Here is a 288358-nt window from a genome sequence, read left to right as displayed (position 1 = left end):
ATCATCTGCTGAAGATAGACCATCTACCAGCAAAAGTAAGATGTCTACTACTTACCGTGGACAATCCGATGTGCTCCCTTTTTTACGGACACAAGCAACAGGAACAAAGGTAGATGATGGGCAAAAAAGGAAAATGCTTGAATGGATCTCAAGTGGTCCAACAAGTGCCCTCTCAGCCACCTCAAGTACCGCATCCAAAAAACACCAGTCCTCTGAGTTGTCATCCCAATCAAACTTGCTTTCTCCCAGCTCTGAAGTCTCCATCAGCCCTGCACAGTATGGTGGAACTGAGATGGCTGAGTCTGCAGAGCTGTTCAGTCACACTATAGCCTGGGAATCAGAGGTCTGCTCTCAAGCTACAGTGAGTACAGACCAGGAAATGGTCTGCAGTGATTCCCAGAACCTTTGTGACTCTGATTCAGGCCGTGAGGACCAAGTTTCTGAGCATAATGTTGACCCTTTGTCACAAACTGTAACAACTGTGGTTATAGACAATGACGAACATACTGATGACGATCAGACGCAGATACCAGATTGGGATGACAACTTAAATATTCAGTCAGGGCAAGAAGAGGCTCGGTCTGAGGGGGAGGGGAGTGCAAACACAACAATTGATGATGAAGTTCTAGATCCCACCTACTGTAAACCCCCAGTCAGGCACTCGAGGAGGTCAACAGAGGCGGTGGAGGAGGATGCAACCGACGACGAAGTTACCTTGCGCCTTCCTGGACAGAGTCGGAGCACTAGTAGCACGTCTACAACTGCATCATCAGCCACCACTCTGCCTCTGAGCACTAGTCGGGGGGGCTCAGCAGGTCGCATGCCCTCTAAGCCTTGCCTAGCCTGGTCCTTTTTTGACATAGAAAAAGATCGCCCAAATTATGTGATGTGTAAAATTTGTCGTGATTCTGTTAGTAGAGGTCAAAACCTCAGCAGTTTGACAACTTCTTCCATGAATCGTCACATGAATAAATATCATAGGTCCCAGTGGGAAGTTCACTGTGCTGCAATGCGGCCTAGCGGAGCGAACCATCCACGGCCTGCCCGTTCCAGTGCATCTGCGCGCTCTTCATCTTCTAGGACTGTGGGGACAGCTGTCACACCTGGTTTTCCACGCGCAACTTCCACCACTGTAACCGCAACAGTCAGTTTGCTTGGTAGGTCGTCAGTTGGTTTGGAAGGGGAAACAAGTGAGTGTGTACAGCTCTCTCAGACATCGATAGCACCAACGTTGGATGAAGGCAACATCATGTCTCCGCCTGCACTTTCCTCACAAACCTGCATTTTTCCAGGGACACCCTACTCAACACTGTCTACACACAGCAGCCAGATCTCTGTCCCTCAGATGTGGTCGAATAAAAGGCCATTTCCTGCGACCCATGACAAAGTTAAGAGGTTGACTCTATCCCTCTGTAAGTTCTTGGCTACCGAAATGCTGCCTTTCCGCCTAGTGGACACACAGGATTTTAGAGACCTTATGTCTGTCGCTGTGCCCCAGTACCAGATGCCTAGTCGCCACTACTTCTCTAAGAAAGGTGTGCCCGCGCTACACCAGCATGTCGCACACAACATCACCGCTTCCTTGAGAAACTCTGTGTGTGAACGGGTGCATTTCACCACCGATACTTGGACCAGTAAGCATGGACAGGGATGTTACATGTCGCTGACTGGGCACTGGGTAACTATGGTGATAGATGGTGAAGGGTCTGCTGCACAAGTCTTGCCGTCCCCACGACTTGTGTGTCAATCCTCTGTCTGTCCAAGTTCCGCCACTGCTTCTGCCTCCTCCACCTCATCTGTGTCCTCCACCTCCGCCCCAAGCCTGCCTGGTCAGGCCACCAGCGTTCTCACTGCGCAGAAGGAATCACGCACCCCTCATTACTATGCTGACAGCAGAGCGCAACGGCATCAGGCGGTCTTTAGCTTGACATGTCTTGGTAATAGGAGTCACACAGCTGAGGAGTTGTGGTCAGCTCTGCGGTCCGAGTTTAATAAATGGTTGTCTCCACTCAACCTGCAGCCTGGTAAGACCGTGTGCGACAATGCTGCAAACCTGGGTGCGGCCCTTCGCCTGGGCAAGGTGACACACGTGCCTTGTATGGCTCACGTGTTGAACCTTGTTGTCCAGCAATTTTTAACACACTATCCCGGCCTAGATGGCCTTCTGACCAGGGCACGAAAACTGTCTGCTCACTTCCGCCGTTCAACCGCCGCAGCTGAGTGACTTGCATCGCTCCAGAAGTCTTTCGGCCTGCCGGTTCATCGCCTGAAATGCGATGTGGCGACACGCTGGAATTCGACTCTCCACATGTTACAGCGACTGTGGCAGCACCGCCGAGCCCTGGTGCAATATGTCATGACGTATAGCCTGGGCCAACGAGATGCAGAGGTGGGGCAGATCACCCTGATGGAGTGGTCTCAGATCAAGGACCTATGCACCCTTCTGCACAGTTTCGACATGGCGACGAATATGTTTAGCGCTGACAATGCCATTATCAGCATGACAATTCCAGTCATTTACATGCTGGAGCACACGCTAAACACTATTCGGAGTCAGGGGGTGGGACAACAGGAAGGGGAGGAACTACAGGAGGATTCATATGCGCAAGACACAACAACATCACCAAGGTCCAGACGTTCATCATCACCAACGCGGCAGGCATGGGACCATGGGTGACAGGGATCAACAAGGGCGCATGGTAGCAGGCGAAATGTTGAGGAAGGTGCAGGAGAACATGAAGAAATGGAGGACGAACTGTCAATGGGCATGGAAGACTCAGCGGATGAGGGAGACGTTGGTCAAATTTCAGTTGAATGAGGTTGGGGGGAGATGTCAGAGGAAGAAAGAACGAGTAGCACCTCTATGCCACAAACACAGCGTGGACTTGGTCCGCATGGCTGCGCAAGACACATGAGTGCCTTCTTGTTGCACTTCCTCCAACATGACCCTCGTATTGTCAAAATTAGAAGTGATGATGACTACTGGCTTGCCACACTATTAGATCCCTGGTACAAGTCCAAATTTTGTGACATAATTCCAGCCATAGAAAGGGACGCACGTATGCAGGAGTATCAGCAGAAGCTGTTACTCGATCTTAGCTCGGCTTTTCCACCAAACAACCGTGCAGGTGCAGGGAGTGAATCTCCCAGTTGTAACTTGACAAACATGGGACGGTCTCGTCATCTTCAACAGTCTACCCGTACCAGTAGCACTGTATCTGGTGCTGGTAACAGCAATTTTATGGAATCTTTTCATAATTTTTTTAGACCCTCCTTTGCAAGGCCATCAGAGACAACAAGTCTGACACATAGTCAACGGCTGGAGAGGATGATACAGGAGTATCTCCAAATGAACATCAATGCCATGACTTTGCAAATGGAGCCTTGCTCATTTTGGGCTTCAAATCTAGAAAAATGGCCAGAGCTCTCCAGTTACGCCTTGGAGATTTTGTCGTGTCCAGCTGCCAGCGTTGTCTCTGAACGTGTCTTCAGTGCTGCTGGGTGTGTGCTGACAGATAAGCGCACGCGTCTGTCCAGTGACAATGTGGACAGACTAACGTTCATCAAAATGAACAAGTCATGGATCCACCAGGAATTTACTACCCCTGTGTCATCCTGGGGAGAGTAAATGCTTGTGGATTTGGAATGTGCTTGATGCAAATCTAGCTGTGAAGTGTACAACTAGGGCACAAGTGCTGCCACTGAATGGGTGGGTGTGTGTGGGGCACAATTTTTGGAAAAAAAGGGAGACTCCGCTTGGAGTAACCTTTGCTTGCTGTGTTTTTTAAAAATGATCCAAGATGAACAGAGCTGGGATCAGGAAAGAGTTTGCTACCTACCCCGGTGTCATCCTGGGGACGGTTAAGTATGGCGTATTTTTGAATGTGCTTGATGTAAATCTAGCTGTGAAGTGTACAACTAGGGCACAAGTGCTGCCACTGAATGGGTGGGTGTGTGGGGCACAATTTTTGGAAAAAAAGGGAGACTCCGCTTGGAGTAACCCTTGCTTGCTGTGTTTTTTAAAAATGATCCAAGATGAACAGAGCTGGGATCAGGAAAGACTTTGCTACCTACCCCGGAGTCATCCTGGGGACGGTTAAGTATGGTGTATTTTTGAATGTGCTTGATGCAAATCTAGCTGTGAAGTGTACAACTAGGGCTCAAGTGCTGCCACTGAATGGGTGGTGGTGTTTGGGGCACAATTTTTGGAAAAAAAGGGAGACTCCGCTTGGAGTAACCCTTGCTTGCTGTGTTTTTTAAAAATGATCCAAGATGAACAGAGCTGGGATCAGGAAAAATTTTGCTACCTACCCCGGAGTCATCCTGGGGACGGTTAAGTATGGCGTATTTTTGAATGTGCTTGATGCAAATCAAAACATCCTGTTTGCAACTAGGGCACAAGTGCTGCCACTGATGGGGTGTCTGTGTGGCCCAATTTTTTGAAAAAAGGGAGACTCCGCTTGGAGTAACCCTTGCTTACATTGTTTTTAAAAGAAGCCAAGATGAACAAGTCATGGTTCAGCAAGGACTTTGTTACCTACCCCGGTGTCATCCTGGGGACGGTTAAGTATGGCGTATTTTTGAATGTGCTTGATGCAAATCTAGCTGTGACGTGTACAACTAGGGCACAAGTGCTGCCACTGAATGGGTGGGTGTGTGTGGGGCACAATTTTTGGAAAAAAAGGGAGACTCCGCTTGGAGTAACCCTTGCTTGCTGTGTTTTTTAAAAATGATCCAAGATGAACAGAGCTGGAATCAGGAAAGAGTTTGCTACCTACCCCGGTGTCATCCTGGGGACGGTTAAGAATGGCGTATTTTTGAATGTGCTTGATGCAAATCTAGCTGTGAAGTGTACAACTGGGGCACAAGTGCTGCCACTGAAGGGGTGTCTGTGTGGCCCAATTTTTGGAAAAAAGGGAGACTCCGCTTGGAGTCACCTTGCGGTGTTTTACATGATTTTAGAAGGGCATGCCATGCCTATATCTGTGTCTCGTCCTCTTTTTCCTCGTAACGCTGTTTTGTTTTCGCATGAGAATTTGTCCTTTTCACTTTCCCATGTGTTTGTGTTGTGTTGTGAGTTGTTTGTCACCTTTTGGACACCTTTGAGGGTGTTTTCTAGGTGTTTTTATGTGTTTGTGATTGCCTGCCATTGTTTCCTATGCAGTTTGAGTTCGGTTCGTCAAACGTTTGACGAACCGAACTCGAACGGGAGCTCCGTTCGGCGAACCGACCTCGAGCCGAACCGCGACCGGTTAGCTCATCTCTAGTCACTACATCTCTGTTTCTCTGTCTCTTTCTCCGTCCATCTCTCTCTATCTCTCTGTTTATGTCTGTGTCTCTGTCTGTCTCTCTCTGTCTGTCTGTCTCTCTCCCTGTCTGCCTCTCTCTGCCTGTCTCTATATCTCTTTTTCTCTTTCTCTATCCGTCTCTCTCTGACTCTCTCTCTGTTTCTGTCTCTGTGTGTTTCGCTCTCTGTCTCTCTTTGTCTCTCTCTGTCTCTCTCCCTGTCTGCCTCTCTCTCTAGCTCTTTGTATCTCTTTGTGTCTCTATTTCTCTGTGTCCCTCTCTCTGTCTCTCTAGCCATCTCTCTCTGTCTCTCTAGCCATCGCTCTCTGTCTCTCGCTCTCTGTTTCTGTCTGTGTTTGTCTCGCTCTCTCGTCTGTCTCTCTCCCTGTCTGCCTCTCTCTCTCCCTCTCTCTTTCTCTCTGTTTCTATCTGTCTCTCTATTTCTCTCTGTGTCCCTGTCTTTCTGTTTCTCTATCCGTCTCCCTCTGTCTCTCTCTGTCTCCCTGTCTCCCTCTCTGTCTAATTCTATCTCTCTCTCTCTGATTGTCTTTCTATCTCTCTATCTGTTTCTCTCTATCTCTGTCTGTCTCTACGTTTCTCTCTCTGGCTCTGTGGGTCTGTCTCTCTGTGTGTCTGTCTCTCTTAGCCATCTCTCCACCGAAATCATATTAACTGACGCATAACCTGTCTTACACTAAGAATGTCTTTCATTGCCTATAGCAACCATTTAGAGCTCCTATTAATGACCTGTAGCTCCCAGATCAATTGACTTTCCTGTAAGCAAGTTTTTTGGCGAATAACTGTAAAGCGCAGGGTAACATTTTCCCCTCAAAACATAGTCTATGACATTCACTGAGTCAAATGAGGTATCTGTGCAAAATTTTGTGATTGTAAATGTGACGGTGTGGATTCCTGTAGCGGATATACACACATACATATACTGTATATACATACATACACTCAGCTTTATATATTAAACTAGCTGTAGTACCTGGCGTTGCCCGGGATAGTAACTAACTGTCTTTCTGTCTTTCTCCCACTCTCCTTCTATCCTAGTCACTCCTACTCACCCTCTCTCTCTGTGTCCCTCTCTTTCTGTGTCTCTGTGTATGTCTTTCTCTGTCTATCTGTTTGTCTATCTTTTTCCTGTCTATCTATGTCTCTCTATCTATGTCTCTCTATCTATGTCTCTCTATCTGTGTCTCTCTGTCTGTGTCTCTCTGTCTCTCTTTCTGTCTTTCTCCATCTGTCTCTCCCTGTGTCTATCTCTGTCTGTCTCTCTCTGTCTGTCTCATCCAGGCTAACGGTCACAACAGTCAATATATTGCCTCATAAAAACCAATACAATTAGTATGCAGGTAAGGTAACCTGACTTCATCAACCTCCTCAAAGTGTTGGCCAGCATCACCACCAAAATCATATTAACTCACACATAAACTGTCTTATACAAAAGGCCACTTTACACACAGAGATAAATCTGTGGCAGATCTGTGGTTGCAGTGAAATTGTGGACAATCAGTGCCAGGTTTGTGGCTGTGTACAAATGGAACAATATGTCCATGATTTCACTGCAACCACAGATCTGCCAAAGATTTATCTCTGCGTGTAAAGTGGCCTTTAGAATGTCCTTCATTACCTATAGCAACCAATCAAAGCTCCTTGACCTGTAACTAAATAGAAGTGGGACGCCCCTGGACTATTCAGGTCGTCACAGGGTACTGCACAAACTGCCCTCCCCGTGCAGTATTCAACCCCCCATGGTTCTGGGTCTCTATCCTGCAGTACTGCCTCCACCAGCATTCACAAATCCTAGATACACCTTGCACCACACCTGTCAGGCACACCAGTGGGCTGCTTAAGCAGGAATAGGGCCGCCCACCTAGGGGTCAGACGGGGAGGTCGGAGATGACAAGTTAGCTCTGTGGTAGCCCTCGAGCTGAGAGGAGCTCTGAGGAAGCTGGGAGTTGGAGCTCCCAGGGGAGAAGTAAACTAGGTCGCAGACGGTGGTCTGGACCTAGAGGAGTCAGACTCCCAGTCGCAGGGGATTGAGGCTAGGTGCCAGTGTGACGCCCTGGACCCCAGGGGTCACAGAACACCATCACACTCATACACACCCCCTCCCCTGGTAGGAAACATCCGTCAAACAAAAACCCTTGCCTCCTCCAGGGTCTGATGTCCACACCAGGTGGGGCGGAGCCAGGCGGTTGGCCCCACCCACCGAGGAGTTCACAGGCCTGGAGGCGGGAAAAATAGTTAGAGTTGGGAGTTCAAGGGGAGTGGAGTTTTGGAGGTTGAAGTGAGAGGAGGAAAGTTTGTGAGTGTCTGGGTCGGAGCCCAGGCACCGTCAGCAAGGTCGGCAGACGGTGGTGGCCGTCTGCAGGAGTTAGTGGACGTCTGCGGAACCGTAGGACCGGGGTCGGGCGGTGGTCCGCCGGTACCGAAGCGGTGAGTGGAGTGAAGCTAAGCACCAAGGCAGGGTACTCAGACCCCGACTAGGCTCGGAATCCGCCGTAACAGTCAAATTCTCTGATTGCGGTCTGGACCTCAGGGGTTCATTCCCACCCAAGTCCCGTCAGAAGGCAACAGCCCAACCCGTCCGGATAAGAGCCACCGCCAACGGCCAGAGATCCAAGGGCCAGCGCCTGCGGGCAATACGGGCTCTCCCGACACATACAAGCCGGGGAGCGGACCATGGGAATCCATAGGGGTCAAACACTTTCACACAGGTGCAGGGAAAGACAGCCGCAACCAACCCGTCCGGGGAGAGTGAAGAAGCCACAGCCGACTGCGGGTCCCAGCCCCAGTGCACGGGTGAGAGACAGAGGGGGGCAGAGAAGAGAGTGCAGGCGGAGAGAAGACAGTGCATGGGTGAGAGAAAGAGCGGGGGGAGGGGGGGCGGCAGAGAACAGAGTGCAGGGGGAGAGAACAGAGTGCACGGGTGAGAGACAGGGGGGCAAAGAAGAGAGTGCAGGGGGAGAGAAGACAGTGCACAGGTGAGAGATAGAGCGGGGGGAGGGGGGGCGGCAGAGAACAGAGTGCAGGGGGAGAGGAGACAGTGCATGGGTGAGAGACACAGCAGGGGGAGGGGGGAGGCAGAGAACAGAGTGCAGGGAGAAAGAACAGAGTGCACGGTTGGGAGACAGAATGGGGGGAAGGGAGGGCGCCAGAGAAGAGAGTGCAGGGGAGAGAACAGAGTTCACGGGTGAGAGACAGAGGGGGCAGAGAATAGAGTGCAGGGGGAGAGAAGACAGTGCACGGGTGAGAGATAGAGCGGGGAAGGGGGGGAGGCAGAGAACAGAGTGCAGGGGGGGAGGAGACTGCACGGGTGAGAGACAGAGCGGGGGAAAGGGGTACTGGGGGCAGAGGAGACAGAGTCCATGAGGGGGGATTATATATATTATATAACTCTAGGTGTGTGTGGGTGTATGTGTGTGAGTATATGTGTATATATCTCCTATAGACTCACATTAGGGACTATATATAGTCTTCATTACATAGTATTCATTTATCTATCAGGTGCTTGGGCAAATACTGACAGGGAATGTGTGTGCAGAGGGCGGGGCTGGACACTGAGGCCGGGCGGTGCCAGCGCAGACTGTGAGATTTGGCACAGGAAGATGTGATGTTTGGTTGAGCTGAATGTAAACAAAGAGCTGCAGAGAATAAAGTGATAATTCAAGAAGAACAAAGGTTAGAAAACAAAAAAAAAATAATGTAGGGGTGTTTTATATGACAATACAGCACAGATTAACTTAAACATTTTTTGGAGTTTATGTCGGACACTCCTTTAAGTAAAAATATTTAACTTCATAAAGTCACTTTTAAGCTATTCGACATGTCCATGTCAACTTTATAATAGTCAAAGGCATGCCAATCGTCAAACACTCCAGATTCATGAAGTGGCTTAAACCTCTTCAATGCTTCAGGAGCATCTGACTCCACCATAACTCCACATCGAGAACGGCGAGAAAATCACTAGACTTGATAAATCAGGGCCCAAGTATTTAGCCACTTTAATAAGACTCTGTTGCAAGTTTTGCAATCACTAGAGATAACATTTTCTGGATTATTAAACGCACTCCCCCCCCCCCCCAAACTGGGGGTAAAATGGAAATGCGTCTTATAATCCAGATATGGTTAACGGATGCGAAGGTGGTGGAGCAGGGTCACATGAGGCAGGGTCACCGAAACTAAGTGCTCGTAGGAGGGGGTGTCACTGTAGTGGAGCAGCTCATGAGGGTCACAGGATGGAGGGTCGGCGATGCGGCGGGTACCATTGATATGACAGCGGGCTGCGGGCTCTATTAAATTGATGATAATGGACTTCAAGAAAATGGTCGCAAAGGTGATGTGTGCGCAGAATGAAACTATAGACTTTAAAAAAATAGCAATGGAGTCCTGTCTGCGCACGCGCCGTCTCCGCTGCCATTTTCTTTATGTCAATCTCGTCATCCGCGGGCCATTCAATGGAGCTCGCAGTCCTCCAATAGATCAATAGTGCCTGCCGCCGTAACACCCCCGAGCCCGCAGTATCGCCGATCCTCCATCCACTGACTCTCCTGCGACACCCCCTCCTCCAAGCCTGCAGCATCGCCGACCCTGCCTCTTGTGATCTTCCTGAGCCACTCCACCACAGCCGCTCCACCACCGCCCACTGGTGAGAAATTATAAGACGCACTAGGATTATAACGCAGACCCTCATTTTAACATTAAAAATTAATTTTTTCCTTTTTTCCTCCTCTAAGTTTGGGGTGCGTCTTATAATCCGGTGTGTCTTATAAACCGTTAAAAAAATGGTATGTAAGAAGAACTCACATGCGAATATTTGCGTTACTTTTTTTGCAATATAAAATAGCAAAATAAAGATCCGTTTTTATTTATTTTAATATAAATGTAACAATACAGAAAAAGGTGAATCATAGATAGGTTGTTCATATCAAAAGTGCATTTGTCATTTTAACAGTATGTTAATGGGATCCCAACCTTCTCAAGAAAGTATAGATCAATGGTATAAATATACCTCCCGAAAGCAGGTAGGCCACCCTCCATTGTAGCATGTCAAAGTAATCCAATGGGCATGAATTTTCGCAACAATACAATGTTATATTAAATGTATATGTTGAATTTCATTATAGTTACATAGTTACAGTTACTTAGGTTGAAAAAAGACCTAGGTCCATCTAGTTCAACCTTCCTCCACCAATTCTATATTTTGTCCCTAAGTCACTTATAACCAACAATGTTATGTGTACTGAGGAAATCATCCAGCCCTTTTTTAAAAGCTGTTATAGTATCTGCCATTACTACCTCTTGTGGTAGTGTATTCCACAGTCTGACCGCTCTAACTGTAAAGAACCCTTTCCTATTTAGCTGCCGGAATCGCTTTTCTTCCACTCGCAGTGAGTGCCCCCTGGTCCTTAGTATTGTCTTTGGAAGGAATAAGTCATGTGCCAGTCCTTTATATTGACCACACATGTATTTATACATATAAATGAGATCTCCTCTGAGACGTCTTTTTTCTAAGCTAAACATATCTAACTTTTCCAACCTGTCATCATATGGGAGTCCTTCCATTCCTTGTAATAGTCTAGTTAGCCGCCTTTGAACTGAGTCTAACTTCTGAATAGCCTTTTTAAAATGTGGAGCCCAAAACTGGATCCCATATTCCAGATGTGGCCTTACAAGTGATTTATAGAGGGGTAAAGCCCGCTTTACATGCTACAATGTATCTTACGATGTCTCGGCGGGGTCACGTCGTAAGTGACGCACATCCGGCATCGTAAGGTACATTGCAGTGTGTAACAGCTACGTGCGATTGTGATTGAACGGTAAAACGTTCATCGCATGCACGTCATTCATTCCTCATGAATTGAACGTCAGATTGTTCATCGTACCCGGGGTAGCACACATCGCAGTGTGTGACACCCCGGGAACGATGAACAGATCTTACCTACGTCCGGCGGCTCCCGACCGGTAATGTGGAAGGAAGGAGGTGGGCGGGATGTTTACGTCCCGCTCAGCTCCGCCCCTCCGCTTCTATTGGCCGGCTGCCGCGTGACGTCGCTGTGACGCCGAACGTCCCTCCCACTCCAGGAAGTGGACGTTCGCCGCCCACATCGAGGTCGTATGGACGGGTAAGTACGTGTGACGGAGGGGTTACTCGTATGTGCAGCTAACTGAATAGGATAACTGAAGTGAGCACTAATATATATATATATTATGAGTGCAAGCCAAAAAATACATACTATATATAAGGATAAGGCTGCACATCAAACTTAGATAATGGTATAATGCCTCAAGCATATGGAAAAATATTGGAATATACAATGAAAAATGCTACTTGCTAATTTGAACATGTGAATAATGAAATGCATACCTGCCATGAATATAAGGAAAAAGGAGATATTTAGCAATCGCATTGATCAATGTAACTGACCCCCAAGACCTCGTCAAGGTATATCTCTATATTGGGGTCCCTAGCTCTGTGACCCTAACTGTGTGTCATCTCATTGCAATTAAAAACTGCTGTGGGTGGAGAGGGGTAACTAAGGACTTTCTTATATAGGAGATGGAAAAAACATGGCCGAAAGAGGCGGAGCTGTGTTCACATGCAGAAAAAAACTACATATAACTGAATAGGATAACTGAAGTGAGCACTAATATATATATATATTATGAGTGCAAGCCAAAAAATACATACTATATATAAGGATAAGGCTGCACATCAAACTTAGATAATGGTATAATGCTTCAAGCATATGGAAAAATATTGGAATATACAATGAAAAATGCTACTTGCTAATTTGAACATGTGAATAATGAATTGCATACCTGCCATGAATATAAGGAAAAAGGAGATATTTAGCAATCGCATTGATCAATGTAACTGACCCCCAAGACCTCGTCAAGGTATATCTCTATATTGGGGTCCCTAGCTCTGTGACCCTAACTGTGTGTCATCTCATTGCAATTAAAAACTGCTGTGGGTGGAGAGGGGTAACTAAGGACTTTCTTATATAGGAGATGGAAAAAACATGGCCGAAAGGGGCGGAGCTGTGTTCACATTCAGAAAAAAACTACATATAACTGAATAGGATAACTGAAGTGAGCACTAATATATATATATATATATTATGAGTGCAAGCCAAAAAATACATACTATATATAAGGATAAGGCTGCACATCAAACTTAGATAATGGTATAATGCCTCAAGCATATGGAAAAATATTGGAATATACAATGAAAAATGATACTTGCTAATTTGAACATGTGAATAATGAATTGCATACCTGCCATGAATATAAGGAAAAAGGAGATATTTAGCAATCGCATTGATCAATGTAACTGAGCCCCAAGGCCTCGTCAAGGTATATCTCTATATTGGGGTCCCTAGCTCTGTGACCCTAACTGTGTGTCATCTCATTGCGATTAAAAACTTAAGTACGGGTAAGTACGTGTGACGGGGGGGTTACTCGTATGTGCAGCACATTCAACAAATTGAACGTGCCGCACATACGATGGGGGCGGTTACGATCGCATACGATATCGTATGCAGAATCGTAACATATAAAGCAGGCTTAACAATACGTTGGGATCACGGAATCTAATATCTCTTTTATACACCCTAATATCTTGTTTGATTTAAAGCAAGCGCTTTGTACTTAACGGTTTCCGTGCAACTGAACACTTTTTTCAGGCTCTCACTCTGCTTCCAGGGCCACTCATTATCCTTCATGCATATGCACTGTTTCCTCTACCCACTAGCAGTCCCAGCACCCCCAGCCTGTGTGACAGCGTGTCTGACTGCAACCAATCAGAAGTGCTGTGTGTGTTTCTAGATTAATGTAAAAATAAAGGAGAAAACTAGCGTAGGGTCCCCCCGTATTATGATAACGAGCACAGATAAAGCATATGACTACAGGCGGTAACATCACTCAGGTTATTTGTGTTTATAGCTGGAGGTTCCTACGGTCCTCCACCTGTGACTGCAAATAACCTGAGTGACATCACCTCTCAATGCTGCGGCTCATTCTCTGCCTGAAGCTCACAGTGTCATGTTCTGTGCCCATGCGCTGTCACTGCAAATGTAGCAGAGATGGAATAGTCGTGGAATCTTGTGTCGATTACGCTGGACCTGGGTGTTTAGGGGTTAATAAAGGGGTGAACAGGATCACCAAAACGAAACAGCTAAGAACTATTGTAAAGGTATAAGCTCAGAAATCTCAGTATCTTGTTGTGCCTGTCAGTAATTAGTGTGTAAGATGGATCCAATATACTGTTGTGGGTATTAAATGGTCTGAAAATATTATTGTATGCAGTACATGTGAGGTACATCTTCTATTCACCAGTCTGTGCTTTCACATATGAGCTCATTGGTCCACAGCAGCGCATGTTGGCGGCTGACACGTATGCCACGAATTCACTTCCACACGGCAGGTTATAGAAAGTGCAGTGGGCCTGTTCAGAAGTACAAGTCATGTTCCCACTCAGTGTTGTTAAAAAGGAGGTAAAGATGTCCAAACGGTTATTGTGCTTCCAGGTAATGGCTATAGCATTTGTGGCACAGTCCGTCTCTGCATGGACACGCTCCAGATCACAGGGGGCTGCAGAAAGAAATAGTAAAGATGAAATAAGATGGCACCTGCCCCTTAGAAATGTTCCAGGAGAAAATAAAACGGTGAAGGAAACTTAACATAGATATTGCAAATATGTAGCTTCACAACATAATGTGAACACAAGAGAAGAAAGAAAAATTAGGCAAAGACCTCAAGATAAAAGATGTATAGTAAATCAGCTGAGAGTATAATGCATATATCAGGTCCTCCTACCATACAGTGGCTGTGCACTTCCAGACGGTACCTGTGATCAGGTCCACTCCCGGGCTGCTTTCTCCCTGACACCGATCATTGTATGCTGTTACTCTGACAGTATATGTGACACCACAGCTCAGGTTGGTGACATTACAGTCAGTAGATATGGTATCACAGGTGTGCACCTCGCCATTGGATGTTGTCACCGGGGCAGTATAATTAATAGATCCAGTAGCGCTGCCCCATGATACAGAGGCGACGTTTTTTGGCAGTCAGTAATGGCAAAGACATTCTGAGGCAGACAGGGTCCTGGAGGCAAAAAGAAGAATATTTACTGGTGAATAAACTTTATAACATATCACCAATATGTAGGCATTATCCACAGAGCAATTCATCACATATACATGGGCTTCTCAATAAATTAGAATATCATCAAAACGTTAACTTATTCCAGTAATTCAAAAGGGAAACGCATATATTATACTGAGTCATTACACACAGAGTGATCTATATCAAGTGTTTATTTCTGTTAATGTTGATGATTATGGCTAAGGGGTACTTTGCACGCTGCGACATCGCTAGCCGATGGTAGCGATGCCGAGCGCGATAGTACCCGCCCCCGTCGCACATGCGATATCTTGTGATAGCTGCCGTAGCGAACATTATCGCTATGGCAGCTTCACACACACTTACCTGCCCTGCGACGTCGCTCTTTGCAGCGACCCGTCTCCTTCCTAAGGAGGCGGGTTGTGCGGCGTCACAGCGACGTCACACGGCAGGCGGCCAATAGAAGCAGGGGGGTGGAGATGAGCGGGACGTAAACATCCTGCCCACCTCCTTCCTTCCACATAGCCGGTGGAGGCAGGTAAGGAGAAGTTCCTCGCTCCTGCGGCTTCATACACAGCGATGTGTGCTGCAGGAAAGAGGAACAACATCGTACCTGTCGCTGCACCGGCATTATGGAAATGACCGACACTACATAGATCACCGATTTACGACGCTTTTACGATCGTTTATTGGTGCATCTAGGCTTTACACGTTGCGACGTCGTTACTGGCGCCGGATGTGCGTCACTTTCGATTTGACCCCGACGGCAGTAGCGATGTCGCAACGTGCAAAGTACCCCTTACAGCCAATGAAAATCCAAAAGTCATTATCTCAGAAAATTACAATATTATATAAGACCAACTGAAAAAATGATGTTAAACGCAGAAATGTTGGCCTACTGAAAAGTATGTACAGTAGGTGCCCTCAATACGAGAGAGAGAGAGAGAGAGAGAGAGAGAGATAACTCAACAGATAATACAGTGATACTTTTGTGAGTATAGATAGCAGTGATTGCTCCTCTGGATAACATTGCTGCTGGTTCTGAATGTGCTGCTGTTTTGGGCTGGTGGGAGGAATCAGGCAGAATCAGTGAGATTAGAGCAGACTGTATCTATCTATTGCTGATTTGATCATCTATTATGTGAACATCCTCACAATGTACCTCAAATATAGATCTGAAACTTTGTGATGCTGCAATTGGCAATTTTCCGTGTGGGAAATTTTTCGTGTGTTCATTCCCATGTAATCTACATATATTTCATGTTCATTTCCCACCTAAGAAGGAAGCTCAGGGAATAAAATATACAGCTGTTTATATGGGATATGTGTACATTTCGTTATTATTTACATATATTCCATGTTCATTCCCCACCTATCAAACACAGGGTACAGAATACACACCTGTTTATATGGGATACATGTTCATTTCCCTCTTATCTACATGTATTCCTTTTCAATCCCCACCTAAGAAGCACACAGAATTTAATATTCACTTATTTATATGGGATATGTGTTCATTTCCATGTAATCTACATACATTTCATGTTCATTGCCTACCTAAAAAGCTCAGGAAATATAATATACAACTGTTTATATGGAATATGTGCTCATTCTCCTGTAATCTATATTTATTCCATGTTCATTCCCCACCAATGTAACATAGGGAATAATATATTCACATGCTTCTATGGAATATATGTTTATTTCCCTGTAATCTAGATGTATTCCATGTTCATTCCCCACCTAACACATGAAATAATATATACATTTGTTTATATGGGATATGTGTATATTTCTTCATTAACTACATATATTCCATGTTCATTCTCCACCTAAGAAGCTCTGGCACTAAAATATACACCTGTTTACATGGTATATGTGTTCATTCCCATGTTATCTGCATATGTTCCATATTCCTTCCCCACCCAAGAAACTCAAGGAATAAAATATACATCTGTGTATATGGAATTTGTGCACATTTCCCTATTATCTACATATATTTCATGTTCATTCTCCACCTAAGAAGCTCAGGGAATAACATATACAGCTTTTTTTATGGGATGTGTAAATTTCCCTATTATCTACATATATTCCATGTTCATTCCCCACCTAACACAGGGAATAAAATACACACCTGTTTATATGGGATATGTATGCATTTCCTATTATCTACTTATAGTCCATGTTTATTCCATATCTATGATGTCTAAGCAACCTATTATTCATCTCTATAATTTTGAACCAAGAAGTTATGTTCATTTTTGATATTTATTCCTTTTCTTCATTCTTTTTAGTATGTCCCGAAAAACCAGGGACTATAGCTAGGGATGAAGAACCAGAAATAACTGTAATAATAAATAAACAAACAGAAGCTTACCAGAAACCACTCACCACATGCGCAAGGGAACTGAATAAACAACATTAATCTTGGGTAATGAGTTTGGTTTAAATAGCTAGCTCAATACTAAAGATTAATCTCAGGTAATGCATCCCTCCCAGTCATTTCCAGGTAATACAGCAAAGTCCAAGCATTGGCTTACACTAGGAAAGGCAGCATCCTGCGTTGCCTGGCAACCGGAAGAGAGCATCCCATGACTCCATTCTTCAAAAGCCCACTTCATAGCCAATAATTCCCGATTATCAACATCATAGTTTCGTTCAGATGGAGAACATTTCCGAGAGAAGAAGCCACAAGGCTTCAGTTTGGAAGTAATAGGATCTCTTTGAGACAAAACTGCACCTGCTCCAATCTCTGAGGCATCTATCGCCACCTAAAACAGAAGAGAAACATCAGGTTGCTGTTGGACTGGGGCAGAAGTGAACCTCTTTTTAAGCTCTTGGAAGGCCATAATGGCCCCTGGGGTCCAATTCTCAACATCAGCTCCCTTTTCAGTCAAATCCATCAAAGGCTTAACAATAAAACAGAAATTGCCTATAAATTTGCAGTAGAAATTTGCAAAACCCGAACATTTCTGAAGGGATTTCAAAGAAGTAGGCTGAACCCAGTCATAAATGGCCTGGACCTTGATCGGATACATTTCAATAGAAGACGGGGACAAAATAAACCCCAAAAAGGAAATTTTTTTGTACGCCAAAGAGACATTTTGACCCCTTAACGTACAATGCATTGTTCTTAAAAACTGGAAAAACAGTCCGAACTTGCTCAACATAAGAGCCCCAATCATCAGTGGTCTAAGGCTTTGGTGTGGTCCTCGGGTTCCTCCTCATGTGTCAACCATTTAGAGATTAGTAAGAAAATACAATTAAGATGGTTTCTTTCCCCCAACAGGCTATCACATGTTTATCCTTCGTACTCTCCCCTCTGCTGGAAAAAATGTGGGAATATGGGCACGCTCCTCCACGTTTGGTGGACTTGCCCAAAAATCACCTCTTTCTGGAACCAAGTTTTCTCCCTTATAACTAAATGAACAATGGTTCAGCTTCCTCCAGACCTGGCCATGGTGTTACTTAATATTGGAATCTCAGACCTCCCAAAAGAGATTAGAAGGATCTGCTCATTTATTTTTATTGCAGCTAGGCAAAGCATTACTGCCTCATGGAATCAACCCAAGGTCCCATCACTTTGGGAAGTCATAGATAGAGTTAACACTTCAAAGTTATATGAATTCACAATCTCTTATAACCCTAAGAGACGTACCACTCTGGAGGAGCGCTGGGTTCTCTGCTTGTCTTCACCCTATGTTTCCCTTCCTCCCTGACCCTGAGAGTAAGGGTACCGTCACACTTTAGCGACGCTCCAGCAATCCCACCAGCGATCTGCCCTGGTCAGGATTGCTGGTGCGTCGCAACATGGTCGCTGGTGAGCTGTCAATCAGGCAGATCTCACCAGCGACTAGTGACCAGTCCCCAGCCCCCAGCGACGCGTGGAAGCGATGCTGCGCTTGGTAATTAAGGTAAATATCGGGTAACCAAGCTCTTGGTTACCCGATATTTACCTTGGTTACCAGCGCACACCGCTTAGCGCTGACTCCCTGCACTCGTAGCCAGAGTACACATCGGGTTTGCTTATTTACCCGATGTGTACTCCGGCTACGTGTGCGGGGAGCAGGGAGCCGGCACTGGCAGTCTGAGAGCGGCAGACGCTAGTAACCAAGGCAAATATCGGTTAACCAAGCAAAGCACTTCGCTTCGTTACCTGATTTTTACCTTGGTTACAGCTTACCGCAGGCTGCCAGACACCGGCTCACTGCTCCCTGCACATTCAGATCGTTGCTCTCTCGCTGTCAAACACAGCGATGTGTGCTTCACAGCAGGAGAGCAACGTCCAAAAAATGAACAAGAGCAGTGTGTAACGAGCAGCGATTTCACAGCAGGGGCCAGATCACTGCTCAGTGTCACACACAGCGAGATCACTAATGAGGTCACTGGTGCATCACAAAAACCGTGACTCAGCAGCGATCTCACTAGCGATCTCGCTATGTGAGAAGTACCCCTAACTTCCAACCTAAGGTTTAATCTGGCCCTCTCCTCTGATAATAACCCTTCTTAAGGCTTTATGTGAAAGGCTGTTTCCGAGTGGCATTACCCTTACGTCTTCCCTCCCAATCCCTCTCCTCCTCCTCCCCCTTTACCCCCGCCCCTTCTACCTGTTCCACCTTTTCCTCCCTATTTTGGTGTTATGACCTGATATCTTGGTTGTGTAAAATGTGTAACTACTGTGGCTATTACTTGATAGATTGTCATGTTTTAAATGTAAATGTTTACCTGTTTATTGAAAAATCTAATAAAAACTTTATTGTAGGAAAAAATAAATGGCCTGAAGCTTGACCGAATCAATTTCAATACAAGACTGGGACAAAATAAACCCCAAAAAGGAATTTTTTTGTACGCCAAAGAGACATTTTGACCCCTTAACGTACAATGCATTGTTCGTAACAACCTGAAAAACAGTCCGAACTTGCTGCACATGAGAGTCCTAATCATCAGAAAAACATCAAAATATCATCTAAATAGACGATCATAAATTTACCAATTAACTGACGGAAAATATCATTCATGAATGACTGGAAGATGGAGGGGGCATTAGTGAGCCCAAAAGGCATCACTAGGTACTCAAAATGCCCCTTAAGGGTATTAAAAGCCGTCTTCCATTCATCCCCCTCCTGAATTCGAATGAGATTGTACGCCCCCTTAAGATCAAGTTTAGTAAACCATTTAGCCCCCTTAACTCTGGAAAACAGATCTGACATCAGGGGCAAAGGATACTGATATTTAATAGAGATTTTATTAAGGAGGTGATAGTCAATACAAGGTCTCAATGACCCATCCTTCTTGGACACAAAGAAAAAAAACGGCACCAGGGGTGAAGATGACGGTCTAATATGACCTTTTTCCAATGACTCCTTAATATAAGTTTGCATAGCATCATGTTCAGGCACAGACAAATTAAAAATCCGTCCCTTAGGAAATTTGCAACCTGGCACTAAGTCAATGGCACAATCACACTCCCTATGGGAAGGCAAGGTATCAGATCCAGTCTCATTAAACACATCAAGGAAGTCCTACAAATGTTCAGGTACATCATGTGTCTGAGCAGAAATAGACAACTCGGAAAGGTCATTATACACACATTGACAACCCCAACTAACCACAGACAGGGGTCTCCAATTTAGAACTGGATTATGGGTCTGCAGCCAAGGGAATCCCAGTACCAAAATATCATGTAAGTTGTGTAGTAGCAAAAATTTACAATTCGCCTGATGAGCTGGTGCAACCCTCATAGTCACCTGGGTCCAAAATTTGGGTTTATTCTCAGCTAAGCGAATAGCATCAATGCTCCTTAAAGGAATAGGAGTTTGTAAAGGTACCATGGGAAAGCCACAACTTTTAGCAAACACAAAATCCATTAAGTTCAGGGCGGCCCCTGAATCAAGAAAAGCATAGCAGAAAACGAGGATAACGAGCAAATTAAAGAGACTGACAAAAGAAATTTAGATTACACATTACCCACAGTAAATGAACGAGCAAATCTTTTCTCGTTTAGGACTGACAGAGACAGAGACGCTTCAGTGTGAGAAGCGTCTCCACAATAGAAACACAACTTGTTTCTCCGTCTAAAACCCTGACGCTCAGTATTAGAGAGAACCCTATCACACTCCATAGGCATTGAAGACTGTTCCGCAAGCAATACATCAGCACGTAACGTTTTGCGCTCGCGTAAACGTCTATCAATCTGAATGGCTAAGGTCATAGAGGCATCAAGACCAGAAGGGATAGGAAATCCCACCATAACATCTTTCACAGTATCTGCAAGACCCTTATGAAAAAGTGCCACAATAGCATCATCATTCCATTTGGTAAGGACTGGCCACTTATGGAATCTCTGGCAAAAAATTTCAACAGAATCCTGGATCAATGCCATCAAGGCCTTCTCAGCTTGATCCACAACATTAGGTTCGTCATACAACAATCCCAGGGCCTGAAAATAGGAATCCCCATCAGCAAGAATCAGATCATCAGGTGCCAAGGAAAAAGTCCAGTCCTGAGGGTCACCACGCAACATGGAGATGACAATCCTAACCTGCTGCACGGGACTCCCTGACTCCCTGAGGACTTAGGTCTTAAGGCAAAAAATAATTTACAATTACTTTTAAAGTTCAGGAATTTAGACCTATCCCCAGAGAACAATTCAGGAACGGGAATTTTAGGATCTACAACAGGAGTCTGTCTAAGATAAGCCGATATACCCTGAACCTCCAAAGCAAGATGCTCAGCACGATTAGACAACTGGTTAATATCCATGCCAGCAAAAGATCTTCCATGGAACCCATAGAATAAGAGGAAAAAAATATACAGAATACAAAAAAAAATTTCCTTCTTTTGAGTACCTTTTTTTTGTGTGGTCGGTGATACTGTTAGGATCTGGTAACCGTGGACAATCACAAAAAATCCCATTAATCAGGAAAAAAACAAAACCACAAGAGTAGTTGGAAACTGAGCTGACCGCAACCCCCTATCTATCAGACAACACTAGAAGTAGCAGTGGGATGTTCCTAACACACCTAGACACCTCGTCACTGCCTGAGAAACTTGCTACACCTCAAAGATAGAAAAGAGCAATCCTAACTTGCCTTGGAGCAGTCCCCAAAGAAATAGCAAGCCCCCAACATGCAACAACGGTGATGTAAGAAATCACAATACACAGATAGAAAATATAGATTAGCAAAGGTGAGACCCGACTTACTAGGTACGACAGGACAGGACAGATAACTGATTGCGGCCAGCAAAAAACCCTGCAAAAAATACCAAACTCCTGATAGGAAAAAATACTAAGACCACACGGTCTCTCTCCCACTATATCAGGTACCCTTGTGCCAGACACTTTAAAGAGAGCTGCAGATATAATGGGAAGGAACAAAATCACAGAACAAATAATAATCAAGTGTGAATAATCCAAACATGAACAGGGAGCAAGCTCCCTTTCTTGCTGGAGGAACTGCCCTGCTTACAGAAGCAGAAGACAGATTCTCACATATAAGAAACCAAACAGATCCAAATGGAATAAGCAGAAACAACCTTAAGTGCAAAATCAGCAATTAGGCAAAGAAACTAGCAAACTTATCTAGAGTAGATTCAGGCACAGAAGAAATGGGAGAAACTGAAGGGAAAACTCCCAGACATCTTCAGAAGCAGGCAGGAAGCATTATCACTGGCGACCGTCAGGCAGAAAATGCTCTCCTAATTACACTAGGCTGATTTGGATTTCCTGGATTCCCAATTAACCCCAACACCTATCTGGGTATCAGATTCAGACTCTGCTTCATTACCATTCCTGGTCACCAGAGGGAGCTCCAGACCAGCACCCACTCGGATGACATTCACAACAGCAGCCCCCATACAGTTTTATGCACCCCCATCAGCCTCTGGCCACCGTGTACTTATTAAAAAAAAATAAACAAGTACTCACCTCTCCTCATTACCCCATTGTTCCGTTCTCACCTTTCCTCGTTCCCCCGCTGCTCCAGTCAGTGTCTCGGACTTTGCAGTCCCAGCATAGCAGTCACGCAGTAGTGACGTCACCATGCACTGCTGCACTGAGACATCGATAGCAGGCACAAGGGGAGAAAGAAGCAGGATAAAGCGGAGTGCTCTGCTCCGTTCTTCATCCTTGCTGTATGCGATGATATGCCCCTGCCCTTTGGCCTTTAGTATCACAGCTTATAAATGCTTATTGAAGCCAGCAAGAGTCTTTGAATTCTTGTTTGATTTCCCCAAGTAATGTGTATTCCCCTCAGTAATGTGAATTTGTATGCCCACAGTGATGTCTATGGCCCAGCCTCCCCTGTGATGTATTTGCCTTAAGCCCCCCTGTGATGTATATACTGTAGCCTCAGCCCCTCCTGTGATGTATATGTGGTGCCCTTGAGGCTCTGATCGCCACAGGGTACTGCACCTCAATTAAGGTGCAATAGCCATCTCAGGTAAAGGGGGGGGTTAATCACCGGTGTTCCACATTCACACTCTACATACAGTTTAGGAGCCTTCACACAGGGTGGGATGGCCCAGGGTAAGCAGGGGGGTGGCCAACATGATGCATGGGACTATCCTGGTCACTGAAGCCAGCCACCTGGGGGGCGCGTTCCACTTGTGGGAGGAAATAGGCGCAACACACTCACAACAGACAGACAAGTTGGGACCATCATTCTGACAAGACCTTTCTGGAACTTTTGAACTTTGCTAGGCCTGGGGCTTTGAGTGGGAGCTCAGCCAGGGTACCTAACTGTTGAGGGGGACATCCTAGGAAAAGGACATTCTCTCTCTTCTTCTCTTCAAACACCGCACGTGGCCCCCCTTACTTGCTTGGAATTGACCATGACGGCAGAGACCAGTACCTGGGTGCAGCTTTAAATCAGTGAGTAAAAGAACCTTGAACCGCAGTTGCCGACTCAGAATCTGATTAGCGACGCCGTCGCCCCGCACTCCAGCGCTCCCAGGGGACTGCTGCTATTTTTCCAGTCATCCACCCAGGGCCCACTCCGCCTGTGGGGAGCGACACCATCCTGGCTGCCATAACACCTGACCCCGCGAGGAATTCTGCAGTGGCGGCTACTCTTTGGCCGCATACCACAGGTGGCATCACAACAAACTTTCCCAAATACCCCACTTCCCCCACCATTTATTTTACGCCTCGGGGCAACAGAACCGGGCAAGGCCATCCGTCACATCGCCTGACCCGACCCAAAATGGCCCGGCAACGAGTAGGTTAACCACCTACCCCATGGGACGCTACATATATACCAGCCCTACCTATGATGTATATACCGTAGCCCACAGCCTCTCCTATGATGTATATAGTATAGCGCCCAGCCTCTTGCGATGTATATACTGTTCCCCAACCCCTCCTGTGATGCACACACTGTGGCCCCAGCCTCATGTGTGATGTATAAACTTTAGCCCAGCCCCTCCTGTGATGTATATACTGTAGCCCCCAGCCTCCCCTGTGATGTGTATACTGTAGCCCCCAGCCTCACCTGTGATGTACAGAATATACTGTAGCCCCCAGCCTCTACTGTAATGTGTATACTGTAGCCATAAGCCACCACTGTGAGGTATGCACTATAGCCCCAGCCTCCTCTGTCATGTATATACTGTAGCCTCCAGATTCCCCTGTGATGTTTATACTATAGCCCCCAGCCTTACCTGTGATGTATATACAGCAGTCTCACTGTGCACTGTGCTTGCCATGTCTGTTAAAGTATCGGCCATCACGTAGCATGTCCTGCACAGCTGTATGCCCGTGAGGAGCTAGATGGGAGACAAGCGGGGGAGGTGAGTGAAGCTGCTGCTGGCTTCCCCTCTTAAAAAAATTCTCTAATGTGTCTGTGTGCATGTATCATGTGTGTATCTATGTATGTCAGTGTATATGGATGTGTATATATTCATGTCTGTTTATATGTAGTTTTGTGAATCTGTCTGCAAATATGTATACGTACATGTGCCTGTATGTGTACGTATCTGTGTATGTGCGTACGTTGAGCCCACGAAAACACGTAGCCAGCCCTACATACAGGTAGGACTAATACAACATGTATGCCCATACTAATAACTCTAAAACCTCAAAAGGGTAGTAGATTCCCTTTAAAAAGGTATCAACCACTGAGGACTCTCATTTTTTTCAATTGCAATAGACATCCAAAGATCACAGCAGCAGGAAAGGAAAGTAATCAGATGGGCTGGATGCAGGTCACAGATGAAACCACTATATACAAACTATATTCCCATATAGGCACTACTTGCGCTCTGCATTTCCACTTATAATGGCTTTTTAAAATCCCAATGGAGATTATAATTACAATGAAACTAAGGGGTAACATTTCTCTGCAATTTGATAGGAAAGAAGCAATTTTTGCTAGAGCTGAAGGTAAGATTCCCACTAGAAAGAGGCAAATTTATAAATTGTAAAATAAAAACACTTTATCAGCTAACCCCAACTAAATTGGAGTGAAAGTGCAGCACAATTTCACAAAGTGGAAAACAGCAACCACTAGTGGCCAATTAGTGGAAAGACAACAGAATGCTAACAAAAGCTTTTGTTTTTTCTCTAAGCGTTCTAATCTACATTTTGTTTGGCAACTCTCAATATTTATTAGGTTACAAATTATCGCTTTGTAAAAATCCCCAAAAATTACATGAATTGTAGATAGGCATATCAATATAGCACTAAATATTAGATTGTGGTGTGCAAACATGAGAAATTAATATTAATGGGAAGCTGCCTTCAAAAATACTATTTACCTGCAGATATAGTGGTAACCTGCAGGCAAATAGTGTTTTAACCCCTTCACAACAGGCCGATTTTGCACTTTCCGTTTTTTTTTCGCCTTCCTTCTTTCGAGAGCTGTAACTTTTTTATTTTTCAGTCAATATGGTCATGTGAGGGCTCATTTTTTATGGAATGAACTTTACTTTAAAAAAAACCATGATTTTTACCATATAGTGTACTGGAAAATCACAAAAAAATTCCAAATGCGGAAAAATTGCAATAAAAAAGTGCAATTTTCACTATTGTTTTCAGATATTTTATTCACTGTGTTCACTAAATGGTAAAACCGATGTATCAGTGTGATGCCTGAGGTCGGTGCGAGTTCATAGACACCAAACATGTATAGGTTTACTTGTATCTAAGGGGTAAACAAAAATCAGAAGCTTGTCCGAAAAAAGTGGCGTACGTTTTACGCCATATTACGTGACCCATAGTGTTCTCATTTCAGTATCTATGGCTCAGTGCCGACTTATTTTTTGCGCATCGAGCTGACGTTATTAATGGTACCATTTATGCACAGATGCTACGTTTCGATCGCCTGTTATTGCATTTAGCGCAAAATTTGTGGTAACCAAAAAACGTAATTTTAGCATTTGGAATTTTTTTGCAGCTACGCCGTTTACTGATCAGATTAATTGATTTTATATTTTGATAGATCAGGCATTTCTGAACGCGATACCAAATATGTGTATATTTTTTATTTTTTTAACCCTTTAATTTTCAATGTTGCGAATGGGTCGTGATTTGAACTTTTAGGTTTATTTTTTTAAAATGTTTTTGAAACCTTTTTTTTTATTTTACTAGGCCCCCTAGCGGACTATATGGAGCAGCTGTCCGATCGCTCTGCCATATCTGCTGATCACAGCTGTGAACAGCAGATATGTTCATTCTCTGTCTCATCCAGCTCTGTGTCGGGTGAAACAGTGAGTCATCTGAGATACAGGAGTCACCACATGACCCTGTGCTACCATGACAACCACTGGAAGTCACGTGATCACGTCACATGACTTCCGGTATCAGTGGTATATAAACGTTCACCGCGCTCGCGATTATAATAGTGCTGTCACTTATTGACAGCCCCGTTTAAGGGGTTAAATGCACGGGTGGATAAAAATTCCACTCATGCCTAGCAGGCACACATCTCAGCTGTATAAATTAGCTGAGACGTGTGCTGAAATTAACCCTATGACCGCTAGGACATAATTTTACTGAACACGGTTGTTAAGGGGTTAAAATTATTTTGCATTTTATTACATGAAATAAGTATTTTATACAATAGAAAAACAGAACTTAATATTTGGTGCAGAAACCTTTGTTTGCAATTAAAGAGGTCAGCCTTTTCCTGTAGTTCTTGACCAAGTTTGCACACACTGCAGCAAGGATTTTGTCCCACTCCTACACTGTGTGCAGAATTATTAGGCAAATGAGTATTTTGATCACATGATACTTTTTATACATGTTGTCCTTCTCCAAGCTGTATAGGCTGAGAGCCAACTACCAATTAAGTAAATCAGGTGATGTGCATCTCTGTAATGAGGAGGGGTGTGGTGTAATGACATCAACACCCTATATAAGGTGTGCTTAATTATTAGGCAACTTCCTTTCCTTTGACAAAATGGGTCAGAAGAGAGATTTGACGGGCTCTGAAAAGTCTAAAACTGTGAGATGCCTTGCAGAGGGATGAAGCTGTCTTGAAATTGCCAAACTTTTGAACCGTGATCACTGAACAATCAAGCATTTCATGGCAAATAATCAACAGGGTCGCAAGAAGCGTGTTGGGCAAAAAAGGCGCAAAATAACTGCCCATGAATTGAGAAAAATGAAGCGTGAAGCTGCCAAGATGACATTTGCCACCAGTTTGGTCATATTTCAGAGCTGAAATGTTACTGGAATATCAAAAAGCCCAAAATGTGCCATACTCAGGGACATGGCCAAGGTAAGGAAGGCTGAAAAAGGACCACATTTGAACAAGAAACATAAGATAAAACGTCAAGACTGCGCCAAGAAATATCTTAAGACTGATTTTTCAAAGGTTTTATGGACTGATGAAATGAGAAAATATGGGTAGAGCTGGGCTCAACCTCCTAAGGAGGAAGGTGCTTAAGGGAAAGAAAGCGCTAAGTAATATATTGGATCCCAAGCACTCAAAATAGGACAAAGAGAATAAATGCAAAAAAGTGTTATTTTATTGGACTATTTGCAAAAAAGAAAACGCCACCACAATATAGCAAAAGCCGACGTTTCGGCCTATGTTAGGCCTTTTTCAAGGTTTTTGCGTATAATGGGAGGGTGGATGGGACGAATTAGACGTCAAGGGAGTGTACCATGTGGCGTTTGCTTTGCAGGGGTACGTCACGGAGGCCAGGGAGGCCCAGAAGGAGGCAGGAGGCCTCCTGCCTCCATCACAGACCTGTGGGACCCTGTCCCCACTCCTTGTGTTATCCAGGCATCCTCTCTCTTCCTCCACCTGTCTTCTGGGCCTCCCTGGCCTCCCTTTGCATTTATTCTCTTTGTCCTATTTTGAGTGCTTGATGAAATGAGAGTGACTCTTGATAGGCCAGATGGATGGGCCAGAGACTGGATTAGTAAAGGGCAGAGAGCTCCACTCCGACTCAGATGCCAGCAAGGTGGAGGTGGGGTACTGGTATGGGCTGGTATCATCAAAGATGAATTTGTGGGACCTTTTCGGGTTGAGGATGGAGTGAAGCTCAACTCCCAGACCTACTGCCAGTTTCTGGAAGACAACTTCTTCAAGCAGTGGTACAGCAAGAAGTCGGTATCATTTAACAAAAACATGATTTTCATGCAGGACAATGGTCCATCATATGCATCCAACTACTCCACAGCGTGGCTGGCCAGTAAAGGTCTAAAAGATGAAAAAATAATGACATGGCCCCCTTGTTCACCTGATCTGAACCCATAGAGAACCTGTGGTCCCTCATAAAATGTGAGATCTACAGGGAGGAATAACAGTACACCTCTCAGAACAGTGTCTGGGAGGCTGTGGTGGCTGCTGCATGCAATGTTGATCGTAAACAGATCAAGCAACTGACAGAATCTATGGATGGTAGGCTGTTGAGTGTCATCATAAAGAAAGGTGGCTATATTGGTCACTAATTTTTGGGGGTTTTGTTTTTGCATGTCAGAAATGTTTATTTCTAATTTTTTTGCAGTTATATTGGTTTACCTGGTGAAAATAAACAAGTGAGATGGGAATATATTTGGTTTTTATTAAGTTGCCTAATAATTCTACACAGTAATAGTTACCTGCACAAACAGATATCCTCCTAAGATAGCCAAATCTAAAAAAACCCACTCCAACTTCCAAAATTATTAAGCTTTGATATTTACGAGTCTTTTGGGTTGAGAACATAGTTGTTCATCAATAATAAAAAAAACTCCTCAAAAATATAACTTGAATAATAATTCTGCACACGGTGTATATACAGATCTTCTCCAGGTCTTTCTGGTTTTGGGGTTGTCACACGGCAACAAATTGAGTTGAAATTCCATCTAAAGATTTTCTATTGGGTTTAGGTCTGGAGACTGGCTAGGACACTCGAGGACCTTGAAATGCTTCTTATGGAGCCATTCCTTAGTTGTCTTGGCAGTGTGTTTTTGGTGATTGTCATGCTGAAAGACCCAGCCAGTTTTCTCTATTCCTCGGGTCAGACGATTTTTCTGGTCTTACAATCTGTAGCGCCAGCTTCCCTAGTGCGCTGGCGCTCTGCGGCATACTAGTGTTGCGGGCGGAGGAGGGGACGCTGCGCTCTCCCACTGCTCGGGTCCTGCTGCTGCTGCTGCGGCTGCTGCTGCTCGGTGGTGGCTCGAGCGGTGGGCCGGATCCCGGGGACTCGAGCGGCGCTCCTCGCCCGTGAGTGAAAAGGGGATTTTGATTGTGGGGGGTTTTGATTATTGTCCGTGACGCCACCCACGGTTGTGGTGATTTTGGTGACACCACCGCTGCTCTGGACGGAGATCCCGGGAGCGGTGACAGGAAGCACCTTGGTTGTTAGTTCTCCCCTCCGTGGGTAGGGGGTTGGTTGTCCCGGGGCCCGGTGATGGGGTAGGGATGAATGGCAGGCGGGTTGTGGGGCCTGGTGAGGTGCAGGGTCGCGGGGGCAGCGCTGTGCCGCACGGCACGGTGGTACTCACTCAGCCAACGATGAGGACACAGTTCTCGGTAAAACACACGGCTGGATGGACGGGTCCCACAGACGGCTGCGGTGTTGTTTCTCCCGTCAGGTTGGTGGTGACTGCCTTTCCCTGCACCTAAGTAGTTTGTACGGTTCCAATGGGTTCCCACCGGTAACCCGCTCCCCGGCTTGGATATGGGCCGGAGGAGCCCCTTTTCCCCGCAGGCGCTGGCCCTGAGAAACGGTTGCCTTGGCGGTGTCTCTCTCACTTGGTTGGACTGTCGCCTTCTGTCGGGACTTGGCTGTTGGGAAACCCAGGAGGTTCCCTTCACTAACGAATTTGGCAAATTCACGGCGACTCCTAGCCTTGACGGGGTCCGTAAGCCCCTGCCAGATGGTGCTGACTTCTCTTCGTGTACCGGTCCGGTACCGCCGGGCCACCGCCTGTCCACGGTCCTTACGGTAGACTCCAATCGGCCACTCCTGCAGACGGTCACCACCGTCTGCCAACCTTGCTGATCTGTCCGGGCCACACACCCGGACCAACTTTAGGCTGCTTAGCTGTCACTTTTCTCCTCTCTCACTACTTTCCCTCCTTCCACTTTCACTCTCCAAACTAATCTCTCCACTCCTCAAACTGATCTGCCTGGTTTTCCCGCCGCCAGGACTGTGAACTCCTTGGTGGGTGGGACCAACCGCCTGGCCCACCCCCTGGTGTGAACATTAGCCCCTGGAGGAAGGCAACAAGGGTTTTGTGTCTGACTTCGGTGTGCCTGCTGGGAGTGTGGGGTGTGTTGGTGTTGTTCTCTGTGGCCCCTGGCTTGTGCAGGGCGCCACACTAGCACCATCTCTCTGCTCCCTCCTCTTTCCCACCCAGGGAGCGGGCCAGAAACCCTGTAACCTACACCCCACAAATAGTCACAGTCAATGATAAACAAAAATTCGTGCACACTGCACTCAAACACAAAGGAGGGACAATATGTGAACTAGGGAATAATGCAAAAGGGGTAGGAAATTAATACACAATAGGAGGACTCACACCACACTGAACTGCAAACTGATGATCACCATGTAACTGGATAGCACCATAAATCAAAGAGCTCTATCTGGCAAATAGCCCCAGAATCCATAACCTTATAAAGGCTGGAGATGGTGATCAGTAGCCTGAGCTCCCAACAGCTGATCACAGGCCAGTAGAAATTAACACCTGCTGTACTGGAAAGCAGTGACGCCAGAACCAGACGACGCCCATGACAGGCTGGGCAACTAAAGAATCACAGGCAGTTTGTTGGACTCTACAGTGTGAACAGAGTCCGATACCGCCATGTCACCCAGTGAGTGTGTGACGCCCTGGATTAGCCAGATAGTCACAGGTAGGCCCTTGCACAAACACCTCCCCCTAAAAAGGTACCAGAAGCCAACCTTAAAATCCTGAGTCACCCCTCTCAGGAATTGACGTTCACACCCGGGGGGCGGGACCAGGTGGTTGGCCATGCCCACCGAGGAGTTCGGAGAGCCTGAGGCAGGAAAAACAGAGAGTTCGGTGACAGGAGTAGAGGAGAGTGATAGCAAAGTTTGGACGTCTGTCAGGGATCTGGGTTGGAGCCCGGATACCCTGTGGCCAGGAGGCAGATGGTGGTGGCCGCCTGCAGGAGCTGGGATTACAGCTGGTGGAACCGTAAGGGACCGGGACCGGGTAGTGGCCCGCCGGTACTGAACCGGGGAACCAATTGAAAACCGGAGCACCTGGAGGGGTACTCAGAGCCAGTACGAGGCCCATAAGCCACTGGACCAAGTCGAATTCACTGATTGGGGTCTGGACTTTAGGTCCTTTCCCACCCAAGACCCGACTAAAGACAACAGCCCAAACAGAGGGATAGAAAGCCACCGCCCAGGCATCGAGATCCCACGGGCCAGCGTCTGCGGGCAAACGGGCTCTACCGGCAAACACAAAGCTGGGGAGCGGACTACCGTTGCTCAGGCATAGGAGTCACCATTCTACTAAAAGTGAGGTGCAGGAGAAAGGCGGAAACCACCAACCTGAAAAAGGGGAAAAGCGCAGCTGGCTGCGGGCACCGTCCACCATCTTGCTTGGTTTACCAGAGACTCCAGTGTGTCTGTAATAGTGAGTACAACAGTGCGCTTCGGCCGCACGACACCGACACGCCAGCACGCATCCATTCCCCGCCTCAGCACCTCCCTCGGGCCCCCGGGACCATCATCCCCAACCCACAGAGGGCTCAACACCAAGCTGCGCAACACCGTCCCCGGGAGCCTAGTCAACTGCAGCGGTGGTGTCCATCCATTCACCACAACCCGTGGGTGGCGTCATGAACTTAACCCCCAAAACAACCGCGGCCTTGGCCGTGGACCTCCCCACCAAACACCACCCCTCACATAGTGCCAGCATCCCTTCAGAGCGACGTGACACCCGGGTCCGGGAGGAGCTCGAGCCACCCACCGACGAGCCCGGATCCGAGCGGCTCGACAGCCGGCTGAGCCCCGGGGCAGTACAAGTGCAACGCAGAACACCGCACGACACTAACATGATTTGCCTAGAAATTTTCTCTATATCTGCAGTTAAATACCATTTTTTGGATGTGATATGTTCCTTTTAAAACTGCATTACACTTGCTAGCAGCATTATACCTGACTTGCAGCTGATTGCATTTAATATAGAGCAGAACGTGGTGGCTGCTTTTCCTTTTAATATAAATTATACATGCAGAGCCTTACCTACAGGATAATCACATCACAAGCAAAGCCCCTCTCTTGCAGTATAATTACTCACATACAGATTCTCCTTACCAGCTCAGCATAACCACATCCAAAGCTCCTCCATGTACTTTTTCAACTATTTCAATATAGTTGTAGAGTTATCAACACTAACGTCAATGGCATGCTAAACCTTCTGCATTGCTGCTTCTGTTCCCTCTGCAGCATTGGAGGCACAGCGGCACTTTTTAACATCAATTCCAGAGTGTCCCTTAGGGCTCTTCTCCACTGGCGTTTTATTTCTCCAAAACCCATCGCCTGAAAAAACGGATTGCAATCTGTCAAAGGGTTTCATATGATGCAGTCTCCATTTCCCCGTTTTTTTCAGACTCTACACGGGCTCTCCTTGAAATCGCAGCATGCTGCGATTTGATGCGATTCTCAGCTCTTTCACCCCCATGCAATCCTATGGGGGTGAGAAAAAAGTCAGAATCCAGGTGTCATGCGCATGTCACTCGGATCCTGACACTTGCATACCGCGTCAGACTGGCTACCGGAGAAATCTCCTGTAAAACCAGTCCTGGCCGCGGTTACATGCACTGAACTCCGGAGCTGTCACCTGAGCTCCAGAGTGCAGCCTGAACAGCGAGCGCCGAGTGATTGATTCCCCAGCGATTGCTGTTCAGGTCAGCACAGCTGCAGATATGCCGGGCAGATCTCTGGAGCTCAGATGACCCCTCTGGAGTGCAGTGCAGGTAACCGCGGCCAGGACTGGTTTTACAGGAGTTTTCTCCCGTAGCCAGTCTGACGCTGCTTACCTAAAAACTCACATAGCACTCGCATGACGCTCACATGTCATACGGATGCTATGTGAGGAAAAAAAACACACACCGTGTGCTTTACATGCAGCGACGGGCGATGTCGCTGCAAGTAAAGCAGCCTTTACACAATCTTCTGTTCCTGTCTGTTACAGGTGGATCTTCTAGCATATTTGCTTAGCATGTTGTGTGGCGCCCTGGACAAGCCAGGACGTCACAGGTACTGCAACAACACACCCCACACCCCGGTTAGGCACATCAGCCGCACACACAAATCCTTGTTGCCTCCCTCCAGGGGCTGATGTCCACACCAGGTGGGGTGGAGCCAGGCGGTTGGCCTGAGGAGTTCACAGTCCTGGAGGCGGGAAAAGGGTTCAGTTCAGTTTGGACTGTAGAGTGTGAGAGCCAGGGAAGTGGTAGTGGAGGAACTGACTGGCCGTGTCCGGGTACGTGGCCCGGGCACAGAAACAGCAAGGTTGGCAGACGGTGGTGACCGTCTGCAGGAGAGGCCGATTGACGCACAACCGTAAGGACCGGGGACGAGCGGTGGCCCGCCGGTACCGGATCGGGGAGCGAAGAGAAGCCAGCACCATTCGGCAGGGCCTACGGACCCCGACCAGGTTAGGAGTCGCCGTTAAACCGGTCAAATCCGTCAGCGACGGGAACCTTCGGGGTTTCCCAGCAGTAAAGACCCTAAAGACCCGACTGAAGGCAACCGTCCAAACCGTGAGGGAGAGAAAGCTACCGCCAGAGCTAGAGCTCCCAGGGCCAGAGCCTGCGGGCAAACAGGGGCTCCCTTAGCCAACCAACTGCTGGGGAGCGGGTTACCGGTGGGAAGCCATCGGGGCCGAAAACACAACAAAGGTGCAGGGAGAGACAGTTACCGCCAACCTACCGGGAGTGACCATTGCAGACATCTGTGGGACTCGTCCATCCAGCCGTTTGTTTTACCAGAGACTCCGTGTGCGTTACTGGCTGAGTAAGTACCACCGTGCCGTCTGGCACTGCGCTGCCCCGCGACCCTGCACCTGGCCAAGCCCTGCAACCCACCTTACCGACAACAACTCCGTGCCCCGGGACTGCCAAAAGCCCCCTACCCACGGAGGGGAGAGAAACATCTCAGCTGCTCCCTGCCATTGCTCCCGGGATCCCCGTACAGAGCAGCGGTGGTGCCCCAACCTCACCACACACCGTGGGTGGTGTCACAAACTGACATCCCAAACACCAACCAACCACCCCTTTCACTCACGGGCGAAGAGCGCCGCTCGACTCCCCGGATCCGGCCCAATGCTCGAGCCACCGAGCAGCAGCAGCAGCGCCGGACCCAAGCGTGGTGAGTGCAGCGCCCCGCCGCCCGCGACAACTTGGCGTCACGAACAGGATCCTACCGTTCTACCGCCTGGTGGAAGTGCGCCTTGTGTCCCGCCGGAGGTGTCCGGACGAAAATTTTCGGAAGCCGCCATATTGGGCGCGAAAAGTCCCCGCTCGAGCGTCTTCCCAAGCAGTGGAGGCGCGAAAGCCGAAGCTCTGCCCCTGAAGAGGAGGTGCCAGAGAGACACCAAGATGGCACGGATGGCGTCTGGCTGCATGTAGCCCGCGGCTATAAAAGCGGGGACGCCAGGACCCTGCGGCCATCTTTTGGTTCCTGGAAGAGGCCGCCGCAGCGATGAACCAACCGTCCAGCAGCACCGTAGCCCCCGCGCCCGGGACCGCAGCGTGGGTGGAGGTCCGGACCGCTCAGCTACAACAACGGCTGCAGATCCGCGTGCAGCTCCTGTTGGAGGAGTGGGAGGCCGACATGGCGGATGTGGTGGTGGCCATATGGAGACGCGAGGTGGAGGGAGTTCTGGAAGTGCGGGTAAGTGACCCACGCCCCTGTACCCCTAGCGGGTTGGTCATTGCTGCTGAGGGGCCCGGTCTACACCCGCTCGCCCTGCTACTTCCCCCGCTACCCGTGTTGGCTGCTGCTGCACCGCCACTAGGCCCGCTACCACTGCAATCGGTAGCGGCACCCAGTCAATGCTCCCAAGTGGACCGACCTGCAGCCGAGGTCCGTGACCGTCAGAAACCGCTTCAGTGGAAGAAACCGAAAGCTGAACCCGTCAGCCGAGATGCACCGGAGGCACCTGTAGAGGCCATACCCGGGCCCGAACCAACTCCGGCAGCTTGTTCCATGCACGAGGAGACGGAGGTCGAGCGGGAGAAGATCCCTGTGCCCACCCCCCACGCCTCGGCTGAGGCTGCGCCGGGTCGCCGCTGCGAGGCAGCGCCCCAGGCCCGATCCGCGCGCAGGGGCCCACCGTAGCCCCCTATTGGGACAGGGAACAGACCCCGCTAGGCCAAGAGATCGCCGAGAGAGAGAAGAGGAAGGCAGAGCTGGTAGCCCGCACAATAAGGGAGAAAGAGAATCTCCGTAGGGCCACCTTCCAAGTGCGGGGCCCGAGGTACGAAGGACAAGTGAGGAGGTTCAATGTCCGTAGAGGATACGGCTTCATTTTCGAACCGGGCCTGGAGGACAAAATTTTCATAGCCCAAAGGGACACGAACGACCACCTGCCGGAGGATCACCCGAGCCGCAACCTGCTCCCCGGCGACCTTGTTAATTATACCCGGCACTGCGGGGAGAGGGGCTGGTTTGCCCTGGACTCCAGGCTGAAAGGAGGCCAGGAGCCTCAAGCACCAGCCCAGCCCCCTCCCCCGCCAGGTGGGGTGGATCTAAAGGGATGGCAGCGGTCCCCCCGCTGCAAGTTGTCCCCGTTGGGACCACCAGCACTGTGTGATGTTCTTGTATGTTGTTGAATGATAAAGAAAATGAAAGAAATCAACCGAACTATGATCAGATTAACACCGTGATTGAACCGGCCGTTGCCGGCAACTAGTCCCCGTTGGGACCTTCTGCAACCGTTGCGTAAGGAACTTCTTACGGACAAGCCCGAGAACTCGCAGGGCAACCACAAACTTGTGGAGTGTAAATAAAATGTTGGCTTGTTACCGTGACCTCCTCTGGAGAGGCTGATTTGGGAGGATGGGCCTGGAGGAAAGGGATGGCCCAGGCCCGCCACTACCGTAACCGGTGGCAATCCTCCGGGGGTCAGGGGTCCCCCATGGACGTGGGTCCCCTGAAAGAGACCGTACCCGCTCGGGCAACTTGGGTCTGGACTGGGGCAAGGGGTGCTGCCCACTTTCTTAGGGGCAGCATCAGGGTCAGGTTGTTTGGGCGGGGGGAAGAGCGGAAGCCGTACCGTTTAAAAAAAATGTTTAGTAATGTTAAAAGAAAGTGCCTCCTGTTAAGGGAAGTTTATACAGAAATGCTTGTGTTTTATATGTTTTACCGTTTTCTATTTTTCCTAGTTGTGAAAATAATACCGGTGATGGACGAGCAGCCCGCGGACGGTCTGCGCTTAACCAAGGGGGAATGTGGCGCCCTGGACAAGCCAGGACGTCACAGGTACTGCAACAACACACCCCACACTCTGGTTAGGCACATCAGCCGCACACACAAATCCTTGTTGCCTCCCTCCAGGGGCTGATGTCCACTCCAGGTGGGGTGGAGCCAGGCGGTTGGCCCCACCCACTGAGGAGTTCACAGTCCTGGAGGCAGGAAAAGGGTCCAGTTCAGTTTGGAGTGTAGAGTGTGAGAGTCAGGGAAGTGGTAGTGGACTGGCCGTGTCCGGGTACGTGGCCCGGGCACAGAAACAGCAAGGTTGGCAGACAGTGGTGACCGTCTGCAGGAGAGGCCGATTGACGCACAACCGTAAGAACCGGGGACGGGCGGTGGCCCGCCGGTACCGGATCAGGGAGCGAAGAGAAGACAGCACCATCCGGCAGGGCCTACGGACCCCGACCAGGCTAGGAGTCGCCGTTAAACAGGTCATATCCGTCAGCGACGGGAACCTCCGGGGTTTCCCAGCAGTAAAGACTCGACTGAAGGCAACCGTCCAAACCATGAGGGAGAGAAAGCTACCGCCAGAGCCAGAGCTCCCAGGGCCAGAGCCTGTGGGCAAACAGGGGCTCCCTTAGCCAACCAACTGCTGGGGAGCGGGTTACCGGTGGGAAGCCATCGGGGCCGAAAACACAACAAAGGTGCAGGGAGAGACAGTTACCGTCAACCTACCGGGAGTGACCGTCGCAGCCGTCTGTGGGACTCGTCCATCCATCCGTTTGTTTTACCAGAGACTCCGTGTGCGTTACTGGCTAAGTAAGTACCACTGTGCCGTCTGGCACTGCGCTGCCCCGCGACCCTGCACCTGGCCAAGCCCCGCAACCCACCTTACCGACAACAACTCCGGGCCCTGGGACTGCCAAAAACCTCCCTACCCACGGAGGGGAGAGAAACATCTCAGCTGCTCCCTGCCATCACTCCCGGGATCCCCGTACAGAGCAGCGGTGTTGCCCCAACCTCACCACACACCGTGGGTGGCGTCACAAACCGAGCGTGGTGAGCGCAGTGCCCCGCCGCCCACGACAGTTGCACTTCTAGATATAGGCGATAATTTTTTTCCTTCACGCAAAGCTGACAATCGTTTCAAGCTACCAAAATCGGAGCCAGGCAGCAAGGCTCCAGCTAAGTATGTTCTCTCTGAAGCACTCTGCCATGCCAGAGAAAACATAGTTTGAAGATCTGTCCAGGGACTAATCAGTCCAGTGTTCCCCACCAGTATAATCACATATAGTGTATATGTTCAAATCCTTTGCAATATAATCTCATGCAAAGCCGTTCTCTTGCAGCATGAAGTGGGTTGGTATGCTCATGGCTATACCAAATTTGTAAGTTATTTTTTTACACATGTATCATATTGGTTAAAGAAAAATCTGAACTTTGGGAAAAAAAAATTGTTTGTGTTGCCATTTTTTGAGGTCTGTTTTATTTTTCAATCAATGAATGTGCGAAGGCTTGTTTGGATAAGTCTCATTAGGGGATCACTCAATCACATATATTATGTACAGGAAAAATGCCACCACTCTCTTAGGGACACCAACATTTGTTTTCCGAAGTTAAGATTGTTCAAGGACTTTTGATTACTTGACAGTCATGTGACCATAGGTCTCTTTATCGCAGGAGTCTAAAATAACTGAACAGGAAACAGGCTGGTATGCAGGACTGTCATTAGGGAGAAGGGATAGCAAATTTCACAGGAACCCCCCCCCCCCCCACACACACACACACTCTCGTAGAGACCCCTGTGTTTATATCCGGAGGACAAGACTGCTTAAGGGCTTTTGTGACACAACATCATGGTATCAAAGGTCTCTTAATTGCAGGACTGTCTAAAGCTGAAAGGAGACTGGATGGTATGTATGTGCAGTGTGTGTGTGGATAGATAGATAGATAGATAGATAGATAGTAAAAGATATAGATAATAGATATTTATCCTCCATCTATCTATCTAGCTATTATCTCTCTTTCCATCTGTATATCCATCTATCTCTTATCTATCCTTCTATTTCTTATCTATCTATCCTCTATTAGATGGAAAGAGAGATAATAAATAGAAGCATCGATAGATAAGAGATCGATGGATATACAGATGGAAAGAGAGATTGATGGATAGATAGATAGATGATAGATATATGTAGATAGATAGATACTGTAGATAGATAAATACAGGCATGTGTTACACACAGGGATTAGAGAGTTATGTTGATGTTCCAGAATGAGATGTGACTACATAAATCTCCATGAAGAAGCAGCATATTTTAAATGCGAAACGTGCGTTGGAGTTTGTGAGCACAGTGTGCTATGGCTGATTGGGGACCCCTTTCCCTTATGGGTAAGCCTTTGGGCAAAAAATATTCTTTTCTTGGTACCCTTTATTATTATTATTATTATTATTATTATTATATACTGTATATACTTAAGTCAAGTTGATATGGCTGCATGTTATGGGAACTGTTAAGGGATTTCCCCCATGCACTTTTGCTGAGGATTATATCTATAGGGACATTCAGCTATGGGCACACTGTGGGTGTCTGTTTCTATCCCCCTCTTTTATAAACCATCTGCATACACATTCTGATATTGTAAATTGTATTGTTTCATTTTTGATATGTATGTTTTATTGAAACTTTTTTATATCAATAAAAATCTAACATTTTCTCAAGCCTTTAAAGCTCCATTTCTCTCCCTCTTTCAAATGTGATTATGTAGTGGCTTTTTTGTAAAATATGCAAGACATAAAAAATACTAATTCTGAGAGTATGTGCAAAAAGATTTTTGAAGTGTATTTTATATTTTAAACAAATGTTGATTTTTTTTGTTCAAGGATAAATGTGGATTGTTGTTCATGGGAACATAGAAGACATTCCCTAAAAACAAATGTGGCGCCTCTGAGGCTTCCGTCGCCACAGAGACATTGCACCTCAGCCAGAGGTGTGATGTCCCATTCTGGGTAAGGAAAGGAGTAAACGCCGGTTCACAGGCAAATTCACACTACACCTATTGTTAGGCATATTTTGGGACCAGGGGATAGTGGCAGCTACCCCCCATGCTGCATGCTGGGGGGGGCGTAAGACCCATCCCTTCTCCCATAGGGTGGGGCCTAGCAACTGGGTAGGTGGGAGGAGCCAACAGCAAGATAGAGCAGAGACAGGAAGGTCAAGTTAGTTAGTGAAGGGAGAGAGACAGAGATGTCTCATTCATAGGTATGAACACTGTTCATTTGAATTGACCCTCTGAATTTCCTGCACAGATCCTAATCTACTCTCCTGTTCTGTCTTCACACAGCTGTTTCTGATATTGGTATGTTAAACTGACCTATCTCTGCTGTGTAATTAGTTATGTGTTGTCTTCTCTCCTGTGAGTTGTTTCCATACATGGTGTAACTCTTTGATCTGCTTCCTTCTCTCTTGCTCACCTGCTGTTCATCTTGTGTAATGAGACTGGTATAAATTTAGGGCACTAGGTCTGTGTACCTTGGTCTGTGTACTTCTATTAAGTGCTTCATAAGTGCTCAGAAATATACCAGAAATGTCCCAGAAGTGACCAGAAGGTGAATTCTACTTCTTTAACTGTGTGTCTTTCACTTGCATTTTGTTCCTTCCCCCTTATTCCCACCTGAAAACCTAATTCGCACCATGTTCACTTATACCCTCACAGTCTTTGCTCCACTCCTCCTCACTCTCCTTCGCTATCCCCAAACCCCAGCACTCTCCAAACAAATATTCATCTCCCCTTCCCTCTTACCTCCCCACCTGTCCTCATCTGCTGACCTGCTCCTAAACCTCAGATCGCTTCTAGTATCGCGCAGACCAGGCCGTCCACTCTCCTTCTCCCACCTGCTCTCCCTTTCTCTACTTCTCCTCACTGCTGGCGACATATCTCCCAATCCTGGACCCCCACAGATGGGACACTCCTCTTTATCACCCCCCTATCGCTCCCCATCTAGTAGTAACTACCGCAACCTCTCCAACATAAAATCCATTCCCCTCTCTGCCACTCCACAGCCCCCTCTCTCTGGAATGCTCTGGAATGCCCGTTCCGTCTGTAATAAACTGCACTTCATTCACGACCTCTTTACCTCTAGCAATCTATCCTTTCTGGCCCTCACCGAAACATGGCTGACACCATCCAACACTGCCTCCCCTGCTGCGCTGTGCTACGGCGGCCTCCACTTCACCCACACTCCTCGCCCTGGCAATAGACAGGGTGGAGGAGTGGGCCTCCTCCTTTCTAACAACTGCAGCTTCACCCCAATGCCACCTCTACCCTCCCTTGTCCTGCCTTCCTTTGAAGTGCACTCTGTCCGCATCTATTCTCCCTCCAACCTCCAAGTGGCCGTCATATACAGACCCCCGGGCCCAACCACTGCCTTTATCGACCAGTTCTCTGCCTGGCTTCTACACTTTCTCTCTGCTGACATCCCCACTATCATCATGGGTGACTTCAACATCCCCACTGACACCCGTCTTTTGGTCTAACTCAGTTGTCCGCCTCTGCCACCCACAAAGATGGCCACACACTAGACCTTATCTTCACCCGTCTCTGCTCTCTATCTAACCTCACTACCTCCCCTCTCCCCTTATCTGACCCCAATCGGCTGACCTTTTCAGCCCTGTCCTCCTCACCTGCCCCCCCTGTCCAGCACGTATCACACCCCCGCAGAAACCTTGCACACATCAACATACACACCCTTTCTGACTCTACCCTACCGCTGTCCTCCATATCTTCACTCCACGACACAAACAGTGCCACCATTTTCTACAACGCCACTCTCACATCAGCTATTGATTCAGTCGCTCCTCTTGTGAACGGCAGAGCAAGACGAATCAATAGACAACCCTGGCACAACAGCCTCACTAAAAAACTACGGCAAGTGTCTAGAGCCGCAGAGCGGCGCTGGAAGAAAACGCACTCCCAGGAAGACTTCACCACATTCAAAAATACAATTCACACATTTCGCTTGGCCCTTACCTCTGCTAAACAGAATTACTTCAAAAACCTCATATCCTCTTTAACACACAACCCCAAACAGCTATTTAATACTTTTACCTCCCTCCTTCGCCCACCGCTGCCCCCTCCAACCTCCCTCATCTCCGCAGAAGAATTTGCCACATATTTCAAAGAAAAGATCGACCAAACCAGACAAGTCTTTTCTGCTGAACCACCACAACCCCTTCATATAACAGACCACTGCTCCTCCCCCATAAACTTCCTCCCCACCATCACCAAAAGAGAGCTTGCACATCTTCTCTCAAAAGCACACCTCACCACATGCGCACTTGACCCCATCCCATCCCACCTCCTCCCCAACCTCACCACTATCCTTATTCCAGCCTTATCCCATCTCTTCAACCTATCTTTAACAACTGGTACCTTCCCTTCTGCCTTTAAGCATGCAACAGTCACACCTATCCTAAAGAAACCTTCCCTCGACCCAACCTCTACTACCAGCTATCGACCCATATCGCTACTCCCACTTGCCTCAAAACTCCTGGAACAGCACGTCCATGCTGAACTTTCCTCCCACCTCTCCTCTAACTCTCTCTTTGACAACCTACAGTCCGGCTTCCGTCCACATCATTCCACTGAAACTGCCCTGACTAAAATCACAAATGACTTACTTACCGCCAAAGCTAACAACCACTTCTCTGTACTCCTACTTCTAGACCTATCCTCAGCCTTTGACACTGTTGACCACTCCCTGCTACTACAGATCCTCTCTTCCCTTGGTGTCAGAGACCTCGCCCTCTCTTGGATCTCTTCATACCTCTCCAACCGCACTTTTAGTGTCTCCCATTCCCACACAACCTCTTCATCCCGTTCTCTCTCTGTTGGTGTCCCTCAAGGCTCTGTCCTGGGACCCTTACTTTTTTCTATCTATACATTTGGCCTGGGACAACTCATAAAGTCCCATGGCTTTCAGTACCACCTATATGCCGATGACACTCAGATCTACCTCTCTGGTCCAGATGTCACATCTCTGCTGTCCAGAATCCCAGAGTGCCTATCGACTATATCTTCCTTCTTTTCCTCTCGCTTCCTAAAGCTCAATGTGGCCAAAACTGAACTGATCATCTTTCCTCCATCTCCCCTGCACTCTCCACCTGATCTATCCATTACAATTAATAACATCACGCTCTCCCCAGCACCCAAAGTTTGGTGCCTCGGAGTGACCTTTGACTCTGCCCTGTCCTTCATACCACACATCCAATCCCTCACCACCTCCTGCCGTTTTCAACTCAAAAATATCTCCAAAATCCGCCCTTTCCTCAATCCCCAATCTACAAAAATGCTAGTGCATGCCCTCATAATCTCCCGCATCGACTACTGCAACATCCTCCTCTGTGGTCTCCCTGCTAACACACTCGCCCCTCTCCAGTCCATCCTTAATTCTGCTGCCCGAATGATCCACCTCTCTCCTCAATACCACCCCGCTTCTCCTCTCTGCAAGTCCCTCCACTGGCTCCCAATCTTCTATCGTATCCAATTCAAACTACTAACCCTGACCTACAAAGCTATCCATAATCTGTCTCCTCCATATATCTCTGAACTAATCTCTCGCTACACTCCAAAACGTAACCTCCGGTCCTCCCAAGATCTCCTTCTCTCCTCCTCTCTCATTCGCTCCTCATGCAACCGACTCCAAGACTTCTCCCGAGCATCCCCAGTCTCCTGGGACTCACTGCCTCAACACGTCAGACTATCTACTACACTTGCAAACTTCAAACGGACCCTGAAAACTCATCTGTTCAGAAATGCCTATAATCTACAATGACCTCACTGCCCCACCACCGTGCGGAGCTGCCGCCCCACCACCGTGCGGAGCTGCCGCCCCACCACCGTGCGGAGCTGCCGCCCCACCACCGTGCGGAGCTGCCGCCCCACCACCGTGCGGAGCTGCCGCCCAACCTACACCCCACCTACTGTCTCCTCCCCAAAATCCTTTAGGATGTAAGCCCGCAAGGGCAGGGCCCTCTTCCCTCTGTGCTAGTCTGTCTATTGTAACTTGTATATGTATTCTGTATGTAACCCCCTCATGTACAGCACCATGGAATCAATGGTGCTCTATAAATAAACAATAATAATAATAATAATGGTCTGAAGTTGGAGCGGAAGAGAGGAGTTGGAAACAGACAGAGAGGTTGAAACCTCAGAACAGCAACAGAAAGTGAAGCTTCCTGGTGGAGACCCTGGGGCCCAGCTAGGCCCAGGTGACACCACAGCAGTGAACTACAGAAAGGATTCCAGGGCCACTGAAAGGCTTTCAAGCTCGTGGCCTGTTCCACTAAGTCATCGGGTGGAGGGATCAGGCTGCATACAGGGAACGGTCCCTAGAAACTGGAGGAAGAGAAGTCATTTTCCAAAAGTAAACACCGAGGCCCAGGGTGGTTGCAAGCGCCCAGGGCCACATCCCACTGTAGAACCCCTGGGAAGAGGGCAAAGTTCCATCCAGGCAAGCCTTCTTGTCCAGAACCTATAGTGGAGGCCAAGACAGGTTTATCCAGAAAAGTCAAGGCTTTGAAGACAGCTGAGGGAAGAGACACAACTAAAGGGTGCACCGGCATTTACTCCCAGAACTATCCGGGATCGGCGGAGGTCCCTGACAGGGAATTCCAGCACACCAGTGGGCGACCAGTTTGCGACAGCCATGAACCAGTGAGTAAAACCTTGAAACTGCACCCTCTGGTGTTGCCTCCATTATTCCGCCTGCACTGCACCATTCACAACACCACCATAGCCTTTAGTAAGCACCAACGGTTGCCCTGGGGTACCGCTCCACCTGTGGGGAGAGGAACCATCCCAGCTGCTAGTCCATCAGCCTCGGAGGTCCCATCCAGCAGCGGCGGCTCCATAGCCGCATTCCACAGGTGGCGTCACGAATAACCTACAAACTCTATCATTGATTACCATCCCCACCACTGCCATATTAGTTGACCCCGCCAGGGTCACGGAGTCGGGCCCCGCCACCACTGACTACCCCCGGACTAGTCTGGCCCGACACCGGGTGTCCCAAAGCCCTGGGGTGGGCGAGTCAAAAACCCATGCGCATCTTTTGGAGCAAAATATAATATAAGATATATTTTTTCGGAGAAACAGTAGTTAAATTTACTTCTTCCTATGAAGCTAAGATACAGGCTTGGATTTGTAGGAGAACAAGCATGGCAACAATGGGGGCCTTCAGCAGGCACCCAACTGCCATGGGGCATTTCGTAATCACAGTAATTGTACAGCAACATTTCATTGGTTAAACTGCAGCAATCAGAGCTAGCTCTGTTCACTCACTGTTGTTACACACATATGCCCGCTTCATACGGTGACATACATACACGTCAGGGTTCACAAAGGGTTTAAATATAAAACCATTTATACATACATACAGATTGCAAGCAAATTACACTGCAGAATGCACAGCATCCGGACATTAATTGCAGTGGCATCCAGTGCAGGAATAGGTGTAGGATGATACATTGAATGTCTGGTTTGAGGTATGTAAGCAATCATAATCATATTTCTTACATGCCATAAAGTGATAGGGTCCAAGGACCAGAGGCGGACATATCATTGGTCCATCGTGTGCAGCTGCATCGTAGCCAAGAGGTAAGGGGGCCCATTTCTACCTCCAAAACAGAAGAAATTGTGCATTATTACTGTATAAGCTATTGGATTGCAAAAGGTCTATACATTGTTCTTGCATAGGGGCCCTTTTCTGTCTGGGTCCACCAGTGAAAAGTACAGTACCTTACAGAATAACTAAACTTTTGAAATGTTTTTTTTTTTTTTCACATTTCATTACCCTGATAATTACAAGCAGATTAATGGGGGTAGAGGTCCTGAGACTCTCCATCGATGGTAAAATAATACCCCCAAGAGGTGTGTGTGAGCTCTGGAGACAGTATTGCACAGCCTGGAGTCTGGATTCAATATCTTTTCTATTGACTCTGTACCCTACGCTATATGCGCTCCTGTCTCCTGAGCCGCTCACCTCTTGTGGGGATGGGTTTGAGTGATCTGTAGGAGGTCTCAGGACCTGGATCCCAACCAATCTGCTTGTAATTATTACAATAAAATGTGGAAATCCATTTCCAAGATATAGTTACTCTTAAGTTTGGTCTATGAATCTATAGTGGTGCAAGAATGTGGGTTGTCTTGCAGCGATTTCAAAGATTTAAAATTGACCCCCATCATGACTTTTGGTTTCTTCCGTAAGAGCATAGATGCTAAATACAAGGGTGATCTGAGGTTTTTCTATTGGGGGAACCTCTCTTAGCTGTGTCTTAGGGAAGGCCTGGGGTCTATATCCTTGTTTCCATGTACACCACTGGAATAGTTACTTGGGACTTCCCTATCACTTGCAGCTTCTGCATGGCAGAAGTCACAGTCTAGCCCTTTAACCATGATACAGCTACTGCTCAGAAAGGTTGTGGTTTGGTTTTCAGACTCAGTACTTTCAGAATCAGAAGGGGGGCTATAAGAAAGAATCAGCTTAGAGGAAAGATTGACATTGACTAGAAATGCATCATGCCCTCCCTGTGGCGTATGCTGACAGGAAGACCCTTTCCATGTGATAAGACTTCTTAGTTCTTGCTGAGGCTTCATGACCAGAGCAGTTAATGAGGTCTCCCAGGGTCGTACTGACTGAGCAGGAAGGAAAGGCAATGACGTATTTGTTTCCACAGTAAGAAAAGAATTTGTCTTGTTCTAAATACCTTTTGCTTTCTCTTAATACTACTGCTGAGAAGGTAAGAGCTGTCCTAATCACTATTCTCCAATGGTTACATGGGATGGAATGTGAATACATGAGCATCGCTTTCATCGAAGACTTGAAGGGTAGGCGAGCTTATTTTACTGTATTCGGAGTTATATTTGTGTTTTATGGTTCAATAAAATTTGCAGCCATATAGATGGCGATGCTGGCAGAGCTGAAGGGAAGTGTGCGGTACTTTAGAGTCCTTCTCAATGATGGCATCACTTATAGAGTCTCCGTTGTAATTTGACTCTGATGACAAATCCTCGTAATGTTGGTAAAAATGAAATAAGGGTGCATAAAATAATTGGCATATAAGCCTGTGCAATGATATACTTTAGTGACCACATGCCTTTTCATATATTTGTAACGGGTTCTTTTCCCCAATATCAATACATCATTCCTGCGTTTTCTTCTCAAACAATGGAATTTGTGCCATTGAGCTTCTTTCAGACCATGAATGAAATATCAATCTTTCTTGTACATCTATAAGCGTTGATTTAAAACACCTTGAGGTATGCAAAGTTTGGTGCGCTTTAAATTAAACTAGCACTTTATTTATTGAGACCCTTACAAGTCATATTTGTCTTTTCAATTGCCGTACATATTTTATGTGGGATACTACTGTCTGCATTGATTCCCAGCCCTAAACTGCTCCATATACTTGCATCAGTTTTATATTTTCTGGGGATATTTTAGATCCTCCAGGGAAAGAGGAGAATAAATAAACTGATTATGGTTTCTTTCCTTTCTGATGTTTAATATACTGTATATACTGTAGTACCTTTGAGTGTCAATTTAAATGGTTTTCAGCTTTTGGCTTGTCAATGATAATAAAATCTTTATTGTACTTAAAGGGGCTGTCTACTACTGAACTACTGGGCAACCACTTATTGTCATGGAGTAGCATAACATAAAAACTCTATACTTACCTCCCAGTTTGTCATTATTCTATCTATTTGAGTGCTGTGATATCCTCAGGTCACCTGACAAACAGGTTACTGCTGCAGCTAATCACACCTCCATGTTGCCAGTATGTGTGGTGTCCGTTTTCACACGTACCAGAGACATGTTCACATACATACTAATTAAAATCAATACGGATCTTCAAACCTCTGTGTTGTCACACAGACCTTGTGTCCCCCGTATATTAATACCCAACGTAGATAAAGCTGACGGCTACATTCTACAGCCCCCAGCTGGCTGGGAGGCAAAACGCAAGGGAACCCCATGCGGCTTTTTTAAAAGTTATTTGAATACATAATTTTAAAAAACGTCGAGTGGTCCGCACCCAATTTTAATACTTAGCCAAGATAAGGAAGACAGCTGTGGGATAGTATTCTCAGGCCTGGGAGGCCCATTGTTTTTGGCCCCCAAGCCTAAAATTGCAGCCCACAGTTGCCTAGAATTATCGCATCCAGTAGATGCAACAGTTGCAGAACTTTACCTGGCTCATCCCCGTTGCCCTGGGGCGGTGGCAATCGGGGTCATATACGGGGTTAATGACAACTATGATTTATCAGCTGTCATCAAGCCCTGAAATAGTAATGTGGAGAGGTTTATGAGACACCCTCTTTTACTAATCCTGTAAATCAATAGAAATAAACATAAAACACAGAGAAAAATCCTTTATTTAAAAAAAAGCACAAAAAGAACACCCTCTTTCGCCATTTTATTAACCACCAAAACACCCCTGCAGGTCCAACATAATCCAAACGGGGTCCCATGATGATACCGACTCTGCTACATCTGAAGTTGCAGTGCACAGTCACATAAAGAAATGTGGCACACTGATTGAGCTGCAGATGTGAGCAGTGACATCACTGAGTTCACCTGAAGTCACAACCGGAGGTTCCCACAGTACTCCAGCTGTGACCTCAGGTGAACTGACCTATTTTTAACTCATTGAACTCAGTGACCTCACCTCAGGTGAAGTCATTGGGCTCAATGCATGAAATTTAAATACCAAATTCCTGCACCAAATCTGCATCTCCTGGCAAAAAAACACATTAAAACCGCATCACGTTTCGATGCGTTTATTGCCAGAAGATGCAGATTTGGTGCAGGAATTTGGTATCTAAATTTCACTACCAAATCTGCACCTCCTGGCAAAAAAGCAGTTTAGTTTTCATCTCCTGGCGTCAAAACCATGATTTTCTGCCACAGATGCAGAGATGCAGATTTGATATACACCAAATTTCTGTACCAAATCTGCATCTCTTAGCAAAAAAGCACATCAAAATTCATTGTGTATCTTTTGGCTAAGAAACCTCACAATAACAATTTTGACGCAGTCTCGGTGCAGTTTTCTGCCAGGAGATGCAAATTTGGTGCAGAAATCTAGTGGAGACATTTCAAAACCAAATTTGCATCTCCTGGCAGAAAATGTACCAAAATGGCGTCAAAACCATTTTTGTGTGTTTTTTGCCAAGAGATGTACATTTGGTGCGGAAATTTATACTCTCAATTCCTGAACCAAAATTAGGTGAGGTTACTGAGTTCAATAAATTCACCTGAGGTAAGTTTACCTGCGGTCACAGGTAGGAGACCGTGGGAAGCACCACCTGTGACTGCAAGTAAACTTAGCAATGTCACCGATCAGAGCTGCGGCTCAGTCAGTGTCTGCCTGAAGCCACAGCGGGCGGTCATGTTTTCTAATCTGCCCGTGCGCTGTGACTTCAGTATGTAGCAGAGTCAGGATTGTCGTGGGAAGTCATGTGGATTATGTCAGATCTGAAAGGGTGTTTTGGGGGTTAGAAAAATGTTAAAGAGGGTGTGTGTATTTTATTTCAAATAAAGGATATTTTCGGTGTTTGTGTGTTACTTCTTTTCACTTGATTAGTAATAAGGTAGTCTCATAGATCACTCCCCACTACTAATCTAGGGCTTTATGGCAGCTGACAATGACAGCTGTCATTAACCACTTATATTACCCCAATTGCCACCTTACTAGGGCAATCGGTATAAGCCTGGTAATGCCCGTATTTAGCACCATCTAATGAGTGTGATCATTCTGGGCAGCGGCGGGCTGCTATTTATAGGCTGGGGGTCCAAATAACCATGGGCCTCCCCAGCCTGAAAATACCAGCCCCTGGCTGTCAGCTTTATCTTGGCTGGGTATCAAAATTGGGAAGGGACTGCACTCACACTTTTTACATTATTTATCTAAATAACTTTTAAAAAAGCCACATGGGGTTCCTCGCATTTTAATACACATCCAAGATAAATACAAAGCTGGGGGCTGCAGCCTGTGGCCATCTGCTTTATCTGCTCTGAGTATCACAATATAGGGTAACCCTATGTCATTTTATTTATTTTTATACCACTGTAGGGACGCAGATTCCAACCATCACAAATACAGTCACACATGGTGGGGGCACGGTCAGACTGCAACAAATCAGAGTTGCTGGGACTGCCGGTGGGTGAAGGAATGAGTAAATATGTATGAGGATTAATGAGCGGACTGGGAAGTAGTGTGACAGCCTCGGGGAAGGTCAGTAAATATAACTGTCCTGATTTATTCCTTATTTTCTTTCTTTTGCAGACCCCCTATCCCTCACTAACACCAGCACCCCTAGCCCTTACTAACACATAAGTTTTACCTCTCATTAAATTTGGTGATGTTCAGCTATATAATCGTTGAACTGTTTGTATGGGAACTGGTAAAGTCGGCAAAACCCGAACCGAACCTTGAAAGGTTCACTCACCTCTACTCATGACATCACCACATGTCACAGCAAATAGGTCCCATACTAACGTGAGACGCAACGGCAGCTGTGACATGTTGTGATGTCATGAGTTCACTGCAGTTCAGTGCCTCCGCCTCTTGTGAACTGTGATAAACTCATGATGTCACCGCTCATGACAGCCGCCAGCAGTTTGCACGCTACTGTGTGATCCACTTGCTGTGACCTGTGTTGACCTCAAACAAAGCCACATGAGATCCAGCAGTGGCTGCTGTGCCAGCGTATACAATTTGTTCTCTGAACTTTCTTCATTGGCTGGAACAGTAAGTCTGGAAACGTCATTGAATGTTCTCACTGAGAGTTCCTCTCACTGAGAACATTCAATAATTTTTCAACTGGCTAACACGGTACCAAAACCTTTTCACTTGTAACTGGGATAGTCATGGAACCACCATATGGTTATGGCGGATCTGCTTGGGATTTTGATGGGGAATAAATTGGTGAATGGATGTGTCTTTGGTCTTTATTTCTTTAATAAATCTCTCTACTTATGTCTCTCATGTTTGCTTTTGTGGAACATCATAATACCTCTATGTGGATTACGGTGGAACTTCTAAACTTATTTTTTATAATAAATTGGTGAATGAGGGCTAGGGTTGGGGGGCTATTTTTTTTATAAATAAAGTATTTTTTATGTGTTTTTTTTACATCTAGTGGGTTAGAAATTGAGGTGTCTGCTACATGCCCACCCATTACTAATACCAGGGATTGATGCCAGCTGTCAATACACAGCTGGCATCAACCCCAAATATTACCACATTTTCCATTGCACCAGGGCAATGGGAAGAGCCAAGGTGAAGTGCCAGGATTGGTGTATCTAATGAACGCGCCACTTCTGGGGCGGCAGTGGCCCGCTATTTTTTGTCTGGGAAGGGCCAAATAATCATGGCCCTTCCAACTCTGAGAACACCAGATCTCAACTGTCAGCTTCACCTTGGCTGGTGATCCAATTTAAGGGGGACCCCAGGTTTTTTTTTTCATTTTTTAATTAATTTATTTAAAAATAAATAATAAAAAAACAGCATGGGGTGACCTCTGTTTTGGATTACCAGCCAAGGTAAAGCTGTCTGCTTTACCTTAGCTGGCTACTAAAAATAGGGGAGACCCCATGTCGTTTTTTTTTCATTTCATTATTTCTTTTGTGGCTAGATTCAAGGCTAAACACCTTTTAGTGCAACATGAAAGGCACTAAAGGATGCAAGCTTAGAATATGGAGGGTGGTGGCACACTACCAGTAATCTATAATTTTTCTAGCTTTGCACATCTTTTACACATAAAAACCCCCATTTTTTTCAGTATCATACGTTTTTTTCAAGTACCGGTCTCACGGATAACACACACGGATGGCCATAATGATGTCGCAAATGAACTATGCATCACTTGCATTTTTTTTTTTTTTTTACACGGACGTGTGAACTAGGCCATACTGTTAGACCTGAACAGTGTTTTTCCACGATGGCAGAATAATGAGAATCAGGAACTGCTGATTGGCTGTAGCGATCATGTGTTAATGATTATGTCATGTGACCAGTGGGAAACACCTGAGATTGCACTGAAATCAGAAGAACAGCATCAGTCTGGGAGGAAAGTATAGGCCTTTTAATTTCATGTTGCACCCTGTGGCTATTAATAAGGAATTATTTGGTAGTGGACAACCCCTTTAATGTGTGTCTAATATATTTGTTTATCTCATTATTGCTGATACATAGTTGTCTGGATATGAAGTATTCAATGCATATACTATCAAAGCAATGGTGCCTAGCTCAACTTATTGCTTCTTTTAAAAAAAATAAATCTTGTTTTCTGTGTTATTTTTACGAATGGTTTAACAAATAAGAAAATGACCATTGTGAAAGCTATTTGCTTATCAAAGATATGAGATAGCAGCATGATGGAATTTAGGATATTTTATGTTTTGTTTGTATAGATTTAATAGTTTAAAATATTCAATAAGAAAACTGGGGCAATTTCTATTGTGTACCATAGTGCATGGTGGTTCTAGTCTTGTGTGTGTAAACAGGAGGATCTAGTGGAATAAGAGTATTTTCAGCCAAACATGACATTGCTTGGGCAGGTTTTCTTCTGTCCTCTTAGTAACTGATGCGAGTAAAAACAAGCTAATGAATACATTAACCCTTTTACCACCCGGTGATTTTTCATTTTTCGTGTAGTAGTTTTTTTTCTTCCCTTACTTTCACGAGCCATAACTTTCTTGTTTATTTTTCAATCAATACAATGTAGCCTCATGAGGGCTTGTTATTTGCAGGACGAATTGTACTTTTGAATGACACCATTCATTCTGCCCCACATTGTATTGGAAAACAAGGAAAAAAATTCCAAGTGCAGTGAAATTGCAAAAAAAAAAAAAAACTATGAAATTCCATAATTGTTTTTTGGGTTTTTTATTTACCATGTTCACTATGTGGTAAATCTGACCTGGCATTATGATTTCCCAGGTCAGTATGAGTTCACAGATAACAAACATGTAAAGTTTTACTTTTATCCAAGTGGTGAAAAAAATATTCAGGAATTTTGTATTAAAAAAAGCTGACGTTTTTAATTATACCATTTTGGGATGATGCATTACTTTGATCAAATCTTATTGTATTTTGTATTGTATATTGGCGTTTTGAGTTTTTTTCTTCTTTACCAATCAGATTATTTTATTTAAGCTGGAGTCACACTAGCGTATGATGCGACAGCATCAGATGCGATATGCTAATGACCCCCGACTCAGGCTCTGTTACGAGCCGGAGCCGAGTGTCATGCGACTGTGACCCGATCTTGCGATTGGGTCACAGCTGTGAAGCTGAGGGCGGGTGCTGCGGAGGAGAGAGAGAGGTTAATCCTCCCCATCTCCTCCATTGTCAGCCTGTACATATATCGCACTACACTGGGATAACATCCGAGTGCAGTCCGATGTTTCACTTGAATGGGTGCGAGAGATACGGCTCTCGCAGAAAATCGCAGCATGTTGCGACTTTTTTCGCATCCAAAATCTCGGTACGAGAAAAGCTGCCCAACTGCTCTCCCTCATTGGCAAACATAGTCTGTTTTTCACGCTCGTGTGAGCATGCCCTTATTTTAATAGATCCGGCATTTCTGAATGCGGCAATACCAAATCTTTGTATCTTATTTTTCTTAAATTGGTTTATTTTCAATGGGGCAAAAGGGAGGAGTGATTTGAATTTTTTTTTCTACACTTTCATATATTTTATTTTTTTTTTTTACCTAGTTCCTCTTAGGCGATTCAAAGGTGATATAGTCCGATCTCTGCTACTGTACAGCAGAAATAGCGCTGGCATTCTCAGGAGATTACCGTGTAATGACAGTGACGGGTTATCAGCTGACCACCAGCTGTCATGACAAACCATACGGCATCCAGTGTTCATGGGGTGGGAAATGACACTGTTATTTAACTGGTTAGCAAGCGCACCATAGTATGTCTGACAGAGATCTAATGTGTTTGTAACACGTTTGCTGTATACTCTAAATCCATTTCTGTCAGTCTTTACTGAATCTTTCCAGTTTATATTAGCCTTTTCATCCATAATACAAGTTCAGTTTTGGACCTGGACTTGACCTGAACTTCATTTGAGTTAATGATTGACAGTTTGGGTCTCCACCCTCATGCAGCCAGCCATAAGCACATCACTACCAGAGAAGGTTGGACGGAGTTCTTTCTATATATATATTTTTTTTTTTTTTTGTGCACACTACATCCGATAATGCTGTTGTTACCCCCCCCCCCAGTGCGAACCGTTCAAACCCTGCAAGCGGCTCGCACTGAACCAAGCACCATACACACCCAAGAACAGTGATGCTTGCATGAGCATTTTGCATTCGTAAAGCTTCTGAACTCCAAATTTGTTTGCTTGGAAAAGTCTTGAGTTTGTACCGAACTTCAGGTTTGTTCATCTGTTTACAAATCTTAGATGGAAAATGGAAGCCTGTATTGTGCTGACAGATTTGCAAGGCAACCTCTAGGAACTATATTTTCCTGCCTCTACTCGTCTGCATTAGTGCATTATAGGAGAGTGATTGTGATAAATATAATATTTATTTTAATAATTTTCTGTTATTTATAGTTTACAAGTGCAAAATAAAGTTTGTGATGTACATAAACTAAACCACACTGTCTCCTGTATTTGTACGGAATCATCTGTAAAATGTCTGTGACGCCACCCACGGTGTGTGGTGAGGTTTAGCACCACCGCTGCTGTTGTGGGACACCCGGGGGAGATGTAAGGGCAGCTGGATGTTAACCCCTCCGTGGGTAGGGATGGATGCCCCGGGGCCCAATGTCTCTGTGTTGAGGATGATGGATGCAGGGGCCGGCACACCCAGCCAGGCCGGGGAAGTTACTCACGGTCGAATAAACAGACGAGTCCTGTGGTAAACCAAGGGGATGGTGGCCGGCTGCCGCAGACGGGTGTATCCTGATCCCACACCGGGGTTGATAATCAAAGCCTCTCTCCTCTGTACACTGGATTTTGTAGATGGGAGCTCCCGGTATAGAACACGGGAGTCCGCTCCCGGTCCTTAAACGTTGCACATATAAAAACGGGACGGACCGGGCCACCTACTTGTTGCTCCCACCTAAACAAACCTGACCCTGGTGCCACCTCTAAGAACTGGTTGGCACCCCTTGCCCCAAGTCCGGGAACGGGTCCGGGTGACGCCCTTATGGGCCGGGTAAAAAGTTCATTACCCGGCAGTCCTTGTCATGGGTTCCCAAGTCCGGGGACCCCTGGCCTAGAGGTTAGTCACCGTTTTTTGTAGTGACTGGGCCTCGGCCAACTCCACCACAGGCCCTTCCTCCAATCTACCTCTCTAGTGGCTGCCGTGAGCAACAAGTGTGGCCATGAACTATTTACAAAGCTCAATAGTTTTTGGGTTGGTTTTCCAGTCCACAGCCATGGTCCATGAGCTTTATAACTGAATGGAGTTAACTGTAACTGGGGTAGCCAAGAACCGCTACCTAATAACTTTCTTCACTTGCAGAGGGGGGTGAGGGTACACCTTTTCTTCCATCTTCCCTCACTTCTTCACATCGAGGGCAAACCACCCCCTCTCTCTGCAGTGCCAGGTATAGGAGACCAGCTCTCCTGGCTCCAGGTCACGATCCGGGTGACCCGTGGGCAAATGGGGGCCACATCCCGCCGGGATACGAAAATCTCGGTCTCCAGGCCCGGCTCATAGAAAAAGCCCCATCCCTTCTGGGGGTTAAAGTGCCGGACCTGTCCTTGGAACGTCGGGCCCCGCTCCCGGAAAGTTTCTTGCTGGAGGTGATCTTTCTCCCGGATGGTCCTGTTAAGGACTTCTGCTTTCCTCTTCTCCCTGGCCGCGATCTCCGTCTTCAGCTGCTGCTACCGTTCCCAATACGGAGTACGGGTTCCGAACTCTGCCTCCTCCTGCTCAAGGGTTTGGACCATCCGGACTCCCTCACTGCCAGTGTGGCGCCCCTGAGGCTTCCGTCGCCACAGGTCATTGCACCCCATCCAGCGGTGTGATGCCCCATTCTGGGTGAGGAAAGGAGTGAACACTGGTCCCCTGGTAAATCTACACTACACCCATTGCTAGGAACACACTGGGACCAGGGATTGTGGCAGTTCCCCTCCCATGCTGCATGCTGGGAGGGGCCGTAAGACCCATCCCTGCTCCTATAGGGTAGAACAGAGCAACTGGGGAGGTGGGAGGAGCCACAAGAGTGCAGACAAAGAAAGGAAGGTCTAGGTTAGTCAGTTGGAGAGAGAGAGAGGGGAAGGAGGTGGAGGCCTGCAGGAGGCAGGCAAGGAGGAGAAGAGAAAGGAAAAAGGGCTCCAAGTCAGTCAGGAGCTGAAGAGAAAGAAAGAGACGCTTCCTGGTGAAGATCCTGGGACTCAGAGGGTCCAGGTGACACCAAGCAGAGAACAGAAGGGGTCCCAGGGCCACGGGTAGCTGTAGAGCTGCGGTGGCCTGTTCCACAGGAACATCGGTGGAGGGATCAAGCTGCAACAGGGGACGGTCCCTAGAAACCGGAGGAGTGCAAAATCATCTCCAAACAGTAAAAACCGAGGCCCAGGGAAAGTTGTAAACTCCCCGGGCCATAGCCCACAGCAGAACCTCTAGAAAAGGGATAATCAGCCGACAGGTGACCCCCCCAGCCTGAAGGCTGTTGTGGAGGCCAAGCCAGGTTCATCCTACAAAGGCAAAACTTGGGAAGACAGCTGAAGACAGAGACACTTAAGAGAAGGGTACCGGCTTTTACTCCAAGAATCACCCAGAAACGGCGGAGGTCCCTGACAGTGGTCCCAGCAGTCCAAGGGTTCCTGCAGGACTGTGACAAGAATTGTGAGTAAAGAACTTGAAACTGCACCCTTGGAGTTGCCTCTGTTATTTCATCTGCATAGACACTCACAAGCACCAACTGTGCCCCGGGACACCGCTCCACCTGTGGGGAGCAGTACCATCATTGCTGCCATATCATCACCCCGGAGGCCACACACAGCAGCGGCGGCTTAATAGCCGCATACCACAGGTGGCGTCACGAACACAAACTTTATTCACCCCAAGTCACCTAGCCACATATTCTACTGACACCCACCAGGGCCACGGAGCCGGGCCCAGCCACCACTGACGTCCCCCGGACTAGTCCGGCCCGGCACCGGGTGTCCCATAGCCCTGGGGTGGGCGAGTCACCGGCTACGACCGGGCTCACATGAAGTGGAAGAGGGCTCCGTTGATCCACGGCCTGCTCTGCTGCCCTGCAAGAGCATCCTGGCTGCGCCTCAGTCAGGGCCGGGTACTGGGAAACGGCTGGCATCTTTGCTGACTTCTGGTCAGGCGTCGCCTCTGCTGTGGCCGGGCGGATTGCCGGGGCTGACGTCATCACATGCGCTGCCTTCTCAGGGATCGGGAATGGCGTCATCACTGATGTGGCTAGGCTTGGGGCCGGAGGGGATGTCTTCCGGGCTTTGGTCTTTTGGGGAACTGCGACTGCTGCCGGAGCGATGGCAGGCTCCTGGCCCGAGGACGCCGGTTGCCCATCACATGCCACTCTTCCTGCCTGCCCCCCTGATTTTTCGGGAGCAGCCCTCTCAAGCGGCTTGTCTGTTTCGCTTTCGGCCTCAGGGTTTTTCTTCTGGACGTGTTCCCAGGGGGCGGGGCTTCAGCTTCGCACCCTTTCTCGGGGAAGAAGACGCTGGGTAGTCATTTTTCGCGCCTAAAAATGGCGGCAAAAATGGCGATTTTCCAAAATTTGCAGGCAGCGGAGCACCGCTGACTGTCCAGAACAAGGCGCACTTCCACCAGGTAAGTGGATGGGTAAGTATCCTGTTCGTGATGCCAAGTTTCGGGGTGTGCCGCCCCCATGTCAGCAGCCTTCGCTGCTCGGATCTGGATCTACGGTACAGCTCGAGGGGTCCTGTGACGCCACCCATGGTATGTGGTGAGGTTTAGCACCACTGATGCTGCTGTGGGACACCCGGGGGAGATGTAATGGCAGCTGGATGTTAACTCCTGCGTGGGTAGGGATAGATGCCCCGGGGCCCAATGTCTCTGTGTTGAGGATGATGGATGCAGGGGCCGGCGCACCCAGCCAGGTCAGGGAAGTTAGTCACGGTCGAATAAACAATGAGTCCTGTGGTAAACCAAGGGGATGGTCGCCGGCTGCCGCAGACGGGTGTATCCTGATCCCACACTCGGGTTGATAATCAAAACCTCTCTCCTCTGCACACCGGATTTTGTAGATGGGACTTCCTGGTATGGAACACGGGAGTTCGCTCCCGGTCCTTTGGGTGGGAGCCGTGCCCATCTGACGCTAACCCTAGGAATCTACGGGCCCTGGCGGTTGCTCTATCTGCCCTCAATTGGTTAATTAGCTAGGTCGTCGATGCTGGTCCTGGCTTTAGGGTCCAAGTACCCCCTCTGTGCACACGGTTTTCGGAATGGTTCTCCGGTGTCTGTACCAGCGGGCTCCAACCCTGTCCCGGTCCACCTGGGTTACCCAGCTCTGTCTTCCCGTCTCCTGCGGGCTTTGACTACCGTCTGCCACCTAGCCAAGGTGTCAGGGCTCCGACCCCGGCACCTGTCAGCTCGAGCTACAGGCCTTGACTGCCTGAGCTCACTTAGACTTGAACTCCAGACTAATCTAATCTGACTGTTTTCCCTCCCCGGGCTCTCTAGACCCCTAGGTGGGCATTCCCTAACTGCCTGGTCCCGCCCACTGGTGTGTCTGTCCTTCTTTGAGGGGGGTGACTAGGGTTTCAGGTCGGCTGATTTAACCCTTCGTGGGATTGGTGTTAGGTGGGGGCCTACATGTTCATCTACCTGGTTTTCCAGGGCACTACATATACTGGGTCTGATTCTCAGTATCTGTATTACTCTGTATATATACACTGCACAATACCACTTCTGCCCTGTATACTGGGTGTAATTCTCAGTAACTGTATTGTTGTGTGTACACCGACAAGCAAAAGGGTAACAATGTTTGAACTTTTGACTTTTAAGTTTCATATCTCTTCACGCACTACAATTTTGAATGTGAGACTACCTTCACTTTAAACCACACTGTCAGTGGCGTACTGCCAATGACCGCAGATCACGCGACGGCTATGGAGCCCATGAGCTGGAGGGGACCACTGACCCCCAGTGCCTGCTTCAGCTGGGTGTGCCTCTGAGGGCATGCATCCAGCTCAAATGCATTGCAGCACAAAGATCAGTCAGGTCCCTGCACTGTATTGTGCTCGTCAATGAAGGATATCACTGCTCCCTATGTCCATGATGTCACCACTGAAGCCGCTGCTGAGAAGTGGGTGAGATTAAGAGAGGACGGAGCATTGCCCCCCCCTCCCCCCCCGGGGCATTTGCGGAGGCCTGCATGACCCTGATTGGTGGGGAGGTCAGGGTGTCATGGGTGGGGGAGGGGGAGCGAGCCCGTTTTGAAAGGATTGGAGGGGCAAAGGGGAGGAGCGGCACTTTCCCGCTCCTCTGGCTGAAGGACGAGTCGCAGCCACATTACCTGCGGCTATGGAGTCTGTGGAAAACATCCTGGAGCGGCTGCGAGCGGCGGCTGGCGACCATCCTCCAGGCTGGCTGCAGGCGTCTGTGCAGGGACTCATCGGAGGGAGTCGGGAGGCGGTGGGGGCTCCCCCCCCACGTGAGCGGCGCCTCCGGAGATCCAGACCGCCGGAGCGGTTATCACCTGAGGTGACTCCCCGGGCCCAGCGACGCATTAGAAGCCCCTCCGGGGACCCTCCAGGCCGGGTGCCATGTGCAAAAAAGTCCAGCAGGCCCCGGTCTGGGAGGAATTCAAGAGTGCGGCCGGGTCCAGCGGTGGAGAGCAGGCCTTCCCTGGAGTTGGGGGCGGGGCCTGCTCCCACTATGTCAACGGTGGCTGTCGGAGCTGCGGCGGGGCGCTCTGGTGATGTGCCGGCCGAGCGCCCTGAGCCCTGTCTGCGGTGGAGGTCGGATGAGGGGGCGGGCCCTAGCGGAGGGGGCGGATTGCGACGGCTGGAATCTGTAGTGCACCGGGCCTGGCGTGCAGGGCCCTCATCAGCAGAGGCCCCGAATGTCGGGGGGGCCCCGTGGAGTGGGATGTGGGAGCTGCGTCGGCAGGATCCAGAGGACCGCAGACAGCCCCCTCTGGCAGCCGGCTGGGGGGGCGGACAGCAGCCGCAGGATCAGCTCCTGGAGGGATCTTCCGGCCCTGCAGCAGCAGGGGCCAACGGCGGCGGAGCGGAGGCGCGGAGCCAGGAATCTACTGAGCAGCCGGAGGGACGACAGGAGTCTGGTAGTTCGGCTGACGGGGCCGCTACCCTCGTGCAGCCCGGTGAGTATGGTTCTATGTCTCGTTTGTCTGCCCAGTATTGTCAGGTACAGAACGCAAGGGGGGATGTAGGTCACCCAGGGTTTCGGCAGGGGTTACCCACGGGGGGTGGAGGAGATGTGTCAGGTGGGGGGGAGGTGGTAGAGCTTATAGGGTGTGTGCGTACGTTGCTGGAGCGGATTGGGGGGGCACGGGAACACGCCGGGCCAGTGGGGGCTTGGATTAATCCGCCTCCCTTGGGCATTAGTGGAACGCCAGTGGCGGGTATTGCTTCCCCGGTGTCGGTGTCGGTTCAGACGGAAAAGAATAAGGAGGACAGGCTTCATTTGGATGATCGGGCGCGGGGCGAGGTTTTCGTCTGTTTTGAGGGTCCCTTGGGTTCCCATCTTAAGACAGAGGTGAAGGAGAAGATATGGAAGGATGAATACGTAGAGATCTTCTCCCTGCTGCCGTTGGCAAAATTTAATTTAGACAAAGGTAAAAAGGACGAGAGCAAGAAAGAGGAGGAGAAGAAGCGGCGATGGCGCTTGATCCCTCAGACGTTCACTAATTGGTTACAGGCTTTTGCTATTTTGGCGAGTGTGATAGGCGAGAAGGCGCCGGAGAACTGTTCACATTTGTTTTGCTATATGGACTCTATTGGTGAGGCGTACAGGGTGTATGGGGGACAGACATGGCTTAGGTATGATGAACAGTTTCGTCAGCGGAAGGCCGTTCGACCTTCTATTAGATGGGACCAAAAGGACATCGGGTTGTGGTTACGGGTTATGGCGCCGTCGAGATATGGCCAGCCCTTTCAGGGCGGGGCCGGGTCTGCCGGCCAGTCCGGAACGCAGGGTGCTGGTAGTCAGCCAGGTCAGGGGGGCTCGCAAAAGCCCGGCGTGTGTTGGCAATTCAATGAGGGGCAATGCAAGTTCGGGGCCACCTGCCGTTTTAAGCACCTCTGTACCCATTGTAATGGGACTTCACATGGAGCAGCAAAGTGCTTTAAGAAAGGCAAATCCAAGCCCGGCACCACTCATACCCAAGGGTCTGACGCCGGTGAGGTTAGCCGCGATGCTTCCGTACCTAAATAGGTACCCAGATAGGGAGAAAGCTGAAGTTTTGCGGTTGGGATTTGGGGAGGGTTTCAGAATTCCGGCTCCCACTTTCACTGTGCCGGCGGCGACAAAGAACCTTTTGTCGGCTTATCAGCATTCGGGGGTTGTGGCCGAGAAATTAGGCAAGGAAGTGGCTTTGGGGAGGATGGCGGGGCCGTTCCAGGCCCCTCCTTTTCCTGATCTAGTGGTCTCGCCGTTGGGGGTGGTGCCAAAAAAGGAGCCGGGAAAATTCCGGCTGATTCACCATCTGTCTTACCCAAGAGGTAGGTCGGTAAATGACGGGATACCGGCTGAACTGTGTTCGGTGGTTTATACGTCATTTGATGAGGCCACAAGTTGGGTAAAAAAATGCGGAAGGGGAGCACTTATGGCTAAGACGGATATTGAGTCAGCTTTTCGGCTGTTGCCAGTGCATGCAGATTGTGTCCGGTTGTTGGGTTGCTTTTGGGAGGGAGCGTATTTTGTAGATCGCTGTTTGCCCATGGGGTGCTCAATCTCCTGCGCATTTTTCGAAACGTTTAGTTGCTTTTTGGAGTGGGTTGTTCGGGACGTTTCAGGCTTGTCAGCATTGGTGCATTACCTCGATGATTTTTTGTGTGTAGGTCCTGCCGAGTCGGCTCAGTGTGCCGGGATTTTGGCAACTATGGAGTGGGTTGCGGATCGATTTGGGGTCCCCCTGGCGCCTGAGAAAACGGTGGGACCAACTACTAGTTTAAGTTTTCTGGGCATTGTAATCGATTCGGTGGCCTGGGAAGTCCGGCTTCCTGAGGACAAGGTTGCGGCCATGAGGGACGAGGTGGCAAGGGCACGGCGGGTGAAGAAACTGCAATTAAGGGAAGTGCAGTCCCTACTGGGAAAGCTTAACTTTGCTTGTAGGGTGATGCCAATGGGCCGGATTTTTTCGCGACAACTGGCCAGGGCAACGGCGGGGGTGCTTGCTCCGCACCATTACGTTCGGTTATCAGCAGACCATAAAGCGGACTTAGCAGTGTGGGGGCAGTTTTTGGAACACTACAACGGTCGTTCCTTGATAATGGAGGATGCAGTGGACAATTTTGACTTGGAGTTGTTTACGGATGCGGCGGGCAGTTCAGGTTTCGGAGCTTTTTTCAAGGGTCAGTGGTGTGTGGGTCGGTGGCCGGACAACTGGACGGCTGAAGGCCTGACAAAGAATGTGGCGCTGTTGGAAATTTTTCCAATAATGGTGGCACTTCATCTTTGGAGAAGCCAGTTGGCAAACAAAAAGATTCGTTTTAACTGTGACAACATGGGGGTGGTGATGGCGATTAATCAGTTTTCGGCGTCCTCTCCTCCGGTCGTTCGGGTGTTACGAGAACTGGTGTTGGTTTGTTTGCAAATTAACGCATGTATTACGGCGACTCATGTGCCAGGTGTTCAGAATCTAATAGCTGATTCCCTCTCTCGTTTTCAGTGGGATCGGTTCCGGGTTTGCGCACCAGAGGCAGAGTCCAACGGGTTGGAGTGCCCAGCACACCTTTGGACCGTGGTCTTCGGGCAGCGGGACCACTAATTCGGGCGTCCTTGTCGGGTAACACGTGGACAGCATATCAGGCAGCATGGGGGCTGTGGGAGCAATGGTTGCAGGGTGGGGATTTTTCTGAAGAGGATCAGTTGGGTATATTGCTGGAAAAGTTGGGGGAAGTGGCAGTAGCGGGATGGTCGGTTGCGAAGGCAAATCGTTTTATGGCAGGGTTAGCATTTGGTTTTCGGTTACGGGGGTTACGAGATTTAACTAAGTGTTTTTTGGTTGTCCAGGCGTTGAAGGGTTTTCGAAGGGGACGAAAGATATTGGATGGTAGACGACCTGTGTCATTCGGATTATTGGAACGGCTGGGTGGGGTGTTGGGGGAGGTATGTACATCTCCGTTTGAGGAACATTTGTTTAGGTTGGCGTTTTCCTTGGCGTTTTTTGGAGCCCTGCGGGTTGGGGAATTGGTATCTCCCAGTAAGGTGTCCCCCGGGGGTTTGAGTCGTGGTGACATTATGGCGGTGGACAGGGGAATTGAATTTTGGATAAGGAAATCTAAGACTGACCAACGGGGGGTAGGGAAGCGGGTGTGTTTGGGAGCGGTTAGGGGATCGGATATGTGCCCGTTGAGGTGTTTCAAGCATTTTGAACAGATTCGTAAAAAGGTGGATGGCCCGCTGTTATGTCATGACGACGGGTCTTTCCTATCACGATATCAGTTTGTGAGCGTTTTCAGGGCATGTTTGAAGTCGTTGGGGTTAGATCCTAAGTCTTTCGGATCGCACTCTTTTCGCATAGGGGCGGCAACAGAAGCATCCGGGCGCGGTTTGTCTGAAGACGCGGTTAAACAGATTGGTAGGTGGAAGTCGGGGCGTTTTAAGTTATACGTCCGCCCCCAGGCGGTGGTCGGAAACTGAGTGGGGACTCTTAAGGTGAATGGGGGGGGGGGGGCGGCCGGGGTGTGGGTTTTTTCGTTTGAAGGTGTCAGGCACTAACATGTTTGTTTGTGCTTTTGTATTGCAGAAACACCCCTTCCCTCCCCCCCGCTGGTCTGGATCTTGGGCCATTCCTACGTATATTGGGGAGCCCGGCGAGCGGATGCGAGAAGGAACGGGAGACAGTTAGGGTTCGCCAGGGACGTGGCTCTTGTACGATGGCTCGGGGTTCGGGGGTTAGGGTGGAGCAGGGTGTTACAAGAGGTGCATAAATATGCCCGATTAGACAGGCCTCCTGACGTGTTGGTCTTACACGTTGGGGGGAACGATCTAGGGGAGAGGCCTTTCAGAATCCTAATAAAAGACATCAAGCACGACTTGTTGCGGCTCTGGGTGTCTTTTCCAGGGATTACGGTAGTTTGGTCAGAGATGGTGGCGAGAAGGAGTTGGCGGAAAGCGCGGTCTGTTGAGAGGCTGAACAAGGCGCGGGCGAAGGTTAATAGGGCGATTTCAAAGTTTGTTAGTCGGAATGGGGGTGTTTGTATCCGGCATGTGGAGTTGGAAAGGACGGAAGAGGAATTTTGGTTGGCGGACGGGGTACACTTAAATGCGGTAGGGATCGATTTGTGGACCCTCGGCTTACAGGGAGGTATTGAAAGGGCCCTGAGGTTGAGGGGGGTCTCAGGCACTTGAAGGTTATCAAGGTGCCTTCGTTGTGGCGTGTTATTGGTGGGTCCTTGAAGTTGGTTTAAAATTGTTCGGGGAATCCATACGGGTGTGGATCCCCTCATTGGCATAATTGCTGGTCACCTGGTGATTTGGAGGGGAATCCCGACGGGGATATCGGGGCCCCTGTGGGTGTGTTGGGGTTAATGAAGGATTAACCCTTACAGTTTGGTGCGCCTGAGCCAGTGTGGGTAACGGCTGGGAGCAAGTTGGTTTTATGGTTCGGTTTATGGGGATCACCAGGGTTGTAGCTTCAAGGACCTTACCATATTGCAATTTTATTGGTTATGTATTTATGTTAATAAAATGGCTGCTATGGCCAGAATTATCCAAAGATATTCGGTGTCTGCGTAGTCATTTTAGATAAGAATGGGAATGGTGGAAGGAGACGGGAGGAAGACCGGAGTCAGCAATTCCAGGGTCAAGAGAGGACGGAGCATTGCCCCCCCCTCCCCCCCCGGGGCATTTGCGGAGGCCTGCATGACCCTGATTGGTGGGGAGGTCAGGGTGTCATGGGTGGGGGAGGGGGAGCGAGCCCGTTTTGAAAGGATTGGAGGGGCAAAGGGGAGGAGCGGCACTTTCCCGCTCCTCTGGCTGAAGGACGAGTCCCGCCCGCCCTCCCTGATATTTATGGTATGTCTGGGTGTGCATCATACGTTAGACGGGGGGGGGGGTTTATCGGGTCGTAGTGGCTGATTGGCGTGTTATTGGTGGGTCCTTGAAGTTGGTTTAAAATTGTTCGGGGAATCCATACGGGTGTGGATCCCCTCATTGGCATAATTGCTGGTCACCTGGTGATTTGGAGGGGAATCCCGACGGGGATATCGGGGCCCCTGTGGGTGTGTTGGGGTTAATGAAGGATTAACCCTTACAGTTTGGTGCGCCTGAGCCAGTGTGGGTAACGGCTGGGAGCAAGTTGGTTTTATGGTTCGGTTTATGGGGATCACCAGGGTTGTAGCTTCAAGGACCTTACCATATTGCAATTTTATTGGTTATGTATTTATGTTAATAAAATGGCTGCTATGGCCAGAATTATCCAAAGATATTCGGTGTCTGCGTAGTCATTTTAGATAAGAATGGGAATGGTGGAAGGAGACGGGAGGAAGACCGGAGTCAGCAATTCCAGGGTCATGAGCCTGGGGAGCAGTGAATATTCATTCTCTTTTAGTTGTAGTAGACATGATCATCGAGCAGCTGACTTCCTGCAGCTGCTGGGTGGTTACGTTTGCTGTTATAAAAGAGAATGAATAGTCACTGATTCTCAGGCGTGGGGAGCAGCAAATATGCCGACAGCTGATGTTGCTATAACTGAGCGTGCATGGCAGTAATGTCACACGCTGTGCCGCTTACACACTGACATCTGCCGCCAGTGTCAGAAGAGGACACATCACACTGGGTTCTGAGGGACAGAATGGAGGTGAGTGTGTAGCGCCCCTGAATACATCAGGGTGCTACAGGGAACTGCATCCTTTTACCCAGGGTGCAGGACCTACCACCCCATGGTTCCAAGGTACCAGAAACCGGTGTCGCCTCCATCAGCAACACAAACCCCAATTAACATCTCACATCATGACCTGTCAGATACACCAGTGGGTTGGTCTAGCTGGAAAAGGGCCACCCACCTAGGGGTCAGGCAGACTGGTAGGAGGGACATAGAGGATTCTAGTGAGAGCCCTCAAAGTGAGAGGTGCTGGAGTGTTAGCTCCCGGGGAGCTAGAAGGACCGAGGTTGGGTCACAGACAGTGGTCCGGGACCAGAGGAGTCAGGGACCGGTAGCAGTGACATTGGACAGGGTGTGATGGACATAGTCTTGGAGGACTGTCAGCACCAGAAAGTCCAAAAGAACTGACCGGTACCAAGCACGATGGGGTACAGGACCCTAGATCAGGAGCCGATTCAACATCCTGACAATTGACCTGCAGTGGGGGACCTTCCCAGAGAGCTCAGAGACTGGGGGCATCAGCACACCACGGGGGACAGGGTTTTCCAGAGAAAGCAACCCACTAAAGTCCCAAGTGCCAGCCCTTGGGAGCAAGTCTTCACTTAAAAACTGAAGAATGGGACCCTACAGCTTCAAGCTATAGGGACCCACACGGACACGAAACTGTGCACGGAGGCAGGCTCCGGATTACTATGTGACACCGGTGGGAACGAGTACTTGGACGGGCTCCCCGCAGTCGCAGCGGCACACAGAGACTTTGGTTTACCTGCAGCGTGTGTGTCTCCTTTATAAACCTCATCCAGCACCACCACTACCAACAGTAAGTACCTTGGTCCCCTGCACCCTGCGCTCCCAAATAGCTACCAACACCCTGAGGCCGGGGCCTTCCCTACCTGTGGAGGGACTAACATCAGGCTGCTTAACTCTATCTGCCCCGGTACTCCTTACAGCAGCGGCGGTACTCCTATTACCGCAACCCATAGGTGGCGTCACAAACTTCTCCCCTGTAAATATCCCATTATATGCATCAAAGTGTCCACCAAGCCGGGTCCGGACCCCTCGAGCCACAACGATCCCGGATCTGAGAAGACCGACTAAAGCCCGCTTTACACGCTACAATATATCTTACGATGTGTCGGCGGGGTCAAGTCGTAAGTGACGCACATCCGGCATCGTAAGGTACATTGTAGTGTGTGACAGGTACGTGCAATTGCGATTGAACGAAAATTCGTTCATCACATGCACGTCGTTCATTCCTCATGAATTGAACGTGAGGTTGTTCAATGTTCCCGAGGCAGCACACATCGCAGTGTGTGACGCCCCGGGAACATTGAACAGATCTTACCTGCGTCCCGCGGCTCCCGCCGACAATGCGGAAGGAAGGAGGTGGGCGGGATGTTTACGTTCCGCTCATCTCCGCCCCTCCGCTTCTATCGGCTGGCTGCCGCATGACGTCGATGTGACGCCGAACTTCCCTCCCACTCCAGGAAGTGGACGTTCGCCTCCCACAGCGAGGTCGTATGTACGGGTAAGTATGTGTGACTGGGGTTAATCGTTTGTGCGGCACGTTCAACAAATTGAACGTGCCGCACATACGATGGGGGCGCTGCAAATCGCATACGATATCGTATGCGAAATTGCAACTTGTAAAGCAGGCTTTACACCGGGGCGGTACAAGTGTAATTGTTTATCTATTTTTTAATGGGCGCAGCTGATGGGGTCATGTACCAGGATGATGACATAGTGAGGGCCATGCACCAGGATGGGGCAATGATGAGAGCCATGTACCAGGTTGAGGACACATTTACCAGGATGGGGGACATATATATCAGGAAGTAACCCAATATGGTGGACATTAAACCTGGATGGAGGACATTTCTATAATATGAAGGGGGAGGAGGGGAGGGGTAACTCGTATGCCTTTATTGGATTTAAAATGCTACAATGGCCCAAACTTTGCACTATGGCCAATTGGACTCTAGTTATGCTACTGGTAACAGGTTTCATTTAGAAGTAAATCATGTAAATCATAGTAATAATAATGGACAACCAGCTGTCTACTTTGTTCGGGGGGCATGGCAAACTGCACCATGCATTATGGCACATGGCACTGTGTATTTTTGCAAGGGGCAAAATGTATTAAGGTTTAATGTATAATGCCATTGTGTATTATGGAACATGGCACTGTGTATTATGGCACAATGTTTTATAGTACAGTGTATTATGACTTCATGTCTAATGACACATGGCATGATCTGCTATGGTACAATGTATAATGGCACATAAAACGATCTATTATGGCACAATGTATTATAGTATGATACTGTATAGAGGCACATGGCACGGTGTATTACGACATATGGCAAAATGTAAAAAAATTCTCCTTCTTGGCCTCTAATATATACATGCCTGGATTTAAGAACACCTGTAGAATATTTACCTTTTTTTGGGCGGGGCATTCAAACCTTTGCTATAGGGCACCATGATTTCTATGTCCCCAAGTGATTAAAAGTATCTCAGCTGGCTGGAAATGTGCCAATGTGTAGTGCTAGCATAGCAACTGTAGGCCCAGGAACATAGAACCACACTGCCAGCTACACATAGTGTATATAAGGCAAAAAAACAACACGCGAGACACAAATACTTGCTGATGTGGAATAAATCAGTGCTATACAAGAAAGAAATGCATAAATAAAAAGTACATACAACCTGTGAGGTTTCCAAAATGCTTTGAATAAAGTGGCAATAGCTTAAAGGCCGGTTAAAAAACCCCCCAAAAAACGCAAAGGTAAATAAAAATCGCTATGCTGGAGACTAAGCCGCTATATTATAGCAAAGGGTACTGGGAATGCCAGTCAAAGTAAAAAATAAAGTAAACATCCTACACCCCACACGTATTGCTGTAATAATTCCCCTAATGAAGCAGTGTGACGCCCTGGCAAAACCAGGTAGTCACAAATACTTTATATCCTCCTTGTTACCACCAGAAACCCACACTTAGGCAACACACAGCAATTTAATCCTAGCCACCCCGTCATGATAATAGGGACACACCAGTGGGCGGGATCAGGTGGATGTGAATACTGAGGTGTCAGAGGCGTGAACACGTCAGTCTAGTTTGGAGAACAGTACGGTCTAGTCCAAGTTTCAGTTTGGGTCTAGTCTGAGAGAGTCAAGTGGAAGTCAAGTGCAGACTGTGCAGTGTAGTCAGGGGTAGGAGCCCTTGGACTCCCATGCTAGGTGGCAGACGGTGAACAGGGCAACAGGCGACGGAGATCCGGTCGCGGGAAACCTGAAGTGGACCGGGGCAGGGTTGTAGCCCGCCAATGCCGACAGCGGGAATCCGGTCCGGAGGCCGTGCACAGTCGGGGTGCCTGGACCCTAGGGCGAGGAAGGTTGCAAGCCCCCTTTCCAATTGACCAGCCGGGGACAAGGTTCAAGGCCTTGTTCCATTAACTGTCCAGATAGAGCGAAATGGAGCCCAATGTGGGAGATAGGGTGTCCGTCCAAAAAAACCCCTGAAATCCCAAGGGTCAGCTTTCACGGGCCACAGCTCCCAACATATACAGAACCGGGAGTGGACTTCTCCGTTCCACACAAAGTCGTCCAAAGAGAAAGACAAACACAAAGTGCAGGAGGAAGGAATTCTTGTTCATCGACCTGGGTGCGGGACCCGAATGTACCCTCCTAAGGCAGCCGGCCACTGGCAACTTGGTTTACTATAGGACTTGTGTGCATTTACTGAACTGGAGTACACCATTGTATCCCCAGTCCAACCCGGCACGCCACCTCCAGCAGCCATCACTCCCGTGTTCAGACCGCAGGCCCCGGGACTATACCTCCCCTACCCGTGGAGGGGATCCCATCTTGCTGCCCCGCTCCATCAACCCCGGGCGCCCCATCACCAGGCAGCGGCGGTGCCTCCATTCCTCACTGCAACCCACGGGTGGCGTCACAGACACAACACCTCCCCAACATCTCCCCTTTCCGACAGTTGTGAGGACGGGCGGCCGTGCGAGCCCAAGTTCGGTCACCACTCGAGCCGCAGCAGCGAACCCGGATCCGAGCAGTCCCCTCGAGAAGAAGCGGCAGCGCCCCCCCGCCCGCACCAGCAGTAGTTCATACAGTGATGTGCATTGGTGTATTTAGGTGTTGGTAGCATGCGTGCCATCCTGGGGTCCAATTCGGTTCCGAACTTCACAAAGTTCACCAGTGTACTGTCAGGGAAATGTAGCATCCTTGCCCACAACCACTTGTCTACGTGTCTGTGGTTCAGTGGACCTTCCCAGTAACTGCGTTGGTCAGGGCACAGGTGATGTTATGGGATACATGCTTATTAGTGGCGTAACTAGAGTTTGATGGGCCCTGGTGCAAAATTTCAACCTGGGCCCCCCTCCACGTTCAACGACACTTCGGGTACGGGATAATGACACTTACACTCGGGGTACAGGATCATGACGCTGACACTTGGCTTTTTTCCACAGCACCCAGGTTTCCCATGATCTGAAATCCCTCTATCAGCACCCTGCTTTCCCATGATCTGATATCCATCTTGTCCTCAGCACCCTGCTTTCTCATGATCTGATATCCATCTTGTCCTCAGCACCCTGCTTTCCAAAGATCTGATATCCATCTTGTCCTCAGCACCCTGCTTTCTCATGATCTGATATCCATGTTGCCCTCGGCACCCAGCTTTCCCATGCTCTGCCATACATCTTTCTCTCAGCACCCAGCTTTCCCATATCAGAGCATGGGAAAGCTGGGTGCTGAGAGAAGATGTACAGCAGAGCATGGGAAAGCTGGGTGCTGAGGGAAAGAGCCCTTTTCTTTCAGCACAAAACATTTCCATCCCATGCTTGTATCTTTGTCCCCCCCAGTATACAGTTCTCTAAATACTATAATGGCCACCACATAGCCTTCCATATAGTATAAAGGGTCCCACATAACCCTTCATATATTAGAATGCACACCCATAGTCCTCCATGTATTATAATGCATTTCCCATAGTCCTCCATATATTATAATTCACCCCATAGTTCTCCATATTTTATACTGCACCACATAGTCCTCCATGTTTTATAATGCACCCCATAGTCCATGTGTAAAGTAGCCTTCACAGTCCTCCATATATTATAATGTAGCCCCCATAGTCTTAGATGTATTATAATGCAGCCCCATAAATCATCATATTGTATTTCCCATGATCTGAAATCCCTCTATCAGCACCCTGCTTTCCCATGATCTGATATCCATCTTGTCCTCAGCACCCAGATTTCCCATATCAGAGCATGGGAAAGACATACAGTTACTCTAGATTGTGAGCCCCAATGGTGACAGTGTTGCCAATGTATGTAAAGTGCTGTGGAATTAGTAGTGCTATATAAATGAATAAATATTATTATATTATATATTATTATGCAGCCCCATACTCCTTCATGTATAATGCACCCCTATATTCTATGAATAAGGTGTCCTTTATTTTGTATTATGCAGCCCCATACTCCTCCATGTATAATGCACCCCTAGTTCATGTATAAGGTGTCCTTCATGTTTATTATGCAGTCCCATAGACCTCCATGTATCATGCAGCCAGTACCCCCAGGGCCTCCATATAGCATGCAGCCAGCCCCCCCAGGGTCTCCATGTAGCATGCAGCCAGCCCCCCTAGGGCCTCAATTTGTCAAGCAGCCAGCCCCCCAGGGCCTCCATGTGTCATGAAGCCAGCCCCCCCAGGCCTCCATGCAGCCAGCCCCCCAGGGCCTCCATTTGTCATGCAGCCTGCCCCACCAGAGCCTCTATGTGTCATGCAGCCAGCTTCCCCCGGGCCTCCATGTGTTATGCAGCCAGCCCCCCCCAGGGCCTCCGTGTGTCATGCAGCCAGCCCCCCCAGGGCCTCCATGCAGCCAGCCCCCCAGGGCCTCCATTTGTCATGCAGCCAGCCCCCCAAGGCCTCTATCTGTCATGCAGCCAGCCCCACCAGAGCCTCTGTGTCATGCAGCCAGCTTCCCCCAGGCCGCCATGTGTCATGCAGCCAGCCCCCCCAGGGCCTCCATGTGTCATGCAGCCAGCCCCCCCAGGGCCTCCATGTGTCATGCAGCCAGCCCCCCCAGGGCCTCCATGTGTCATGCAGCCAGCCCCCCCAGGGCCTCTGTGTCATACAGCAAGCCCCCCCAGGGCCTCCATGTGTCATGCAGCCAGCCCCCCCCCCCAGGGCCTCCATGTGTCATGCAGCCAGCCCCCCCCAGGGCCTCCATGTGTCATGCAGCCAGCCCCCCCAGGGCCTCTGTGTCATACAGCCAGCCCCCCCAGGGCCTCTGTGTCATACAGCCAGCCCCCCCAGGGCCTCCATGTGTCATGCAGCCAGCCCCCCCAGGGCCTCCATGTGTCATGCAGCCAGCCCCCCCCCAGGGCCTCCATGTGTCATGCAGCCAGCCCCCCCAGGGCCTCTGTGTCATACAGCCAGCCCCCCCAGGGCCTCTATGTGTCATGTAGCCAGCCCCCCCAGGGCCTCTATGTGTCATGCAGCCAGCCCCCCCAGGCCTCCATGTGTCATGCAGCCAGCCCCCCCTCCCATGGCCTCCATGTGTCATGCAGCACCAGCCCCCCCAGGGCCTCCATCTGTCATGCAGCCAGCCCCCCAGGGCCTCCATGTGTCATGCAGAAAGCCCCCCAGGACCTCCATGTGGCATGCAGCCAGCCCCCCCAGGGCCTCCTTGTGTCATGCAGCCAGCCCCACCAGGGCCTCCTTGTGTCATGCAGCCAGCCCCACCAGGGCCTCCATGTGTCATGCAGCCAGCCCCCCCATGTGTCATGCAGCCAGCTCCCCCAGGGCCTCCATGTGTCATGCAGCCAGCCCCCCCAGGGCCTCCATGTGTCATGCAGCCAGCCCCCCTGGTGTCATGCAGCCAGCCCCCCCAGGGCCTCCATGTGTCATGCAGCCAGCCCCCCCATGGCCTCCATGTGTCATGCAGCCAGCCCCCCCATGGCCTCCATGTGTCATGCAGCCAGCCCTCCCAGGGCCTCTATGTGTTATGCAGCCAGCCCACCCCGGTGTCATGCAGCCAGCCCCCCCAGGGCCTCTATGTGTTATGCAGCCAGCCCACCCAGGTGTCATGCAGCCAGCCCCCCCAGGGCCTCTGTGTCATGCAGCTAGCCCCCCCAGGGCCTCTATGTGTCATGCAGCCAGCTCCCCCAGGACCTCCATGTTTCATGCAGCCAGCCCCCCAGGGCCTCTATGTGTCATGCAGCCAGCCCCCCCAGGTATCATGCAGCCAGCCCCCCCAAGTGTCATGCAGCCAGCCCCCCCAGGGCCTCCATGAATCATGCAGCCAGCCCCCCCAGGTGTCATGCAGCCAGCCCCCCCAGGGCCTCTGTGTCATGCAGGCAGCCCCAGCAGGGCCTCCATGTGTTATGCAGCCAGCCCCCCAGGGCCTCCATTTGTCATGCAGCCAGCCCCCCAAGGCCTCTATCTGTCATGCAGCCAGCCCCACCAGAGCCTCTATGTGTCATGCAGCCAGCTTCCCCCGGGCCGCCATGTGTCATGCAGCCAGCCCCCCCAGGGCCTCCATATGTCATGCAGCCAGCCCCCCCAGGGCTTCTATGTGTCATGCAGCCAGCCCCCCCAGGGCCTCCATGTGTCATGCAGCCAGCCCCCCCAGGGCCTCCATGTGTCATGCAGCCACCCCCCCCCCAGGGCCTCCATGTGTCATGCAGCCGGCCCCCCCCAGGGCCTCCATGTGTCATGCAGCCAGCCCCCACCAGGGCCTCCATGTGTCATGCAGCCAGCCCCCACCAGGGCCTCCATGTGTCATGCAGCCAGCCCCACCAGGGCCTCCATTTGTCTTGCAGCTAGCCCCACCAGGCCTTCCATGTGTCATGCAGCACCAGCCCCCCCAAGGCCTCCATGTGTCATGCAACCAGCCCCCCAGGGCCTCCATGTGTCATGCAGCTAGTGTGGCACCCTGGACAAGCCAGGTCATCACAGAACTACACCAACACACCCCACACCCCGGTTAGGCACACCGAAGTCAAACACAAAATACTTGTCCACACTAGGGGGTGGGCCAGGTGGTTGGTCCCGCCTACCGAGGAGTTCACAGTCCTGGAGGCGGGAAAAGGAGTCAGTTTGAGGAGAGATGAGTTTTGCAGTTGAGTTTTGAAGTTTGAGGAGTGAAGAGTGAAGTGGTAGAGGAGGAGTCTGAAGGCGTCCGGGTGTGTGGCCCGGACGGTACAGCAAGGTTGGCAGACGGTGGTGACCGTATGCAGGAGAGGCTAATTGGAGCAAACCGTAAGGACCGTGGACGGGCGGTGGCCCGACGGTACCGGACCGGAGAGCAAAGAGAAGCCAGCACCATCCGGCAGGGCTTACGGACCCCGACCAGGCTAGGAGTCGCCGTAAAACTGGTCAAATCCGTTAGCGAAGGGAACCTTCGGGGTTTTCCAGCAGTCAAGACCTGATTGAAGGCAACAGCTCACACCGTAGAGGGAAACACAGTCACCGCCAAGGCTACAGTTCCCAGGGCCAGAGCCTGCGGGCAAAAGGGGCTCCTTCAGCATCTATCCAAGCTGGGGAGCGGGTTACCGGTGGGAACCCATTGGAACCATAAACACAACACATGTGCAGGGAAAGGCAGTCACCATCAACCTACCGGGAGAACTACCGCAGCCGCCTGTGGGACCCGTCCATCCAGCCGTTTGTTTGACCAGAGACTCCGTGTGAATTACTGGCTGAGTACCACCGTGCCGTGCGGCACAGCGCTGCCCCCGCGACCCTGCACAACACCAGGCCCCGTAACCCGCCTACCATCCATCCCTACCCCTCACCGGGCCCCGGGACAACCAACCCCCCTACCCACGGAGGGGAGAACCAACATCCAAGCTGCTCCCTGTCATCGCTCCCGGGATCCCTGTCCAGAGCAGCGGTGGTGTCACCAATCTCACCACAACCGTGGGTGGCGTCATGGACAATATCCCTAAACCCAAACCCCTTTTCACTCACGGGCGAGGAACGCCGCTCGAGTCCCCGGGATCCGGCCCACCGCTCAAGCCACCACCGAGCAGCAGCAGCCGGACCCGAGCAGTGGGTGAGCGCAGCGTCCCCTCCTCTGCCCGCGACACTAGCCCCCCAGGACCTCCATGTGTCATGCAGCCAGCCCTTCCAGGTGTCATGCAGCCAGCCCCCCCAGGGCCTCTACGTGTCATGCAGCCAGCCCCCCCAGGGCCTCCTTGTGTCATGCAGCCAGCCCCACCAGGGCCTCCATGTGTCATGCAGCCAGCCCCCCAATGTGTCATGCAGCCAGCCCACCCAGGTGTCATGCAGCCAGCTCCCCCAGGGCCTCTGTGTCATGCAGCCAGCCCACCCAGGTGTCATGCAGCCAGCTCCCCCAGGGCCTCTGTGTCATGCAGCCAGCTCCCCCAGGGCCTCTATGTGTCATGCAGCCAGCTCCTCCAGGGCCTCCATGTGTCATGCAGCCAGCCCCCCCATGGCCTCTATGTGTTATGCAGCCAGCCCACCCAGGTGTCATGCAGCCAGCCCCCCCAGTGCCTCTATGTGTCATGCAGCCAGCCCCCCAGGTGTCAAGCAGCCAACCCCCCCAAGTGTCATGCAGCCAGCCCCCCAGGGCCTCCATGTGTCATGCAGCCAGCCCCACCAGGGCCTCCATGTGTCATGCAGCCAGCCCCACCAGGGCCTCCATGTGTCATGCAGCCAGCCCCACCAGGGCCTCCATGTGTCATGCAGCCAGCCCCACCAGGGCCTCCATGTGTCATGCAGCCAGCCCCACCAGCGCCTCCATGTGTCATGCAGCCAGCAAAATAAAAAAACAAGTACCTCTCTTCTCCTTTGGACTCCTGCGACTGCGGTAGTTACGCCCCTGCTCCCATATGTCACATACCCTATTCCCCATACAGCCTGCACCCCCCATATCACACACACTACACCCCCATATGTCACACACCCTGACCTACATATCTCACCCTGCCTATACCCCAACTTTCCCCTTTCAAACACTCTGCATCCCTTCACATCCTTCTGTCACAGTCTGCAGTCCTCATATGCGACTCACCCTGCAGCCCCCATCCCCCTCATGTCCCCTCTTATTACCAGTCATGTGTCCAAATCTCCTTCAGGAATCAGTATCTTCTGATGCTTTTGTGCTGCCCCTGTGCCAGCAGCCGCCGCTGCTCGGATTCGGGCCTTCTGTGGGTGGCTTGAGGGTCTCCGGACATGCCGAATAAAAAGGGGGGGGAAGTAGATGTACGGGATAGGCCGTATTAAGTTCGTGACGCCACCCACGGTGTGTGGTGAAGTGGGACACCACCGCTGCTGTTGTGGGGCACCCGGGGGAGATATAGTGGCAGCTGGATGTTAACCCCTCCGTGGGTAGGGATGGTTGCCCCGGGACCCAGTGTCTTTGTGCAGGGTTTAGCGATGGCAAGGGCCGGCGCGCCTGAGCAAGCAGGGGGATGTTTGGTTACTCACAGCAAATGAATCACACGATTCTTTTGGTAAGCCAAGGTACTGGTGGCCACTGCGGCCGGTTGCATTCAGGTCCCACACCTAGGCTGGTGGTCACTGTCCTTTTCTTCTGCACTAGTTTTGTGAATGGTGAACTGCCTGGTCTGGAACTCAGGAGTCCGCTCCCGACTGGATGTGGCCTAAGGAGCCGTGCCCGCAGATGCTGACCCATGGGATCTATGGGCCCTGGCAGTGGCCTTCTATCCCTATCGGTGGGCTGTTGTCTTCTCTTAGGGACTTTGGGTGGGACAGGACTTATAATCCTGGCCTCAATCGGTTAATTAGCTAGGCCGCTGGTTTCGGTCCTGGCTTCAGGGTCTGAATACCCCCTCTGCTACGGTTTCCGGGTCAGTTCTCCGTGTCAGTACCGGCGGGCTACAACCCTGTCCCGGTCCACCTCGGATCTGCCGAGCCATCTTCCCGTCTCCTGCTGACGGAGACCACGTCTGCCTCCTAGCCAAGGCACCAGGTTGTTACGCCCCTGGTGCTTATGTAAAGTAGGGAAGGCACACCGAGAGAAATAGTTGCGACTGTAGACCGAGTACCAAGAGATAGCCGCCGCCATGAGGTTGCAGAAAGCCTCAGGGTCAACAGGCTTAAATAGCAACATTTCCAGGGTAGGTAGTTTGGAAATGTGCCCATTTAGTATTTGGGCCTGTGTGTAGTTGGCTGAGTATTTTTTCTTTTGTGTTCCAGGGCCTGGGGAAGGACAGCTGAATGCTGCACTGGGACAAGGAAGTGGACGTAGTTGCTGATGGTGGTTGAGAATGTGCAACGACAGGTGGCGAGAAGGAGGCATATGTGCCTATACCCTGGAGTGGGTATTGCCAAAGACAAACAAAGTTCAGATAGGGATCCAACACTATAACATTTTTTCACATATCATTCCTTAAAAAGCATTATAAAAATGGAAAGAAATAGATGGATAAAACTCCACAATGGTAGCTGTTAATTGCCAAGCACATGGCACAGGGGAAGAGTTAGTAGGGTCTGTTGTGAATACATTTGAATTAGATTCCAGTTTGGGGCGCCCTCTTGTGGTCAGTGCTAGTAATGCAGCTGACTTGCTGAGTGGGAACTGGACAAATGAGTAGGATTTGCAATCAGGCCATTTGGTTTGGGTCTATATAACTATGAAGCTTCCTTTTGTTCCTTGCCGGTGCTCAATTGTATTTCCTGTGTTCTAAGGACTTACTGAAACCAGCCCTGTTCTATGTGTCTACCAGAACTCCTCTGAGATAAGTTGGTCTTGTACCTTTTGCTTATGGTTTTTCCCTTTCTTGTGATTTTTGCCTGTGTGGAGTTCCTGGTGGAATTGGATTATTCCCTGCTGGGAGTATCTGTGTACCTTGCTCCATTTCTGTTATGTATTGTGTTTTGTCATGCTTGGTACAATATTCAGTCCCCTCTCTATATCAATGTTTTTCTTGGATCCCAGTAACACTAGAGTACTGATGTAGCGGGGGAGAGCCTGTTCAGGCTCAGTATTATTCCATGTCAGGTGTGCTGGTGTTTATTAGGGTTTTTACGATTTCAGTCAGTGCTCTTTCCTATTCTTTCCTATACATGGTAGTTTTCGGCCTCATCTTTGCTGACTCTGTTCTCTTGCTACGTATTGTGTTTTCCTATATCGCCGTAATCTTTACATGCGGGGGGATATTTATATCTATGGGGACTACTCCGAGGCAGATAGCTTTTCTACATTTCTTTCTGTTAGAGTATTTAGTTCTCCGGCTGTGTCAAGATGACTAGGTCATCGTAGGCTCGTCCCACGGCTACTTCTAGTTGTGTGTCAGTATTAGGTCTGCAGTTCGTTAAAGTTCCATCCACTCTGGTTATTTTCTGGGTTTCCGAGTTATTGCTCTTTTTCTGATCCTCCTTGGTCACTGGATCACAACAGGGGTCACACACAGTGATTGTGAACCCAAGTGTTTGGCCCACCTAGTTGAATTCTATAATGACATGTGCCTGAGCATGCTAATGGTGGTCAGGTTCCTGCTGGTGTTTGGTGTTGGTACAGCATAGCTTTCAAATGTCAATTTCTTTTATCATCTGCACTTTCATAAAAAAAGCTCCAACCTGGGGAACATCTAAACCTTGGCCTAAGAACTTTTGTGTGGGTACTCTGGGAAACATTTGCCTCTTCTTCTCCCTTTAGCCACCCCATTGCATTCTTCCTGCCTGTTTTTAGTGCTGCTGATCTCCTCCTTATGGCTTCAAGCTATAGGGACCCACACAGACCCAAAACAGTGCAAGGAGGCAGGTTCTGGACTACTAGTGACACCGGTGGTACCGGGGACATGGAGGTGCTCCAGGCAGCGGCAGCTGTACACAGAGACTTGTTTAAGAACAGTGTGTGCCTCTGTTTATCTCTGCCCATACAGTGCATCAACCACCGCAGTGAGTACGCCTGCCCCTGCACCCTGCATTTTACATCTCCTCATCACCGGAGCTCTGGGGCCTTCTCTACCTGCGAAGGGATTGTCAAATGTGCTGCTCCCCACCATCTGCCCCGATCCTCATTGCAGCAGCGGCGGTACTGCCATTACCGCACCGCGCAGGTGGCGTCACAAACACTTTCCCCTTCTCCAGTTTTGAGTATCTGCTGAGCCCAGGTCCAGACCCCTCAAGCCACGACCACCCCGGATCCGAGCACCCTGGTCATCACCGGGGCAGCACACCCATAGCTGAAAAGCTTGTTGATTGGCTGCAGCACAGCCATTCAACAAGCTTTATTCAGCATTGAACTACAAACTCAGAACCAGACTTCAAGGAGAAGTCCATGTCTGGATTTGAGCGCTGGACACTACATGTTTGGTATGAACCCCAAACTTTACAGTTTCGCTTCACTTCTTCCTGGCCATGACAAAAAACATGGAAAAGTCACCAAATTTTTACACAACGTGGAGTTGTTCTAAAATGTTGTGACTTTTGGTTTGTTCATTCCAGTTTGTGGCGCACCTCTACCAAAATGGTTCAGGATGTGAGAAGCTGGTGTTGGTTTGTGCATTACTCTTCCTGCCCCCAAAATCATAACTAGTACCAGTGTTTATGTACGAAACACTACTCTTAATGAATGGACCCTATTATAAATGTGGTGCCCCGCTCCCACTAGTCAAGAAATCTGCTCAATCACACGAAATTAAACTTTAGATGTGTCACCGCCATAATGAAATATTGAAAATAGTATGTCCACAAAGAAACATTTACCGAATTAGGATCACTTGTGTTGCTAAAAGGTCACCTTATTTGATCTTTCAGAGGGTTGAACGTCAACTCGTGTATTGTAGTTGGTAATCTGTGCAGATTACCATGTACACAACAAAGCTAGTATTACACTTCATAAAGATAAAAATCTGAAATGGCAAACAAAAAATATATAAAACAGCTCGATATTTCACCTTTCCCAGGCATGGACTGAACTTTTGTCCAGCGTCCCAACACTATAAAAGAAAGTATAGCCATATGAATTAAAAATGAATTATTTCTTACTGTTTATACATCCATTAAATATTAACAGAGAAAACATCATGGTATGCAGGTACACTACACCTACATGATACGGGAACTTGGAATGTTCTTAGTCCTGGTAAACAAATCCCAAATTTATATACACGTCATCCAATCCCCTAGGAGGTGCGTTACTACTAACTGGAGCCAAACGTCACTCTGTGCAATAATTTTAAACATCTGATACCAGGTTTTCAGGGAATCGAGAATTAACCTGTAATTGGGCGTCATAAAATTGATAGTTTCTAAAAGCAGAAATATTATATATTTTGGCTATATTATCTCTTTATGTAATCCCAGACAGACTGGATGATGTTGAGATCCATGATCTGTGGGAGCAATATCCTAATCTTCTCGACTTCTTGATCATCTTTAATGTGAATATAGTTCTTAAAGGGAACCTGTCAGGTCCAATATGCACCCATAACCACGAGCAGTTCTGGGTGTGTGTTGCCCACCTGCAGCGGTCGCCTCAGGGATATCACTCCACCTTCTGGGACGCTACAGGGGCTCCATTTGATTACAGCTGGCAACAGGTATGTCAGGTTATTCACTTCTGAGTCGTGACGCCACTCTCTGTTTGCGGTCAGGGTTATAGGTGACTGCCACTGTAGTTTAACGAGCGTCTGGGGCTGATGGAATCTGCAGTCGGGTGGTATGGCCTCCCGAGAGTGAGGCTGGCCCCAGGGGCTCGGGTGTATGTGTGTGGAACAACAGGTCTTTCAACTTCTTTACTCACGTTCAGCTGGTTTTGTGAGGTAACCCGGGCGATGCTGAGATACACCAGATGGAACCAGGTATCCTTCAGGCTGGTCTAAGGGTAACCGTTAGCTCGCTTTCCTAGCACTTCTTGTTTCGGACAACCCCTGACTTAAAGTACCGTGGGATTCATCCAGGGAAGTCACAACTGCCTTTTCTCCCCTTTCTGGCCCGTTTGCTGGCAGCGTGGACCAAGGAAGATAGCTCCAGGCCCGATCCTCCTTATGGGCCCCCTCGTTGCTGCTGATGCTCGGACTCTGTTTTGGTTGGTGTGGGACTTGTGGTCCACCCCACCGGCAGGTTTAGCAGACCACTAAATGGATGTCTGGCTTTAGGGACCTGTTCCCCATACGTGCCTAGCAGAAGTCTCCATACACGACCAGCTGACTTCCTCAGTGTCTTCCTGACCAACTGGCTTCCTCAGCGTCTTTTTGTCCAACCTCTGGTGACCGTTCTCCCCCACTAACGGCTACTACACGTGCAGGGTGTGACTAGTGTGGCGCCCTGGACTAGCCAGGTCGTCACAGGTACTACAACATACACCCCCACCCTGAGACAGGCACATCAGCCAGACACAAAAACCTTGTTGCCTCCCTCCAGGGGCTGATGTCCACACCAGGTGGGGTGGAGCCAGGTGGTTGGCCCCACCCACTGAGGAGTTCACAGTCCTGGAGGCGGGAAAGGAGTCAGATCAGGGAGTGAGAAGGAGAGATCAGTTAGGGAAGGAGAGGAGTGAAGTAGAAGTAGAGGAGCAAACTGACCATGTCCGGGTGTGTGGCCTGGGCACCAACAGCAAGGTTGGCAGACGGTGGTGGCCGTCTGCAGGAGAGGCAGATCAACGCGGAACCGTAGGACCGGGGACGGGCGGTGGCCTGCCGGTACCGAACCGGGGAGCGAAGTGAAGCCAGCACACTCAGGCAGGGCCTACGGACCCCGACCAGGCTTGGAGTCGCCATTAGAGGTCAAATCCGTCAGTGACCGGAACCGCAGGGGTTTCCTAACAGCCAAGACCCGACTGAAGGCAACCGTCCGACCAACAGAAGGAAATACAGCTACCGCCACAGCTAGAGTTCCAAGGGCCAGAGCCTGCGGCTCCTCCGGCACATATATACGCTGGGGAGCGGGTTACCGGTGGGAATCCATCGGGACCGAACATACACAAAGGTGCAGGGAAAGGCAGCCACCACTAACCGTCCAGGAGAAGCCACAGCAGCCGGCTGCGGGACCTGTCCATCCAGCCGTTTGGTTTACCAGAGACTTTGCGTTCATTTGTGGCTGAGTGAGTACTACCGTGCCGTCTGGCACCACGCTGCGCAGTCCAAGCGACCCTGCACCCATCCAACCCTGCCTCCCCGTCATCTCACCGGGCCCCGGGACTACCAACCCCTACCCACGGAGGGGGAAGACAACATCCCAGCTGCTCCCTGCCATCGCTCCCGGGATCCCCGTCACCAGCAGCGGTGGTGCCCAACCTCATCACAACCCGTGGGTGGCGTCACGGACCAAATCCCCAAACCAAACTACCCCTTTCACTCACGGGCGAGGAGCGCTGCTCGAGTCCCCGGATCCGGCCCACCGCTCGAGCCACCGAGCAGCCATCGCACCAGCGCCGGACCCGAGCATTAGCGAGCGCAGCGCAGCGGCGTCCTTCCCCGCCCGCGACACTAGCATGTCCACTTTCCTGCGTCTCCACTTCAGACTCGACTCAATTGCTCCTTCTTTCCTGACAGCCACTCCCACACTAGCTTCCATCCCTTCTCCTACACTCCTTGCTGAGATGTGGAGGCCACGCCCCCTCCTGGGTCTTCCCAGGGGTCCCCTCAAGTGTGTTTCAGACCTGGTCACTGTGTCTGTGCGTACACACCCTATTCCAGCCTTCGGGATTACCTGTTTGCACTCACCCAGCATGGGTGCAGTACTCAGTGGCACCTGACTAGGTCAGGGGCGCCACAGATGGATATTGCTAATCCCTACCTAACGGTCCCTGTATACACTAGCATAGATGAAGAGAGCTTTAGAAAAAGTATTGATCTCTTACCGTATGTTAGGCTGCTTTCACACTACGTTTTTTTAGCATGCGTCATGAACGTTTTTTTGCTGCAAAAGCGGATCCTGTTTTTGCAAAGAAAAACGCATGCAAACGCATGTGTTATTTTGCAACATGCTGTCACTTTAAGTTTATGGGCGGGCATTGGAGTCATGTGATCGGGAGTGTGGGGAACTGAACGTGAAAGACTGGGAGCCGACATCTGACAGCTGTGGAGGCTCGTAACCAAGGTAAACATCGGGTAACTTGCTTGGATACCCGATATTTATGTCGCGGGCGGGGAGGGCGCTGCGCTCACCCACTGCTCGGGTCCGGCCGCTGCTGCTGCTCGCTCGGTCGGTGGCTCGAGCGGTGGGTCGGATCCCGGGGACTCGAGCGGCGCTCCTGTTAAATAACCGGTTTAAGGCGACAAACTGCAAAGCCAGTATATAAATGATTGGAGCGAGAATTGGTGCAAAAACATATTATGGATTTATTCAGATTAAGAGTTTGAGGTTACAGTCATTAAAGAAAAATAACTGTCTTGGCTTGAGTTAATAGATGGATAGACAGATAAGCAGAGAGAAAAAATAACAGTTCATTTATCTTACATCGCTGTGGTGTGTGTAAGCCGTCTCTCTGTCTGTAGATGGTCTGGTCGGGGTTGGTGAGTCCGTCTTTCTCCACCCTCCTTCTGCCTCTCCCTCCTTTTTCTTCTTCTAACCCTTTGAAGTGTGGGCTGCTTTTATAATCCAAACCCCTCCTCCTGATTGTCCTTATCTCTTTACATGGTATTACAAGAAGTAACTATCCTTATTTTAGTTCAGCATTATGTCATGTCACGTGGTTCATTTTCCCCGCGAAATAAGTGTACTTGCGCAGTAGAGACTTGTAACTAGACCTACTTCAACTTATATTTAACTCCTTTGAGGCTCGCTGAACTTTGACCTTAGTGTAACAGAAAGAGGTTTCTCATAGCTATTTCAGTTCTTAGCCCAAAATTCCAAACAGAATATAGCTCCTCGTTGACAACTTTGATGAACAACTAGCAGATGACTTTGGTTCTACAATGTCAAAAACCTTGGTTAGCATTTTCCAACTCACAGGCATCCTTATAGGCATGGCAAAATATACATACATTATATGAATGCATGTAATCCAGTTTATGAATCAAATCTCCATAAACTCACTATTTTACAGTCCCCCCTTTTATGAAGATTTTGATGAATCCCCGGGAACCCTAACTCAATCGTGTCATCATTCGTATCACATACATTCTTGTTGAAAATTCTAGATCAATATTTGACTTGATAAACCAATCTGCAACTTCCTGTCAAAAAGTCATCTTGCGATTTAACATTCCTCTAAGAATGTTATCTTCCTTTTTCATTTCTATTTTTATATTCCTATATATCTTCTGAATTCTACACATCACAAAAACTTGATATATAATACACATCAAAACTAATAAAAATATGATTATGATGGGATTAAATAAAACATTACCAACCGCTGACTGAAAAGATGACTGAGACCAGGAATGTACAGATTTGCTAAAACTCTTCCACCAAGTTCTACCTGACATTCCATTCCATTCGTGTTCAATATCACTTAATTCACCTTGTTCATGCCTGAATATAATTTCTGCTTCCTTTAACTGTTTCGTTAATAAATCTAACAAACCCTTATCTTTCTTTATTTCACTTGTCCACATATCCCAAGGAAAATCATTTATCTGTGATAAATTGAATTGTATGGGAAATGCCGTTAGGTTTCTCTTTCCTATAGAAGTGATATTAAAACTTCCTTCCTTCTTTGAAAAAGACCTCACATTTCCTTCTATACAATACAAACCCATAGGTAAGTTTTCCTTATGTACACAAGTAGAATAGAAAACAGAAACCTTCTCTGTCTCAGACATGACCTGAAAACAAATCTTATTTGGACTTACTGGAGTCACCAGATCATGTAGTGTCTGTACAGTCTCTATTCTCGCATGACAAGAAGAATGATTATGAAAACATGAATGATAAATCACCTTATCCTGTCCAGGTAAACACATCACCTTAGAAACAAAATGCAAACATGAAGAAATGTCTACTTGTTCAGTGTTCACTCCATCAAATGCAAAATCTGTGTACTGCAGTTGATAGAACACTTGTTGTGTGTTACTCACAGGTATACCCAAAACTGTAACAGGAACAATAGTTCCTTGTCTTCCGATCACCGGGATTAGCGATGTGCCAACACAAATGTTTCGTTCACATCCTAACCACTTATTTACCCACAAATCCGTATGATTCAATGCAAAATCATACTCTACAGGTAAATTTCGCAGTATTCCCAGTGGAGTAATTCCACTCTGTAAAGCTTGTGCAATCAACTTCAGATTAGAAGAATACTCTACCTGTATCTCCAGGCACGCTTTAGCTACTTGTGTTTCGTGTGTGCTTTCCACAAGAGCTAATGTAGCATCCTGTAGATGTGACACGGAAGACCCTAGTACAGCAGCTGTATTCATTACCATCTTTTCAAGAAGTTGATTCAGACTCTTCTGAACCTTTACACCTTTTCCTCCAATAAAACCAATATTATCCAAATCTGACTTAAGTGTCTGTATATTCATGGCATTAGTCAGACTTCCCACTGTCCCAATTCCTCCCAGAATTCCTTCTAACACTCCTCTCTTACTCCTAGTCTGAGCTGTTCTTTTCCCAAACCATTGTTCTATCCCCATCTCCATGTTTATGAGATGTGATTGACACTGAGGAAACCTGGTAGAGATCTTCCAATGAGACATATTGAAAGTCCACACCATTGTCATAAATTCTCCATCCCTTAATAAGGACTTGGACTGAAATTGATTAATTTGGAAAGGAGTAGACGGCATGAACCTCGTGTCTGTGCATGCACTATCTGCTGCTGACCAAATATTCACACTAACGTCTTTACAATGTCTGTAATGTGTCTTTGTTTCAACGCAACACTGATAAATTCCAGAGTCCCTGGAAGATGGATTCTCTATGGAAAAAATGAAATTATCATCTATCCATCTGATATTACCAATCTGACCTCTGTGTATGACATTAGTTGGACTGTTTAAAAAACTTCCCAAAAATGATGAATTTTTGGTCCATGTCAACAAAGACTCAGAAGGCATTTTCAACCTTGTGTTACATTTTAACATTATGGGTAATGTATTTTCTTTGTTATGTACTGTCTGTGGTGAAACCCTTATTTCCGGAACTATAGTGTTAGTAACGGTAAACACTACAGATACCTGAACTTGCACAGGTTCCCGTGTTATCTGGAAATTCCATGTTTTGACCCAATCTTTATCTCCTTCTGTAATGGAGAGTAAAGAAGGATCCAGAATTTTCCCAAAAACCTGAGTTTTTAACAAAATTTCTGTTTTGGATCTTCCAAACTTTCCCCTTGCAATCATGTCATTTGTAATATCACCGGACCATACAGCAGGTTCATCACCTCTGATCTCTATGTTCCAGTATAGTACATCTGTAGGAGAACATTCCCATGTACCCGTTTTATTATTGTGTACATATTCTCCTTGTAATTGTGTGAATCTAGTTTTAGGTCCTGCAATCGCATGTAATATTATGTCTGTGTCGTGTATGAAATGTAATTCAATGCAACATTTTGTTCCATATCCCATGCAGATATTTCCTGTTATCTCCACAGAATCGTCCGTGATGTTCTCTGTCAGTAAGTTCCGTGTATCTGATCCTCTCGGTCTTCGAGAATGTTGAATCTCTCTGGTCCGCTCATTCACATCATTGGCGATTGTTCCTTGATGTAACATGTAAACAATGACGAAAATAAAGCAAAGCAGCAGGAACGTAGATCCCATCACGTAGAAGCTTGTCTTGAGCTTGGGAAGATGTTCTTTCTCCAGAAGGCTCGATGTCATCTTTCCTTCAAAGTCTTTAGGTTCCTTATTCCAGTTCTTATCGGAATCCATTTCTTCCTGAAAAGAAATGCAGTATCATTATTTTGTCACAAATATTTTGCACTGGTCAACGTGAACCCACACTTTTTGTGTTTTCCGGGTCTTTTTTACCACATTTGACACTCGGTGCACAAGAATCATGGCTTGTCCCATAGTCTCAAGGACTTCAAAAGGACCTTCCCAATTACACTCCCATGGACCACTCTTGCGAAAGGTTTTGATCATCACTAGAGCACCTTTCTTGAATTTGGACTCATAGGGTGGCTCCATTTTCTGCATTCTCGATGCCGCATATGGCAGAATCGCTTTCAGGTTCTCCTGTAGCGATCTCAACCATTGGGACCTTGAGATAGCATCTTTTTGTGGTGTGGATAAAAATGGCTCATGTGGGAACCATAATGGCATTTTTCTTCCCGTCATCAACTCAAACGGAGTGAATTGAGTTGTAGAAGAGATTGAACCTCTTATACTCATGAGTATGAAGGGTACCTTGTCAACCCAAGTGTTACCTTTGTCCAAAAGCATCTTTGCAATTCTGGACTTGATTGTTCTATTCATTCTTTCCACAATTCCCGCAGATTGTGGATGATAGGGGACATGAAATTGCTGTCGCGCCCCTAGAATAGCACAAGCAGTTTGCATGATTTTACCTGTGAAGTGGCTACCTCGATCGGAGGTAATCATCCTTGGGATCCCCCAAGTCCAAAAGACATGTTGTACCAATTCCCTTGCTGTGGACAAAGCATCATCTTTCCTAACAGGTAATATTTCTACCCATTTTGAGAACACATCTACCACAATCAATGCATACCTGAGACCATGTTTACCTGAGGGTAAAGGACAAATATAGTCTATCTGCAGTGTAGACCATGGACCATCTGCAGGTGCGATTCGTAGAAGTGGGGGCTTCTGTCCTTTAGGTCTTGGATTTATTTGGGCACAAATGAGACATGATAGTACAACACTTTGAACTGTTTCGTCCATTTTTTCCCAATAAAATTTCTCCTTGAGAATGACTAACAATTTCTGTTGTCCCAAGTGACCTAAACTCTCATGGTTGTATCGAGTGAATTCTACCTGTAGATGTTTTGGTACAACTGGACGCAATTCTCCATTTGAACTGTGACACAAAACCCCATTTTCACAGATAAAAGGAGGCTTTGGATCATCCAGAGAAGTAACAAGAGAAGGATCTTTTCTCTGTTCTTCTTCAAATGAAGGTATGTACGTGTCTGCTCTCTGAACCGCTGACATCTCAGAAGGTTCAGAGTCAAACACTTCCTCTCCTGTCAGGGCAGCTTCTTTGGCTAGAGCATCTGCGGTTGCATTTCCTACAGATAACTCATCATCAGATCTTTGATGTGCAGCGACTTTCACTATAGCAAATCTATTTGGGGCCCTAGATGCCATCTCAAAAATTGATTCTAGAGTTTCGCGGTGCAGCAAGGCTTTGTTGGACGAGTCCACGTAGCCTCTCCTTTCCCAAACAGGCAGGTAATCGGTTAGGGATCTGACAACATAGGAGCTATCACTGTAGATTACCATCGGAGTTTGATCATCAGCTTCATTCAGCTGTAGGACCATTCTTACCGCTTCTATCTCTGCCCTTTGAGCTGAGAAATGACTCGGTAACTTGTGTTTTACCACTTGTCCTCGCTTGGAATAGAAAATTCCATATCCTGTGTGATAGTGTCCTTCCAGAAAAAATCTAGAACCGTCTACAAACACAGGTTCATCTGCGTCTTCCGACTGTCGTCTGAAGAGAGATGGACTTGGTTCATGGAACGTTTCTATGCAATCATGGGTTTGTCCTTCATACTGCATCAATTGAGGAAGAACGTATTTGGCCTTATAATCTACCTCAATTTGATTTGGAGACAATGAGAGCAACCAATGGGCAAATCTCTGATTTGACACACCTGGGATGTTTTTCTCAAAGAGAAGTTTCAGTGTGGAATGTGGCGTTTGGAGAATAACCTTTTGGAACCCGATGATGTGTTGAGTGATTTTTATCGCAAAATACACTCCCACCAGGTGTCTTGCGCACACCTCAAACCCCCTCTCAACAGGTGAGAGAAGCTTAGAGAAGTACCCCAAGATTCTCCATTCCCCCCCCTTGCAGCTGCAGCAAAACCACAGAGATACTTGTCTCTGAAGTGTGTGCTTGAAGCGCAAAAGGTGCGTTCCTTTCCACCATACTTAACGCAGGTGCGTGTTGTAGATCATGTTTCAATTGTGTGAAGGCTTTTTCCTGTTCGACACACCAGGGACCAAAATAATCATCATTGTCACCTTTTAAAAGATCATACAAAGGTCTGGCTTTGTCAGCAAAATTTTCAATGAAATCCCTTGCGTAATTTACAAGTCCTAAAAAATGTCTTAGTGCCTTGTGTGATGTTGGAATTGGAAGAGATGCAATTGCCTCTATTCTGTCCTGTAGGGGTCGTCGTGTACCTGGACTTAGCAGAACTCCTAAAAACCTGACCTCAGTCTGCATCAGCTTGACCTTTTTGGTATTCAGTTTTAAACCTGCATCATGCAGCAGCTCAAACAATTCTGCCAGTAGAGAAATATGCAAATTCTCATCCTCCGTACTCAACAAGATATCGTCCACATATTGCAATAAACATTCCGGACGAGAAAATTTCGACAAAACGTTCGCTAGCGCCTGATGAAAAATGCTTGGCGACATACTTGTCCCCTGAGGAAGCCTACAGCATACATATTGTTGATCCAGGTGGTTGAATGCAAATCTATATTGGCAACTTTGCTCAATCGGTATACTGAAGAAACCATTACTGATATCCAATACTGAGAAATACCTTGCCTTAGCATCCAATCTCGACATCATGTCATGTGTATCAGCTACAATCGGTGCAACATTGGGAGTAAACTTATTGAACATCCTCAAGTCCAATAACATCCGATAGCTACCATCGCTTTTCAGAACACACCACAATGGATTGTTACAGACAGAATTTGCCTTACGTATCACACCTTGAGCCAACAATTCCTGTATAATCTTAGACATCGGAGCAACTGACTCCGGAGGCAACTTATACTGACGCTGTGGAGGTGGGTCTCGGCCTTCAATTTTGACAACAACATCCTTCATTGTTCCAACCTCATTCCTGTACTGAGCCCATAAAGAAGGAAACCGCTGTACTAACTCAGTCAATACTTCATCACCACCAGTTTCAGGCCACAAATGATCTGCTGACACTACATCGGTCAAACAAATAGTCCCGACATGACTATACTCATTTGGATCAATAACTACCGCCTTGCAACCGTTAGAGTATTTCCAAACTGTTTTGTTACCCAAATCAATAATCCAGCCATGCTTTTCCATAAAATCAGTGCCAATTATATTCTCAGTATCCTGACAACACCAAATATCCATTTTCGTTTTCAAAAAACCAGGTATTTCCAAAGAAACATCCTGCGCTAATGTCACCTTAGTTCCATTTTTACCACTGAAACCAACAATTGTACATACAGGGGAATCTGGCTTTAAATGTAAATCAACATTTGTGACACTCAATTGCGCACCTGTATCAAGGAGAAATGTTACTTCCTGACCTTCAAGATTTACCTTTAAAAATGGTCGACCACAGCTATCCATTGAAACTTGAGTAACAAATTCCAGTGGATGGAGCCTGGGGACCGGCTTTGCCAGTCAGGAGGATGGAGAAGGGAGAAGAGCAGCAGGTGTCTTGCCCCTTCCATCCAATCCCTGTATGGTCATTTCCCTTATCTGTCTGGTCAGCGGTGCATATGGTGATTGGTTATTTCTGTTGTCAGTATGAGTGGGCGTATATGGTGATTGGTTATTTCTGCTGTTGTCAGTATGAGTGGGTGCATATGAAGGTGGAGGTGCTGAAGATGGGGGAGGTGCACTGGATGTGTTTGGCATCAGTCCATTTTCCTTACCCAGCCTTTCCTCAACTCCCGCCCTCAGGAATTTCTTGCATTCCCACTTCAGGTGTCCGGGTTGGCCGCAGAAAAAGCAATAAATTGTGCTTTTTCTGTTACCCCCCCCCTGAATTCTTGTTTTTAGAATTCAACACCGGTTTTTTGTTTTTGATCTGTTTTTCCTGGGATACTAATGTGTCAGTGTTCCCTTCTATCATGGCTATTTTTGATTTTACCTGATTTTGCTTCATTCGTCTACGTATTCTATCAATAAATGACGTGGCCTCTTGTAGACTTTCCATTCTAGAAGCTATTTCGAATGAAGCAGGGTCCAAATATTTAAACTTTTTAACAAAGGCCTTGATCATGGAAGGCGGTTCTTGATCAGATCCGATTTCCAGTACCATTCTGTAGGCCTGTTCGAATTTGACTAAGAAGACAAATGGATCCTCCTGTATGTGTGTCTTAAGGTTTTCTAACAATTCGACTGTTGGGGTAGACTCTCCTGTGGTAAAGAGAATTAACTGTCTCAGCCTATCTTCCTTTGTGTCATGGATCAGGTCATTGTGTTCGTCTTGCCTAGGTGTTGCTTGTAACCTTTTTGCCATGTGGGAGGGAAGCCATACCCTGAAAATCTTGTTTCTCTGTTCATTTGTTAGATTATATTTATCGGAATGTGACTCAAAAATGTCCGCATTATGGAAGGCGTCCATTTTATCATCATATTTGGGTATGTCTTTAATGATTTTCATTAATTGGTCATGGATTTTAATGTTAAGACGGGCGGCCTTATCATGTAACTTCTTTTTCCTAAGTTCCTCCTCATTCAGAGTCCCGTCCTCGGCCGTATTCAGCCCGTCCGGTACGTCTGAACCTGAACCTGATGCAGGTGACTGGGAAGCATCTGTCTTGTTCTGTCTCGTATTAACAGATACATATTTAATATCTTTCCGTAGTTTTGATATTAAATCTGCTCTTGTTTCCAACTGATCCTCCAGATGTTCGATATGTTCTGCTAATATCGAACAATTTGGACAATCTGTTGTTTCTGCATCTGTGACGTGTGTGTCTGTTGTATTGGGCTTGTCTGTTGTTATGGGTGTGTCAGTCACCATGCAGATAGTGTGTGCATATGGCTGTGCCCCACCCACCATAGAGTTGTAAGTGTATACCATACCCAATACATTCTGTATCTTTTTCTGTAACCGATTCACAGTAAAAAACTTCTTATCTAACTTAGTATTCTCAAGTTCACATTGCCGGTACAGATTTGACCATAACTGTGCGTCACTATGTGTATGGTCAAAAGAATACTCTACATGACAGTTACTAGAATAATCATGAATAAAATCCATTTCTCACCAATATGTGATGCTTGTCCTCGAATGGCTCCAACCGTCTATGGATGGATGGTCCTCGAATGGCTCCAACCGTCTTATGGATGGATGGTCCTGGAATGGCTTTGACACATACGACCTCCGTGCAGCTTTGTCACGTTAAACCTCTCTTAGGTTCTGATGTGGACACAGTGTATCGTCTTTGCCTGCAGCACTTGGACAGAAATTACTCACAGACCCACAGACCCCCCTTCTCGGACAAAGGGCAGGGAATGACGTGAGAAAAAAAGAGTCCTAATAGCTGTGAATAGGCAGCGTGAAAAAAATCACCTCGCACAGAAAACAGCTGTGCCTCACAATCATTCAGGCTGATGCTCGCCAAATGTTAAATAACCGGTTTAAGGCGACAAACTGCAAAGCCAGTATATAAATGATTGGAGCGAGAATTGGTGCAAAAACATATTATGGATTTATTCAGATTAAGAGTTTGAGGTTACAGTCATTAAAGAAAAATAACTGTCTTGGCTTGAGTTAATAGATGGATAGACAGATAAGCAGAGAGAAAAAATAACAGTTCATTTATCTTACATCGCTGTGGTGTGTGTAAGCCGTCTCTCTGTCTGTAGATGGTCTGGTCGGGGTTGGTGAGTCCGTCTTTCTCCACCCTCCTTCTGCCTCTCCCTCCTTTTTCTTCTTCTAACCCTTTGAAGTGTGGGCTGCTTTTATAATCCAAACCCCTCCTCCTGATTGTCCTTATCTCTTTACATGGTATTACAAGAAGTAACTATCCTTATTTTAGTTCAGCATTATGTCATGTCACGTGGTTCGTTTTCCCCGCGAAATAAGTGTACTTGCGCAGTAGAGACTTGTAACTAGACCTACTTCAACTTATATTTAACTCCTTTGAGGCTCGCTGAACTTTGACCTTAGTGTAACAGAAAGAGGTTTCTCATAGCTATTTCAGTTCTTAGCCCAAAATTCCAAACAGAATATAGCTCCTCGTTGACAACTTTGATGAACAACTAGCAGATGACTTTGGTTCTACAATGTCAAAAACCTTGGTTAGCATTTTCCAACTCACAGGCATCCTTATAGGCATGGCAAAATATACATACATTATATGAATGCATGTAATCCAGTTTATGAATCAAATCTCCATAAACTCACTATTTTACAGCTCCTCGCCCGTGAGTGAAAGGGGTGGTTTGGTTTAGGGATATTGTCCGTGACGCCACCCACGGTTTGTGGTGAGGTTGGGACACCACCACTGCTCTGTACGGGGATCCCGGGAGCGTTGACATGGAGCAGCTGAGATATTTTCTCCCCTCCGTGGGTAGGGGGGGTTTGGTGGTCCCGGGGCCCGGTGGTGGAGGTCGGAAGGTGGGTTGCAGGGCCTGGCCGGGTGCAGGGTCGCAGGGCAGCGCAGTGCCAGACGGCACGGTGGTACTTACTCAGCCAGTAATGCACACGGAGTCTCTGGTAAAACAAACGGCTGGATGGACGAGTCCCACAGACGGCTGCGGCGGTCACTCCCCGGTAGGTTGGCGGTAACTGTCTCTCCCTGCACCGATGTTCTGTTCTCGACCCCAATTGCTTCCCACTGATGGCCCGCTCCCCAGCGGTATGTTGGCTAAGGGACCCCTTCCTTTGCCCGCAGGCTCTGGCCCTGGGAGCTTTAGCCCTGGCGGTAGCTTTATCTCCCTCACGGTTTGGACGGTTGCCTTCAGTCGGGTCTTTTACTGCTGGGAAACCCCGGAGGTTCCCGTCACTGACGGATTTGACCGGTTTTACGGCGACTCCTAGCCTGGTCGTGTTCCGTAGGCCCTGCCGGATGGTGCTGGCTTCTCTTTGCTCCCCGGTTCGGTACCGGCGGGCCACCGCCCGTCCCCGGTCCTAACGGTTGTGCGTCAATCGGCCTCTCCTGCAGACGGTCACCACCGTCTGCCAACCTTGCTGTCAGGTGCCCGGGCCATGTACCCGGACACGGCCAGTCAGTTCCTCCACTACTCCTTTCTCACTCTACAACTTCTCAACCGCTCTGTCTTCCTTTTCCCGCCTCCAGGACTGTGAACTCCTCGGTGGGTGGAGCCAACCGCCTGGCTCCGCCCCACCTGGTGTGGACATCAGCCCCTGGAGGGAGGCAACAAGGATTTGTGTCTGACCTTGATGTTCCTACCCGGGGTGTAGGGTGTGTTGTTGCAGTACCTGTGACGTCCTGGCTTGTCCAGGGCGCCAAAGTTACATTGGTTACGAGCGTCTGCAGCTGCTAGGACCTGGGCTGCCTGCTGACTGCACACGTAACCAAGATAAACATCGGGTAACTAAGACCGCGGTTATCCGATGTTTACCTTGGTTACGAGCGTCCTCCGCTCTCAGGTGGGGGAGAGTGGAGAGAGAGGGAGGTGAAGAGAGGGGGAGGGAGGGAGGAGGAAAGAGAGACTGATCACACGAGGCTGGTTTCTGTGCATGCTCAGTAGAGCAAGCAGGATCCTGTCTATCAGCATGCCAGCGTTCACATGCGTTTTGCGTGCTGTTTAGTCAGGATCCAGCAATTTGCAGTATTTGGACGCAGCTCAAAAACGTTACACGTAGCGTTTTTGAAAAATGTTAAAATACTGCAAGTCGCTGGATCCTTACTATAACGCACGCAAACGCAGGTGAACGCATGTTAACGCGAGTCCATTGCAAATGCATTGAAATGAAAACGCATTTGCACTGGATCCGTTTTTGCGTTAAAAAAATGTTCATGACGGATGTTAAAAAAAGTAGTGTGAAAGCAGCCTAAGGCTGCTTTCACACTACGTCTTTTTAACATGCGTCCTGAACGTTTTTTTTGCTGCAAAAGCGGATCCTGCTTTTACAGCAAAAAACGCATGCAAACGCATGTGTTACTTTGCAGGATCCTGTCACTGGATGTTTAGGGGCGGGCATTGGAGTCATGTGATCGGGAGTGAGGGGAACTGAACGTGCCAGACTGGGAGCCGGCATCTGATAGCTACGAGGCTCGTAACCAAGGTAAACATCGGGTATACTTGCTTGGATACCCGATATTTACTTTGGTTACGAGCGTCTGCAGCTGCTAGGAGCCGGGCTCCCTGCACACGTTACCAACGTAAACATCGGGTAACTAAGATAAGTGGTTACCCGATGTTTACCTTGGTTACGAGTGTCCGCAGCTCTCAGGTGGGGGAGAGGGAGGGGGAGAGACAGAGAGAGAGGGAGGAGAGAGACAGAGAGGGAGGGAGAGAGAGGGAGGAGAGAGACAGAGAGGTAGGAGAGAGAGACTGATCACACCAGGCTGGCTTCTGTGCATGCTCAGTAGAGCAAGCAGGATCCTGTCTATCAGCATGCCAGCGTTCACATGCGTTTGCGTGCTGTTTAGTCAGGATCCAGCAATTTGCAGTATTTGGACGCAGCTCAAAAACGCTACAAGTAGCGTTTTTGAAAAAAGTTAAAAAACTGCAAGTCGCTGGATCCTTACTATAACGCACGCAAACGCAGGTGAACGCATGTTAACGCGAGTCCATTGCAAATGCATTGAAATGAAAACGCATTTGCACTGGATGCGTTTTTGCGTTAAAAAAATGTTCATGACGATTAGTGAGGGGACTAGTCTCCTGGGCGTTGCTTCCTTTGCTAGTCGGCCCATTAGCATGTTAGCACATACCTGTAAAATACATTTCCATGTATTACCTTACTGTTACGAATCAGCCACTTACTGTGTCATAAGGAGCATGCTGCGTGTGACAGCTCAACTGCCCAATAGATGGCAGGGGCATGCTGGGCTGTCAAGATTCTGAGTGACAGCAACACTGCCCAATCTGGGACTAGGTCATTCCCATTCAAGTTGAGAAATGCCTTGCAGCCTTATCACAGGCTGGGGCTGCTGGGCTTCCTCTAGATATCCCCTTTAGGGTGCTTACCTGGCTATTTAGCTGGCTGGTACTGGACAGATTGTAGCTTTGAGCTTGTTGGTGTCTGTGTGCCTTGTTCCTGTGCTCAGTCTTTGATCTGTTGCTGCGCAACCGTTGACCTGTCTCTACTGACTACCTGTTTGCTTAGCCCAGGTACCTTGCTGTAATTCTGATCTCAGAGTGTGACCGGACTATGCATTTGTCTCACCCCTTTGGTTATCACTGCTGGTAGCTGACCCCAGACCTCTTTACTACACAACCTCACAGCTAGCCCTCACAGAGTAACATTACAACTTGCCCTAACTTTTTTCCCCTCATTTTCGCCACCATGGATCCAGTTTACCTGCTTTCTGATCAGGTGGCGAATCTGACACAAATGATTCAGGATCTGACTATGGAATATTGGAATCTTGAATTGTCACAATCACAGTTGCAGGGACAGGTTTCTATCCAGCAGTGACTGCGATATCTGCACCTCCCGACATGCAGTCAGACTTTGTTAATCCTATAGTGGCCCTCCCTGAAAAATCAGGAAAAGACAGTTTAGAACTGTTAGGAAAAGCTGTAAATTATTTTTTAAAGTACGATCATGGTGTCCAGGGGATGAATCCCAGTGGGTAGGATAAATATCTCTCTTGCAGTTGGGCCCTTAGATCTGGGCCTTTTCTTTGGTTCCCCAGACCCCTGAATGGATTTCTGTCAACAACTTTTTTGACTCATTAGGTGTAATTTATGATGAACTTGACAGAATGCAGGTGACTGAGTAAAAACTCATAAACCTGACATAGGGCGCCGCACCACTGACGATTATTGAACTATTGAACCAAATTTCGGCAATGGTCCACTGAGGTTCAGTGGAGTGATGGAGCTCTCAGGTGTCAATTTTAGAGGGGCCTTTCCGAAGCTCTTTAAGGAAATCTGTCACCGGTGTTTCGCTACCTCATCTGAGAGCAGCATAATGTAGAGACGGAGACCCTGATTCCAGTGATGTGTTACTTACTGAGCTGTTTGCTGTCGTTTTATTAAAATAAATGTTTTCTCTGCTGCAGATCTAGCAGTTATACAGAGCTCATGAATATGCTGGACTACCTGGCAGCATGCCAAGTAGTCCTCTAATGATAATCTACTGTCCAGTAAGTGACACACCGATGGAATCAGGATCTCTGTCTCTACATTATGCTGTTGTAACGGGGGCAGGGGGTGCCTTGGGGGGTGCTGTCATGGCCACTTTATGCATCAGGCTGACCCCCGGCCCGGCCGTCACTATTAAAGTATGGGTTCCGTTTGTGGGGCAGAGTGTGGATGGCAGGGGCTCTTCTTCAGGCTCAGTAAAACGTCGCAGACATTCAGCTGGTAAACCAAAAGACACTTTATTGAACATCTTGCTGTACAGTTTCGGCACACCAACCCTTCAGGTTCAAAGTACAATTCTTGCCGGGGGACTACTTTCCTTTTCTCTTCTGCGGGCGTTACCCGTCTACTTCTGTCTCTTCAGCTATACACGTACTCCACTACTATGGGCTTTACCCACACACTTCTGTTTCTCTCTGTATAGGCTCGTACGGGTCTTACCCGAGTATTTCTGTCTGCGTGTTCGAGGCACTTTCTCTTCCTTTGGCTATCTGCCACGTGTCGCTCCCACACTCTGCCCCGTTGCTTCTCTCTGTCTCTACACACACACACTCTACTGTCCTAACTAACTCTCACTCTGCTCCAGAGCCCTCTATCCCTCCCCCTAAGCTGTCCTGCCCCTCCTTCTCCTATCACTGTTCCCAACGGGACCACTGTTCAACCCTGACACCTAGTGGGGACACCAGTTACTACTACAAGCACATATCATCACATCAGCATCACTTGCTACCCCAGCGTGGGGCATCTTCAGGGGGGGGAAACTGCTTCTTCGTTACCAGGGGTCCGTCCACCCCTTACATTCCTCCCCTTTTTTACCTCAGCCTCCCGGCAAGGTTCGGACCTGCAAGACAAAACCTGACCAAAAAAACACATACACACGGGTGTAAAGCAATCTTCTCACTTTATCTCATAAAACTTTTAAAACCAAACTATAGAGCACAATCTTCACAACACATCAAAAGGCACCCAAGTTCAGTGCCCGGAGTCCCTCCAAGGGAGCTCCCGGTCTTAGTAGCATCTTTGCCCGGAGGCCCTCCGCAGGCGCTTCCGGTCTTAGCTGACCTTCTGCCCGGAGGCTATCCCAGCGCTCCCGGTCTTACGTGGGCAGGAAACAACAAGCAATAAGATTTTTTTAACAGTCACGGAGGGAGTCTCTGCACAGTCCAGCATCAGGCTCCTCCCGGGCTCAGTACCTTAAACATTGCTGCAACTGAAAACATTCACCGGCTTTCAACAGTACCGGTTCTCAAGAACATCCATGTCCGTCACCTCTGGTTACTGTTATCTCATGCGGGGTGGTAGGCGCGCAGCCATTCAGCCCGCTGGGCCCTCACATACTCGGAGAGGGATTGGCCTGGTAAGCGGCGCAGCCTTTGAAACGGTTCATAATTTGGCTGCAGCTCTGTTTCTCCGGCCTCCGGTTTTGGCCCCTCAGCCCCCGGCGGGGGTGATGGGGTAGCTGGACGGGACGGCTGTGGGCTGCCAACAACAACCACCGGATGCGGCACCATGCTCTGGCGAATCGCCAAGATCGCCGGTGCTTCCTTCACCTGATCCCCTTCTGCCGGCTCGGCTACCGGTCCAGCAACTGCTTCTGGCGATGCCGCCGGAGTGCTTCTTGGCCGACAAACCTCAGCAATCACCGGTCTCTGCTGCGTGCGCCTCCTGTACTGGCAATCCTCCCACTCTATCTCTTGCTGCCACTGCGCGGCCTCCTGGACAGTGGGCATACGGGTCACTCCCACTGCGAATAGGCCCCGGCAACCCACTTCTCTTCGGAACTTTACCTTCTCACCCGGATACAGGGTATGGAAACGTTGTGGTAACCCCTCAGTGTCCAAATTGATGCAATTATAAAAGAAGTGTTCTCCGGTCTCATCATCTTCTATAAACCCGTATCCCTCGGCCTGATTAAACTTGACCACTGTGCCAATACTACACTGCCGGTCAAATTCTTCACTGCGGGACCCGGCCATCATTTCCCTTGCCACGGTCTCGGCCAGGAGCCTTTCCTGCACCGGATCTATTTCGGGCGGTGGGGACTGTCGCCGGGTTAGGGGTGCCGGCTTCACTGGCTCCCAGATAAACCCCCACTCATCTTCCTCAAACTCTGGGATGTTTTGCCAGCCCGGGGCCTGGACTTCTGTGGGGGGCGGAGGCCCTACCTTGACCGACGCAGCCGCCTCCGGACTCTGGAGGGATGCTCCGAGTGTCCTGCTTCCCAGCGTCAGTTGGGTCGTGTAGGTGGCCCAGACTTCTGTGGTCGTCTCCCCGGTAACAGCATCCCACGAGGTGACCCACGTGACCTTTGCGGGCCTCTCCGGTCCCCGGTCACAGCCGGTAACTTTATGGTAGGTGCCTCCTCCACTAAGCTTCGCCTCGGGCGTCCTCTTCCTAGACCTGTTGTCACCAGCACGCCTGCTTCGGCTCGTTTGTCTGTCTGTGTCTCCATTTTGCTTAGCGCAGGCCGCTGAGTCGGCGTCTCCTGTTGCTCTAGCTGTAATGGCGCCGGGGAAAGTGGAGGCGGTCCTTCTTTTCCTGCCCTTGCATGCACTCCACTTCCGGCCTCACCCACCAAGTCGGCCCAGCGTAGGCGATGCCTCTTCTTCCCTGCAATGCCGCCCACGTCTCTAGTCCTCCGCAGCATCTTGGGGCAAGTACCTCCCCTCTTTGGGCGGCACACTCTGCACTTCTTCTTCTTCATCGGTCAGCTCAGTGTTTTGCGTTTGGCGCCAAGTTTCCGCGCCTCCACTGTGTCTATGAAGACGGCGGCCATCTTACCGCCATCTTGCGACCGGTCCAACGCCTTAGGCACCACTTGGTCTTCCTCACATTTTTGAGTCAGGATTCCTCGCAGACAGGCTTCACCCTGCTCGCAGCGCCACTTTGTAACGGGGGCAGGGGGTGCCTTGGGGGGTGCTGTCATGGCCACTTTATGCATCAGGCTGACCCCCGGCCCGGCCGTCACTATTAAAGTATGGATTCCGTTTGTGGGGCAGAGTTTGGATGGCAGGGGCTCTTCTTCAGGCTCAGTAAAACGTCGCAGACATTCAGCTGGTAAACCAAAAGACACTTTATTGAACATCTTGCTGTACAGTTTCGGCACACCAACCCTTCAGGTTCAAAGTACAATTCTTGCCTGGGGACTACTTTCCTTTTCTCTTCTGCAGGCGTTACCCGTCTACTTCTGTCTCTTCAGCTATACACGTACTCCACTACTATGGGCTTTACCCACACACTTCTGTTTTCTCTCTGTCTAGGCTCGTCTTACCCGAGTATTTCTGTCTGCGTGTTCGAGGCACTTTTTCTTCCTTTGGCTATCTGCTACGTATCGCTCCCACACTCTGCCCCGTTGCTTCTCTCTGTCTCTACACACACACACACACACTACTGTCCTAACTAAAGCTGGTGTCACACATAACGACGACGACAACGACGTCGCTGCTACGTCACCATTTTCTGTGACGTTGCAGCGACGTCCCGTCGCTGTCGCTGTGTGTGACATCCAGCAACGACCTGGCCCCTGCTGTGAGGTCGCCGGTCGTTGCTGAATGTCCAGCTTCATTTTTTGGTCGTCACTCTCCCGCTGTGACACACACATCGCTGTGTGTGACAGCGAGAGAGCGACGAAATGAAGCGATCAGGAGCCGGCACTGGCAGCTGCGGTAAGCTGTAACCAGCGTAAACATCGGGTAACCAAGGGAAGACCTTTCCCTGGTTACCCGATGTTTACGCTGGTTACCAGCCTCCGCTCTTGCTGCCAGTGCCGGCTCCTGCACTGTGACATGTGGCTGCAGTACGCATCGGGTAATTAACCCGATGTATACTGTAGCAAGGAGAGCAAGGAGCCAGCGCTAAGCAGTGCGCGCGGCTCCCTGCTCTCTGCACTGACATGTAGCTGCAGCACACATTGGGTTAATTAACCCGATGTGTGCTGCAGGAGAGCAAGGAGCCAGCGCTAAGCGCGGCTCCCTGCTCTCTGAACTGTGACATGTAGCTGCAGCACACATCGGGTTAATTAACCCGATGTGTGCTGCAGGAGAGCAAGGAGCCAGCGCTAAGCGCGGCTCCCTGCTCTCTGAACTGTGACATGTAGCTGCAGCACACATCGGGTTAATTAACCCGATGTGTGCTGCAGGAGAGCAAGGAGCCAGCGCTAAGCGCGGCTCCCTGCTCTCTGAACATGTAGCACAGCGACCTTATGATCGCTGCTTCTGCTGTGTTTGACAGCTAAGCAGCGATCATAACAGCGACTTACAAGGTCGCTGTTACGTCACCGAAAATGGTGACGTAACAGCGACGTCGTTGTCGCTGTCGTTTAGTGTGACACCAGCTTTACTCTCACTCTGCTCCAGAGCCCTCTATCCCTCCCCCTAAGCTGTCCTGCCCCTCCTTCTCCTATCACTGTTCCCAACGGGACCACTGTTCTACCCTGACACCTAGTGGGGACACCAGTTACTACTACAAGCACATATCATCACATCAGCATCACTTGCTACCCCAGCGTGGGGCATCTTCAGGGGGGGGGGAACTGCTTCTTTGTTACCAGGGGTTCGTCCACCCCTTACACTGTTCTCAGATTAGGTGGAAAAAACCTGGTGACAAATTCACTTTATGGATGATCTGGCTCTCTCCCTGGTTCCTTGGTGGAGGCTATGACCCAGGGCATATGGATGGATCACAGAGTGATGTAGTGAGCAACAGGGAGCTTCTGATATCTTCCTGTTAATGTCAGTCTGCCTGAGGTGGAACCAATGAAGGTTGGAGCCACCAGTTCTCATAATGTATAAAATTAGACATTGGTTACCATCTAGGTCTCTACTGTGTGCTCACTGGAAATTTTATGAAGCACTGCTGGGTGATTATTAAGGACTAGGGATGTCACCTGTACTTCCAGGTACCTTTTTTTTCTCCTCAGACAAAATTTTGCTTAATATGGTTTTGTCCTTAAAGAGCTATTTGTTGCCCACATTGGCTTTCCTTGATTGTGAGTCTGTCCCTAATCCTAATTTTTGAACAAGTCAGTCTGGAAAAACCCATTCAGATTTTTGTTATTGACAAAACACCGCTGCCTCATAGTCTTGTGAACAGGTAACAGTGGAGTTTATACTTAAAGTGGGAGCACTTTAAATCCATTTCTTGTTTAAGGCCACAATCACATGTTCAGCGTTTGGTCAGTGTTTTACATCCGTATATGTAAGCCAAAACCAGGAGTGGGTGAAAAACGTGGTGCCCATGTGTCTATTATACTTTTCCTCTGATTGTTCCACTCCTTATTTTGGCTTACAAATGTGCCGCCCCATGCCTGTAGCAGCCGGGCTGCTCGGATACGGACCCGCTGTGTGGCTCGAGGGATCCTCCGGACCCGCTGTGTGGCTCGAGGGATCCTCCGGACCCGCTGTGTGGCTCGAGGGATCCTCCAGACCAACTGTATGGCTCGAGGGATCCTTCGGACTTGCTTTGTGGCTCGAGGGATCCTCCAGACCCAGAGGTCACGCGGACACGCCAAATGAAAAGGGAGGGGGACATAATTGTACGGGCTTGGCCGTATTCAGTTCGTGATGCCACCCACGGTGTGTGGTGAAAGGTGGCACCACCGCAGCTGTTGTGGGACACCTGGGGGAGATGTAATGGCAGCTGGATGTTAACCCCTCCGTGGGTAGGGATGGTTGCCCCAGGGCCCAGTGGCTCTGTGCAGGGATGGCGATGGCAGGGGCCTGCGCGCCCGGACGTACCAGGGGATGTTTGGTTACTCACAGTTGAATAAATCACACAAGTCTTTTGGTAAACCAAGGTGCTGGTGGCCGGCCGCCCCTAATCCTAATTTTTGAACAAGTCAGTCTGGAAAAACCCATTCAGATTTTTGCTATTGACAAAACACCGCTGCCTCATAGTCTTGTGAACAGGTAACAGTGGAGTTTATACTTCAAGTGGGAGCACTTTAAATCCATTTCTTGTTTAAGGCCACATTCACATGTTCAGCGTTTGGTCAGTGTTTTACATCCGTATATGAAAGCCAAAACCAGGAGTGGGTGAAAAACGTGGTGCCCATGTGTCTATTATACTTTTCCTCTGATTGTGCCACTCCTTAGTTTGGCTTACAAATGTGCCGCCCCCATGCCTGTAGCAGCCGGGCTGCTCGGATACGGACCCGCTGTGTGGCTCGAGGGATCCTCCGGACCCGCTGTGTGGCTCGAGGGATCCTCCGGACCCGCCGTGTGGCTCGAGGGATCCTCCGGACCCGCCGTGTGGCTCGAGCGATCCTCCTGACCCGCTGTGTGGCTAGAGGGATCCTCCGGACCCGCTGTGTGGCTCGAGGGATCCTCCTGACCCGCTGTGTGGCTCGAGGAATCCTTCGGACCTGCTGTGTGGCTCAAGGGATCCTCCGGACCCAGGGGTCACGCGGACACGCCAAATGAAAAGGGAGGTGGACGTAGTTGTACGGGCTTGGCCGTATTCAGTTTGTGATGCCACCCACGGTGTGTGGTGAAAGGTGGCACCACCGCAGCTGTTGTGGGACACCCGGGGGAGATGTAATGGCAGCTGGATGTTAACCCCTCCGTGGGTAGGGATGGTTGCCCCAGGGCCAAGTGGCTCTGTGCAGGAATGGCGATGGCAGGGGCCTGCGCGCCCGGACGTACCAGGGGATGTTTGGTTACTCACAGTTGAATAAATCACACAAGTGTTTTGGTAAACCAAGGTGCTGGTGGCCGGCCGCCGCGGCCAGTTGTACTCTGATCCACCACCCGGACTGCTGGTCGCCGTTTTTTCCCTCTGCACTGTTTCTGCTTGTGTTAGACTTCCTGGTATAGAACACAGGAGTCTGCTCCCGGCTTGTTGTGTACCTGAGGAGCTGTGCCCGCTGACGCTGACCCGCGATCTACCGGGCCCTGGCGGTTGCCCTATCCCTCTGTAACGCCTGCCTGGATCCACAGACTCAGATGGGCTGTAAAGGGGAGGCTAGAGGGAAGCCACTCACCAAGTAGGACCCCCAGAACCCTGAAACCCTTTAACCCCTATACAGGGATTTGGAATTACACAAGGAACTGGAGATCACTACCTGTGGAAGGCTGCAGTCCGATGAGAGTAGTAGTAAGGCAGGGTCAAACTAGGAATTGCGGAACAGGGACAGAATCGTCAGCAAACGTAGCAGAGGTCAGATCCGGGTCGGGCAGCAAGGTACAAAAACAGTAGGCAGAAAGGTAGTCAAAACACGCAGAAGTCAACACAGGAATCACCAACAGAATAGGACGTAACAGGATCCAGGAAAATCAGAACTATATCTGGCAGTAATCATGTGACAGGAGGGGAAATAAGAAGGGTGTGGTGTCTTCCCATTGGCTGTAGCTGAACGCACTTCAGCTGGAAGACACATGCCACCCACAGTCAGCCAGCGGTACTGCAGATCCCAAGCTAACCCAGCCCAGTGGATGATCGGAGCCTGTGCCCACTGGTGCCGCTGGCATCGACTTCTCTCCCATCACCAGCACCATCCACGGCAGGAACACGGCGTTGCCTGGCGATCGGAGCAGAAGTCGCTGGAGCAGACTCCGGTGGTGATGTAACACCCTCCCTGTGGGTGGTTGTCTGCTTTTGGGACTTTGGTTGGGACAGGACCTAAAATCCTGCCGTCAATTGGTTAATTAGCTAGGCTGTTGGTTCCGGTCCTGGCTTCAGGGTCCAAGTACCCCCTCTGTGCACGGTTTCCAGGTCGGTTCTCCGGTATCGGTACCGGCGGGCTGCAACCCTGTCCCGGCCAACCTCGGATCTCCGGCTGCCATCTTCCCGTCGCCTGCTGATGGGGACCACCGTCTGCCACCTAGCCAAGGCGCCAGGACTCCAACCCTGGCGCCGGACAACTTGAGCTTCACCTACGCTGGAGCTACACCTAGCCCCAGCCTCCACTCCTCTCCACCTCAACTCTCGGCTTTCACTCCTCAACTCCTCAACTCAACTCCAACTACTGTCTTTCCCGCCCCAGGCTGTCTAGACCCCTAGGTGGGCGTTTCCTAACCGCCTGGTACCACCCACTGGTGTGCCTGTCTTGCCCTGAGGGGGGGTGGCTAGGGTTTCAGGTTGGCTGTGTGTAACCCTGTGAGGGATGGTGTTATACTGGGGGCCTTTTGTGTGATTACCTGGTTCTGCCAGGGCATCACACAAATACTGAGGTAAAATACTGATCAAATACTGAACGTGTCAATGTGGCCTTATATGGGATAATTTATCTGCTAGGGGGTACTGGGTCTTCCATGGCTGCTTAGTTATATTTCTGTTATTGATTGAGTTCTAAAGTAGATTAAGTGGAGTCCTAATTGTCATAAGAAATGTTTAAAGTACAAATATGCTCTGCTGGTCTGGAGGGTCTGCCGGGGTACATGAAAGGCTTCAGAGATGTGCTCTCGGAAAAAAACATGAAGATATTACCTACTCATTGTCTCTTTGAAGGTGATATTAATCTTATCCCAAGTGCCAAATTATATAACGCTCACCTTTATACTTTGTCTGAGACGGAACGCATCGCCATGAAAAATTATTTGAACGAAAGTCCTTCCTCCTCTCTTGTAGCTTTTGGATTTCTCATTGTAAAAAGAAAGATGGTGGCACTGTCCTTGCCTCGGTTGCCGCCAAATTAACAAAATCACGGCTAAGAATAAATACCTGCTTCCATTCATTTCCGACCTTTATAATCCAGTGGTTAAGTGGTTTTCTAAGCTAGATCTTAAAGGGACATACAATTTAATACTTATGAAGAAAGGTGATGAGTGGAGAGCAGCATTTTTTGCATCTGAGGGTTTATTTGAAAATCTGATCATGTCATCTGGGTTAACCAATGCGCCAGCAGTTTTCTAAAACTTTACAAATTATCTCTTTCTTGATTGCATTGGACAATTTGTTGGGGTTTACCTTGATGACAATTTATTTTTTTCTGCTGATTTGGGTTCTCACCAGGAACATGTCTGGGTAGTTTTACAAGGATTGAGGTTTCAGGAAATTGCATTCTAAGGGTTCATTTTATCAGCTGATAAGTTTAAGATGGATTCTGAGCAGGTACACGCCATAATAAATTGGGTTAAACAGGGTGATATGAAGGCATTGTAATGTTTTCTAGGAATTGCCAACTATTACAAGAAATTCATTAGAGGTTTATCCCAGATTGTTAAACCTCTTACTGACCTCACACTGAACAAAATCCCTTGGGAAAAGGAGAAAAAAACGTAGTGCATATTGAGTGAATATAATATAAACAGGTGAAAAACAAGATGCATGCTCACATAATGGGTTGTGTTGATTAGTGCACAATACTCAGAAACAATTGTCTCAAGGTGCAGCCAATCTGATGTGCTGCAAGCGGTTCCTCGAATGGCGTTTCCTCAATACATAATACCGGTGATTAATCAGCTCATTGAGTCCCACGGCTTTCAGTATCATCTCTACGCTGATGATACGCAGATCTACCTCTCTGGACCTGACATCACCTCCATACTAACCAGAATCCCACAATATCTGTCTGCTATTTCATCCTTTTTTTTTCTGCTCGATTCTTAAAACTGAACATGGACAAAACAGAATTCATTGTCTTTCCTCCACCTCACTCAACCCCCCCACTTGACATATCCATCAATGTCAATGGCTGCTCACTTTCCCCAGTGCCACGTGCTCGCTGCCTGGGAGTAATCCTAGACTCTAATCTCTCTTTCAAGCCACACATCCAAGCCCTCTTCACCTCCTGCCGCCTCCAACTCAAAAATATTTCCCGGATCCGTACATTCCTTTCCCAAGAAGCTGCAAAAACCCTAGTACATGCCCTTATTATTCTCCCGCCTGGATTATTGCAACTTCCTGCTCTCTGGCCTCTCTTCTACCAGTCTCTCACCCCTACAATCTATTCTAAACTAAGCTGCCCGGCTAATCCACCTGTCCCCCCGCTACTCCCCAACCTCTCCTCTCTGCCAATCCCTTCACTAGCTTCCCATTACCCAACAACTTCAGTTCAAAACCCTAACCATGACCTACAAAGCCATCCACAACCTGTCTCCTCCCTACATCTCTGACCTAGTCTGCCAGTACTTACCTGCACGTAACCTTTGATCCTCACAAGATCTCCTTCTCTACTCCCCTCCCATCTCCTCTGCCCACCATCGCATCCAAGATTTCTCCCGTGCCTCCCCCATACTCTGGAAAGCTCTGCCACAACACATCAGACTTTTGCCTACCTTGACAAGCTTCAAAAGGAACCTGAAGACCCACCTCTTCCGACAAGCCTACAACCTGCCGTAACCCTCAGTCTGATATAGCGCCGTACAACCAGCTCTACCCTCACCTACTGTATCCTCACCTATCCCTTGTAGACTGTGAGCCCTCGCCGGCAGGGACCTCTATCCTCCTATACCAGTCTGTGCCTTGTATTGTTTATGATTATTATACTTGTCCCTATTATGTATACCTCTTTCACATGTAAAGCACCATGGAATTGATGGCGCTATAATAATAAATAATAATAATCCAATTGTATGGCGCTCCTACAACCGCAAAATGTGAATATACTGGGGAAGATTTGTCCCTAGATAGATATTCATGAAAAAATGATAACAGCCGAAACGCTTTGCATTTTTAGAACAGCCTTCCTCAGATGTCAATGGGAAAATTAAGTGGAAAAACTAATCCTTTTTATACATTTCACCAATTAGGGAAGCTAGTATTTGAACCTGATACATAGTATTTGATAAAATTGTTCTCAGTACTGATACATTTACAATGCATAAAATATGTAAATTAAAATTGATATTAAAATAATATTTCAAATATAAATACATAAAAAAGCAACCAAATAACCCAAAAATTCCAAGAGATATATTCACATTTATACTGGAAAAATATAGTGGTTACCTATCAGCACAAAGTCACACTAATGAATTTGCCACGGAAGCTTGGAGAGTTCCAACTGCTATGGAAAGAATTTTCCTTTAAAATTCCACCTGGCAGGGGAAGCATAGAAGAAAGTGTATTTTAGTGATACAGTCATATGAAAAAGTTTGGGCACCCCAATTAATGTTAAACTTTTTTCTTTATAACAATTTGGGTTTTTGCAACAGCTATTTCAGTTTCATATATCTAATAACTGATGGATTCAGTAATATTTCTGGATTGAAATGAGGTTTATTGTACTAACAGAAAATGTGCAATCTGCATTTAAACTAAATTTGTCAGGTGCATAAGTATGGGCACCCTTATCAATTTCTTGTTTTGAACACTCCTAACTACTTTTTATTGACTTACTGAAGCACTATATTGGTTTTGTAACCTCATTCAGCTTTGAACTTCATAGGTAGGTGTATCCAATCATGAGAAAAGGTATTTAAGGTGGCCACTTGCAAGTTGTTCTCCTATTTGAATCTCCTATGAAGAGTGGCATCATGGGCTCCTCAAAACAACTCTCAAATGATCTGAAAACAAAGATTATTCAACATAGTTGTTCAGGGGAAGAATACAAAAAGTTGTCTCAGAGATTTAAACTGTCAGTTTCCACTGTGAAGAACATAGTAAGGAAATGGAAGAACACAGGTACAGTTCTTGTTAAGCCCAGAAGTGGCAGGCCAAGAAAAATATCAGAAAGGCACAGAAGAAGAATGGTGAGAACAGTCAAGGACAATCCACAGACCACCTCCAAAGACCTGCAGCATCATCTTGCTGCAGATGGTGTCAATGTGCATTGGTTAACAATACAGTGCACTTTGCACAAGGAGAAGCTGTATGGGAGAGTAATGCAAAAGAAGCCGTTTCTGCAAGCACGCCACAAACAGAGTCGCCTGAGGTATGCAAAAGCACATTTGAACAAGCCAGTTACATTTTGGACGAAGGTCCTGTGGACTGATGAAACAAAGATTGAGTTGTTTGGTCATACAAAAAGGCGTTATGCATGGAGGCAAAAAAACACGGCTTTCCAAGAAAAGCACTTGCTACCCACAGTAAAATTTGGTGGAGGTTCCATCATGCTTTGGGGCTGTGTGGCCAATGCCGGCACCGGGAATCTTGTTAAAGTTGAGAGTCGCATGGATTCAAATCAGTATCAGCAGATTCTTGACAATAATGTGCAAGAATCAGTGACGAAGTTGAAGTTACGCAGGGAATGGATATTTCAGCAAGACAATGATCCAAAACACCGCTCCGAATCTACTCAGGCATTCATGCAGAGGAACAATTACAATGTTCTGGAATGGCCATCCCAGTCACCAGACCTGAATATCATTGAAAATCTTGGGATGATTTGAAGCGTGCTGTCCATGCTCGGCGACCATCAAACTTAACTGAACTGGAATTGTTTTGTAAACAGGAATGGTCAAATATACCTTCATCCAGAATCCAGGAACTCATTAAAAGCTACAGGAAGTGACTAGAGGCTGTTACTTTTGCAAAAGGAGGATCTACAAAATATTAATGTCACTTTTATGTTGAGGTGCCCATACTTTTGCACCTGACAAATTTTGTTTAAATGCGGATTGCACATTTTCTGTTAGTACAATAAACCTCATTCCAATCCAGAAATATTACTCAGTCCATCAGTTATTAGATATATGAAACTGAAATAGCTGTTGCAAAAACCCAAATCGTTAGAAAGAAAAAAGGTTAACATTAATAACAAACTTTTTCATATGACTGTATGATAAGCAATTCTACTGTACATGCTAAACTTGTTCTATAGCATCATTTCAACCATCAGGGTACAAACTTTGCAGTTTGTATGTCCAATAAGATCTTTTGTTTTTAGTGTATACTTTCTATTCAATGTTTTAGTATTTATCTATTGAAGGGTATCCCTGATCATGTAAAAAAACATTTTCAAGTTTGACAGTAAGATGACGTAAAAGAGTTTGATTCAAAAAGTCAATTTTAGTATTGTCTGTGTCCATTCATATGAGACAGTAATGTTTGTGTTGTGCGGCCATCATATTGTAAATTACAAATTAAAATTATTCACATAAATAACCAGAATTACATGATGGATTCTGAGTAATATAAAATATTTCCCCAGTGCTATTAAATTTAATCTGTTTAGAACCATGATCAAAAATTCTGAAACAACACCAGCACTCTTTTATACCACATCTAGTAACTCCAATATTCTTACCAGATGATCTGTTGGTTTTTATTTGTTTTCGTGATTTGTTTTTTTAAGGAGTGCTTTTTAGTTTGCTTGGTGCAGTAATAGTTTTAACAGTAGTACCTCTATGAAAATGTAATACACGGATGAGCAAGAGTGTAACAATATTTTATATTCTAAATAGTTGCAAGTCAAGTTCATGTATGAGATAGCCAAGATAATTATAAATAAAATAAAGGTAGTCTCACAAATGAAGCTGTAGTGGATGATGAGATATGGAGCCTGAAAGTCAAAAGTTCAAAACATTTTTACCCTTTTGTTCGTCAGTATATTTTGTTTCTGCTGGAATAAGAACTTTTAAGAATAGGATCTTTTTTTCAATATTTCTTAAGGATTTTTCTAATACCTTGCTTGCCCTTACTATAATTAGAAATAGAACTATATTTTCAATGTTTCTTATACTTATGTTACTTTTTCGTTATTTTCTTTGCTGTGTAGACAACCATTCTGGGTCAATTCTACTTTTTTGTGGACGGCTGTCTCTATCATTCCTTTAGGGTACCTTTTTTCTAAAAACTTATCTTTAACAATTCAGATTGACACAAAGTCTTCTGTTGTACAATTCTTCCTGATACAGCAGAATTGACTCAAGGGAATGCTTTACTTCCACTTAGGGAAATGCGCAACGTGAAAATCCAGATACCGATTTCCATCAAGTGGTTTAAAATGTGTTTTTGTCATGATAGTTATTTAATGAAAATAAATGAAGGTCTAGGGGATTGTGATCTTGTCTCTAGCAATATGTGCAGTAAGCAACCATCCCCACCTATTTTTATTGAGTAATTCCACAAATTGGGAAGCTTATGATACAGCCCCACCAAGGAAAAAAAGAGATAATCAATATAACAATAATAATATTTGATGTGTTTACTATCAGATGTAATAGGAGATGAGGACTCAATTATCCCATAAAGAGTTTTGCAAAATTTGGAGTAACCTGTGTCCCCTTCACTGTGCCAAAATGCTGCAGATAATGTTTGCCCTGAAAAAAAACAGATTATGCTTCAATAGAAACTCTAGTCCATTTAGGAGAAGGCGTTTCTGTTCAGACCCAATGTCAGCATTAACAGATAAATAGTAGTGAATGGCTTGAAGACCCAATTCATGGTCTATATTAGAGTACAGAGAGGTTACATTCATTGTAATAAAATAAAATTTACCTTGTTTCCTCTATAAGTTTTAACCATGAAGTGGGGGGTAGTTTTAACTACCAAATCTTTTTATAATGCGACTATGAACTAGTAAGCAAACTAATCCCAATATGATGGGGTGTCCTGAAGGATTTTTCTGATCCTTGTGGATTTTGGGGAATGATAAAATATAGCCCTACTTAGAGAGGAATTGGTAAAATAACGGCTTCACTTTTTCATTTATAATTGACATTTACATATATCGTTGATAAGCTTCTGATATTCAAGCTCATATTGTATCGAAGGATCACAACTAATTTCTATGTAATATTTTTTATCTGACAAGATGTTAGGGTGGTGTCACACACAGCGACGACGACAACGAGGTCGCTGCTACGTCACCATTTTCTGTGACGTTACAGCGACGTCCCGTCGCTGTCTCTGTGTGTGACATCCAGCAACGACCTGTCCCCTGCTGTGAGGTCGCCGGTCGTTGCTGAATGTCCAGCTTTATTTTTTGGTCGTCGCTCTCTCGCTGTGACGCACACATCGCTGTGTGTGACAGCGAGAGAGCGACGAAATGAAGCAAGCAGGGAGCAGGAGCCGGCGTCTGGCAGCTGCGGTAAGCTGTAACCAGGATAAACATCGGGTAACCAAGGGAAGATCTTTCCCTGGTTACCTGATATTTACCTTCGTTACCAGCGTCCGCCGCTCTCGCTGCCAGTGCAGGCTCCCTGCTCTCTGCACATGTAGCTGCAGTACACATCGGGTAATTAACCCGATGTGTACTGTAGCTAGGAGAGCAGGGAGCCAGCGCTAAGCAGTATGCGCGGCTCCCTGCTCTTCACATGTAGCACAGCGATGCGTGTCGTTATGATTGTTGCTGCTTCTGCTGTGTTTGACAGCTAAGCAGCGATCATAACAGCGACTTACAAGGTTGCTGTTGCGTCACAGAAAATGGTGATGTAACAGCGACGTCGTTGCTATGTGTGAACCCAGCTTTATATTCTTCAAATATATGTTATATTCTTTAAATAATCTGTAGTATCACCACCCCTCTCCCTTTATCTGCCTATCTGATTACAATTCGATCACTCATTCTCAAAGATTCAAGAGCCTTCTCTCAGTGACAGATAAGTTATCTATACCAGACTGTGTTGATTTGATACTCCTAACTTCTTCTGCTACTACAAAATAAAAAAGGATCCAAATGATGACCCCTATGGTGTATTGGGTAGAATTTGGAGCTGGGTTTCACATCCTGATGTATAAAATTAACATCTACCAAGGTTACTTTTTATGATCAAGTGAATCTTCTCTGACAAAATGTCTACTTAATGTCAACAAAATAAATTAAACAAATAAGGACATAATATGGAACCATATCAAATATATACTGTATATTTGATTACACAGGGGAGCACATACTCCTGATCACAAAGTGGCCACAAGAATTAAGAAAAGTCAAAATACAAACTTCTTGCAAAAATTTGAAACATTTATTAAATTTGATTATAACAAGAAGTGAATTACACCATCAAATCTCAATCCTAATCATCAGGTTTTTACAGGAAGTCCCTGAAGGCAAATCACAAAAGGCCAATAAAATGCACATGGCAAGATAGAAAATTTATAATGATCAATAAGACCACATGCAATTGGTGGAGCATATTAGATACAAAATACAATAGATTATCATAGGTATAAATCAGAAATTCAGGGTCACATACATCCCATATACAAGACAGAATTCAATGTATACACTGATAAATCATGTTTGATACTGAAATGCAGCCCTTAATTGGAGCAGGGTTTCAAATAGGGGCACCCATCATAGTAAAAAATACTCCCAAATAAAAGAGAAACCTATGAAGAAGTATCTACCACAATAATCACTCACCCATGGTGGTTTTGAATGCCCAAGGAAAATGTGCCCCGATGCGCACGTTTCGGAATCTTCTTCGGGGGGCGTACTATGACCTACTGACTACTACGGCATACAACTGACTATGGCTCCCTGAAGAAGATTCCAAAACGTGCGCGTCGTGGCACGTTTTCCTTGGGCATTCAAAACCACCATGGGTGAGTGATTATTATGGTAGATACTTCATAGGTTTCTCTTTTATTTGGAGTGTTTTTACTATGATGGGTGCCACTATTTGGAAACCCTGCTCCAATTGAGGGCTGCATTTCCGTATCAAACATGATTAATCAGTGTATACACTGAATTCTATGACTTGTATATGGGATGTATGTGACCCTGAATTACTGATTTATACCTATGATCTATTGCATTTTATATCTAATATTGCACCAATTGCATGTGATCTTATTGATCATTATAAATTTTCTATCTTGCCATGTGTGTTTTATTGGCCTTTTGTGATTTGCCTTCAGGGACTTCCTGTAAAAACCTGATGATTAGGATTGAGATTTGATGGTGTAATTCACTTCTTGTTATCATATTTAATAAATGTTTCATATTTTTGCAAGAAGTTTGTATTTTGACTTTTCTTAATTTTTGTGGTCACTTTGTGACCAGGACTATGTACTCCCCTTTGTCCTCTTGTTATAAATAATGTCAACAAAAGCATTCAAATCAAGAAACAAATGAAAGTTATCTGTATTTTGAGAAGGACAAAAATGTAAACCCTTAATAAAGTAAGCTCACCTTGGTTCAATATATAATTAGAAATATGAAATACTTTTATTAATTGTGAACTTTCCTTATGGGACTTCTGTCGTTTTCTATTGTGTTCACATCCTTCTCATGTTCCTCTACTTTCCTTTCTTATTGTTTATGGTTTTAGCAGGGTGGTATGGGGTACATATGACTTCTTTTTTTTTTTTTTTTAATTGTGCTTTTATTCTGTTTTTTTTGTGAGGTAGTATATACAAAAAGAGGGCATTGTGCTAATATTTTCTATTCTTTGATTCTAATGCAGGCATCACACAAGACGATCTATCGTGCGATGCATCGTCGGGGTCACGGTTTTTGTGACACACATCTGGCATCGTTTGCGACGTCGTCCCGTGTGACACCTACGAGCGATGCAAAACATTTGCAAATCGTGTGCAAATCTGTCACGTCGCTCATTTTTAAAAAATCGTTTATTTTTCTTTCTGCTGGTTGTTCATCGTGCCCTGGGTAGCACACATCGCTCCGTGTGACACCCCGGGAACAATGAACGCAGCTTACCTGCGTCCCGCGGCACCCGCCGGCTATGCGGAAGGAAGGAGGTGGGCGGGATGTTTAAATCCCGCTCATCTCCACCCCTCCGCTTCTATTGGCCGACCGCTGTGTGACGTCGCTGTGACGCCGAATGTCCCTCCCCCTTCAGGAAGAGGATGTTCACTGCCCACAGCAAGGTCGCTCAGCAGGTAAGTGCGTGTGACGGCGGTTTAACGACTTTGTGCGACACGGGCAGCGATTTGCCCATGACGCACAAACGACAGGGGTGGGCATGATCGCTCGTGCGATCGCACGATAGATCGTACCATGTGACGCCCGCATTAGGGTTAGGGATTCACACAACCTTGTTTTTGGCCCGAGCGCTGTCTGAAAAAAAAACGAAAACCACACAGCCAAATGATTTTTTAGTGAGCCATCACAGATGTAAGGAGGTAAATCTACCATTGTGTTCCCCCCTAAAGGCAATTACTGCACTATTCTAGTGTTCTGTGAATTGTGTCATGCGTCTTTATAAGTGATGCCATATGTAATGTGTAGTAATGCATAGCAATGTTTTGTAGGATGTTTTGGTAAGAAAGTTTTGCTCAGCATTATACTGCAGGGACAGCAGTAGTTAATATTAGGACTAGCCCACAATGGGAGGGGTTAGATTCAGGAAAAGGAACAGTTTCCTGCAAGAAATAAAAGACAAGGCTGGGATGGCAAAGAGAGTACATAGTATTCTGGGTAGCAGTACGAGGTGATACTAGGATACCCTGTGTGAGATATTTTAACCCCTTAACGACTACGGGCAGTAAAATTACCTCCCTGCAGTTAGTGTTAATCCCCACCTGCTGCTGCGGGCTGCAGGCGAGGATCCGCACACATGTCAGCTGATTTGTACAGTTGACATGTGCCTCCCAGGTACGAGTGGAATCGCTATCCACCCATACCTGTTAACCCCTTAAATGCTGCTGTCAAGATGTGACAGCGCCATTTTAACAGCGATCGCGGTAGAAGTTTACTCACCGCCCGATACCGGATGATCACGTTGTCTTGGTAGCACAGGGTCATGTGATGACTGCTGTAGCTCACATGACTAAGGTCCTGTAAGAAGCAGCCGAGTACTGCAGCTTACAAGAGATCATTTCTCCCTGTCTGAGTGGTGCTGCTCTGATCGGGAGAAATGAATGGGCAATCAGACTGCTGATCCTTAGGCGGGCTTTGCACGTTGCGACATCGCAAGCCGATGCTGCGATGTCGCATGTGATAGTCCCCGCCCCCATCGCAGCAGCGATATCTTGTGTTAGCTGCCGTAGCGAACATTTATCGCTACGCCAGCTTCACATGCAGTCACCTGGCGTGCGACGTCGCTCTGGCCGGCGTCCCGCCTTCTTCCGAAGGGGGCGGGTCATACAACGTCAGAGCGACGTCACACGGCAGGCGGTCAATAGAAGCAGAGTGGCGGAGATGAGCAGGAAGTAAACATCCCGCCCTCCTCCATCCTTCCGCATAGCCGCCTGCGGCAGGTAAGGTGATGTTCCTCGCTTCATACACATCGATGTGTGCTGCCGCAGGAACTGCATCGTACCTGTTGCGGCACCGGCATTATGGAAATGTCGGAGAATACACCGATGATACGATAACGACGCTTTTGCGCTGGTTAATCCTATCATCTAGAATTTACACACTACAATGTCGAAAGTGACGCCGGATGTGCGTCACTTTCGATTTGACCCCACCGACATCGCACGTGCGATGTTGCAACATGCAAAGCCGCCCTTAGTCTCCTAGGGGTACTAGTAAAATAAAAAAAAATAAGTTTAAAAAAAAGGTTTGAAAAATTAAAAAAAAAAACAAAACCCTAAAACGTCAAATCACCCCCCATTCGCCCCATTGAAAATTAAAGGGTTAAAAAAATAAAAAATATACACACATTTTGAATCGCCGTGTTCAGAAGTAACTGATCTATCAAAATATAAAATCAATTAATCTGATCGGTAAATGGCATAGAGGTAAAAAATTCCAACGGACAAAATTACATTTTTTGTTCGCCACAGATTTTGCGCAAAATGCAATAGCAGGCGATCAAAGCGTAACATCAGCACAAAAATGATACCATTAAAAATATCTATCAGCCTGAGATGCAAAAAATAAGCAATCACTGAGCCAGAGATCCCAAAAAATGAGAACGCTACTGGTCTCGGAAAATGGCGCAAAACATACACCACTTTTTTTGAACAAACATCTGATTTTTATCCCCTTAGATAAAAGTAAACCTATTCATGTATGGCGTCTACGACGTGGCAACGACCTCAGGCATCACACGAACACATCAGTTTTACCATATAGTAAACACAGTGAATAAAAAAAAGTGCAAGTGCACTTTTTTTTACATTTTTCTGCATTTGGAAATTTTTTGCTGTTTTCCAGTACACTATATGGTAAAAGTCATAGTTTCATTTAAAAGTACAGCTCGTTACACAAAAAACAAGCCCTCACATGACCAAATGGACTGAAAAATAAAAAAGTTACGGCTCTCGGAAGAAGGAAGGTGAAAAAAAAGCAGAAAGCAAAAAATCAGCTGGTCGTGAAGGGGTTAAAAACGTCTGGAGCCTTAGGCTCATACTAGGTGCTATAGAGAGCACTTTAACCCATTCCTGTCAGAGGAATATAGACATGGATATATTCCTCGCAGGTGGGAGAAACTATGGACGTCGGAGGCACTGCGGGATTGGGCTGGGAATGCCTGGGACAGACAGAAGTAGTGAAAGCACAGAACAGAAGGGAAATCTGGAGGCATACTATAGTATAGAAAAAAGTAATGGAAAATGTTGTGCCCGCTATTATATGTAGTAGTATGATGAATACAGACTGTTAAGTAAAGTTTTCGACTGTGGAATGAACTGGGTGTCCCCGATTCATGAGCAGTGACTTCTGAAGTGGAAGAGTTGCACTTAACAAAGGCCTGTAGCCTGCAAGTGAGTACCGCACCACTCACACCATAATGCACATATGATCAGGGACCTGAATCTAATGAGGAGTTCCAGAGTATTATGGAGCAGCACCTTGCCCATGACTACCGCCTTCTGGCACCCTACGCAATCAAGTGACTTTTTTCCCATTGACAGAAAAAATAATTGTGTGAAAATAAATTGTGTGCTCATGTTTCTGCTATAATCAGATGAGACACGCTATGACATCACTAGCGATTGCTAGCGATGTCGCGTGCGATAGCACCCGCCCCCATCGTTCGTGCGATATGTGGTGATCGCTGCCATAGCAAATAATATCGCTACGACAATGTCACACGCACATACCTGTTCAGCGACGTCGCTGTTGCTGCTGAACAATCCCTCCTTCAAGGGGGAGGTGCGTTCGGCGTCACAGCAGCGTCACAAAATGGCTGCCCAATAGCAGAGAAGGGGCGGAGATGAGCGGCCGGAACATGCCGCCCACCTCCTTCCCCATTGCCGGTGGACGCAGGTAAGGAGATGTTCGTCGTTCCTGCAGTGTCACACATAGCGATGTGTGATGCCGCAGGAACGACGAACAACCAGCGGCATGAACCACCAACGATATTCTGAAAAGGAGTGACGTGTCAACGATCAACGATTTTTGACGTTTTTGCGATCGTTGATCATCGCTCCTAGCTGTCACAGGCTGCGATGTCGCTAACGACACCGGATGTGCGTCACAAACCGTGACTCCGACGATATATTGTTAGCGATGTCGCAGCGTGTAAAGCACCCTTAAGGGTAATTTTAAAGAAAAATCAGAAGCCTTATGAAGCAATATTCACCCAGACCCACGAGCAGTTCAGGATGCATATTACTAATCCCTGCCTAACCGTCCCTGTATACACTAGCATGGAAAAAGAAATCTTTAGAAAATGTATTTCTAAAAATCTTTTTATCATATGCTAATGAGCACAGCGGCTAGTTGCTAGGGCATTATTTCCCCGGACTAGTCCGTCCTCTTAGCATGGTAGCATGCCCACAGGGGCGTGCTAACATGTGGCTCAATGCAGCATCACCAGCAATGACGTGCGTACCTGTGTCTGCTGTTCAGATGTCCCCGGCACTTCCAGTCATGTGCAATAGACCTCGCTGAAGCCGAGATGCGTACACCCAGCTTCATACTGTGCATGACCGGAAGTGCTGAGGACTTCTGAACAGCGAAGACAGTGGACACAGGTATGCACGTCACTGCTGGTGATGCTTCATTGAGTAGCATGCTTGCTACAATGTTAAGTGGGCGGACTAGTCAGGGGAAGTAACGCCCTTGTGACTAGTCACTGGCCTCATTAGATATTATATAGAATCTTTAGAAATACTTTTTCTAAAGATCTCTTTATCTATGCTACAAGATACAGGGACAATTAGGCAGAGATTAGCAATATACACCTAGAACTGCTCGTGGTTCTGGGTGCATATTGCACCTGACAGGTTGACTTTAAGGGTTCGGTTTCACTTGCGTTTTGCATGGATTAGTGCAATCCGATAAAACATCAGATTGCTCTCATTTTAGTGCTGAACTATGGGGCTGTGTTCCTTTGCGAATGATTTCACATGCCATAGCGGCCTGCGGAATGAATCGCAGCATGGTGCATTTGGCAGCGAGTCTCGGCTCACACATCCCCATACAACTCTACGGGAGCATGTGAAACATCGCACTGCACTTGCATGTAATCCGAGTACAGTGCGATATACGCAGAGACAGGCAGCGTAGGAGTTGGGGAGAAAATGCTTTTCCCCCTTCTCCGCAGCTGTGACTCGATCGCATCACAGTCGCATAACCCTCGGCTGACATCCACAGTAGAGGGTCATTAGCATATTGGTTCCATTGCTCTCGAATTGGATGCTATGCGCAAATGGAACCATACCCTTAAGGCTGCTTTACATGGTACGACCGATTGTGCGATTTCACAATCGATCGTACCCGCCCCCGTCCTTTTTGCGTCACGGGCAAATCGCTGCCCGTGGCCCACAAAGTCGGTAACCCCTGTCACACATACTTACCTCTCGTGCGACCACGCTGTGGGCGGTGAACGTCCACTTCCTGGAGTGGGAGGGACGTTCGGCGTCACAGCAACGTCACACGGCCGCCGGCCAATAGAAGCGGAGGGGCGGAGATGAGCAGGATGTAAACATCCCGCCCACCTCCTTCCTTCCACATAGAGCCGGCGGCTGACGCGGGAGGCAGGTACGCGATGTTCATCACTCTCGTGGTGTCACACGGAGCGACGTGTGATGCCACGGGAACGATGAACAACCGATATCAGAACCGATATTATGGAACCTAGCAACCAGTACACGACTCACGATTTGTGAGCGATACTACGTCGCTAGGAGGTGTCACACAGGCCGGCATCGCCAGCGATGCCGGATGTGCGTCACCAAAACCGTGACCCCGACAATCTATCGCACGATAGATTGTCTGGTGTAAAGCAGCCTTTAGCCACAGTCTCTGCTGATATCATAAAGAGGATTTTCTATATTTGAAGCTTCATTGAAGCCACTAAATATACAGGCAAATTGCACTGGACATAGATATCCATTGTACAGAGCAGTACATCTCTATGTGCTGATTCAAGAGGGAGAATAAAAGATTTTTTTTTCTAATAATGTGATTAAAAATAATAAAACAATTAGAATGAATGTCATTCTTAATTTCCTTTTTTCTTAAAAAAATAATAAACTTCACAATCCTCTAACAGGGAAATATTTGGTGTCCCTGTATTGAAGAACTTCACAACACTGCAATCATATTATTTATGGAGATCGGTAACTGGCGTAAAAATTGTGTGATTGATTATTTTTCTTTATTAAACCCATTAAAAAAATGTAATAAAGTAACGCTGAGGCATTGTTCTCACATAATGTAAATGCTGTATTTTTTCTACAGGTGTCCACACCACACAACAAAATAACAATCTTCTCTGATTATTTGTGTGTTTCCTGAAATTTTTATGCGTTTTCCCTGATATTTAATACATTTGTTGCAGATATGAATTCTGGTTTTTACTGCATTTTAAAAGCTTTCAATTCATGTCTCATCCACTTTGCTTGGACATTTGGTCTGTGTTCACATGTAGCGTAAATGTTGTGCTTTTTCTGCTGCGTTTAACTGTCCAAGCAAAGTGTATGCGATTTCATGGAAAGATGCAGCTGAACTTTCTGGTTTTGGATAGGGGTATGATCACAATTTGCCTTGGCACGCTGCATGCGATGCATGATTTGTTCTTCTTTCTGTTCTTCAAAAGTTGGGAGGTTGCTAATGTAATGACTGAAATTAATGGCACTGTCAAAATGTGTATATTTGAAAAACCTTCCTCTTTTCAATCAAATTCCATCTTTTTAAAAACTATTATATAATATTGTCTTAAGGCCGCTTTACAGGCTGCAACATCGCTAGCGATCGCGCCCGCCCCCGTCGTTTGTGCGTCACGGGCAAATCGCTGCCCATGACGGACAATATCGGTACTGCGCGTCACACGCACATACCTTACTAACGACGTCACTGTGGCCAGCGAACAACCTCTTTTCTAAGGGGGAGGTTCGTGTGGCATCACAGCGACATCACACAGCGGCCCACCAATAGAAGCGGAGGGTCGGAGAGCAGCCGCATTATCGACACTCCCACCTCGTTGCCAGAGGATGCAGGATCACTGTTGTTCGTCGTTCCCGGGGTGTCACACGTAGCGATGTGTGCTGCCTCAGGAACGACAAACAACCTGTGTCCCAGAAGTTCAACGACATTTGGAAAATGAACGACGTGTCAACGATCAACGATATTTGAGGTAAGTGAGATCGTTAGCGGTCGCTCGTACGTGTCACACGCAACGGCGTCGCTAACAAGGCCGGATGTGCGTCACGAATTCCGTGACCCCAGCGATATCTCGTTAGCGATGTCGTTGCGTGTAAAGCCCCCTTTACTCTTGCAATCTGGTCGGAAAAAAATGAAAACGCAAGTGATCTGATATCTTGTGCAGATAGGAAGGCTTGACAGCTTTTTATAGAATATAGCATCCTGCCACATTCTAACTGATAAACTATTATTTATGTATGTGATCCCATCTCACAGGATATCCAACAGCAGAGCCATCATTTACAGCCTCTTATCTCTACAGCACAGAATGCAGATTGTTGTAGATTAACCATTAGAAGTCTGAATAATTAATGGAACTTTTTGCTTCTGTAATTTCATGCTAATACATACAGTATGTTCACAGATTTATCAATATGTTTAAAAAACATAGAAGATCTTTAAAATGTTGTCGTACACCATGTTTGTTATATAGATATCATCAACCAGTATAGGCATTATTCACTGAAACGTACTGTTCTGGCCACCACAAGCTGTATATGCCAAAGGAAATGTGCTGCACTTGCAAAACCTGTATTATCAGGTCATCAAGTTTCAGTGAAATAGGAAAAAGGCAGATTGTACTGAAATGGCTGTTCTGGTTGTCAAGATTTTCTATTAACTCCATAATAGCTATATTATGTTATCGGGTCACCCACATTTTCTCTTTTGTGTAGCAGGAAACACTACTGTCCTAGTTCTCCTATCATGTGTTAATACTTAAGTGACAGTCATAGCCGAAAATGTTGGCATCCTTAAAATTGTTCTAGAAAATGAAGTATTTCTCCCAGAAAATTCTTACACCTCTCAACTGGAATTTTGGACCACTCTTATTTTGCAAACTGCTCCCGATCTCTCATATTTGAAGGCGCCTTCTCCCAACAACAGCAATTTTTAGATGTCTCCACAAGTGTTCATGGGATTAAGATCCAGACTCATTGCTGGCCACTTCAGAACTCTCCAGCACTTTTTCCATCCATTTCTGGGTGCTTCTTGAAATATGTTTGTGGGTCATTGTCTTGCTAGAAGACCCAGGATCTAGGATGCAAAACAAGTGTCTGACACTAGGCCCTACATTGTGACCCAAAATATTTTAGTAGTTTTCAGATTTCATGATGCCTTATACCCAGTAAAGGCAATCAATCCCAGAGGCAGCAAAATCACCCCAAAACATTTTTCAATCTCCACCATATTTGACTGTAGGTACTGTGTTCTTTTCTTTGTAGGAATCATTCTGTTTTCGGTAAACCTTAGAATGATGTGCTTTACCAAAAAGCTCTATCTTGGTGTCATCTCTTCACAAGATACTTTCTCAGAAGGATTTTGGCTTCCTCATGTATGTGTTAGCAAACTGCAATCTAGCTTTTTATGGGTCTGTGTCAGCAGTGAGGTACTCCTGGGTCTTCTGCATAGCGTTTCATTTCAATCAAATATCAATGGATAGCTTGCTCTTACACTGAGGCACCCTGAGCCTGCAGGACAGCTTGAATTTATTTGGAACTTGATTGGGGCTGCTTATTCACCATCTGGACTATCCTGCGTTGCAACCTTTCATCAATTTTTCTCTGCCATCCATGTCCAAGGAAATGAACTAGAGTGCCAGGGGTTCTAAATGTCTTATGTTGTGCATCATGGACAAAGAAACATAAAGATCTCTGTATATGGGCTTGTAACCTTAAGATTGTTGATATTTTGCCACAATTTTGGTTCTCAAGTGCTTAGACAGCTCTCTTGCTGTTCTTTATGCTTAATATGGCACATACAGACACACAATGCAAAGAGGGAATCAACATCCCCTTTTTTTATCTGTTTTCAAGTGTGATTTTCATATTGCCCACACCTGTTACTTGTCATAGGTGAGTTTGTAGGCGCATCACATGGTTGAAACAAATTTGTTTACTTAAATTTTTGGAAAGGTGCCAACAATTTTGTTTGGTTCATTTACAGTATTTTGTGTGAAATTATGTCCAATTTGCTTTTTTTTCCATGTTTTTGTGTTCCAATAAACACAAAACAAATAAACATATATAACAAAACATATGTAATTGAAAGCATTTTCTTGTAGAAATACTTATTTTTTTGCAACACTTAAGGCCATGATTACATAATGTTCTAGTTATAAAGAACAGGCTATAAACTGGTTTAATTCTATCCATTCAGTTATAGCCAACCTTGGCTACTATAAAGAGCACTTCTTGTGCTTTACTGTTTTCCACCCCTTCTTTTAATTTCTTGATAATTATTACAGTGTTATTCTTGATGGTATTCAGCCAATGGGCCTTTGGTCTCCCATTTATTTTTTTTTACCACTGACTATTTGGAGTAGTATCTCCTTTTGTAAATGAATTTTCACCTATTACATGTCCAAAATAGTTAATTTTCCTTCTAGTGTGCTGGCCTTTCAGGGACAATTCTGGGTTTATATTATCAAAAACATCTTTGTTGGTAAACTTATTCCTTACTGATCCTGGGAATATGTAGAAGTCTTCTGCAGCACAACAGTTCAAAGGCATCAATCTTTCTTTTCTCTGCTTGAGTGTCCACATCACATCCCACAGCCGATAGATATCCTTGCACGTCCATAATTGGTCCATGCTCACCATGGCTGCCTGTCTCTCATTGCTAATCAAAGTTTGATTTCTTTTGTCAAACCGCAACTGTAATTAATTGGGAACCAAATAAAAACGAGGTTGTCCATCACTTCTATTTCTCTATTGTTGATCTTTTTTGGACTTTCTTAGTGGTAGTAGTCATAATTTTGATCATCCCAGTCTGGTGTTCAGGAAAATTCCTTTTTTTTTTCCTCTCAATTTTAGGTTCAGTTTCTTCACTACCTTATAACTTTCTGCAATCCAGGATTGTATCATCTGCATAGTTTAAGTTTCTAATGGTTTTTTTTTTTTTAAGTCGAGCCTTTTGATTACTTCTGCATAAAGATTGAAAAGAAAGGATGCATCCTTGTCCTGTGCCATTTTTGATCTTGAACCATTTTGTATTTCCATACTTGGATCGCACTGTATCCCACATTTCAAACCGCATCAGCGCTGCAGCACTTGCAAACCAAGTACCATTATCCTCAAGGCACTCTTGTATATACATCAATGCTATTGCACATTTAATTTCCATACTCCAGCCACTCAGCTTCATGCGACTCTTGACTAAAGGTACCGTCACACATAACGAGATCGCTAGCGAGAGCGCTGTTGAGTCACGGTTTCTGTGACGCAGTAGCGATCCCGTTAGCGATCTCGTTACGTGTGACATCTACCAGCGATCAGGCCCCTGCTGTGAGATCGCTAGTCGTTGCAGAATGGTCCAGGCCATTTTCTTCAAAGGCGATGTCCTGCTGGGCAGGACACATCGCTGTGTTTGACACTGTGTGACAGGGTCACAGTGACTGCTGAGATCGTTATACAGGTCGCTACTGCGACCTGTATCGTTCCTGCATCGTTGGTAAGGTCTGACTGTGTGACAACTCACCAGCGACCTCACAGCGACTTACCAGCGATCCCTATCAGATCGCATCGTTTTCGGGATCGCTGGTAAGTCGTTGTGTGTGACTGGGCCTTAAGACCCAGATGGGTCGAAATGTCGGGAATTATCTCACAGTCGCTTAAATAAACGTTTTCACTTTATTTACATCATAACCTATGAGTGCAGTGAATTTGTTTTATCTTTGGAAGTTGACATTTAGTCACCTTGCCTCATTCAACCAGTATTAAGCCTTGGCCTCTCTCGTCTTGCTATGAATTTCAAGGGTGGATGCAGTTAATCAATTCCCACCACATATTGGATTCTTGTATGCATGTATGCTCTTGAGCAGTTTCAGTGATGGTTCCTTTGATCTCTGCTCACAATTTGTCTGAGGCCTCTTCCTCCTGGCTGTCCAGGTTGAACCTCTTACTCACTTCGATCCTATCATTGATATACTGGGGTTTCTATGCACATCTTGTAATATCTTTTTTAGCCACTATAGCAACTTCCTTTCTCCTTTTTGTTTTCCTAGCCTGAGTTATAAATGGTGTAGTCATCTGAGATGAAGTCCCCAGAATTAATCCAATGCAGTTCACTAACTTCTACTTGGTCCACACTCGCTCTTTCCATTACCATAATATACAGCCATCCAATATTCATCCCTCTTACGTTCCACATTCTAGCAGTAGTATCAAATTCTTTGCATCTGAGGTAGCCCTTTTTTTTATTATGGACTACATGAGCATTTGGGCCCCCATGTGGTTTTCCCCTTCTTGCATTGTCCTAGTCCTTATTATTTAAAATCTGCCTTTGCTCTTCAATCACTTGTATGCTACCATCCAGCCCAAAGGGCTGACTGTTGAGCACCATATTTGAAGCAGATTGATTCTAATCCATAGAGTTTTGTGGTGACATTTTTTTGAGGGGTAGATCATCAGGTTTTTGTCCAACCCATAGCACTTAGCCACGTGACCGCTGCAGTTGGAATGTCCTGTATTGCCACCCTTTCTGCACTTTGAACCACCTGTAGGAAGGGAGGACTGTCCTGCTAGAACTTAAAATTTTCTGGTTATAATGAATAGAATGTAAACAACATAGACAATGAGTTTTGCCTTGGCTACAAGGCAGTATCAATGCCACTTTATAAAGAATTTAGTTAATGCTGTGGTCACATGGCTTTCCTTCAGTAAATATTCTCAAAGTACAACCAACTGCACATAAATCATTTTGTTTTACCATGATCAGAAGTCTAATGTTCTGTTTTAAATTGGTCTTTCCTGGTTACAGATATAAAACGGATTTTTCCAATGCTTTAAAATTATCCTTTTCTTAGTATACACTATCAATATTGGTTTAGTTTGGACTCCTGTCTTATGTTCTGTGCTGAGCACTTGTATTGGGATGTCCATGTAAATCATCCTAAAATGCGATTTAGACGATGCTCTGGATGGAACCATTAACTAATAAGGTAGATGGAGACACTTTAGTCTCCCTTTGGTGTCTGTTCTGGTGGTATGCAATATATAAGGCATGTACACTTTTGTGGTTGTCCACCTTGTGCTCTAAAACGACTTTTAAAATGATGGGACGCCACCAGAACAGAGGCCAGACAAAGTCCAAAGTAGCTCCATCTGCCTCATTATAGTGAGTGATTTTGTCAGGGGTTTCGTCTGAATTGTGGTTTTGGGGATTTACACGGAAACCGCAATTAAGTACTTAGCAGAGAGCACACGTTAAATGCGAACCCAGTCTTATACTGCTTTTTGGAAGGTAAAATAATCAAATGGACAGCAGTGCAAGAATAGTTCTTATTTTTGCACGGTTCACTGATATCAGATTTATATGATTTTTTATTTCGATGTTTTGCTACTTTCACACAGCAAAAATTCTTTATAGTAAATAGTTCTTTTGTCACAATATTGTGAGAACTGCAACTTTTTTATTTTTTGGCAAACCGCGCTGTACAAGATTTTAATTTTTGTGCAATGATTTGAAGATTTTTCTAAGTACCATTTTGGGATTTGCAATATTTTTTTGATTCTGAATTTTTAGATGCAAAATGAATAAAAAACAGGAATTCAGTTATTGTTTTTAATTTATTTTTTGTGCGGTTCACCATGCGGTCAAAGTGATAACACTACTTAATGTTGATAAGCCCTTCACACCAGCTTGGAGGAGTTTTAGGGTATTCCTCCCTATCTCCCTAAAACATAGCTTCAACTCTATTATGTTGATGAGTTCTATCTCATGTACTGCTCGCTCCAAGTCTTTTCACAACAATTTTTTAAGATAAGGTTAGGATTTAGACTTTGTCATTCAAAAACTTTTATTCTTCTTTAACCATTAGTTTGTAGAACAAATTTTGTGAATTTATGTCATTGTCTTGCTGCATGATTAATGTTCTTGTGACACTGGCTATAGTCACTACTCACGCACAAGGCGTGAGGCAGAGAAGTCAAGAAGTGTATGTCAAAAGCCGAGGAGCAAGACAAAAAAGAAATTGGGTCACAGTCCGAGGTCAGAAGTCTAAAATGGTAACGGATCGAGACAAGAGGGGCTAGGCAAACAAAAAGTCAAAGGCAAGGTCTGAAGTCAGGCAGCAAAAGATCAGAACAGCAGGACACAGAAGCACAAACCTGGCCTGATTGGGCTGCTGGGCAATCCTGAATAGCATGAAGATAGTCAGCATGTCCTAGTCCCCCTGGTTGGGCAACTGGATTGTCCCATTCACAATACTAACAACCCATGCCCCTGCCAACTATTGGGTGACTGAGGTGTCACTCATTGTGTCCTTAGGACATAGTGAACAGCGGATTTGTGACAGTTCTCTTGAAATTCAGCTCATGGACAGATGCCTTTAATATTTTCCTTTAGCTTAGCATTGTCTGATACAATTCAGAATTTATTGTTCCATTAATGATGGGCAAGACATCCTGGCCCAGATTAAGCAAAACAGACAGAAACCATGTCTATTTTGCCAATGTTTTTTAGCAAATGTTAAAATTATTCAAAAAAAGGAAATTAAATGGAAACCTGGGAGTGCCAAATATTTCTAGTTACTATCTTACATCTTTGATAAAACAAAACTTTCATTGGATTACTTCCAATGCCAATTCCAGTTGGTCACTCCTAGAAAAAAAATTTAACAAGAACATTCCTTTAAATCCCCTAATCTTAGCCCATTTATTGGATAAGAGTCTACCTTTACCAAAGTCACCAACTATGGTTGCTTCAATACACGCCTGTAAATCTCTGTTCAAGTCATTAAAATCTACCCCTATTGGCTTCAAAAAGGGTATTCTATTGAAGTCTTCAATATGTTCATATCTCATTTTAAATCTAAAAACTGGAAGAAAAATGGTATCAAACCTCAGACTATTATTGAAGATAAGAATATTTCTCCCTTTTAACTTCTTGAAAACAAAATTTATATTAGACAATATAGACTTTCGATCTATTCAGAACTATTAATTATAACAAGTAGGAAAAAGATTTCAAAAGACTTTTTTGGGAAGACTGGCAAGGGGCCCTAAAAATCTGTGCTACACTATACAAAACAATAATAAAATACAAATTATTTAATGCAAAAGGTTATTAAAAACAATTAAAACCAGTTTTTGGGACAAGAGCCCATAATAAATCCAAACACCACAACACCCAAATTATGTAATCAATAAGCATAGAGCAAAATGTGCATACAAATACATGTACAAAAGAAAAATCCCCTGAAACAAAAAGATCCAGCTGTACAAAAAAACCCAAACCCATATACAAATACTAGAAAAGCCAAAGCGTAAAGCTGTAAAGGAAATGATAACCCTGATCATCCCAAGGAATAGCAAGCTTGTGGAAAATATATAAAACAACAATAATCCCTAAGTAAACTAAGTATAGCGGCTCTCTAGAGAGAAGGCAGTAACAACCATGGCTGTAGCAAGGGTAACCAGCTACTTAGAGCTAAATATTATGTCAGTCTAACGGCGGGATCCTGGTAGATCAACAATAACTCCCAAGCAAGCAAAGTATAACATCCCAATGGAGAAAGGCAGTAACACCCAAGGCTTGTGTTGCGTTGCTGCACTTGAGAGATATATACATTTGTTGATTTTGGAGCACATTATGTGAAATCTCTGCTTTTAATCCAACTGAGCGTTTCTTCAGAATCTTCTCAGGGGGCGTACACTTTCAATCCATCTGTCAAGATACTGCCAATCACCGCTCGGTAGCATCTGATATGGCAGTAGAGCAGTCTTAGATGCTGCTGAGCTGTGAATGGCAGCATCTTGGAATGAGGGGTGAAAGGAGGCAGACCTAAAGAAGACTCTGATAAACACCCAGTTGAACTACAGGTGGAGATTTTACATAATGTGCTCCTAATGGAAATATGAATATATCTGCAATGGAATGATGCAAAACAAAATGAAAAAACGTGATTGCATCAGTGGAACCCAGAGATTTTTACAAGGTACTTAAAGGGAACCAATCACCAGGATTTTTGTATATAACCTAAAGTCAGTGCTATACTGGCACTATCAGGCTGATATCTACATACCATTAGTGGTCAGGTCAGATGTTTAGGTTTTCAAATCCAAAAAAGTAAAGTTTATAAAATTAGCTGCTTGTTGAGTGATAGCTGCAATGGAGCAGATAATATATTCATAGTTATCCCCTCCCTCTGTTAGAATTAGCATAAGTATTATACAAACGATTCACTTTGTCTGTTGCAGGACCTGTGTGAGGTCATACCCATCTGACCTGGTATCCAGCTTTGTTGTCTGAGGGCCACGCCCCTTCTGGTCACATGGGTGTGACCTCACACAGGTCCTGCAACAGACAAAGTGAATCGTTTGTATAATACTTATGCTAATTCTAACAGAGGGAGGGAATAACTATGAATATAATCTTCTCCATTGCAACTGCCACTCAACAAGCAGCTAATTTTATAAACTTTACTTTTTTGGATTTGAAAACCTAAACATTCAAGTTGCCCAGTACAGGTATGTATAGAAATAGCCTGATAGTGCTAGTATAGCACTGGCTTTAGGTTATATACGAAAATCCTGGTGATTGATTCCCTATAATTATTTTTGAAGCATGTGACAGGTCCTTTTTAACAATATACATCTAAAAGTTCATGATAGAGTTAAGGTTCAACATATGAGTCCATATCCAATAACCCAAATTTGGCCTTCTACTGTATAAAGTATTCCATAATTACAATGATGGGTATATTGTGCTACTCACTATTATTGAGAAATCTGTGGCATGTCACAGGTGCTCTTTAAGATCAAAAAAGTTCTATGTAAAAAGAATTCTGAAGCGATCTTGATTGGATGAGTTGATGAAAATCCTATAATTTTGCATACACACAATCATATTGAAGATTGTTATATCTACAATGCAGTTCTACACAACAATATATTTGCTTGTCTTGTATAGTATAATCAATAACACTAGCTGCTGAACAGCCTTGGATCTGCACAGTCAGTGCTGGAGGGGATTGACTTCTCACTTTTATGGCGCAGACTGTTGAAAGCAAATCCTTTTCAGTTGGTCTGCAAGCTGTGTCTAGTGAATGGCTCCACTTAGCTGCTAACACATTATATCATTATATTCTTGGCATATTATCAGGAATAAGTGGTTATGTTTCCCACAGCTGCATTATGTAGCTCAATTTAAGACCAGAAATACATTCAAGTTAACAACATGAAACTACTGTGCTTTCTTCTCCGCACTGAAAAGCTCATCATATTCTCTTTCTGAATTACAGAATATACTTGGCGTTTGGCTGAAAACACCTGCTTTAGTTCATATTATTTAAAGACCTAAATATAATGCTAGAAGGGACAGATAATTAGTGCTGTAGGCCACTCTGGTGTCATCCCATGTGACAGAGTTGTTAGATTAATTTATCTTGCCTTCATTGAAGTCATTTTGTATATTGGTCTACCCAGCAGATGTTCTACTGTCTCCAAAGTCAATGAAACATTAAGCGAGAAGATAATCCAAGAAAGAAGTCCTGGAGTTCTGGGAATAGAAGGCAGGAGAAGAAATCTTAGGGCTTCTGAGAAGATGGCTGTTGATTTCAATCTGAGCTTTCTCAAGGAGCTTGAGAGAGAAAGGATTCTGGAGGTCCTATATCGAGACCAGACTCTTCAGAAAGCAGAAGAAGAAAGAATCAGGTACAGTGAATACTTCTAATCTGATGTCTTATGTCCAAGTGGTGGAATGCTTTATAAACTGTAATAGAATATTAGTTAACTTCCTAAACTGTTACTTAATTTAATTACTTTTTAAAAAAAATTATAAAAAAAAAACAATAGCTATTGTCAAAAAATGTTAACAGGTGTTTGTGAGTCGTCTGAGGGAGCACGATCCAAAACAGTATAGATTTGTGCTGTAGATTATAATTTGGCGAGAACTCTAGCTACTGGATAAAGGTGAAGGGTCCTGGTGATCACTGTGTCAGCAAGGTACCCTTTAAACCCTGAACAGATATATTCTTTTTTAACCAGTATAACAGGAGCTCCTATATAACTTCGGAATAAAAATGTAGTGATGGCTCCAAGTTTCGAATGTTGCTAGCACAGATGGTCATCTGGAGAATGGCACAAACTGATTTTATATCTATGACGGTCATCTGGAGAACGACACAGTCAAGATTTTTATTTTAAATGAACAAAATTATATATTGAGGAAATAATTACTTTCCTTTTCCCAAAATTCCATAACTTCTATATATCAACAATGCTAAAAGTAAGAATTACATCCTTCGATTGAAAATTAGATCATACTTTTGTGTGTTGCTTCCATCACTACTTCATTGCTGAACATTATTTTAAGTATATGTAAATTTCAGAATTATTAAAGAGGCTTAAATGCAGCAATTTATTGTATGAGACAACTATTTTCATTCAGTGTGGTTTTTAACTTGTGATTGTAGCTATGATTTCATCTCTACCTAATTTACTTGTTAGATTGGACAGTTTTTACATATAAACTTTTTCTAAATAGTTGAGATGTTTTAGTTCAATGCAGCAATTATTTATTTAAAAATTGTTTGAAAACCCAAATATAATCTAATTTTCTATCTTTAGAAACTACATTAAACATGATTACAAAAGATATGGTTTTTTTTTACATTACCCTCTTTTATAGGTAGCATATGGAGAGTTAGCTGGGACCCCAGTAATCCCAAAAACTGGGTCCGGCAGAACCCCGTGTGACTAAAGCAGGATAGATGATTCATGTACACTTCTGCTCTTTTAGGGTACTTTCACACTTGCGTTGTTTTCCTTCCGTTACAATCCGCTCTTTTGGAAAACAGCGGAATCCGTTAACGGATTCCGCTGTTTCCCATAGACTTGTATGGTTGACGGATTGTACCAAAAGGACCTGCGTTGCTTCCGCTGGGCGACGCTCCGTTGCTTCCGCCCAGCGGGAGGAACGCAGCATGTAACGTTGTTTTGAGCAGCGGAATCCTCTGGATTTGACTGCGCATGCTCTTTTTTTTTTTTTTTTTTTTTTTTAAATCAAACTCTATTTTAGCTCGTGGTGGCCGAACGTTCAGCTGAGCGCCCGGCCGTCGGCAAGCGACAGCGCTCAGCTGAGCGCCCGCCCGCTCGCATGCCCGGGCACCGGCAAGTGACAGCGCTCAGCTGATCACCCAGCGGTCGGCTGCAGGGAGCGATCAGCTGATCACCCGGCGGCCGGGAGCGATCAGCTGATCACCTGGCGGCCGGCTACTGGGAGCGATCAGCTGATCACCGGCGGTCGGCTGCAGGGAGCGATCAGCTGATCACCCGGCGGCCGGGAGCGATCAGCTGATCACCCAGCGGCCGGCTACTGGGAGCGATCAGCTGATCACCCGGCGGCCGGCTGCAGGGAGCGATCAGCTGATCACCCGGCGGCCGGCTGCAGGGAGCGATCAGCTGATCACCCGGCAGCCGGCAAGTGACAGCGCTCAGCTGATCACCCGGCGGTCGGCTGCAGGGAGCGATCAGCTGATCACCCGGCGTCCGGGAGCAATCAGCTGATCACCCGGCGGCCGGCTGCAGGGAGCGATCAGCTGATCACCCGGCGGCCGGCTGCAGGGAGCGATCAGCTGATCACCCGGCGGCCGGCTGCAGGGAGCGATCAGCTGATCACCCGGTGGCCGGCTGCAGGGAGCGATCAGCTGATCACCCGGCGGCCGGCTGCAGGGAGCGATCAGCTGATCACCCGGCAGCCGGCAAGTGACAGCGCTCAGCTGATCACCCGGCGGTCGGCTGCAGGGAGCGATCAGCTGATTACCCGGCGGCCGGCTGCAGGGAGCGATCAGCTGATCACCCGGCGGCCGGCTGCAGGGAGCGATCAGCTGATCGTTCACAATAGTCTGCCGCTGGTAAAACTGTAAAAAAAAAACAAAACGAATTGCGTTGTTTTGGAGCATCCGTTAAATCCGTTGTACCACTATATGCAACACATCCGTTGCATCCGTTACACATCGCAATGCAACGGATACCGTTCAACGCAAGTGTGAAACTAGCCTTACCAAAAACTGGGTCCTGTAGAACAGAATGTGAATAGAGCAGGGGTCGCTCATGGACACGTCTGCTCTTCTACTGAAAACGGGGTCCTGCAGAACACCATGGGAATAGAGCAGGGGTCGATCATGCACGCTTCAGCTCGTCTACTCTCTATGGGACTGCCGGTTGGTAATAGCCAGGTGTTTTGTAGTGTCATGTATTGCAGTTTAGATCTGTTAAGAGATGCAGGTTTTACTTTCACATCTGAAGTAGACTAATCAAAAATATATTGATAGGGATCAAATAAAGCAAAAAAAAAAAAACATAACAAAAAAACACTAAAATATATATTTTATTAGGTATATTTAAAATAAAAGATACAGATATCAACTATTTGTGTTCTACTACAAATTTACAATAAATGCTGTTTTATTGCTCTGAGTGCTCTGCTTATTGCTTTAGTGCTCTGAGTTGCCAGCCGATTAAATGGTATATGCCACCAAAAATGTATCAGCCAGCAGGAGAAATGCAATCTCTCCATAAATCCCTGCCTGTCAGCAGAGGTTATACCCTATATCAGTTGATGCCCTTGTTCCATATCGGCTGACTGTAAATTCACCCTCACAAAGAAACCACCACCTTCACCCTAAATTTCCAGTGCATGTCAGTATTGTTTGATCGGATTCGGGAGTCTGGTATTATGATGCAGATTGATGAGTATTTTTAATACCAACATAATACCAGACTCCCGAATCCGATCAAACAATACTGATAGGCACATTAGGTACAATTAAGGGAGAAGAGATACCAAATAAGTCTCTTCTGGGGATATATAGATTGACAAGCAATAAGCATATTAGGCCATCCCTTAGGCCTAAGACACACGGCATGAAAATCAGAGTGAATGGAATGCGATAAAACATCGTATTCCACTCGGACCAATATTAGCCTATGTGCCAGCACCCACGAGCGATTATTTTCTCAGCCCTAATTGGACCGAGAAAATAGTCGCAGCATGCTGCTGGTGCAATGCGATCCTTGTTTCTCTCGCACCCATTCAAGTATATGGGGCGAGAGAAAAATCGCACTGCACTCACAGTACACCGGTGTAATGCGAGTGCACAGCGAGAATGGCAATAGCCGGCAACGGAGGGGAGAGGGAGATAAATCCCTCCCTCCCCTCCGCAGCACCGGCCCGCCTCTCCTCAGAGCCAACCCACCCCTCCTCAGTGCCGATGCGTCCTCCGCGGCTGTGGTCCGATTGCATGATACTCGCATGACACTCCGCTCCCACTGTGCTGCCAGCGTGAGCCGAGTGTCATGCGAGGATCGCAGTAGTCCCCCGTGTGGCCCCGGCCTTAGAGCAGTCCTAGTTTTCCAAAAATTCTGAAATGAGAGCAACCGTCATTTTAGTAAATATCAGTCACATAATCTTAATGGACCACTAGAACACAAAACAATTAAATAAAACCTAACCTGCCTAACCATCCCTTTATACACTAGCATAGAGAAAGAGATCTTTTAAAAAAGTGTTTCTAAAGATCTTTTATCTTCTGCTAATGACTAATCCGCCCTCTAATTGACCCACAGGGGCGTACTTGTGACGGGGTATGCGACAGAGCAGTAAGGGACACCAGGCCAATGAACAATCCAACAAGTTTTATTGAGGCAGGGAGCATAGAATATCCAATATCACAATGGTTCTTTAGAGTCCACAATGAGTCCATACAAAGGAATCAGATCCGGGGGCGCCAAGGAAAATGCAACAACAGTCCTTAGATGAGTTCCTTAAATCTAGCAGCGTGGCCGAGACCACACAATCCCATGTGCCAACCGATCTTCAATGTTCAATAGTCCATACATGGGCACCAGGACCTGGCCTCAGCAACAGATCCTAGCCCTTCACCAGACACAGCATCAACTAACTAACAAAACATGTGGCTGATTCTTCCACCTTTCCTTAGATCCACCCCCTGGATGGTAAAGGGTTCACACCCACTTTAGAGTATGTGGCTTTATATGGAGAAGTTTCCAGAAACTACAGGCTTGTGTTGTATGAGTCCCATGTGGAGAAGAACAAAGACACAGTCGCCCACTAGATGTTTACCTAGGCATGATTACATTAAAGTCCAGACACATAGGCCAGGGAGGGACACGCTGTTGCAGTACTAACATGCTATTCAATGCAGCGTCACTAGCGTCCGTAGTGACAAAGCTTTTAAATGCCAGGCACTTCCGGTCATGCGCAGTATGAAGCTGCATGTACGCATCCCGGCTTCATAGAAGTCTACTGCGCATGACCGGAAGTGCCCAGGATATTAAGAAGTGCGGTCACAGGGAACACAGGTCCATGTGGCACCGCTGGTGACGCTGCACTGAATAGCATGTTAGTACGCCCCTGTGGGCGTTCTAACATGCTAAGAGGACGAACTAGTCGGGGATATGACACCCTTGGGACTAGCCCCCGTGCTCATTAGCATAAGATAAAAGATCTTTAGAAATGCTTTTATCTAAAGATCTGTTTATCTATGTATACAGGGACAGTTAAGACCGCTTTACATGCAACGACATCGCTAACGAGATGCCGTTGGGGTCACGGAATTCGTGACGCACATCCGTTCTCGTTTGTGACGTCGTTGTGTGTGTGACACGTACGAGCGACCACTAACGATCAAAAATGCTCACCTTTATAGTTGACACGCTGTCCAGTTCCCAAATATCGTTGCTGTTGCAGGACGCAGGTTGTTCGTTGTTCCTGCGGCAGCACACATTGCTATGTGTGACACCGCAGGAATGAGGAACCTCATCTTACCTGCGGCCGCTTGCAATGAGGAAGGAAGGAGGTGGGCGGGATGTTCGTCCCGCTCATCTCCGCCCCTCCGCTTCTATTGGGCAGCTGCTTAGTGACGTCGCTGTGACGCCGAACGAACCGCCGCCTTTGAAAGGAGGCGGTTTCCCGGTCACAGCGATGTCGCTAGGCAGGTAAGAAGTGTGACGGGTCCGAGCGATGTTGTGTGCCACGGGCAGTGATTTGCCCGTGACGCACAACCGACGGGGGCGGGTATGCTCGCTAGCGAGATCGCAGCGTGTAAAGTGGCCTTTAGGCAGGGATTAGCAATATGCACCCAGAACTGCTCGTGGTTCTGGGTGCATGTTGGACCTGACAGGTTCCCTTTAAACATTAATACCTGTTCAATAAACAAACCTGTATGGAACGGACATGATTGGGTACTTACAAGATAAGTACCCCTGTTGCACCTGAATGTGCCTATTTAGCATGTTTGTTTATTAAACAGCTGTTTGATGGGATTGTAAAAATGAGGAAGTGGATGGAAACGTGCTGAAATTGAATGGGAACGGGATGGGGAAGATGCCTGGATGCATCTTTGAAACACAGGTTGCTTCTGGGAACAATGTTGTCAGAGTATTATGCCACTTTCACGTGAGGTTCCCCCACCTGTTTGTAATAACCAATGCAGGTAAAGTAGACAACTGTGTTCTTTATCTTGGCAGGTTAACAAAAATAGAAGCACCCATACAACGTTTTTTTTAAAATTTATTTAAATAATAAAAAAAACTACTTTTGACTCCTTCTCATTTTTGATAGCCAGTGAAGATAAGGCAGACAGCTGGAGACTGGTAGTTTCAGGCTGGGAAGGTCCACGACTATTGAGCCCCCCCAGCCTAAAAATAGCAGCCCACAGTCGGCCCACAATTAGCTCATGCATTAGAAACCCCAAATTGTGGTGTTTTAGCTAGCTCATTCTGATTGCCCTGGTTCGGTAGTGATCGGGGTAATATATGGGGTTCATGTCAGCCGTGATTTGTCAAAAATCACAGCTGCCATCAAGCCCTTGGATTACTGACTCTGTAAGAAGAAAAAAAACAACATAAACAAAAAAATCCTTTATTTTAAATGATGAACACTCTTTCACGAATTTATTGACCACCAAAAAACACCCCTGCATGTCCAACACAATCCACGTGACCTCCCATGACGATCCCAATTTTGCTACACCCAGAAGCTGCAGTGTTTGAAAATGCATCTGATCACTGCAGCTTCTAAGACACAATGAGGGCAATCCGGAAGTGGGTTCTACGAAGTTCATTGAGAGCCTTGTGAACTTTGATGACCTGACTGCCGGACTGTCAGATTGCGAGACACGGCGGCACAGCAGTCTGACAATCTGGTGGCTGTGAGGTCTGGAAACCTTAAATGAGCCTTTAAGGCTATGTGCACACTAGAAAAAGGATTTTTCTTAAGAAACTTCTTAAGAAAATTTCTTGAGAGTGAAGGATTAGCGCACCTGCGTTAAAAAACGCACCTGCGTTTTTTACCGCGATTTGGTGCGTTTTTACTGCTGGTTGCTCCCTGCGTTATTGTGCCATTGTCTATGGTAACTAACGCAGTTATCTGTAGAAAAGAAGTGACATGCTCATTCTTTTTCTTAAGAAAATCTACTGAAAGAATTTTCTTAAGAAAAAAACGCAGTGTGCGCACAGCTAATTTTTTTTGCCATAGGTTTGGCTGGGGAATGTTTGCAGAAAAGGTTACAAGAATTTCTCAAGAAATTTCTGCAGCAAAAACGCACCAAAAACGCAGGTCAAAAACGCAGGTCAAAAACGCAGTGTGTGAACACAGCCTAAGGGAGCCTTTAAAGTTCCGGGAGTTCTCACATGTTGGGACACCTGGAGCCTGTGAACTCTGGTAAGTGAGTAGCATATGGATTGCCCCACCCAATTATCCTACAGCAATGCTGACAGCACTCCTACTTCTATTTTGAAAAGACAGCCTCAGGATATACGCTGAGCACGTCCACTCAACTCTTTGGTCAACCATGGTGAGGACTGTTCTGAGTGAAATCTGTCTTGTTAAACCACTGTATGGCCTTGGCTGCAGCTCAGTTTCAGGGTGTTGTCAATCTTCTCATTGCCTAGGCCATCTTTATGTGGAGCAACAATACTTTATTTCAGATCCTCAGAGAATTTTTGATATGAGGTGCCATGTTGAAGTTTCCTATTCACACCTGAGACCATGTAACCCTAATGAGTCCCATTATACAAGGGCTAACTGACTAATTGGGAACAATTTGGCTATTTTCACCTAGGGGTGTACTCACGTTTGTTGCAAGAGGTTTTGACATTAATGTCTGTGTCTTGAGTAGAGATGAGCGAACCGGTCCCGGTTCGGCTCGAGGCCGGTTCGCCGAACGGAGGTCCCGTTCGAGTTCGGCTCGTCGAACGTTCGACGAACCGAACTCGAGCTGCATAGGAAACAATGGCAGGAAATCACAAACACAGAAAAACACCTAGAAAACACCCTCAAAGGTGTCCAAAAGGTGACAAACAACTCACAACACAACACAAACACATGGGAAAGTGACAAGGACATATACTTATGCAAAAACAAAAGAGCTGGACAAGGAAAAAGAGGAGGAGACACAGATATAGGCATGGCACGCCCTTCTAAAGTCATGTAAAACACCGCAAGGTGACTCAAAGCGGAGTCTCCCTTTTTTCCAAAAATTGTGCCCCACACACACCCACCCATTCAGTGGCAGCACTTGTGCCCTAGTTGTACACTTCACAGCTAGATTTGCATCAAGCACATTCAAAAATACGCCATAATTAACCGTCCCCAGGATGACACCAGGGTAGGTAGCAAAGTCTTTCCTGATCCCAGCTCTGTTCATCTTGGCTTCTTTTAAAAACACAGCAAGCAAGGGTTACTCCAAGCGGAGTCTCCCTTTTTTTCCAAAAATTGTGCCCCACACACACCCACCCATTCAGTGGCAGCACTTGTGCCCTAGTTGTGCACTTCACAGCTAGATTTGCATCAAGCACATTCAAAAATACGCTCTTCTTAACCGTCCCCAGGATGACACCAGGGTAGGTAGCAAAGTCTTTCCTGACCGCAGCTCTGTTCATCTTGGCTTCTTTTAAAAACACAGCAAGCAAGGGTTACTCCAAGCGGAGTCTCCCTTTTTTTCCAAAAATTGGGCCACACAGACACCCACCCCATCAGTGGCAGCACTTGGGCCCTAGTTGCAAACAGGATGTTTAGATTTGCATCAAGCACATTCAAAAATACGCCATAATTAACCGTCCCCAGCATGACACCGGGGTAGGTAGATAAAGTCTTTGCTGAACCATGACTTGTTCATCTTGGCTTCTTTTAAAAACTATGTAAGCAAGGGTTACTCCAAGCGGAGTCTCCCTTTTTTTCCGAAGATTGTGCCCCACACACACCCACCCATTCAGTGGCAGCACTTGTGCCCTAGTTGTACACTTCACAGCTAGATTTGCATCAAGCACATTCCAAATCCACAAGCATTTACTCTCCCCAGGATGACACAGGGGTTGTAAATTCCTTCTGGATCCATGACTTGTTCATTTTGATGAACGTCAGTCTGTCCACATTGTCACAGGACAGACGCGTGCGCTTATCTGTCAGCACACACCCAGCAGCACTGAAGACACGTTCAGAGACAACGCTGGCAGCTGGACACGACAAAATCTCCAAGGCGTAAGTTGAGAGCTCTGGCCATTTTTCGAGGTTTGAAGCCCAAAAGGAGCAAGGCTCCATTTGCAAAGTCATGGCATCGATGTTCATTTGGAGATCCTCCTGTATCATCCTCTCCAGCCGTTGACTATGTGTCAGACTTGTTGTCTCTGGTGGCCTTGCAAAGGAGGGTCTAAAAAAATTATGAAAAGATTCCATAAAATTGCTGTTACCAGCACCAGATACGGTCCTACTGGTACGTGTAGACTGTTGAAGATGACGAGACCGTCCCATGTTTGTCAAGTTACAACTGGGAGATACACTCCCTGCACCTGCACGGTTGTTTGGTGGAAAAGCGGATCTAAGATCGAGTAACAGCTTCTGCTGATACTCTTGCATACGTGCGTCCCTTTCTATGGCTGGAATTATGTCACAAAATTTGGACTTGTACCGGGGATCTAATAGTGTGGCAAGCCAGTAGTCATCATCACTTCTAATTTTGACAATACGAGGGTCATGTTGGAGGTAGTGCAACAAGAAGGCACTCATGTGTCTTGCGCAGCCATGCGGACCAAGTCCACGCTGTGTTTGTGGCATAGAGTTGCTAACCGTTCTTTCTTCCTCTGACATTTCCCCCCAACCTCTTTCAACTGAAATTTGACCAAGGTCTCCCTCATCTGCTGAGTCTTCCATGTCCATGGACAGTTCGTCCTCCATTTCTTCATGTCCTCCTACACCTTCCTCAACATCTCGCCTGCTACCATGCGCCCTTGTTGATCCCTGTCCCCCATGCTGCCATGCCTGGCGCCTTGGTGATGATGAACGTCTGGACCTTGGTGATGTTGTTGTGTCTTGCGCATATGAATCCTCCTGTAGTTCATCCCCTTCCTGTTGTCCCACCCCCTGACTCCGAATAGTGTTTAGCGTGTGTTCCAGCATGTAAATGACTGGAATCGTCATGCTGATAATGGCATTGTCAGCGCTAAACATATTCGTCGCCATGTCGAAACTGTGCAGAAGGGTGCATAGGTCCTTGATCTGAGACCACTCCATCAGGGTGATCTGCCCCACCTCTGCATCTCGTTAGCCCAGGCTATACGTCATGACGTATTGCACCAGGGCACGGCGGTGCTGCCACAGTCGCTGTAACATGTGGAGAGTTGAATTCCAGCGTGTCGCCACATCGCATTTCAGGCAATGAACCGGCAGGCCGAAAGACTTCTGGAGCGATGCAAGTCGCTCAGCTGCGGCGCTTGAACGGTGGAAGTGAGCAGACAGTTTTCGTGCCCTGTTCAGAAGGCCATCTAGGCCGGGATACTGTGTTAAAAATTGCTGCACGACAAGGTTCAACACGTGAGCCATACAAGGTACGTGTGTCACCTTGCCCAGGCGAAGGGCCGCACCCAGGTTTGCAGCATTGTCGCACACGGCCTTACCAGGCTGCAGGTTGAGTGGAGACAACCATTTATTAAACTCGGACCGCAGAGCTGACCACAACTCCTCAGCTGTGTGACTCTTATTCCCAAGACATGTCAAGCTAAAGACCGCCTATTGCCGTTGCGCTCTGCTGCCAGCATAGTAATGAGGGGTGCGTGATTCCTTCTGCGCAGTGAGAACGCTGGTGGCCTGACCAGGCAGGCTTGGGGCGGAGGTGGAGGACCCAGATGAGGTGGAGGATGCAGAAGCAGTGGCGGAACTTGGACAGACAGAGGATTGACACACAATTCGTGGGGACGGCAAGACTTGTGCAGCAGACCCTTCACCATCTATCACCATAGTTACCCAGTGAGCGACATGTAACGTCCCTGTCCATGCTTACTGGTCCAAGTATCGGTGGTGAAATGCACCCGTTCACACACAGTGTTTCTCAAGGAAGCGGTGATGTTGTGTGCGACATGCTGTAGCGCGGGCACACCTTTCTTAGAAAAGTAGTGGCGACTAGGCATCTGGTACTGGGGCACAGCGACAGACATAAGGTCTCTAAAATCGTGTGTGTCCACTAGGCGGAAAGGCAGCATTTCTGTAGCCAACAGCTTACAGAGGGATAGAGTCAACCTCTTAGCTTTGTCATGGGTCGCAGGAAATGGCCTTTTATTTGTCCACATCTGAGGGACAGAGATCTGGCTGCTGTGTGTACACGGTGTTGAGTAGGGTGTCCCTGGAAAAATGCAGGTTTGTGAGGAAAGTGCAGGCGGAGACATGATGTTGCCTTCATCCAAAGTTGGTGCTATCGATGTCTGAGAGAGCTGTACACACTCACTTGTTTCCCCTTCCAAAACAACTGACGACCTACCAAGCAAACTGCCTGTTGCGGTTACAGTGGTGGAAGTTGTGGGTGGAAAAACAGGTGTGACAGTTGTCCCCACAGTCCTAGAAGATGAAGAGCGCGCGGATGCACTGGAAGGGGCAGGCGGTGGATGGTTCGCTCCGCTAGGCCGCATTGCAGCACGGTGAGCTTCCCACCGGGACCTATGATATTTATTCATGTGACGATTCATGGAAGAAGTTGTCAAACTGCTGAGGTTTTGACCTCTACTAAGAGAATCATGACAAAGTTTACAGATCACATAATTTGGGCGATCTTTTTCTATGTCAAAAAAAGGACCAGGCTAGGCAAGGCTTAGAGGCCATGCGACCTGTTGATCCACCCCGAATAATGCTCATAGGCAGAGTGGTGGCTGAGGATGCAGTTGTAGACGTGCTACCAGTGCTCCGACTGTGTCCAGGAAGGCGCAAGGTAACTTCGTCGTCGGTTGCATCCTCCTCCACCGCCTCTGTTGACCTCCTCGAGTGCCTGACTGGGGGTTGACAGTAGGTGGGATCTAGAACTTCATCATCAATTGTTGTGTTTGCACTCCCCTCCCCCTCAGACCGAGCCTCTTCTTGCCCTGACCGAATATTTAAGTTGTCATCCCAATCGGGTATCTGCGTCTCATCTTCATCAGTATGTTCCTCATTGTCTATAACCACAGGTGTTACAGTTTGTGACAAAGGGTCAACATTATGCTTAGAAACTTGGTCCTCACGGCCTGAATCAGAGTCACAAAGGTTCTGGGCATCACTGCAGACCATTTCCTGTTCTGTACTCACTGTAGCTTGGGAGCAGACCTCTGATTCCCAGGCTATAGTGTGACTGAACAGCTCTGCAGACTCAGCCATCTCAGTTCCACCATACTGTGCAGGGCTGATGGAGACTTCAGAGCTGGGAGAAAGCAAGTTTGATTGGGATGACAACTCAGAGGACTGGTGTTTTTTGGATGCGGTACTTGAAGTGGCTGAGAGGGCACTTGTTGGACCACTTGAGATCCATTCAAGCATTTTCCTTTTTTGCCCATCATCTACCTTTGTTCCTGTTGTTCGTGTCCGTAAAAAAGGGAGCACATCGGATTGTCCACGGTAAGTAGTAGACATCTTACTTTTGCTGGTAGATGGTCTATCTTCAGCAGATGATAATGGAGCTTTGCCACCTTCCCCACGGACAAAACCTTTTTTGCCTTTTCCACCACGCCTCTTCCCCTTTCCACCAGCATCTGTCATTTTGCCACTCATGTTGATTGCGACAAGATTGTGGACTGAAAATGTGGTAGTAAAAATTGAGAGGTGGTGTAGATTGCAGTGGTGGTCTAGCTTTATTAACAGCAGAATAATAAAGAATAAATATCCCTGACAATGCAACTACGGCCCTTAAACTGGCAGCAAAAATTGCTAGTAGAATGGCTTAGTTATAATGAGTTGGAGTGTGCAATGCAGGCAGAGGTGCTGCAAATGTCTTTGCACTAGTGTGACTATAGCAAAGTCCAATAGCCACGTATAGGATGCCACTAGGTACACTGAGTGTTTGCTAGTATAATGGCTTAGTTATAATGAGTTGGAGTGTGCAATGCAGGCAGACGCGCTCTGCAAATGTCTTTGCACTAGTGTGACTATAGCAAAGTCCAATAGCCACGTATAGGATGCCACTAGGTACACTGAGTGTTTGCTAGTATAATGGCTTAGTTATAATGAGTTGGAGTGTGCAATGCAGGCAGACGCGCTCTGCAAATGTCTTTGCACTAGTGTGACTATAGCAAAGTCCAATAGCCACGTATAGGATGCCACTAGGTACACTGAGTGTTTGCTAGTATAATGGCTTAGTTATAATGAGTTGGAGTGTGCAATGCAGGCAGACGCGCTCTGCAAATGTCTTTGCACTAGTGTGACTATAGCAAAGTCCAATAGCCACGTATAGGATGCCACTAGGTACACTGAGTGTTTGCTAGTATAATGGCTTAGTTATAATGAGTTGGAGTGTGCAATGCAGGCAGACGCGCTCTGCAAATGTCTTTGCACTAGTGTGACTATAGCAAAGTCCAATAGCCACGTATAGGATGCCACTAGGTACACTGAGTGTTTGCTAGTATAATGGCTTAGTTATAATGAGTTGGAGTGTGCAATGCAGGCAGACGCGCTCTGCAAATGTCTTTGCACTAGTGTGACTATAGCAAAGTCCAATAGCCACGTATAGGATGCCACTAGGTACACTGAGTGTTTGCTAGTATAATGGCTTAGTTATAATGAGTTGGAGTGTGCAATGCAGGCAGACGCGCTCTGCAAATGTCTTTGCACTAGTGTGACTATAGCAAAGTCCAATAGCCACGTATAGGATGCCACTAGGTACACTGAGTGTTTGCTAGTATAATGGCTTAGTTATAATGAGTTGGAGTGTGCAATGCAGGCAGACGCGCTCTGCAAATGTCTTTGCACTAGTGTGACTATAGCAAAGTCCAATAGCCACGTATAGGATGCCACTAGGTACACTGAGTGTTTGCTAGTATAATGGCTTAGTTATAATGAGTTGGAGTGTGCAATGCAGGCAGACGCGCTCTGCAAATGTCTTTGCACTAGTGTGACTATAGCAAAGTCCAATAGCCACGTATAGGATGCCACTAGGTACACTGAGTGTTTGCTAGTATAATGGCTTAGTTATAATGAGTTGGAGTGCGCAATGCAGGCAGACGCGCTCTGCAAATGTCTTTGCACTAGTGTGACTATAGCAAAGTCCAATAGCCACGTATAGGATGCCACTAGGTACACTGAGTGTTTGCTAGTATAATGGCTTAGTTATAATGAGTTGGAGTGTGCAATGCAGGCAGACGCGCTCTGCAAATGTCTTTGCACTAGTGTGACTATAGCAAAGTCCAATAGCCACGTATAGGATGCCACTAGGTACACTGAGTGTTCGCTAGTATAATGGCTTAGTTATAATGAGTTGGAGTGTGCAATGCAGGCAGACGCGCTCTGCAAATGTCTTTGCACTAGTGTGACTATAGCAAAGTCCAATAGCCACGTATAGGATGCCACTAGGTACACTGAGTGTTTGCTAGTATAATGGCTTAGTTATAATGAGTTGGAGTGTGCAGAGGACAGGAGGTTACAGTGCCAGGATTGTGGGGTCTGGGTAGAGGAATGGAAGCCTGCCTTTCTATTCCCTCCTAATAGGGAAATGCAGGGAGGAAATCCCTGACCTTGGCTACACAGACGCTGTCGCTGTTTTCAGGACCTGTCACCTTAACTCTGACCCTGCCGGTTTGAGCCCTTAAAAGGACTGCTAGAAAGTGCTCTCCCTAAGCTGTCCAGTGCTGTGTATGGAGCGCATACAGCTGTATCAGCGATAGGACAAAGGACGGAGCTGCGACAGTGATGTCTGACACCAAAGACGCAGAAGAGATAATGGCGTCCTGGAGGAAAATGTCCGGTTTTATTATGCAGGGACATGTGACATGGACATCCTATCACACATGCCGTTGCTTCTCTGGCTAAAAGTCCACTTAGCTGTGTGTGTGTCTGGGATTGGCTGACATGCTGGCCCGCCCCACTACACGCACGCGCTTAGGGAAGGAAGACAAGGAAAAAAAAAAAAAATGGCGATCGCCATTATAGAAACAGCAGTGATCTGAAGGCGCTGTTCACGCACACTATACACTGAAATGTCATAATAGTGTGAGTCACAGAGTGACTTACACTATTACAGCAGAAACCAAGCTAGGAATTAGCTGGTTTTTTGCTGCTAGAACCGTTCTCGAACGTTTCTAGAACTATCGAGCTTTTGCAAAAAGCTCGAGTTCTAGTTCGATCTAGAACAGGCCCCAAAATCACTCGAGCCTCGAACTGGAGAACCTCGAACCACGAACCGCGCTCAACTCTAGTCTTGAGTTATTTGGAGGGCACCAAATTTACTGTTATAAAAGCTGTAAACTGACTATTTTACATTGTACAAAATGTTGTAACTTCAATGTTGTGCCATGAAGATATATCATATTTTCCGGTGTATAAGACAACTCTTTAACCCCTGAAAATCTTCTCAAAAGTCGGGGGTCATCTTATACGCCAGGTATCGTCTTATAGGGCAGTCATGGCGAACCTTTTACAGGCCGAGTGCCCAAACTCTAGCCCTAAACCCATTTTTTTTTTCCAAAGTGCCAACCAATCCTATTATGTAAATAGTTGATTTTAATCTTACCTTTGCCGTCTTCTCTTCTCTTCAGCAGGGGGCATCTGGCTCATGCATGCTTACCACACATTGAAGCTGAGCCCCTGCCCTTTCCAGACACAGCAGTTGGATTGATCTTTCTGGAAAAAATTACAGCATATTAGACAGAGATTTTAGCATGGAATGCAATCAGATGTCACCCTGTAACCCACATCTACATTTCAAAGTCTGAACATCTTGAAATCCCATAAAGACGTACAAGTTGCTCCCCTCCCCTTTCATTGTGTAGTTCTGTCCCCCTTCCTGGCCACTTCCTGGTAAACATGTCCCCTATCCTGATATATATTACCTACATTCTGGTATATTTGTCCACATCATGGCCCCATCCTGGTAAATGTACCCCATCCTGGTAAATGTACCCCATCATTGTAAATGTACCCCATTCCTGGTAAATTTACCCCATCCTGGTAAATGTACCCCATCATTGTAAATGTATCCCATCCTGGCATGTTCCCCCATGCTGTTAAATGACCCCATCCTGGTAAATGTACCTCATCCAGGCATGTTCCCTTATCCTGGTAAATGTCTCCTTTCCTGGTACATGTACCCCATCCTGATAAATGTCACCCTTCCTGCTAAATGTTCCCCATCCTGGCATTTTTCCTCATCCTGGCATGTTCATGTACCCCCATCCTGGCATGTTTCCCCCCATCCTTTCATGTTTCCCCCCCATTCTGGTAAATGTATCCCCCCATCCTGGTAAATGTATCCCCCATACTGGTAAATGTACCCCTTCCTGGCATGTTTCCCTTCCTGCTAAATGTACCCCATCCTGGCATGTTTTCCCCCATCCTTGCAGTCATGTTTCCACCCATGCTTACAGTCATGTTTACCCCCATCCTTGCAGTCATGTTTACCCCCATCCTTGCATGTTCCCCCCATCCTTGCATGTTTCCCCCATCCTTGCAGCCATGTTTCCCCCATCTTTGCATGTTTCTCTCCCTCTTTGCACGTTTCCCCCATCTTTGCATGTTTCTCTCCATCTTTGCACGTTTCCCATCCTTGCAGCCATGTTTGCCCCGTGCTCTGTATGCCCCGTGCTCTCCATGTTTTCCCTGTGCTCTGTATGCCCCGTGCTCTCCATGTTTTCCCCGTGCTCTCCATGCCCCGTGCTCTGTATGCCCCGTGCTCTGTATGCCCCGTGCTCTGTATGCCCCGTGCTCTGTATGCCCCGTGCTCTTTGTATATGCCCCGTGCTCCCATCTTTGCCCCGTGCTCCCATCTTTACCCCGTGCTCTGTTTGCCCTGTGCTCTGTTTGCCCCGTGCTCTGTTTGTATATACCCCATGCTCCCATGTTTGCCCCGTGCTCTGTTTGTATATGCCCCATGCTCCCATGTTTGCCCTGTGCTCTGTTTGTATATGCCCCGTGCGTCCATGTTTGCCCCATGCTCTGTATGCCCCGTGCTCTGTATGCCCCATGCTCTGTATGCCCCATGCTCTCCATGTTTTCCCCGTGCTCTGTATGCCCCATGCTCTGTATGCCTCGTGCTCTGTATGCCCCGTGCTCTGTATGCCCTGTGCTCTCCATGTTTGCCCTGTGCTCTCCATGTTTGCCCCGTGCTCTGTATGCCCCGTGCTCTGTATGCCCCGTGCTCTCCATGTTTGCCCCGTGCTCTCCATGTTTGCCCTGTGCTCTCCATGTTTGCCCCGTGCTCCCATGTTTGCCCCGTGCTCTGTATGCCCCATGCTCTGTATGCCCCGTGCTCTGTATGCCCCGTGCTCTGTATGCCCCGTGCTCTGTATGCCCCATGCTCTGTATGCCCCGTGCTCTGTATGCCCCGTGCTCTGTATGCCCCGTGCTCTGTATGCCCCGTGCTCTGTTTGTATATGCCCCGTGCTCCCATGTTTGCCTCGTGCTCCAATGTTTGCCCCGTGCTCTGTTTGCCCCGTACTCTTTTTGTATATGCCCCATGCTCCCATGTGTGCCCTGTGCTGGCTCTGTCCCCCCACACCTTGGCACAGCCGCACAGAGCTTAAAAAAAAAAAACAAAAAAAACAAAAACCTCACCTTCTAGTCCCCACTCCTCCGCTGCTGCGTCCTCAGTCACTTCCGTCCCCGCGTGGCCACAAGACGCCGGCGCCGCCTACTGACGCTCCTCCGTCTCCTAGGCAACAGGCCGGCAGCCCAGGAGAGGAGGCGTGTCAGAGCGAGGAGAAATATCTCCTCTGCTAAACACCACTTTGAACTGCTGGCGCGATCACACCGACAGTGCAAAGTGGCTGAATGTGGCGACAGCGCGCATACCAGCAAAAAGGGCTCTGCGTGCCCTGTCTGGCATGCATGCCATAGGTTCGCCATCACTGTTATAGGGCGTATAATTAGGTACCATACCGTATTTTTCAGATTATAAGTGGCTGGTGGCTATCTGTGCGGGCGGGCGGCTGCCTCTCTGTGCGGTCGATTCTCTGTGCGGCTGGCTGTCTCTCTATGCGGGCGGCCAGCTGGCTCTCTCCTTCTGGGCAGCCGGCTGGCTGACTCTCTGTATGCCGGCTAGCTGTGCTGGCAGCGGAATCTGCGGTGGCTGTGCGGCAGATTTCCCAGATGCTCTGGCTTCAAATCATAGCTCCATCTGCGGGTGCCATTTCTGTGAAGCCCGGACCACCGACAGAGCATCTGGGACACCTACCTGCTCCACACAGCCAGCTTTCACTGCCAGGCACAGACCCACTGCTGCCAGGCACAGACCCCACTAGCACCGCCCCTGCCTCCTGCTTCACCACCGCTGTCAGGCACAGACCCACCACTGCCAGGCACAGACCCCTGAGAGGGGTGTTCACTTTTGTGATATACTGTATGTGAGAGGTTAAATCCAACCAATATAAAATAATCAATGCTATGTGAACACAGGGAAAGGCACCACTGTAAACAGATAAAATGAAATTTGAAGATACTAGGCCAACATGCTCTAAATCAAGCATATAAAATCATCACAAGTGAATAGAGCAGGGCTATATGGTACTAGCCCAGCCAGTTTAATAAATGTATGCAAAGTTAATATTCAGTTGTATCTAGAATAGTCAAAGAACAAATGCTATATAGACAAGTAATCTATGCATCAAATAACAGCTCTCATACCTTACCTAGCAACATCATTACAGAGATGGTAACAAACACTATCTTTGAGAATTTTGCTGTATCAATAGCCTTGTCAAGTGGTAATTAGAGATAAGCGAATACATTTGAGTGGACTCATCACTATTGTAGCTCATTTGTATCAGTTAACAATATGTAAAGTGAAGAAAAATTAATATTTCCCTTCAAAGCATTAATTCTTCTAGTTACACTTGCACATGATTTTTGAAGGAACTTGGCAGGGAGATTGTTTCAAACATCTTGGAGAACTAACGATAATAATCGCTACGGCAGCTTTCACTAGATATTGCACGTGCGACGGGGGCGGGACTATCGCTGCAGCATCGGTAACACATTGTTACCGATGTCGCAGCGTGCAAAGCCCGCCTTAGTGAGGTTGAGATCAGAGCTCTGTGGAGACCATATCATCACCTCGAGAAATCCTTCTTCACACTGAAGGAAGTTCTTAATGACATTGGTTTTATGCTTGGGATCACTGTCCTGCTGCAGAATAAATTTGATGCAGTATATATTTAAAGCCAGTTGCAACCCTGATGCAATTTCATAATGGACAATTATCTGCCTGTATTTCTCAGCATTGGGGAGTTAATTCATTTTGACCAAGTTCCCTACTTCAGTTGCTGAAATATAGGCCTAAACTTTCAAGGAGCATCCTTCACTGTTGCCTGCAGACATTCATTATTGTAACCTTTCCTCATCAGTTCAGAACACCTGCTGTCATTTTTCTGCACCCCAGTTTTTGTGCAGATGTACCGTGGTGCGGGGTGGTAGTTGAGGAGGCAGTCTACTTCTCCTGTGTCCTGGTATGCTACATGAAAGAGGTGATCTTAGATGCATGTATGGAGGTACTACCCCTATGTAGCCATATGATGCTGATAGCTTTGACTGGCCAGGCCCAGATATTAACCGGTTCAATGAGAGAGACCACCAGTACTTAATGAACAGTACTTTACTGCATAGCCACTTGATGGCAACTACTGTATATACAAGAGATAGCAGCACATGAATTCTTGTATGTTTCTTAATTTTTTTTATTGCACCGCTGTAGTGGTGCTTTAAATCTAAGTTGCCTGACTCCTGTCTTATACTGACCTTCTGACGGCTTCTTCTTCTATCACCGCCACTCCTGTCAGGCTTCTGTGATTTGTGACCTGCTAGTAGCTCCAGTGTTTACTGTAGTGTGCTGGAGGTCACAACCCAATACATCTCTACCTCGTTCTGGCTTTCATAGTGCTGCATTGAGAACTTGTGATGTAACTTCTGACTTTCGGCCAGTCAAACATTATAATCAAAAGATGGCGCCACGGGACTGGAGCTGTGTCAGCAAAAAGGTGAAGATCCCGGAATGTGAAACAGGGGACATAGATTTAAAGTAAAAAAAAAAAATGAAAAATGGTGGAGTAGTGCTTTGACACAGTCTCTCTACATAGTTTCTCTTTTTCTTCCACTTCCTTTTTCCTGCCTCTGATAGTCCCACTTGTTTCACCACAAGCCAGTGTGCCGCCCCCGTGCCAGCAGCCGGCGCTGCTCGGATCCGGACCTGCTGCGTGGCTCGAGGGATCCTACGGGCCCGGGGGTCACGCGAACACGCCGATTGACAAGGGGGACGTAGTTGTACGGCCTTGACCGTATTTGATTCGTGACGCCACCCACGGTGTATGGTGAAGTGGGACACCACCGCTGCTGTTGTGGGATACCCGCGGGAGATATAATGGCAGCTGGATGTTAACCTCTCCGTGGGTAGGGATGGTTGCCCCGGGGCCCAGTGTCTCTGTGCAGGGGATGGCGTTGGCAAGGGTCTGCGCACCTGGACGTAGCAGGGGATGTTTGGTTACTCACAAGTAAATGAATCACACGAGTCTTTTGGTAAACGAAGGTGCTGGTGGCCGGCCGCCGCGGCCGGTTGTACTCTGGTCCCCCACCCGGGCTGGTGGTCGCCGTCTCTTCCTCTGCACTGGTTGTGGTTGTGTGTTTGGACTTCCCGGTATGGAACACGGGAGTCCGCTCCCGGCTTGCTGTGTGCCTGAGGAGCCGTGCCCGCTGACGCTGACCCGTGGGATCTATGGGCCCTCGCGGTTGCCCTATCCCCTATCTGTGGGTGGTTGTCTGCTTTTGGGACTTTGGTTGGGACAGGACCTGTAATCCTGCCCTCAATCGGTTGATTAGCTAGGCCGTTGGTGCCGGTCCTGGCTTCAGGGTCCGAGTACCCCCTCTGTGCACGGTTTCCGGTCGGGTCTCCGGTGTTTGTACCGGCAGGCTCCAACCCTGCTTCGGTCCTCCTTGGATCTGCCGAGTCATCTTCCAGTCTCCTGCTGACGGGGACCACCGTCTGCCACCTAGCCAAGGTACCAAGGCTCCGACCCTGGCACCGTTCAACTTGGACTTCTCCTCTACTGGAGCTACACCTAGCTCCAGCCCACACTCCTCTCCACTTGAACTTCAGACTTCAACTACTGACTAGAACTGTTTGTTTTCCCGCCCCGGGCTGTCTAGACCCCTATGTGGGCATTCCCTAGCCGCCTGCTCCCGCCCACTGGTGTGCCTATCTTGCCCTGAGGGGGGTGACTAGGGTTTCAGGTTGGCTGTATATAACCTAGGTGAGGGATGGTGTTATGCGGGGGCCTACTCTGTGACAACCTGGTTTTGCTAGGGCGTCACACCAGCTTAGCATCATAGTGCATATCCTCCACCCACAGTTCCATATCCTGTTCTCCTCTTAAACGAAATGTCTGGCCAGTATGGCCAAACTAAACTCAATCTTCCTGACGCTTAAGTAACTCCTGCCAGGGGTGTGCTCTTTGTCTCACACTTCTGTTCCATCCTGGCCTGTCACCTTTTCTGAGTTACAGTCATATGAAAATGTTTGGGCATCCCTATTAATATTAACCTTTTTTCCTTATAACAATTTGGGTTTTGCAACAGCTATTTCAGTTTCATATATCTAATAACTGATGGACTGAGTAATATTTCTGGATTGAAATCAGGTTTATTGTACAGAAAATGTGCAATCCGCATTTAAACAAAATTTGACCAGTGCAAAAGTATGGGCACCCTTATCAATTTCTTGAATGGAACACTCCTAACTATTTTTTACTGACTTACTAAAGCACTAAATTGGTTTTGTAACCTCATTGAGTTTTGAACTTCATAGGCAGGTGTATCCAATCATGAGAAAAGGTATTTAAGGTGGCCACTTGCAAGTTGTTCTAATATTTGACTCTCCTATGAAGAGTGGCATCATGGGCTCCTCAAAACAACTCTCGGATGATCTGAAAACAAAGATTATTCAACATAATTGTTCAGGGGAAGGATACAAAAAGTTGTCTCAGAGATTTAAACTGTCAATTTCCACTGTGAGGAACATAGTAAGGAAATGGAAGAACACAGGTACAGTTCTTGCTAAGCCCAGAAGTGGCAGGCCAAGAAAAATATTAGAAAGGCAGAGAAGAATGGTGAGAACAGTCAAGGACAATCCACAGACCACCTCCAAAGACCTGCAGCTTCATCTTGCTGCAGATGGTGTCACTGTGCATCGATCAACAACACAGCGCACGTTGCACAAGGAGAAGCTGTATGGGAGAGTGATGCGAAAGAAGCCGTTTCTGCAAGCACGCCACAAACAGAGTCACCTGAGGTATGCAAAAGCAGATTTGGACAAGCCAGTTACATTTTGGAAGAAGGTCCTGTGGAGTTACGCAGGGCATGGATATTTCAGCAAGACAATGATCCAAAACCCCGCACCAAATCTACTCAGGCATTCATGCAGAGGAACAATTACAATGTTCTGGAATGGCCATCCCAGTCCCCAGACCTGAATATCATTGAACATCTGTGGGATGATTTGAAGCGTGCTGTCCATGCTCGGTAACCATCAAACTTAACTGAACTGGAATTGTTTTGTAAACAGGAATGGTCAAATATACCTTCATCCAGGAACTCATTAAAAGCTACAGGAAGCGACTAGAGGCTGTTATTTTTTCAAAAGGAGGATCTACAAAATATTAATGTCACTTTTATGTTGAGGTGCCCATACTTTTGCACCGGTCAAATTTTGTTTAAATGCGGATTGTACATTTTTTGTTAGTACAATAAACCTGATTTCAATCCAGAAATATTACTACCGTGTTTTTCCAAAAATAAGACACTGTCTTATATTTTTTTTGCCCCCCAAATAAGCATTAGGGCTTATTTTTGGAGGAGGTCTTATTCTTGGAGAAACACGGTTGGGGGTAAGTTTACTCCCCAAAAAAGCAGACCCCCCCACTTCCCAGGAGACTCATACTCACCAGACCAGGACGTCTGCGTGGTTCCAGGGCCTCCTGTGATCTCCGGTCGGTGCTGCACGCCGTCCTACCCTGCTGCTGGCTGACATACTGACACACACAGCAGATCGCACACACACACACACACACAGCAGACACACACAGCCGATCACAGATACACACAGCAAATCACACACACAGCCGATCACACACAAACACACACACACACACACACACACACAGCAGATCGCAGATCACACACAGCAGATCGCAGGCATACACAGCCGATCACAGATACACACAGCCGATCACAGATACACACATCCGATCGCAGGCACATACAGATCGCAGGCACACACAGCTGATCACACACACAGCAGATCACACACACACAGCAGATAGCAGACACACACAGCCGATCACAGATACATACAGCAGATCACACACACACACACACACAGCAGATCGCAGGCACACACAGCAGATCACAGGCACACACAGCAGATCGCAGGCATACACAGCAGATCGCAGGCATACACAGCAGATCGCAGGCATACACAGCAGATCGCAGGCATACACAGCCGATCACAGATACACACAGCCGATCACAGATACACACATCCGATCGCAGGCACACACACACAGCAGATCGCAGATATACACAGCAGATCACACACATCCGATTGCAGGCACACACAGCCATCACAGATACACACATCCGATCGCAGGCACACACAGCCGATCACAGGGACACACATCCGATCACAGATACACACATCCGATCACAGGCACACACAGCCGATCACAGATACACACATCCGATCACAGATACACACATCCGATCACAGGCACACACAGCCGATCACAGATACACACAGCCGATCACAGATACACACAGCCATCACAGATACACACATCCGATCGCAGGCACACACAGCCGATCACAGGGACACACAGCCGATCACAGGGACACACATCCGATCACAGGCACACACAGCCGATCACAGATACACACATCCGATCACAGATACACACATCCGATCACAGGCACACACAGCCGATCACAGATACACACAGCCGATCACAGATACACACAGCCGAACGCAGACATACACAGCCAATCGCAGAAAAACACAGCCGATCGCAGACACACACAGCAGATCACACACACACACATCACATCACATCCAGCACTTACGGCAGCAGGGAATGAGAGCAAGTCACGTATCCGCCGCAGGTCCTGTTCGTCGCGCACCACCGCACTGCCTCTCAGGATTCTCCCGGCGAGAAGAGATCGGTGTCGCTGGATGAGGTGAGTGTGTGTGCGATCCGATGTTTGTGTGTGTGATTTGATGTTTGCGTGTGATCCGATGTTTGTGTGTGCGATCTGATTATGTGTACGATCTGACTGTGTGTGCGATCCGATGTTTGTGTGTGAGATCTGGTGTGTGTGTGAGATCTGATTGTGTGTGTGATCTGGTGTGTGTGTGTGTGATCTGGTGTGTGTGTGAGTTCTGATTGTGTGTGTGTGTGTGATCTGGTGGGTGTGTGTGAGATCTGATTGTGTGTGTGTGTGTGTGTGTGTGTGTGTGTGTGTGAGATGTGTGTGTGTGTGTGTGTGTGTGTGTGTGTGAGATCTGGTGTGTGTTTGTGTGAGAGAGCTGATGTGTGCGGGTGTGCGATCACTGCAGGTCCTGCCGCTCAGTGTCGGGTGAGTGTAATTGCCGGGTGCCGCTGTGTATAATGAAGTGTCCTGCAGTATCTGTAACTTTTTTAGCTGCGGGGACACTTCATTATTGATCCGCGACTAGGGCTTATTTTCGGGGGAGGGTTTATTTTTAAGCCTTTCTCCGAAAATGCTGAAAATCCCTGCTTGGGCTTATTTTTGGGGGAGGTCTTATTTTTGGAAAAACACGGTAAGTCCATCAGTTATTAGATATATGAAACTGAAATAGCTATTGCAAACCCCCAAATTGTTATAAAGAAAAAAGGTTAACATTAATAGGGGTACCCAAACTTTTTCATATGACTGTATAAACTCTGGGTCATCCTGCTAGGCAATACACATACCTCCCAACATTTAAAGATGAGAAAGAGGGAGAAAGTATGCGGCGCGCTACGCACGCACCGCGGCAATTTTAAGCCACGCCCCCTAACCACACCCATTTTGCAATTTCTCAAGCCCACATCCAATCGTTTTCAGCATTGCTGATCACCTTGTTTAAGGCTGCGTGCCCACGATCAGTATTTGCAGCATTTTGGATGTAGCATGTTTTTGCTGTGTCTAAAACGCTGCATTGTACAGTACAAGCACAGTGGAGGGATTTCTAGAATCCCGTGCCCACTGTGCTTGTGTTTTCTGCAGCAAACACTGACCTGCGGAGCGTCTTTCCAGACTGCAGCATGTCAATTGTTTGCTGCAGTTGCATGCGTCCTCTGTAGGGAGAACACAAGCTAAAGACCGCAGCTCACTGAACCCTGATCGTGGGCACAGGCAGCTGCGTTCTCCTGCAGAGGAGACTTGCAGCCCCGCAGGTCAGGACCCGCTGTCTCCAGGACACAGTGAGTCCTGGCTGTGGGCACAGGCAGCTGTGGTCTCCTGCGGAGGAGATGTGCAGCCCCGCAGGTCGGGACCCGATGCCTCCAGGACACAGCGAGTCCTGATCATGGGCACAGGCAGCTGCGTTCTCCTGCGGATGAGACGTGCAGCCCCACAGGTCAGGACCCGATGCCTCCAGGACACAGTGAGTCCTGATCGTGGGCACAGGCAGCTGTGGTCTCCTGTGGAGGAGATGTGCAGCCCCGCAGGTCAGGACCCGATGCCTCCAGGACACAGCGAGTCCTGATTGTGGGCACAGGCAGCTGTGGGCTCCTGCGGAGGAGACGTGCAGCCCCGCAGGTCAGGACCCGATGCCTCCAGGACACAGCGAGTCCTGATCATGGGCACAGGCAGCTGTATTCTCCTGCGGAGGAGACGTGCAGCCCCGCAAGTCAGGACCCGATGCCTCCAGGACACAGCGAGTCCTGATCGGTGGCACAGGCAGCTGTGGTCTCCTGCGGAGGAGACGTGCAACCCCGCAGGTCAGGACCCGATGCCTCCAGGACACAGCGAGTCCTGCGGAGGAGACGTGCAGCCCCGCAGGTCAGGACCCGCTGCCTCCAGGACACAGTGAGTCCTGATCGTGGCAGGCATAGGCACATATACGGTACATATTTGAAGACAAATTCCCTAAAATACATATAAACAGACAAATCTATACACAGTCATCTGCACTGACATACATAGATATATACATCATACATATATACACATTGGAGGTAATAATATGGGGAAGTCGCCAGCAGCCGCACTCGCCTACCCCGCTTGTCTCTATCCAGCTCCTCCTCGGCATGTGACCACTTGGCAACACTTTAACAGACCTAGCCACGCATAGTGCACACTGACACCGCTGTGTATGTATCACAAGGGAGGATGGGGATTTTATATAATTATATATATATATAATTATATATATATTTATATATATATATATATATATATATATATATATATATATATTGTGTATACACTGTATATATACAGTATATATCACAGGAGGGGCTGGGGGCTACAGTATATACAGCACAGGAGGGGCTGGGGGCTACAGTATATACATAACAGGAGGGGCTGGGGGCTACAGTATATACACATCACAGGAGGGACTGGGGGCTACAGTATATACAGCACAGGAGGGGCTGGGGGCTACAGTATATACACATCACTGGAGGGTCTTGGGGCATAGACAGTACTTGAGGGGGCATACATATTAGGCCTGTTTCAGATGTCAGTGATTCTTGTATGTATGTGCTAGTTTTTATACGTACCAGAATCACTGACCTATGCAGACCCATTATAATCAATGGGTCTGCACACACATCAGTTATTTTTCACCTGAAACATGTCCGTTTTTTTTCTGTCATCACTGATGTCCCACGGACCACACTATGGTGTGAGCCGTGAAACATGTACCAGAAAAACACGGACATTTAAAATAAAAAGCTTTTTCAACTCACCTTCTCCAGCGATGCTGAGTTCGGCAGCTACTCTCTGCTTCTTCCTGACCGGCACATTATGGCATGCATATTCATTTATGCAGCCAGAGCTGGCCCGGAAGTAGCTGCAGAGGTGAGAGAGCGGTGGCTGGATGCTGAATCGCGGGACTCTTCAGCACCACAGAGAGCAGGAACGGGGGCAGGTGAGTATATGTCCATGTGCAATCACAGAGTATGGATCACGTATCATGGATTGCACATGGACAACCACTGTGTGCCGTGAATCACAGAGTATGAAGGGACATATGCATGTTTAACACATCAGTGAAGAACGGCTGTGTTTTTCACTGTGGGGCATACACGTTACTAAGGGGTACACACATTACTGGGGGAAATACACTTTACTGTGGGGCATACAAATTACTGGTAGCATAGATATTACTAAGGGGCATATAGCTCTGGTGTTGGGGCTTATACAGCTCTGGGGGCACATACAGCTCCGATGGGGGGATGGGAGCATACAAATCTGGTGTGGGGGCTGCTGGGGCACACAGATCTGGTGAGGGGGGGTGGCTGGAGGCATATAGCTCTGGTGAGGAGAGGGCTGCTGGGGCATACAGATCTGGTGAGGGGGGCTGGGATACATATCTGGTGGGAGGGGGCTGGAGGCATACAGAGCTGGGGGGTGCTGGGGGGCATATAGATCTTGTTGGGGGGCTGGGGGGCATACAAATCTGGTGTGGGGGCTAAGGGGCATACAAATCTGGTGTGGAGGCTGGGGGGTATACAAATCTGGTGTGGGGGCTTGGGGGTATACAAATCTGGTGTGGGGGATGGGGGGCACACAGATCTGGTGAGGGGGGGTGGCTGGAGGCATATAGCTCTGGTGAGGAGAGGGCTGCTGGGGCATACAGATCTGGTGAGGGGGGGGCTGGGAGATACATATCTGGTGGGAGGGGGCTGGAGGCATACAGAGCTGGGGGGCATTTGGTGAGGGGGCCATACAGATGTGGTGAGGGGGAGACTGGAGGCATATAGCTCTGGTGAGGAGGGGTTGGGGCATACAGCTTTGGGTAGGTGGGGAGGTCACATACAGCGTTCCTTGGTGCTGCAGCTCCTCTTTCTCCAGTCTCTTCATCTGTGGACAGAGCTCAGCATGTTGCTCGGTAGCTCCGCCCACACTTCCTTCCGTACACAAGCAGCCCAGCTGAGAGCAGTGCACACTGAGCTGCAGGTGCCGATTTAAAGCGCCGGCAGCCAGGGAAGTGCTGCTGCCGGCCACTAATAACAGCGGCGGCACACAGAGCCAGAGCAGTGAAGCAGCGCTCGACTCTGCTCATGTGCATTAGGAGGGGGAGAAAGTCAGACGGGGAGAGAGCGGGTGGGTGGAGCCACGGGACAAAAGCCTCACGATCGTGACACCGGGACACCCGCTGAAATCCGGTACAGTCCCGCTGTATCCAGGACGGTTGGGAGGTATGAATACAGTCGACTCTCTCTCCCTCTTTCCAGTAACTCGCTTTCCTCCCTCTTTATCTCCTCTACTCAGAATCTCGCTATCACCATCTTGGTCTCCTCTCTCTTTCTCTAGGGACACTAATGACATACAGTTTGCTATTAGCCAGACTTTAAGTCTGCTTCTATCTCAGGCTTATCACTACCTGACATTTTGACAGGAAATTCAACACTGTCTCCTCATCTAACCCCTCCCATTCTAGGCTAGTCCCAAACATTAGCTCTGTCAATACCTACTCACTACCTGCTGGTGGACAGAACACTGCTTCATTACATGATAATGCAAAACATTAAACAAGCAAATCATTATTATGCATCACATCACAATTCACATTACACATCATAACAATAGCATGGCATCTTCAAGGGGGAATGTGGGCAGCATGTCCATCGTCTTACACAGAAATCTCCGAACAGTATATGGGTGTAGGTGGGTCTCACTGGTTGCTGCCAGTTCTGAGTTGACAGTGAAGCGACCGGTGGTAGGGCCGCGGGTGTGTGTGTATGCTCTATTCCAACAAAATCCCCATACTCAGATTTTACCGGTAGTAACATTTCTTTACTATGAAACATATTTATAACACAGTCAACCGAACTATCTGCGCACATGTGTATGGTGGAGTCCCCGAATCTTCAATCCTTCCGGGTACGCAGCAAGGAAAAAAAGAAAAGAGAAAAAAACAAAGAAATGGCGGCAACTTTCCCTAACTTTCCCTACAATCACGTACCAGTCTATCCCAGAAGAAGATGCCGCTCCCACGTCGCAGGCCTGGAGTCTCACGATGATGGGTCCCGGTGCAGCGCTGAAGGGATGCAGCTCCTCGGTCTTCTCCTTTGATCTTCTCCCGCTGGTAACGGATTCTAGTCAGTCTCTTAGTCCCGGGGCACACCGAGCAGAAAAAGGGAGGTCACGGTTGTACGGATGGCTCCCTTGTGTCGGTAACGGCCCCTGCACTTGCACTCAGGGTGCGATGCTCTGCAGTCAAGTTGTCACAGCCCCTGGATATGCACTCCGGGCGCGATGCTCTGCAGTCCTCCGGTTAGATCCTCGGTGAAAACAAAGTCCTGCAGACCGGGGATGGCAGAAACCACTTCCACAGGGTGATTCTTCCAAGAATCCGGTTGCAAAAGAGCCCTCTGTTCAGGGAGACCACACGTAGCTCTGTCCTGGCTGAGCTCCGGGTCTGTACTCCCTTGCCGCTCTTTTTCTTCCTGGATAAAACACACGAGCTGTAGGGGATTTCCCACCTCTGTGTCTGTGATTGCACAGTCTGACACTGCCCCCTTGTGGGCAAGTGCTGAAGCAATGTTCAAATCCATTTCTACATTGATGATGCAGTCTGAATGGTTGATCCCATTACATACCCCCCCACTTAAAGGTTGGCAGTCCCTGTCAACTACCGTCGGTTCCCAGGCAGTGATGACTGCAGATGTCACAGGGGTTGGTTGAGAAGTGGGCCATATATACTGGTTCCTGTAAGACCGCCCGGGCGGGATCCCAGCAGTGGTGCGGTCAGTGCGTCTCAAGGGTCAGTTGTTCCCCTCCCCGTCACTGTCTTTACGCCCCACTTCAGTCAGCACTCCGGGGGAAGAACTGGGTTGTGTAGGTGGGTCACCGGTCTCAGAGTCAACGTGATCACTATGCTGGGAAACGTCCGTGACGTCAGTCGTGTCGGCAACGTCACCCCCTCCGGGTACTGTGGTAGGGGAGTCAGGCTGGGATAGTCAGGGACGCAACATATTTCGATGCACAGTGCGGATGCTGCGACTGTCTTCACCCCGCACTCGGTATACATGCCCGTTGGGGTAGGGGCGTTCGATTACCCGGTAGACCTCAGTCTCCCACTTGGCTCGAAGTTTCCCTTGTGGCTTTTTGATACGGAGCAGGACTAGCTGTCCCAACTTCAAGGGGTGCTCTTGCATGGGGAGTGGGTCAGCATGTATCTGGCCCCGGATTTGTTGGCTCACCAGCCGGTGTACAGTCTCCATCTTCTGTCGGTGAGCATTTAGCCAGGAGGGGTAGTTATGGCAGACATCATCTCCAGGGCGGAATAGGTTCAGGTCATGGACCCCTTTTCCGGGGCGGCCAAAGAGAAGGGTGTGTGGGGTGTAACCAGTCACGGAGTGGACCTGGTTGTTGTAGGCCCATACTAGATCGGGAAGGAATTGGGGCCATTGGTCTTTCTTATCATCGGCCAAGGTGCGGATCAGCTGGAGTAGAGTCCGGTTGAAGCGTTCACATGCACCGTTCCCTTGTGGGTGGTAAGGAGTGGTCCTCGACTTCTGGATCCCATACATCCGATGCAGCTCTTCGATGACTCGGCCTTCGAAACAAGCCCCCTGGTCGGAGTGCAACCTCTCCGGACACCCATAGACGTGGATGAACTGTCGACAGATGGCCCGTGCAGCCGATTCAGCCGTCTGGTCTTTGGTAGCAACAGCGACAGCGAATTTTGTGAAGTGATCCACCATGACTAGGCAGTACTGATAGCCACTGCTCGCCGTCCCAATCAGCAGATAGTCCACCATCAACAGCTCAAGGGGCCTGGATGTTTTAATTATCTGGACAGGTGCACGCTGCTCAGGGGACTTGTGTAGTTCACAGGTGCGACAGGTTTGGCAGACGTCTTCAACCAGCTTGCGGAGCCCCGGACAATAGATGGACTGTTGAATCCACCGAAAGGTCTTGTCTATTCCGAAGTGTCCATTCCTTTTGTGGGCTGTGGCCACCATCTCACGAGCCAATTGATCAGGCACCACAACTTGTGTGCATTCCTCCAGCATGTGCGACAAGAGAACCTTTCGGTATAGCACTCCTTCTCTCAGAATCAGCCGGTCCCACTGACTGAGCAGGATCAAGGTCCCGGTAGACAGTCGTGCCCGTATATCGGCGGGAGGCTTCTGCTGCCGCTTCACCCATTGTTTGAGTAGAGCCCATTCAGGGTTCTGGTCCTGGAGCCTGCACCACTCCTGGGGTGGCAAGGCGACCTCCACTGGAGTTCCAGCTTCGCCCACAACGAACTGGCGGTAATCCATCATCTGTTGGGCGAGCTTTGCAAAGTCAGGCGTCTCGTCCCCTTCTAATTCTTCATCCCAGTCTCGGTTGAGTAAGGGGTATGACACTCTAGACAGATTGTCCGCATTTTGATTCTCAGCTCCAGCCCTATATTTGATCTTGTAATTGAACTTGGAGAGCCGAGCCATCCAACGCTGCTCCATGACTCCGAGCTCCGCATTTTCTAAGTGGGCCAACGGGTTGTTATCGGTCAGGACTAGTACTTTGGTCCCCGTGAGGTACCCTGCAAATTTCTCCGCCATAGCCCACGTTAGGGCCAACAGCTCCAGCCGGAACGAGCTATAATTGGTGGGGTTCTTCTCGCCCTCATGTAGGGACCGACTGGCATAGACTATGACCCGTTCCTTGCCTTCTTGGACCTGTGAAAGTACTGCCCCTAGACCCTGTAGACTGGCATCGGTGTGTAGTTGGAAGGGCAGGTTGTAGTCTGCATATGCCAGGATGGGGGGAGACGTTAAGGCACCCTTTAGGGCTTGGAAGGACTCTTCCTGGCTGGGTCCCCAGCTCATGGGTCGTCCTCTGGGGCTGTTGGTGGTCCCTCGAAGCAGGTCATGCAAGGGTGCAGCAAGCCGGGCGAAGTTTTTGACGAACCGGCGGTAGTAGCCGGCCAACCCCAGGAAAGCCCTGACCTCCTTGACGTTTGTGGGCTGTGGCCAATCCCGTACGGCTGCGATCTTCTCTGAAGACGGCTGAACACCTTCGGCTGAGATCCGGTGGCCCAGGTAATTGATCTCGGGCTGCAGAAGACGGCACTTGCTGAGTTTCAACTTCAGGCCATGTTCTCTCAACTTAAAGAACACACGGCCCAGCTGCTGCAGGTGTTCTTCAAATGTGGCCGAATAGACTACAATGTCGTCCAGGTAGATGAGGGTGAAGTCGAAGTTGAAGTCCCCCAAGCAGCGCTCCATCAGCCGCTGGAAAGTCCCCGGCGCGTTGTTCAGACCAAAAGGCATCCGGTCGAACTCGTACAGGCCCATGGGTAGGATGAAAGCAGTCTTCTCTCTATCTTTCTCGTGCATGGGTACCTGCCAATATCCACTGGCCAGATCCAACGAATAGAAGTATTTGGCTTTCTTCAGGGCTGTCAGGGATTCTTCGATCCTTGGCAAAGGGTATGAGTCCCGAGTGGTGCAAGCATTCAAACGGCGGTAGTCCACACAGAACCTCAGGGACCCGTCCTTCTTCTTGACTATCACCACCGGTGCAGCCCAGGGGCTCTGGCTTTCTCGTACCACTCCAGCGTGTAGCATGGAATTCAGGAGATTTTTCACTTCTTGGTATTGCTGGGGAGGTATTTGGCGGTACCTTTCACGGATAGGAGCAGCGTCACCTGTGGGGATTTCGTGCTTGATACTGGTGGTGCACCCAAAGTCGGTGTCATGCCGGGCAAAGGACGCCTGATGCTCTTGAAGTAGCTCTTCCACCTGGGACACCTCCCGTTTGGAGTATTGGGATACGTCCAACTGACACTTCTCTCGTAGTTCTCGCCCCGCGTTGGTGTCACCCGCGACAGCGGCCATGGCAGAGACCATCACTGTCCAATCTCCCTCTGTAGACGGTACAAACTGGAGGGGGCTCATAGGGTTCACCTCTTCGGTTAGAGCGTAGACTCGGGCGAGCTGTGTCCCGGCTTCTAGGTCAACGCTCACGTTAGCCGTGTTGCCCAGCCTGACAGGAATTCTTCCCTTTCTCACTACTGCTAGAGTTCGAGCGACTAGTGGATTCAGCTTCCCTTCCTTCGGGGTGCGCGGCTCAATCAGCACCTCCACGCCTTCAAGCTGTCTCGTGGTGCTAAGGGGTAGTGAGATAACTGTCTCTTTCCCAGCCGGTAAGGTGATCCTAGTATGGCGGGGTACGGTGATCGTGGCCTGTGGCAGTTGTTCTTCGGTCATTCGCTGGAGGTTGCAGGTCCGGACCACTTGCTGAAAGGCATGGCGGGTGGCCCTATGTGCAGTCACTTCTTGCCAGTACTTGGGCCCCCTCTTGGTAAACAACACCAGATTCAGGTCTTTCAAGATGTTCATCCCAATAATCATGGGCGTTTCTGATCCAAAGCCTTCCCTGACCACGATTATCCCTCTCTTCCCAAGATCTTGGCCACAGATTTCGGTGTTCATCCAGGCAACTCCTGTCACCGGAATGGGTAGATTATTGGCTGCTTTGATCTTGATGGCGGCATCAGGGTCATAGGCAACCCGCGGCTTTAGACATTCTTCGTAGAACTGCTCGGAGATGGTGGATACCTGAGACCCAGTATCCATTAACCCTTGTACGGCGATCCCTTCCAGTAATACTTCCAGGGTGGGGCTATTGGATGCAAGTTTGCTCCGTGGCTGGCTCTGTTTTCCCACACCCCTCTCCTTGGCCTCCCCTGCCGAGTGAGCCTCTTTGGCAGGGGCGTCTAGTTTAAAGGTGGCCGCTGTTGTGAGACATGACTTGCTGGTTCTGGGAGATTGGACCGTGGATGAACTTGAAAGTTCTGGGGGCAACGGTTTGCTCTATGGCGGGGGTCGCCGCATGTCCAGCATCTTCCTATCGGCCGGCTGGGTTGTTGTCTCGCTTGCCGGCCCGCCTGTTGGTCTAGGGTGAGCTGTAACACCTGTTTATGCAACTCTGCCACCATCTGCTTCAGTTCTTCCGTGTCGCTGTTCGGAGTCCCGATACCAGATATGGACCTGCAAGCCGCGTTATATGTCTGTGTCTCCACGACAGGTCCCCTTGAACGTTCTATAGCTTCTTGTTTGACCTCAGCGAACGTAAAGGCCGGATTTATCCGGAGTAGATCTTGCAATGAGCAGTTAAGGTACGGGTCTCTCAATCCGGTCACGAACTGATCTCTCAACACCAGGTCACGGGCACCCGTACTAGCTATCTGTTCTTCTCTTCTTCAGCCTTGTTCTAGCAGCACTTGAAGGGCATTGGCATATTGAGGAATGTCCTCCGACTCGAGCTGAGTACGCCGGAAGAACATATAGCGCAATGTTCCCGCATATGTGGTCGGCCCATAGGTGTTCTCCAGCACCCGCACCAAGTCATCCAACGTACGCTGGCCCCTAACCGTCTCCAGCCTGACTGTCGTCCACGCTTCCCCCTCTAATGTTAGCATGGCCATTTCTGCTAAGGTCTTAGGATCAGTGTTATACATTTCCCCCACTATCTTAAGTTGTTCAGTCCATTCAGTTACAGGATAGTTCTGTCCGTTAAACTTTCTCACCTGATTGACAATAGACGTCGGGGGAGCTGTCCGGTTATAAGTTACTACCGGGGGATGATTTTGTTGGTCACACATCCTGCCGACTACGCCACATGAAGCGACCGGTGGTAGGGCCGCGGGTGTGTGTGTATGCTCTAAATCCCCATACTCAGATTTTACCGGTAGTAACATTTCTTTACTATGAAACATATTATTTATAACACAGTCAACCGAACTATCTGCGCACATGTGTATGGTGGAGTCCCCGGATCTTCACTCCTTCCGGGTACGCAGCAAGAAAAAAAAGAAAAGAGAAAAAAACAAAGAAATGGCGGCAACATTCCCTAACTTTCCCTACAATCACGTACCAGTCTATCCCAGAAGAAGATGCCGCTCCCACGTCGCAGGCCTGGAGTCTCACGATGATGGGTCCCGGTGCAGCGCTGAAGGGATGCAGCTCCTCGGTCTTCTCCTTTGATCTTCTCCCGCTGGTAACGGATTCTAGTCAGTCTCTTAGTCCCGGGGCACACCGAGCAGAAAAAGGGAGGTCACGGTTGTACGGATGGCTCCCTTGTGTCGGTAACGGCCCCTGCACTTGCACTCAGGGTGCGATGCTCTGCAGTCAAGTTGTCACAGCCCCTGGATATGCACTCCGGGCGCGATGCTCTGCAGTCCTCCGGTTAGATCCTCGGTGAAAACAAAGTCCTGCAGACCGGGGATGGCAGAAACCACTTCCACAGGGTGATTCTTCCAAGAATCCGGTTGCAAAAGAGCCCTCTGTTCAGGGAGACCACACGTAGCTCTGTCCTGGCTGAGCTCCGGGTCTGTACTCCCTTGCCGCTCTTTTTCTTCCTGGATAAAACACACAAGCTGTAGGGGATTTCCCACCTCTGTGTCTGTGATTGCACAGTCTGACACTGCCCCCTTGTGGGCAAGTGCTGAAGCAATGTTCAAATCCATTTCTACATTGATGATGCAGTCTGAATGGTTGATCCCATTACAACAGCACTGCTGGACATCTTCACATTTTGAAGAAAAACATGGTGTATTTCATCTGCTGCACTAAGGGGTACTTTGCACGTTGTGATATCGCTACTGCGATGTCGTCGGGGTCAAATTGAAAGTGACGCACATCCGGCGCCTGTAACGACGTCGCAATGTGTAAAGCCTAGATGCACCGATAAACGATCGCAAAAGCGTCGTAAATCGGTGATCTGTGTAGTGTCGGTCATTTTCATAATTTTGCTGCAGCAACAGGTACGATGTTGTTCCTTGTTCCTGCAGCAGCACACATCGCTGTGTATGAAGCCGCAGGAGCGTGGAACTTCTCCTTACCTGCCTCCACCGGCTATGCGGAAGGAAGGAGGTAGGCGGGATGTTTACGTCCCGCTCATCTCCGCCCCTCCGCTTCTATTGGCCGCCTGCCGTGTGACGTCGCTGTGACGCCGCACCACCCGAACCCTTAGGAAGAAGGCGGGTCGCCGGCCAGAGCAACGTTGCAGGGCAGGTAAGTGCGTGTGAAGCTGCTGTAGTGATAATGTTCGCTACGGCAGCTATCACAAGATATCGCATGTGCGACGGGGGCGGGTACTATCGCGCTCGGCATCGCTATCATCGGCTAGCGATGTAGCAGCGTGCAAAGTACCCCTAAGTTTCCCTTGCTATTTGGCAGTAGGACAATAGGCCTAACATACAAAAAAGTCATTAAGAACTATCTTTCGCATAAGTAAAAACAAGGAGTCCTGTAAGTGATAATATGGCCCCACAGAGCACTGATCTCAACATCAGCTATTCTGTGAGGGATTACATGAAGAGACAAGGACTAGCAGAAACTGACATCCACAGACGATCTATGGTTCTCCAAGATCTTTGGAACTATCTTCTTGTTGAGTTCCTTCAAAAGCTGTGTGCAAGTGTAGGGCTAAGTTCACACAGGGCATCTTTTACTGCATTTTTGGTGCGTTTTTGAGTTCATCAAAATGCATGCATTTCCTTCTCCCAGCAAAGTCTATAAGATTTTGATTTTGCTGTCCATACTGGGCATCTTTTGTTGGCTGCATTTTTGAAGATGCACCCAAGATGCAGCATGGCAACTCTTATTGTGTTTTTCCAGCGTTTTTGAGTCCTTCCGATCAATAGATTTGACTTAAAAATGCACTGGGAAAAACGCAGTAAAAAGTGGTAAAAATGCATCAAAAACGTTTGCGTCATTGCGTTTTTGAAACGTTTTTGCCGTGGTGCGTTTTTGGTGCGTTTTTTTGGGATAAAAACGCTGCATCTTTGTGGTAAAAAAAAGATGCCACGTGTGAACATACCCTAAAGCCATATGCGCATGTTGCGTTTTTTCTTGCATTTTGGTTGCGATTTAAACTGCACAGTGTCAATGACAAAATGAATGCATTGTGCTTCCCCAGTAAAGTCTATGAGAAGTCACAAAATTCCATCCGCATGTTGCTTTTTTTCGGCAGTGTTTTGTTTGACAAATATTTGTCAAAATCGTTGCCTTAAAAAAAAGCTGCATGTCACTTCTTCATTGCATTTTGTGAACATTTTCCACTCATTAAAATGAATGAGATGTATCAAAACCCAACCAAAATGTTTAGCTGTGCGTTTTAACTGCATTTTGGTTGCATTTTGGAAGCATTCTTGTCAACAAAAACGCAGGTCTCCCAGTGTCTGTCTCTCTCTCTCTCTCTCTCTCTCTGTTGGTGTCGGTCTCTCTATCGGTGTCAGTCTCTCTATTGGTGTCGTCGGTCTCTCTGTTGGTCTTGGTCTCTCTCTCTCTTGGTCTCTCCCTCTCTCCCGCTCTCTCCCTCCTTCATACTCACCGATCACTGGCGTGGCGCTGCACAGCTGTCACACTGCTCCCCCAGCTTTTCCTGCTTCTGAAAGTGCCAGATGCTCATTAGGCTCATCTCATATTCACTGCTTCCTCCACCCACCAGTGCCTATGATTGGTTGCAGTCAAACACGCCCCCCACGCTGAGTGACAGCTGTAACCAATCACAGTCGCTGGTGGGCGGGTCTATATGGTGCAGTAAAATAAATAATTAAAAAAACGATGTGCTGTCCCCCCCAGTTGATACCCAGCCAAGATAAAACTACACAGCTGAGGGCTGGTATTCTCAGACTGTGGAGGCCTATCATTTTTAGGCTGCCCCTCAGCCTAAAAATATCAGCCAGCAGCTGCCCGGAATTGCCACATCCATTAGATTCAACAGTCCCGGGCCCTTACCTGGGTCATCCCGAATGCCCTGGTGCGGTGGTAATCGGGGTAATAAGGAGTTAATGGCAGCCCATAGCTGCCACTAATTCCTAGGTTAATCATGGCAGGTGTCTATGAGACTCCCCCCATGATTAATCTGTAAGTGAAAGTAAATATACACATACACTTAAAAAAATCCTTTATTTGGAATAAATGACAAAACAAAAACCCTATTTCACCACTTTATTAACCTCCCAAACACCCTTCCAGGTCCAGCATAATCCACATGAGGTCCCACGACTCTTCTAGCTCTGCTACATCACAAGCTGACAGCGAGCGGCCATAGAGCACGACCGCTAGCTGTGATCTCCACTCAGCTTGACTCCCTTCAGTTGCTATCATTGGTGACATCACTCAAGTTACCCGCAACCACAGCTGGAGTGATCCACCTGTGACAGCAAGTCGTCCGAGTGACTGACGTGAGCTGCACGATTAGCGGGACGTCACTCAGGTGATTTGCGGTCACAGGTGAGTCCTTCATCTGTGATTGCAAATCATGCTGCAATACAGAGACAGAGAAGCGCGATGACATTGAACTCAGGGGAAACTCGGATGTCACAGCTGTGGGCCCTGCACTACTGCCTGTGTCGTGACACTGACCTCAGAGGTTCACCCGAGTTCATTCTCATCGCGTGGCTCTCTCTGTCTGCTGTCAGTGGGCAGTCATGCTATCTATTCTTTCTGTGACGCCCCTAACTCTATCAGGGTGTCACAGGGAACTGCACCCCTTTCTTTCATGGTACGGAACTCAGCCTCCATGGTTCTGGGTTCCTACACACTGGTATTGCTTCCATCAGCACTCAAATCCTAACCACACCTCACACCACACCCTGCCAGGCATACCAGTGGGTGGTCTAGCTGGAAAAGGACGACCCACCGAGCGGTTAGGCAGACTAGTGGGAGGAAGGAAGTCAATTCAGTGGTAGCTCCCAAAGAGTGAGGAGCTGGGAGTAGTAGCTCCCTAGAGTTCAGTAGCAGCCCTCAGAGAGTGAGGAGCTGAGGGAGTTGTAGCTCCCTGTGTGACCTTGGTTGGTCGCTGACGGTGGTCTGGGACTGGAGGAGTCGGAGACCCGGTCGCAGGGTATTGGAAAAGGATGTACTGACTTAGTTTTGGAGAATGGTCAGCACCAGAATGTCCAGTAACCAGACCGGTACTGAGCACAGCGGGGTACAGGACCCTAGATCAGGCAGTAGGTTCACGCAACCTGATAATTCACCTGTGGAGGATAATCTCTTTATGAACTTCCCCCAAGAGCTCAGAGATCGAAGGCACCAACACAACGAGGGGGATAGGGCTTTCCAGCTCATGCGGCCCGCAAAAATCTCAAGTGTCAGCCATCGAGAGCACAGCTCCACTATTTAAATATAGGGAGCGGGACCCTGACAGCTTCAGGCTGAAGGGTCATTCAGGAACATCTACACAATTGTGCATGGTGGCAGGCTCCGGACCACTAAGCAATACCAATGGGGACGGACACCCAGATGGGCTCCCCAGAGTGGCAGCGGCAAATAGAGACTTGGTTTACTCCTGTGTCAGAGTCTGCTTAATGATTGCACTAATATTTCTACAGCCAAAGTGAGTACACTGCCTTCCCTGCATCCTGCCTGCCCGCATAGCCTGCAGAACGCCATCCGCCACCTACCATCCAGAGTACTGGGGTCTCCTCTACCCGTGGAGGGATCACCATCTAGCTGCCCCACTCCATCTCCCCCAGGTACTCCCATCGGCAGCGGCGGTACTCCTCTTACCGCGAACCACAGCTGGCGTCACGAACTATCTTTTGTAAAAATAATTGAGTGACCGCTGAGCCCCGGGTCCGGAGACCCTCGAGCAAAATTCCGGATCCGAGCAGTTTGCCTGCTCCCGAGGGCGGCACATTTCTATCTATTTTTTTTTTATCTATCCCTCTATCTATCTATGTATTCTAGCTATCTTTGAAATCCTATCCTATCATATTTTATTTCTCCTTTAATAAATGTGTGACACCCTTGCCTATCAGGTCATCACAGGGTATTGTGCAATCTGCCTTTCTGCACAGTATCCACCCTCCTTGGTTACGGTCCTGGTCCTTTGGTGTTGCTAACAGCTTAGCCAGTCAAAATCCTAGGTACACTTTACACCGAACCCACCAGACACACCACTGGGGGGGCCTAAAGGGAATAGGGCTGTCCACATGGAGGGTTGGTAGGGGGAAGTGATGAAAGTGAAAGAGAAGTGAAACAGGAGTGAGAGGAATAGGAGGTGAAAAGTGACTCTCCGAGAGGGAGAGGGCAATGGTCCGGAGCAGGGCTCCTGGAGTTACTAGGTGGCAGACGTTGGTCTGGGCCTGGTAGGAGCTGGAACCCCGGTCGCAGGGGATTGCGTCAAGGAGCACGGACTGCCGAGGAAGGCAGCTGGCGGCCTTGAGCCATCACCGGGCAGGGGCCCAGGGCACAATGGGGTACGTGGATCCCAGGTCGGGAAGTAGCTTCACGCGTCCCGGTAATTTACCCGATGGGGGTGAAGACTTCACGATTCATCCCCAACCCGCTCCAAAATTGGGGTACTAGCACACCGATGGGATAGGACTTTCCCAAATACAGTCCAAATAAATCCTACGCGTGAACCCTGAGAGCAAGCTCACTCCGTTAGCCATACGGGTGAGCGGGACCCGAAAAGTTTCAAGCTTGAGGGTTTAATTTCTGAAAAGGTGCCACTGAAAAGGCCACAGGCTAACAGCAACACCAAGGGCACGGATCCCAGCATGCTCCCTCAAAGCTGCTGTGGTGCTCAGACTTCTGGTTTACAAGTTGTCGGTGTCATTATTCCTGGACTGAGTGAGTACACTGAAAGCCCCTTTTCTACTACCCAACGGCACCTCAAACACCATCTCCCTAACGGGCCTTGGGGCACAAACCCCCTACCCACGGAGGGGTTAAACATCCTGCTGCCACACCATCGCCACCAGGCTCCCCCAAGAGCAGCGGTGGTTTCTCACATTACCACACACCGTGGGTGGCGTCACGAACTTTCAATCCCCCTGTAAATACTCCCCCCCCCCCTCTTGATTCTGAGTGGCCGCACGACCCCCGGGTCCGGAGACTTCTCGAGCCACCGCGGATCCGAGCGGCTCGGCCGCTGGTACGGGGGCGGCACAAATACACTGTCCAAAATGCATTGAAATGCATGTGTTTTGTTTTTGTCAAACAGTGTTTACATTTGTCAAGAGTCTGCCAGAGGGTGCATATTTGTTGTCAAACCAGTACGCAGCGTTGGGACATAGCCTAATTAGAAGAATTCATGGTTTGATGTTGTTTTGAAGGCAAAGGCTGATAATACCAAATGTTGGATTTGATTTAGTTTTCTATGAAGTTCACTTTGCTAATTAATAAAAATTAACTATTGACACTTCTATTTTTGAAGCATTTTTATTTTGCAACGTTTTTTCCAGACCGACCTAACAGTTTTGAATAGTATTGTATATTGGGGAAAGATTTTCTATTTTGATCTCCTTCTACAAAGCAGATCAATCCAAAAATGAGCTAGTTTGAGCCAAATTTCCTGAAAATCATGGTTTCATGCAAATTCGTTTTGAGATTCCCACCATTTCCCACACTACTGAAGTATTAAATAGCAGGCTAATGTCATTTTGTGTTGCCTCTCCATAATGTCCTGATGGTATGACATGTTACGAATTATCATACCTTATACAGCAGTGGTCAGTACTTTGGCTATCACAGATTCATCTATAATTTTAAGTCACTGGTTAAGTTTTTCTCCTGTAGAGTATAAGCTCTGATTGTTAACGAGGTACTCTTTCTTTCTCTTGTAGAGTGTAAGCTTGTATAGTCAGCAATTTCCTCTCTCATTCTCTTTTTATAGTAGATTGCAAGCTCTTATGGTCAGTAGAGTCCTCTCTCACCTGTAGAGTGTAAGCTCTTATGGTCAGTAGAGTCCGCTTTCTCTCTCCTGTAGGGTGTAAGCTCTTATGGTCAGTAGAGTCCTCTCTTTCTCACCTGTAGAGTATAAGCTCTTATGGCCAATGGGGACCTTTTTCTTTCACCTGTAAAGTGTAAGCTCTTATGGTTGTTGGGTTTTTTCTCTCCTCTCATCCATATGTATTTTCTGAGCAATTACAATCTTTCAAGTATTGAGACACTGGTTTATTTGACATGAATCGAAATTTCGGAGAAAGTTCAGCAAAGTCTCCAAGTTCCAATTTCAAAACATCCACTCATCACTAATTTATGTTGCAATAGCATACATAACATACATAACCCATTGACAGTTAAAATGCTGTTTATTGCAAGAAAGCAGCGATGTTATAAATTCTGTCCAGCCCTTTTAATGTGATGGCATAATTCTAATTTTCAGTTACATCTCTTTTTCTGTTATCTGACACAGAAAGCTGAAAACACATTTACAACAGCTTCGATGGAAAGGGGCAAAGAGTGCAAGCAGAGAATACGAAGAGCGGTCATGTGCTCGATGCCAGAAAGCTCTGGGAAGATTGCTGAACAGAGGTGCTGTCTGCAATGGGTGTAGTCACAGAGTGTGCCAGGAATGCCAAATTTACCGCTGCAGTATTATATGGAAGTGTACCGTCTGCAATGCTCATGGGTAACAAGTCTTTTCTTACATTCATCTGAGAACATTTTAAAGGGAACCTGTCAGCAGATTTGGGGCCTATAAGCTGTGGCCACCACCAGTGGGCTCTTATATACTGCATGTTAGAATGATGTATATAAGAGCCCAGGCCGCTGTGTAGAACATAAAAATAACAAAAATAACTTTATAATACTTACCTAAACGGTCACTGTGGTGGAGTTGGGTTATATGGGCATCTTCGTTCTCCAGTGCCGGCGCCTCCTCTTTCGACCATCTTCGTCCTCCTTCTGAAGCCTGTGTGCATGACGCATCCTACATCATACACACTTGCCGGTCCTGCGCAGGCGCACTACAAGACTTTGATCTGCCCTGCTCAGGGCAGATCAAAGTGCGCCTGTGCAAGACCTCAATGCCGGCAAGTGTGGATGACGTAGAACGCGTCATACACCTCGGCTTCAGAAGAAGGACGACAAAGATGGCAGAAAGAGGAGGCGCCGGCACCGGAGAACGAAGACGCCCATATGACCAAAATCCACCGCAGCGACCGTTTAGGTAATTATTTTAAAGTGATTTTTACGTCCTACACAGCGACCTGGGCTCTTATATACAGCATGTTAGAATGTTGTATATAAGAGCCCACTGGTGGTGGCCGCAGCTTATAAAGCAAAAAACTGGTGACAGGTTCCCTTTAAATTATGTGAACAACAATCTATAACATGTATATTGAATAAATAAGGGAATAGTTCTATTTTTTACTCTGTCTATGACTTTCCAATTTTATCACTCAAATCTTGTTAGAAAAAAAACTTTGCAAATTGTGTTCTGGTAGTGCAGACGTTACTGCGTATAAGATATTTCACAAACTGTAACAAATATCTATGATTATAGAGGTGTACTGTGTATTATACAGCACAGTACCAGGTACATGTGGAAAATAATCCTCAGGAGTATCCGACATCTCCTACTCGCATGCTTATCCTTATTAAGAAGCCCTCCATCATGTCACTGAAGTTGCCAATATTCTTGACCATCGTTTACAAACTGTTTTTCTCTGAAGCACCGCTTTGTTTCAGAGTCAAACGTACAAGGCTGAAAACATACAGCTGCAGTCTGATACAAGGCTCCCGTTATTACAAAATTCCTAACCTATAGACTTATACTTTTGGTTTTCCAATGTGTCTGTAAAATTATTGGCATTCCATAATGTTTAGATAAATTGTTAAAAATAGTAAATTAAAAATCACATTGGCAATTATAAATATTATATATTTTCACAAAGCAGCCAAATTCAATAAATACCTATAAAAACTATTTATTTTTAAAAAATATCCACAATTCAGCATTGTGGACAGGCAGCCACCTTCCCCTGTGTGTTAAAGGTTTCGATATGCTTCTCCAGTGTATCTGTAGTGAGTGACACCTATGGATCCCAATAGGAGCAGATAAGTGGCAGTTTCACCTACCGTTCTTGCACTTGTGTCTAGGTTTAGGATATATTCACACGTGGTAGAATTATTGAAGAAATCTCCAGAACTGTATTATCTGATTGGGGCTTGCATAAATCTATTCTGCAATCCACAAACTATTGAAACAACCCCATTCAGATGTAAGGAACTGGGACATTTCTTAGATTTGACATGTGTGATTATACAATAATTGTGTATTGCTGGTTATATGACATTTTTTTTTTGCTATGATTTTCTGTCTACACTTGAAGCAAGTTAAGAGTATTTGATAAAGCACAAGTAGGCATGTGATTAAAGCAAAATGTGATAATATTTCAGATGCTAACCTTTGATGATGTTTCTTCTATGTATAATAGTGAAGTTAAAATAAAGACTGGCGAGTGGTTTTTTGACGAAAGAGAAAAGAAATTTCCATCTGCAGGTAATATTTCTTCTAAAACATATCACCGGTATTGATACGTTGATACGGCTTATTGTGGATGCAAATTTTGCTTGCTAATCGGTACATAAGATGACTGCATTTGCTAGAGTTATGACGTATGCGGAACTAGGCAGCTGAGCTTAAAGCACATCTATCACCAGGATTTTCCAGCATAACCTAATGCTAGTGCTATACTGACACGATCAGACTGATTCTATACATACCTTTAGTTGTCAGCTTGGATGTAAAAGTTTTGAAATCCAAGAAAATAAAGTTTATAAAATCAGCAGCTTGTTGAGTGACCGCAGCTGATAGCTGGGGTGGGTATTCATAGTTATCCCCTCCCCCTTTTATTTATTCTAATTCTATTATGGAATCTATTTACTTTGTGACTTAAAGGACCTGTGCTGATGTCATACCTATGTGTGGCGCCCCTGAGGCTTCAGTCGCCACAGGGCATTGCATTTAATTTGGTGTGCAATGCTTGGACTCAGGTGATGGAGGAGTTAATCACTAGTGTTGTTTTTCCACTTAAAAAAATATCTAGCTGAGTCACCACTTACACAGGAAGCCAAGCAATCTGGGGAATTCCAGGTTGCCAGGGCAACAGCCACTGAGTCATCCCAAGGGTGGGGGCACTGAGTGAGTAAGAGACACACAAACCTTTTTAACGAGAGTTCAGTCTGGGAGCCGGTGAGAGCAGACAGCCTTGAGAGAGGAAGGAGAGCAAGGCTGGTCCTGGAGATAGGAGACTGGTGGACATTGTCCCAGGACCAGGGGCCACAACACTGCACTGAGTCTGCAGGAATGAGACTGGAATAGGGCGAGAGGCGACCGGTGGAGATGGTTAGACAGCAGAGACATGGTAGCTGAGGATCAGCCTAACCGTTCCCACAGTGCCAGCGCAGTCTGGGTAAAGAGCCCTCGGTTTGGGAAACTTTCATGGACTCTAACAAATCTACAGGGGTTGGGGATTTCATGTCCCATCGCCCCCCACCCACTTTTCTGCAGCACAGTGACATAGGATCCAGGGTCAGGTTTACAGCCAGGTCCCACGGCGAGGACCTGCGTCACCTGCATACGGGATGGGTCACTTAACACGGACAGCGGAGTCCCCAAGTTGCTTCAGGCCATGGGGAGCCTAGAGTCCGTGCAAGGAGGAAGATCTCACACATTTCCACAGACACTGATGATTGCCTCTTATTCACCCGGGACCAGCTCGAGTCCATCCATGGCGGCGGAAAGCGGCACCTCTGGGGAGCTTTAAGAACTGTGAGTAAAAATAATTTTGAATTGCAGCCCCGGTGTTGTCCTTGCAATTGCCGGCGGCGCTATCAGCCATTCCCATAGCCCTCATCCTCCCTGGGGCTCGCTCCACTTGTGGGGAGCTGAACTATCTGGGCTGCGTTAACATCAGCCCCGGAGGAGAGCAACATCTTGCAGCGGTAGCTAATCTCTGGCCACCACAATGGGTGGCGTTGAAAAGCATTCCCCATTCCCATCCAACACCACTCCTGGAAGAGGAAAAGTCGCAAGAGGGGTCTGCGGCGGAAAAGGCCGAGACTCCAGTCACCACTGCAACTGGTGACATGCTTCCCAGGAACCCTTCACCCTCCTTCCATCCCCCCTTTACATCTTGCACCCGCTTGTTTGTCTTTTACATGTAGCCGACGGGGCCACGTAGCCGGGTCAGGCCAGTCACAGCAACCCCACAAAACCACTGGCCCGGTGACGAGTAACCCCTTAGGACCCGTGGGGCGCTACATATGCGACCAGAAGGGGCAGGATTTCAGCCAACATAGCTGATACTAGGAAGCAATATATTTTTTTTTCTGAGGCCACGACCTTTCTGATTACATTGGTATGACATCAGCACAGGTCCTTTTAGTCACAAAGCAAATCGGTTGTATAATAGAATTAGCCTAAATAACAAGGGGAGGGGATTATTATTAATATTCACCCCAGCTATCAGCTACTGCAGCTGCTGTCACTCAACAAGTTGCTGATTTTACAAACTTTACTTGTTTGTGTTTCAAAACCTATACATCTGAGCTGACAACTAAAGGTATGTATAGAATCATATGGGGAAAGTTGAGGAGGAAACAGGCAGGGCACTACTCTATATAGTCAGGATCAGTTCACAAACAAGCATGTCACTGCTGCAAACTCTGCCGGTAATACGTTTAACTAGTTTTTGCCAGGATAATCACAGCTCCGTGGTGCACATATACAAAGTCCACATGAGTCCAAGGCATAAAGGTAAGAAAAAATATGAGCACTCACCGGTTGTTTGCTGTGTGAAAAAAACCTTTTATTCAGGCATCGGAGTTACATGCTGTGCAAGGAGGGGAGAGGGAAGGAACAGGCAGAACGTGTAGACGACGATCGTTTCGCACACCTGCGGTGCTTCAACGGGTCTGACCCGTTGAAGCACCGCAGGTGTGCGAAACGATCGTCGTCTACACGTGCTGCCTGTTCCTTCCCTCTCCCCTCCTTGCACAGCATGTAACTCCGATGCCTGAATAAAAGGTTTTTTTCACACAGCAAACAATCGGTGAGTGCTCATATTTTTTCTTACCTTTATGGTATGTATAGAATCAGTCTGATAGTGCCAGGATAGCACTGGCTTTAGGTTATACAGGAAAATCCTGGTGATTGGTGCTCTTTAATGGCTGCTTTGTATTGAGTTCTTCTTCTCTCAATCAGAGACTGTGATAAATGTCGCCATAATGCTCCCCATTCAAGTACATGAATCCTGCAGTACTGAATGCTGAGGTCAAGTCAAATTCTAACAATTTAATGCCAAACAGACTTATTGTCAAACAGTCTCAGGTGTTTAGAATTTAAAGTTGTAAAAAATGTTTGATTGCAGCCAGTAAAATCAATGCAAACATTTTTTTTAAGAACTTTTACATCCAGTTTCGTTGAAAATTTGGTGTGAGAGCCTGGAGACACCTCATAAAATGGAATATGCTGTAGTGTAACATACTCACCTGACCCCATTTCAGCACCATCGGCCTCTGATGTTGGATGCTGCTGTTTTGAACCTATAGGCAGCAATGACCTCATGAGAGTTAAGGCCGCTTTACACGCAACGATATATCTAACGATATGTCGTCGGGGTCACGTCGTTAGTGACGCACATCCGGCCTTGTTAGACATATTGTAGCGTGAAACACAAATGAGCGACTGTGAACGAGCAAAAATACTCACCTTATCGTTGCTCGTTGACACATCGCTCATTTAAAAAAATCGAACGTCCTTCTGTGCTCCGGTTGTTCATCGTTCCCGAGGCAGCACACGTCGCTCCATGTGACACCCCGGGAACAATGAACTGCAGCTTACCTGCGGCCGCCGGCAATGCGGAAGGAAGGAGGTGGGCAGGATGTTACGTCTCGCTCATCTCCGCTTCTATTGGCCGGCCGCTGTGGGACGTCGCTGTGGCACCGAACGTCCCTCCCCCTTGAGGAAGAGGATGTTCGCCGCCCACAGCGAGGTCGTTCGGGAGGTAAGTACGTGTGACGGGGGTTACCGAGTTTGTGTGGCACGGGCAACAAATTGCCCGTAACGCACAAACGATAGGGGCGGGATGTGATCGCACATGCGAACGCATGATAAATCGCCGCGTGTAAAACGGCCTTTACTGATGATATAATTTCAGTTTGGGCGCAGATTCTTCTCCATATGTTTTTCAAGGAGAATAAATCGCCTTTCAAATGAGCAATACGCACAATGTCCAGCCAAGACGTTCTGATGTATGTTCTCCTGTTGGCCATTGTGATTAATGCTCAGCCATTTAGTCTTTATATAACTATATAGAATGTATGTTCTGTCTGGCTGAGTGGCTAATGGCTGTGGCCATTTGGAACAATTACAGAGATGGTTCAGTGCTCTATTTAAATCTTCTGAAGTCATCCTGCTTTTGCCTATAAATTGCTATCTGTAATTATGTATACAATTGCATGAAAACCTCCTCCATTTTTTTTATTTTTTTTTTAACTAAAATCCCCAATAATATGAAAATCAATTAAGCCTCTTCAGCCGATTTTGTCAGGACTACTGATGGGCGGACCTGCAGATATCCAGGATGGGCCCGAAATTGATCACGGATGCTGGTCCCCATATAGGTAAATGGGGACCTGAGTCGTTCACTTTAAAATGGAGCAGGCACGTTATACTTACCGAGTCTCCCATGCAGCTGTAACACTTGTTCCGGGGCACTCATGCTACTTCCAGGGCCGCTCATTATCCTTCTTAAATATGCACTGCCTCCCCCACCCACCGACAGTCCCGGAATCTCTGATTAGTTGCGGTCAGACAGCGCCCCTGCCCTGTGTGACAGCGTGTCTGACTGCTTTCAATCACCGATGTTGTGTGTGTCCCTATCATGGTGTAAAAATAAATAAATTAAAAAAAGTAGCGTCGTGTCCCCCCAAATTATGATACCCAGCTCAGATAAGGAAATGATAATGTCTCGTTCTTCAATCTCTTGAGTCCTGTGATTGGCTGGAACGGGATGTGATCGCTTCCAGTCTCAACAGAGACCAATGGTGCTGGAGTGTCAAGACTTGTTGGTGGTATGTGCCGCCCTGGCAAAACCAGGGTGTCATAGAGGTCTGCATCCATCTTTTTGGTGCAGATCTCACTCTCCCTTGGGGAGTTTCCCACACCGATACACACCAGCCAATCAGGCCCACTCACCCCCTCCCCAGGAAAAGGGAGGGGGGCGAGAGGAGCTTAGAAAGAGCAGAGCAGAGTTTGAGCGGTAGTCAGTCTGCAGGAGGAGAGAGGTCTGGAAGCAGCCCCTGTGTGGAGCTAGGAAAAGTGGCAGTAAGGGCCTCAGGAATAGGCCAGCCTCTTGTGGGACCTGAAGTGGACCGGGAGAAGGTAGTGGCCCCCCCGGTGCTGACTATCGGGACACAGTCCGGACCTGTGTACAAAACAGACACAGACATCAGGCAGGAGAACAACACCTGAATTGCACGCACGGGTGTGGGACCCGTCCTCACAGCATCCGTGGGCACCAGTTACCAGCAATTTGGTTTACAAAAGACTCTGAGTATTTTTTCCATCTGCGTTCCTGACCCTCCACATCAATCCAGCTTCATCCAGCACTACGATAACCGAACTGTGAGTATACTATTCCCTGCAACCCCTGCCACCACCACAACCCCCAACTGGACCCCGGGACTACACCTCCCCTACCCGTGGAGGGGATTCCACCTTGCTGCCCCACACCACCAGTCTCGGGCACGGTCCACAGAGGCAGCGGCAGTGCCACCATCTCATCACCGCAACCCACGGGTGGCGTCACGGACAATCTCCCCTACCTAATCCCCTTTTTGTTGTGGAGCCTGGGATCACAGACCAGGTCACGCCACCGTGATACTTACAGAAGTGACCCCTTGGCCCAGATCTGAGTACCCTCTATCCCTGGGCGACACAAGTATATCTTCTATTATTTGTTTATACCCGACTCTGACTTTTAAAAAGTACATTTGTGAGTCCAACAACTAGGTAACATTTTGTATGAAGATGTAATTATACTTGAATTTTTTTCAAATACAGCATACTAATGTATAAAATAGTTCTATATACTGTTGTTTAAATGTAATATAATATCTGTCTTTTATAGGAAAACATGAAACAGCTGGCGCAAAACTATTGAAGTCCTATCAAAAAATGAGGTAAGTAATTTAAAAGTTGAAAAATAGCTATCATTTAAATTCCCAGAGGAACATTGGCCTATACACTGACGATCAAAAAGATAATAATGTTTTGAGCTTTTGACTTTCAGAACACATCTCGTTATCCACTACAGCTTCGAACGTGCAACTACCTTCATTTTATAGACAATCATCTTGGCTACCTCATACATAAATTTGACTTGCAACTATTTAGTATCAGATCAGTTATGCCAATTCCTGTCACTTCATTGTTACTTTTTTGCTCCTGTGGTGAAAAAATCTTTTTCTTCCTGTATATTACAAATTACAACCTGTGCTTACATTGCCTAATGACTCAGTGTGTTATTAGGTTTATTCCCAAGAGAAAGGTCACTGATTTAAAGAGCAGCCATGTCGAAGATTTCCCAAGAATAGAAAAAACACATCATCCGTTCATCAGTGGTCTGTTGGCCAAGAATATTTCACAGTGCATCATGTGAGTGTTATGACACTTGGAAGAATACAAAATGAAGTCCATCTATCCATCCATGCAACCATTCAAAAGCCAAAAGCTGGTGTGATGCCCCAGGGCTGTGGGGAACTCGGTCCCGGGCATGTGGTGCGCAGGGGGGAACAGTCTTGGTCGCGGCCAAAGCCCGGTTTCGTGACCCTGGGGTCTGCTCCAATAAAAGGGGTGAAAAATGGGAAAAATAAAAGAAAATAAAATGAAAGACTTTTCGACTATGCCACTTGCGGTTGTGGCCAGCTTATCGAAGCCGCCGCTGTAGGGTCCTGCTGGGGCTGGTGGAGTAATGCAGATTAGGTGTTTTGGGCCCTCTGCAAGCAGGGCTAGGCCCCAGTCGTAGATGATGAAGAGACTGTAGCAAGGGACAGTCAGAGTATGTGTACGGAGGGGAAAAGGAAACAGTCCACACCGGTTTTGCAGTTTCAACTTGCCTTTTTACTTTGGCTTGGTACCTGGACCCGCTGGTGCCGGTTTCAGGTGTTCCCACTCCCCTTGTTCTCCGTGCCAGCTGTTACCTAGGGTAGCTGTCCTCCGGGCACACTTGTTGGTAGTGTGTTCCCGATGCTTAGAGCTTCTGGGGGAGCCCCTCCGTTTGAGTCTTGGTCCTATTGCAGGCAGCCTGGACTATTTAATAGGTGGACTTCTGTCCCTGATCCGAGGTCCTCACTTTGCTGCTGATGCTTCAGACTCTTTGGTTGGTGAGGGACCCTGGAGATCCCTTCACCTGGCAGATGTAACAGTTGACCATAAAGTGTCCCGCTGTCCTAGAGTCTGCATCCCGCCTTGTGCTGAGTTCTGTGAGCCTTGGTTCCATACTTCCACAGGCGCCCCGCGATTCCTGGAGTCCTATACTTCCACTGGTAACCAACGGTTCCTGGAGTCCCAGTTCCTTATCTCGCAGTCCTTGTCTCCATTACAGCGTCCTGTTCTTACTTTAGGTATTTTCACCTTTCCTTCTTTACTTGACTCCTCACCCTCTCACTCCTAACTCCCCTCACTCCTTCACTTCCAACTCTCCACTTCTCTTCCTCCCGCCAACTTCCCAACTGACCATTGGCCCCTCCCCTTGCTAGGTCGCTCCCTACAGATTGGGTGGCAATTAGCCAATAACTGCCCATCCCTTTTACCTGTTGCTAGGCAGTCTCCCAGTCTGGAATTGGGGTTATGTTTGTGGCCTGAGAGTGCTGGTGTGTTGACTGGCATGGATATTCCGGGATTTGGGTTTCCACAGTTCACATTTATTTGTGGCACCTGAGACCTCAGGGCTACACTGGATGTCCGAGCAAAATGTTGGAGTCAACAAGTCGACTCATTATAAGGTCTATCAGTTCTGGCTTGACAAACACGGCATTGTGGGTGGCTTGTATGCTTTATAATTGTGAAATCACAGATATCCATGAATGCTCTGGGCGACAGACGTTACACAAGTCTGAAATGGTGGCCCAAAAAAAATGAAGAAGCCTCAACTTCAATATCGTCATAAGAAGCGTTGGCTCGCGTGTGCAAAAAAGTACGAAAAGTGGAAAGTAGAAGATTGGAAATGTGTGATTTGGAGCGATGAGACGAATGTTAATAAACTAAGCTATGAAGGGTGCAAATGGGTCTAGAAGAAACAAGGGAAAAAGGTTAACTGATCGGTAAATTGAAGGAACTGTCAAGTTCAGTGGAGGAAGCCTGATGATATGTGATTGTGTCACAATCAAAGGCATTGGATACTTGACCAGGATTGATGGTGGCCTCAATGCTGAGCGATGTGTGAGTATCCTACAAGACAAGTTACTTCATATCCTCGAGTACTAAAGGTATGAAAAGGACAACATAGTGTTCCAGCAGGACAATTACTTGAAGCATATATCAAGATTAGTAAAGAAATAGTTCAATGACCATGAAGTAGAGCTACTGAATTGGCTCCCACAGACCCCAGACCTGAATTCAATTGAGCTCTTTTGGCTAGAGTTGAAGAAAAATCTGTATACTTACCCAAGTGAGTCAACCAATATACACCAATATTGGGAATGTGTAGAAGAGACCTGGGATCAGATTACGGTAGACATGCTTGAATCTGATCAAGAGTAATGCTGGGTTCACACATAGAAATGCAGCCGCGATCACAACGGGCGACCTGACCTTATAAGGATCGCTGCTGCGACGTTACATGGTCGCTGGTGAGCTGTCGAACAGGCAGATCTCACCAGTGACCAGCCCCCAGCCAGCAGTGACGGGTGGAAGCGGTGTTGCGCTTGGTAACTAAGGTAAATAATGGGTAACCAAGGGCTTGGTTACCCGATATTTACATTGGTTACCAGCGCACACCGCTTAGCGCTGGCTCCCTGAACGCCAGAGTACACATCGGGTTAATAAGCAAACCCTTGCTTATTTACCCGATGTGTACTCTGGCGTGCAGGGAGCAGGGAGCCGGCAGCACAGGCAGCGTGAGAGCGGCGGACGCTGGTAACGAAGGTAAATATCGGGTAACCAAGGAAAGGGCTTCCCTTGGTTACCCAATGTTTACCCTGGTTACAGCTTACCGCAGGCTGCCAGAAGCTGGCTCCCTGCTCCCTGCTCGCTTCAGTTCGTCGCTCTCTCGCTGTCACACACAGCGGTGTGTGCTTCACAGCGGGAGAGCAACGAGCAAAAAATGAAGCAGGACATTCAGTAATGAGCGGCAACCTCACAGCAGGGGCCAGCTCGTTGCTGTGAGGTCACACACAGCGACGGGACGTCGCTGCTACGTCACAGAAAATGGTGACGTAGCAGCGACGTCGCCGTCGCTGTGTGTGACACCACCTTAAGTTCAGAAGGGTTCAGGCAGAGTTGAAAACCAAATATGGATTTACAAAATACTAACAAATTGATAAAAATGTAAATTTACATTTTTTAGGAGCAAAACAATAACAATGCAGTTATAGCGCCCCACGGGGCAAGTGGTTAACCTACTCGTTGCCGGGCCATTGCGGGTCGGGTCAGGCGATGTCACGGGTGGCCTTGCCCGATTCCGTTGCCCCAAGGCGTACAGTAAATGAAGGGAAAGCGGGTGATAGGGGAAGTTTGTCGTGACGCCACCTATAGTATGCGGCCAGGGTTTAGCTGCCGCTGCATAATTCCTCACCGAGGCAGGTATTGTGGCAGCCGGGATGGTGTCACTCCCCACAAGCAGAGTGGGTGCCGGTTGGATGACTGGAAAATGGGAGTCCCCTGGAAGTGTCAAAGTGCAGGGCGACGGCGTCGCTAAACAGAGTCTAAGTCAGCAATTGCGGTTCCAGGTTTTTTTACTCACTGATTTAAAGCTGCACCCAGGTGCTGTTCTCTGCCATCGTGGACTCCGGTCAATCCCAATCAAGTAAGGGGCCACCACCGGTGACTTAGGAGAGAGCGAGAATGTTCTTTTCCTAGGATGTCCCCCTCAGCAGTTAGGTACCCGGGCTGAGTTCCCAGTCCAAGAGTTCCAGAGGTGTCTTGTCAGAACTATTTTCCCAACTCGTCTGTTTTTGATGTGAGTGTGTTGCGCCTATTTTTACCCCAAGTGGAACCCGCCCCCCCAGGTGGCTGGCTTCAGTGACAGGGGAAGTCCCATGCATCGTGATGGCCACCCCCCTCCCTACCCTGAGCCATCCGACATTGTGTGAAGGCTCCTATGCTGTATGTAGAGTGGGAATTGAGGTGCAGTACCCTGTGGCGACCAGAGCCTCAGGGGCGCCACAATCCCCCATGGCAAATGGCAGCACTCCTGGGCTGCAAAAAAACACAGCACCACAATTTTTATATGCATGCAACAGGTTAACAAGAAAACATCCTTCCCTTTATGGGAGGCATCAATAATTTCAAACATTTCAAACATTTTCAACAATACCGGTCACAGGTCATCAAAACATTTCAAGGCAATAATTATCAGCAATTAGAAAATATTCTGCACATGAAAAACATTAACAATTATTCTTGCTTGGTTGCTAGTGTTTCCAGAAGGATGATCCCGACCGACTGGTTTGGCACGATCACTGGACATCCTCTAGCATAATGTCCTGACTTGCCGCAATGGCGGCAGATGGGCTGCCCGTCAGCATCGTAATGGTCAGTCACTGGGAGCGGTGGGTTATTCCCACGTCGCCAAGAGGGGAGATTATCAGCACTGGAAGCCTGTTCAATGGTCACTGGGTCCCTGGTTTGGTCTGCATTACCTTGGTCAGAGCAGACATGCCTTTTCTCAGTTCCAAAATCTAGAGTTGCAATTCAAATAAGCTGTACAGTCTATCCTGGAAAACATTTTCCACTCTTGGCTGCAGACATGGAGTTTCCTGGTAATTTCCGGCAGTGAGACTCTCTCTTTCGCGCTCTTATCTGGGCTCCTCCCATGCTTTCGCGCTCTTTTTACAGGTTCCGCCCACAGAGCATGCCCCTTCTTTTCCCATATGGAATAATAAATGGCAACTGTCATTTTTTGCGAACGCCAAATTAACCAATTTAACACAGTGCTGTAGGTGCACAGTGCCCAGTTGCATGGGCACGTAATCCTGTTTGTGTCGCCAAATGTAGCGCCCCATGGGGCAGGTGGTTAACCTACTCATTGCCGGGCCGTTACCAGTCTGTTTTTGATGTGAGTGTGTTGCGCTTATTTCTACCCCCAAGTGGAACCTGCCCCCCAGGTGGCTGGCTTCAGTGACAGGGGAAGTTCCATGCATCGTGATGGCCACCCCTCTGCCTATCCTGAGCCATTCCACCCTGTGTGACGGCTCCTAAGCTGTATGTAGAGCGTGAATGTGGAACACTGGTGATTAACCCCACCCTTACCTGAAATGGATACCGCACTTTAATTGAGGTTCAGCACCCTGTGGCGACCAGAGCCTCAGGGGCACCACACAGTGACATCACATGAATCTGCATAACTAATCATATGATAAATAGTTGCAAGTCAAACGTATGTATGAGACAGACCAGATGATTATCTATCAAATGAAGGTAGTCGTCTTATGCTCAAAGCTGTAGTGGATGATGAGACATTGAGCCAGAAAGTCAAAAGTTCAAAACATTGTTACCCTTTTGCTTGTTTGTGTAAATCGCTTTTTTGACCAATTTTTAATAGGAAAACAGGCTACTTAATAATTGTGCACACCTTCATAAAGAATGTTAATATTCTTAGGCCACACCCTAATTACATAAATATACACCACCTGATATTCTTCAAACCAATAAGCATTCAATACAGCTTGGAGTTGGAAAATATACATAAAAATAGATGATCTGGTCAAAATACTCACTTGCTTGATCTCCTGGGGCTCATGTCACCTAAATATGTCACTTGAGCTTTGCAACCAATCAGTAGCCATTTCACTCTCACTTACTGTCACCTGAAAGAAGTGAGTGCATGCTGCTGCTTTCTCACTCTTTTGAAATCAGTTATGTCTGAAATAATGTGTGTGAAGTGACTGCAGATTGGCTGAAGGGCTTGTGCGACATAACATCACACGAGCTCCAGGAGCACAGATAGCAAGATCACTGGAACAGCACTGGCACCAGAGGATAGTACAGAATAGCTGCTATTATTTTATAAGGAAGAATATACAGTAGCAATTGAGAAGGGTCAACCCCTTTAAATGCAGTGTGAGCCAACCCCTTGAAGTGCAGTGTTTTGTATGATCGGTAGAGATTTCAACACCCAGAATCCAACAAACCTGTATCACATTTCTGCCTTTATAGTATAGCAAATATAATTTCATGATAGGCACAATTTAAGAAATTCAATAAATTAAGAAAATAACAAGTTCTTCAATAAAAGCAAAACAATATAGTTCAGTCAACTAACTTCTGTTATTAGCTTTAAAAGGGAATCTGTCACTAGTCCCTTATTGACTGCTTTCTTCATATACTATGCATAGGTACTGTCAAGCATGGCCTTAAGGATGGGATTATGTTAAAGCATTATACTTCCTCTCCTGTAAATTGTGATTTTGATATTTTGGAAATTGCTATCAAAGGCATATTTTGAGATTATTATAACTGACATGTAAACCCACTCTTTGTAAAGGTAATCATGTTCCCAAGGCAATCATTCAGTGCCTACTTTGCAAGTAAAGATGACTCTACCAGTGAGAAATCAGTTACAAAACATAATTTCAATAAAGAGTTTACACATGGTTCACTTCTTCATTACATTCATCATTTCCAGTCATGTCAATGACTGTTAACTACTATAAGGCTAAAGTTGGATCTAGGTTTTTTGACAGCCGGGGCAAGAATTCAAAGTTCTGAATTATTACACTGCAAACTTTCAGGATTATCCTGTGGCAGATGCAAGAGTGGACAGTTATACTGTATGAGTGGAAGTACTTGAGTTACATACTTCCGGCCACATTCCGACTAGACGTGTCCAGCCTCACTCAACTCACTTGTTTTGAGCGAGGTTACGCTTGTCTAGTCAGCACATGATCACATTTATGCAAATCGTCACTTGTAGTTGGTACCGCCTGTACCAAAAAATCCTGAGATCGTGCAGTGTGCTCACTGTGACAATTCAGTAGTCAGCAGTCACCTATGGTGACTGCAGATATTCATCACAAACTTTGAAAACCCCCATAATACTCCTATTATAAATAAAAACATAGTAACTTTTCAAATGACACAACACTTTTACATGGACAAGTATCATGTAATCTTACAAGTTATGGATAGTTACATATGTACAGGATCAGAACTAATAACAGCAAAATATATCCCCAGAACCACCATCAATACATAAATACATCACCATAACCACCATCTGTACAGAATTACATCAGCAGGACCACTATCAATGCAGAAATACATCACCAGAACCAACATCATTACAAGAATACATCACCAGAACCACCAGCAACACATGCATAAATAATTAGAATCACCATCAGTACATGATTACATCACCAGAACCACCATCAGTACATGAATACATCCCCAGCATCCCCATCAGTACATGGTATATCATTTGCAATGTCAGGTCAGCCCTATATAATGTATCACATGAACCTACAACTCCAAGTATATCCTTAACAATGAGAAGATACTGGGATAGTTGTTATTCCCAATCATAATCAGACTGTACTAATGATGCAGTCAGTATCAAAAATAAACCTTTACATTCAGGTAACTTATTGATATCATCTTCTCAGATTGAAGTCATTATTATTCTTTTCTTTTTCATCTTCTCTGCATGCCATGATGACTTTTCACATCCATAGCTTGTCTCTGAAAATTTCTCTATATGTTTGGTCTCCTGTAGCACACCCCAACTAGATGTCCTTAAAAATGGTAGTGTGACTATAATGTTCTTGAATTCAAATATCTTCCCTATATTGTGTCCCTGAATAAGTAACTGCCTCTCACTATGTTCCCTGCACAAAATATGACACCCACAATGTTCATCTTAAGGTCAATGGCCTCCACACTGGCCTCTCTTTTCTATAGAGGGCTCCCTTTTCTCACTGTGCTCTCACACTGTCTTTCCTATACTGTCCATACTGTCTCTATACTATGCTGCCTCCTCACACTCCTCCTTAGTATACTGTTCCAATTTTACTGTACCCTCACACTGTCCCTCATGCTATGCCCTCTCTAAACCAGCCGCTAACCAAACACAACCCAGTCTATATTCTGTGCCTCCACACACCTTTCTCCCCAAACTGTCTCCCCTCAAATGGTGTCCTCACACATTTCCCCCCTACTTCATACTATCTCCTCACATATTTATCCCCACGCTCTCCTCACACATTTCCCCTGCTCTTCATACTGTCTTTTCATACATCCCCCCATACTGTTTCCACACACATTCCTGTCCCTTCACTCCTACTGTTTCCTCACGAATTCCCTCACCCCACTTTGAATGTCCACAAGCTGTCTTCACTCATTGCCCCCTCACTCTCCATTCTGCCTCCTCACGCATTCTCAATACTGCCTCCTCATCCCCCATCCCATTTCTGCATCCATTCCCCATCACTCCCTATACTGTTTCTGCACCCCATTGCTCATCATACTATTTTCTCACACATTCGCCCACTCGCCATGCTGTCTCCTCACATATTTATTTGCTCTCCATACTGTTTCCTCATACATCCCCCTTCCCCTTACTATTAAAGTACACTTTTCCCCACCCACTCCCAATACAGTGTTTGTACCCATCCTTCCTAGCTTTCCATACTATCTCCTCATACATCTTCACTCCACATATTGTTTCCGCACCCATTCCCCCCTCATTCACCACACCATTTCGTCACATGGGCCCCCTCACATTCTGTACTGTCTTCTCATATATCACCCATTATCCCCCCATCCCCTGTGCCCCATATTGTCTCTTCAAATCAACGCCACCAATTACCATAAATTATCAGTTTCCTCAGCTCTATTTGAGCGTTTACCACAGTACCCACATTGGCCTGATCATTGTGCTGATGTCACCTGGATCCAAAAGTACCAGCGGTCAGAGCTACAATTGTACAATTGATTGTTCGGAGTCAGTGTGTTAAACTTTCTCTGAGCTGGCTTGACAGCCAGCTCAGAGAACAGTTAAATCCAACTCTGGGGGGGTGGAAAATTTTAGTTGTCGAGGAGACACCTTAGACCGTCACATCAGGCTTCTTGATGGCGCTCCCCTGCCATCTGCCCTTGAGGCAAATGCCCCGCATGTCCCACCCTAGATATAGAAAGTATACTTAGCATCTTTAATATAAAAATGTACTTTTCTTTGCAATTTTTCTTCTGTTTTGCTACCTAATCATTGTGTTTTGCTCCATTACCTGGTATATATAGATATCTAATTCCAAATAGTTGTACTTCTAAATAGTTGTTCTCTCTGTGTACTTTCATGTTTTAGCAAGATCTCCATTGTTCCACCTACTCCCCCTCCGTTCTCTGAAGTAACTCCTGTGTATAACTCAATGGTAATGTAAAAGATCTTCTTTTATTTTTGTCAGTGATTTAGTATTGTGTACACCATAAATATGTACCTTACCAACCTTACACAAAGTTCAGCCAAACCTGTTGATTATGATGGAACCCACCGACCATATCATGTGTATAAAACATTTGGACAAGGTGAAATACAAGTTGTCCTATCATTTCTTGTCAAAGCAGATAAGTCAATGCCAGATATCTCTCCTCATTGAGAACACATGTATGCTCACACATGTACTATACATGTAAGTATTATATATTAAGAATTCTAAAAAATAGCAGTCAGCTGCATGAGAATTCAACTGATGGCTAATGAATAGATAGGGAATAACTTTCCTATCTCTGGGTTCTGGCAGCTGTGTCCCCCACTGATCCTGAGATGCGGGGCGCTGAAGAGCCCTGGCTGAATGCAGCAGAGATTGATCATGCGCAGTTCTAGACTTTTTGTTCTTAATCCCTTCACCCCCGGGCGATTTTCCGTTTTCGATTATTGCTCTTTTTCATCCAAGAGCCGTAACTTTTTTATTTTTTCGTCAATCTTGCCATATGAGGGCTTATTGTTTGCAGGATGAGTTGTACTTTTGAAAGAAACCATTAGTTTTACCATATAGTGTACTGGAAGATGAGGAAACAAATTCCAAGTGCAGTGAAGTTACAAAAAAGTGCAATTACACCATTGTTTTGGGGATATTTTATTCCATGTGTTTACCATATGGTAAACCTGATGTGTCGATGTGATGCCTCCAGGTTGGTATCAGTTCGTACATACCAAATTTGTATATTTTTTCTTTTATCTAAGGGGTTAAACAAATTTCAGAATTTTGTCCAAAAAAGGAATTGCGCTTTTGTTGCCATTTTACAAGACCAAAAGCGTTATCATTTTTCGGGACCTGGAGCTCAGTCATAGCTTATTTTTTGCATCTTGAGGTGACATTTTTAATGATATCTCTTTCGTGTGGATGCTACGTTTTGATCCCCTGTTATTGCATTTTATACATTTTTTTGCGGTAACCAAAAAATGTAATCTTGGTATTTGGAATTTTTTTTTCTCAACACGCTGTGTAACGATCAGATTAATTGATTTTATATTTTTATATAAATTTCTGAATGTGACAATACCAAATATGTGTATATTTTTTTAACTGTTTAATTTTCAATGTGGCGAATGGGAGGTGATTTGAACTTTTTAGGTTTGTTTTTTTTTAATCAAAACATTTTACATTTTTTATTTATTTTACTAGTCCCCGTAGGGGACTTTATGGCTTAGCGTCTGATCACTTGTTCATTTCTGTTCATGAGAGCTGCATAGCTCTGATCAGTGAAATGCACTGTTCCTTTAAGTGTCACCGCTCTGTTGCCTCTTACAGGCCGTACGTCATGGTCGCATCAGGGGTCATCACATGACCCGTCACTACCATGGCAACCGTCGGCTCCCCAATACCGTGTGGCGACCCTGAGGCTCTGGTCGCCACAGGGTACAGCACTCCACTTAGGGTGTAGTGCTGGTCATGGATCCAAGAGAGGTCGGTGCCGATTTCACCATACACAACCACATACACACAAGGGTTGCCCCTTCCCCACTGGGGACTGGCCTAGGGTCGGGTACCAAAGGGGTTGCCAACAGTGTGGCATTTACAGGATGGCATCACAACAGGGGTCCCAATGCACTAGCTTAGGACCTGGTTAGGAGGAGGAGCAGCCACCACCGGGAGTTAAGAGTTACTGTTACTCTCCCCGTGTCCCAGCACCACTCCTTACCCACTGATCCAGTCCACGTGTCCACCGGTCATGGCTGCCGCTCCCGCTCATGCTCCCTAGAGTCCTGTTCCTGGTCTCAGGAGTCTGATTCTGACTAATGTTCTGTATAGGACCGGGCCGCGCCCACTCACCTGGTCTTATTGGCCCAGCACTGCTGCAACAGGAAATGACCTGAGGCTGTGCTGAGTATATAAGACTGACCTCTCCATGTGGGCGGGGCCTGATCATCGTTTGTGTTTCTATGCTTTGTCTTGTGAGCTAGGTGCTCAGGTCTTTGTTCCTGTTTCCTATTACTGCCTTAAAGTACGCTGTGACCTTAATGACCTGGTCCTGTCTTTGCTTCCTGATACCTGCACCCGTTCCTGCCACGTTAGTGCTCCAGCTACCATGTACCCTGCCCTCCAGGTGGGGTACTTGGTCCAGTGGATCCACCTCCTGGGCCTACCAGTCCTCCCTGGCCCTCACAGTATGATCAGGCCTTGGATTCCGCTGAAGCACAGAAATCAGAGCTGGCTGAGCTGCGCCAGGAGCTGGCACAACAGCGTGAAACCCTGAACCGGATGCTGAAATTCCTGGCGTCCGTGGACCACCGGTTGTATACGCTGCAGACCGCCGCCTCGTCCACGCAGCAACCAGTCTCCAGGTCTGAACCAGGTTCCTCCACAGCCTCGCAACTTTGCCTTGCTGCTCCGCCTCGCTACACAGGGGATCCCAAGTCCTGCCGAGGCTTCCTGAACCAGTGCTCCCTGCACTTCCAGTTGCTCCCGCACTTGTTCACCTCAGACGAGGCTAAAGTGGCATTCCTTATGTCACACCTGGAAGGTGAAGCCCTGGCCTGGATTAACCCCCTGTGGGAAAATGAGGACCCGATGATCACCGACATGCAGGAGTTCCTGCAAGCTTTCCGAAGTACCTTCGATGAGCCCGGACGAACTACCGCAGTGACGTCTTCGCTTCTCCGGCTACGCCAAGGGACCCTGACCGTCGGCCAATACGCCATCCAGTTCCGCACGCTCGCCTCTGAGCTGGGCTGGAACAATGAGGCCTTGACGGCGGCCTTTTGGGAAGGTCTCTCTGGCCGCATCAAAGACGAACTAGCCGGCCGTGACGTTCCATGAACCTTGGACGCTTTGATTTCCCTGGCCACCCGGATTGACCTCCGTTTTCAGGAGCGTACCAAAGAGATAGTCCGGGAGACGCGACCACCTCGCCACATCTTGCCCCCAGAGAGATCTACCACTCCCTCGTCCCTGCCTTTCCGCGACTTATCGCCAGAACCCATGCAAGTGGACCGTCTGACCCAAGCCAAGCAACGCCGTGCAGAACGGCTCGCCCGGGGCCTGTGCTTCTATTGTGGAGACGGTTCACATATGCTCCGTTCTTGCCTGGTGAAACCAGGTAGACCCCAGGTCCAAGGGATGGTGGGAACCGCCACCCTTGCCGCCGGAATCCCTTCAGTCCCAGTTAAACAGACGGTTCAGGTGACGACAGAGGGGACCCGGTTTACAGCAGAGGCCCACATCGATTCTGGGGCAGCAGGCAACTTTATCCACCAGGCCACGGTACACAAATACCAGGTCCCTGTCACCCCGCTGAAGAAGCCTCTCTGGTTCGCCTCAGTGGACGGCAAACCGCTCTACGAACCTGTCCGGTTTACCACCGAGCCCGTGAACCTCCAGGTTGGCACTTCGCATACAGAGACCATCGCCTTCTATGTGATCCCGAGGATGGCTCCTGAGCTCCTGTTGGGTCTGCCCTGGCTGAAACTCCATGACCCTGTTATTAGTTGGCGCTCTGGCGCGATTAACCGCTGGAGTCCCTTGTGCCACGAAACCTGCTTGCAGCCTGTTCCTCAGCCCCTGGCACTTGACTCAGTCAAGCTGCAGGATCCTGAAGAAGAGACTACGCTATCCAGTGACGTTCCACCGCCCCAGGCATCCGAGACCTTGATTCTACCATCTTCTGGAGTTGAGACTTTGATTTCACCGCCTTCTAGAGTTGAGACTTTGAGTCCAGCGGCTACTGAGGATAAGACTATGACCGATACCCGGTCCGAGACGCCCGATCCGGTCGTCCAAGATTCCAGTCCTGCTTCTGACTGTCCTTCCCTTTCCGTTGCCTCCCTTGCCGCTGACATGGGTTCCCCGATACGGGACATAGTGGCCATGAAAACGGTCCGGGGTAAGCAGTCCTTCCTGGTCGATTGGGTGGATTGCGGTCCTGAGGCCCGGTCCTGGTTGTCCCGGAAGTACGTTGCTGCCTCTCTTCGGTGCGCCTTCATGTCTCGGCCGAGGAGAGGGGGGCTTCAAGGGGGGGGTACTGTTACGCTCCCCGTGTCCCAGCACCACTCCTTACCCACTGATCCAGTCCATGTGTCCACTGGTCATGGCTGCCGCTCCCGCTCATGCTCCCTAGAGTCCTGTTCCTGGTCTCAGGAGTCTGATTCTGACTAATGTTCTGTATAGGACTGGGCCGCGCCCACTCACCTGGTCTTATAGGCCCAGCACTGCTGCAACAGGAAATGACCTGAGGCTGTGCTGAGTATATAAGACTGACCTCTCCATGTGGGCGGGGCCTGATCATCGTTTGTGTTTCTATGCTTTGTCTTGTGAGCTAGGTGCTCAGGTCTTTGTTCCTGTTTCCTATTACTGCCTTAAAGTACGCTGTGACCTTAGTGACCTGGTCCTGTCTTTGCTTCCTGATACCTGCACCCGTTCCTGCCACGTTAGTGCTCCAGCTACCGTGTACCCTGCCCTCCAGGTGGGGTGCTCGGTCCAGTGGATCCACCTCCTGGGCCTACCAGTCCTCCCCGGCCCTCACAGTTACACACAGTTTTTACAGGAGTTCTCCACCAGGAGTGACAGCAAGCAGACTTCTTTCCCGGTAGCTCCGGTGGACATGTGAGTTTAACGGTCGCTGTGGAGATACCGTGTCAGTTCTCCTGGGGTCATCGCAGTTCAGGGTAGAGCACCCTAGGGTGGTGTAATTCCAAGTTGCAACATCAGATTCTGCCGGACAGAGGAGTTCCATGCGTCTCCAACCAAACAAGTGTCCAGAGCCAAGTGGCAACTAGGATTCCGGGGCCTAGATCACGGTCAGACTCAAGGGGATTGACGCTACTGGCATAAGGGAACAGTACTCTACCTAGTACATAAGGGACTCTAAGTGTTTCAAGCCACAAGGAACCCACATTAAAAGTGCAGTGAGGAAGGGCCCACAGACTACCGCACTGGTTCTGATCTTCCGTGAATCCGGGATCGACCAGAGCCCATTACAGCAGTGATCAGTACTACTGGACTTGCGACTGAAGCTGTGAGGAAACTACACCTTGACATGCAGAGACTGTGTTGGCTTGTCCTTACCGGCATCACCGCCCAGCATGGGCGTACCCAGGATCAAAACTAGGGGGGGGGGGGCAAGCCATGGTCGTTCAGGTTGTAAAATATTAGAACGGAAAAGGTGAATGAAACGAAAATTTTAAGAGAATTAAATGTAATTATAGCAGTGCTTTATTAGTTATTATTTGCTTGCAAATACATTTAGATTTTTATTCTGATTACATGTCTTATTCTAATATAATTTTTCTTGGGTTTGAAGAAAACTTGTTCAAAACTTTTGTTCCAATCCAGTCCCGATTATTCCCTGAAGAATTTCCGATGGACGCTCATCAAGCACAACCCAGTCAGTCTGTCCTCTCCCATTATACTTCTGAGCCAGGTCTTTACCCTTTGAAGGATACTAAAAGATCGTTCAACACAGTAGCTCTCTCTCATATACATCTCATATACAGCCCCTTATAGGGCTCCCATCTCATATACAGCTCACCATAGGACTCTCATCTCATATACAGAACCCCCATAGAGCTCCCATGTCATATACATCCCCTCATAGGGCTCCCATATCATATATAGCCCCTCCATAGGGCTCACATGATAGGAGCCCTATGGGGGGCTGTATCTCATATAAGGTCCCCCATAGGGCTCCCATATTCAGCCCCCCCACCATATGCAACAGCTCCCCAGACTGTCTGATTTAATCTTTACATTTTTTTTTACTTGTGGCAGCAGCTCAGCCTCCCAGCAGTCTCCCCAGCTTGTGACTGTGCCAGCCGCTCTGCACTGCAGGACTCGACACAATGGGCGCAGAGTGATGATGTCAATGTCATCACTCCAATCCAGTCCCCGCTGTACTGATTTTGCAGTGCAGAACGGCCGGCAGGCACTGAGGACGGGATTTTACAGCTCTTTACTAGGAACGGCTGCTGGAGCAGCGTTCGGCCTGCCCTGCGGTACTAGTGGGTGGTGGGTGCCGATGCACCATGCCGCTCTGTCCACTCCTCACCACCCGCGCTGCCTGACGCACCCACTACCTGACAGGTCATAATAGGTGCATGCCCCTGCTTCTAGGGGAGGAAGCTGCCCCCCCTGCCCCTCGCTGGGTACACCCATGCCGCCCAGCACCTAGGGGCCAGTCACTATTATCTTCCCTCATCATCCACCTGGGGCCCGCTCCACCTGTGGGGAGCGACACCATTTCGGCTGCCATAACACCTGCCCCGGCAAAGAATTCTGCAGTGGCGGCTACTCCCTGGCCGTATACCACAGGTGGCGTCATGACAAACTTTCCCAAATACCCCGCTTCCCCCACCATTTACTGTACGCCTCGGGGCAACGGAACAAGGAAAGGCCACACATGACATCGCCTGACCCGACCCTCAACGGCCCGGCAACGAGTAGGTTAACCACCTGCCCCGTGGGGCGCTACAACCACGTCACGGGGCAAGGCCACCCGTGACATTGCCTGACCCGACCCTCAACGGCCTGGCAACAAGTAGATTAACCACCTGCCCCATGGGGTGCTACAACCGCGTCACGGGGCCGCTGATGGCTGCAGCCATGTAAATCACGCTGTCACATTTTGAAATGGGTGGATCGCAAATCCACCCGCAACTTTTAGCCAAACATGACTGCTATTCAAATCAGCAGACATGTGCAGGGAACACCGCCGACTCACCACAGCAACCAGCAGTGATTACACCGACATGACCAGGGATGTACCAGTACGTCCTTAGTCGTAAACAGGAGCACTGGAGATTACTGAGTGCAGCACTCAACTGATTTTCAATGCTCCTACTAGAATTAATGTAGAAACAGTGCACATGATCGACCTCCGCTCCATTCATTCTGGGCTCTTTAGTACCCTGGTTCTAAGGATTAGTGGAGGCCATAGTGATCAGACCCTCAGCAATCGAAAAGTTATTCCCTATCCTTTGAATAGCAAGTTGCAGCTGTTTTGTTTTGGACACCTAAAGTCAGACTACGTGATCACCAGTGAGGCCTAATTATGGGATTATTCAAAACAAGAAAGCCTGCGGAGACACCATCACATGTTTCTCAACGCTGGCAGGAAACTAGCCAGGTCTTTCACCGGGAAGGAACAACCACGGGAAGGGCAGTCTCCAGTCAAGGAGACCACCTATGCCAAACATGGTATCCATCCACAGACAGCTGTTTCGGGGTATTTGCCCCTCATCAGTGTGGAGTAGGAAACTGGCTAGTGTGAGCATTGCCTAGTAGAAGACTACATAGGCAAGGATGGTTGACCTTAGGGAGATAAACATCCAACACCGCGGAGACACCATCACGTGTTTCTCAACGCAGTGATTCTAGAGCAATGCCCCCTAGGAAATATTTAAGACAAGAAAGCCTGCGGAGACACCATCACATGTTTCTCAACGCTAGCAGTAAACTAGCCAGGTCTTTCACCGGGAAGGAACAACCACGGGAAGGGCAGTCATCTCTAGTCAAGGAGACCACCTATGCCAAATATGGTATCCATCCCCAGACAGCTGTTTCGGGGTATTTGCCCCTCATCAGTGTGGAGTAGGAAACTGGATGGACACCATGTTTGGCATAGGTGGTCTCCTTGACTGGAGACTGCCCTTCCCGTGGTTTTTCCTTCCCGGTGAAAGACCTGGCTAGTTTCCTGCCAGCGTTGAGAAACATGTGATGGTGTCTCCATAGGCTTGATTGTTTTGAATATTTCCTAGGGGGCATTGCTCTAGAATCACTGCATTGAGAAACATGTGATGGTGTCTCCGCGGTGTTGGATGTTGATCTCCCTAAGGTCAACCATCCTTGCTTATGTAATTGTGGGATTAGGCCTTCTTAGTCACAACCTGTCAGAGAAGAGAATGCACACAGGTCGTAAGCATATGCAGTTCTATTAATTGCCCTGTGAGCAGTTTCCTTATTCCATTTCCAGACATTAAGTAACTCTTCATGCAAAGTTCTCATTGAATGGTCCATAAGCCTCCATCTTCTCAGGAGCATGTTATGATAACTTTGATGTTATCATGACTTTCCCAATGTATTACCAATAATACAGTTTTTCAGGACATTGCATTTGAGATAAGAAAATATTAGACCAAATATGAAACCTTGAAAACTTGTAACAGTTCTACAGTGCCTTGCGAAAGTATTTGGCCCCTTTGAATTTTTCAACCGTTTCCCACATTTCAGGCTTCAAACATAAAGATTAAAATTTTAATGTTATGGTGAAGAATCAACAAGTGGGACACAATTATGAAGTTGAACGAAATTTATTGCTTATTTTTTAAACTTTTATAAAAAATAATAAACTGAAAAGTGGGGCGTACAATATTATTCGTCCCCTTTAAGTTAATACTTTGTAGCGCACCTTTTGCTGCGATTACATCTGCAAGTCGCTTGGTGTATGTCTCTATCAGTTTTGCACATCGAGAGACTGAAATTCTTGCCCATTCTTCTTTTGCAAACAGCTCGAGCTGAGTGAGGTTGGATGGAGAGCGTTTGTGAACAGCAGTTTTCAGCTCTTTCCACAGATTCTCGATTGGATTCAGGCCTGGACTTTGACTTGGCCATTCTGACACCTGAATACATTTATTTGTGAACCATTCCATTGTAGATTTTGCTTTATGTTTTGGATCATTGTCTTGTTGAAAGACAAATCTCTGTCCCAGTCTCAGGTCTTTTGCAGACTCCAACAGGTTTTCTTCAAGAATGGTCCTGTATTTGGCTCCATCCATGTTCCCATCAATTTTAACCATCTTCCCTGTCCATGCTGATGAAAAGCTGGCCCAAACCATGATGCTGCCACCACCATGTTTGACAGTGGGCATGGTGTGTTCAGGGTGATGAGCTGTCTTGCTTTTATGCCAAACATATCGTTTGGTATTGTGCCCAAAAAGTTCAATTTTGGTTTCATCTAACCAGAGCATCTCCTTCCACATGTTTGGTGTGTCTCCCAGGTGGCTTATGGCAAACTTTAAACAACACTTTTTATGGATATCTTTGAGAAATGGCTTTCTTCTTGCCACTCTTCCATAAAGGCCAGATTTGTGCAGTGTACGACTGATTGTTGTCTTATGGACAGACTCTCCCACCTCAGCTGTAGATCTCTGCAGTTCATCCAGAGTCATCATGGGCCTCTTGGTTGCATCTCTGATCAGTCTTCTCCTTGTTTAGATGAAATGTTTGAGGGACAGCCGGGTCTTGGTAGATTTGCAGTGGTAGGATACTCCTTCCATTTCAATATGATCACTTGCATACTGCTTCTTGGGATGTTTAAAGTTGTGGAAATCTTTTTGTAACCAAATCCGGCTTTAAACTTCTCCACAACAGTATCACGGACCTGCCTGTTGTGTTCCTTGGTCTTTATGATTCTTTCTGCGCTTTAAACAGAACACTGAGACTATCACAGAGCAGGTGCATTTATACGGAGACTTGATTACACACAGGTGGCTTATATTTATCATCATCAGTCATTTAGGACAACATTGGATCATTCAGAGATCCTCAATGAACTTCTGGAGTGAGTTTGCTGCACTGAAAGTAAAGGGGCCGAATAATATTACACACCCCACTTTTCAGTTTATTCTTTTTTACAAAAGTTTAAAATAAGCAATAAATTTTGTTCAACTTCACAATTGTGTCCCACTTGTTGTTGATTCTTCACCATAACATTACATTTTTTATCTTTATGTTTAAAGCCTGAAATGTGGGAAAAGGTTGAAAAATGCAAGGGGGCCGAATACTTTCACAAGGCACTGTACATCAAGGAGAACTTTCAAACTTGAGATCACCCTTTTAAATGATGTCGACATTGGCGACTGCAGCATCGAAGTGGCTACACAGAAGTGGGCCCTAGTGAAGACCCCATGTGTTATCTTTGTGCTCCAATGAAGAGTAGCTTTTGCAAGTTTAAAGGGAACCTGTCGGGAACCACGAGTAGTTCTGGGTGCATATTACTAAACCCTGCCTAACTGTTCCTGTATTTATAAAGATCTTTTATCTTATGCTAATGAGTGAGGGGACTAGTCCCAAGGGTGTTATATTCCCTAACTAGCAGCCCTCTTACCATGTTAATACGCCCATATGGCATAGATATTATATATATATATGTATTTATTTATCTATTATTTTTTTCTTTAAAGTCAGAAAGAAAAGTCCTAAAGTAACTATGTGGGCTAGAAGCACTATGGGGTTCTTCATAGCTTCAGTCATATTAGCTATACTGGCATATATTAGAGCATTGTTGCCAGCAATTTAATGACATGGATTTGTGAAAATGTATTGATTGTTAGCGATACATTCTCTCGTGTCTGAACACCATTCTATTTTGCAGGAGCTCACTAAAGCAAAAGGTTTTAATAAGTCTGTGGAAAATATCTTCCTTTCTCTCACATCCCAAGTTAAGAGTAAGTATGGGAATATATTAAAAATATTAGGTATCATATTAAATAGATTGTCCAGTTCATTATTATTTATTGGTATTAAGTTAGCAGCAGAGGGACAAGACAGAAGGTTACCGTACAGGAGAGTACATCTATGGGATGGCTAAGTAGGGTTGATTGCGGACTAGTCATTTTTTTGTGGTTAGTTATAAAATCATAAGATACAGCCATACTTTCACACTTTAATGTGTAGATTGAAGTAAGCAATGAATATCTAGAGATCTACTGTAGTTGTGAAAGAGAATGAAAACAAAGTGACAATAAGGACTCTTTTGGCTTCTGTGATGAATATTAGCCTATGAAAACATAACAGTATAAACAAGGTGCGCTTCCCAATCTATACTCTCTGTTATTATTATTATTATTATTATTATTATTTATTATTATAGCGCCATTTATTCCATGGCGCTTTACAAGTGAAAGAGGGTATACGTACAACAATCATTAACAGTACAAGACAGACTGGTATAGGAGGAGAGAGGACCCTGCCCGCGAGGGCTCACAGTCTACAGGGAATGGGTGATGGTACAATAGGTGAAGCATATAGTTGATTTCTGCCTTGGTTGTGTATCACGTTTTTGCTACACCATCTCAGAGCAGCATTATGTAGGGGCAGAGACCCTGATACTAGCAGTATGACACTTACTGGCTTGGATAAAAACACTTTATCTGCTGCAGATCACTGAATGGTGATAACCCCACCCAAATCACTGATTGACAGCTTTCTCAGTACACTGTGCATAGACAAAAGTCTGCTAGGATTGGGGGCTGGTTTATACAAAGCTCAAAATATGAAAGACAACATGGCTGCAAGTTTACTAGTCCTTTAGTGATAATAGCCTGCTTAAAAAACAGTGATTTTTCTCAAACCTCCAGTAAGCAGCCCAGTAAGTGACACCTAAGAGGAGTCGAGGTCTCTAAATCATGTTGCTCTCAGATTGTAAGGTAAAGAACTGATAACGGAGTCTCTTTATACATTACATGAGCTCTACCTACTATGAGCTACTATTGATCCTGTTACAGTAGAGATTCCACCTACCGTGTTTTTCCTAAAATAAGACCTAGCCTAAAAATAAGGCCTAGCAGGATTTTCGGGATATTTGGAATATGCTTAAAATAGAACACTTACTTCAAAAATAAGCCTCTGTTGCTGTTCATTTTTGCATACTATACTACTAGTTTCCTTAATTAGGGCTTGGTCGGCCCTTTCAGGATATGTAACTTTTATTGCTGTATGCTGCCCCGTTGTGTTGCGGTAGGCCCTGAAAAATGTATAGCTGCACGCGATCTGTATGCAGACTTAATATTCACCTCTTCCCCTGCCCAAATTCTCGGCCACCACTATGCGTCTGTGTCGCGGGCGGAGGAAGGGACGCTGCGCTCTCCCACTGCTCGGGTCCGGCCGCTGCTGCTGCGGCTGCTCGGTGGTGGCTCGAGCGGTGGGCCGGATCCCGGGGACTCGAGCGGCGCTCCTCGCCCGTGAGTGAAAAGGGGGATTTTGATTGTGGGGATTTGATTATTGTCCGTGACGCCACCCACGGTTGTGGTGATATTGGTGACACCACCGCTGCTCTAGATGGGATCCCGGGAGCGGTGACAGGGAGCAGCTTTGTTGTTAGTTCTCCCCTCCGTGGGTAGGGGGTTGGTTGTCCCGGGGCCCGGTGATGGGGGTAGGGATGGATGACAGGCGGGTTACAGGGCCTGGTGAGGTGCAGGGTCGCGGGGGCAGTGCTGTGCCGCACGGCACGGTAGTACTCACTCAGCCAATGATGAGGACACAGTTCTCGGTAAAACACACGGCTGGATGGACGGGTCCCACAGACGGCTGCGGTGTTGTTTCTCCCGGCAGGTTGATGGTGACTGCCTTTCCCTGCACCTATGTACGGTAGATGGTTCCAATGGGTTCCCACCGGTAACCCGCTCCCCAGCTTGGATATGGGCTGGAGGAGCCCCTTTTGCCTGCAGACTCTGGCCCTGGGAAACGGTTGCCTTGGCGGTGGCGGTGTCTCCCTCTCTTGGTTGGACTGTTGCCTTCTGTCGGGACTTAGCTGCTGGGAAACCCAGGAGGTTCCCTTCAGTAACGAATTTGGCAAATTCACGGCGACTCCTAGCCTTGCCGGGGTCCGTAAGCCCCTGCCGGATGGTGCTGGCTTCTCTTTGCGTACCGGTCCGGTACCGCTGGGCCACCGCCCGTCCACGATCTTTACGGTAAGCTCTGATAGGCCACTCCTGCAGACGGTCACCACCATCTGCCAACCTTGCTGATCCGTCTGGGCCACACACCCGGACCAACTTCAGTCTGCTCACTTGCCACTTTCCTTCCTCTCACTTTCCACTCTCAAACTGATCTCACTACTTTTCCCGCCTCCAGGACTGTGAACTCCTAGGTGGGCGGGGCCAACCGCCTGGCCCACCCCCTGGTGTGAACATCAGCCCCTGGAGGAAGGCAACAAGGGTTTTGTGTCTGACTTCGGTGTGCCTGACCAGGAGTGTGGGGTGTGTGGGTGTTGTGCTCTGTGGCCCCTGGCTTGTCCAGGGCACCACATCTGCATCAGTAATTGAGTGCAGTTAAACTGTTTTATTACTTATCCAAGAATCTCATTGCAAATTTTCAGACTAGCAGTCTGCTCTCCTGCGATGAGAGAGACAGCTTCATAGAAATACTTGCTGTCATGTTCAGTTCAGGAGAAGAGATGGCCAGTTCACATGAGAAAATGAGGAGCTCAAAAAATGTCTGTGGCCTCAAAATAGGGCACAATAAGACCACAGCACTTAGAATTCCAGAATGCAATCAACCATTTATAAAGCACGCAAATCAAACTGACGTAAACAAGTCAAAACATAGTATTGATTGAGTCTAAAAGACTGTAATTAAACCTATGGGGATCTAGTATGATAGAACACTTGACATTGGTCACATTACCATATAGATAGCAAAGTAGTACAACAATGCAGTATAGTGCATATGGAATATGGTACCGCAGGTGAGATCTATAGAAAGCGAGATTGCAATAGCCACAGGGAGTCAAACTGTAAATACCATCCATGGATGACTGTCTACATATGAAGCTATCTAAAATGGAGAGCGTTAAAGTACTGAGTGCATAATCACTGCACAGTGTTTATGTACCTGGTAAAGTGCTGTAGTGCCCCTGATCCTGGTCCCGAGACGCGTTTCGGCGCTTGTGCCTTCTTCCTGGGGGTTATCTCAATGCCCAGATGGGCTGCCCTAAATGTAGTCCCTGAGCCAATCGTCGCATCATTTGCTATTTGACTCCCTGTGGATAGATTTAATTAGTCTTTAGATTTAATCATTACTATGTTTTGACCTGTTTATGTCAGTTTGATTTGCATGCTTTATAATTTATGAGAGCATTCTGGAATTCAAAGTGCTGTGGTCCTATTGTAGCTTTGCTGGTCTGCACCTGTCCACTACTGTTTTTTTTATACATATTATTAATAAAATTATTATATTTTAATTAGTCGTTTTGTACATTGAATATACTGTCATGTAGAAAACAAAGAAGAAATTAGTTAATAATCACTCTGGTTTTTATAGGCCCCCATATTCCAGTTTGTTGCAACCAACCTGCACAGAAGGTTCCTATATTCTCCATTAAATATCTGAATACAGAAAAATGGAAAGAAGTTAAAATCAATTAAAACATACAAAAGGTTTAGAAAACACTCTCTATATCACAGAAAGGAGGCATAACTCAGTACTTCATTGATACCATGAGGTTGGACCAAAGCAACTTTCCAAACCTAACGGGTCTCCAGTTGAGCAAGCAGTTTTTCATGTTACTGTGCCGCCCCGGTGACGACCTGAGTGCTCGGATCCGGGGTGGTCATCTCTCGAGGGGTCCAGACCCAGGCTCTGCGGGCACTCAAACTGGAAAGGGGATTATTTACTGGGGAAGTGTTCGTGACACCACATGCGGGGTGTGGTAATGAGAGTACCACCGCTGCTGCAATGAGGACCGGGGCAGATGGTTGGGAGTAGAGATGAGCCACCCCCCTAGTGTTCGAGTTTGGTTCGTCGAATGGCGGGTGTGTTTGTCGAACGTTTGACGAACACCTTCGAATCCCATTGAAAACAATGGCAGGCAAACACATAGAAAACGCAAAAAAAAGTTCAGCTTACCAGCGTAGAAGCCACAGAACAAATCAGGAGGTGCACAGATCGATCCAGATGAGCCAGTTCTGGTATGAAGTACATATACACAGAGTAAACTCCTTCTACGGTGTCCAAAAGTGAAACTACTCAGAAGTCCTTATAGGGCAAGGACATGTGATATACACAGCCACACATGCCCTTGCTTGTGGGCAAAAAATGCATTTTGCTGTGTGTGTGTGTGTGTGTGTGATTGGCTGACAGCCTGCACCGCCCCACTGTACGTGCGGTTAGGAAAAAAAAAAATGGAGATTCCCATTATTTCAGGAACACACTATACACTGAATTTGGATATTATTATTAACATTGCGCACATTGCGTAGTGTCCATGCGTATGATTCTGCAGCGATTTGGCAGCACATGTGAATGTATTGTGACTGCTGAATTGATGCAGAATGTATGCGCGCTGAATGATTGCTCTGCCATTCAGCTCGGCTCCATGCCCGCTGACAGCAGACACAGACAGTCGCGCAATGAGAATGAACACGGATGAACTTCACCCGACTTCATTGTCATCCTGCGGCTCTGTCTGTGTCGCAGCCTGATTTGCGGTCACCGGTGAAGGACGCACCAATGACCGCAAATCCTCTGAGTGACTGAAGTGAGCCACGATCAGCGGTGCCGTCACTGCAGTTACCGGCCTCCATCATCCCCGCACACACCGGCCTCCATCATCCCCGTACACACCGGCCGCCATCATCCCCGCACACACCGGCCCCCATCATCCCCGCACACACCGGCACTACCTGAGTGAATTCTCCGGTGACAGCGCGGCTCACTTTAGTTACTGCGTGGAGCTGACACAGAGCGGTCGTGTTCTACGGCACTCCCTGTCAGCTTCATGTAGTAGAGCTGAAATCGTCGTGTGGATTACTTTGGACCTTCATGGGTGTTTGGGGATTAATAAAGTGGTAAGTGAGGATTTTTTTTGTCTTTTTTTCCAAATAAAGGATTTTTCGTTTTGTGTGTTTATTTACTTTCACTACAGATTAATCATGGAAGGTATCTCGGGGAGACACCTGCCATGATTAACCTAGGACTTAGTGGCAGCTATAAACTGCCATGTAACTCCTTATTACCCCGATTGCCACCGCACCAGGGCAATTCGGGATGAGCTGGGTAAAGTCCCGGGACTGTCGCATCTAATGGATGCGGCAATTCCGGGCGGCTGCTGGCTGATATTGTTAGGGTTGTGGGCTCCCCATAATGTGGCGCTCCCCATCCTGATAATACCAGCCTCCAATCATGTGGCTTTACCTTGGGGGGGACCGCACATCTTTGTTTTTTAATTATTTATTTATTTTTACTGCACGATATAGACCAGCCCACCGGCGGCTGTGATTGGTTGCAGTGAGACAGCTGTCACTCAGAATGGGGCGTGTCTGACTGCAACCAATCATGAGCTCTGGTGGGCGGGGAAAGCAGGGAATACGAGATTGAATAACGAGCGGCACCCATTTTCAAAAGAGGAAATGCAGATGGAGCTTTGTGACAGCTGTGCAGCTGATCGGTGAGTAGGAAAGAGAGAGGGATGGTGCTGGGGACGCAGGACGCATGCAAATATGCAACGTGCGCACATAGCCTTACTGTGAAAAGCCACGCTTTTGGTTATCGAACCATTATCGAATGTTAACTCGAACTGTCGAACGTGAAGCAAATTGTTCGAGTTCGTTGAACGACTCGAACATCGCCCAAAACAACTCAAATTTGAAATTGGTGAACGGTTCGATTCGAACACCGCTCATCTCTGGTGGGGAGCAGCAAGGTGACAGTCCCTCCGAAGGTAGGGAAGACCCCGGAGCTTGAGTGATGATGAGAGATGGAAGGGCAGAGTGCAGGAGCAGGCGTACTCACTGCGGTTGTTGAGGCGTTGGATAGGTGGAGATTAAACTAGACACATACATACACCATTTGTGAACAAGTCTCTATGCACAGCTGCTGCTGCCTGGAGCACGTCCAGGTTCCCGATACCACCGGTGTCACTAGTAGTCCAGAACTTGCCTCCGTGCACTGTTTGTGTCTGTGTGGGTCCCTATAGCTTGAAGCTGTAAGGGCCAGTTCTTCAGTCTTGGGTGAAGTCTTGCTCCTAAGGGCTGACACTTGGGACCTTAGTGGGTTGCTTTATTTGAAAAACCCTGTCCCTCGCGTTGTGCTGATGCCCTCAGTCTCTGATCTTTAGGAAGGCCCCCTTCCTCCGCAAGTTAATTGCCAGGACATTGAATAAGCTCCTGAACTAGGGTCCTGTACACCATCATGCTCGGTACCGGTCAGCTCTGTAGGTCCCTCTCTGGTGCCTGCAGTCCCTCTTAGACTGCGTCTGTCACATCCCAGACCGACGTCCCTGAACCTGGTCACCGACTCCTCCGATCCCGGACCACTGTCTGCAACCCAACTCTCGTTTTCCTACCTCCCCGGGAGCTAACACTCCAGCTCCTCTCACTTTGAGAGCTGTCACTGGTCTCTCTTGGTCCCTCCCACCCATCTGCCTGACCCCTATGTTATGATTCAGGGACCGAGGAGGATCAAAAAATGCAAAATCCCAAATGGTAACAGAGTGGCTGGAACCTTAACGGATTGCAGACCTAATCCTGACACACAACTAAAAGTAGCCGTGGGATGAGCCTACGATGACCTAGTCGTCACGACACTACCAGAGAATTAAATATTCTCACAGATCGAGATATAAGAAAGCTAATCTGCCTCGGAGCAGTCCCCAAAGATAGATAGCCCCCCACATGTAAAGGCTACGATGATATAGAAAAACACAATACAAAGCTAGAAAAGACAGATTCAGCAAAGGTGAGGCCCAAACTATCTTTATAGGAAAGGATAGGAAGGAGCAACTGTCTGCAGCCGTTAAAAAACGTAATATATGCCAGCACATCTGATATGGAAAAATCCTGAGGTCACACAACCTCTCCCCCCCACTGTATCAGCACTCTGACGTTACTGGGATCCAAAAACACTAATACAGATGAGGGACTGAATTAACACCAAGCATGATAAACACAATACCTTGCAGAATCATGAAGCTAAGTCTACAGACACTCCCAGCAGGGAATGATCCCATTCCACCAAGAACTCCACACAGACAAAATAGGAATCAAGCATTAGTATCAATGCAGAAAAAACAACAAGAAAGTGAAAAACAAACAGCAGAGGTACAAAGACCACTTATCTGATAGGAGTTCTGGTAGTGAGCAGAGCTGGTTACAGAATTTCCTTAATTCACAGGATATCCATTGAGCACCGGCAAGTAACAAGAGAAAACTACTCAGTTAAATAGCCCAATCTGATCATGATTGCAATTCCTCCACAGGTGTGTGGCTTTCATTCCACACATCAACTGCACTGCCAGCACTGACCACAAGGGGGAGCCCCAAACTGGAAAACGTATTCACAACACCCCTAGGTCGGTGGCCCTGTTCCAGCTAGACCAACCCACTGGTGTGTCTGACAGGTCATGGTGTGAGGTGTTGGTTGGGGTTTGTGGTGCTGATGGAGGTGACACCGGTTTCTGGGAACCTGGAACCATGGGGGGTAGGTCCTGCACCCTGGGGAAAAAGGATGCAGTTCCCTGTAGCACCCTGATGTACTCAGGGGCGCTACATTACCACCCCTTCCATTTACTCTCATCATGTCTATGCCTCTCACTTTTAGTAAGTTGGTATAACATCCATGTTTGACTTTGAAGTGTCTGGAGTTGGATTTCAGTGCAGATAGATCATTGGCTTACATAGCTTTCATAATATCCAGGATATGTTCCCTGATTCTGACTTTCAACTTTCTTGAGGTACCTTGGTTTTCAAAAGTGCTGTGTTGTGTAATTTTAAAATTCTTATCTCCAGCACAGAAGGCTCTCTCCATGTTGGGGCATTAACTACAGTGGCCTCATAGAAAACACTGGGTCCCTTCGTGCTAAATGTTAACTGTGGCATTATACCGATGTATTGGCTTTGCACCAGCATATTCTTCAACTTCCCAGCTTTCCTGTATGTGATGTTGGATTTTTCAATAATATATTTCTTAAGGATTGGGTCTATTGCCAAGATGTCCCAATACTTGTCCATTGCTGATATCACCTATCGCCAACAGTCATTGTAGGGTGAAATGAATCTCACCTGATCTTTGTCTTTAGTACTTTGTTTCTGTACAAGAAGTTAATCTCTTTTTGGGTGTTTCTTGCTTTTCCACTACTTTTCTGGATGGTTTTCTTATTGTGTCCCCTTTCCTGTAGTCTGCATGACAATTCAACTGCTTGTTGGAGGAAAGTCTTATCATTGGAGTAATTTCTTCAGATTCTCAAGAATTGTCTTGTTGAGATGTCTTCCTTTAGTAGGTCTTGCATGGGCTGAGGACTTAGTAAAGGAAATTCCTTCTGTTTCACTGTAATCACTCCATTTTCAAAGGCCTCCTCCAGGATAAGGTGTAGCTCATAGAATCATAGAATGGTAGAGTTACAGTAGAGGGGACCTCAAGACCAAATGGGTCAAGACCAAATGGGTTAAACCCCCTGAGACTGCAGGTTTTCTTAAATCATCACAGCTATTTGTTTATCCAACTTTCGCTTGAAGATATCCATTGATGAAGAGCTCACCACCTCCCGTGGTAGCCTGTTCCACTCCCTGACTGCCCTCACTGTCATAAAGTTTTTCCTAATTTCTAATCTGAATCTCCTTCCTTTTAAGTTTCATCCCATTGCTTCTTGTACTTCCTTGTGCTAATGAAAATATGGTGGTTCCCTCTGCATTGTAACTACCTTTCAGATATTTGTAAACCGCTATTAAGTCTCTTCTCGGCCTTCTCTTTTGCAAGCTAAACATTCCTAGTTCTTTTAGCCGTTCTTCATATGACATGGTTTGCAGACCTTCTACCATCTCTTTTCTGGACTTCCTCCAATATATCAATGATTTTTTTGAATTGTGGCGCCCAGAACTGTACACAGAATTCCAAGTGGGGTCTGACCAGGGCAGAATATAGGGGAATAATTACTTCTCTTAATCTAGATTCAATGCTTGTCTTGATAGATCCCAGAATTTTGTTGGCCTTTTTAGATGCAGCTCCGCATTGCTGGCTCATGCTGAATCTGGGATCCACTATTATGCCCAAGTTCTTTTCCCTGGTGCTATCGCTTAGTTTTATTCCTCCTAAACTATATATGTTTTTTACATTTCTTTTATCCAGATGTAGGACTTTGCATTTGTTCCTGTTAAACACCATTCTGTTCTCCAGTCCTCAGCCCATTGTTCGAGTGTATCTAGATCCTTTTGAATACGCTCTCTTTCCTCTCTAGTGTTGGTTACTCCTCTTATCTTAGTATCATCTGTGAATTTTATAAATTCCCCAATAATTCCATTGTCCAGATCATTTGTAAAGCTATTAAACAGCACAGGCCCAGGATGGAGCCTTCCGGCACCCCGCTTTTAACTTTCCTCCAGTTTGATGTGTAGCCATTTAGTATTACTCATTGTGCACGATCATTAAGCCAGTTGTGAATCAATCTAACTGATTTTTTTATTCCGTATTTAATCATTTTTTCAATCAGGATGTTATGTGATACTTATTATTGAATTGTGATATTTATTGATCATCTTACTGAAGTGAAGGTATACTATATCCATGGCATTCCCTTGGTCCAACCATTCAGTGACTTTTTTATAGAAGGAAATCAGGTTGGTCTGACAAGATTTATTGGTAATAAAGCCGTTTTGGCTTTAGTTAATTAATGCCTTCCCATCCAGGTACCTAAGTAACTGTTCTTTGACAATTTCCTCAAAGATTTTTCTTGCTATGTAGGTCAGGCTTACTGGCCTGAAATTCTCTGGATCCTCTTTTTTTCCCCTTTTTGTAGATAGGAGCCAGATTTGCCCTTTTCCAGTCTAGAGGGACCACTCCTGTTTCCCATGACTTATTGAAGATTATGGCAAGCAGTACTATTATTTCCTCAGCTATCTCTTTCAAGGCACAAGGGTGTAAATTGTCTGGACCTGGGAACTTGGTTTCCTTTAACTTGGCTGAGTGTTCTAATATCAATCCTTTGCTTATTGTCAACTTGGATTCCTCCTGACCATCATTTCTATCATGATTATTGTTCATGCTTCTATAAGTTTTTTGAGAAAAACAAAATATACAAATTTAGTATCATCACCTGCTGTTCCACATTGTTGACTGTTTCACCTTTTTGATTCTGCAGGCTCCTATGGTCTCCTTCACTTTTCTTTTTGCTTTTAACATACACCCAAAATCCTTTTACCTTACTCTTAGCCTCTTTTGCAAGCCTCAATTTGTGTTCGGCCTTAGCTCCTTTGACACTTGACTTGTAGTCTGCAAACTGCCATGTATTCTTCCTTAAGTATAATCTCCATCTTACACTTGTTGTATGTTTCCATTTTCTTTTGACGCAGGTAGTGTAATTTTTTTGGTCATCCAGCCTGGTTTCTTTAGGTTTTTGCCATTTTTCTTCTTTTTAGCTCTTGTGCATTAACGATTTCCTTACAGAAGATTTCCCATCCTTCATGTGCAGTTTTGTGCTTAAGAATTATGTGCCATGGAATCCTACCAACCCTTACCTTTAGGCCCTTGAAGTCTGCTCTGCTAAAGTCAAGCCTTGAATCTGTGTCTTCTCAGGTGTTCCCCTCTCGTAACCCTAAATTCAAGGATAGAATGATCGCTGAGTCTCAGTGTCCCTGCTACTGTCGCGGGCGGAGGGGACGCTCTCGCCACGCTCGGGTCCGGGGCTTCTGCTGCTGCTGCTCGGTGGCTCGAGCGGTGGGCCAGACCCGGGGACTCGAGCAGCGCTCCTCGCCCGTGAGTGAAAAGGGGTGGTATGTTTAGGGAGATTGTTCGTGACGCCACCCACGGGACGTGGTGATGAAGGCACCACCGCTGCTGGTAACGGGGTTCCCGGGAGAGATGGTAGGGTGCAGCTGGGATGTTGTCCCCTCCGCGGGTAGGGGGGTTGGTGATCCTGGGGCCCGGTGATGTAACGGGGAGGCTGGATGGCTGGGGTGCAGGAACTGCGCAGCGCCGGACGGCACTGGTGTACTCACTCAGACAATCACTGACAGAGTCTCTGGTAAACCAAAACGGCCAGATGGACGGGTCCCGCAGCCGGCTGCAGTGTTGTTGTTGTGCTCTCCCCGGACGGCTGATGGTGGCTGTCTTTCCCTGCACCTTTTAGAATGTTCTGACTCCTGTGGTTGCCCACCGGTAGTCCGCTCCCTGGCGTATAGGTGCCGTAGGAGCCCATTTTGCCCGCAGGCGCTGGCCCTTGGATCTCTAGCCTGTGGCGGTGGCTGTATATCCTCACGGTGTGAGCGGTTGCCTTCTGTCGGGACTTGGTAGTTGGGGAACTCCTGGGGTTCCTGTCAGACTCGGATTTGACTATTGATGGCGGCTCCAAGCCTGGTCGGGGTCTGATGGCCCTGCCTGTGTGCTTAGCTTCACTCCGCTCCCCGGTTCGGTACCGGCGGGCCAACGCCCGACCCCGGTCCTTACGGCTTCGCAGAGTTCCACCAACTCCTGCAGACGGCCACCACCATCTGCCAACCTTGCTGTCAGTACCTGGGCTCCTACCCAGACACCTGAAGTGTTTACTCCTCTCACTTCCACCTCCTAAACTCATCTGACACTTTTCCCGCCTCCAGGCCTGTGAACTCCTCGGTGGGTGGGGCCAACCACCTGGCTCCACCCCACCTGGTGTGGACATCAGACCCTGGAGGGAGGCAACAAGGGTTTTTGATTGACTGTTGTTACTGTCTAGGGTGGGGGGTGTGTATGTTGGTATGTATGTGACTACCTGGCTAGTCCATGGCGTCACACTACCCATAGTCCCTTAACGATATCCTCTTTGTTTGTCAGGCCTAGGTCCAAGATGGTTGCTCCCCTGGTATTTTCTTCTACCAGCTAGGAGAGGAAGTTGTTTGCAGGACAAAGTAAAACTTAGATGGAGCCTTTACTCTTACCTGTCAGGGTTTCCCAATTAATGTCTGGGTAGCTGAAATCTCCCATGATCACTAGTTCATGTCTTTTTTGAGAATGTGGCCATTCAATGGTAAAAAAATCTTACCCACATCCTTTTGATTGACCCGGTGGTCTATAATAAACTCCTATTATGATGTACTTTCCATTGTCTACTCCATGAATTCTTGCCCAAATATTTTTTAATAGATTCTCATTCTCTGAAACGTTAATTTCTGTAGAGATGTTTTCTTTTTTGACATACAATGCAACTCCACCTCCTTTTTTATTTATTATATTCTTTTTGAATAAGTTGTATCTTTCTATCTGTATGTTCCACCAGGTTTCTGTGGTGCCGATGACATCATAATTTTCTTTCTGTATTACCAGCTCTAGTTCTCCTTGTTTGTTTCCCATGCTTTGTGCGTTTGTGTAGAACATTTTAGTTTTTGCTCTGTTGCTCCCCTTTTCTAAGATTCATTCTGAGTATCCTGTTCTCTGTCCTTTGTACCACATCTAGTATCCTTGTTTAGTATGTCCTTTAGCTGCATGTTCTTGTCTGGCATTTTTCCTCCCATTCCTCCTTCTTCTAGTTTAAAGCCTTCCTAATGAGTGTGGAAAGTTATCTGGCAAATGTGTGATTTTCAGGTTTTGTGAGGTGTAACCCATTTCTTGCGAAGAGTCCATCATAAAGGTAATTCACACCTTGGTTCAAAAATCCAAATCCTTGCTGTCTGCACCACCATCTTAGCCAGTTGTTCATTTCTAGTATCCTATTCCATCTCCTGATGTCATGACCATCAACTGGGAGGATTGATGAGAAAACTACTTGCACATCCAGTTCCTTCACTTTCTTCCCCAGATTTTCAAAGATAGTTTGTAGGTCATTTCTTGTGTGTCATTTGTGCCTACATGTATCAGTAGAAATGGTTAGTTGTCCTCTGATTGAAAGAACAGAGAGGATTGAACATCGTCACCTCATGCAGGTCAATGAGGTCACCTGAGGGCAGGTTACCTGTGATCACAGGTGGAGCACCGTGGGTAGATCCAGCTGTGACTGCAAATAAGTGATGTCACTGCACATCACTGTAGCTCATTGCCTGCCTGAAGCTGCTCAAAGCGGGCAATTATGTTCTATGCCTGCACGTTGTCACTTCAGATATAGTAGAGCTGGAATCATCATAGGACCTCATGTGGATTACGTCGGACCTGGGTGTTTTAGGGGGTTAATAAAGGGGTGAAAAAGGGTGGATATTTTGGTATTTTATTTCAAGTAAAGGATTTTTTCAGTGTTTGTGTTTTATTTGTTTTCACTTACAGATTTGTAATTGGGGGGGACTCATAGACACCTCCAATTACTAATCTAGGGTTTAGTGGCAGCTGTGAATTGTTATTAACCTTCTTATTAGCCCGATGGGCCTCCCCAGCCTAAGAATACCAGCTCCCAGCCATCGGCTTTTTCATAGCTGGGTATCAAAATTGGGGGGATGACACGCCAGTTTTTAAAATTATTTATTTAAAAAAAAAAAAAGCCGAATGCAGTTTCTCTTATTTTGATACACAGCCAAGATAAGCATATGGCTGGGATCTGCAGCCTGTAGCCATATGCTTTATCTGTGTCACACAGGCTGGTGGTGCTGTCTGAGGGTGCAAGCAATCAGAGACCCCGGGACTGCTGGTGGGCGGGGGAAGCAGTTGCATATGCATGAATATAATGAGCGGCCCTAGAAGTAGAGTGAGTGACCTGGAAGCAGAGTTACAGCCACGCAGATATCGGCAAGTATAAAGCGCTTGCTTTAATTCCCATTCTAGCTGAGGATATAGTTTGATCTCTGTTCTCTAAGTCTTTTTGAGGAGAAATGTAGATCTCAAAAGTTAGCCACTGCTAAATACTACTTCTTAAAAATTATTTATCACCTGGCCCCTTGCCAAGTTTTGTCACAAAGTTCTCCGGGAATACTATGATTCAGTACTATAATGAAAGAAAATAAACAGCTCTTCTTGTCATGGTGCCTCCAAGACAGACCAAAGAAAATGAGTACGATATACTACTCGCCTCTCATAGTTATGCTTTATGCACAACATCATACACCAAATATCCACAAGGAGGTCCTTCTGCGCTTCTGTTTCCAGTTTCCAAGAACCAGTCTCCAACCAGCTATTGAGAGGTGAATAGATGAGCCATACTTTGCTATAAGGGACAGTGTGAGTTTATCCACTAAAAATATCAAATTCAAGGTCCGTTTCATTAAGCTAGAGACCACGTTTATTGGTCCATATAAAACAACCATGTATGCAAATACATGCAATAAAATAACCATGTATAACCATAATGTATTCTTTCTACCTCCTTCTAGCAGGTAACTAATTGTATAGGAAAACTCAGCTTTCCTATGCAGAGGAGCACTGCAAACAAACCTACCGTATATCTTGCATTACATATATTTTTTTTTTTTGCAATGGGTCCCTATGGTTAATGTATGTATGGACGTCCATTATGACTGAGGCCCTGGTTGTCGGTCACATACTTACTATGTGTGCCTGATAGTTAATGTGTTATCTGTAAATTTTTACTAATTTACTTGATTTATTATTAAAGGCAAAGCTGTAATCCATTTCTTTGAATCATTCTTTGTTTTGGTAGGAAAAGAATATACTATATATTTTTTTTAATATAAGAGGTACTTTTTTTCCCCCCCAAATTTGAGAGGAAAATGGGGGTGCATCTTATAGTCAAGATGTGCCTGGCTCGTTAAGGAGTGGGCATTGGCGGTGGTGGAGCAGGTCACAGGAGGCAGGAGCAGGGTTGCCGCTGCAGAAAGTCGACGGCTGGGGCGAAAACGTGTGCGCACTATTAAAGGGAATGAATATTCACTTCTTCCCATGACCATAATCCCGCCCACTTTTTGGAGCTGAAGCTGGTACCAAGAGGTGGGAGTGATTACTGTAGTGGGGAGCAGTGAATATTATTATTTTTTTTTTTAACAGCAGACACACTGTTCATTCCAGCCATCAGCTTCCTGCTGCAGCTGGGGCGATCAGATGTGTCTGTTCTTAAAGGGGAGCAGTGAATATTCATTTTGGATTAGATGGCAGCTGACTGTGGCATGTAACTGGAGGCTCAGGGCAGTGACATCATGCGCTGTCACACTTACACCCTGAAGTCAGTTGCTGGCAGCAGAAGAGGACACCAGCACCAGTGGGAGAAGATGGAAGGTGAGTAGAGTTATTTTTTTTATTTACGTGTGCAGTCTAACAGTAGGCATATATACCAAGATTGGGGACATATATACCAGGATTTGAGACATACTGTATTTTTCGGACTATAAGACGCACCAGACCATAAGATGCACCCTGGTTTTAGAGGAGGAAAATAGGAAAATAAAATTTTAAGCAAAAAATGTGGTCATGACACATTGTTATGGGGCGAGGATCTGCTGCTGACACTGTTATGTGTTAATGTCCCAAATTCTTTACTAAGGTACCCCAACCTGGTAATGATCCTTCTTCCTTGTATATGATCCCCATCCTTGTATATATGTCCACCATCCTGGTATGTGCCCACAGCCAGGTACCGTATTTGCCCCCATCCAGGTATATTGCCCCATTCTGATATTTGCCCCCATCCTGCTATATACCCTCATCCTAGTATATGACCCGCATCCTGTGGCACACAAAAAATAAACGTTTATACTCACCTTTCCTCACTCCACGCAGCATCGCTCGTCTTCCTGTCTGTCCCAGCAGCAGCGCCGCTGACCTGTGTGGAGCCGTGCGCACGTCAATGACGTAATCGCTGTGTGCACCATTCTCCACAGACATCAGTGGACCGGCAGACAAGAGAACATTGCGATGCTGCAGGGATCGGTGGCTGGTGAGTATACTTATTCACTGCCCCCCACGCTGATGATGATGTGCAGGGTTCAGTGAATATAGCCACACATGATCACTCCAGGCTGTAGTTGCCAGGGATGATCATGTGGGCCGGCTGTTAATTATGCGCGCACCCCCCGGCCATCATCCCGCCCACCTGTTAGCACTGGCTTCAGCGCTGAGAGATGATGGGCGGGAGAATGCAGTGCATATGAAAAAAAGCTAATGAGCGGGCCCACGTGGTCATGGTAGGCGCTGCTACAGCCTGCTCATGCCGCCGATGACCCTCTCTACTGCAGCACCCTCATTCCCCGTAGCAAATATTCGAACTATAAGACGCACCCCCCACTTTCCCCCAACATGTGGGGGGAAAAAGGTGTGTTTTATAGTCCGAAAAAAACAGTATATACCAGAATTGGCCCATGATGGGGAATATATATACCTGGGTTGGGGACATGTATACCAAGCTGGGGGACATATATACCAGGATGGGCCAATGATAGAGATCATATATACAGGATTAGGGACATATATACCAGGATGGGCCTGGGATGGAGACATATATACCAGGATGGGGACATAAATACTTGGAAAGTGCACAGGATGGGAGATATTAGTACAGAATTGGAGGACATTACCCCAATAACAGTGTCAGCAACAGATCCCCTACCATAATAGTGCAGTATAACCACATTTTTTACTTGAAATTTTTCCTATTTTTTACCTCTAAAACCGAAGTGCATCTTATGGTCCGCTTCGTCTTATAGCCGAAAAAATATTGTAATAAATATTATAAACCTGAAAATCTAATTTCATAACTGCACAACTTATTCAAATGTTTAATACAATAATGAGAATGGATTAATATTGAATAATTTCTTTCTTTTTCCATTAGAAATTTCCAAGTCACAGAATGATGTGACTGATAAATTTTACCTAAGCACAGATTATGGGAAAAGTGCGGAAAGAAGAAAGGAAAGGAGAAGTCATTCAGACACTGCTATCCATATAGCTAGTGAGGTATTAAAGGACCTATTGAGATATGAATAATGAAGGCAGTATGTATGTATTGTTTTGTCCACTATACACCTGTTAAAAGTGAACCTACCACATTTAAAATTCTGCTGTATTGATGAGCAGAATACACTGACCAGATTAATATATAGTTTTGTTGAAACAGATTCAGTGTAGGTTGCATGCAGTGCTGTTTTTTCTTGAGGTCCATCATGTGTCATATCCAACAGAGAGCCTTACTTGTATTTTCTGTATATAAATGACTGCTAATGCTGGGATTTCAGGAGTCCAGTGGATGGTGTGTTCAATTATTTAAAGCTTTTACTGAATAAATATACATACAGCATAAATTAGTACACCCTAACAGATTTGTCAGAATACCTTCAGAATCAACATTGTTTATGGGGGACCATACTACAAAATACTCCCCCCAAATGTAAGCAATTGATTGCAGACAAAATTTGTTATTTTGCATACCCAAGAAAGTAATTTTCCTACCAAATTCATTCAATACAATGTTGCAAAATGAGTACACCCCAATGAAAGTCTTAGGAACAAATCTAAAATTTAAAAAATCAAATTCTAATTAACAAGAATTCCACCACAGGGAAGACTAATTATTCATTAAATACGTGTCCATGAGAAAACTGACTATAAAAAGAAAACCTTTCCCATTTCAATTTGTCAGCATGACACCACATGGAAAAGAAATGTCACAAGACCTGAGCAAGAAAATATTTTCTTTTCACAAGAAAGGAGAAGGCTACCAAGTTTTACTGTAGCAAAAGTAATACAAATATTTAACAAAGTTGTACCTGCATACCTGCAACCATCTCAGGGGTGCACAGGCCAAGCACAGAAGTTAACTGTTAAGCAGGAGCATCTTCTCATGGGAAGGGTGAACGAAAATTAATATACAAGTTCACTGCAGTTAGCTAAAGAAGCGGAAAGCTATGGGTGTCGTCCATGGAGGAAGTGTCAAGACACCAGCAGGGGGAGCTGGAGTCCTGCTGGATAGCAACTGTACTGTGTAGAACCAGCCGGGGAGTTGAAGCACAGTGTGCTGGTGCAATACCTTATAGCACCAGCAGTGGGAGCAGATGCCACGAGTTGTGCGGAGGATGGTAAGACAGGCCGGGTCAGATGCCGTGAAGAGCAGATGAAGACCGGAGGGACAAGGAGGAGAAAGGTCGGGGTCAGGTCAATGTCAGTACCAGGGGGGAGCAAACTGAGTAGGGGAGGTAGGAGATGGAGAGAAGAAGAAAATGGAAGGGAAGGAACAAAGTTATGGCCGGGGAAACAGACGGAGAACAAGGGAACGGAACACAGACAGAGGGCAAGAGCACAGGGGAAACGGATCAAGATCAAACACTTACAGGGACCAGCAATTACAGCAGAGCAGAGCTTAACTTATAGCGGGCGTCGGTTCACTAGAAATGACTCCAATTAAAGTGTCCAGGCTCCTTAAACGAGGGCCAGGAGAAAGCTCCACCCCCTAGCCTGGTTGCAAGGGAGGCAAGAACCATTACAGTACTCCTCCTCAAGGGGGGCCACTGGACCCCCAGGTTTCCCAGGAAACTTCTGGTGAAAAGCCGTAATTAACCGATCGGCCCGTACGGATCGAGCCAGTACCCTGTCCTCTGGGCCGTAACCTCCCCAATGAATCAAATACTGGAGGGAATTACAAACCACCCGATAATCAACAATACGTTGGACCTCATACTCCATCTCACCATTCACCAACACTGGAGCCGGAAGAGACTGAGAATCCACAACCAAAGGGACAAACGGTTTAAGCAATGATTTATGAAAAACGTTGGGAATACGTAAGGTCTGAGGAAGCTGTAAACAAAAAGCTACCGGGTTTACCACCTCAATGATCTCATAGGGTCCAATAAACTTAGGGCCCAACTTAGCAGATGGAACTCTAAGCCTGATATTCCGAGTGGGATGAATAATTGCACGGTCCTGGGGAGCGCTAAGGAGGAGACAGATGGTTACTTGCTTGAATTTCTTTATTCATAGAAATTCAAGCAAGTAACCATCTGTCTCCTCCTTAGCACTCCACAGGAACGTGCAATTATTCAGCCTATTCCACATTCCCATATTGGGACTCATGGCAGGAGCTGCTTTAAGCCTGAGGCTGGAAATCTCTTCTGGGATCGGTGGTGACAAGGCTTCCATGTGACTGGTCACATGACCGCCCCACAGGACACAGCTTACTCGGGCAGAGGATCTCCATAGTGGCATCTGGGTGTACTGCCCAGCTCCACAATCAACGCTCTAACCGAGGTTGTGCAAGGTTGCACAACCTCTCCAGGTGAGCGGTTTGAATACCCTCCTTACTATCTTATTCCTGAAATCCTTCACATGCGCTCCTCCTCTCTTTTCTTGTACTTTTGATATTCCGAGTGGACAGCCACACCTTGTCCCCCACTTGAAAGGATGGCCCCGGAAAGTGTTTTTTGTCCACATGGCGTTTCTGACAACACTGAGCCATTTCAATGCACCACCGAACTTTCCTCCAAACCTCCCCCAGATGCTGAACAACGGAGTCTGGCCCCGGGCACCCCGAATCCAATCTAGAGAATTCCCCAAAATGAGGATGAAACCTGTAATTACAAAAGAAGGGGTATGTCCCTGTAGACTGGTGGACTCGGCCATTAAAAGCAAACTCCGCAAGGGGCAAAAATGAGCACCAATCCTCCTGCTGAGCCGAAACCAAGCAGCGCAGGATTTGCTCAAGGGTCTGATTTGGTCCTTTCCGTTTGTCCGTTGGACTCAGGATGATAGGCTGATGAAAAGAATAAATCAACTCCCAACCTCTTGCAAATGCCCACCAAAACCTGGAAATGAACTGTACCCCTCTGTCAGACACAATATTCAGGGGCACCCCATGCAACGTAACCACCTGTTCAATAAATAGGCTGGAAAGGGTCACCGCATTAGGCAGGCCGGAAAGGGGAACAAAATGTGCCCGTTTACTAAAATGATCCACCACCACCCAGATCACAGTCATGCCATTCGAGACAGGGAGGTCTCTAATGAAATCCATTGACAGGTGGGTCCATGGTCTTTCAGGAACTGGTAATGGAACCGATTCCCTGGCTGGTCGGTTACGACATACCTTAGCACGGGCACATATCACACAGGCAGAAACAAACTGAGCCACATCAGAGTTAAGAGATGGCCACCAAAAGAGTCGAGCAACAGCCCTGCGAGTGGCCGAAACTCACGGATGGCCGCGAAGTATGGACTCATGAAACTCCTGAAGTACACGCAACCGGAGGTGCAAAGAGACAAATAACTTACAGTCTGGAACGGAAGATGGCGCTGAGGACTGGGCCTCCCTGACCTTAGCCTCTAATCCAGAGGACAAGACAGCGTCCCCCACCCCCTGTGGAAGAATGGAGGAAGGAGGCTCTAGAGGAGACACAGGGTCCAAACTATGGGACAGGGTGTCCGCCCTCACATTTTTGGACATCGGTCGAAAAGTAATAGAAAAATGGAATCTGGAAAAAAATAGGGCCCACCTAGCCTGCCGATGTGTCAATCTCTTGGCCGACTCGATATAAGCGAGATTTTTATGATCAGTGATGACCGTAATACGATGAACCGCACTCTCCAAAAAATGCATCCATTCTTCAAATGCCAATTTCACAGCCAATAATTCATGATCACACACATCATAATTTCTCTCAGCCGGAGTAAATTTCTTAGAATAGAACGCACATGGTCATAAATTAGTCAGAGTAGCAGGTCCCTAAGAGAGAACCGCTCCCACCCCCACCTCCAAAGCGTCCACCTCCATGATAAATGGTGCCTCGAGGTCAGGCTGAACCAGGAACCGGAGCGGACATGAAATGACTCTTCAACTCTAGGAAGGCCTGTACAGCAGTCAGTGACCATCCTTTCAGATCTGCCCCTTTACGAGTAAGGTCAGTCAAAGGCTTGACAATGTGTGAGAACCCCTTAATGAACTTCCTGTAGTAATTGGCGAAACCCAAAAAGCATTGTAACGCCTTGAGATCCCTGGGTTGCACCCAATCGACAATAGTCTGCACTTTCCCAGGGTCCATCTTAAACCCAACATGAGAAAAGATTAACTCAAGAAAGGCAATTTCCTGAGCAGAAAAAACACATTTTTTAAGCATAGCTAACAGGAGAATATCACGTAATCTATGTAATACAGAACGTATATATATATGTGTAATATGAGTCTCCTTATAGGTGTAAAACATCAAAATGTCATCGAGATAGATGACCAGAAAACGACATATTAAATTGGAGAAAACATTGATGAAATTTTGAAAAACAGCAGGAGCATTAGTTAGACCGAAAAGCATCACCAGATTTTCAAATAACCCCTCAGACGTCAGGCCGTTTTCAACTCATCCACCTCTCTAATATGAATAAGATTATAGGCCCCCTAAGATCTAGGTTAGAAAACCAACGAGCTCCAGAAAGTTGGTTATAAAGGTCACGGATGAATGGAAGCAGATGAGTATTTTTAACAGTCATTTTGTTCAATTCTCGGAAATCAAGACATGGCCATAACCCACCGTCCTTCTTCCCAAAAAAGAAACCAGCGGCCACTGGGGAAGAAGGACAGATATGCCCTTTACGCAAACTGTAGGAAATATAAGACTTCATAGCAGCTTTCAGGACCTGAGAGATTGTATAAACAGGCCTTGGCCAATTTGGCATTGGGAAAAACATTGATGGCACAGTCATATGGGTAATGAAGCGGCAAAACCTTGGCCTCCTTTTCCAAGAATATGTCTCCGAAGTCCATCAGGTATTCTGGAAGACCCTCAGGACTTGCGAAGAAAACAGGTACAGATTTTAAACACCTCTTATGACAGTCAGGACTCCATTTGACAATATCACGACATTCCGAATCGATAATAGGGTTATGTAACAACAACCATGGAAACCCCAGTACCAACCCAGCAGGAAGATTGTCCATCACAAAACAAGAAATTTTTTCAGAGTGCAGAGAACCAACCACAAGGGTAAAATCTTCACTGACAAACTGGATGAGGTTTTTAGGTAACGGTGTTTTATCAATCGCCAGAATTTGAATGGGTCCATATAACCTTACTGTCCCTAACTCTAATCTTTAGACCAACTTAGGGGTGCTTCACACACAGCGAGCTCGCTGCCGAGATCGCTGCTGAGTCACGCTTTTTGTGACGCAGCAGTGACCTCATTAGCGATCTCGCTGTGTGTGACAATGAGCAGCGATCTGGCCCCTGCTGCGAGATCGCTGCTCGTTACACACAGCCCTGGTTCGTTTTCTTCAAAGCCGCTCTCCTGCTGTGACACACAGATCGCTGTGTGTGACAGCAAGAGAGCGACAAATGAAGCGAGCAGGGAGCAGGAGCCGGCGTCTGACAGCTGAGGTAAGCTGTATCCAAGATAAACATCGGGTAACCAAGGTGGTTACCCGATATTTACCTTAGTTACCAGCCTCTGCAGCTCTCACGCTGCCAGTGCCGGCTCCGGCTCTCTGCACATGTAGCTGCTGTACACATCGGGTTAATTAACCCGATGTGTACAGCAGCTAGGAGAGCAAGGAGCCAGCGCTAAGCAGTGTGCGCGGCTCCCTGCTCTCTGCACATGTAGCTGCATTACACATCGGGTTAATTAACCCGATGTGTACTGTAGCTAGGAGAGCAAGGAGCCAGCGCTCAGTGTGCGCGGCTCCCTGCTCCCTGCTCACACTGGTAACTAATGTAAACATCGGGTAACCATACCCGATGTTTACCTTAGTTACCAGTCTCCGCAGCTTCCAGACGGCGGCTCCGTGCAAGCGCAGCGTCGCTTGCACGTCGCTGCTGGCTGGGGGCTGTTCACTGGTCGCTGGTGAGATCTGCCTGTTTGACAGCTCACCAGCGACCATGTAGCGATGCAGCAGCGATCCTGACCAGGTCAGATCGCTGGTCGGATCGCTGCTGCATCGCTAAGTGTGAAGGTACCCTTAGAGTCAATAAAGTTAATAGAGGACCCACAATCAATGCAATTAAGGCATTAGAAGACCAGACCGAGTCCTTGACCCGTAGGTCAACATTCAGGAGAATCTTAATTGAGGAGAAAAAGGGTACCTGAAAGTCTGGGTAAACTCCTCGACCAGTACCCAGACTTTAGAAGTTTCCCGACGACTTGTTAGCAGAGGGCAAACCGTGCAGTCCATGTTGACCACAATAGAAACAAAGCTTGTGATCCCAGCATCGTCTCCTCTCCGTCTCATCAGGACTAGTGGCTCTGACCTCCATGGGTTCCGCAGCCGGTAAGGAATTAGTCTTTGGCAGGAATGGAAAAGCATCTCACATGGTGCCCATTCTTTCCCATAATCTACGGTCTAATCTATGGCCTGATTCATAGCCTCATCTAAGGAACTGGGAGGAGAGTGCAGGGCCAAGGCATCCTTAAGGGAGTCCGAAAGTCCTCTCTGGAACTGGCAGCTGAGTGCAGAATCATTCCACTGTACCTCTGCAGACCTCTGCCGAAACTTTAAACAATAAAGTTCAGAAGTGTGGTTCCCCTGAGTGAGACACATGATCCTGTCCTCAGCCACCCGCACCCGGTCTGGTTTGTCATATATAACCCCGAGGGAGTAAAAAAAGCAGTCAACCAAAAACCGTTCAGGGGCCGAAGGAGGTAGTGAAAATGCCCAGGTCTGGGGACCCCCTCTAAGTAAGGACATGACAATCCCCACCCGCTGAGTCTCATCCCCAGAAGACCGAGGCCGGAGAGTAAAAAGAAGCTTACAACTCTCCCTAAATGTCCAAAATAGGTTTTTCTCCCCAGAAAATTTATCGGGGAGCATCACCATGCGTTTAAGGGGTTAATTTGGACATCAGTGGGGTTATGATGTCCCAGACAATGTGAGGCAGATGCTCCTGAAGTGGATCTTACTGAGGCAGAGACCTCACCTTGCAGCAAATTATGCAAGACTGCCAGGGGGCAATACTCCGCAGCCAAATCCTGCACCAACTGGGTGAGGTTGGCTACTTGCTCACACAACATTCTAAGTGGATCCATAAAAATATCCCCTAAATGTATAAATAAATACAAGTATCAACTTATACCGAATTTTATATCCAACTTGAATATAAAATCCTACTGGGCTGGCTATACTGTCAAGACACCAGCAGAGGGAGCTGGAGTCCTGATGATTAGCAACTGTACTGTGCAGAACCAGGCAGGGAATTGAAGCAGAGTGTGCTGGTGCAATATATTACAGCACCAGCAGGGGCAGCAGATGCCAAGAGGTGTGCGGAGGATGGTAAGATAGGCCGAGTCGGCTGCTGTGAGAAGCAGATGAAGACCGGAGGGACGAGCAGGAGAAAGGTCGGGGTCAGTCCAAGATCAGTACCAAGGGGAGCAAACCGAGGAGGGGAGGTAGGAGATGGAGAAAACAAGAAGAGTGCAGGGAAGGAACGAAGGTATGTCTGGGGAAACAGACTAAGAACAAGGGGACAGAACACAGACAGAGGGCGAGAGCACAAGGGAGATGGATCAAGATCAAACACTTACAGGGACCAGCAATCACAGCAGAACAGAGCTTAGCTTATAGCCGGCGTCGGTTCACTGGAGATGACCCCAAATAAAGCGTCCAGGCTCCGGAAACGAGGGCCAGGAGAAAGCTCCACCCCCTAGCCTGGTGGCAGGGGAGGCAAAACCATGACAGAAAACCTGTCCTAAAGCCCAATCACAAAAGAGCCTGCCTAGAAATTAGCCAGGGCTCATGCTGAAAAATATGAAGACTACGGGGCTCTATTCTCTGTGACGAGACCAAGATAAATGTTTTTGGAACTGAATGGCATTATAAAGTTGATGAGTACAAAGAGAAATTCATAGTGCCTACAGTGAAACATGGTGGTGGCACTGTCTTTATGTGGGGTGGCATGAGTGTTGCTGGTGTCGGGGAGCTACATTTCATTGATGGTATAAGGATGGTATCATGAATTCACAGATGTACTGCTCTATATTAAAATAGGAGATGCTACCATCACTCCATGACCTTGGTAGACATGGACTTTTCTAACATGACAATGATCCAAAGCTAACAAATGAGGCCATTGCATTTCTGAAGAAGAACAGGGTGAAAGTGATTCAGTGGCTAAGTATGTCACTTCATCTAAACTCAATCGAAACAGCTATGGGGAACTTTTAAGAGACAAGTTGTCATCCCTCACCATCCAGCATCCAGGCCGTAAATAAGGTCTTTCTTGAGAACGGAAAAAGATAGATGTTGCAATATGTCACCAACTTATTCATTCCAAGGCCTAGAAGATTTGACGCTGTCATTGAGATCAAACAACATACTAGATGGGAGTTGTTTTTGATGATGTGAGGTGTACTAATGTTTGCATCAAATAATTTGAGTAAAACTGAAAATTTTGAAATGATAGTTATGTTATTAACCTTACTTGTACTGGTAAGTGTTTTTTTTCCTTCTCTGTATATTTTGTGGTTCCTGTATGAGCTTATCAGTGCTATATGCCATTTCAATGAATTGAACTTAGTTGTAATACTAGTACTAGGCAAAACAGTACAAAATGTAAGGCTCTGTACCTGCAACACAGTGAAAGAAAAGTAGTAGTTGCAAGAGTGACATGGCCCCTTCTGTAGGTAGACGTGCAAGGAATCAGGCTATATCAGCTAAAAACAGGTCACCAATATCCAAGTCCCCAAAGATTCCTTTTACCTCAGTATCTAATTGTATTATTATTATTATTATTATTATTATTATTATTATTATTATTATTATTATTATTAATAACAATATTATTATTACTATATTACATATTTTTATCACAGCTAGAAAAGTCCAAAAGTCTACACCAACTTATTCACAAAGCCAGAGAGGAAGTTCAAGAAATCAGAAATTATCCAAGTCAAAAGACAAAGGAGACTGATGACCCAAACAAGACAACATTCTTTGGAAGTCAGAAAAGGGTATGGTACATGTATGTTTTGATAAAAATGTAACTGACATCAAAATCAAAACGTTTTGTTTACATCCATTCTCATTTTTCACTATAGACTTTATGCTAACTTCTGGCCACTGATTTTTTTGTAAAAAAGAATGTCACAAAAACTGAAATCATTCCTAAAACTATGTAAAACCAGTCTTTAAACTGGGTTCACAAGAGCCATATATCTTGGTAAGTGTATTGGATCCTAATGTGTGGGCTAATCAAGTGTCTTCTAACCCATACTTACAGCCTCATAGATAAATAGGCTGTAACTTTGGTCAGAAGACCCACTGCCTGACCAGATTGTCTAAGCTTCACCAGAACCTGTACCTGCAACGTCTGCTTCTGTCTTCAGACGTGACCATATTCACTCTATGGGTGGTGTTAGTGATAGAAGAGATGTCGGAACCAGAAACTCTGGACATCACAGGCTCTGTCTATCCACAAAGGTTAGAGTGGCTGGGGCCTGCAGTACTTTCTGGCCTGATCGAATCAGTGTGTGCGCTGTCCAACTGAAATTGTCAGCCCCTGGCTTCAGCCTATTAGAAGACACCACACCCCACTAAATCTTCCAGCTTACTGCTGAAAGCTGCCAGATATAGCTCCATTTTATAGCTCTGTGTGTTTGTTTTCTGCTTAGTATTGGTGTTTTCCTGTTTGACCTCAGCTTATTATTTGATGCTTTGGCTGCCTCATGGGTTTTGTCCCTTGCTGCCCTCTTGGTTTTGACCCGGCTCCCTTACTACTCTTACCTGCCTTTGGATCGCACCTCTGGCAGCAGCCATTCTGCAGGTAGCAATCTTTTTCTTCTTTGGCCTACTACAGAGACACCAATGGTCAGACAGAATATACTAATCAAAACACTAGAGCAATTTCTTCGGGGTTATGTGTCCGACCGTCATTCTAATTGGGTGGACATCTGCTGTTAGCTGATTTTGCTATCAATAATATCAATAATCCATTAAAACTACTCCCTTTTTCTGTAGTCCTTGATTGCATCCTCGTTTTGGTTCCTTTTCAACCACTGTGATGCATAGTCCAGACGTTGAAAAATCTGTGGATAACTTTTTTAATTTATCTGTTTTGAAGTCAGAGAGAACTTGAAGACTGCACTCAGACATAAATCCTCCTCCTCCTGTTCTAGTTAAACACAATTAGGATTATAAGATGCAGCAAATCCTAGATTCTCATCTGGTGAAAGGTCTGTGCAGTATCTGGTGTATTGAAGGGGTTATGTCTCAGAAGAGAGATCTTGGTTTCCTGCAAGTAATATCAAAGCCAAAAACCTGATCAGGAAGTTTCATCTCCTGTTTTTCAATAAAACTGGTCCTAAGGGTCCAGACGCCCAACAGAAAAATTGGGGGGGGGGTTAGTTTACTGTCACATCTTCACCAGAACCTGTTCCTGCAACATCTGCTTCTGTCATGAGGTGTTACCATATTCACCCTGTGAATGGTGCTGGTGATAGAGGAGATATTCAAAACAGAAGCTCTGGACAGCCCAGGCTCTGTCCATTCACTAACGATAGAGTGGCTGGGATCGGCAGTAATTTTCAACCTAACAGAATGGTATGTGAGCTATCCAGCTAAAGTGGTCAGCCCTGGACTTCAGCCTATTAGAAGGCACTACAGCCTAATAAAGCTTCCAGCTGGTATCTGCCAGCTATAGCTTATGCTTCCCTGGATAGCTCTTTGTTTTGTTTTCTGCTTAGTGTTGGTATTTTCCTGTTTGACCTCAGCTTTTTTGACACTTCTCCTGCCTGACAATTTTGTACTTTGCTTCCCTCTTGGCTTTGACCTGGCTCCCTATCTAGTCTTATTTACCTCTGGTGTGCACCTCAGAATGGTAACTCTTCTGTAAGTGGCAATCCACTGGACCTCAATGTAAATCCAGAGTTCTGTATAGGGGTTAAAGGGTATCAGGGTTTCTCTGGATTCTGTCAAACTGAGTGACTTGTTCCAAGTCTTTTTAAGGTAGCCATTTTGAGCCTGTGGCTTCAAACAATGTTATATTCGGACATTGTAGTCCATGTATGGACTGTGAAAAACATTTGTGTGAACTCTTCCTTACGTAGAGGGATTTGTTGTGGATTTCTTGTATGGATTCCACAAGGACAATCTGAGGCAAACTACAATGCCTCTCATGTTGTATCGCCCAGGGAAGGGGGTACTCGGTCCCGGGCAGTTGCAAATGGAAATGCCACTCTGGTGGCCGTTGCCCGGTCCCATACCCTGGGGTTTCTCTTGTAAGAGGAGAATTATTTAAAGTAGGGGTGAAAGTTAGTGTACGTGACACCACTTGCGGGTTGAGGTTAAGGGTGTAGAACTGCCGCTGATGAATGTGAAGCTGTAGGGGGGAAAAAGCGCAATAGGGTCTTACCCGATATGAGGGTAGAGAGACAGAAAGAGATACACTCACCTGGTAGGGTTGTGCCAGTCACAACCCCCTATGATCGCATGTGAGTGCTTTTTTGTGGTTTAGCAGCGGCCCCGGAGAGCTGTTTATAATATGAATCAAATAGAATGAAAACCGGTTTAAAGCCTGCTTTACACGTTGCAATTTCGCATACGATATCGTATGCAATTTGCAACGCCCCCATCGTATGTGTGGCATGTTCAATTTGTTGAACGTGCCGCACAAACGATTAACCCCTGTCACACATACTTACTAGTGATGAGCGAGCATGCTTGTAACTACTCGGTACTCGCACGAGTATCGCTGTACTCGGGCTGCTCGGCGGGGACCGAGTAATCTCGCGATACTCGTGCTGTACTCGTGGTCTTCATCCCTGCATGTTGGCGCTCTTTTGAGAGCCAGCCCTCATGCAGGGATTGGCTGGCAGACCACTGCAATGCCACAGCCCTGTTAGTTGTGGAATTGCAGTGATTGGCCGGCCTGCACAGCGTGACCGAGCCTTTATACCGGCCGGCGCGCTGTGCTCTGCTCACAGCTATCCAGACAGTCAGTGCAGGGAGAGTGTCGCTGATTCAGGGAAAGCTTTGCGGCCCTTTATAGTTAGTTCCGGAGCAGGGCTGCAAACAGTGTGACCAGAAGTCCTTCTCAGGACTATTATAGTTGTATACAGGCAGGCAGGGTATAGCCAGGTCGGAGTACAGTAGCAGAGTCCTTCTCAGGACTATTGTTGCTATATACAGGCAGGGTATAGCCAGGTCGGAATACAGGCTAGTGACCAGAAGAGTCCTTGTCAGGACTATTGTAGCAGTATACAGGCAGGCAGGCAGGCAGGGTATATAGCCATTCCTATCATCATATCTGGGGCTGGTGTACACAGTCTAAAACAGTCCAGATAGTGTCAGACTTCTCAGTAATTGTCGCTCCTAAAAACCAGTTAGGTTCTTATTGCGTCCGTGCTTTCATTTAAAAACAGCACGTGTGTGTCTGTCGGTGGCAGCGTACAGGTGCACGTTTTGCACAAACTATTATATAACGCACAAGTCTAGTGTATAATACACGTCAGTCAGCAGTGGCTGATAGTGTCAGACTTCTCAGTAATTGTCGCTCCTAAAAACCAGTTAGGTTCTTATTGCGTCCGTGCTTGCATTTAAAAACAGCACGTGTGTGTCTGTCGGTGGCAGCGTACAGGTGCACGTTTTGCACAAACTATTATATAACGCACAAGTCTAGTGTATAATACACGTCAGTCAGCAGTGGCTGATAGTGTCAGACTTCTCAGTAATTGTCGCTCCTAAAAACCTGTTAGGTTCTTATTGCGTCCGTGCTTGCATTTAAAAACAGCACGTGTGTGTCTGTCGGTGGCAGCGTACAGGTGCACGTTTTGCACAAACTATTATATAACGCACAAGTCTAGTGTATAATACACGTCAGTCAGCAGTGGCTGATAGTGTCAGACTTCTCAGTAATTGTCGCTCCTAAAAACCAGTTAGGTTCTTAATGCGTCCGTGCTTGCATTTAAAAACAGCACGTGTGTGTCTGTCGGTGGCAGCGTACAGGTGCACGTTTTGCACAAACTATTATATAACGCACAAGTCTAGTGTATAATACACGTCAGTCAGCAGTGGCTGATAGTGTCAGACTTCTCAGTAATTGTCGCTCCTAAAAACCTGTTAGGTTCTTATTGCGTCCGTGCTTGCATTTAAAAACCGCACGTGTGTGTTGCAGTCGGTGGCAGCGTCAGGCTCCACATTGTCCCTGGATAGAGATGTGCATAAGGGCCTCAAAACATTGTTCCCATTGCAAAGGAGCGGGTCGCCTGTCGTTGTAATGTCCATTCTGAAAGAATGGTCGAAAAAATTTACCACTGGGGGTATACCTGAAACAACGGCCTAACTATTGTAACGGTCATCATGATGGCGCATGAGGAGAAGGAGGAGCAGTCCAGCGATTAGCCAAAGTCCAGAAGTGTGTACCCATGGGTGAGTGTAGGTACATGGCAAACTTTAAATTCCGCTCTCATTTGCTGGTGGTGTGGTGAAGTCTGGCCCAATCCAACCCTTGTTCATCTTGATCAGAGTCAGCCTGTCAACATTTACAGTTGACAGGCAGGTGCGTTTATCTGTAATGATTCCACCTGCGGCACTAAAAACACGCTCTGACAAAACGCTAGCGGCAGGGCATGCCAGGACTTCGAAGGCGTAGAGAGCCAATTCATGCCACGTGTCCAGCTTGGATACCCATTAATTGTAAGGCACAGAGGAATGTCGGAGTACAGTTGTTTGATCTGCAAGGTACTCCTTGAGCATCTGGGCAAACTTAGGATTTTTTGTGGCACTACCCCGCACCTCAGGGGCTGTGGTATGTGAGGGCCTGAGAAAACTGTCCCACATCTTAAAGACTGTTCCCCTACCTCTGGCGTATTGGACTTGTGCCCCTCTCGGCTGTACGCCTTGGTTGTCCACTGACTCCTGACCTATGCCGCTAGCGTTTTGTGAGGGGAATGCTTTGCCTACTTCCGTGACTATGGCCTTCTGGAACTGCTGCATTTTGCCTGACCTCTTCGCCTCGGGAATAAGAGACATAAAGTTCTCCTTGTAGCGTGGGTGTAACAGTGTTACCAACCAGTAATGATTGTCAGCAAAGATGTTCTTAACGCGAGGGTCACGAGACAGGCAGCTTACCATAAAGTCAGCCATGTGTGCCAGACTCTTAACAGCCATCACTTCAGTATCCTGACCAACACGATGACTGAACATGCTGTCCTCCTCCTCCTCCTCCTCCTCCTCCTCCTCATCTACCCTGTCCTCTGGCCAGCCACGCTGAACCGAGGATATGACTGCATGTCATATCCTCAATTTGGCCAGAGAGTTGCTCCATGTCTTCATCCTCCTCCTCGTCATAGTCCTCCACTGCACGTTGTGATGAGACGAGGCTGGGCTGTGTGTTATCACCCACACCCACTACTGTTTCTTGCTCAAACTCATCGCGCTCCGCCTGAAATGCATCATGGTTGTTTTTTGAGCAGAGACCATTTTAGAAGGCAGAGAAGCGGTATGGTGACGCTAATAATGTCGTCATCGCCGCTCACCATCTTGGTGGAGTCCTCAAAGTTTTGGCGGATGGTACATAGGTTGGACATCCATCTCCACTCCTCAGGTGTTATGTGTGGAGTTTGACCCATTTCCCTACGGCTTAGGTGATGCAGGTACTCAAAAACTGCCCTCTTCTGCTCACATATCCTGACCAACATGTGCAGAGTTGAATTCCAACGCGTGGGGACATCACACACCAGTCTGTGAGCCGGAAGATGCAAAAGGCGCTGAAAGCCGGCAAGGCCGGCTGAAGCAGTAGGTGACTTTCGAAAATGTACAGACAGGCGGCGAACTTTTACCAGCAGATCAGACAGCTCTGGGTATGACTTTAGAAACCGCTGAACCACGAGGTTGAGCACATGGGCCACGCATGGAACGTGTGTCAGCTGGCCTCGCCTCAAAGCCGCCACCAGGTTCCGGCCATTGTCACAATCAACCTTTCCTGGCTTTAGGTTCAGAGGTGTGAGCCAGTGATCTGCCTGCTGTTTCAGAGCTGTACACACCTCTTCTGCATTGTGGGGTTTGTCACCTATGCAGATTAGCTTCAGCACAGCCTGTTGCCGCTTCGCCGAGGCAGTGCTGCAGTGCTTCTGTGTCGCCCTGGACAAGCCAGGGGCCACAGAGCACAACACTTACACACCCCACACTCCCTGCAGGCATATCATAGTCAAAACACAAAATCCTTGTTGCCTTCCCCAGGGGCTGTTGTCCACACCAGGGGTTGGAGCCAGGCGGTTGGTCTCCACTCACCAAGGAGGAGGGAAAACACAGGCAGTGAGAGTTAAGCTAAGGAAGTGGAAGGAGGAAAGTAGTAGAGAGGAGAAAAGTGACAGCAAAGAGCCTGAAGTTGGTCCGGGTGTGTGGCCCGGACAGGACAGCAAGGTTGGCAGGATGTGGTGACCGTCTGCAGTGGAGGCCGATTGGAGTCTGCCGTAAGGACCGTGGACGGGTGGTGACCCGGCCGTACCGGACCGGTATACAAAGAGAAGACAGCACCATTGGCAGGGGCCTTTCGGATCCCGGCAAGGCTTGGTTTCGCCGTGAATTTGCCAAATCCGTTAGTGAAGGGGACCTCAGGGTTTCCAAACAGCCAAGTCACGATAGAAGGCAACCGTCCAACCGTGAAGGGGAGACACCGCCACCGCCAAGGGCAACCGTCTCCCAGGGCCAGCGCCTGTGGGCAAAAGGGTCTCCTCCGGCCCATATCCAGGTCGGGGAGCGGGTTACCGGTGGGAAACCATCACTACCAACACTGAACTTAGGTGCAGGGAGAGACAGTCATCACTAACCTGCAGGGAGGAACAACCGCAGCCGTCCGAGGGACCCGTCCATCCAGCCACTTGTTTTACCGTGAACTGTGTCATCATCATTGGGCTGAGTGAGTACCTCCGTGCCGTGCGGAACAGCGCTGCCCCTGCGACCCTGCACCTCATCAGGCCCCGCTACCCGCCTGTCATCCATCTCTACCCCATCACCGGGCCCCGGGACAACCAACCCCCCTACCCACGGAGGGGAGAAATAACAACAAAGCTGCTCCCTGTCACAGGCTCCCGGGATACCCGTCCAGAGCAGCGGTGGTGTCCAGACAATCACCACAACCGTGGGTGGCGTCACGGACAATATCCCCAAAACCCAAACCACCCCTTTTCACTCACGGGTGAGGAGTGCCGCTCGAGCCTCCGGGATCCGGCCATCGCTCGAGCCACCGAGCAGCAGCAGCCGTAGAGCAGCGGCAGCCGGACCCGAGCAGTGGGAGAGCGCAGCGTCCCCTCCTCCACCCGCGACAATTCCAGCTTGGGACTGGTGTGGAGGGTAAAGTGGATGAGGATGCGCAGGAGGAGGAGGAGGCTGAGGAGCATGACATTCCGGAGCTGTAGAGTGTGGGTGAAACACTGACTGAGGTAGGGCCTGCAAACCTTGGTGTGGGAAGGACGTGTTACGTCCCTCGCTCAGACTGGGTCCCAGCTTCCACAATATTAACCCAGTGTGACGTCAACGAGATGTAGCGGCCTTGCCCACATGCACTTGTCCACGTGCCTGTGGTTAGGTGGACTTTGGGTGAAACAGCGTTGTTCAGGGCACGTGTGATGTTTTGTGACACGTGGTTATGCAATGCGGCGACGGCACACCGGGAAAAATAGTGGCAGCTGGGGACCGAGTAACGTGGGACAGCTGCCACCATCAGGTCGCGGAATGCTTCTGTCTCAACCAGCCTAAAAGGCAACATTTCCAGCGCAAGCAGTCGCGAAATGTTAGCATTTAGAAGTGTGGCATGTGGGGCGTTGTCAGTGTATTTGCGCCTGCGTTCAAAGGTTTGCTGAATGGATAACTGAACGCTGCGCTGGGACAAGGACGTGCTTGATGATGGTGTTATTTCTGCGTGGGCAACGCAGAGGTGCAGGGCCGGAGGAGGCTTGTTCGCGGGCAGCATGGACAGGGGATTGGCTCGCATGCACAACAAGCGAAGATGTAGCAGTGACATCAGCAAGCACTGCTCCTCGACTCTGTTGTACATCCCACAAAGTCGGGTGCTTGGCTGACATGTGCCTGATCATTCTGGTGGTGGTCAGGCTGCTAGTTTTGGTACCCCTGCTGATGCTGGCACGGCAGGTGTTGCAAATGGCCTTTTTAGAATCATCTGGAGCCAACTTAAAAAACTGCCAGACTCGGGAAGACCTAACATTTGTACAGGCACCTTGTGTCGTGTTGTTCCGGGGAACAGTTGCCTGACGTCTGCCTGGGGCCACCACCCTGCTTCTTACTGCCTGTTGGGATGCTACGCCTCCCTCCCCCTGTGCACTGCTGTCCTCGCTCTGCATATCCTCCTGCCAGGTTGGGTCAGTTACTGGATCAGCCACCACGTCGTCTTCGTCTTCCGCACCCTGCTCCTCCTGACTTCCTGACAATTGTGTCTCATCATCGTCCACCCCTTGTTGAGACACGTTGCCAACTTCGTGAGAAAATGGCTGCTGAAATATTTGGGCATCTGTACATACGATCTCCTCATGACCCACTTCAACAGGAGCTGGCGAGAGGCCAGAATGTGTGATTGGAAACGTGAACGAACAGCTCTTCCGAGTGTCCAAGTGTGGGATCAGTAATGTCCGTGGACGTGTACTCGGCCTGGTGGTAGGAAGGAGGATCAGGTTCCAAAATGTGCGGTGCAGTATCACGGCTACTGACACTTGACCGTGTGGAAGACAGAGTGTTTGTGGTGGTGCCAATCTGACTGGAAGCATTATCCGCTATCCAACTAACAACCTGTTGACACTGGTCTTGGTTCAAGAGCGGTGTACTGCTGCGGTCCCCAAGAATTTGGGACAGGATGTGCGAGCGAGTAGATGTGGCCCTTTGTTGTGGCGAAATTAGAGCTTGCACACGACCTCGGTCTCTGCCTGCACCACCATCACGTCCACTTCCTTGTTCGTTGACAACGCCCTTGCGCATTTTGCAATGCTGTGCTGATGTGTATTCACTAGACTTGTGCGTTATATCCAAGTTTTTGCAAAATGCACACAAGTGCAGCGGAAAGCTGCCACCAACAGGCACACACGTGCGGTTTTTAAATGCAAGCACGGAGGCACTAAGAACCTAACAGGTCTCTATCCAGGGACAACGTGGAGCCTCCCAATTTTTGGCTGCCCTGCCTAAGGGCTATACTACAATAGACCCACTTCTTTACAATGGGCACTTCAGGTTTACAGGCCCTCATGCACGTCTCTATCCAGGGACAACGTGGAGCCTCCCAATTTTTGGCTGCCCTGCCAAAGGGCTATACTACAATAGACCCACTTCCTTCCAATGGGCACTTCAGGTTTACAGGCCCTCATGCACGTCTCTATCCAGGGACAACGTGGAGCCTCCCAATTTTTGGCTGCCCTGCCTAAGGACTATACTACAATAGACCCACTTCCTTACAATGGGCACTGCAGGTTTCCAGGCCCTCATGCACGTCTCTATCCAGGGACAACGTGGAGCCTCCCAATTTTTGGCTGCCCTGCCAAAGGGCTATACTACAATAGACCCACTTCCTTACAATGGGCACTTCAGGTTTCCAGGCCCTCATGCACGTCTCTATCCAGGGACAACGTGGAGCCTCCCAATTTTTGGCTGCCCTGCCAAAGGGCTATACTACAATAGACCCACTTCCTTACAATGGGCACTTCAGGTTTCCAGGCCCTCATGCACGTCTCTATCCAGGGACAACGTGGAGCCTCCCAATTTTTGCCTGCCCTGCCAAAGGGCTATACTACAATAGACCCACTTCCTTACAATGGGCACTTCAAGTTTACAGGCCCTCATGCACGTCTCTATCCAGGGACAATGTGGAGCCTCTCAATTTTTGGCTGCCCTGCCAAAGGGCTATACTATAATACACCCACTTCCTTACAATGGGCACTTCAGGTTTACAGGCCCTCATGCACGTCTCTATGCAGGGGCATTGGTGAACCTCACAATTTTGGACTGCCCTGGCAAAGGAAAATACTACAAAGACTCACTTCCTCAAAATGGGCACATTAGACTCAAGAGGCCTTCATGTACGTCTCTTCTCAGGGACATCGGAGTGCCACACAATGTTTTCACGTAAAATCTTTCATGTATTAATCTCAAAAAGTAACATACACCAGCTCTATCTCACTATTGGGTATGTGCCCTTAACATTTCTGCCATGAAAAATCATTTTGGGGTCATTTTGGAAGGTTTTCTGGTGAGTCCGTAAAAATGGCGTGAAACGCGGACAAAATTGTTCACAGCTGTGACTTTTGAGTGATAAATGCTTCAAGGGGTCTTCCCCATGCTGTTGCCATGTCATTTGAGCACTCTTCTGAGACTTTTGTGACATTTTTAGGGTTTCTCCATGCTGCCGGGGGGTCATTTCACAAAAATACTCGGGTCTCCCATAGGATAACATTGGGCTCGTTGCTCGGCCCGAGTACACGAGTATCTTGGGATGCTCGGCCCGAGCTTCGAGCACCCGAGCTTTTTAGTACTCCCTCATCACTAATACTTACCCGTCCATACGACCTCAATGTGAGCGGCGAACGTCCACTTCCTGGAGTGGGAGGGACGTTCGGCGTCACATCGATGTCACGCGGCAGCCGGCCAATAGAAGCGGAGGGGCGGAGATGAGCGGGACGTAAACATCCTGCCCACCTCTTTCCTTCCACATTGCCGGCTTGAGCCATGAGACGCAGGTAAGATCTGTTTAATGTTCCTGGGTGTCACACACTGCGATGTGTGCTGCCTCGGGAACATTGAACAACCCAACGTGCAATTCGTCAGGATTCAACGACGTGTATGCGATGAACGTTTTAACGTTCAATCGCACGTACCTGTCACACACTACAATGTACTTACGATGCCGGATGTGCGTCACTTACGACGTGACCCCGCCGACACATCGTAAGATATATTGTAGCATGTAAAGCAGACTTAAGGCCCTGTGCGCACTGGAAAATGGAATTTTCTCAAGAAAATTCCGCAGGTATTCAAAGATTACTGCATCCGCGGTAAAAAAACCGCCGCAAACCGCACCCGAAAACCGCATGCGGTTTGCCGCGGTTTGCTGCGGTTTTACCGCGGCATTGTTCGCGGTTTTGCCGCGTGCGGGTTGGTATGTGCTTTATTGCATTCAATTAAATAAAGCACATTGAAAAAAAAAAAAGTCATTTCATTCTGAGATAGAGAAATAGACAGAAAAATAGATAGAAGAATACATAGATAGACAGACAGAGGGATAGATAGAAGGATAGATAGAGTCCCTGTGAGCACACTCTGCATTTCTCACAGTCGGCAGTGAGTTCACATTACCGGCCGTGGGAAATGCCCTGTGGTTACCTCTGCTGTCTCGCTGCGAGGCTGCATTCAGCAGTGTCTGTGTCAGTCGCGGCTGGATGCAAGCATCGCAGGACGCCGGGGCTGTGGATTACGTCGGAGCTTTGTTTCGGAGGGGGGGTGGGGTAATAAAAGGGTGAACGAGGCTTATTTGTGTTTTATTTAAAATAAAGGATTTTTCGGTGTGTGTTTTTTCACTTTACTTACGGGTTGGTCATGTCAGCTGTCACATACAGTTAGGTCCAGAAATATTTGGACAGTGACACAATTTTCGCGAGTTGGGCTCTGCATGCCACCACATTGGATTTGAAATGAAATCTCTACAACAGAATTCAAGTGCAGATTGTAACGTTTAATTTGAAGGTTTGAACAAAAATATCTGATAGAAATTGTAGGAATTGTATACATTTCTTTACAAACACTCCACATTTTAGGAGGTCAAAAGTAATTGGACAAATAAACCAAACCCAAACAAAATATTTTTATTTTCAATATTTTATTGCAAATCCTTTGGAGGCAATCACTGCCTTAAGTCTGGAACCCATGGACATCACCAAACGCTGGGTTTCCTCCTTCTTAATGCTTTGCCAGGCATTTACAGCCGCAGCCTTCAGGTCTTGCTTGTTTGTGGGTCTTTCCGTCTTAAGTCTGGATTTGAGCAAGTGAAATACATGCTCAATTGGGTTAAGATCTGGTGATTGACTTGGCCATTGCAGAATGTTCCACTTTTTTGCACTCATGAACTCCCGGGTAGCTTTGGCTGTATGCTTGGGGTCATTGTCCATCTGTACTATGAAGCGCCGTCCGATCAACTTTGCGGCATTTGGCTGAATCTGGGCTGAAAGTATATCCCGGTACACTTCAGAATTCATCCGGCTACTCTTGTCTGCTGTTATGTCATCAATAAACACAAGTGACCCAGTGCCATTGAAAGCCATGCATGCCCATGCCATCACGTTGCCTCCACCATGTTTTACAGAGGATGTGGTGTGCCTTGGATCATGTGCCGTTCCCTTTCTTCTCCAAACTTTTTTCTTCCCATCATTCTGGTACAGGTTGATCTTTGTCTCATCTGTCCATAGACTGCTTTTCCAGAACTGAGCTGGCTTCATGAGGTGTTTTTCAGCAAATTTAACTCTGGCCTGTCTATTTTTGGAATTGATGAATGGTTTGCATCTAGATGTGAACCCTTTGTATTTACTTTCATGGAGTCTTCTCTTTACTGTTGACTTAGAGACAGATACACCTACTTCACTGAGAGTGTTCTGGACTTCAGTTGATGTTGTGAACGGGTTCTTCTTCACCAAAGAAAGTATGCGGCGATCATCCACCACTTTGTCATCCGTGGACGCCCAGGCCTTTTTGAGTTCCCAAGCTCACCAGTCAATTCCTTTTTTTTCACAATGTACCCGACTGTTGATTTTGCTACTCCAAGCATGTCTGCTATCTCTCTGATGGATTTATTCTTTTTTTTCAGCCTCAGGATGTTCTGCTTCACCTCAATTGAGAGTTCCTTAGACCGCATGTTGTCTGGTCACAGCAACAGCTTCCAAATGCAAAACCACACACATGTAATCAACCACAGACCTTTTAACTACTTCATTGATTACAGGTTAACGAGGGAGATGCCTTCAGAGTTAATTGCAGCCCTTAGAGTCCCTTGTCCAATTACTTTTGGTCCCTTGAAAAAGAGGAGGCTATGCATTACAGAGCTATGATTCCTAAACCCTTTCTCCGATTTGGATGTGAAAACTCTCATATTGCAGCTGGGAGTGTGCACTTTCAGCCCATATTATATATATATAATTGTATTTCTGAACATGTTTTTGTAAACAGCTAAAATAACAAAACTTGTGTCACTGTCCAAATATTTCTGGACCTAACTGTAGACGCTGCCATGATCAAGCCTGGAGTTAATGGCGGTGATCCGCCACCATTAACTCCTTGTATTACCTTGACTGCCACTGCTACAGCAAGAAGAGCCGTGGACACTCCGGTACTGCCGCATAATGCATGCGACAGTGCCGGGACAGCTGCGGCTGATATTCTCGGCTGCGGGAGGTAGGCGGGGGACATTAACCCTGCCCCCCGTCCTCCCCAGCCTGAGAATACCGGGCCGCCGCTGTGTGCTTACCTCGGCTGGACGGTAAATATACAGCGGAGCCCACGTGCTTTGTTTTCTATATTTCCGTTTGCTTTCTATGTGTGTTCTATGTGTCTGTGTCTGTGTTCTATGTCTGTGATGTCTGTGTGTGTCTGTGATCTGTATGTGTGTTTACTCTCTGCTCTGCTTCCTCTTCCTGTAATGACATCACTTCCCTGCAAAACCGCAGGCAAGCGATGTACATTACCGGAGGTAAACCGTGAAATACCGGAGGGATAACGTAGGAAAACGCAGTGAACCGCACAGAATTTGCTGCCTGCGTTATTCCCTGCGGGATTTCACGATTACATTGGAGTCAATGGCGTGAAATCCCGCAGCGACGTGCGGAAAAGAATTGACATGCAATTGTTTTTGCTGTGGGAATCCCGCAGCAAAACATGCAGCTGTCAAAATCTGCATAGTGCGCACAGGATTTTTTTTTCCCATAGGTTTTGCTGGTGATTCACTGCAGAGATGTTATGAACATTTTCTGCAGCGAAACATGCAGCAAAACCGCAGAAAATCCGCGGCAAAATCTGGCAAGTGCGCAAGTGAGGAAGTAGACGGAGATGTCTCAGAAACGCGTAGAACTGTGAAATAAAGGAAATCTTTTCATCTACAGCATCTGTGGTTTTTAGCACGGCATTTAAACCGGTTTGCTGCTGAATGTGGGTACTCCCAGGGCTGTTGGTGGTTGCAGTAATGATATTGGGCCCTCCGCAGGTAGAGCCGTGCCTGGGAGATGTGAAGGGCAATAATGGAGAACACACAAGGTTGTAATGAACAGTCTCTACTTACTCCGACCCGTGGAAGACTGGTTTAGGTCCCATAGAGTATCAGTGCCAATGTAGTGACCCAGGTTGCTCTGTCCCCGGCACTCTCTGTTGGTTGGGTCCCCGTAGCATGGAGCGTTTGGGGCCCGAATGTCCCTTTTGGGGTTCTAGTCTCCTTCTCCGTACGGTGGGCAGTGTGGACCCTGTGGGGAGGTAAGTGTCCAAACCCTGATCCTAGTTTACTGCTGATGCCCCCGGATTATTTGTTTCGGTGAAGTCCATGAAGGTGTCCTCACCGTGCAGGTGATTATCAAGCCGTGAAGAACTGGCACCTGATCTAGGGCCCTGTGCCCCATGCATGCTCTGGTCCCAGCGGTACTTGTCCGTACCCTCCCTGGTGACCTCTATCCTGTCACGTCACACAGACCCAGCTCGAGCACGTCCGCACACCTCTCTTTGTGCCACTGTTCTTTCTGTCCCCTCCCACCAGGCTGGCTAACCCCTGGACTCGTTCCTACCTGTAGGCGACCATCCCCTTACTTGATTAACCCTGTATTCCCGCTGTGGAGTGGAGAAGTAGGATTTTGATTGTGCTTTGATAGTATCGGCACTGGTACTCCAGGTCCCAGGGGATAGGTCCTGAATTCCCAAGAGGATGCAGTTCCTTGTAATGCCCTGAGTGGCTCAGGGGCGCTACAATGTGAATTGGGTTTGCTCTATTTTGATGCATTAAATGTGGCAGGTCTTTGCTGCAGCAAAAATGCATTGTGCATTGTGGCCACAACCTGTTGATGCAGTTTATAATTAACATCATAACTTTAAAGTATCTATTTGCACATTCTCCTAACACTGTATTTTACTAAACTAGATGAAAACACATTTAGATGATCAATTATTAAACATAATGTAATAACTGCTAAACCTTAACTGTTGTTATAGGAACTTATAACTTTGTAGGGTTTAGTGTACATGGAGCCCTTGAGATTTTCCATTGCCTACATTCAGGAGGTGCACGCTTTTGTATATGTCTCATAGGCTGTCTAATCAATGATGAATATGTTGGATAATGTACTTATACAACGTGCAAGTTCTGACTTTTGGATCTTTTTCAGTCTAGCATGACCAGTATCAACAGTGTAGGTACTGATGTGGGCAGTGTTGACAATGGCAGTGTAACTGGAGAAATCGAAATTGCAATTTCATATAACCTGAAGACCTGCACACTGGAGATCTCAATCAAAGCATGTAAAAACTTAGCTCATGGGGAAGAGAAGAAGAAGAAATGTAATCCGTAAGCAGTATAATTACACTATACATATTGCCAAATGTTCCCTAATTGAATATTTCTATAAATGAACTATATTAGTATAGAACAAGTCAATAATTGTTACAATTAAAGCTTTTAGTAGAGATTAGCAAATCAATTTGATGCATCAATGAGAGAAGGATCAGGTATGGCTTCTGGCGAGGCTATTTTCCCCATAATGTCTGTAGCACCGACAGCCAGGAGGAACTATCATGCCCTGTATTAAATTTGAAAACGGAAATTTAGTAGCCATTTTTTGGCGAATCTAGATAGTGAGAGGACATCACTACTTACAGTTTAGGAGAATACTTATGCTTAGATAAATAATGACAAGCAGAAGGTAGTAATCTTTGAACTTTTACTTTCAGGCTCCATATCTCACCATCCAATACAGCTTTGAGTGTGAGACTACCTTCATTTTATAGATAATCACATTGGCCACCTCGTGCATAAATTTGACATGCACATATTTAGCATATGACTAGCTATGCAGATTCTTGTTATGTTACTGCATTGTTATTATTTTGCTCCTGGTGTTTTGAAAAATGTTTTTTCTTCCTACTATACTAAATATTATATACAAGAAGGTGGCCCAATTCTAACGTATCGGGTAGTCTAGAATGTGTATGTAGGTTAGCAGATTGAATAATAAGGTAATGAATGGACTGGATGGGTTAGTTTTAATTTAGTATTCTTATAATTGTTTATTGGTTTTAAAATTACAAACAACAGAAGGAACAGTTTTAATAGATGAGTCTAATGTTTAATGATGTCCATGACTTGTAATGAAAGAAGGCCATGAACAGTGTAAAGTTAAGTAAAAATATGCTCATGCTGTGATGTGGCCCAATGCTGGTATGTGCCCCCATCATGGTTCAGCCACCATCCTGACATGCGCCCCCATCCTGCGGGGTAAGGGCGCTTTCACACTTGCGTTCAGCGCAATACGCTGCTATGGAGAATTGACTTGTATTGACGACGCACTATAACGCAAGTGTCTGCGTTGCATCTGCTAGACAACGCTGAGTCGTTATTTTGATGCAGCGTTGGGCGGAGGGAACGCTACTGTCGCGGGCAGGGGGGTGCGCTGCTCGACCGCGCTCGCGGCTCGGGTCCGGCTGCTGCTGCTCGGTGGCTCGAGCGGTGGGCCGGAGCCGGGGACTCGAGCGGCGCCCCTCGCCCGTGGGTGAAAGGGGTTGGTTTTGTTTGGGAATTTGGTTTGTGACGCCACCCACGGGTCGTGGTGAGGTTGTGGCACCACCGCTGCTGGTGACGGGGTTCCCGGGAGCATTGTTAGGGAGCAGCTGGGATGTTTTCCCCTCCGTGGGTAGGGGTTGGTGGTTCCGGGGCCCGGTAAGGTGGAGGGAGGAATGCAGGGTAGGTGAGGTGCAGAGTCGCGGGGGCAGTGCGGTGCCAGAGGGCACAGTGGTACTCACTCAGCCAATGATGAATACAGAGTCTCCGGTAAAACAAATGGCTGGATGGACGGGTCCCGCAGCCGGCTGCTGTAGTTACTCCCGGTAGGTTGGTGGTGGCTGCCTTTCCCTGCACCTGGTATGTGTCTTCGGTTCCGATGGCTTCCCACCGGTAACCCGCTCCCCAGCTTGGATGTGTGCCGGAGGAGCCCCTTTTGCCCGCAGGCTCTGGCCCTGGGAGCTCTAGCTCTGGCGGTAGCTGCCTCTCCCTGTTCGGTTTGGACGGTTGCCTTCAATCGGGTCTTGATTGCTAGGAAACCCCGGAGGTTCCCGTAGCTAACGGATTTGACCGGTTTAACGGCGACTCCTAGCTTGGTCGGGGTCCGCAGGCCCTGTCGGTTTGTGCTGGCTTCTCTTCGCTCCCCGGTTCGGTACCGGTGGGCCACCGCCCAGCCCCGGCCCTACGGTTCCACGTCGATAGGCCACTCCTGCAGACGGCCACCACCGTCTGCCAACCTTGCTGTATGTGCCCGGACCACGTACCCGGACACGGTCAGTCTGCTCTCCTCAACTACCACTTCTCGCTCCTATACTGAACTGAACTCAACTCCCTTCCTTTCCCGCCTCCAGGACTGTGAACTCCTCAGTGGGTGGGGCCAACCGCCTGGCTCCACCCCACCTGGTGTGGACATCAGCCCCTGGAGGGAGGCAACAAGGATTTGTGTGTGGGGTGTGTTGTTGCAGTACCTATGACGTCCTGGCTTGTCCAGGGCGCCACACTACATGTAGCATTTTTTGGGTCGTTAAAATAACGCCAAGGTGTCTAATGATTCTCTCTCTCTCTCTCTCTCTCTCTCTCTCTCATAGATTTACAAAATACTAACAAAATAATAAAACATAAAATTTAGATTTCTGGAGCAAAACAGTAACAATGCAGTGACATGACAAGAATCTGCATAACTAATCATATGCTAAATAGCTGTAAGTCAAATTTATGTATGTGATAGCCAAGATAATTGTCCATAAAATGAAGGTACTTTCACACTCCAATCCATAGTAGATGATGAGCTATGGATTCCGAAAGTCAAAAGCTTAAAACATAGTTGCCCTTTTTCTTGTCACTGTATGTAGAATCAAGGTATAAAAGTGTTTTTATGGTGTGGTTTTTTTTTTCTTTATTTTAGGTATGTTAAGACCTATTTACTTCCAGATAAATCTCCAATCAGTAAAATGAAAACGAGTGTTAAGAAAAATACTGTTGATCCATCATTTAACGAGTGTTTAAAGGTAAGTTGCACAAATAAGAGAACTTGTAACACGTGAGCTTTTCTGATGTTTTTGTCATCCATTATTTATGGAACTGTGTTAGTAAGCTGTAGGTCCAGGACAGGTCATTGTGTGATGCCATTTTTATTGGGTGAGTAGATAAAAGAAGAAAACTTTCAATATATCTTAGAACATTTCCCCACTAATTCCCTACTAATTATGTAAGAAGTAATTTATTCTTGGAATACTCCAGAATTGTATATGTGTTGTGTTTTATCATCCGTGATATTAACAACGCAATCTGGCACACAACACCTCGAAATGGTGACTAGTGTAGACTAAAGTCTTTCTGGATACTTTTTCCTGGATTCATCAAAACCGGTGTTGTTGACATCGGTCTTGATGAGAGGGCTTGGTGAAGTCAAAGGTGCCTGATTCATTAAGAGGCACACACCTCTTAAATAATCAGGCATATCTTAAAAGCAATGTCCACCTCCATGCACCTCACCACACATCTTACTCCACTGAGAATGGACTACGACTTCTGGCCTAAGGCACTCCAAAGCTGTTCATTAACTAAATGATGGGCATTGCACCCGTCTATTCCACCCTCTCTGCACCAGCTTTGCTTATGTTGGTGGAGCTAACTAAAACTGGCATGAAAACGCCAAAAATTGCAAATTCTTTGCCCAACCTCACATTACAGAAGTAATATGGGACTTTTCAAAGGGTTTTACGTTTCTAATGTAAACACTGTTACACTAGCGAGACCCACTGCCACATGAATTGGGCTTACCCTGGAGGGATGGTGACTAAGTGCCTGCCCGGTTTTCACTAAAGCCTCTGATGGTGAGGATGGACTGGGCTGCCGGGGGACACTAGGTACCACTTGAGGACAACCCCCAATACTGCAGCAGTTGACCCAAACATCAGGGAACGCACGTATTAAGGGTAGTGAAGATTGGCAGGACAGAGTTAATTCAGGAAATAGACTATGCGGGCTGGCGAAAACAGGTTATGTTCTAGTACACGGACAGGCAGGACGTGTTCTGGAGCTGGAGACAGGCAGCAGGACAGGTACAGGTACTGGATGAAGAAAAAGGATGAAGTCCAGCACAAGGTTCTTTCTTGTAAAAATATTTCTTATTCTTTATTCAAAAAAAATCATATGTGCAGAGATAAAACATGACCCAGGTCATGTTAGTGAAAAGTTAAATCAATTGTATACTTATGCTAATTCTAACAGGGGAGGGGATAACTATGAATACCCCCCAGCTATTATCTGATCCTTAGTTGCTGTCACTCAAGAAGCTGCTGATTTGATAAACTTTACTAGACATAAAAAAAATTCCAGTTTTTCATTTTCTATATATAATTTTATGCTAAATCCATTATACACTCTGAGCTAAGAAATTGGAAGTACTTTCACAAATAAGGTACAAAAACACTTTATTGAATCATATATCACACAAATTCACATTTACAGTCAGGGCCAGAAATATTTGGACAGTGACACAAGTTTTGTTCTTTTAGCTGTTTACAAAAACATGTTCAGAAATACAATTATATATATATAATATGGGCTGGAAGTGCACACTCCCAGCTGCAATATGAGAGTTTTCACATCCAAATCGGAGAAAGGGTTTAGGAATCATAGCTCTGTAATGCATAGCCTCCTCTTTTTCAAGGGACCAAAAGTAATTGGACAAGGGACTCTAAGGGCTGCAATTAACTCTGAAGGCGTCTCCCTCGTTAACCTGTAATCAATGAAGTAGTTAAAAGGTCTGGGGTTGATTACAGGTGTGTGGTTTTGCATTTGGAAGCTGTTGCTGTGACCAGACAACATGTGGTCTAAGGAACTCTCAATTGAGGTGAAGCAGAACATCCTGAGGCTGAAAAAAAAGAAAAAATCCATCAGCGAGATAGCAGACAGACATGCTTGGAGTAGCAAAATCAACAGTCGGGTACATTCTGAGAAAAAAGGAATTGACTGGTGAGCTTGAGAACTCAAAAAGGCCTGGGCGTCCACGGATGACAACAGTGGTGGATGATCACCGCATACTTTCTTTGGTGAAGAAGAACCCGTTTACAACATCAACTCAAGTCCAGAACACTCTCAGTGAAGTAGGTGTATCTGTCTCTAAGTCAACAGTAAAGAGAAGACTCCATGAAAGTAAATACAAAGGGTTCACATCTAGATGCAAACCATTCATCAATTCCAAAAATAGACAGGCCAGAGTTAAATTTGCTGAAAAACACCTCATGAAGCCAGCTCAGTTCTGGAAAAGTATTCTATGGACAGATGAGACAAAGATCAACCTGTACCAGAATGATGGGAAGAAAAAAGGTTGGAGAAGAAAGGGAACGGCACATGATCCAAGGCACACCACATCCTCTGTAAAACATGGTGGAGGCAACGTGATGGCATGGGCATGCATGACTTTCAATGGCACTGGGTCACTTGTGTTTATTGATGACATAACAGCAGACAAGAGTAGCCGGATGAATTCTGCAGCGTACCGGGATATACTTTCAGCCCAGATTCAGCCAAATGCCGCAAAGTTGATCGGACGGCGCTTCATAGTACAGATGGACAATGACCCCAAGCATACAGCCAAAGCTACCCAGGAGTTCATGAGTGCAAAAAAGTGGAACATTCTGCAATGGCCAAGTCAATCACCAGATCTTAACCCAATTGAGCATGCATTTCACTTGCTCAAATCCAGACTTAAGACGGAAAGACCCACAAACAAGCAAGACCTGAAGGCTGCAGCTGTAAAGGCCTGGCAAAGCATTAAGAAGGAGGAAACCCAGCGTTTGGTGATGTCCATGGGTTCCAGACTTAAGGCAGTGATTGCCTCCAAAGGATTCGCAACAAAATATTGAAAATAAAAATATTTTGTTTGGGTTTGGTTTATTTGTCCAATTACTTTTGACCTCCTAAAATGTGGAGTGTTTGTAAAGAAATGTGTACAATTCCTACAATTTCTATCAGATATTTTTGTTCAAACCTTCAAATTAAACGTTACAATCTGCACTTGAATTCTGTTGTAGAGGTTTCATTTCAAATCCAATGTGGTGGCATGCAGAGCCCAACTCGCGAAAATTGTGTCACTGTCCAAATATTTCTGGACCTAACTGTATATTGGTTAAAATCACATAAAAAAACAAAGTTTACAGTGTACGATGCACATGAAAGGAGTGAGGACACCATAGAAACAACACAGTTGCTGTGGCTTAAATAGCATGGATAAATTACAATAATTTCTATGAACCTTAATATGACAAAAATACAGTCTATAGTCACAGTATTCCAATGTTACAAATCATTCATGACTAAACCATTGTATAAGCACGTCTGAGGTTCTATCACAATCAGTCCGATTAGATATTTAGTGCATAGGTTTAGAACCAAAGTGAGCTGGGTTGACTCCAAGTGAGCAATTTACCCACTCTAAATTAAACCAAACCTGCCATATGAGTGGAGCCTGATCTATTAGCCTGTTTGTACCTGGTTAAATTTAATATGAAAAATCGGCTCCCTAGTATTCTGATATGGCTCAACATTATGGATTAACTGGATAGTGCAAGTTAAATGGTTAAGCTAGCTTTCAGCAAACCGTGTTATGAAGATTCATACCTATGTTGGATTTCGTCAGGTGTCACCTCCAATTGGTTTGAATTTAGAGTGGGTAAATTGCTCACTTGGAGTCAACCCAGCTCACTTTGGCTCTAAATCTATGCACTAAATATCTAATCGGACTGATTGTGATAGAATCTCAGACGTGCTTATACAATGGTTTAGGCTATGTGCGCACTAGGCCGTTTTACCCGCGGATTTACCCGCGGTTTTGCTGCAGAGATTTCTTGAGAAATGTCTGTAATCTTCCTGCAGACATTTCCCAGCAAAACCTATGGGAAAAAAATAGCTGTGCGCCCGCTGCGTTTTTTTTCTCAAGGAAATTCTTTCTGAAGATTTTCTTGAGAAAATTTCTTGAGAAAATGTGCATGTCACTTCTTTTCCGCAGGTACCAGCGGAATACCCCCGGTATTTCACTCCATTCACTGTAATGTAATTGCGAAATACCGGGGGTATACCGCAGGTAGCAAATGATGTGCAGTATAGCCGCGATTTACCTGCGGTAATGTTCATCGCTGCCTGCGGTTTTGCAGGAAGTGATGTCATTATGACAGAAGAGGAAGCGGAGCAGAGTAAACACACGTCACACTCCATGGACGCCGCACAGAAGCGCTTCCGTGTGACCTCCAGGTGCCCGTGCAGTCTGTAGTCTGCTGCAGCCCCACGGCTGCACACACAGCAGTATCCGTGTCTGCCCGAAGTATCAGCAGCTTGTTACGCTGCAGCGCAGGCAGACACTGACACACAGCAGTGCGTGCAGCCGCGGGGATGCCGAGCGCTGCTGTCAGGAGGTTAGATGAGATCATTACCTGCTGTGACGATCTCCTGCCTCCTGACGTCACCGCGGTCACTGCCTTCTATGCCCATCTCGCGAGCGACCCGAGATTGTCACTAGCGGTGACGTCACGGGCTCTCGCGATACTGCTGAGAACGCGGCGGGCATAGAAGGCAGTGTCAGCGCGGATGGCAGGACTGCAGGAAATCATCACAGCAGGTAATGATCTCCTCTAACCTCCTGAAGTCAGCGCTCGTCATCCCCTGCAGTGACCTGGGCTGACCTATTGATGTTAGCTCAGGTCACTGCATTGCTCTTCCAGCCAATGGGGAACATTCTGTTCTTCATGGACTTGGACAGGGAAATGGTATGGATCGCCGTGGGCCCCCCCCCTTATTGGATTACGCTGGACCAGGATTTGATTGTTCTTGTCAATAAATTGGTGAAAGAGGGAATGTGGGGAGTGTTTTTTTTTTTCAAATAAAACTTTTTTTGTTGTCTATTTTTTATTTCTTACTGACTGGGTTTGTGATGTCAGGTATCTGATAGACGCCTGACCTCACGAATCCCAGGGCCTGATGCCAGGTGACATTACACATCTGGCATCAACCCCATATATTACCTGTTTGCCACCGCACCAGGGCAACGGGATGAGTTGGGGCGAAGCGCCAGGATTGGCACATCTAATGGATGCGCCACTTCTGGGGCGGCTGCAGCCTGCTATTTTTAGGCTGGGGAGTGTCCAATAACAGTGGACCTCCCTAGTCTGAGAATATCAGACCCCAGCTGTCCGCTTTACCTTGGCTGGTGATCCAATTTGGGGGGGACCCCACGTTTTTTGTTTTAAATTATTTATTTAATGTAAAATAACAGCGTGGGGTGCCCTCTGTTTTGGATTACCAGCCAAGGTGAAGCTGCCAGCTGTGGTCTGCAGGCTGCAGCCGTCTGCTTTACCCTAGCTGGCTACAAAAATAGGGGGAACCCCACGTCATTTTTTTTTAATTATGTATTTATTTTTTGGCTAAATACAAGGCTAGGCACCCTTTAGTGCCACATGAAAGTAACTAAAGGGTGCCAGCTTAGAATATGCAGGGGGGTAGGACATTATATAGGTCTTTCTCATCTATCTATCTATCTATTCATCTATCCATTTTTCCCTCTATCCATTATCTGTCTATCTATCGATTGTCTATCTATATTATTTATTGCAGTTCAGCATAAAAAAACCGCAGGGACCAACCTACGGAAAAACCGCGGCAAAATCGCGGGAAAAACGCATGCGTTTTTCCCGCGGATTTGGTGCGGTTTTTTACCGCAGGTGCGGTAATCTTCAACTCCCAGAAGTTTCGCAAGAAATTTTCTTGAGAAAAATCACTTTTCTAGAGCGCACATAGCCTAAGTCATGAATGATTTGTAACATTGGAATACTGTGACTATAGACTGTATTTTTGTCATATTAAGGTTCATAGAAATTATTGTAATTTATCCATGCTATTTAAGCCACAGCACCTGTTGTTTCTATGGTGTCCTCACTCCTTTCATGTGCATCGTACACTGTAAACTTTGTTTTTTTATGTGATTTTAACCAAAATAAATTGGAATTTGTGTGATATAAGGTACAAAAACACTTTATTGAATCATATATGTGAAAGTACTTTCAATTTCTTAGCTCAGAGTGATTTGATAAACTTTACTTTCTTGGATTTCAAAACTTAAACATCCGAGCTGACCACTAAAGGTATGTAGAGAATTAGCCTGATAGTGCCAGTATAGCACTGGCTTTAGGTTATATACAAAAATCCTGGTGATTGGTTCCCTTTAAGCATCTGAGGTTTTAAATAATCACACTCTAGATGAGTTAATTAATTAATTAATGTAGTTTCTAAAATGTGGTTCTACTGTTTTGGCAACTATTGAGCCCTAAAAATTCAACATGGCATTCACAATCTATTCAAGCCAAAAATGGAAATAGCACTACTTTTTCCAATCTTCTGTGTCCGCAGAGGCTAGTTTCTGACTATATGTGGGGTATCATCATACTCGGGAGAATTTTTCAACAAATTGTACAGTCCATTTTCACCTGTTACCCTTGTGAAAGTGAAAAATGTTTGGCTAAATGACTATATTTTGTGGTGCTACAACTGAAGTGCTGAGAAAAGTGTTCCACATTTCGGCCATGATAATCCTCCCTTCTGAGGTGTTGCCGGTGCACCAGCTATGCTGGACAATTCCTCCTCCTCCTTTACCTTGTTTTTAATTGAGCCCTCGCTGTCAAGTTGGAACTAAGTCAGTAGTGCATCTAGCAGCGTAAGCCTGTGTTCCAGCATTTTCCGATCCCACTCCAGTGACGGAAGTAAAGATGGTAAGTGGTTATTGTAGCATAGATCCAGCAGGTTGGCCACAATTCTGCCAACTTGGCGCTCATTATGCAGGCACATGTATTGGCTCATGTGTGCCAGGCTGCCCCGAAGGCAATGACAAGCTGTCTTCGGTTGAAGGTGTGGTCTGTGTCCTTTTATATCCCCCCAGCCACACTCCAGTGATGCCCCTAAGACAACTTCAGTGCCATTCAGCTGTGAAAATGATTTCTCCTCCTCATGCTCCAAAACTGTCCCCTGGCTGCACACTTGTGTACCTGGCCGCTGTTGGTACAGGAATCCACCATGTGTGGACCTCATACCTGATAATAGTGTGAATGGTCCCTGTTCCTCCTGCTCCTCTTTTTCCTGTGCCACCAACTTATCCATCATCGTCTCAAGTATATTTTCTCAAGCAGGCATAGAAATGGGGTAGTAATTCTGATGATGTCATCATCAACATTGGCCATAGTGGTGGAATATTCAAAGCCGCGCAACACTGCACACACATCACGCATTGAGGCCCACTCGGTGGTGAAGCGGTGTTGATCCACAGAGCGACTCACCCGTGCGTACTGCAGCTTAAAAATCACTATTTCCTGCTGCTGCTCGCAAAGTCTCTCCAGCATATGCAAGGTGGAGTTCCACCTTGTTAGTACATCATATCTGAGGCGGTGAGCGGGAAGGCAGTGCAGACAGGCTGGCAGCAGCAGGGTGAGAATGTTGAAAGCGCGCTCACACTACATGCACTTTCAGCAGTAGCTCTGACATGTGAATTCAGCATATGTGCCAGGCAAGGGATGTGTGTCAAATGGACTAGGGCCATAGCTGCTACCAGATTTTCCCTGTTATCGCACACCACTAGGCCGGACTTAATGTTCAACCACTCATCTGTCTGTTTGATCACCGCCCACAACTCCTGCATGGTCTGGGATTTGTCCCCTAAACAGATGAGTTTCAGAATAGCCTGCTGACATTTCCCCATGGCTGTGCTGAAGTTCGTGGTGCAAGCTTTACACTGACTAAATGAGGAGGTGGTGGAGGAAGCAGAGTTGGAGAAGGCAACATGGACAGAGAAACGTCCAGCAATCCTCATTGATGATAGGACATGCGTTAAAATGCTTCCTGCCTCTGTCAGCCACCGCTACAATTACCCAGTGGGCAGTTAGGGAGATGTAACATCCCTGCTAGTGCTTACTGGTCCACTTATAAGTAGTTATGTGGACCTTGCCATTGATGGCTTTGTTCTGTGCACACCTGATTTGGTCCACAACATATGTGTGCTGGGCAGGGATAGCACACCTGGAAAAGCAGTGGCTGCTGGGAACAATGTACTGTGGGACAGACACTGCCTTAATTTTTTTTAAGTGTCCAACTCCACCAACCGGAATTACAGCATTTCAAAGACCAAAAATGTTGAAATGCTGCCGTACAGGACCAGGGCGGGGTGGCTGGGTAAGGAGGTGCTTCATCTTTCTCTCCAGTGTTTCAGGGATGGACAGCTGATGCTTCCATCAGATGGTGTGGAGATGCTTAGTGACACTGCTGGTTGTGGTGGTGATGTCACATCCTCTCTTTTCAGGGAGGTAGGTGACTCTATTGATGAAGAGGCCGAGAGCACAGCAGAAGAGGGAGCACCAATGTCAAGGGGTTGTAGGGCCTTTATGGCCCATTCTTTCAGTACCGCAAAGTCCAGCTCAGGGTGCTCCAGGGCCCACAACCGCAGCTGCTTGCGATCTTCAGCGGACCCCAGTCCCCGCAGAAACTGTTCCTCTAACATCTTATTGCTGTTGGCCTCGTTGATGGTATCCACCCACTTCAGGGTTCGGAGGGCCGTCTGCAGGCGCAGGACATAGTCTCTGATACTGTCTGCGGGTCGCTGCTGACAGTGGTAAAACTGCATCCGTAGCTCGGCTTCGGTGCGGGTCTCAAAGGCGGTCTGGAGCTTTTCAAAGATGGTGGTCACCGAGGCCCGGTCCGCGTCGGCCCAGGTCTCCGTCTCCTGCTCGGCCGCACCGTTCAGCTGCCCCAGCACTACCGCTGCTCGCTGTCTGCCGGTCATGGCATACAGATCGAGAACTGAACATATCTTTTTTCGGAACGCCTGTAACGTGTCAGGCTTCCCACCATACTGGGATAACCAGGCAGCGCTGGGCATGTAGGGCAGAGATCGGCATTACCTGGCCGACCGCCGGACCCGTGGCCTCCTCCGCTCGTGCGACCGGAGCAGGGGCTATCGCATTTCCGTCTTCGGGCGCCGCCACTCCTGCGGCTGATGCCCCTTCACCGTCTCCGGTAGGCGCGGACATTTTCTGTTTGTCCCCCCCTTGGTATTTTCCGAGCACTTCACTTGCTTTTTGCTCTGCTCTCGGGGGGCGGGGCTTCACTTTTTTGTGCCCTTTCTGTTCAGGGAAGACGGCTAGGATGGGAACTTTTCGCGCCCAGGATGGCGGATTCTCCAATTTTTCAGCGGGACGCCGCTGGCAATGATCTCAAGGCACACTTCCACAGGTAAGTGGACGGTTCTATCCTGTTCGTGACGCCAGAAGAGTCGATGTATACCGCCCCGCAGGCTCGGCTGCGACCGCCGAGCCGCTCGGATCCATGCTCGTAGTGCGGGTGGTGGCTCGAGCCTCTCACGGACCTGGGGGTCACGTCACTCTGCAAGGGAGTTGGCGCTACACGCGGGGACTTGACGGGGAGTTCCACGGCCGGAGCCGCGGTGGTTTGGTTTGGGATGTAAGTTCGTGACGTCACCCATGGGTTGTGGTGAATGGATGGACACCACCGCTGCCATTAACTGGGCCTCCTGGGGACAGTGTTGCGCAGCTTGGTGTTGACCCCTTTGTGGGTAGGGGAGCGATGGTCCCGGGGGCCCGAGGGAGGTTCTGAGGCGGGGGAGCGGGTTGGACGCTGGTGCGATGCAGCGCGTTGCGCGGCCCGAAGGCCCTGGTGTACTCACTATGACACAAGACACCGGAGTCTCTGGTAAACCAAATTGGGTGATGAACGGGGCCCGCAGCCGGCTGCAGCTTCTCCCAGAATAGGTTGGTGGTTTCCGCCTTTCTCCTGCACCTCTGTGTGTAAATGTTTGACTCCTATGCCTAGACACCAGTAGTCCGTTCCCTGACTTGTATATGCCGTAGGAGCCTGCAGATGCTGGCCCTTTGGGTCTCTATACCTTGGCGGTGGCTTTACCCTGTATGGTTGGGCTGTTGTCTTCTAACGGGGCTTATGTGTGATAGGTCCTAAAGTCCAGTCCGCAATCAGTTGATTTGACTCGGCCCTGTTGGTTCAGGGCTTTGTCTGTGTCTAAGTATCCCTCCTGGTGCTCCGGTTTCCAATCGGTTCCCCGGTTCGGTACCAGCGGGCCACCGTAATCCCAGCTCCTGCAGGCGGCCACCACCGTCTGCCTCCTTGACAAAACTACTCTGCACTCACAAGTTGAACTTGTGTCTGTTTTTCCCGCCTCCAGGCCTGTGAACTCCTCAGTGGGCGGAGCCAATTGCCTGGCTTCGCACCCCTGGTGTGGACATCAAACCTGGAGGGTGGTGACAAGGTTTTTAGTTTGACTGATGTCACCTAATCGGAAGGGAGTGTGGTGTTCTGTGTGACTACCTGGGACGACCTGACTAGTCCAGGGCGTCACAGGAGGAGTCTCAGATCTTTCTTGTGTGTACTCCACTGCAGCTCGTGATTTGAAATCAGATGGCTCTTTATGCAGGTGGTGCTCAGTTTCAGAACATTTATGCCTCGCTTCAGTTTCTGACGGCACAGCGTGCAAACCACTTGTGTCTTGTCGTCAGCACATTGCCTGAAGAAATGCCACTCCACGGAGCTCCTTTGAGCTGCCTTTGGAGTGCCCAGTCAGACGGCGTGGTGGTCAGTATCCGATGACTGCTAAGGGCCGGCTACTGTGCTTTTGCGCCCTGCTCCCTCTAATTAAATTTTTATGCTTGATCGTCTGATATTGCTTTTACATTATGTTACCGTGGTCTTTCTTTTTTAACTCCCTTTTAGCCTTACTGTTAGGGAAGTCATCTCTCCTAGTTTATAATTTCTTATTTATTGTCCTACACAATAGCAGCAATCATGGCACTTTGGCATAAGAATTCAGGAAATAGTGCAAGTTACTGGATATCTATGCTCATCTACGTTAGGTGAATGTTTTGAGAAGAGAACACCGGGAGGTCTCATAAGTGTATAACAACCATATTTACACTGCAGCCTTTTTTATGATTCAAAAACAATAAAAAAATTATTGATTTTACATGATCTAAAAAAATCTATGTAATGCCTTATTGTGGGGTAATGTTTTTAGCCAAAACTTTTGAAGCACACTTAATGAAATGATCAGTTTACAATACTTACTGTTACATTGCTTTTCATCTGCAGTACAGCATTGAACGCTCCCAACTAGAGAAAAGAACCCTTCAGATATCAGTGTGGCATGCCGGAAGGCTGAAGAGAAAGGTCTTTCTAGGAGAAGTTCTTATTCCACTGGAATTCTGGGATTTTGAGGACAATTCAACTAAATCATTTACTTGGTACCAGCTAAAAGCAAAGGTACAGTACAATTTATTAATTACTTGTAAAAAGAATATTTTATTCGCTGCTGAAGACTATAATCATTTACCAAATTGAAATAAGGAAAGGGGAAGAAGGAGGAACTACTCATCATTATAGGAGGAATGTCAGATAGGGTGTGGTGCACGGATTGCTCCAGGCGGGTTCCAGGGTGGAATATACAGATGAAAAATAGGCTTTAAATGTAGCAGCCACTATGTCAAAAATCAAAATCTAAAACGTAACATTATTTAAAAATATTAAAAAAACTGTGAAAGACAGAAATCATAGCAATAGATGTCCAGTGTCTGGTTTATGCATTTCCAGCAAACACTTTTGATCATGGTAAGACACTTTAGGTTGAGCACCCTAAGGGGAGGCTCTGTCGGGAAGATGTTGCCCTACCAGACTACTCTTCTATCAAACTGAGCATCAAAAGGAAAATAAACCCTTTCCTCATAGTTCACATTCCAGTGCTATGTACCGCTGGCTACCTGAGCCCTTACCTAGTAGAACTTGTTCAGACACACGTCTTATCAGGTTAGGGCTATGCAGTGACACTGGTTGTATAACAGCAAGGCACACAACCAAAAACATTTGCAAGACTTGTCTATGATAGACTATGAGTTGATGGTTGCAGCTATTTTACAACTGCATAGCAACAACCAAATCAGACCCGCAACACACATCCATTTAATTTGTAGGTGTGCGGTACGTATTTGCACGTACCGGAGACACGTAGACACGGAGACCCATGTTAATCAATGGTAGATGGCACACACACACGTAAAATCGCACGGAACGTGTGTCCGTGTGGTAAGTATGTGTGTGCGCTTTTTTACATGGACAACATGTCCATTTTTGTCCGGCAGCACGCAGGCACGGACTCGCTTTAGTCTATGGGTCCGTGCCTGTATGTACCGCACACGGAGTATGTCCGTGTTCAGCACGTTTCGTGCGTGTGCGTTATTACACTAGCGATCTTATTTTTATTTTTTTTTTAATTAAATTCAGTATACTTACCTTTTTTTCTGTTGTTCTCAGTCATACTTACATTGGCGCTCGTTTTTTTTCTTCCCCCGGCTCATACCGCTCCCTGATCACCAGCGCGGCGAAGAACAGCTGTGCAGAGAATACGCGGCAACAATTACTTTGAATATGCCGGCCGCCCATTAATCAATCTCGTATTCCCTGCTTTCCCCACCCACAGACGCCTGTGATTGGTTGCAGTCAGACACGCCCCCCACGCTGAGTGACAGCTGTCTCAATGCACCCAATCACAGCAGCCGGTGGGCGTGTCTATACTGTGCAGAAAAATAAATAAATAAATAATTAAAAAAAACGGCGTGCGGTCCCCCCCCATTTTAATAGCAGTCAGATAAAGCCATACGGCTGAAGGCTGGTATTCTCAGGATGGGGAGCCCCACGTTATGGGGAGCCCCCTAGCCTAACAATATCAGTCACCAGCCACCCAGAATTGCCGCATACATTAGATGCGACAGTTCTGGGACTGTACCCGGCTCTTCCCGATTTGCCCTGGTGCGTTGGCAAATCGGGGTAATAAGGAGTTATTGGCAGCCCATAGCTGCCAATAAGTCCTAGATTAATCATGTCAGGCATCGCGCTATTGCCTTCATTAGCTGCATGGAGGTGACAGGAGCGGCGGTGTCTTCTGCAGCTCCGGTCAACCTTCATGCAGCACAGCTGGATGCGACGCTGGAGGTCCGTGGATTACGCCGGACATGGGGGGCTTTGTTGGGGTTAATAAATTGGTAATGAGGAAATTTGTTAGTGTTTTTTATTTCTAATAAATGATTTTTTCAGGTGTGTGTGTGTGTTTATTTACTGTAATTTACAGATTAATCATGGAAGGTATCTCGGGGAGACGCCTGACATGATTAATCTAGGACTTATTGGCAGCTATGGGCTGCCAATAACTCCTTATTACCCCGATTTGCCAACACACCAGGGCAAATCGGAAGAGCCGGGTACAGTCCCAGAACTGTCGCATCTAATGTATGCAGCAATTCTGGGCGGCTGCTGACTGATATTGTTAGGCTGGGGGGCTCCCCATCCTGAGAATACCAGCCTTCAGCCGTATGGCTTTATCTGGCTGGTATTAAAATGGGGGGGGAACCGCACGCCGTTTTTTTTAATTAGTTATTTATTTATTTTCCTGCACAGTATAGACACGCCCACCGGCTGCTGTGATTGGGTGCAGTGAGACAGCTGTCACTCAGCGTGGGGGGCGTGTCTGACTGCAACCAATCACAGGCGTCTGTGGGTGGGGAAAGTAGGGAATACTAGATTGATTAATGGGCGGCCGGCATAGTCAAAGTAATTGTTGCCGCGTATTCGCTGCACAGCTGTTCCTCGCCGCGCTGGTGATCGGGGAGCGGTAAGTATGAGAGAGGGCTGCTCACTTCAGTCACTCGGGGGATTAGCGGTCACTGGTGAATCCTTCACAGGTGACCGCTAATCAGTACGCGGCACACAGACAGAGCCGCGGCATGACAATGAAGTCGGGTGAAGTTCACCCGAGTTCATTCTCATCGCGCAACTCTGTCTGCTGTCAGCCGACATGTATCAATGACATTGTGCAATACACAAACGGACATTCCACACAGACATTCCACGTACACATACACGGGCATTTTACACACAAACACGGACATTTTACACGTACACACGGCCCGCATACGCCATCACACGGCTGCCATACGTACCGGAGAAACACCCCAAAAAAACGGAACACGGACCCGAAAAACGGACCGTGTCGCACGGACGTTTTTTTTTGCGGAAGTGTGTTTTAGGCCTCAGACAGGGCACATGCCGGTTGCGACATGCACACATTTTGTCTTAATGTCTAATAGGGCCATGTCACATTTTACTTGTGACACAAAAATCCATTGATTTTAGATTTTTTTTGTGGTGGTCATTTCAAAATAACATTTTTGCGAGGCACCCGCCACTGGTACCATGCTAAAAATTCAACAAGTGTCATGCACCTCAAAATTAATTCCACTCCTTATCTTAATCCTGCCCTCCTCTCATTAACTAAAATAGCAGTTGCACTCAAGTAAAGGGAAGGAGAAAAAAACAAGTATGTGGAGGGTGAACATTGGAATATAAATATGCATTACTGTCAAGAAAACATGAAAAACATTTTTTTTAGCAAATAAAGGTGGCCAAATTTACTTGTGCCCAGATACCACGTCAAGGTGTAACTCTCATCTGGGTCCTAGTCTAATTGCTTGTCCAAACTGAATGTTTATATTAATTCAGTTCATCTTAATCCTGTCCTCCTCTCATTAAAACTGGAATTTGAAATGCTAGTCTTAATGAATTGGAGCATATGATCTTCATAGGGAGCCTCCAGTGTCACTGTACAGCCCTTGTCTTAAAGGAGTTTTCCCACTAACAACATTAATTTTAAAATTCATTTTAATCAACAGATCTTGAAATAATAATAATTTGCACAATTGGATGTGTGTGAAAAAAAAATGTTCCTGTGCTGAGATAATCTTATAAATGTGTTCCTGCTATGTACTGCGTAATGGCCGTGTCTGACCGTATAGGAACATGGTCTGATCATAGCACATCTCCTGGGCAGGTGAGGAAGTAAAAAATTATACAAACTTTACAGCACACAAAAAAATATTTCTGTGAGGTAAATAATTTTTTAAAAACATAGAGGGAAATGTTTTACCTCACAAAATGAATCAGTTGCGATCCCATGCTGTAATGTCTGTATACTTTCTTTTGAATCCTCCCCTGCCCAGGAGATGTGGTATGATCACATACACGGCCATTACATAATACACAGCAGTGGCACATTTATAAGATTATCTCAGCATAGGAACATTTTTTTTAAATACATCTAATTGTGGAACTTATTATTATTCTATTATTCCGAAATCTTTTGATTAAATTAACTTTGTAGGATATCTGTCACATGATTCATGCTACCCAAGCCACGCACAACAGCAAAAAACATAAAGATCCAACAGGGACAGTTAAGATCAGTCAGATGCAGGTGTGCACATCTGGAGAGGCTTCTCAGTGACCTGGAGCAGGGCAGGGAGAAGCTTAATTGGAGTCGTCTCCTCTCTCCTGGACAGATCTTTAGGCTAGGTTCACACACTGCGTTTTTTTGACGCTGCGTTTTTGTGCATTTTTTGAGGCAAAAACTGCACAAAAACGCACCCGCGTCAAAAAAACGCACGCGTTTTGCCGCGATTTGGTGCGTTTTTTGCTGCGTTTTGCTGCGTTTTTGCTCACTGCGTCTTTATGCGTTTTTTATCAGTGAACAAAAAAAAAGGTCTGATGTCATTTCCTTCTTCAATATGTTCTTCATTCTCCAATAGTGTATGCAGAAGAGCAGACAGCTGCAGAACTACAAAGCTCAGCATACTCCATCCAATAGTGTATGCAGGAGAGCAGACAGCAGCTGCAGAACTACAGGGCTCAGCATGCTCCATCCAGGACTGTATGCTTGAGGGAGAGTCAGGGGGAGCAGACCTACAAGGCTCAGCATCCTCCATCCAATAGTGTATGCAGGAGAGCAGAAAGCAGCTGTCAAACTACAAGACTCAGCATCCTCCTTCCAGGACTGTATGCAGGATTTCTATGCCCCCCCAAACAAAAAAAATGACATGGGCTTCGCCATATTTTTGTATGCTAGCCGGGTACAGCAGGCAGGTACGGGCTGCCCCCAACCCCTAGCTGCCTATTTGTACCCGGCTGGGAACCAAAAATATAGGGAAGCCCTTTTTTTTAAATTATTTCATGAAATAATTTTAAAAAAAAATGACGTGAGCTTCGCCCAATTTTTGAGTCCAGCCGGGTACAACTAGGCAGCTGGGGATTGGAATCCACAGTGCAGGGTGCCCATGCTTTCTGGGCACCCCCGCTGTGAATTGCAGTCCCGCAGCCACCCCAGAAAATGGCGCTTTCATAGAAGCGCCATCTTCTGGCGCTGTATCCAACTCTTCCAGCTGCCCTGATGCCGGGTGGCTCGCTGGGTAATAATGGAGTTAGGGCTAGCTGTATAGCTGGCCCTAAACCCGAAATTCATGGTGTCACGCCAATATTAGACATGGCCACCATGAATTTCTAGTAAAGATAAAAAAAAAACACAACACACAGAAAAATATTTTTATTAGAAATAAAACACAACACAATTAGTGACTCCATCTTTATTGAAATAAAGAACCCCCCCTCCGCAGTAATCCTGGGTCAGGGTCCCGCGCCGTCCAATCCGGATCCAATATCATCTGATCGGTTTGCTGGAAGGCAAAGCGATCAGATGATGTGTCAGGATCAAGTGCCTGAATCCCATCACACATCAGCTGATTGTATAAAAGCCGTTTATACGATCAGCAGATGCATCGGTGCAAAAAAAAAAAAAAATACTCACTTATGTGCTGATTACCGGCAGCTCCTGGAGCGGGAGTCTGATCCTGTCCGATCGCTGCAGCAGCTGCCGGTAATCAGGGATGAAGTCTCCTGACACATCCGCTGATACCGGCCGGGCGCCCGCGTTACCGCGATACTTACGATCACCTGATGCATCAGGTGACTGCATCAGGTGATCCATCGCCAGGTCCTGCATCCATCGGAGGTTTCCCGGCCGTCTGCACACAGCCGGAGCGGGGGTGGCGATACCGTGAGAGGAGATGGGAGCAGGCATGGCACCGGGAGGCTGCAGACAGGTGAGTATAATTTATTTTTTTTTTCTACTGTTAACTTTTGTTTTTTCACAGCCGCTTCCACCTCCCGCCCAGACATGGCGCCGCACGGCAGCATACATGCACAGGACGGGAGGTGGAAGCGGCGGTGACGGTACCGGGAGGATTCACGCTTCTGTATATACTGACAGAAGGAATCCTCTTCCTGTACACGTCACTTTACTACCCACCTCCTGCGTTTATAGCTGCGTTTTTGGTCTTAGAAACACACCAAAACGCAGCTATTTGCGTTTCTCATTGCGTCTTTCAACATCCCGTTGAACTCAATGGATGAAAAGCGCAGTGAAAAACGCGGGAATAATTGACATGCTGCGATTTTGTGGCACCACAAAAACGCAGCTGAAAAAAAACAGATGTGTGCGGACAGCAAAAATGAAAACTCATAGACTTTGCTGGGGAAGCAAAGTCCTGCAGTTTTGAAGCCAAAAACGCACCCGAAAAACGCACTGTGCGCACATAGCCTTAAACTGTTTTATCTAAAATGAAACCTTTATATAACACTTTAAATTCTGAAAATTCTTTCTCTGATACCACCTTCCAATAACAGTTTTCTTTTCAGTGACCAAATTTCACATGACCATATTATCCTGTAACCCCTTCTTATGTACAATACCATGTAATCAATGGTGCTCTAAAAAGAAATAATAATTTTATTTTTATATCCACTACCTCCTACAGGACATATCCATTCTATATAACTTTTAAATACAGACTGACGTATGTCGGAGCAGCTGGTAATTGTAGTAATGTGACATTGCTCGTCTGTGGAGCATACATCACTGCAGCCGCACTAAATGTTTATGGCAAAGACACAATTTTTTTATTGGAAAGCTTTTTATTTTTTCCCTACTGATTTGCAGTGATGTTTGAAACCTTTCCATATTTATTGAAATCCACAAACACTATCAGGTAGCTGCCACCAGGGGGAGCCTAGATGACGAGATTAAAGATAACTGCATTATTAAGTTCAGCAGGAGCTATACAGTGTACTGCTTGTATTTATACACCAAGATTGTACCATATATATGATATATATGATTAATGTTGATATATACATATATATATATATATATATATATATATATATATATATATATATATATATATATATATATATGCTGTGTATATATGTATATATATATATATACCGTATATATATATTATATGTCTATATACTGTGTATATATGTATATGTGTGTGTATATATATATATATATATATATATATATATATATGAACAACGACAAGGCAGAGTCCAGCAATAACGTGAGCAATCCAGGATGCTGTTAAAAAAAATTTCCTTCTTTTTATTCATAAATTCATTAAAATATGATGGTCCAAGCAATTCAGAACAGCATTATCGCAGGAAAATAGCGCAGATAGGACTACGCGTTTCAGCGGTAAAATCCGCCTTCTTCACGGTCCAGAATCTGATCTGCTTTCCAAACATAGAACCTTATATACATCTCACTCCCATCAGGGTAATTACAAACATGTGTGAGAGATTTAAAAACATAAGCTAGAAAAGCAAATCAAACATGTAAGCTATCCGCATATTAATCAATATACAGCATGCATAAGAGTTATAAGGAAAGGATTCAGCATTTTGGAGAACAATACAATCAGAAAATCCAATAACCTGACCATAAAATTATTTTTCAAGTGATACAAAAGCATAACACAGTAGTAATAGCCAGCAACGTATAATGCAACAATGTATCAATAGTGCATAATGATATCCATACGATTGTTAAAGCCCTGTGGCATGCGGGTCCCCAGCTCAAATATCCACCTACTCTCTCTTGCAAGCACTTTTTTATGAAAATCTCCCCCTCTCAATGGTTTTTTTACATGCTCTATGCCCATAAAAGAAAAACCGCGTAAATCCCCATTGTGCTTTTTTGAAAAATGTCGGGATACTACTGATGCACCAACCATTGGCAAATTGCTAGCATCTGAAAGATGTTTGCGGATTCTGGTTTTGAGGGGGTTCATCGTGCAACCTACATATTGCATGCGGCATATATTGCAATTAATTAGATAAACTACATTCTCCGTATTACAGTTTATAAAATCTTGCGATGTGGTGGGGTTATATCCCTCTATCCCCCATCACATCACGATACGATGTATCACATATTATTTGTCCAGATACAGTAATTACGAGGATTCCATCCAGAAGTTTCTTGTTTCTTCAATTCAGTTTCTTTTAAGTCATAATTATTTTTCGTTTGATGAGAGATACTTCCTCCAGACACAAGACGTGAGCATGGGCGCTAAGTTTTCACCTTCCCTAGCTAACCTGGTTATGTCCGTGTGGGAGGAAAATTATATTTTTAACATTGATAACCCATACAAGGATAATATTGTTTGGCTGGGTAGATTTATTGATGATCTGATATTTGTCTGGAGGGGTAGTCTCTCATCTACGAAGGTTTTTTTTTCTTATTTGGATTTGAATGATTTCAATCTAAAATTTACGAGTAGTGGTCATGAGGTATCAACAAACTTCTTGGACTTAAAATTGACCGCAGATTTGGACAGAAATAAGGTTTTGATATCTCCCTATAAAAAATCTACTGCATGCAATAGTATTTTAATGGCTTCCTCTAATCATCCCAAACATGTCATTCAGAATATTCCTGTGGGGGAGCTTATTAGACTAAAAAGGAATACCACATCTAGTGATAGATTGGAGGAAGAAATTGAAATAACTTGTAACAATTTAAAAAAAAGGGGGTATCCCAATTGGTCTTTGGAGAGAGCCAAGAAAAAAATAGCAGGCATTGATAGGGTTAAGCTGTTGGATTCTACTAAGAAAAAAAGACAGTTTGACTCCAAAAAATCTGGGGTAGTTTTCAGCACCAACTATAGTCCTCAGTTTAATTCTGTCAAAATTATCAGAAAATATCTTCCGTTATTATCTCAGAATGATATTTTGAAAAACATTGTGGAAAATAATATTGCCTTTGTGGCAAAAAGAGCCCCAACCTTAGCTACATTATTATCACCTAGCATGTTCAAAGATCCAGACAAAATCTCCCCTAGCAATTGGTTGAAAACAATAGGATTTTTTAAATGCGGTGCCAATATTTGTAAGTGCTGCGGTTTTGCTAATAAGTCTAAAATATTTACATCTATTTCCAATGAAAAACAGTTTAATGTTCGTTCTTTTATAAACTGTAATACGGAGAATGTAGTTTATCTAATTAATTGCAATATATGCCGCATGCAATATGTAGGCTGCACGATGAACCCCCTCAAAACCAGAATCCGCAAACATCTTTCAGATGCTAGCAATTTGCCAATGGTTGGTGCATCAGTAGTATCCCGACATTTTTCAAAAAAACACAATGGGGATTTACGCGGTTTTTCTTTTATGGGCATAGAGCATGTAAAAAAACCATTGAGAGGGGGAAGATTTTCATAAAAAAGTGCTTGCAAGAGAGAGTAGGTGGATATTTGAGCTGGGGACTCGCATGCCACAGGGCTTTAACAATCGTATGGATATCATTATGCACTATTGATACATTGTTGATTATATGTTGCTGGCTATTACTACTGTGCTATGCTTTTGTATCACTTGAAAAATAATTTTATGGTCAGGTTATTTGATTTTCTGATTGTATTTTTCTCCAAAATGCTGAATCCTTTCCTTATAACTCTTATGCATGCTGTATATTGATCAATATGCGGATAGCTTATATGTTTGATTTGCTTTTCTAGCTTATGTTTTTAAATCTCTCACACATGTTTGTAATTACCCTGATGGGAGTGAGATGTATATAAGGTTCTATGTTTGGAAAGCAGATCAGATTCTGGACCGTGAAGAAGGCGGATTTTACCGCTGAAACGCGTAGTCCTATCTGCGCTATTTTCCTGCGATAATGCTGTTCTGAATTGCTTGGACCATTATATTTTAATGAATTTATGAATAAAAAGAAGGAAAAAAATTTTAACAGCATCCTGGACTGCTCACGTTATTGCTGGACTCTGCCTTGTCGTTGTTCACATTTGTATGGATGGACTCCTACGTCCTGATCCGGGCACAACTGAGTTAACCAGGTCAGCTGAGGTTCCAGGTGATTCACAGGAGTGAGCTGGTCTACATTGTTGGACTTATATATATATATATTAGTGATGAGCGAGTATGCTTGTTACTACTCGGTACTCGCACGAGTATCACTGTACTTGGGCTACTCGGCGGGTACCGAGTAATTTCGCGATACTCATGCTGTACTCGTGGTCTTCATCCCTGCATGTTGGCGCTCTTTTGAGAGCCAGCCCTCATGCAGGGATTGGCTGGCAGACCACTGCAATGCCACAGCCCTGTTAGTTGTGGAATTGCAGTGATTGGCCGGCCTGCACAGCGTGACCGAGCCTTTATACCGGCGGGCGCGCTGTGCTCTGCACACAGCCATCTCATATTCCCTGCTTTCCCCGCCCACAGGCGCCTATGATTGGTTGCAGTGAGACACGCCCCCACGCTGAGTGACAGGTGTCTCACTGCACCCAATCACAGCAGCCGGTGGGCGTGTCTATACTGTGCAGTAAAATAAATAAATAATTAAAAAAACGGCATGCGGTCCCCCCAATTTTAATACCAGCCAGATAAAGCCATATAGCTGAAGGCTGGTATTCTCAGAATGGGGAGCCCCACGTTATGGGGAGCCCCCCAGCCTAACAATATCAGTCAGCAGCCGCCCAGAATTGCCGCATCCATTAGATGCGACAGTTCTGGGACTGTACCCGGCTCTTCCCGATTTACCCTAGTGCGTTGGCAAATCGGGGTAATAAGGAGTTAATGGCAGCCCATAGCTGCCACTAAATCCTAGATTAATCATGTCAGGCGTCTCCCCGAGATACCTTCCATTATTAATCTGTAAATTACAGTTAAAAAACACACACACACGAAAAATCCTTTATTAAAAATAAAAAACAATAACAAAGTCCCTCATCACCAATTTATTAACCCCGACAAAGCCTCCATGTCGGGCGTACTCCACAGTCCTCCAGCGTCGCATCCAGCTCTGCTGCATGAAGGTGACAGGAGCAGCAGAATACACTGCCGCTCCGGTCAGCTTCGCACAGCAACTGAGGTGAGTAGCGCGATCAGCTGCTGTCAGTCAGGTAACTCACGGCCACTGCTGGATCCAGTGGTGGCCGCGATTAACCTCAGTGACAGCTCAGCTGATTGCTATACTCACCACAGTTGCTGCGTGGAGCTGACTGGAGCGGCGGTGAGTAGTGCGATCAGCTGAGCTGTCACTGAGGTTACCCGCTGTCACTGGATCCAGCGGTGGCCGCGATTAACCTCAGTGACAGCTCAGCTGATCGCTATACTCACCTCAGTTGCTGCGTGGAGCTGACCGGAGCGGCGGTGAGTAGCGCGATCAGCTGAGCTGTCACTGAGGTTACCCGCGGCCACCGCTGCATCCACCGCTGGATCCAGGTAACCTCAGTGACAGCTCAGCTGATCGCGCGGCTGTCTTCAGTTGCTGCGTGGAGGTGACAGGAGCGGCGGTGTATTCTGCAGCTCCTGTCACCTTCATGCAGCACAGCTGGATGCGACGCTGGAGGACTGTGGAGTAAGCCGGACATGGAGGGTTTGTCAGGGTTAATAAATTGGTGATGAGGGACTTTGTTAGTGTTTTTTATTTCTAATAACGGATTTTTCGGGTGTGTGTGTTTTTTAACTGTAATTTACAGATTAATCATGGAAGGTATCTCGGGGAGACGCCTGACATGATTAATCTAGGATTTAGTGGCAGCTATGGGCTGCCATTAACTCCTTATTACCCCGATTTGCCAACGCACTAGGGTAAATCGGGAAGAGCCGGGTACAGTCCCAGAACTGTCGCATATAATGTATGCGGCAATTCTGGGCGGCTGCTGACTGATATTGTTAGGCTGGGGGGGCTCCCCATAACGTGGAGCTCCCCATCCTGAGAATACCAGCCTTCAGCCGTTTGGCTTTATCTGGCTGGTATTAAAATTGGGGGGGACCGCACGCCGTTTTTTTAAATTAGTTAATTATTTATTTCACTGCACAATATACACACACCCACCGGCTGCTGTGATTGGGTGCAGTGAGACACCTGTCACTCAGCGTGGGGGCGTGTCTCACTGCAACCAATCATAGGCGCCGAAAAGCAGGAAAGCAGGGAATACGAGAGTGTTTAATGAGCGGCCGGCTTTTTCAAAAGAGGAAAAGCCGCCGGAGTTTAGTGAACAGCTGTGCAGCGCCGCGGCAGTGATCGGGGAACGGTAAGTAAGAGAGAGGGGGGAGAATGACCGACAGACTGTGAGAGGGGGACAGACAAGACAGAGAGAGACCGACAGAGCGAGACCGCCCGACGGGAGATAGAATGAAAAAAAAAATGACCGACATCGCTAGTAAAAAGCACAAAACGTGCGTTTTGGACATCGGAGTGCCACACAATGTTTTACGTAAAATCTTTCATGTATTAATCTCAAAAAGTAACATACACCAGCTCTATCTCACTATTGGGTATGTGCCCTTAACATTTCCGCCATGAAAATTCATTTTGGTGTCATTTTTGAAGGTTTTCTGGTGAGTCCGTAAAAATGGCGTAAAACTCGGACAAAATTGTTCACAGCTGTGACTTTTGAGTGATAAATGCTTCAAGGGATCTTCCCCATGCTGTTGCCATGTCATTTGAGCACTCTTCTGAGACTTTTGTGACATTTTTAGGGTTTCTACATGCTGCCGGGGGTCATTTCAGAAAAATACTCGGGTCTCCCATAGGATAACATTGGGCTCGGTGCTCGGGCCAAGTACACGAGTATCTTGGGATGCTCGGCCCGAGCCTCGAGCACCCGAGCTTTTTGGTACTCGCTCATCACTAATATATATATATATATATATATATATATATATATATATATCTCTATATCTATATATATATATATCTTAATCAGTTAATCAGAGGTTCCTGGAGACAATTCCCTGCGCTAGTCTTAATAAATCTCTCAATTGTCTCTTTAGCCAAAAAAGACTGATGAGCTGACATTGCAATATCATGGGGAGTTATGTGTGAGAATCAGGCTTGAGATACCTCCAGTTTCCAGAACATTCCTGTATGAGCATATGTCAGATGGTAAGAAGCTTAACTCTTTAACTACTTGGAAATATATCAATTTTTTTTTTCCTCTCCCTCTACCAAGAGCCATAATGTTAAAAAAAAAAAAAAAAAAATATCATTACAAAGAGCCATATGAAAATGGACTGATAAATGGAAGTAAAGCTTTGGGATTCGTTACAAATAAAGCAAGCACGAATATTTACTATTCGCCATCACTATTTCTATTTATTATATCTTTTCATGGGACAACACAGAAGTTATGACATTTTAATGCAGCCATTAATGTCAAAACAGCTGGCAATAAAAGTGAGTACACCCCTAAGTGAAAATGGACAAATTCTGCACAAAGTGTGAACATTTTGTGTGGCCATTATTTCAACACTGCCTTAACTTTCTATAGAATGGAGTTCACTAGAGCTTCACTGATGTTTTTGGATCCTCTTCCATCCTCTATAATGACATCACGAAGCTGGTAGGTAGATGTTAGAGATCTCGCCCTTTTTAATCTTTCCGTTTGAGGATGCCCCACAGATGCTCAATAGGGTTTAGGTCTGGAGACCTGGTTTGCCAGTCCAGCAACTTTATCCTCAGTTTCTTTTGCAAGGCAGTAGTTGTATCGGAGGTGAGTTTGAGGTTATTATCATGCTAGAATACGAAGGGAGGGAATCATGCTCTTTCTTAGTATGTCATATTACATGTTTACATTGATGATTCCCTCAATGAACTGCAGCTCCCCATAGCTGGCAGCACTCATGCAGCCTCAAATTATGACACTCCCACCACCATGCTTGACTTTAGGCAAGAAATACTTGTCTTTGTGCTCCTCACCTGGTTACCTCAACGCACGCTTGATTTTATCTGAACCAAATAAGTTTCTTTGTCTCATCATGCTGCTAGTCATGGTTCCAGTAATCTAGGTTCTTAGTCTGCTTGTCTTCAGCAAACAGTTTGCGAACTTTCATGTGTATCATCTTATATCAGATAGCAGGAGAAAAGCAGGTTTAAATACGGTGCCAAACCACAGGAGTCCAGATGATGTTATTAAATTACTTCCCTTTATTTTCACAAGTCTACACGTTTCGAGGACATATCCGTCCTCTTCCTCAGGACAATGTACAGAGAATACTATATCATATATATAGATATAGTATTCTCTGTACATTGTCCTGAGGAAGAGGACGGATATGTCCTCGAAACGCGTAGACTTGTAAAAATAAAGGGAAGTAATTTAATAACATCATCTGGACTCCTGTGGTTTGGCGCGGTATTTAAACCTGCTTTTCTCCTGCTATCTGATATATTTCTTCATTGCGGGACTGCTGCCTTCCACGCTACATATATGCTTGCTAAGGGGTTGTGACTGGCACCACCCTACCAGGTGAGAGCTCTTATTTGCATTCACCCCCTTGTGTCATACCGGGTAAGATCCTATTGCGCCTTCTTCTTTCCACAGCTTCTTTTGCCATGTGTATCATCTTAGAAGAGGCTTCCTTTTTTGGCCGATGGTCCATACAGACCAATGTGATGCAGTGTTCGTCATATGGTCTGAGCACAGACAGGCTGACCTCCCAAGTCCTTTAACCTCTGCAACAATGCAGGTAGCAATCATATGTCTATTTTTAAAAGACAATCTCTAGCTATAACGCTGAGCATGTGCACTCAGCTTCATTGGTCAACAATGGCGAGGCCTGTTCTGAGTGGAACCTGTCTTGTTAAACCACTATATGGTCTTGGCCACTGTGCTGCAGCTAAGTTTGAGGGTGTTGGCAATCCTCTTAAAGCCTAGGCCACCTTTATGTAGAGCAACAATTCATTTTTTCAAATCCTCAGAGAATTCTTTGCCATGAGGGGCCATGTTGAACTTCCAGTGACCAGTATGAGCGTGTGTAAGCGAAAACCCCAAATTTATCACACTTGCTCCTCATTCACACCTGAGACCTTGTAACACTAATGTGTCACTCGGCATCAGGAAGGGAAAATGAATAAATGGGCACAATTTAGCCATTTTTATCTAGTGGTGTACTCACTTTTGTTGCCAGTGTTTTTGACATTAATAGTTGTATTGAGTTATTTAGAGGCAACACGAAATTTACACTGTTTGATACAATGTAAAGTAGTCAGTGTACAGCTTGTATAATGTGTCATATCTTCAGTGTTGTCCCATGAAAAGATGTAATAAAATATTTACAAAAATGTTAGGGGGTGTACACACTTTTGGGATATGTTGTATGACATTTTAATCACTTTTAAGTGCATTATTTTTTTAGTTAGTGAAGTTGTCAAAAAATGCAATTCTTTCTCTCTTTACCATGTTTACCTTACATGTTAAGTGACCCTGGATGTTTGTTTTTTTACATCCTAATGGGGCAAAGGGTTAAGGTGATACAGAATATAATGCACTAGTAAAATCACATGTATTACTTTTATTAACTTTTGTTCATGATACAGGATCAGATGTAAAACCCTATGAAGTGGTCCAGCTCCATCTTGTAATTAAAAGTGCCTGCAATTTGGCATTGAGACCAGATGGTTTTCTAAGTCCTTTTGTTAAGAGGTAAATAATTTGGCAGATCATATTTTCAACTTTTATTGTCCAAATTGGCAGAATATTTATATACTTTGGTCTATTTTTTTATTTGACTAGTTGTCTTGTCCTACCAAACAAGCAAGACATAAAACAAAGGGCTCCAGTATTGAGAAGACAGCCCTGTCCAGAATGGAATCACACGATCATTTACAATATAGCAAATCCAAGTGATCTCCGGATATCTCGACTGGATCTAACTGTATGGGATCAAGGACTGAATGAGCGATTTCTTGGTGGAATCAGTTTGAGCACAGGTGAAGTATAATCATTTCACATGTACCCTCAAATGTGTGAAAATGGCCTTTGAAATTAGGTTTATTTATTCTAGCGCCCTATAATCTGGAAAATCTGATAGTCCAACATTCAATTGTCATTCAAGCTGAGTTTTCCTTAAATAATGTAATCGCATAATTAATCAGGAAAGGGATTTGTCTGATCAAAGACATCCCATTATATGAGCGATACCACAGTGATCAGCTGAACAACTCCTCAGTCCACTGACAAAGAAAGAGAGGAATTTGCCATTTTCTGTTCTTTCCCTGCAGCGCTCATACAAAGGAAATAGGTATTATATGCAGAAATTCAACTGAATAGTCACATGGCGGGTGAAATTAGTATTGAACACATGACCAATTTCATAATAAATGTTTCTAAAGGTGCACACAGGCAAAGAAATCAAATTATAGATGTCCATAAATTAACTTATGTGTTATGAGAAATTACACAGGGAAAAAGTATTGAACACATGAAGAAAGGGCAGTGCAAAAAGCTATGGAGCGTCATGATACCAGCTAAATCTAGCAGTAATTAGAAAGCAATCCTGCCACTATGTGAAATATAATATCAAATGGTTCAACTGATGGCCTATAAAAAGGAGTCTCATTACCAAGGTGAAACACAAGAAACATCCTGTGATGAGTCATACCAGTGAGCTGCCTCAAGACCTTTGCAACCTTATTGTTGTAAAACATACTTATGGCATTGGTTAAAGAAGAATTTCTGAACCGCTGAAGGTTCCAATGAGCACTGTTGTGGTCATAAACTAGAACATAATTTCACCATGAGGGCTCATTCAGATGGCCATTCCGTTTGTCCTGCTCAGTTTCTGTTTTTTTGTGAACCTACTGACAGGACCATCTTTTCTATGTCTTTCATGTAAGATCGGATGGCACACGGAAGCACTTCTGTGTGCATCAGTTCCTACAAAAAAACACATTGGATGCCGTATGTGCGTTCCATTATTATGGAACATGTCCTATTCTGTTCCATAATAACGGACCGTGACTCAATAAAAGTCAATGGGTCCGCAAAATCCCCGGAAGCCACACGGAAGCACTTCTGTGTGACTTCCGTCGGGTACCCCTGCAGTCTGTGTCCCGCTCCCCATCAGCCCCGCAGCTGCTTGCACTGCAGTGTGTAAGCATCTGCCCACACAGCAGTGTCAGCAGCTGCTGGATGACGAGCGCCAACATTAGGAGGTTAGCAAAGTTCATTACCTGCTGTGATGAAGTCTGCTGCACTCCTGACGTCAGCGCTCCTCACTGACTTCCATGCCCGCTGTTCACTCACATCAAGTCTCGCGTGCGGCCCGAGACTGTGACTAGTGGTGACGTCATGGGCTTCCTCGATACTTCGCTGTAAACGCAGCGGACAATGAAAGTCAGTGACTAGCGCTGACATCAGGAATGCAGCGATCACCACAGGTAATGATCTGAGCTAACCTCTTGATGGCAGCACTTGTCATCCCCTGCGATGACCTTGGCTGACCTATTGCTATTAGCTCAGGTCACTGCACTGCTCTCCCAGCCAATGGGGAACATTCTGTTCTTCATTGACTAGGACAGTGAGTATGGGACCCCCTTATTAATTTATGCCGGACCCGGATTTGTTTTTTCTTTTCAATAAATTGGTGAAAGAGGGAATGTGTTGCGGAGTGTTTTTTCAAATAAAAATGTATTTGTTGTCTATTTTTTTTTTTGTGATTACTGACTGGGTTTGTGATGTCGGGTATCTGATAGACGCCATGACATCACAGCCTCTGGGCTTGATGCCAGGTGACTTTACACAGCTGGTATCAACCCCATATATTACCCCATTTGCCACCACACCAGGGCATTCGGGATGAGCCAGGTACAGTCCTGGAACTGTCGCATCTAATAGATGTGGAAATTCCATCCAGCTGCTGGCTGATATTTTTAGTCTGGGGGGCTCCCAATAACAAGGGTCTCACCAGCCTGAGAATACCAGCCAGCAGCTATGAGGCTTTATCTTGGATGGTATCAAAATTGGGGGGTACCTCATGCCATTTATTTTTTTAAATTATTTATTTATTGTACTGTACAATGTAGACCCGCCCACCGGCAGCTGTTATTGGTTGCAGTCAGACATCTGTCACTCAGCGTGGGGGCGTGTCTGACTGTAACCAGTCACAGACGGGGGGAGGATTGAATATGTATGTGTGACACCCTGGCAAAACCAGGAAGTCACACAGCAGGCCCCCGCACAACACCATCCCCCACAGGGTTACATACAGCCGACCTGAAACCCTAGTCACCCCCCTCAGGGCAAGACAGGCACACCAGTGGGCGGGACCAGGCAGTTAGGAAACGCCCACTTAGGGGTCTAGACAGCCCTGGGCGGGAAAACGAGGAGATTGATGTTATAGTTCAAGTTGAGAGGAGTGGAGGCTGGGGCTAGGTGTAGCTCCAGCAGAGGAGAAGCTCAAGTTGAACAGTGCCAGGGTTGGAGCCCTAGTACCTTGGCTAGGTGGCAGACGGTGGTCTCCATCGGCAGGCGACGGGAAGACTGCACCCGGAGAGACGAGGTGGACCGTGACAAGGTTGGAGCCCGCTGGTACCGACATCAGAGACCCGACCCGGAAACCGTGCACAGAGGGGGTACTCGGACCCTGAAACCAGGACCGGAACCAACGGCCTAGCTAATCAACCGATTGAGGGTAGGATTATAGGTCCTGTCCCAACCAAAGTCCCAAAAGCAGACAACCACCCACAGATAGGGCAACCGCCAGGGCCCATAGTTCCCACGTGTCAGTGTCAGTGGGCACGACTCCTCAGGTACACAACAAGCCGGGAGCGGACTCCCGTGTTCCATACCGGGAAGTCCAACACAAGCAAACACAGTGCAGAGGGAAAAGACGGCGACCACCAGCCCGGGTGGGGGACCAGAGTACAGCTGGCCGCGGCGGCCGGCCACCAGCACCTTGGTTTACCAAAAGACTCGTGTGATTAATTTAATTGTGAGTAACCAAACATCCCCTGGTACGTCCGGGCACGCAAGCCCCTGCCATCGCTATACCATGCACAGAGACACTGGATTCTGGGGCAACCATCCCTACCCACGGAGGGTTTAATATCCAGCTGCCACTACATCTCCCCAGGGTGTCCCACAACAGCTGCGGTGGTGTCCCACTTCACCACACACCGTGGGTGGCGTCATGAACTGAATACGGCCAAGGCCGTACAACTACATCCCCCTTTTCGTTTGGAGTGTCCACATGACTCCTGGGTCCGGAGGATCCCTCGAGCCACATAGTGGGTCCGGATCCGAGCAGTCCGGCTGCTACAGGTCTGGGGGAGGCACATATGAGCCTAATGAGTGGCTATCTCGGGAAGAACAAAGTGCTGCCGCGGGAGCAGTGTGACAGCCGCGCCAGTGATTGGTGAGTATGTAGTGCTTGCTCCTACCCGTTTGCGCCAGATTCTGTTCCCTATAGACTTTATATGGGGACCAGCATCTGGCTAGATGGACTGTATGTAACTCTCATTCTGTTTTTTATGGTCCGCAAAAAAGATGGAAGTCACACGGACCGTATACTGAACGGAATGGGATGGATGTGATTGTCACATGGATGCATCTGTGGAAAAACAGGACCATTTTTTGCAGACTGCAAAAATGGAACGGTCATCTGAATGTAGCCTAAACTGACCATGACCAGGTGGTCCCTGCAAGAGGATAGACAGAGGCATGAAAAAAATTATGAGAAGAATTGTCCAAGAACAAAGGATCACCTGTGGAGAGCTATACAAAGACTTGGTATCAGCAGGTATAACTTTTTCAAAGAAACCAATAAGTAATTCACTTAACCTTCATGACTAGAGATGGGCGGATCCATGAAAGTTTGGTTTGGCGGGTTCAGCTGAACTTTAAATTAAGGTCGGTTTGGGACTTGGGAATTTGATCTGACCCCAATGAAAGTCACTAATTAGGCAGTTCGGGTCTCCACTCTAATGCAGCCAGCCATAAACAGATCACTTCCAGGGGAGGATGGGCGGTGTTTTTCTGTTTCATTTTTTTGGGTGCACACTACATCCGATCATGCTGTTGTTTTACCCCCAGTGTGAGCCGTGGAAACACTGCCAGCAGCTCACACAGGGCTGAGGACAAAGTGTACCAAAACACATCTATGCTCACACAAGAGGTGTTTATTCGTAAAGCACCTGAACTCCAAAACCTCGAGTTCGCTCATCTCTATCCATGACCTGTATGCACACTCACCACTCAGGACTTTTTACTTACCACTCAGTTCTTTTTGCTGAACAAAGAAGATATTAAAGAACGTTTAAACTTTAATTGACAATATTTAGACAAGCATGTGAAATACTGATAGTCTAGTCAGATGAGACCAAAATTCAACTCTTTAGAATCGATAATACACACCATGTTTGAAGGTCAAAAGGCACTACATATCACCCCAAAAATACCATACCAACAGTGAAGTTTGTAGGTGGGAACATGATGGTATTTGGCTGTTTTTCAGCATACGGTATTAATAAACTTCATATAATTGAAGGAAGGATGAATAGAGAAATGTACCAAATGTACCTAGATATTCTTGATAAAAATCTACTGCCATCTACAAGACTGATGAGGAAGAAACGAGGGTGGACATTTCAGCAAGACAATGATCCCAAATTCACAGCCAAGGAAATTCTCAATTGGTTTCAGAAAGAGAAAATAAAGCTGCCCAGCTAATCACCTGACCTGAATCCAATAGAAAATTTATGGAAGAAACTAAGCTCAGAGTTCATAGAAGGAGACAACAGAACTTTGAAGAGTGTTTGTGTGGAAGAATGGACTAAAATCACACCTGAGCAGTTCATGCGACAGGTTTCTCCATACAAGAGGTGACCTGAAGCTGTCATCACCAACAAAGGCTTTTGTATGAAATATTAAATTAATTTCACTAAGTTTCTTCAATACTTTTCCGTGCCGTTTCTCATTACACATCACTAAATTTATGGACATCTATGGTTTGATTCCTTTGACTGTGTGGATTAGATGGGTTGTTACTGAAATCTGGTGTCAATAGCACCTTTAGAAACATACTGTATTTACTTATAAAATTAGTTACAGTACATGTTGTATACTTATTTCACCCGGTGTATATATTTGGCTGCTATACTAAGCCTAGATAGATGGATAGGTAGATATTTCATCCCCTCAATTGTAAAGTGCTATATGTTGGCAGTATATAAATAAAATTAGTATTATTATTACTATTTATTCCTAGTTGTTGTAGCTACAGTTACATTGCAGAGCTGAATATGTGGTTTTAAAGATGATGCGTTCTCTTTTAGGTGACGAGAATGGCGCCAGTTACTGCCACCAATCGGCACATCTTTGGGAGCAGCTGCTCAGTACACCCAATGAATGGATGGAAGAGACTCTTGTGTTACAAGCCAACAAGGGGGCTTTTTATTTTTAATCTTCCCATCCAAGCAGCACTTATTGATTTGCCATATTTCAAGTTTATGTACTAATACATGGAAACAATATTCCATTCTTATTGCTCTGATTTTTCCTTCCCCTATAAATCAAGGAAAAGATAATTCAATCTAAAGTGCCATTAAATGAAGAATGATAAAGTTACAAATGTTTGTGACATTGCAAATCATTAAATCTTTTCTATAATATATTATAATTAACCCTGTGGCTTAAGGCCATTACTAGTCCATACACCATTTGTATAAAGCACAGATGAAATCTAAACTCTGATTGTATAGTTTGTACATTTGGATATGTTAAGCTGACAACATCATCAGTGTTTGTTTTGGTTTACTGTTAATCGATATAGGTGACATTACAATGCGGATATGTGGCTTTACCTGTTCGGTTTGTTTTACTCTATTACTGATCTTAAGATTTGACTTGTCTATTGTCATAGGCTTTATAGCATCATGAATTGACAACTTTAGTTGTTTGTTATGCAGAAAAAGTTGCAAGTTCCGCAAAATTTCGGACAATTTTTGCATATCTTTCTTTACTCTATAGTATAAAATTTAAGATAAGTGACTTTATATTACCATAACCAATGGATAACAATGTTTTGCCATGAAGACTCCTTTGGATTATTAATATGACACACGGATACAGACTCGCACTAGAGGGCATTCTTTCCTATATGTAAAATTATTTTGCGGTGAAGTGTTAATATTATAAGACAAATCCCAAATTTAGAGATAAAAAAAGAAAAGAAAAGAAGTCCGTTTTATAATCCGGTGGTGTCGTACCGGGGAGGTGGGGCGGCAGTGGTGGAGCAGGGTCGGAGGAGGCAGGGGCGGTGCTAAAGTATGGTGATGCTGCGGGCGGTGCAGAGGGGGGCCAGATGCTCACTGTGGGCTGCGGCGCTGTGGCAGCCGGCACTGCTCGGTACTGTGGTTGTCTGCGTTGCTTGGTGCTGGGCAGCCGACAGTGCTGGGCCATCCGGCGCTGCTTGGTGCTGGTGCTCGCTGTGGGCGGGGAGGCACTTGCCATTCTGAAGATGTCAGCAGTGTGGGCCTCAAAGAAATGGTGGCCAGAGTCTGCGCGTGCGCAGATGAGAGCTTGAGCCGAGAGCTCCATCTGCGCATGCGCCTACTCTGGGCACCAATAATTGAAGCTCTTACAGCAGACATCTTCAGAATAGCCAGAGCCTCGCTGCCTGGCGCACAGAACATCGATGCCCTCTGTACAGTGCCTTGCTGCCACCGCACAGAGCCTAGCTGCCTGCAGCACAGAGCCAGGCCTCACAGAGCAGGGCCACACAGAGCAGCGCCGCCCGCTGCACAGAGCCTCCTGCGACCCCTCTCCACAATCCCCAGTATGCTACATTCAGATTATAAGATGCACCACTTATTTTCCACCCAAATGTTTGGGAGAAAAAGTGTGTCTTATAATCTGAAAAATACAATAGATGTACAACATGGGATCTATAATAACAGCATGGCTGCAACTTATTGTGATAGATTTTCCAGAATATAGGCTTCTGAAATATTCTTCATATAGCACCTGAATAATGTTGTGATAGGGAGTTTAATTTACCCTTATTGTTAGAATATTTTCCACTTCTGAAAAAATCGATTATATTGTGGAGTTGCTTTAAAAACATTTTATATATGTGAAGCAAATGTAATAAAGGGAATTTGTCATCTCTCCTGACATGTCTGTGTCATAAATATGTGCAATATACAGTAACACATTGACATTATGGCAACCTTCTGTTATTATTCCTGGATAACTGAAAATTGAGACCCTGAACACTCCCTTGTCAATAGGTATGTTTTTAAAAAATCTGACTCTGTCCACCCTAATTGGACAGCGTCAGTGTGTGTAAAATGTTGACTGGAGCCTGTCAGTGCAAAATGAGCCTGACAGGTGCTTGGTGTACACTTAGCATGTCTAAACAGTTCAGTGCACCTGTGATGCACTTATGCAAGGGTGAACTATTCTTAATTACACCAGACATACTATTCCATTGTTCAGTAAGGGTACCGTCTCACTAAACGATGTACCAGCGATTCCGACCACGATACGACCTGGTCAGGATCACTGGTGCGTCGTTATATGGTCGCTGGTGAGCTGTCAATCAGGCAGATCTCACCAGCGACCAGCCACCAGCGACTAGTGTAATGATGCTGCGCTTGGTAACCAGGGTAAATATCGGGTAACTAAGCAAAGCGCTTTGCTTGGTTACCCGATATTTACCTTGGTTACCAGCGTACACCACTTACAGACTGCCAGTGCTGGCTCCCTGTATACGCAGCTAGGGTACACATCGGGTTACTAAGCAAAGTGCTTTGCTTAGTTACCCAATAATTACCCTGGCTTTATGTCCATGGAGCCAGCACTAAGCGGTGTGCGCTGGTAACCAGGGTAAATATTGGGTAACCAAGCAAAGCAATTTGCTTAGTTACCCGATATTTACCCTTGCTACGTGTGCAGGGAGCCAGTGCTAAGTGCTGTACGCTGGTAACCAGGGTAAATGTCGGTAACCAAGCAAAGAGCTTTGCATAGTTACCCGATATTTACCCTGGCTACATGTGCAGGAAGCCAGCTCTAAGCAGTATAAGCCCGTAACCAGGGTAAATATTGGGTAACCAAGCAAAGTGCTTTGATTAGTTACCCGATATTTATCCTGGTTAACAGCGTACGCTGTTTACACAGAGTCGGTGCTCGTTGGTCTCCCGCAGTCAAACACGCCGATGTGTGCTGCCCTGCGGGAGACCAACGAGCAAAAAATGAACCAGAACAGTGTGTAACGATCAGCAATTTCACAGCAGGGGCCAGGTTGCTGCTTAGTGTCACACACAGCGAGATTGCTGATGTGGTCACTGGTACATCACAAAACCTGTGACTCCGCAGCGATCTCGCTAGTGATCTTGCTATGTGAGAAGTACCCCTAAGGGTACCGTCACACTTTAGTGACCTAGCGATCTTGCTATGTGAGAAGTACCCCTAAGGGTACCGTCACACTTTAGCGACGCTCCAGCTATCCCACCAGCGATCTGACCTGGTCAGGATCACTGGTGCGTCGCTACATGGTCGCTGGTGAGCTGTCAATCAGGCAGCTCTCACCAGCGACCAGTGACCAGCCACCAGCGACGCGTAGAAGCGATGCTGCGCTTGGTAACTAAGGTAAATATCGGGTAACCAAGCAAAGCACTTCGGTTAGTTGCCCAATATTTACCTTGGTTACCAGCGCACACCGCTTAGCGCTGGCTCCCTGCACTCCTAGCCAGAATACACATCGAGTTAATAAGCAAACCGCTTTGCTTATTTACCTGATGTGTACTCTGGCTACGTGTGCAAGGAGCAGGGAGCCGGCACTGGCAGCGTGAGAGCGGCGTACGCTAGTAACCAAGGTAAATATTGGGTAACCAAGCAAATCGCTTTGCTTGGTTACCCAATATTTACCTTGGTTACAGCTTACCGCAGGCTGCCAGACGCCGGCTCCCTGCACATTCAGATCGTTGCTCTCTCGCTGTCAAACACAGCGATGTGTGCTTCACAGCGGGAGAGCAACGTCCAAAAAATGAAACAGAGCAGTGTGTAATGAGCAGTGATTTCACAGCAGGGGCCAGATCGCTGCTCAGTGTCACACACAGCGAGATCGCTAATGAATGAGGTCACTGGTGCGTCAGAAAAACCGTGACTCAGCAGCGATCTCACTAGCGATCTCGCTATGTGACAAGTATCCCTAAGTCAAGGGACTTGAGCCATTGTTTCCTGTGAGACTGTCAAGTGCCCCTTCTGGTATGCTAATTTGTGGAATACCTGCTGATTACAGATTGCATCAGCCCCCTGCGGTGTACTAGTCTGCATAATTTCGAGGACAATTATGCAGGGTACTTGCACTAAGGAACAGTGAAGGAACAACCATGATTCTCTCTTCCAGTCCTGTGAGGCAAAATGTCATGAAATGGAAGCTGAGGGATATAAAAAGGGGCCTGCTCCTGTCACTGGTGATTCTACAGGACTTTAAGCTAGGGACCATGGTTTCCAACTGGTGGATCACTGAACTGCTCCACTGCCCAACAATAATCCCACTAGTTCATTTGGAGAACCCAGGTTGGGACAATCCGGTCAACTGGCCACATAACTTGCGATGTTCAGTCTGCTTCCTATGCTTGCTTCTATCTACTTTCAGTGGGTGCATGTCAAAAGAGGGTTGCTGCTGTCTGGGGTAGTTGGCCCTGTAAGCCCCAAAGTCACGGAGGTTTTAATCCCTGGCGAGCCAGTGGAAGGGTGAGACTGTCACTTGCACCATTTTTTTGTCCTTGCTGGGAATGTACTGCATGCTGTTGAGTGTTGATGACCCAATAAAGTCTTACTGGAGTGTGGTACCCTCACCCTGTGTTGCCTGAATAATGGTCTGCCTACGGGGAAGGCATACAGGTGCTCGGTGGGATGATGTCTTTCTAAAGACAGCCAGGCCAGCGAACTAAAACGCTCACTGATCTATGTGTCCCCTCACAACTTTCCCCCATTTCCTTGTTTTCCATCTATCTGTGCCATTCTCTGGCTCTTGTAAAGACAGATCTATCAATCATGGAAGAGGTGGGCAGAGAGAAGCAAAATAAGTTGATGGAAGTTGCACTGAACTGCTTGGCAGCACCAATGGTGCAGCGAATACTTTTGCTTACCTGCCATTCATACTTGATTGAATATATATAAGACCATAATAGCACATAAAGGAAGCTGAAAGTACATTACATATTCAGTCTTAATGCTCAACACTCTACACCCATGGCAGGGTCAACATTAGTTGCTCTGCTTCTAAAATGGTTAACATACATGATGCAGAAATTACTGTTTTTTCCCCTATAACTGCTACAACATTAATGAAGATGTAATGGGATTTACCCTGGATCAGAACAATTGCAGCCTATCCTTAGCATAAGCCATTAATATGACAATGACTCTGTCAGCACAGAATGACTGTTCAAACCAAGTACAGGCGCTCGTGCATCATGGCTGGGCAAATGATTTAAATACACCTTCCCACCTGCTTGTTTTCCATCTATCTCCTCCCTTCTCTGGCTCAATGAAGAGGAGAGGGTGGATATTGAGGGAAAACTAGCAGGTGGGAAGGTGTATTTAATTAGCCCCACCATGATGCATGAGTGCTGGAACCTGGTTTGAATAGTCATTCTGTGCCTACAGAGTCCCTATAAATGAGCCAAAGCACTCGTTAAAAGCTACAACCTCTTCTGCTTTGTTTGCCTCTATTCCAGCTGCATTGTGACGACTACTTTATTCACTACGAGGTCCCCATTTGCTACATATCTAACTACTCAGCTTGTTCAACATTAATAACTTCCATTAGAGTGTCCGTAGCTGTATAAATCATACGGTATACCACAAAAGTGAGTACACCCCTCACATTTTTGTACTTTTTTTATATGATTACTTCATAGAATGTAAAGTAGTCAGTATACAACTTGTATAAGAGTGTAAATTTGGTGTGCCCTCAAAATGACTCAACACACAGTCATTAGTGTCTAAACCGCTGGCAAGAATGGTGAGTACACCCCTAAGGCTACTTTCACACTTACGTTGAACGGCATCCATAGCATTGCGTAGTGTGACGCATGCAACGGATGCGTTACATAAAGTGTCACAACGGATGCCACGGATCGTACAAAATAACACAATCCGTTATAGGTTTTTTCCTTGACTTTACACATCCTGACATGCGCAGTTGTGTAAAGACGGATGCGTTAACGGAATCCGTCAAATGACGGATTCTAACGGAATCCGCCACCATAGGCGTCCATTATAAAAACACCGGATGCCAATGGATTCCTGCAGGTTGCGTTTTTTGACACTCTGCCAAGCGCAGAAAAACGCTACATGCAGCGTTCCATCCGGCCGGCGGTCACTGACGGTCAGCGACAAAACAACTGATGCGGCGCGGGGCGGATGCAACGCAAGACCATCCATTGCTATTCGTAGCTAATAGAAGTCTATGAGGAATAAATCGGTTTCCTGCAACGGTTACGATAATTCCTCAAGGTGGTGGATAGCAACGGAAGCCATCCAACGCAAGTGGGAAAGTAGCCTAAGAGTAAATGGTCAGATTGTGCCCAATTAGCTATTTCCCCTTCCTGTTGTCATGACTCATTTGTGTTACAAGGTCTTAGATGTGAATGGGGAGCAGGTGTGTTATATTTGGTGTTATCGCTCACACATACTGGTCAATGGAAGTTCAACATGGCACCTCATGGCAAAGAATTCTCTGAGGATCTGAAAAAAAGAATTGTTGCTCTACGTAAAGATGGCCTAGGGTATAAGAAGATTGCCAAGACCCTGAAACTGAGCTGCAGCATGGTGACTAAGATCATACAGAGGGTTAACAAGAGAGGTTCCACTCAGAACAGGCCTCGCTATGGTAGACCAAAGTGGTTGAGTGCACCTGCTCAGCATCATATCCAGAGGTTGTCATTTCAAAATAGAGGTACAAGAGCTGCTATTGTACCGCCCCGCTGGCTCGGCTTTGACCGCCGAGCCGCTCGGATCCGTGCTCGTACGGTGGGTGGTGGCTCGAGCCTCTCACGGACCCTTGGGTCACTTCGCTCTGCAAGGGAGTTGGCGCTACACGCAGGGACTTGACGGGGTGGTTCCACGGCCGGGGCCGCGGTGGTTTGGTTTGGGATTAGAGTTGAGCGCGGTTCATGGTTCGTGGTTCTCCAGTTCTAGGCTCGAGTGATTTTGGGGCATGTTCTAGATCGAACTAGAACTCGAGCTTTTTGCAAAAGCTCGATAGTTCTAGAAACGTTCGAGAACGGTTCTAGCAGCAAAAAACCAGCTAAATCCTAGCTTGGTTTCTGCTGTAATAGTTTAAGTCACTCTGTGAATCACACTATTATGACATTTCAGTGTATAATGTTCGTGAACAGCGCCTTCAGATCACTGCTGTTTCTATAATGGCGATCGCCATTTTTTTTTTTTTTCTTGTCTTCCTTCCCTAAGCGCGCGCGTCTTGTGGGGCGGGCCAGCATGTCAGCCAATCCCAGACACACACACAGCTAAGTGGACTTTTAGCCAGAGAAGCAACGGCATGTGTGATAGGATGTCCATGTCACATGTCCCTGCATTATAAAACCGGACATTTTCCTCCAGGACGCCATTATCTGCCTTCTGCGTCTTTGGTGTCAGACATCACTGTCGCAGCTCCGTCCTCCTGAGTCCTATCGCCGATACAGCTGTATGCGCTGCATACACAGCGTTAGACAGCTTAGGGAGAGCACTTTCTAGCAGTCCTTTTAAGGGCTCAAACCGGCAGGGTCAGAGAGCCATAGGTGACAGGTCCTGAAAACAGCAACAGCGTCTGTGTAGCCAAGGTCAGGGATTTCCTCCCTGCATTTCACCATTAGGAGGGAATAGAAAGGCAGGCTTCCATTCCTCTACCCAGAGCCCCACAATCCTGGCACTGTACCCTCTTGTCCTCTGCACACTCCAACTCATTATAACTAAGCCATTATACTAGCAAACACTCAGTGTACCTAGTGGCATCCTAAACGTGGCTATTGGACTTTGCTATAGTCCCACTAGTGCAAAGACATTTGCAGAGCACGTCTGCCTGCATTGCAGACTCCAACTCTTTTTAACTAAGCCATTATACTAGCAAACAGTCAGTGTACCTAGTGGCATCCTAAACGTGGCTATTGGACTTTGCTATAGTCCCACTAGTGCAAAGACATTTGCAGAGCACGTCTGCCTGCATTGCACACTCCAACTTTTTTAAACTAAGCCATTATACTAGCAAACAGTCAGAGTACCTAGTGGCATCCTAAACGTGGCTATTGGACTTTTGTCTATTCACACTATTGTAAAGATATTTGCAGCACGTCTGCCTGCATTGCACACTCCAACTCATTATAACTAAGCCATTATACTAGCAAACAGTCAGTGTACCTAGTGGCATCCTAAACGTGGCTATTGGACTTTGCTATAGTCCCACTAGTGCAAAGACATTTGCAGAGCACGTCTGCCTGCATTGCACACTCCAACTTTTTTAAACTAAGCCATTATACTAGCAAACAGTCAGTGTACCTAGTGGCATCCTAAACGTGGCTATTGGACTTTTGTCTATTCACACTATTGTAAAGATATTTGCAGCACGTCTGCCTGCATTGCACACTCCAACTCATTATAACTAAGCCATTATACTAGCAAACAGTCAGTGTACCTAGTGGCATCCTAAACGTGGCTATTGGACTTTTGTCTATTCACACTATTGTAAAGATATTTGCAGCACGTCTGCCTGCATTGCACACTCCACCTTTTTTTAACTAAGCCATTAAACTAGCAAACACTCAGTGTACCTAGTGGCATCCTAAACGTGGCTATTGTACTTTTGTCTATTCACACTATTGTAAAGATATTTGCAGCACGTCTGCCTGCATTGCACACTCCAACTCTTTTTAACTAAGCCATTATACTAGCAAACAGTCAGTGTACCTAGTGGCATCCTAAACGTGGCTATTGTACTTTTGTCTATTCACACTATTGTAAAGATATTTGCAGCACGTCTGCCTGCATTGCACACTCCAACTCTTTTTAACTAAGCCATTATACTAGCAAACAGTCAGTGTACCTAGTGGCATCCTAAACGTGGCTATTGTACTTTTGTGTATTCACACTATTGTAAAGATATTTGCAGCACGTCTGCCTGCATTGCACACTCCAACTCTTTTTAACTAAGCCATTATACTAGCAAACAGTCAGTGTACCTAGTGGCATCCTAAACGTGGCTATTGTACTTTTGTCTATTCACACTATTGTAAAGATATTTGCAGCACGTCTGCCTGCATTGCACACTCCAACTTTTTTTAACTAAGCCATTATACTAGCAAACAGTCAGTGTACCTAGTGGCATCCTAAACGTGGCTATTGTACTTTTGTCTATTCACACTATTTTTAAAGATATTTGCAGCACGTCTGCCTGCATTGCACACTCCAACTTTTTTTAACTAAGCCATTATACTAGCAAACAGTCAGTGTACCTAGTGGCATCCTAAACGTGGCTATTGGACTTTGCTATAGTCCCACTAGTGCAAAGACATTTGCAGAGCACGTCTGCCTGCATTGCACACTCCAAATTTTTAAACTAAGCCATTATACTAGCAAACACTCAGTGTACCTAGTGGCATCCTAAACGTGGCTATTGTACTTTTGTCTATTCACACTATTGTAAAGATATTTGCAGCACGTCTGCCTGCATTGCACACTCCAACTTTTTTAAACTAAGCCATTATACTAGCAAACAGTCAGTGTACCTAGTGGTATCCTAAACGTGGCTATTGGACTTTTGTCTATTCACACTATTGTAAAGATATTTGCAGCACGTCTGCCTGCATTGCACACTCCAACTCATTATAACTAAGCCATTATACTAGCAAACAGTCAGTGTACCTAGTGGCATCCTAAACGTGGCTATTGGACTTTTGTCTATTCACACTATTGTAAAGATATTTGCAGCACGTCTGCCTGCATTGCACACTCCACCTTTTTTTAACTCAGCCATTATACTAGCAAACAGTCAGTGTACCTAGTGGCATCCTAAACGTGGCTATTGGACTTTTGTCTATTCACACTATTGTAAAGATATTTGCAGCACGTCTGCCTGCATTGCACACTCCAACTCATTATAACTAAGCCATTATACTAGCAAACAGTCAGTGTACCTAGTGGCATCCTAAACGTGGCTATTGTATTTTTGTCTATTCACACTTTTGTAAAGATATTTGCAGCACGTCTGCCTGCATTGCACACTCAAACTTTTTTAAACTAAGCCATTATACTAGCAAACACTCAGTGTACCTAGTGGCATCCTAAACGTGGCTATTGTACTTTTGTCTATTCACACTATTGTAAAGATATTTGCAGCACGTCTGCCTGCATTGCACACTCCAACTTTTTTAAACTAAGCCATTAAACTAGCAAACACTCAGTGTACCTAGTGGCATCCTAAACGTGGCTATTGTACTTTTGTCTATTCACACTATTGTAAAGATATTTGCAGCACGTCTGCCTGCATTGCACACTCAAACTTTTTTTAACTAAGCCATTATACTAGCAAACAGTCAGTGTACCTAGTGGCATCCTAAACGTGGCTATTGTACTTTTGTGTATTCACAGTATTGTAAAGATATTTGCAGCACGTCTGCCTGCATTGCACACTCCAACTTTTTTTAACTAAGCCATTATACTAGCAAACAGTCAGTGTACCTAGTGGCATCCTAAACGTGGCTATTGGACTTTTGTCTATTTACACTATTGTAAAGATATTTGCAGCACGTCTGCCTGCATTGCACACTCCAACTTTTTTTAACTAAGCCATTATACTAGCAAACAGTCAGTGTACCTAGTGGCATCCTAAACGTGGCTATTGTACTTTTGTCTATTCACACTATTTTAAAGATATTTGCAGCACGTCTGCCTGCATTGCACACTCCAACTTTTTTTAACTAAGCCATTATACTAGCAAACAGTCAGTGTACCTAGTGGCATCCTAAACGTGGCTATTGTACTTTTGTCTATTCACACTATTGTAAAGATATTTGCAGCACGTCTGCCTGCATTGCACACTCCAACTCATTATAACTAAGCCATTATACTAGCAAACAGTCAGTGTACCTAGTGGCATCCTAAACGTGGCTATTGGACTTTTGTCTATTCACACTATTGTAAAGATATTTGCAGCACGTCTGCCTGCATTGCACACTCCAACTCATTATAACTAAGCCATTATACTAGCAAACAGTCAGTGTACCTAGTGGCATCCTAAACGTGGCTATTGTACTTTTGTCTATTCACACTATTGTAAACATATTTGCAGCACGTCTGCCTGCATTGCACACTCCACCTTTTTTTAACTCAGCCATTATACTAGCAAACAGTCAGTGTACCTAGTGGCATCCTAAACGTGGCTATTGGACTTTTGTCTATTCACACTATTGTAAAGATATTTGCAGCACGTCTGCCTGCATTGCACACTCCAACTCTTTTTAACTAAGCCATTATACTAGCAAACAGTCAGTGTACCTAGTGGCATCCTAAACGTGGCTATTGTACTTTTGTGTATTCACACTATTGTAAAGATATTTGCAGCACGTCTGCCTGCATTGCACACTCCAACTCTTTTTAACTAAGCCATTATACTAGCTAACAGTCAGTGTACCTAGTGGCATCCTAAACGTGGCTATTGTACTTTTGTCTATTCACACTATTGTAAAGATATTTGCAGCACGTCTGCCTGCATTGCACACTC

The 288358-nt window shown here is 46.8% G+C and overlaps 1 protein-coding gene across 2 annotated transcripts; it reads left to right on the top strand.

The window, feature by feature from the left end:
- The first annotated feature begins 45974 nt into the window (after positions 1 to 45974).
- SYTL3 (synaptotagmin like 3) lies at positions 45975 to 278717 on the top strand. 2 transcript variants are annotated; one of them, XM_075338237.1, is made up of 16 exons: positions 45975 to 46143; positions 130140 to 130364; positions 172543 to 172758; positions 174569 to 174633; positions 180269 to 180320; positions 189662 to 189728; positions 200164 to 200236; positions 217174 to 217298; positions 226122 to 226259; positions 241650 to 241828; positions 244443 to 244545; positions 255692 to 255862; positions 268622 to 268733; positions 271167 to 271272; positions 271363 to 271559; positions 276903 to 278717. In XM_075338237.1, exons 2-16 carry the CDS (start codon positions 130255 to 130257, stop codon positions 277028 to 277030), a joined length of 1842 nt encoding a protein of 613 aa, XP_075194352.1. In that variant the 5' UTR covers positions 45975 to 46143; positions 130140 to 130254; the 3' UTR covers positions 277031 to 278717. The 2 variants fall into 2 exon arrangements, with proteins under 2 accessions (XP_075194352.1, XP_075194353.1); XM_075338238.1 differs by having other exon boundaries at positions 130137 to 130364.
- The last annotated feature ends 9641 nt before the right edge of the window (positions 278718 to 288358 follow it).

This window comes from Anomaloglossus baeobatrachus, chromosome 3 (assembly GCF_048569485.1).
Source record: "Anomaloglossus baeobatrachus isolate aAnoBae1 chromosome 3, aAnoBae1.hap1, whole genome shotgun sequence".
NCBI classification, from domain to species: Eukaryota; Metazoa; Chordata; class Amphibia; order Anura; family Aromobatidae; genus Anomaloglossus; species Anomaloglossus baeobatrachus.
The sequence above is the reverse complement of the archived record's forward strand: the minus strand, read 5'-3'. Positions and strand labels throughout refer to the sequence as shown.

Coding starts and splice junctions, on each gene's coding strand:
- SYTL3 (XM_075338237.1), top strand. CDS start 130,255: ATGGCTGTTGATTTCAATCTGAGCTTTCTCAAGGAGCTTGAGAGAGAA. Junction 268,734..271,166: donor GTATGAGCATATGTCAGATG/GTAAGAAGCTTA, acceptor TTCATGATACAG/GATCAGATGTAAAACCCTAT. Junction 271,273..271,362: donor CTAAGTCCTTTTGTTAAGAG/GTAAATAATTTG, acceptor TTATTTGACTAG/TTGTCTTGTCCTACCAAACA.